The sequence below is a fragment of the Brienomyrus brachyistius genome, chromosome 1, assembly GCF_023856365.1.
Source record: "Brienomyrus brachyistius isolate T26 chromosome 1, BBRACH_0.4, whole genome shotgun sequence".
Taxonomy (NCBI): Eukaryota; Metazoa; Chordata; class Actinopteri; order Osteoglossiformes; family Mormyridae; genus Brienomyrus; species Brienomyrus brachyistius.
Window position 1 is genome coordinate 31,919,124 of NC_064533.1, and position 230,849 is coordinate 32,149,972.

A 230,849-nucleotide genomic window follows, 5' to 3' on the forward strand; every position below is an offset into this window, starting at 1 on the left:
AAATGAGATTTAGAAATTCCAAAATGGCAACTTTCAAAAAGACATATAATGCAATACCAACTTTTTAAATTTCGGGTTTAATTAAATTAGTGTTATAGTGATACTTTTGCAGTTTTATGAAACTAGCCTGGTCTGAATAAATTGCTTATGGAATGTGGTTAAAGCAACACATGCATTTGTTCTTTTCGGGAAGCCTAAAAATTGGAATATTAATAATTGTGACCTTCAACCCCAACTCGTGACAAAATGTTAGAAAAATAAGACATAAAGGATTACGAATATTTAACCAAAAAGACCAGTGGCGTACAGTTACCAACTAGCAAAAGTTTGAAAAAAGGAAGAAAGAAACGTAGCTATAATTATGAACTGTTGGACGATTACACTACCCACTACGTTAGAAACCAAATCATGTTATCGAGTAAGTGTTCAAATGTTGACTTTAAGATCACATCTCTTGGATGGAGCTGTGGAGTAGCTTACACTATTTGGTGTTTTCCATTTCCATTATTTTAGGTGCGTTTTTCTTTTTTATTATTTTGTAATTATAAATTATACATTTTTTTCTTGTAGACTATGTATACGAATTAATATCACCAAGTGACATTAAAGTGTTTTGTTGTTGCGGTACTATTTGTGGGTAGCGAAGAGGCAAGTAACAGAATGTGGTTGTTTTGCCAATAAGCACATATTCTTTTTTCTCTCCTAAACCATTGCTCAAAGAATTCGCCCCCCTCCTCCCCCACCGCATAGAATCAAGCCACAATTGGAGACTTTTGATGTTCGGTGCGCGAGGGGATGTTGCGGGGACCAATCAGAAGTGGCGGCTGGTGCATATGGCCGAAGAGGACCGCGGAGAGCGCTGGCGGAAGGCGAATCATCGGGCCGGATTGGGCCGGGCAGCCGGGGGACTCGGGCGCAGGTTGATGTGGACGGACGGCAGCATCGCTGTGCGTTTTTATAGAAAATGAGCAAAAAAATATGTCGGGTACATCGCCAACGAAAGCATCACGTAATCGACTCCTCAGAACCAACTGGTTGTGTTAAAATGTATACTTTCTCAGTTACATTACACTTTACGATTTCCTTTAATTGCTTAAGGGTTAAATAACATTTTAAATATATTTTTATGCATATACCTACATTTACAATAGCATGTTTTCTATATATCTCTACATTATATTTTTCATTGAGTAAACGAAGGAGGATACACAACGATCAGTAAAATACCGTACTGTGAAGTTATCAACTGTTGATGAGTTATATCAAATATGGAGTAATCTTTCATGGTGTGAAATTCAAAGCAACGCCTGTTGGAGTTGCTGAATTAGATTATTTTTGGCTGGGGTAAATGCTCACAAATAACCGCTGCCGTAGCGTAGCTCGTCCTAAATAAAGAAGAAGTTATTTATTCATGGAGTATTAAGCTACAGTCTATTGAGCATATTAATGTAATACAAATTTAAATCCCCCGAGGATTTTTGCTTAACCAGTGTGATCAACGCGTTGTATTGAGGGCAGTTATTCAGTCGACATAAACTATTTCCCTGTAAAATCCTAAAATGTTACGACACAATGAATATAATAATTACTAAATAAGATGACATATCTGTAAATGCAGTGCAACTGGAAACTGACATTGAAAAAAAGGACTTTTATGTAGGGGATGGAGGCCCCACCCCCACAAACCAGGCTCTGTTGGGGCTGTAGCGCTACATCAGCTGCTATACGTTTCATTTCATGGCTCAGCGGTGAGACTCACTACTCCCTAAAATGACCAGCAGTCGCATCGAATCGCAGAACTCTTTCTTTTCCTTTTTTATTTTATTTTGGATGACTCGGACAGAAAGGCACTAAATTCGCCATAAGCTACTCTGTCTCCGTGTTTTAGTGCGCAAAGCAGACACTGGGGGCTGTCTTCGGAGTTTTAATCCTCCATTTAATTTCTCGCAATAATTATTAATATCACAAAATCGTTCCAAATGAGGGTGATGCATTAACTTGAATGTACTCATCTGGCGATGTTTAATTGGGCCCACAAAGAATTAATACTGATTGTCTTTCAGATGTGATTAATTTGCTTCGTACATTACTAGAGAGTTGTGCACTGGGCTTTATTAGCTTACTCTCCATATTTATTATTACGGATTCATCTTAGCGAATGTAAATGCACACATTAAATAATACTTTTTATGGTAAACCAATAGCAGGAACTGCATGAAATGTAAATCATGTTAAAAGCCAGATATTTCCTTAATGATAGAGTTGGCTGTAATTTTTGGAAAACCAGCTTGGTGCGATTACGTATAAATTTAATCGTATCCTTTTCTGAAAAGTGTTTAAAAAAAATTTACACTGCAGTTGAGCGATATGTATTGCTGTATCTGACTAATCTACAATTACAAAATGTTTTATGAAAGAGGCAGTTACATGGATCTGTCAAAAATATGGGTGATGTTGGATTTTCATATACTTAAAAGGTTTTGGTTTGTTTCAGTGGTTCATTGCAGCAACTCTGGATGCTAACATATAACATCAGCTGAACTCAGCTGTGTTGTGAAAGTGTTGATATGGTGAGTATAGTGTCTATATACTTCCTGTTCTCTCTGAATATCTTGACTCTCTGAGTGCTTTATTTGTGGCTCTACAGAAATATTCTCCACCAATAACCCAAGAACAATTTTTGCAACAACAAAACACTCTTTTCTGACTAAAAACATGTGTGTAGAGGACAAGAGACATATAACTAGGAATTATACTGGGCTTAGCTAGGTATAGTTGCATAGGATAATTTGTTAATATTTTAGTTGTGAGTTTTGTAGCCAACAAAAACACAAAAATGCTGACTTGTTAATCCTTTGAGGGTGAGAAAATAGATTTGAGATATGGAGAATGGAGAGCAAATCATATTGGCATCGGTATGACAATACAGCCAAATTCACTTTAAATGAGATGAGATCAGCTTAAAAATTGCAAATAAACTATCAACAACATTGATATAGTTTGTTGACTTTACCTGATTCATGTCTCCCTTCGTCTTTCAAGCACATTTAAATAATTTCCCCTGACATTTAACAATGTATTTTATATCCCGAAGCATGTCTGTACTCTGTATTTAAATTGACCATAGTGGATAGAGTGCTGGAGTGGCATCCCATCCTGGATGTTCCCCTGCCTGGTACTCTGTGTTTCCTTGAATCAGACCCCAGGCTAATTTCATCTCCCTGTACTGGATAAGCAGCTGTGCAATACTGATGGATGTTAAACCGCTAAAGAACACATCTAGGAACCTTGGTACTGCAATAGCCACACTTACTGCTTGGAAACACAACATGAAATAAAAAAATGCAGATATATGTATTGTGTAATCCAGAGATGTGTAGTTTGTGTAATGTACTGTGAATAAAGATATAAACAAAGATGTAAGAAATAAAAAACGAATCTGTATTCGTCATTTGAATTTACCACATATTAAAGCAAGATACTCCATTGAGATTAAAATCAGAGGTATATTTAAAAATGTCTGAATAAGTAGCTGGAATGTATATAGGGTAATCACATTTACCTTCATTTATAATCCGGTTGCTAATAAAACATTAATTAAAAGCCGTTTTTGTCATGTTGCAGTGTGTGGGAAGGAGTGACAATCCAAAGTGGTGGTGGTATTTACACTGAACTTGGCAGCGCAGGAAACAAAGGGAGACATCAGGGATCTAAACGAAGAGTAGGAAAGACAAAACAACTGGTAACAAAAATGACACTAAAGATCGGAAAAGGCTAAGGGAAGCACAAGAAGCAGCTCTTACACAATCTGTACATCTGCGTAAATCACAGGGGACAAACACACATTCAATGACTGACAGAGGATCAAAGCAAAAGCAAGCACATATACTCAAAGTTATGACAAGAGATGGGAGTAATAAGGAACAGGTGAGAGTAATTAACAATCATGAAGCACCAACGATTAAAGTATTAGGAGATGCTGGGAACAACAGTTAAACAAGACTTATCTACAAAACCAGATATGAGCAGGGATAATCAAGAACAAAGGCACAACACAAAAACATACAGAAATATGAAAAACCAAGGTACCAATTCACAAGGTAGCTCACTAAACTTAAAATGTCCAACCCAGGACAGAAGGGAAGCACAGTTCTGAGCCGGACGCTCAGCCCATTCAACCATGCTATGAGCCAGGGAGTAAGGAAAAACAACGGGAACTAAAAAAGGTGCTAAATGCTGCAGAAAGAATGGGATGGCCAGCGACACCTACTGGCCAAAAGGAGAAACTATAGACAGATCAGGACAAAGTAGCGAGGGGATTTGCAGCAATAAAAAGCCTGTTTCTCCTGTGAGTCATTCTGGTAAACAGTGAAGCTCACCATACTAAGCCTGTTTCAGTTAACCAATTTAAAAGTCTGTCTTTGAAATCTCAATTAAAAGCATATATTTAATTTTTTTTACCAGCTGTAATTATCTAGTCACTGCCTTCTTAACAGTTAACTCTTAACTGTTCTTTCGGACAATGGGCAAGGAAATGGACTCGGGACCCTTAGACTACAAATTTTAATTGATATGGGAAGAGATACTGTTACATCCTTACAACGATCTCTCACCTTAACTGCTTTGGTACTATCACCCACCCAGCCATCCATTTTCTATTCCAGCTTGTCCAATGCAGGGTTACAGGGGTCCAGAGCCTATCCCAGAAGCTACAGGCTCAAAAATGTACACACACGCACTCACACTTATGGTGAATTTGGCAACTCCAACCTTAGCATGTTTTTGGATTTTAGAGGAATACCACAAAACCCAGATGAAACCCCAGAATGAGATGGGAAGAACATGCAAACACCATCCACAGACCTGGGGCGAAGATTTGAAGCCTGGTCCCAGTCCACTGCACTGCCTCACTTTATCTTATAACCAAAAAGCCCCTTATATGCAGAATAAAAGTGAACTTATAATATATTAGTAAATATTCAGGACATATTTAAAATTGTATCCTATAATAAATCAAAAGGCATAGCTAAACAGGTGATACAGCTCTCTTTTAATCACACATGGGGATGGCATGGTGATCTGGTTAGTAATGTTATAGGTTCACACCTGTATGGTTATGGGTTTCCCTGCTGCCTTATTTTGTATGTATGAACTTGGAGGTCTGCATATTCCCCATTGGGTTTCATGGGTTTCCTCTGGGTAATTGAGTTTCCCTCCACAGTCCTTTTGTGTGTGTGTGTGTGTGTGTGTGTGTGTGTGTGTGTGTGTGTGTGTGTGTGCGTGCGTGTGCACGCCCTGACTAACTGCCAGCTTCCATTACATAAGTGACTATGGAGAATGCATGGATGCCTTGAACTCAGTGAGTAAATTTATATATTTATACACAATATAAATTGTGTGTGTATTTATATTATTTTTTGCACAGTAGTACCGTGGGATGCTTGTTTTCAGCTCAATTGTCATGCACTTTGGCTTTTAACGGCTTCTGGGACGACCTCTTCACAAAGATCCAATTAATACCCCATTATGTGAACAAGAACAGAGTGATTGCTTAAGATCTACCATTTCTATGGGCGCGTCCCAGCCCGAAATGAGCATTTACCATCATCTTCCGAGCTCTTAAGAACCTGTCAGAGAACTACACAAAACACAGGAAGTTGGGATCAGGCCGTGATCAGCTGACCCATAACAGCCAATCCCACATGCATGGTCTGAAAGGTCAAGCCTCATGCAAATGCAGCGCTGCTACTGTTTGGTTCAGTCAGCGGCCCATTGAAAATCAGGCATGTGTGTGTCTAATTATGCTAATCTTTCTTTGCCCTTCATTTAGATGATCTCTGGATTTATGCATTTACAGCTATTGATTGGCATTAAAAAAAAAAAACCAGGCTAAGATTTTGAGAACTTCAAGAGAAATGCATGAGTTTCATTATACATTCTATACATTATACATTCATTACACATTCTAGTGTTTTTTTAGAAAAGATAAATTATAATCCTTCGTAAAATTTAGCCCCCGCACAGATTCCTACCCGCCCATGTGCACCATACAAAAGAACTATTAGACTATACCCCCTCCACCCCCACCAGACCGAAGTGATATTTAACACGTGCAATAAGCCAATATGTGCAATGCTCATTACAACAAGTAACTAAGTTATTACTAATATATAATAAATTACCTGGTTCTGTTTCTGTCGCATACATTCTATGTCTGCTTCTGCATATTGGATACTGTACATACTGCTAATTTATACTGTATACTCCAATACCTTTATATTTAATTTTCATCTTAATATTTAAAAGTGTGTGACTAGCTCTGTGGCTTATCTGGGACCTGAGTACTTAATTTCACTCCACGACATGTGCAAACATGTGTGGAATGACAATAAAAGCAATTCTTGAATCTTGAAAAAAATCATTTTTTTGTCTTATAATTGACACTGATACATTTGTTATTGGGTCATTGCCCTACTCTTCTGAAAAATCACATAACTGTTTTATTTTATACTTTTTGTGTAAGTATTTGCAATACTGTGCTAAAGTTTTAGGCTGTCAGAGATAATTATGTGTAAATGACCTTTATGTTGGCCAAAAAGTATGTTAGCTTAGCCATTTCAAAACCTCTCCTAAAGTCACTCCAGTAATTGCAGTCAGTATCCAATTTACCCGTGACTTGACCACTAGTATACCATGTTTGGCTAATCAGTAACTCATCAACTTATTTAAGTAATTAATGGAGCTGGTGGTGAAATTAAAGAAATGCATGCAATGGCTGGGGTGCCCCTGAAGAGAAACCAGGGAATCAAACAGTGTTTTTCTAGCCATTAAAGACATTAGCAATTTCTTGGTGAGCAAAAGAAATTCTTATTACTCTTTAGTGTGTTACTGTTCATTTGGTTATATTTTAGTGATAAACAGTATAATTTTTTCTGAACAAATGTACACTTACTATGTAGTTAAATAGCTTTAGATAGTTTCTTTGAAGACTTTTGCAAAGCATTGTACATGGTCTCACACACACAAATTACATTCTGATATAAATGCATTATCAAGATACATTTGTTCTCCAGACACTAAAGTGAAGCACTACCACATCATAAACCCTGTTCATACTGGCATTCCAGTGTATCACGTTTCACACCACAGCTGCAATGTTGGACAAATGCTTGCTCAACAAACCTGCCAAACCATGTATACCTCTCAAAACATGAGAGGAGACCTTTTGAATATTCCCTGCGAACCCAAAATTTACATTGTGACAGTTTAATTAAAATCTGTACGCAGTTCCTTTTATATATATTCTTTCACTTGTATTTAGAGTTGTAGTCATTTTGTTACTTATTTACAGATTTAAGTGAAAAATATGCAGTGTTAACACTAAGTGCTACTTAAGTATAGGCCCCCTAGCAAGCTTGTTAATTGCCTGACTCGTTGAATTCAGCTGGCAGACTGGATAGTCGAAAGCTGACCAGCTGTACTCCCACTGTTGTAATCTGAGACGTTGTCGGAATGGGGGGGAGTGTCCTAAATTGAACACTAATAATTTTTCTCTATACACACACGAGTCGAATGACAGCAAAAATAACCAATAGCATCAGAGTTTAGAGGCTGGAGGATGAGAAGGAGCCTCTGGGAAATTAACCCACACAGAGTGCAAGAAGACTGTGACCAACACACATATGCTTCACTTTTCTACACACCTGTCTTGTTATGGTGACACATAAGCCACCTGATCCTGATGTTACATTGTGTCTACGTGGGACTCCAGGAGAACCAATGTCTCAGTGTTGATGGACAGCAGATAGCAAGCTGAGAGCAAAATGCACCATCTCCCCACCTCGCTACTGGAGGTTTCAGCACAAAGGGTGACCACTGTTAAATACGAGCAGAGATCCATCTGCTTGAATGGTCTGCTGGTGAGAAGAGTGAACTTGTGAGCAGATGGCTGGGGGTTGATCATAGGACAGAGCTCTGTAGTGGAACTGAAGGGAGAACCTTGAATTTCCTCAATGTATGCATAATTCACACATTACAATGTGCCCCGTCTCCATCCTTTTACCCCATTGTTCATCTCAGCAGCTCCATCAATATAGTTCCATTTACTCCATTAAAATTGCTGATGCACACACCTTAGTTGCCTTAGCTGAAAGACACACATGCATATGAAATAAATACTGTGTCACATTTGTTGTTTAGTTTTGTTATTTAGGATTTAGTTTTAATTTAACTTAGTTTTTTAATTAGTCATACATTTCATGTAATTGTAGCCCGCTGCTCTCAATTTAAATCAATGTCAGCATGTTATGAGAGATAATTCAAAGGAAAATGCATCACTTTATAAACCAATTAAAATGCAGATATCCTCTGTCCCACCCCCCCCAAAAAAAAACAAAAAAACCCACAGGTCAGTAGATCCATCTTTTCACATGGCTAATCAGACTAAGTATACACAGTATGCACTGGTTTTGCATTATATACTGAATAAATGTATTACATTGCCACCCTGTACTGGGTCAGCAGTTGGAAAGTGATAGATAGATGGATGGATGGATTTCATATAAACATGCCTGTTTCCTTCCAATGATTAAATGATTATATCTCAGGAATATACCTATAAATTAGTTATCATGCATCTATGGTGTAAAAATGTATCTACTATGCTAATACTAACAATACAGTCTGTATGGATTTTCTGTTTTAGCGCAAGGAGTCATTGTGTATGTGTTCAACATACACAGATAAATTGAGATAAATGTTTGTTTTTTTCCTGACAGGTGTGATCTTAATTATCGGAATGTTAGGAGACTAGCAAGAATTTTTAACACTAGTTTCTCAAATTTACCAAACCTGTTGCCGATAGGAAACGTATATTTTGTGAGAGCTGTTTGTGACTTTCTGTTAGACCGTGGGATGAAAATGTAAGAATACTCCCTGGTATTTTAAAGAGCAAAGCCTTGGATTGATGTCGTTTGCACAGTATTTATTTAGGAACCCGGTATTACAGGCAGGTTTCCTTCAGTACAGCTCTTGCAGGGGGACAGAACCGCAGAATCCTGCAGGTGATATAAAGGCGCCGATTGTTTTCCTATCCTGCCGCCCTCTCAGAGGGCGATTACACGGGACGATTGTGGAAAGGGAGGAGGGCATCGGCACTAACTGCGGCTTATAAGAGCCGAGAGTCATGCCTGGACTAGGAAATGCAGCCATTGACTTGCATGCACTGGTGTGGAGGCGGAGCGACGCACCGTGCATACTGATCAAGGGCACTCAGTTGTGGGTTATTAACTTTTAGCGGGGTATGCCTTATTTATATATTTGTTTGTTCATTTATTTATATATATATATACTAGCGAACACGTTTTCAGCAGTTTTCCAGTGTGAATTTTTACTGGTATTTGCTCTCATAACGCAAAGAAAATCAGTGTAAATGAGGAATTTTAAAATACCAGTCGTATTCAATGAGTGGTATTGGGATATGTAGATATAATTATGTTGTAAGACGTTACTGATGCTCACAGCCTTGCCTCCAATATGAATTCTTATTGCGTTACACCACACATATTTGCATTGGTATGATGAATGAATTGTTAATTTTAACGCAATTTTGATTTGATTGTACTTGGCTCTGAGTGTTTCCAAACACTTAAACAAATTGAGAAAACGAGACTTCTATTAGTCAAGTGCCTTTGATCAGTTACACTGGGAAATTAATTTATTTTGATTGTGTATGTTACCTTGCTGAGAATTCTTCAAAGCGCCATATAAGAATGTGTAGAGAACAATAGAAGAAAGAAAAATACAGAGCAGCGATGTGTAGCTCACACTTGCTTTGTTTGCAGGCCCGTTATTAATCTGTTTTATGAAACAGGATTTAAACGAAGTGGATTTTTTTTTCATAGATCATGTACCATTGGTCGCCACTAGAAGGCGTTAAACCGATTAATTATGATGAATATATTAAGGGCGGCTAATAAGATTTGCTGTCTTTTCACTTAAAATATGTGTTGTGGTACGTAATGATTCTCGATGATTCTACATGGGCTTCTCTCTATTAGGCAATTTCATTAGGAACATGGTATACTGTTCTCATATTCTACTAAATGTGTGTATACCTGTGGTCAGATCTCGAAAACAAAAGCAATAAGTTATGTTGACACGGATTTGTATTTAAAATAGAAAAGGAAATACTTAATAAATATGGAAAAATAATTAACAATGTATCACTCACTGTGTTTCCAGTAAGTGGGGTTATGTGACGTGTGCATTGATATAACCAATATCATTTTCTTTATTTTCATCTGAGAATCAGAGTTGAAGTGATCTTTCATGGTGACAAAGCCCGAAGCAGCTTCCCGCCTCACTTGTTGTCCAAAAAAGCTGGAGGCCATGCTGTTCTCCTTCAGGGTGTGAAATGAAGCAGCACGTGACCCTGCAGCGCCCCTCCATCCAGTGGGCAGGGTGGCCCCTCTGCAGTTCGCCTTCATGATGCTGGAGTCACGTCTTAATCCAAGGTCACGCAGTGCGCTCTGCCAGGAGCAGGTGTCCAGATACCTGCACCATAAAACTACAGTAAAAGCAAACAAAGAAAGAACCAATAAAACGAGAGAGCAGCAGCCTCCATCCGTTACTTTACCCCCTGTGTAAGTCATACCTCTGGCCTTGTCCACTGATTTGAAGTCAGATTTCTCTTTGCTTGTAACCTTCCCTTCGCTCTCCATAGCCAGCTGGTTATGGGGACCCCTGTCACCACCCCCTGGGTCATTTCCTGTTCCTTCCAGCACCTGTTCCTCACTTGGATGAAGTGTAGGTTGCTGAAATGTTAGAATGCAGCCAGCAGCTCCTGCCCCCTACACTATTCCTCCCTCTTCCTCATGACGCTAAGAGTCTGTTTGCTTCTGTTCTGTGCTGCGTCTGGGTCCTGGCGGGTACCTTGACTTCAGGCCCTGGCACACTGGCACATGTGATGCTTGTGAGGTACATGCACCATCCATCCATCGTGTGTGTGTGTGTGTGTGTGTGTGTGTGTGTGGTCCAGGTATACATTTCCTTGGGGTACCAAATGTCCCCGCAACGTGATGAATACCCGTTTTTTTTTTTTACCTTATGGGGACCAGTTTCCCGGTCTCCATATGGGAAAATTCTGTTTTATAAAAATATGTGACTGCAATGAAAAAACTAAAAATGCAAAAACTCTTGTATTTTGTTTGGTTACATGTGGTTATGGTTAGGGCAGGGTGGGGGTTAAGGTTGTCATAGTTAGCATTAGCATTTTTCCCATAGGAATTAATGAGTGGTCCCAAAAAAGATGATTACATGACCCTGTGTGACTGAGTGTGTCTGTGTCTATTTCCATTATAATGCCAAAAGTATGGGGACACCTGCCTTTACATACACATGAACTTTTATGACATCCAATTCTTAATACATAGACTTTAATGGAGTTGGCTCACCCTTTACAGCTATAACAGCTTCAGCTCTTCTGGGAAGGGTGTCCACAAGGTAAAATAATGGAATTTTTGACCATTCTTCCAGGGCAGCATTTGTGAAGTCAGGCACTGATGCTGGACGAGAAGGCCTGGCTCGCAGTCTCTGCTCTAATTCATCCCAAAGGTGTTCTATCGGGTTGAGGTCAGGACTCTGTGCAGGCCAGTCAAGTTCTTCCACACTTGACTTGCTCATCCATGCCCTTATGGACCATTCTTTGTGCACTGGTGTCATGTTGTAATAGGAAGGGGCCATCCCCAGACTGTTCCCACAAAGTTGGGAGCATGAAATTGTCCAAAATGGCTTTGAATGCTGCAGCATTAAGAATTCCTTTCACTGGAACTAAGGGGCCAAGCCCAACCCCTGAAAAACAGCCCCACACCATAATCCCTCCTCCACCAAACTTTACACTTGGCACAATGCAGTCAGGCAAGTACCCTTCTGTTTGTCCCGGCAACTGGCTATCATTAAAATAATTGTTCAAGTACAAAAACATTAAAGAGCATAAGAGGATTTTCCCTGGTAGGCAGTCTGTAACAGGCTGGTATGCTCCCTGGTAGGCAGTCTATAACAGGCTCGAATTTGTATATGCCTTAAATGAATAAATGCCAAAATGTACAAACACAAAATGACTATAAATAAGTAAGTACTATGACTGTTTAATGGATGGAAGGGAAATGGGCTGAACAAGTTACAATGCAAAAAGTGAAATAATAGGGAGAAACAGCAGGGAGAAAATAAGCTGCAGATAGTGGTTACATTACATTTATAGTGACAGACAGTTGTTCCTGCATTCCTTCACTACTTATGTATCAAGAAGTTGAGCAATAATTGCGGGCAACTTTGCGATGCAGTCAGGCAGCATTATATTCTACACGTTTGTATTTGTGAATGTAACACATGGCTGGGAAAATTAATGAGACCTTCTTGACCTATACATTGACTTTAGACCAAACTTTCTGCATAATTTACATTTTATAAAATGAATTTAAAAAGCAGATGAAGAGAAAAGTATGTTGCTACTTATGCGTGTTTCTTTAATTATGAATACCTTTATGAATGAAATTTGAAGTTTTACGTGCTCACTATTCCCAGTCAAATTCACCGTTTAAAAGGTACATTTGTAATGTGTCATATAATGAACGAAAAAAGCTAAAGACTTCATTTTGTCATTAAAGGATTAGGGTTTTTCCCATAGAAATGAATGGACGGTCCCCATTTAGGTAGGAAGACCAACTTGTGTGTGTGTGTTTAAAACCTATTAATTAATAATCCTTTTTGCTACTTATCCAGGTCAGAGTCGTCCTGGGTATGACGTTAATCTACATCCAGCCCTATAAGGAGGTCCTCCAACTTACAGGGAAAATTGGGGGTTGGTGGCAGGATTGGCACTCCAGCCACCGGAAAAAACTCACACTGGTCCATTCGGACTAGCGTGGTGCTGAGGTGTCACCCACTGCACGGCTGCACTGAAGGTCTCATCTCTGAGGTGGTTTGTCATGTGGTGGGTGCAGCAACACGCTGTAATCAGCACAAGCCCCTAACTGGTCAGAGTCATCGGGGGCCTGAATCCTGTCTCAGGTACTGTAGGGAACAAGGCCCCACACACTCTCCGTCATGCATTACGGGCAATTTAGACAAACCGCTTCACCTAACTGCGTGTTTCTGGGCTATGACAGCATCAGTCAATCCTATTGGAAGACATAGGCAGCTGCTTTAGGGTGTCAGCTTCTAAGGGGGCTTCGACTTGCCAGCCAATTTCACTTTGCCTCAGGCGGGGGGCACTGGCAGTGATGCTCGCCTAGGGAGCCACATTGGCTAGAAGTGGCCCTGGGCTATGGGTACAAGTCTACACGACACAGGGAGCTAACCCCACACACGGATTCAAACCACTAACCCTGGAGTGCATATATATGTATAATACATATCCCAGAAGGCAAAGTGTCGACGCAAATGAACAATACACTAAATCAAACATAACTGATGTAGAATACAAACTTCTGTTTGGACACATGCGCAGTCACTTGATCTACTCCATATGAAAGAATCAGCCACACGCCACAATTACGCAGTTACTGCAGAATTCAAAATTTTTTTGCATGCACCTTTATGTTTATAACACATATTATGTCATTAGCTTGCCATTTCACAGCAGCAGCAGTCCAACAACACATGGGACATGTGAGACCAGAGTAACAGTTCATCCAAAGTCAGTGACACTGACCCTCAGCCAACTCCACTCTGCACCCTATAACCTTGGAGGTTATGAACTGGCTATCAGCGTTGTCGTCCTATTCTAGACTAAACAAGTGAGTTTTTGGCCTTGACTTAAATATCAGGAGTGGGTCTGAATTTTGGATGTTTGCTGGTAGACTTAGGAGCCCTGTAACAGAATGTTCTCCAGCCAAATGAAGATCGTTCTACTCTAGGCAGCACCAGGTAGCCCCCCCCACCCCACCTTGAAAGTGAAGCAAATGAGGGGGGCTATATAGAGCCAGTAAACTACTCATGCTAGACAATTCAGTGCCTTATAGGTAAGCAGTATTACTTTGTAGTCAATATGGGACCTAACTGGGAGCCAGTGGGGTGAGGCCAGTACAGGCCTGATTTGCCTGTTTGTTTCCTAGTCCTTGTTAGGACACTCACTGCAGCATTTTGAATCAAATGGAGTTTATTTAATTATGCAGAAGTGCACCCAACCATCAGGGCATTGCAGTAATCAAGTGTAGAGGTTATAACGGCTGCATCCTGATACAAAAGCAATGTTCTATGTTTTGAAATATTCCTTGGATGAAAGAAAGTTAATTTAACCATGTTAAACTGAGTCAATAGTAACACTAAGGCTTTTAACCACTGTGCTTACATTAGCTAGGCAGTCATCAAGCTTTAAGCTATCGACAGCACCCTGGGCTTAACAAGGATTTAACAAAAGGAAGTTACTAGGCATTCACTTTCTAACCTCATCCAAGCATCCCTCAATCTTTAAGAGCTGAGGCAACTCATCTGTTTTAAGAGATGTGTTGTCCGCATAACAATGAATACTCCCACTATATTTCCTAATAATATCACAAAGGGGCAGCATGTATAAGGTGAACAGTAGTGGGCCCAGGAACAGAACCTTGCAGGACACCATACCTCACTCTGATGTAATTAGAGTATTCATCGTTCATATGATCAAACTGGTGATGGTCAGTTAGATATGAGCACAATCAGGACAGTGTCTGCCTATTAGCACCAACTAAAGGCTCTAGCCTTGCCAATAAAATGTCGGGGTCAAAAGTATCTAATGCTGCACTTAGATCCAACAGAACGAACAGGGATATGCAACCACCGGCAGCATCCATAAGCAAGGCATTCATGAATCTCGCTAGTGCAGTTTCAGTGCTATGATTTGGCCTAAACTCTGACTGGAACATTTCATTAATGTTTTTTTTTTTTTGCATGAACAGAGATAGAGTTAGAAACTACTTTGTCTAAGATTTTGGGAATAAATGGAAGGTTGTGAATACAGTAGTTCTGTAATCAGGCAAATCCGTGGGATCCAGGTTTAGTTTCTTAAGAATAGCTCTGATAACAGCAGCCTAGGGTGAACCTGAGACATGCTCCAGTCTTAAAGATGAGTTCATCATATTAAGCGTTGTGCTACTTATTAGTGGTTCAGTCTCTTTAAACAGCATTGCAGTTATGTTATCTAACAAACAGGTTGTAGGTTTCATTAAAGATTTCTAGTAGATCAGATTCACTTATTAAAGACAAGAACTCAGATACCTTATTATTTATTTTATCAGACGTAGCAGAGTAGAGGCAGGTGTCTGAATGTCATGAGCAGCCCACGTAATGCTCTGAATCATCTTTCTAATATTGGTTATATTGTTATCAAAATGTGCAATAAAATCATCACTGCTAAGCGTCACTGGAACCTGTGAGTTCAGTGATGCACGATTCCTTGTCAGATGTGACATAGCACCAAATAAGAATCTGGGATTGGTTTTGTTATTTTCTGGAGAGTCTGGAGCTAGGTAGGGCATGTGTGTATTTTGAGACCTTTTCTTCCCAGGCAAGCCGAAACATTAGCTTAGTGATGCGGCACTTACATTTCAGCTTATGTGTGGCTTGCTTACGCTCCCGTGTCTGTATACCAAGGTGCTTGTTTCTTGTCTCTAAGTCGTTTTTCGTTTTAATGGAGCAACATAGTCAAGACTGCTACCAAATGCCTGCTCAACCATCTGGAACACAAGTTCCAGTTCAGCCTCACTAGTGGCCTCACCTAATGTGTGTAAAGTGTGTGGAAGTTGATCGACAAGATCGTCAGCGTTGGAAGGACCCCTCGAACAGCTCGAGTAGTACTTAGGAGGTGACAGTGTCGTAGTCTTACTGTCTGGGGTTTTGTTATACATGTTTTATCTATAATTGTATTTCCCAATCTTTCCCTAAAATGCCAACATCATTGTATTGATGAATTTTATGTGACTGGTGCGGTTACTTATCATGTAAATACGAATTATTTCACAGCATATACAGTTATTATTATGCAAAATTTGCAACCATTAAAACAGGCTGCAATAAAATACAAACATTATAACAACAGTTTAAATTATGAGGATAATTATGGCACTGGATGAGTACAATATATGGTAGTATTGCGCTCATGCTAGTAGCACAATTGACTAATAATTTGGATTTAAACTCTTCAGCATAGCTATAATATAACAAACAATAATGAAATAGTGTTTATTTTATTGTATTTCAACGAAATGAATTACAGGTATTCTTTTATGGAAAGCAACGCATACACCATTGAGCAGGATCCTGTTTCTTGAGCAGCATTAAGTTGATGTTTGATGATGTTTGACATTTGCTGCGAAGGAGCAGACCTGAAGTGGCGCGGAAGATCCTGGGCTACCAGTTAAGTGACAGGAATTGCAATCGAGAAGATAAAGGAGAAGAGATTTGCTAGAGTTGTTTTTTTTTTTTGTTTTGCGCCCAGCCAAGTGTGAATAATATTTGTTTGCAAATGTTGAGTGGTATGATTTATTCATTTCCCAGAGCTGGCTGGTTCATGGGTAAAATCTTCCCCCCACCTCTATTTCATCACTGCCGCTTTGACTAAGAGCTGTGGCCACTTGTTAAAAGATGCGTGGAGGAATTGATTTTGCAGTAGGGTTAAATAACGCTGATTCTAAGAGTATTTTATGTTGTTTGGTGTTCAGTCTACCCAGCCTAATTATTATAGGACCTGCGACCAGGAATAGGGTGTGCAGCTTGTTTGTTGTGTGTGTGTGTGTGTGTGTTAAGTATATGTTACATTGTAGGGACCAATGTTCCCCACAATGTATTAAAAACCTGTTATTTTGACATTGTGGTGGACCAATTTTATGGTCGACACAAAGATCTGTGAATGCAATAAAAAACTAAAAAGTTCTCATATTTTATTAGGTTACTTATGGTTAAGGTTAGGGCTGGGTAGGGTTTAAGGGTGTCATGATTGGGATTAGGGTTTTTCCCATAGAATTAAATGGAAGGTTCCCATTTATATAGGTACACCAACATGTGTGTGTGTCTGTGTCTGTGTGTCTGTGTGTGTGTGTGTCTGTGTGTGTGTGTGTGAAGGTGCAAAGAGGAAAAGGTGTTCATCCTCAGGTAGGTGTAAAATGTCATAAACACACGTTGCCCCAAACACTCCGCACTCACTTGTTTTCCACATCCATTTTCCACACTTTTTTCTCACTGTTTGTCTGCACAATAACAGATGGTGACTGAAACGAACGGGGTGAGAATAGAAATGCATGACACGGCTTCGTGCGGGGCATGACGAGCAAAATGTCTTAAAAGCTTCAAGGGCAGCGTTAAAGAAAATACACCGTATGTCTCAATAATTCATGGGTGTCATCCTTAGGTTACAAGCTGACAGTGGGGGATGGGGGCTTTTAAGACATTTAAAGGTACCACAGTAAGTGTGTCATCATTCTCCGGTATTGAGAAGCAGATCTTCACACCATGCGGAGTCTCTTCCCCAGAGACCCTGCAGCACCCTCTACCCCAGGCCTGGGCATTTCTGTTCTGTGGAGGGCCGAGTTCGAGCTGCACATGAAAGCAGGGGGCATTATTCAATGACAAAGAAAAGTACAACAATATCTAACAAGCACCACTTGTCGGATTTTACTTTTCCTCTCTTTGAAAATACATGCAGATTTTTTTTTTTAACTTACAGATATTTTAATTTCAACTGTAACTGTGAGCAAAAACATGTTCCTGTTCATAGACTTGAACTTAATACTTTACCTTTTTCTTGGTGATTGCAGAAGCCAGTAAAAATAGGGCCGTGAGCCAGCTCTTCCTCAGGTCCACTCTTCCTCATTACTGAGTACAGGCCGCGGGGTGTCTCAGTGCCTAGTGTTAGTTACACCTGAGTCGTTATTTAATAACCAACCTCAAGATTCCCAAGCTTACTTTAGCCTAGTAATCCTCAGTCCTGTTCCTGGTGCCCCCCCCCCCCTCCACCAGAATGTTTTCATTCCAACCCACACTGCTTTCTCTGCTTTCAACCTGCCACATTTGTCAATAGCCTATTAAGGACCATATGAGCCTGATTCAGGTAGAGTTGGAATAAAAACATTCTGGCGGGGGGGGGTGAGAACAGAATTGAGAACCACCTGCTTTATCCTAAGATGATCTGATCTTATTGACATTTTCCTGTAATTTCTCCCAGGGATATTAGCTATCTGCCATGGGCTGGCCCCCCATCCTGGGTTGTTCCCTGCCTCGTGCCCATTGCTTCCAGGATAGGCTCCGCACCCCCCGCGACCCAGTAGGATAAGCGGTTTGGAAAATGGATGGATGGATATTAGCTGTTTTGAGTTCTTCATGCACATTAGCACTAATCGTGTATTTTAAAGCAGTAGGCTTGCCCCATGAATATTTTTGCTTTTTGGATATTGATACATTGATTATTTTATTAACTATAGTCAAACTGCATGATTAGGTAGTTGTCCAGTGTTATTATATGTAATTATAACTGTAATGTAAGATCCCCACAATGTAATATTAATCAAATGCACACACACACAAGCTATGTGCAATTTAGAGATGCCAGTTATCTTTAGACTCTGTTAAGAATCTTGCATGACGCACGGAGAACATGCTACAAGATAGTTACCAGGTGAGAAACAGGACCACCCAACAGACACGTAGGGACATACATTCACTAGCTGTTTTTTCATTTAATTAATTGGAATCAGCTGAATAAATTACATATAATGTAAATGTGTCAACTTGTTACAACAATTTTTGAAAAATGATTGTTGCTGCCCACAGTCTGAATATAAAATGGTCTTTATTGCATCATTCTTATTCTTGTTATCCTTATGAGACTGATTTTTGTGCATTATTTGGTGGTATTTTAGGCTACCATGGTAAATTTTTGTCTGAATTTACACTTCATTCAATAACTAGTTAAGCCATTTCCCTACTGAATTCAAACACGTAGTAAATAGTTGTTTTGCTTCCTATAATAAGATAATTTAATATCTTAATGATATTATAATAATTTATTACATTTCCAGCTTTTGTATTTATGGGAAATTTTAGGTGTTTTTAATGTGTAATTATTGCAAGTGGTATTATTTTGCTGAGTAAGATTTTATAATTCCCAGCGTGGTGCTGGGCTGTATTGGGAAATGGACTTTTATTGCATGGCCATATATTTACATTACAATTACCTGGAGTAAATTCTAAAAGCAAAGTATGTACCAACTGTTTCCGGTAGCCAGTGTGTAGATTTTAATTACTATGGTACCACAGCGTCCTCAAATGGATATAAAATGCTAACAATCAGTGGTGCAAATATTAAGGCCTGCTGAAGCTGCCCAATAAAACATATTAAATCAATCCTATCAATGCAAATGTTCAGACTGCGGCATTTTTTTATAAAACCTTTCCCCATTAACTTTAAGCACTTCATCCCTCCAGGAATATATCAACTTCAAGCTGCTGGCTTTAGTGATGCTTATAGCAACATTACAGTGTGATGGATACAGGGACAATGGCGGCTCCCTGCACGTCCTCCAGCCTAGTGTCTGTTCAGAATGCAGCCTGGCTTCAGGAGCGAATGCAGCATTTGTAAATCACTCTGGCTGGGGACAGCTGCCCTAGGGGAGGGCACGACACTGACTGAAACCCCAAAGGCCATGTGATTTGTTTTCTTGGGGGATGGGTGAGTGTGGCCAATCTGCAGCGCCTCCCATTGCTTGCGTCTGGATGTCCACAGGAAACCCCCAGCCTGGGCTAGCCTACCTCGGGGTGTCCAAGTGTGTGCCACACGGACGATTATTTAACCACCTTTTCAGGAGGCTGCTTTTCTCAGCTTGAGAGCTGCATGTTCTGATGACCGACCAATGAACTTAAAGCTGTGGGCTGTCTGCTGCCGCCCCTTTAATATTTATGAGTGAGTTGAGTACCTCGTGCCTTGTGCTTGTCTGTGTGGGGAGCAGTGGTTGGCGGGAGCGTCCCTCGGGGGCCTGAGCTGCCGTCACTCTGAATTTACGCCCTATGAAGCACCAGGCAAGCCGAAAGTGTGGCCACCTGAATCCTGATTGCCTCTTGGTTGCGTGCTGCTAGTTCCTGGCCCCTCCTTCCTCCCTCTGTCGCCTCCAGCAGACTCAGGCTCATTAGCATCCATTGGCCCCGCCTCCTCTCAACACCCAGCGACCGACAGCCCGTTGCTTCTGTGTCTGGCGTGCCACACAGCCCTCAGAGCAGCCCGCAGTCGATAGTGATCCTGCTGCTTAGTGTGCGACTGAATCTTCCCACATACCAGTGGCAGCTCACCATTCCACATGTGCCCGATTTTCTGTGACTATGGGGGCTGCCTGGGATAGCGGCGGTAGCACAACCGCCTGACTCCCTGGCGTCAACTGCCACTGCTAACGCAAAGGAACAGAGAGTGCCTTAAGCTCTGGGTGACTCTGGGACCAATGAAATCTCCAGCCACCAGGCACCATGCTAAAGGGTGAGCTGCCTGACACTGTGCACCTGCAAGCTCGCGGCAATACTCACCTCATTAGAGTGAAAAGCTTGAAGGTTTACAGAAAGGTAAGTGTATTTATTTCAATGCTCCACTTAGAATAGAATAGAATAAACCTTTATTATCCCACGAATGAGAAATTTAGGTGTTACAGAGCTCTTGCACAAAAACGTAATATAGAACAATAGGAGCAGGTAGATACACAAAGATATAAATACAAATGTACAAAAAGTTTTGGAAATAAATAAAGATGTACAGAGATATGTACAAAATGTACAGAGATATGTACACAAGTGCGGGGGTGGGGTGGGGTGTGAATGATCCTGGTTACAGCATGTGATATGTCAGTTAAACATATATGAGTAAAAAATACTCACGCTAAACTGTTATAATGTCTGACAGCCGCTGGTAGGAATGACCTGCGGTAGCGCTCCTTCCTACACTGTGGGTGTAGAAGTCTATTGCTGAATGAGCTGCTCAGAGCTCGTACAGTCTCATGCAGGGGGTGGGAGGTGTTGTCCATAATGGATGTTAGCTTAGACCGCATCCTCTCATCCCCAACCTGCTCGATGGACTTCTAGGCTATTTATGGCAGAGTTATGTATATGTCATGCATGCATTCTCATATGGGTAATTAGTAAAATGTGCATATAATCAATATGACTTGATGAATAAAGCATTAGGAATGGACTTTTCAGTCTGAATAAAACAAGTAAGTGCATCTGGCAGGTCTTCACTGAGTTATTGCCCCATGTATATCATGGCTGATTTCTGAGGCTCACCTGACATTAATGATGTTCCCTAACAGACACTCCTGAGCACACAATTACATCCACCCGCTGTTCTTAAATGCAGCGCTCATGGACCTGCATGAGAAGAAGCATGTTGGTGGGAAAGAAGAGGTTCAGCCGCCCCCATGTGGTGGCCGGTGAAATCACATCTGCATTCTACTGCTGATTTGTTTGTAATGCATTTGATACCTCTCCCCAGCCTCTAGGTGGCGATATGCATGCATATGATTTCTGTAGGTGCTGAATGTCTGATTTCACGATAATCACACCTGATCATCATCGCGGTGTGCTTTACAGAGACTGGAGTGATTTTTTGTTCACTCTGACCGGACTGTGAATAGGATTCTAAATTTACTGTGTATTCAAATGTAGCACCTTTTTTACAGTAAGTTCTTCATGTGCAGGTCTCGGATCACAGGGATATGCATCTCATTCTCTTCTTCACTGCTGTGGGAGGCACAGACAGAGGTGAAGAATGCATGAACAGAGAACAGAGAAGATAGTATTATTAAATAAATGTTTTAAAATACATATTGTCTGCTCACCTGGGGCACAATGGTTTTGAAAGCTGCCTATTGTTTCAATTACACTGAATTTGTTACGCACTTTTACTGTAGATTCACTGTCTGGTTTAGTCCAATATGCCATGATTATGCTAAATGTAAAAGGTAAATAGAGTGATGTGCTGCTGAGCTGGAGTTATACTGCAGTCCATCTTGATTATAATATAAATGCCAATTTCTGCTGTTGCTATTTTCAAACCGATTCATTGCCTACATGCCTGAAATGATTCATGCTGTGTATCTATACTTTTTTGTTTTCTCTGTCCAAATCTTGCCTTTCCATTATGGTGAATTTCACTTGCAGGTAACTTTGCCCAGTTTTCACTACTGGCTGCCCCACCTCTGCCTTGGTCTCTTTGACAAGGAAGGGCAGTAGCTTAAATAGAGAGGATGGAGAAACAGTGCAGGTAGCAGAGGGCAAGACTCGTGGTTGTGCTGGCCTGGTCCGACAAAATCCCGGCTGTTTGGGCCCTCGGGTAATTCAATCAGATTTTTTGTCGTCATGGGAGCACTCCAGATGATCTTAGTAATGTTAGTTATCTAACTTATTGCGTTGTCCTAAATTGAGTGCAATGAAAAATCCATGTGTCTTACAACTGCTTATCCTGGTTAAGGGCATGGGGGTGGAGGGGATATAGCCTGTCCCAGATAGCACAGGATGGGGTGTGCCTTGGATGGGATGCCAGTTTGTAATGAATCCAGTTGTGCTTAATTTTAGGAGGTAAAAATAATGCCTATTACTTAAGTAATGTGAACACTGCATGTGCACAACTGGAAAATTACAGATGATCCAACATGACTGAATCTCACACATCATTTGGTCAACAGTTAAAGCAGGTTCATTATAATCAGCATAGAAAAAAGTAGACCAGCAAACATAAGAAGAGGAACTGTAAGCAGCTTTGCCAGCTGCTGCCAAGTATCAATAAACGAAGAAGAACAAAAATGACATATAATCTTTATATTTAAATTAAAAATAAATCATCTTAGGTAGGATTCAGTCCAACTGAACCTGTTTTATAACAAGGTATTATTTGTTACATGTCTTTCTCTCGTCTGCACTGGAAAAAAACTGGAGCCATGTCATCTCGTCTCTCTATGTACCTGTACAGTATATAGCAGAGATGACAATAAAGTTTACTTTCACTTTGACTTTGGTGGGGCAGGTCCTAAGGCTGAGCTTTGTGACTGTACTAAACTAGCTTGATCCTCCAGGCGAAGTTACTACATGTAGCTGTGGAATTATAAGCTCCTTCTTGTCTCCCCCTACTGGTCATTTGGAGACTTACGGCAACTACTTCAGATATTTATGTTGTGCTCAGACTGCGATGGGCTGGCCCCCCATCCTGGGTTGTTCCCTGCCTCATGCCCATTGCTTCTGGGATAGGCTCCGGACCCCCCACGACCCAGTAGGATAAGCGGTTTATAAAATGGATAGATGTTGTGCTCAGAAGTTCCCATCTCTACAAATCTATACAGTAGATGTACCATCTGTAATCAGTACATCCAGAACTTTGATAGAAGTACTATCCTTAACGTTAAAATTTAATCAGTGTTCTCCCTGTGCAGCTATGCACACTGTGGTGGACTGCAATCCTTTCCAAGGGTGCCCTTGAATTAGTCCTTGCTGCCAGGGGTAGACTCCAGGGGCAGAATTTGAGAAACATCCTATCTTAGGTCCAGAGTCGATAGTGTGGGAGGTGGGGACACCTTGAAAGTTATTACACATCAGCAAGAACGACATGATGATGAAAGGAGTTTCAAAATTACACCAGTAGAGGGCATGACCTAAAGAGCACCTTACATCTACATCTTCTGCGCCCCATTACATAATCATCATGTGTGCCTGATATCTCTCAAAACAAGTCAAAGTACTTTCAAGACATCTCAACTGGATTTCCTCCAAAAATTGGTTGTGTTCACCTGTTTCCAAGGAAGGGCAGGTTCATCCCTTATGTTGCAAGCTGATATATAATTCCATTCAAAGCCAGAGCCACAGCTTAAGATGACAAACCACACTTGACTTAATACATTTCATTCTTGTGGAAATTACTGAAAATACTGAATGAGAACGAAAGCAATTATAGAAGACAATCAAGACCATGTGCCAAGATCTGACATCAAAACCAATAAAAATATGTCACGTTAGGTACAATGGGATGTGTAATGAGCGAGCAAAAATCAAGTTCAAAAAGATATGGCATTATCCTAAAAACTTATTGGACAGTGAATTGTCAAAGAAAATTGTTTTGATGTGCTACTACCATTTAATAGGAATTGCTATATGGCAGTTTGCTGACATAATCCTAATGGATTAAGGATTTCTAACAAGCACTGGTTAGACAGGAATTCCAAAGAAGGGCAGTTTTGTCCTTTATGTTTCAAACTGATGTACAATAAAATTCTATAACCACATCTTATTTAAGAGCAAGAACCACACTTGATTTAATACATTTCATGTTTGTGGAGAATACTATCGGTATACATTCAAAACTTGCCAAGCCATCCTTGATGTCACCATGACATGCACCAAGACTTTGACCTGCTTGGTGAGTAATTAAAAGAACTTCATGAGATTGACATCCTGGAAAAAACTAGGGGACGCTGCCCGAACAGGGACTTGAACCCAGGACCCTCAGATTAAAAGTCCGACGCTCTACCGACTGAGCTACCCGGCCTCAAAAACATGCTGCCATATGTTTGAACTCAACTTCCAGAGGAAACCCACGTCACATCCAAAAACATTGCAACCACCAATGAGGGAACACTTTATAACTGATAACTGGCATTCTTAAGACTAGGCCGGATTAGAAAATATTGAATGAGAACGAATGCTATTCTAGAAGACAAACAAGACCATGTGCAAAGATCTGATGTCATAACTGATAAAAATATGTCACGTTAGGTACAATGGGATGTGAAACGAGCGAGCGAAAATCAAGTTGAAAAAAAGTGGCATTATCCTAACAGGTTATTGGACAGTGTCTTCTCAAAGACAATTATTTTGATGTGCTACTACCATTCAATAGGAATTGCTGTATGGCAGTCTGCTGATATCCTACTTCATTAAGGATTTCTAACCAGCACTGGTTAGAAAGGTATTCCAAGGGAGGGCAGGTTTATCCTTTACGTTTCAAACTGATGTACAATTCTATTCAAAGCCAGAACCACATCTTATTTAAGAGCAAGAACCACAATTGACTTAATACATTTCATGTTTCTGGAAAATACTATCGGTATACATTCAAAACTTGCCAAGCCATCCTGGATGTCACCATGACATGCACCAAGACTTTGACCTGCTTGGTGAGTAATTAAAAGAACTTCATAAGATTTACTTACTGGAGAACACTAGGGGACGCTGCCCGAACAGGGACTTGAACCCTGGACCCTCAAATTAAAAGTCTGATGCTCTACCGACTGAGCTACCCAGGCTTCAGGAAATACTGCCATATGTTTGAACTCAACTTCCATAAGAAACCCACGTCACATCCAAAAACATTGCAACCACCAATGTCGGGACACTTTATAACTGATAACTGGCATTCTTAAGACTGGGCCGGATTAGAAAATATTGAATGAGAACGAATGCTATTCTAGAAGACAAACAAGACCATGTGCCAAGATCTGATGTCATAACTGATAAAAATATGTCACGTTAGGTACAATGGGATGTGTAACGAGCGAGCGAAAATCAAGTTGAAAAAAAGTGGCATTATCCTAACAAGTTATTGGACAGTGTCTTCTCAAAGACAATTATTTTGATGTGCTACTACCATTCAATAGGAATTGCTGTATGGCAGTCTGCTGACATTATCCTACTTGATTAAGGATTTCTAACCAGCACTGGTTACAAAGGTATTCCAAAGGAGGGCAGGTTTATCTTCACGTTTTAAACTGATGTACAATTCCGTTCAAAGCCAGAACCACATCTTATTTAAGTGGAAGAACCACAATTGACTTAATACATTTCATGTTTGTGGAAAATACTATCGGTATACATTCAAAACTTGCCAAGCCATCCTGGATGTCACCATAACATGCAGCAAGACTTTGACCTGCTTTTTGAATAATTAAAGGAACTCCACAAGATTGACATCCTGGAGAACACTAGGGGACGCTGCCCGAACAGGGACTTGAACCCTGGACCCTCAGATTAAAAGTCTGATGCTCTACCGACTAAGCTACCCAGGCTTCAGGACATACTGCCATATGTTTGAACTCAACTTCCAGAGGAAACCCACGTCACATCCAAAAACATTGCAACCACCAATGTCGGGACACTTTATAACTGATAACTGGCATTCTTAAGACTAGGCCGGATTAGAAAATATTGAATGAGAACGAATGCTATTCTAGAAGACAAACAAGACCATGTGCCAAGATCTGATGTCATAACTGATAAAAATATATCACGTTAGGTACAATGGGATGTGTAACGAGCGAGCGAAAATCAAGTTGAAAAAATGTGGCATTATCCTAACAAGTTATTGGACAGTGTCTTCTCAAAGACAATTATTTTGATGTGCTACTACCATTCAATAGGAATTGCTGTATGGCAGTCTGCTGACATTATCCTACTTGATTAAGGATTTCTAACCAGCACTGGTTAGAAAGGTATTCCAAGGGAGGGCAGGTTTATCCTTTACGTTTTAAACTGATGTACAATTCCGTTCAAAGCCAGAACCACATCTTATTTAAGTGGAAGAACCACAATTGACTTAATACATTTCATGTTTGTGGAAAATACTATCGGTATACATTCAAAACTTGCCAAGCCATCCTGGATGTCACCATGACATGCAGCAAGACTTTGACCTGCTTTTTGAATAATTAAAATAACTCCGCAAGATTGACATCCTGGAGAACACTAGGGGACGCTGCCTGAACAGGGACTTGAACCCTGGACCCTCAGATTAAAAGTCTGATGCTCTACCGACTGAGCTACCCAGGCTTCAGGACATACTGCCATATGTTTGAACTCAACTTCCAGAGGAAACCCACGTCACATCCAAAAACATTGCAACCACCAATGTCGGGACACTTTATAACTGATAACTGGCATTCTTAAGACTAGGCCGGATTAGAAAATATTGAATGAGAACGAATGCTATTCTAGAAGACAAACAAGACCATGTGCCAAGATCTGATGTCATAACTGATAAAAATATATCACGTTAGGTACAATGGGATGTGTAACGAGCGAGCGAAAATCAAGTTGAAAAAATGTGGCATTATCCTAACAAGTTATTGGACAGTGTCTTCTCAAAGACAATTATTTTGATGTGCTACTACCATTCAATAGGAATTGCTGTATGGCAGTCTGCTGACATTATCCTACTTGATTAAGGATTTCTAACCAGCACTGGTTAGAAAGGTATTCCAAGGGAGGGCAGGTTTATCCTTTACGTTTTAAACTGATGTACAATTCCGTTCAAAGCCAGAACCACATCTTATTTAAGTGGAAGAACCACAATTGACTTAATACATTTCATGTTTGTGGAAAATACTATCGGTATACATTCAAAACTTGCCAAGCCATCCTGGATGTCACCATGACATGCAGCAAGACTTTGACCTGCTTTTTGAATAATTAAAGGAACTCCACAAGATTGACATCCTGGAGAACACTAGGGGACGCTGCCCGAGCAGGGACTTGAACCCTGGACCTTCAGATTAAAAGTCTGATGCTCTACCGACTGAGCTACCCAGGCTTCAGGACATACTGCCATATGTTTGAACTCAACTTCCAGAGGAAACCCACGTCACATCCAAAAACATTGCAACCACCAATGTCGGGACACTTTATAACTGATAACTGGCATTCTTAAGACTAGGCCGGAATAGAAAATATTGAATGAGAAGGAATGCTATTCTAGAAGACAAACAAGACCATGTGCCAAGATCTGATGTCATAACTGATAAAAATATATCACGTTAGGTACAATGGGATGTGTAACGAGCGAGCGAAAATCAAGTTGAAAAAATGTGGCATTATCCTAACAAGTTATTGGACAGTGTCTTCTCAAAGACAATTATTTTGATGTGCTACTACCATTCAATAGGAATTGCTGTATGGCATTCTGCTGACATTATCCTACTTGATTAAGGATTTCTAACCAGCACTGGTTACAAAGGTATTACAAGGGAGGGCAGGTTTATCTTTACGTTTTAAACTGATGTACAATTCCGTTCAAAGCCAGAACCACATCTTATTTAAGTGGAAGAACCACAATTGACTTAATACATTTCATGTTTGTGGAAAATACTATCGGTATACATTCAAAACTTGCCAAGCCATCCTGGATGTCACCATGACATGCAGCAAGACTTTGACCTGCTTTTTGAATAATTATAGGAACTCCACAAGATTGACATCCTGTAGAACACTAGGGGACGCTGCCCAAACAGGGACTTGAACCCTGGACCCTCAGATTAAAAGTCTGATGCTCTACCGACTGAGCTACCCAGGCTTCAGAAAATACTGCCATATGTTTGAACTCAACTTCCAGAGGAAACCCACGTCACATCCAAAAACATTGCAACCACCAATGTCGGGACACTTTATAACTGATAACTGGCATTCTTAAGACTAGGCCGGATTAGAAAATATTGAATGAGAACGAATGCTATTCTAGAAGACAAACAAGACCATGTGCCAAGATCTGATGTCATAACTGATAAAAATATGTCACGTTAGGTACAATGGGATGTGTAACGAGCGAGCGAAAATCAAGTTGAAAACATGTGGCATTATCCTAACAAGTTATTGGACAGTGTCTTCTCAAAGACAATTATTTTGATGTGCTACTACCATTCAATAGGAATTGCTGTATGGCAGTCTGCTGACATTATCCTACTTGATTAAGGATTTCTAACCAGCACTGGTTACAAAGGTATTCCAAAGGAGGGCAGGTTTATCTTTACGTTTTAAACTGATGTACAATTCCGTTCAAAGCCAGAACCACTTCTTATTTAAGAGGAAGAACCGCAATCGACTTAATAAATTTCATGTTTGTGGAAAATACTATCGGTATACATTCAAAACTTGCCAAGCCATCCTGGATGTCACCATGACATGCAGCAAGACTTTGACCTGCTTTTTGAATAATTAAAGGAACTCCACAAGATTGACATCCTGGAGAACACTAGCGGACGCTGCCCGAGCAGGGACTTGAACCCTGGACCCTCAGATTAAAAGTCTGATGCTCTACCGACTGAGCTACCCAGGCTTCAGGAAATACTGCCATATGTTTGAACTCAACTTCCAGAGGAAACCCACGTCACATCCAAAAACATTGCAACCACCAATGTCGGGACACTTTATAACTGATAACTGGCATTCTTAAGACTAGGCCGGAATAGAAAATATTGAATGAGAAGGAATGCTATTCTAGAAGACAAACAAGACCATGTGCCAAGATCTGATGTCATAACTGATAAAAATATATCACGTTAGGTACAATGGGATGTGTAACGAGCGAGCGAAAATCAAGTTGAAAAAATGTGGCATTATCCTAACAAGTTATTGGACAGTGTCTTCTCAAAGACAATTATTTTGATGTGCTACTACCATTCAATAGGAATTGCTGTATGGCAGTCTGCTGACATTATCCTACTTGATTAAGGATTTCTAACCAGCACTGGTTACAAAGGTATTCCAAAGGAGGGCAGGTTTATCTTTACGTTTTAAACTGATGTACAATTCCGTTCAAAGCCAGAACCACATCTTATTTAAGTGGAAGAACCACAATTGACTTAATACGTTTCATGTTTGTAGAAAATACTATCGGTATACATTCAAAACTTGCCAAGCCATCCTGGATGTCACCATGACATGCAGCAAGACTTTGACCTGCTTTTTGAATAATTAAAGGAACTCCACAAGATTGACATCCTGGAGAACACTAGGGGACGCAGCCCGAACAGGGACTTGAACCCTGGACCCTCAGATTAAAAGTCTGATGCTCTACCGACTGAGCTACCCAGGCTTCAGGACATACTGCCATATGTTTGAACTCAACTTCCAGAGGAAACCCACGTCACATCCAAAAACATTGCAACCACCAATGTCGGGACACTTTATAACTGATAACTGGCATTCTTAAGACTAGGCCGGAATAGAAAATATTGAATGAGAAGGAATGCTATTCTAGAAGACAAACAAGACCATGTGCCAAGATCTGCTGTCATAACTGATAAAAATACGTCACGTTAGGTACAATGGGATGTGTAACGAGCGAGCGAAAATTAAGTTGAAAAAATGTGGCATTATCCTAACAAGTTATTGGACAGTGTCTTCTCAAAGACAATTATTTTGATGTGCTACTACCATTCAATAGGAATTCCTGTATGGCATTCTGCTGACATTATCCTACTTGATTAAGGATTTCTAACCAGCACTGGTTACAAAGGTATTCCAAGGGAGGGCAGGTTTATCTTTACGTTTTAAACTGATGTACAATTCCGTTCAAAGCCAGAACCACATCTTATTTAAGTGGAAGAACCACAATTGACTTAATACATTTCATGTTTGTGGAAAATACTATCGGTATACATTCAAAACTTGCCAAGCCATCCTGGATGTCACCATGACATGCAGCAAGACTTTGACCTGCTTTTTGAATAATTATAGGAACTCCACAAGATTGACATCCTGGAGAACACTAGGGGACGCTGCCCAAACAGGGACTTGAACCCTGGACCCTCAGATTAAAAGTCTGATGCTCTACCGACTGAGCTACCCAGGCTTCAGAAAATACTGCCATATGTTTGAACTCAACTTCCAGAGGAAACCCACGTCACATCCAAAAACATTGCAACCACCAATGTCGGGACACTTTATAACTGATAACTGGCATTCTTAAGACTAGGCCGGATTAGAAAATATTGAATGAGAACGAATGCTATTCTAGAAGACAAACAAGACCATGTGCCAAGATCTGATGTCATAACTGATAAAAATATGTCACGTTAGGTACAATGGGATGTGTAACGAGCGAGCGAAAATCAAGTTGAAAAAATGTGGCATTATCCTAACAAGTTATTGGACAGTGTCTTCTCAAAGACAATTATTTTGATGTGCTACTACCATTCAATAGGAATTGCTGTATGGCAGTCTGCTGACATTATCCTACTTGATTAAGGATTTCTAACCAGCACTGGTTAGAAAGGTATTCCAAGGGAGGGCAGGTTTATCCTTTACGTTTTAAACTGATGTACAATTCCGTTCAAAGCCAGAACCACTTCTTATTTAAGAGGAAGAACCGCAATCGACTTAATAAATTTCATGTTTGTGGAAAATACTATCGGTATATATTCAGAACTTGCCAAGCCATCCTGGATGTCACCATGACATGCAGCAAGACTTTGACCTGCTTTTTGAATAATTATAGGAACTCCACAAGATTGACATCCTGGAGAACACTAGGGGACGCTGCCCGAGCAGGGACTTGAACCCTGGACCCTCAGATTAAAAGTCTGATGCTCTACCGACTGAGCTACCCAGGCTTCAGGACATACTGCCATATGTTTGAACTCAACTTCCAGAGGAAACCCACGTCACATCCAAAAACATTGCAACCACCAATGTCGGGACACTTTATAACTGATAACTGGCATTCTTAAGACTAGGCCGGATTAGAAAATATTGAATGAGAACGAATGCTATTCTAGAAGACAAACAAGACCATGTGCCAAGATCTGATGTCATAACTGATAAAAATATGTCACATTAGGTACAATGGGATGTGTAACGAGCGAGCGAAAATCAAGTTGAAAAAATGTGGCATTATCCTAACAAGTTATTGGACAGTGTCTTCTCAAAGACAATTATTTTGATGTGCTACTACCATTCAATAGGAATTGCTGTATGGCAGTCTGCTGACATTATCCTACTTGATTAAGGATTTCTAACCAGCACTGGTTACAAAGGTATTCCAAGGGAGGGCAGGTTTATCTTTACGTTTTAAACTGATGTACAATTCCGTTCAAAGCCAGAACCACATCTTATTTAAGTGGAAGAACCACAATTGACTTAATACATTTCATGTTTGTGGAAAATACTATCGGTATACATTCAAAACTTGCCAAGCCATCCTGGATGTCACCATGACATGCAGCAAGACTTTGACCTGCTTTTTGAATAATTATAGGAACTCCACAAGATTGACATCCTGGAGAACACTAGGGGACGCTGCCCGAACAGGGACTTGAACCCTGGACCCTCAGATTAAAAGTCTGATGCTCTACCGACTGAGCTACCCAGGCTTCAGGACATACTGCCATATGTTTGAACTCAACTTCCAGAGGAAACCCACGTCACATCCAAAAACATTGCAACCACCAATGTCGGGACACTTTATAACTGATAACTGGCATTCTTAAGACTAGGCCGGAATAGAAAATATTGAATGAGAAGGAATGCTATTCTAGAAGACAAACAAGACCATGTGCCAAGATCTGATGTCATAACTGATAAAAATATGTCACGTTAGGTACAATGGGATGTGTAACGAGCGAGCGAAAATCAAGTTGAAAAAATGTGGCATTATCCTAACAAGTTATTGGACAGTGTCTTCTCAAAGACAATTATTTTGATGTGCTACTACCATTCAATAGGAATTGCTGTATGGCAGTCTGCTGACATTATCCTACTTGATTAAGGATTTCTAACCAGCACTGGTTACAAAGGTATTCCAAGGGAGGGCAGGTTTATCTTTACGTTTTAAACTGATGTACAATTCCGTTCAAAGCCAGAACCACATCTTATTTAAGTGGAAGAACCACAATTGACTTAATACGTTTCATGTTTGTGGAAAATACTATCGGTATACATTCAAAACTTGCCAAGCCATCCTGGATGTCACCATGACATGCAGCAAGACTTTGACCTGCTTTTTGAATAATTAAAGGAACTCCACAAGATTGACATCCTGGAGAACACTAGGGGACGCAGCCCGAACAGGGACTTGAACCCTGGACCCTCAGATTAAAAGTCTGATGCTCTACCGACTGAGCTACCCAGGCTTCAGGACATACTGCCATATGTTTGAACTCAATTTCCAGAGGAAACCCACGTCACATCCAAAAACATTGCAACCACCAATGTCGGGACACTTTATAACTGATAACTGGCATTCTTAAGACTGGGCCGGAATAGAAAATATTGAATGAGAAGGAATGCTATTCTAGAAGACAAACAAGACCATGTGCCAAGATCTGCTGTCATAACTGATAAAAATACGTCACGTTAGGTACAATGGGATGTGTAACGAGCGAGCGAAAATTAAGTTGAAAAAATGTGGCATTATCCTAACAAGTTATTGGACAGTGTCTTCTCAAAGACAATTATTTTGATGTGCTACTACCATTCAATAGGAATTCCTGTATGGCATTCTGCTGACATTATCCTACTTGATTAAGGATTTCTAACCAGCACTGGTTACAAAGGTATTCCAAGGGAGGGCAGGTTTATCGTTACGTTTTAAACTGATGTACAATTCCGTTCAAAGCCAGAACCACTTCTTATTTAAGTGGAAGAACCACAATTGACTTAATACATTTCATGTTTGTGGAAAATACTATCGGTATACATTCAAAACTTGCCAAGCCATCATCGATGTCACCATGACATGCAGCAAGACTTTGACCTGCTTTTTGAATAATTATAGGAACTCCACAAGATTGACATCCTGGAGAACACTAGGGGACGCTGCCCGAACAGGGACTTGAACCCTGGACCCTCAGATTAAAAGTCTGATGCTCTACCGACTGAGCTACCCAGGCTTCAGAAAATACTACCATATGTTTGAACTCAACTTCCAGAGGAAACCCACGTCACATCCAAAAACATTGCAACCACCAATGTCGGGACACTTTATAACTGATAACTGGCATTCTTAAGACTGGGCCGGATTAGAAAATATTGAATGAGAACGAATGCTGTTCTAGAAGACAAACAAGACCATGTGCCAAGATCTGATGTCATAACTGATAAAAATATGTCACGTTAGGTACAATGGGATGTGTAACGAGCGAGCGAAAATCAAGTTGAAAAAAAGTGTCATTATCCTAACAGGTTATTGGACAGTGTCTTCTCAAAGACAATTATTTTGATGTGCTACTACCATTCAATAGGAATTGCTGTATGGCAGTCTGCTGACATTATCCTACTTGATTAAGGATTTCTAACCAGCACTGGTTAGTAAGGTATTCCAAGGGAGGGCAGGTTTATCCTTTACGTTTTAAACTGATGTACAATTCGGTTCTAAGCCAGAACCCCATCTTATTTAAGTGGAAGAACCACAATTGACTTAATACATTTCATGTTTGTGGAAAATACTATCGGCATACATTCAAAACTTGCCAAGCCATCCTGGATGTCACCATGACATGCAGCAAGACTTTGACCTGCTTTTTGAATAATTAAAAGAACTCCACAAGAATGACATCCTGGAGAACACTAGGGGACACTGCCCGAACAGGGACTTGAACCCTGGACCCTCAGATTAAAAGTCTGATGCTCTACCGACTGAGCTACCCAGGCTTCAGAAAATACTGCCATATGTTTGAACTCAACTTCCAGAGGAAACCCACGTCACATCCAAAAACATTGCAACCACCAATGTCGGGACACTTTATAACTGATAACTGGCATTCTTAAGACTGGGCCGGATTAGAAAATATTGCATGAGAACGAATGCTATTCTAGAAGACAAACAAGACCATGTGCCAAGATCTGATGTCACAACTGTTAAAAATATGTCACTTCAGGTACAATGGGATGTGTAACGAGCGAGCGAAAATCAAGTTGAAAAAATGTGGCATTATCCTAACAAGTTATTGGACAGTGTCTTCTCAAAGACAATTATTTTGATGTGCTACTACCATTCAATAGGAATTGCTGTATGGCAGTCTGCTGACATTATCCTACTTGATTAAGGATTTATAACCAGCACTGGTTAGAAAGGTATTCCAAGGGAGGGCAGGTTTATCCTTTACGTTTTAAACTGATGTACAATTCCGTTCAAAGCCAGAACCACATCTTATTTAAGTGGAAAAACCACAATTGACTTAATACATTTCATGTTTGTGGAAAATACTATCGGTATATATTCAGAACTTGCCAAGCCATCCTGGATGTCACCATGACATGCAGCAAGACTTTGACCTGCTTTTTGAATAATTAGAAGAACTCCACAAGATTGACATCCTGGAGAACACTAGGGCACGCTGCCCGAACAGGGACTTGAACCCTGGACCCTCAGATTAAAAGTCTGATGCTCTACCGACTGAGCTACCCAGGCTTCAGGAAATACTGCCATATGTTTGAACTCAACTTCCAGAGGATACCCACGTCACATCCAAAAACATTGCAACCACCAATGTCGGGACACTTTATAACTGATAACTGGCATTCTTAAGACTGGGCCGGATTAGAAAATATTGAATGAGAACGAATGCTATTCTAGAAGACAAACAAGACCATGTGCCAAGATCTGATGTCATAACTGATAAAAATATGTCACGTTAGGTACAATGGGATGTGTAACGAGCGAGCGAGAATCAAGTTGAAAAAATGTGGCATTATCCTAACAAGTTATTGGACAGTGTCTTCTCAAAGACAATTATTTTGATGTGCTACTACCATTCAATAGGAATTGCTGTATGGCAGTCTGCTGACATTATCCTACTTGATTAAGGATTTCTAACCAGCACTGGTTAGAAAGGTATTCCAAGGGAGGGCAGGTTTATCCTTTACGTTTTAAACTGATGTACAATTCGGTTCTAAGCCAGAACCACATCTTATTTAAGAGCAAGAAACACACTTGATTCAATACATTTCATGTTTGTGGAAAATACTATCGGTATACATTCAAAACTTGCCAAGCCATCCTGGATGTCACCATGACATGCAGCAAGACTTTGACCTGCTTTTTGAATAATTAAAGGAATTCCACAAGCTTGACATCTTGGAGAACACTAGGGGACGCTGCCCGAACAGGGACTAGAACCCTGGACCCTCAGATTAAAAGTCTGATGCTCTACCGACTGAGCTACCCAGGCTTCAGGAAATACTTCCATATGTTTGAACTCAACTTCCAGAGGAAACCCACATCACATCCAAAAACATTGCAACCACCAATGTCGGGACACTTTATAACTGATAACTGGCATTCTTAAGACTGGGCCGGATTAGAAAATATTGAATGAGAACGAATGCTATTCTAGAAGACAAACAAGACCATGTGCCAAGATCTGATGTCATAACTGATGAAAATACGTCACGTTAGGTACAATGGGATGTGTAACGAGCGAGCGAAAATCAAGTTGAAAAAAAGTGGCATTATCCTAACAAGTTATTGGACAGTGTCTTCTCAAAGACAATTATTTTGATGTGCTACTACCATTCAAATGGAATTGCTGTATGGCAGTCTGCTGACATTATCCTACTTGATTAAGGATTTCTAACCAGCACTGGTTAGAAAGGTATTCCAAGGGAGGGCAGGTTTATCCTTTACGTTTTAAACTGATGTACAATTCCTTTCAAAGTCAGAACCACATCTTATTTAAGTGGAAGAACCACAATTGACTTAATACATTTCATGTTTGTGGAAAATACTATCGGTATACATTCAAAACTTGCCAAGCCATCCTGGATGTCACCATGACATGCAGCAAGACTTTGACCTGCTTGTTGAATAATTAAAAGAACTCCACAAGCTTGACATCCTGGAGAACACTAGGGGACGCTGCCCAAACTGGGACTTGAACCCTGGACCCTCAGATTGAAAGTCTGATGCTCTACCGACTGAGCTACCCAGGCTTCAGGAAATACTGCCATATGTTTGAACTCAACTTCCAGAGGAAACCCACATCACATCCAAAAACATTGCAACCACCAATGTCGGGACACTTTATAACTGATAACTGGCATTCTTAAGACTGGGCCGGATTAGAAAATATTGCATGAGAACGAATGCTATTCTAGAAGACAAACAAGACCAAGTGCCAAGATCTGATGTCATAACTGATAAAAATATGTCACATTAGGTACAATGGGATGTGTAACGAGCGAGCGAAAATCAAGTTGAAAAAATGTGGCATTATCCTAACAAGTTATTGGACAGTGTCTTCTCAAAGACAATTATTTTGATGTGCTACTACCATTCAATAGGAATTGCTGTATGGCAGTCTGCTGACATTATCCTACTTGATTAAGGATTTCTAACCAGCACTGGTTAGAAAGGTATTCCAAGGGAGGGCAGGTTTATCCTTTACGTTTTAAACTGATGTACAATTCCGTTCAAAGCCAGAACCACATCTTATTTAAGTGGAAGAACCACAATTGACTTAATACATTTCATGTTTGTGGAAAATACTATCGGTATACATTCAAAACTTGCCAAGCCATCCTGGATGTCACCATGACATGCAGCAAGACTTTGACCTGCTTTTTGAATAATTAAAAGAACTCCACAAGATTGACATCCTGGAGAACACTAGGGGACGCTGCCCGAACAGGGACTTGAACCCTGGACCCTCAGATTAAAAGTCTGATGCTCTACCGACTGAGCTACCCAGGCTTCAGGAAATACTACCATATGTTTGAACTCAACTTCCAAAGGAAACCCACGTCACATCCAAAAACATTGTAACCACCAATGTCGGGAAACTTTATAACTGATAACTGGAATTCTTAAGACTAGGCCGGATTAGAAAATATTGAATGAGAACGAATGCTATTCTAGAAGACAAACAAGACCATGTGCCAAGATCTGATGTCATAACTGATAAAAATACGTCACGTTAGGTACAATGGGATGTGTAACGAGCGAGCGAAAATCAAGTTGAAAAAAAGTGGCATTATCCTAACAAGTTATTGGACAGTGTCTTCTCAAAGACAATTATTTTGATGTGCTACTACCATTCAATAGGAATTGCTGTATGGCAGTCTGCTGACATTATCCTACTTGATTAAGGATTTCTAACCAGCACTGCTTAGAAAGGTATTCCAAGGGAGGGCAGGTTTGTCCTTTACGTTTCAAACTGATGTACAATTCCATTCAAAGATAGAACCACAGCTTATTTAAGAGCAAGAAACACACTTGATTCAATACATTTCATGTTTGTGGAAAATACTATCGGTATATATTCAGAACTTGCCAAGCCATCCTGGATGTCACCATGACATGCAGCAAGACTTTGACCTGCTTGTTGAATAATTAAAAGAACTCCACAAGATTGACATCCTGGAGAACACTAGTGAACACTGCCTGAACAGGGACTTGAACCCTGGACCCTCAGATTAAAAGTCTGATGCTCTACCGACTGAGCTACCCAGGCTTCAGGAAATTCTGCCATATGTTTGAACTCAACTTCCAGAAGAAACCCACGTCACATCCAAAAACATTGTAACCACCAATGTCGGGACACTTTTTAACTGATAACTGGCATTCTTAAGACTAGGCCGGATTAGAAAATATTGAATGAGAACGAATGCTATTCTAGAAGACAAACAAGACCATGTGCCAAGATCTGATGTCATAACTGATAAAAATAGGTCACGTTAGGTACAATGGGATGTGTAACGAGCGAGCGAAAATCAAGTTGAAAAAAAGTGGCATTATCCTAACAAGTTATTGGACAGTGTCTTCTCAAAGACAATTATTTTGATGTGCTACTACCATTCAATAGGAATTGCTGTATGGCAGTCTGCTGACATTATCCTACTTGATTAAGGATTTCTAACCAGCACTGGTTAGAAAGGTATTCCAAGGGAGGGCAGGTTTATCCTTTACGTTTTAAACTGATGTACAATTCCGTTCAAAGCCAGAACCACATCTTATTTAAGTGGAAGAACCACAATTGACTTAATACATTTCATGTTTGTGGAAAATACTATCGGTATACATTCAAAACTTGCCAAGCCATCCTGGATGTCACCATGACATGCAGCAAGACTTTGACCTGCTTTTTGAATAATTAAAAGAACTCCACAAGATTGACATCCTGGAGAACACTAGGGGACGCTGCCCGAACAGGGACTTGAACCCTGGACCCTCAGATTAAAAGTCTGATGCTCTACCGACTGAGCTACCCAGGCTTCAGGAAATACTACCATATGTTTGAACTCAACTTCCAGAGGAAACCCACGTCACATCCAAAAACATTGTAACCACCAATGTCGGGACACTTTATAACTGATAACTGGCATTCTTAAGACTGGGCCGGATTAGAAAATATTGCATGAGAACGAATGCTATTCTAGAAGACAAACAAGACCATGTGCCAAGATCTGATGTCATAACTGATAAAAATATGTCACATTAGGTACAATGGGATGTGTAACGAGCGAACGAAAATCAAGTTGAAAAAATGTGGCATCATCCTAACAAGTTATTGGACAGTGTCTTCTCAAAGACATTTATTTTGATGTGCTACTACCATTCAATAGGAATTGCTGTATGGCAGTCTGCTGACATTATCCTACTTGATTAAGGATTTCTAACCAGCACTGGTTAGAAAGGTATTCCAAGGGAGGGCAGGTTTATCCTTTACGTTTTAAACTGATGTACAATTCCGTTCAAAGCCAGAACCACATCTTATTTAAGTGGAAGAACCACAATTGACTTAATACATTTCATGTTTCTGGAAAATACTATCGGTATACATTCAAAACTTGCCAAGCCATCCTGGATGTCACCATGACATGCAGCAAGACTTTGACCTGCTTGTTGAATAATTAAAAGAACTCCACAAGATTGACATCCTGGAGAACACTAGGGGACGCTGCCCGAACAGGGACTTGAACCCTGGACCCTCAGATTAAAAGTCTGATGCTCTACCGACTGAGCTACCCAGGCTTCAGGGAATACTGCCATATGTTTGAACTCAACTTCCAGAGGAAACCCACATCACTTCCAAAAACATTGCAACCACCAATGTCGGGACACTTTATAACTGATAACTGGCATTCTTAAGACTGGGCCGGATTAGAAAATATTGAATGAGAACGAATGCTATTCTAGAAGACAAACAAGACCATGTGCCAAGATCTGATGTCATAACTGATAAAAATATGTCACGTTAGGTACAATGGGATGTGTAACGAGCGAGCGAAAATCAAGTTGAAAAAATGTGGCATTATTCTAACAAGTTATTGGACAGTGTCTTCTCAAAGACAATTATTTTGATGTGCTACTACCATTCAATAGGAATTGCTGTATGGCAGTCTGCTGACATTATCCTACTTGATTAAGGATTTCTAACCAGCACTGGTTAGAAAGGTATTCCAAGGGAGGGCAGGTTTATCCTTTACGTTTTAAACTGATGTACAATTCCGTTCAAAGCCAGAACCACATCTTATTTAAGTGGAAGAACCACAATTGACTTAATACATTTCATGTTTCTGGAAAATACTATCGGTATACATTCAAAACTTGCCAAGCCATCCTGGATGTCACCATGACATGCAGCAAGACTTTGACCTGCTTGTTGAATAATTAAAAGAACTCCACAAGATTGATATTCTGGAGAACACTAGAGGACACTGCCTGAACAGGGACTTGAACCCTGGACCCTCAGATTAAAAGTCTGATGCTCTACCGACTGAGCTACTCAGGCTTCAGGAAATTCTGCCATATGTTTGAACTCAACTTCCAGAAGAAACCCACGTCACATCCAAAAACATTGTAACCACCAATGTCGGGACACTTTTTAACTGATAACTGGCATTCTTAAGACTAGGCCGGATTAGAAAATATTGAATGAGAACGAATGCTATTCTAGAAGACAAACAAGACCATGTGCCAAGATCTGATGTCATAACTGATAAAAATACGTCACCTTAGGTACAATGGGATGTGTAACGAGCGAGCGAAAATCAATTTGAAAAAAAGTGGCATTATCCTAACAAGTTATTGGACAGTGTCTTCTCAAAGACAATTATTTTGATGTGCTACTACCATTCAATAGGAATTGCTGTATGGCAGTCTGCTGACATTATCCTACTTGATTAAGGATTTCTAACCAGCACTGGTTAGAAAGGTATTCTAAGGGAGGGCAGGTTTATCCTTTACGTTTTAAACTGATGTACAATTCCGTTCAAAGCCAGAACCACATCTTATTTAAGTGGAAGAACCACAATTGACTTAATACATTTCATGTTTCTGGAAAATACTATCGGTATACATTCAAAACTTGCCAAGCCATCCTGGATGTCACCATGACATGCAGCAAGACTTTGACCTGCTTTTTGAATAATTAAAGGAACTCCACAGGATTGACATCCTGGAGAACACTAGTGGACACTGCCTGAACAGGGACTTGAACCCTGGACCCTCAGATTAAAAGTCTGATGCTCTACCGACTGAGCTACCCAGGCTTCAGGAAATTCTGCCATATGTTTGAACTCAACTTCCAGAAGAAACCCACGTCACATCCAAAAACATTGTAACCACCAATGTCGGGACACTTTTTAACTGATAACTGGCATTCTTAAGACTAGGCCGGATTAGAAAATATTGAATGAGAACGAATGCTATTCTAGAAGACAAACAAGACCATGTGCCAAGATCTGATGTCATAACTGATAAAAATACGTCACGTTAGGTACAATGGGATGTGTAACGAGCGAGCGAAAATCAAGTTGAAAAAAAGTGGCATTATCCTAACAAGTTATTGGACAGTGTCTTCTCAAAGACAATTATTTTGATGTGCTACTACCATTCAATAGGAATTGCTGTATGGCAGTCTGCTGACATTATCCTACTTGATTAAGGATTTCTAACCAGCACTGGTTAGAAAGGTATTCCAAGGGAGGGCAGGTTTATCCTTTACGTTTTAAACTGATGTACAATTCCGTTCAAAGCCAGAACCACATCTTATTTAAGTGGAAGAACCACAATTGACTTAATACATTTCATGTTTCTGGAAAATACTATCGGTATACATTCAAAACTTGCCAAGCCATCCTGGATGTCACCATGACATGCAGCAAGACTTTGACCTGCTTGTTGAATAATTAAAAGAACTCCACAAGATTGACATCCTGGAGAACACTAGGGGACGCTGCCCGAACAGGGACTTGAACCCTGGACCCTCAGATTAAAAGTCTGATGCTCTACCGACTGAGCTACCCAGGCTTCAGGACATACTGCCATATGTTTGAACTCAACTTCCAGAGGAAACCCACGTCACATCCAAAAACATTACAACCACCAATGTCGGGACACTTTATAACTGATAACTGGAATTCTTAAGACTAGGCCGGATTAGAAAATATTGAATGAGAACGAATGCTATTCTAGAAGACAAACAAGACCATGTGCCAAGATCTGATGTCATAACTGATAAAAATACGTCACGTTAGGTACAATGGGATGTGTAACGAGCGAGCGAAAATCAAGTTGAAAAAAAGTGGCATTATCCTAACAAGTTATTGGACAGTGTCTTCTCAAAGACAATTATTTTGATGTGCTACTACCATTCAATAGGAATTGCTGTATGGCAGTCTGCTGACATTATCCTACTTGATTAAGGATTTCTAACCAGCACTGGTTAGAAAGGTATTCCAAGGGAGGGCAGGTTTGTCCTTTACGTTTCAAACTGATGTACAATTCCATTCAAAGACAGAACCACAGCTTATTTAAGAGCAAGAAACACACTTGATTCAATACATTTCATGTTTGTGGAAAATACTATCGGTATACATTCAAAACTTGCCAAGCCATCCTGGATGTCACCATGACATGCAGTAAGACTTTGACCTGCTTTTTGAATAATTAAAGGAACTCCGCAAGCTTGACATCTTGGAGAACACTAGGGGACGCTGCCCGAACAGGGACTTGAACCCTGGACCCTCAGATTAAGAGTCTGATGCTCTACCGACTGAGCTACCCAGGCTTCAGGAAATACTTTCATATGTTTGAACTCAACTTCCAGAGGAAACCCACATCACATCCAAAAACATTGCAACCACCAATGTCGGGACACTTTATAACTGATAACTGGCATTCTTAAGACTGGGCCGGATTAGAAAATATTGCATGAGAACGAATGCTATTCTAGAAGACAAACAAGACCATGTGCCAAGATCTGATGTCATAACTGATAAAAATATGTCACATTAGGTACAATGGGATGTGTAACGAGCGAGCGAAAATCAAGTTGAAAAAAAGTGGCATTATCCTAACAAGTTATTGGACAGTGTCTTCTCAAAGACAATTATTTTGATGTGCTACTACCATTCAATAGGAATTGCTGTATGGCAGTCTGCTGACATTATCCTACTTGATTAAGGATTTCTAACCAGCACTGGTTAGAAAGGTATTCCAAGGGAGGGCAGGTTTATCCTTTACGTTTTAAACTGATGTACAATTCCGTTCAAAGCCAGAACCACATCTTATTTAAGTGGAAGAACCACAATTGACTTAATACATTTCATGTTTCTGGAAAATACTATCGGTATACATTCAAAACTTGCCAAGCCATCCTGGATGTCACCATGACATGCAGCAAGACTTTGACCTGCTTGTTGAATAATTAAAAGAACTCCACAAGATTGATATCCTGGAGAACACTAGAGGACACTGCCTGAACAGGGACTTGAACCCTGGACCCTCAGATTAAAAGTCTGATGCTCTACCGACTGAGCTACCCAGGCTTCAGGAAATTCTGCCATATGTTTGAACTCAACTTCCAGAAGAAACCCACGTCACATCCAAAAACATTGTAACCACCAATGTCGGGACACTTTTTAACTGATAACTGGCATTCTTAAGACTAGGCCGGATTAGAAAATATTGAATGAGAACGAATGCTATTCTAGAAGACAAACAAGACCATGTGCCAAGATCTGATGTCATAACTGATAAAAATACGTCACCTTAGGTACAATGGGATGTGTAACGAGCGAGCGAAAATCAATTTGAAAAAAAGTGGCATTATCCTAACAAGTTATTGGACAGTGTCTTCTCAAAGACAATTATTTTGATGTGCTACTACCATTCAATAAGAATTGCTGTATGGCAGTCTGCTGACATTATCCTACTTGATTAAGGATTTCTAACCAGCACTGGTTAGAAAGGTATTCTAAGGGAGGGCAGGTTTATCCTTTACGTTTTAAACTGATGTACAATTCCGTTCAAAGCCAGAACCACATCTTATTTAAGTGGAAGAACCACAATTGACTTAATACATTTCATGTTTCTGGAAAATACTATCGGTATACATTCAAAACTTGCCAAGCCATCCTGGATGTCACCATGACATGCAGCAAGACTTTGACCTGCTTTTTGAATAATTAAAGGAACTCCACAGGATTGACATCCTGGAGAACACTAGTGGACACTGCCTGAACAGGGACTTGAACCCTGGACCCTCAGATTAAAAGTCTGATGCTCTACCGACTGAGCTACCCAGGCTTCAGGAAATTCTGCCATATGTTTGAACTCAACTTCCAGAAGAAACCCACGTCACATCCAAAAACATTGTAACCACCAATGTCGGGACACTTTTTAACTGATAACTGGCATTCTTAAGACTAGGCCGGATTAGAAAATATTGAATGAGAACGAATGCTATTCTAGAAGACAAACAAGACCATGTGCCAAGATCTGATGTCATAACTGATAAAAATACGTCACGTTAGGTACAATGGGATGTGTAACGAGCGAGCGAAAATCAAGTTGAAAAAAAGTGGCATTATCCTAACAAGTTATTGGACAGTGTCTTCTCAAAGACAATTATTTTGATGTGCTACTACCATTCAATAGGAATTGCTGTATGGCAGTCTGCTGACATTATCCTACTTGATTAAGGATTTCTAACCAGCACTGGTTAGAAAGGTATTCCAAGGGAGGGCAGGTTTATCCTTTACGTTTTAAACTGATGTACAATTCCGTTCAAAGCCAGAACCACATCTTATTTAAGTGGAAGAACCACAATTGACTTAATACATTTCATGTTTCTGGAAAATACTATCGGTATACATTCAAAACTTGCCAAGCCATCCTGGATGTCACCATGACATGCAGCAAGACTTTGACCTGCTTGTTGAATAATTAAAAGAACTCCACAAGATTGACATCCTGGAGAACACTAGGGGACGCTGCCCGAACAGGGACTTGAACCCTGGACCCTCAGATTAAAAGTCTGATGCTCTACCGACTGAGCTACCCAGGCTTCAGGAAATACTGCCATATGTTTGAACTCAACTTCCAGAGGAAACCCACATCACATCCAAAAACATTGCAACCACCAATGTCGGGACACTTTATAACTGATAACTGGAATTCTTAAGACTAGGCCGGATTAGAAAATATTGAATGAGAACGAATGCTATTCTAGAAGACAAACAAGACCATGTGCCAAAATCTGATGTCATAACTGATAAAAATACGTCACCTTAGGTACAATGGGATGTGTAACGAGCGAGCGAAAATCAAGTTGAAAAACAGTGGCATTATCCTAACAAGTTATTGGACAGTGTCTTCTCAAAGACAATTATTTTGATGTGCTACTACCATTCAATAGGAATTGCTGTATGGCAGTCTGCTGACATTATCCTACTTGATTAAGGATTTCTAACCAGCACTGGTTAGAAAGGTATTCCAAGGGAGGGCAGGTTTATCCTTTACGTTTTAAACTGATGTACAATTCCGTTCAAAGCCAGAACCACATCTTATTTAAGTGGAAGAACCACAATTGACTTAATACATTTCATGTTTGTGGAAAATACTATCGGTATACATTCAAAACTTGCCAAGCCATCCTGGATGTCACCATGACATGCAGCAAGACTTTGACCTGCTTTTTGAATAATTAAAAGAACTCCACAAGATTGACATCCTGGAGAACACTAGGAGATGCTGCCCGAACAGGGACTTGAACCCTGGACCCTCAGATTAAAAGTCTGATGCTCTACCGACTGAGCTACCCAGGCTTCAGGAAATACTGCCATATGTTTGAACTCAACTTCCAGAGGAAACCCACATCACATCCAAAAACATTGCAACCACCAATGTCGGGACACTTTATAACTGATAACTGGCATTCTTAAGACTGGGCCGGATTAGAAAATATTGAATGAGAACGAATGCTATTCTAGAAGACAAACAAGACCATGTGCCAAGATCTGATGTCATAACTGATAAAAATATGTCACGTTAGGTACAATGGGATGTGTAACGAGCGAGCGAAAATCAAGTTGAAAAAATGTGGCATCATCCTAACAAGTTATTGGACAGTGTCTTCTCAAAGACAATTATTTTGATGTGCTACTACCATTCAATAGGAATTGCTGTATGGCAGTCTGCTGACATTATCCTACTTGATTAAGGATTTCTAACCAGCACTGGTTAGAAAGGTATTCCAAGGGAGGGCAGGTTTATCCTTTACGTTTTAAACTGATGTACAATTCCGTTCAAAGCCAGAACCACATCTTATTTAAGTGGAAGAACCACAATTGACTTAATACATTTCATGTTTCTGGAAAATACTATCGGTATACATTCAAAACTTGCCAAGCCATCCTGGATGTCACCATGACATGCAGCAAGACTTTGACCTGCTTTTTGAATAATTAAAAGAACTCCACAAGATTTACATCCTGGAGAACACTAGGGGACGCTGCCCGAACAGGGACTTGAACCCTGGACCCTCAGATTAAAAGTCTGATGCTCTACCGACTGAGCTACCCAGGCTTCAGGAAATACTGTCATATGTTTGAACTCAACTTCCAGAGGAAACCCACATCACTTCCAAAAACATTGCAACCACCAATGTCGGGACACTTTATAACTGATAACTGGCATTCTTAAGACTGGGCCGGATTAGAAAATATTGAATGAGAACGAATGCTATTCTAGAAGACAAACAAGACCATGTGCCAAGATCTGATGTCATAACTGATAAAAATATGTCACGTTAGGTACAATGGGATGTGTAACGAGCGAGCGAAAATCAAGTTGAAAAAATGTGGCATCATCCTAACAAGTTATTGGACAGTGTCTTCTCAAAGACAATTATTTTGATGTGCTACTACCATTCAATAGGAATTGCTGTATGGCAGTCTGCTGACATTATCCTACTTGATTAAGGATTTCTAACCAGCACTGGTTAGAAAGGTATTCCAAGGGAGGGCAGGTTTATCCTTTACGTTTTAAACTGATGTACAATTCCGTTCAAAGCCAGAACCACATCTTATTTAAGTGGAAGAACCACAATTGACTTAATACATTTCATGTTTCTGGAAAATACTATCGGTATACATTCAAAACTTGCCAAGCCTTCCTGGATGTCACCATGACATGCAGCAAGACTTTGACCTGCTTGTTGAATATTTAAAAGAACTCCACAAGATTGACATCCTGGAGAACACTAGGGGACGCTGCCCGAACAGGGACTTGAACCCTGGACCCTCAGATTAAAAGTCTGATGCTCTACCGACTGAGCTACCCAGGCTTCAGGACATACTGCCATATGTTTGAACTCAACTTCCAGAGGAAACCCACGTCACATCCAAAAACATTACAACCACCAATGTCGGGACACTTTATAACTGATAACTGGAATTCTTAAGACTAGGCCGGATTAGAAAATATTGAATGAGAACGAATGCTATTCTAGAAGACAAACAAGACCATGTGCCAAGATCTGATGTCATAACTGATAAAAATACGTCACGTTAGGTACAATGGGATGTGTAACGAGCGAGCGAAAATCAAGTTGAAAAAAAGTGGCATTATCCTAACAAGTTATTGGACAGTGTCTTCTCAAAGACAATTATTTTGATGTGCTACTACCATTCAATAGGAATTGCTGTATGGCAGTCTGCTGACATTATCCTACTTGATTAAGGATTTCTAACCAGCACTGGTTAGAAAGGTATTCCAAGGGAGGGCAGGTTTGTCCTTTACGTTTCAAACTGATGTACAATTCCATTCAAAGACAGAACCACAGCTTATTTAAGAGCAAGAAACACACTTGATTCAATACATTTCATGTTTGTGGAAAATACTATCGGTATACATTCAAAACTTGCCAAGCCATCCTGGATGTCACCATGACATGCAGTAAGACTTTGACCTGCTTTTTGAATAATTAAAGGAACTCCGCAAGCTTGACATCTTGGAGAACACTAGGGGACGCTGCCCGAACAGGGACTTGAACCCTGGACCCTCAGATTAAGAGTCTGATGCTCTACCGACTGAGCTACCCAGGCTTCAGGAAATACTTTCATATGTTTGAACTCAACTTCCAGAGGAAACCCACATCACATCCAAAAACATTGCAACCACCAATGTCGGGACACTTTATAACTGATAACTGGCATTCTTAAGACTGGGCCGGATTAGAAAATATTGCATGAGAACGAATGCTATTCTAGAAGACAAACAAGACCATGTGCCAAGATCTGATGTCATAACTGATAAAAATATGTCACATTAGGTACAATGGGATGTGTAACGAGCGAGCGAAAATCAAGTTGAAAAAAAGTGGCATTATCCTAACAAGTTATTGGACAGTGTCTTCTCAAAGACAATTATTTTGATGTGCTACTACCATTCAATAGGAATTGCTGTATGGCAGTCTGCTGACATTATCCTACTTGATTAAGGATTTCTAACCAGCACTGGTTAGAAAGGTATTCCAAGGGAGGGCAGGTTTATCCTTTACGTTTTAAACTGATGTACAATTCCGTTCAAAGCCAGAACCACATCTTATTTAAGTGGAAGAACCACAATTGACTTAATACATTTCATGTTTCTGGAAAATACTATCGGTATACATTCAAAACTTGCCAAGCCATCCTGGATGTCACCATGACATGCAGCAAGACTTTGACCTGCTTTTTGAATAATTAAAAGAACTCCACAAGATTTACATCCTGGAGAACACTAGGGGACGCTGCCCGAACAGGGACTTGAACCCTGGACCCTCAGATTAAAAGTCTGATGCTCTACTGACTGAGCTACCCAGGCTTCAGGAAATACTGTCATATGTTTGAACTCAACTTCCAGAGGAAACCCACATCACTTCCAAAAACATTGCAACCACCAATGTCGGGACACTTTATAACTGATAACTGGCATTCTTAAGACTGGGCCGGATTAGAAAATATTGAATGAGAACGAATGCTATTCTAGAAGACAAACAAGACCATGTGCCAAGATCTGATGTCATAACTGATAAAAATATGTCACGTTAGGTACAATGGGATGTGTAACGAGCGAGCGAAAATCAAGTTGAAAAAATGTGGCATTATCCTAACAAGTTATTGGACAGTGTCTTCTCGAAGACAATTATTTTGATGTGCTACTACCATTCAATAGGAATTGCTGTATGGCAGTCTGCTGACATTATCCTACTTGATTAAGGATTTCTAACCAGCACTGGTTAGAAAGGTATTCCAAGGGAGGGCAGGTTTATCCTTTACGTTTTAAACTGATGTACAATTCCGTTCAAAGCCAGAACCACATCTTATTTAAGTGGAAGAACCACAATTGACTTAATACATTTCATGTTTCTGGAAAATACTATCGGTATACATTCAAAACTTGCCAAGCCATCCTGGATGTCACCATGACATGCAGCAAGACTTTGACCTGCTTTTTGAATAATTAAAAGAACTCCACAAGATTTACATCCTGGAGAACACTAGGGGACGCTGCCCGAACAGGGACTTGAACCCTGGACCCTCAGATTAAAAGTCTGATGCTCTACCGACTGAGCTACCCAGGCTTCAGGAAATACTGTCATATGTTTGAACTCAACTTCCAGAGGAAACCCACATCACTTCCAAAAACATTGCAACCACCAATGTCGGGACACTTTATAACTGATAACTGGCATTCTTAAGACTGGGCCGGATTAGAAAATATTGAATGAGAACGAATGCTATTCTAGAAGACAAACAAGACCATGTGCCAAGATCTGATGTCATAACTGATAAAAATATGTCACATTAGGTACAATGGGATGTGTAACGAGCGAGCGAAAATCAAGTTGAAAAAAAGTGGCATTATCCTAACAAGTTATTGGACAGTGTCTTCTCAAAGACAATTATTTTGATGTGCTACTACCATTCAATAGGAATTGCTCTATGGCAGTCTGCTGACATTATCCTACTTGATTAAGGATTTCTAACCAGCACTGGTTAGAAAGGTATTCCAAGGGAGGGCAGGTTTATCCTTTACGTTTTAAACTGATGTACAATTCCGTTCAAAGCCAGAACCACATCTTATTTAAGTGGAAGAACCACAATTGACTTAATACATTTCATGTTTCTGGAAAATACTATCGGTATACATTCAAAACTTGCCAAGCCATCCTGGATGTCACCATGACATGCAGCAAGACTTTGACCTGCTTTTTGAATAATTAAAAGAACTCCACAAGATTTACATCCTGGAGAACACTAGGGGACGCTGCCCGAACAGGGACTTGAACCCTGGACCCTCAGATTAAAAGTCTGATGCTCTACCGACTGAGCTACCCAGGCTTCAGGAAATACTGTCATATGTTTGAACTCAACTTCCAGAGGAAACCCACATCACTTCCAAAAACATTGCAACCACCAATGTCGGGAGACTTTATAACTGATAACTGGCATTCTTAAGACTGGGCCGGATTAGAAAATATTGAATGAGAACGAATGCTATTCTAGAAGACAAACAAGACCATGTGCCAAGATCTGATGTCATAACTGATAAAAATATGTCACGTTAGGTACAATGGGATGTGTAACGAGCGAGCGAAAATCAAGTTGAAAAAATGTGGCATTATCCTAACAAGTTATTGGACAGTGTCTTCTCGAAGACAATTATTTTGATGTGCTACTACCATTCAATAGGAATTGCTGTATGGCAGTCTGCTGACATTATCCTACTTGATTAAGGATTTCTAACCAGCACTGGTTAGAAAGGTATTCCAAGGGAGGGCAGGTTTATCCTTTACGGTTTAAACTGATGTACAATTCCGTTCAAAGCCAGAACCACATCTTATTTAAGTGGAAGAACCACAATTGACTTAATACATTTCATGTTTCTGGAAAATACTATCGGTATACATTCAAAACTTGCCAAGCCATCCTGGATGTCACCATGACATGCAGCAAGACTTTGACCTGCTTGTTGAATAATTAGAAGAACTCCACAAGATTGACATCCTGGAGAACACTAGGGGACGCTGCCCGAACAGGGACTTGAACCCTGGACCCTCAGATTAAAAGTCTGATGCTCTACCGACTGAGCTACCCAGGCTTCAGGAAATACTGCCATATGTTTGAACTCAACTTCCAGAGGAAACCCACATCACATCCAAAAACATTGCAACCACCAATGTCGGGACACTTTCTAACTGATAACTGGCATTCTTAAGACTGGGCCGGATTAGAAAATATTGAATGAGAACGAATGCTATTCTAGAAGACAAACAAGACCATGTGCCAAGATCTGATGTCATAACTGATAAAAATACGTCACCTTAGATACAATGGGATGTGTAACGAGCGAGCGAAAATCAAGTTGAAAAAATGTGGCATTATCCTAACAAGTTATTGGACAGTGTCTTCTCAAAGACAATTATTTTGATGTGCTACTACCATTCAATAGGAATTGCTGTATGGCAGTCTGCTGACATTATCCTACTTGATTAAGGATTTCTAACCAGCACTGGTTAGAAAGGTATTCCAAGGGAGGGCAGGTTTATCCTTTACGTTTTAAACTGATGTACAATTCCGTTCAAAGCCAGAACCACATCTTATTTAAGTGGAAGAACCACAATTGACTTAATACATTTCATGTTTGTGGAAAATACTATCGGTATACATTCAAAACTTGCCAAGCCATCCTGGATGTCACCATGACATGCAGCAAGACTTTGACCTGCTTTTAGAATAATTAAAATAACTCCACAAGATTGACATCCTGGAGAACACTAGGGGACGCTGCCCGAACAGGGACTTGAACCCTGGACCCTCAGATTAAAAGTCTGATGCTCTACCGACTGAGCTACCCAGGCTTCAGGAAATACTGCCATATGTTTGAACTCAACTTCCAGAGGAAACCCACATCACATCCAAAAACATTGCAACCACCAATGTCGGGACACTTTATAACTGATAACTGGAATTCTTAAGACTAGGCCGGATTAGAAAATATTGAATGAGAACGAATGCTATTCTAGAAGACAAACAAGACCATGTGCCAAGATCTGATGTCATAACTGATAAAAATACGTCACCTTAGGTACAATGGGATGTGTAACGAGCGAGCGAAAATCAAGTTGAAAAAATGTGGCATTATCCTAACAAGTTATTGGACAGTGTCTTCTCAAAGACAATTATTTTGATGTGGTACTACCATCCATCCATCCATCCATTTTCCAAACCGCTTATCCTACTGGGTCGCGGGGGGTCCGGAGCCTATCCCGGAAGCAATGGGCACGAGGCAGGGAACAACCCAGGATGGGGGGCCAGCCCATCATAGTGCTACTACCATTCAATAGGAATTGCTGTATGGCAGTCTGCTGACATTATCCTACTTGATTAAGGATTTCTAACTAGCACTGGTTAGAAAGGTATTCCAAGGGAGGGCAGGTTTATCCTTTACGTTTTAAACTGATGTACAATTCCGTTCAAAACCAAAACCACATCTTATTTAAGTGGAAGAACCACAATTGACTTAATACATTTCATGTTTGTGGAAAATACTATCGGTATACATTCAAAACTTGCCAAGCCATCCTGGATGTCACCATGACATGCAGCAAGACTTTGACCTGCTTTTTGAATAATTAAAAGAACTCCACAAGACTGACATCCTGGAGAACACTAGGGGACGCTGCCTGAACAGGGACTTGAACCCTGGACCCTCAGATTAAAAGTCTGATGCTCTACCGACTGAGCTACCCAGGCTTCAGGAAAAAGTGCCATATGTTTGAACTCAACTTCCAGAGGAAACCAACGTCACATCCAAAAACATTGCAACCACCAATGTCGGGACACTTTATAACTGATAACTGGCATTCTTAAGACTGGGCCGGATTAGAAAATATTGAATGAGAACGAATGCTATTGTAAAAGATAAACAAGACCATGTGCCAAGATCTGATGTCATTACTGATAAAAATATGTCACGTTAGGTACAATGGGATGTGTAACGAGCGAGCGAAAATCAAGTTGAAAAAAAGTGGCATTATCCTAACAAGTTATTGGACAGTGTCTTCTCAAAGACAATTATTTTGATGTGCTACTACCATTCAATAGGAATTGCTGTATGGCAGTCTGCTGACATTATCCTACTTGATTTCAGATTTCTAACCAGCACTGGTTAGAAAGGTATTCCAAGGGAGGGCAGGTTTATCCTTTACGTTTTAAACTGATGTACAATTCCATTCAAAGCCAGAACCACATCTTATTTAAGAGGAAGAACCACAATTGACTTAATACATTTCATGTTTGTGGAAAATACTATCGGTATAAATTCAAAACTTGCCAAGCCATCCTGGATGTCACCATGACATGCAGTAAGACTTTGACCTGCTTTTTGAATAATTAAAAGAACTCAACAAGATTGACATCCTGGAGAACACTAGGGGACACTGCCCGAACAGGCACTTGAATCCTGGACCCTCAGATTAAAAGTCTGATGCTCTACCGACTGAGCTACCCAGGCTTCAGGAAATACTGCCATATGTTTGAACTCAACTTCCAGAGGAAACCCACGTCACATCCAAAAACATTACAACCACCAATGTCGGGACACTTTATAACTGATAACTGGCATTCTTAAGACTGGGCCGGATTAGAAAATATTGCATGAGAACGAATGCTATTCTAGAAGACAAACAAGACCATGTGCCAAGATCTGATGTCATAACTGATAAAAATATGTCACGTTAGGTACAATGGGATGTGTAATGAGCGAGCGAAAATCAAGTTGAAAAAATGTGGCATTATCCTAACAAGTTCTTGGACAGTGTCTTCTCAAAGACAATTATTTTGATGTGCTACTACCATTCAATAGGAATTGCTGTATGGCAGTATGCTGACATTATCCTACTTGATTAAGGATTTCTAACCAGCACTGGTTAGAAAGGTATTCCAAGGGAGGGCAGGTTTATCCTTTACGTTTTAAACTGATGTACAATTCCGTTCAAAGCCAGAACCACATCTTATATAAGTGGAAGAACCACAATTGACTTAATACATTTCATGTTTGTGGAAAATACTATCGGTATACATTCAAAACTTGCCAAGCCATCCTGGATGTCACCATGACATGCAGCAAGACTTTGACCTGCTTTTTGAATAATTAAAAGAACTCCTAAAGATTGACATCCTGGAGAACACTAGGGAACACTGCCCGAACAGGGACTTGAACTCTGGACCCTCAGATTAAAAGTCTGATGCTCTACCGACTGAGCTACCCAGGCTTCAGGAAATACTGCCATATGTTTGAACTCAACTTCCAGAGGAAACCCACATCACATCCAAAAACATTGCAACCACCAATGTCGGGACACTTTATAACTGATAACTGGCATTCTTAAGACTGGGCCGGATTAGAAAATATTGAATGAGAACGAATGCTATTCTAGAAGACAAACAAGACCATGTGCCAAGATCTGATGTCATAACTGATAAAAATATGTCACGTTAGGTACAATGGGATGTGTAACGAGCGAGCGAAAATCAAGTTGAAAAAATGTGGCATTATCCTAACAAGTTATTGGACAGTGTCTTCTCAAAGACAATTATTTTGATGTGCTACTACCATTCAATAGGAATTGCTGTATGGCAGTCTGCTGACATTATCCTACTTGATTAAGGATTTCTAACCAGCACTGGTTAGAAAGGTATTCCAAGGGAAGGCAGGTTTATCCTTTACGTTTTAAACTGATGTACAATTCCGTTCAAAGCCAGAACCACATCTTATTTAAGTGGAAGAACCACAATTGACTTAATACATTTCATGTTTCTGGAAAATACTATCGGTATACATTCAAAACTTACCAAGCCATCCTGGATGTCACCATGACATGCAGCAAGACTTTGACCTGCTTGTTGAATAATTAAAAGAACTCCACAAGATTGACATCCTGGAGAACACTAGGGGACGCTGCCCGAACAGGGACTTGAACCCTGGACCCTCAGATTAAAAGTCTGATGCTCTACCGACTGAGCTACCCAGGCTTCAGGAAATACTGCCATATGTTTGAACTCAACTTCCAGAGGAAACCCACATCACATCCAAAAACATTGCAACCACCAATGTCGGGACACTTCATAACTGATAACTGGAATTCTTAAGACTAGGCCGGATTAGAAAATATTGAATGAGAACGAATGCTATTCTAGAAGACAAACAAGACCATGTGCCAAGATCTGATGTCATAACTGATAAAAATACGTCACGTTAGGTACAATGGGATGTGTAACGAGCGAGCGAAAATCAAGTTGAAAAAAAGTGGCATTATCCTAACAAGTTATTGGACAGTGTCTTCTCAAAGACAATTATTTTGATGTGCTACTACCATTCAATAGGAATTGCTGTATGGCAGTCTGCTGACATTATCCTACTTGATTAAGGATTTCTAACCAGCACTGGTTAGAAAGGTATTCCAAGGGAGGGCAGGTTTATCCTTTACGTTTTAAACTGATGTACAATTCCGTTCAAAGCCAGAACCACATCTTATTTAAGTGGAAGAACCACAATTGACTTAATACATTTCATGTTTGTGGAAAATACTATCGGTATACATTCAAAACTTGCCAAGCCATCCTGGATGTCACCATGACATGCAGCAAGACTTTGACCTGCTTTTTGAATAATTAAAAGAACTCCACAAGATTGACATCCTGGAGAACACTAGGGGACGCTGCCCGAACAGGGACTTGAACCCTGGACCCTCAGATTAAAAGTCTGATGCTCTACCGACTGAGCTACCCAGGCTTCAGGAAATACTGCCATATGTTTGAACTCAACTTCCAGAGGAAACCCACATCACATCCAAAAACATTGCAACCACCAATGTCGGGACACTTTATAACTGATAACTGGCATTCTTAAGACTGGGCCGGATTAGAAAATATTGAATGAGAACGAATGCTATTCTAGAAGACAAACAAGACCATGTGCCAAGATCTGATGTCATAACTGATAAAAATATGTCACGTTAGGTACAATGGGATGTGTAACGAGCGAGCGAAAATCAAGTTGAAAAAATGTGGCATTATCCTAACAAGTTATTGGAGAGTGTCTTCTCAAAGACAATTATTTTGATGTGCTACTACCATTCAATAGGAATTGCTGTATGGCAGTCTGCTGACATTATCCTACTTGATTAAGGATTTCTAACCAGCACTGGTTAGAAAGGTATTCCAAGGGAGGGCAGGTTTATCCTTTACGGTTTAAACTGATGTACAATTCCGTTCAAAGCCAGAACGACATCTTATTTAAGTGGAAGAACCACAATTGACTTAATACATTTCATGTTTCTGGAAAATACTATCGGTATACATTCAAAACTTGCCAAGCCATCCTGGATGTCACCATGACATGCAGCAAGACTTTGACCTGCTTGTTGAATAATTAAAAGAACTCCACAAGATTGACATCCTGGAGAACAATAGGGGACGCTGCCCGAACAGGGACTTGAACCCTGGACCCTCAGATTAAAAGTCTGATGCTCTACCGACTGAGCTACCCAGGCTTCAGGAAATACTGCCATATGTTTGAACTCAACTTCCAGAGGAAACCCACATCACATCCAAAAACATTGCAACCACCAATGTCGGGACACTTTATAACTGATAACTGGAATTCTTAAGACTAGGCCGGATTAGAAAATATTGAATGAGAACGAATGCTATTCTAGAAGACAAACAAGACCATGTGCCAAGATCTGATGTCATAACTGATAAAAATACGTCACCTTAGATACAATGGGATGTGTAACGAGCGAGCGAAAATCAAGTTGAAAAAAAGTGGCATTATCCTAACAAGTTATTGGACAGTGTCTTCTCAAAGACAATTATTTTGATGTGCTACTACCATTCAATAGGAATTGCTGTATGGCAGTCTGCTGACATTATCCTACTTGATTAAGGATTTCTAACCAGCACTGGTTAGAAAGGTATTCCAAGGGAGGGCAGGTTTATCCTTTACGTTTTAAACTGATGTACAATTCCGTTCAAAGCCAGAACCACATCTTATTTAAGGGGAAGAACCACAATTGACTTAATACATTTCATGTTTGTGGAAAATACTATCGGTATACATTCAAAACTTGCCAAGCCATCCTGGATGTCACCATGACATGCAGCAAGACTTTGACCTGCTTTTTGAATAATTAAAAGAACTCCACAAGATTGACATCCTGGAGAACACTAGGGGACGCTGCCCGAACAGGGACTTGAACCCTGGACCCTCAGATTAAGAGTCTGATGCTCTACCGACTGAGCTACCCAGGCTTCAGGAAACACTGCCATATGTTTGAACTCAACTTCCAGAGGAAACCCACATCACATCCAAAAACATTGCAACCACCAATGTCGGGACACTTCATAACTGATAACTGGAATTCTTAAGACTAGGCCGGATTAGAAAATATTGAATGAGAACGAATGCTATTCTAGAAGACAAACAAGACCATGTGCCAAGATCTGATGTCATAACTGATAAAAATACGTCACCTTAGGTACAATGGGATGTGTAACGAGCGAGCGAAAATCAAGTTGAAAAAATGTGGCATTATCCTAACAAGTTATTGGACAGTGTCTTCTCAAAGACAATTATTTTGATGTGCTACTACCATTCAATAGGAATTGCTGTATGGCAGTCTGCTGACATTATCCTACTTGATTAAGGATTTCTAACCAGCACTGGTTAGAAAGGTATTCCAAGGGAGGGCAGGTTTATCCTTTACGTTTTAAACTGATGTACAATTCCGTTCAAAGCCAGAACCACATCTTATTTAAGTGGAAGAACCACAATTGACTTAATACATTTCATGTTTCTGGAAAATACTATCGGTATACATTCAAAACTTGCCAAGCCATCCTGGATGTCACCATGACATGCAGCAAGACTTTGACCTGCTTGTTGAATAATTAAAAGAACTCCACAAGATTGACATCCTGGAGAACACTAGGGGACGCTGCCCAAACAGGGACTTGAACCCTGGACCCTCAGATTAAAAGTCTGATGCTCTACCGACTGAGCTACCCAGGCTTCAGGAAATACTGCCATATGTTTGAACTCAACTTTCAGAGGAATCCCACATCACATCCAAAAACATTGCAACCACCAATGTCGGGACACTTTATAACTGATAACTGGAATTCTTAAGACTAGGCCGGATTAGAAAATATCGAATGAGAACGAATGCTATTCTAGAAGACAAACAAGACCATGTGCCAAGATCTGATGTCATAACTGATAAAAATACGTCACGTTAGGTACAATGGGATGTGTAACGAGCGAGCGAAAATCAAGTTGAAAAAATGTGGCATTATCCTAACAAGTTCTTGGACAGTGTCTTCTCAAAGACAATTATTTTGATGTGCTACTACCATTCAATAGGAATTGCTGTATGGCAGTCTGCTGACATTATCCTACTTGATTTCAGATTTCTAACCAGCACTGGTTAGAAAGGTATTCCAAGGGAGGGCAGGTTTATCCTTTACGTTTTAAACTGATGTACAATTCCATTCAAAGCCAGAACCACATCTTATTTAAGAGGAAGAACCACAATTGACTTAATACATTTCATGTTTGTGGAAAATACTATCGGTATAAATTCAAAACTTGCCAAGCCATCCTGGATGTCACCATGACATGCAGTAAGACTTTGACCTGCTTTTTGAATAATTAAAAGAACTCAACAAGATTGACATCCTGCAGAACACTAGGGGACACTGCCCGAACAGGCACTTGAATCCTGGACCCTCAGATTAAAAGTCTGATGCTCTACCGACTGAGCTACCCAGGCTTCAGGAAATACTGCCATATGTTTGAACTCAACTTCCAGAGGAAACCCACATCACATCCAAAAACATTGCAACCACCAATGTCGGGACACTTTATAACTGATAACTGGAATTCTTAAGACTAGGCCGGATTAGAAAATATTGAATGAGAACGAATGCTATTCTAGAAGACAAACAAGACCATGTGCCAAGATCTGATGTCATAACTGATAAAAATACGTCACCTTAGATACAATGGGATGTGTAACGAGCGAGCGAAAATCAAGTTGAAAAAAAGTGGCATTATCCTAACAAGTTATTGGACAGTGTCTTCTCAAAGACAATTATTTTGATGTGCTACTACCATTCAATAGGAATTGCTGTATGGCAGTCTGCTGACATTATCCTACTTGATTAAGGATTTCTAACCAGCACTGGTTAGGAAGGTATTCCAAGGGAGGGCAGGTTTATCCTTTACGTTTTAAACTGATGTACAATTCCGTTCAAAGCCAGAACCACATCTTATTTAAGGGGAAGAACCACAATTGACTTAATACATTTCATGTTTGTGGAAAATACTATCGGTATACATTCAAAACTTGCCAAGCCATCCTGGATGTCACCATGACATGCAGCAAGACTTTGACCTGCTTTTTGAATAATTAAAAGAACTCCACAAGATTGACATCCTGGAGAACACTAGGGGACGCTGCCCGAACAGGGACTTGAACCCTGGACCCTCAGATTAAGAGTCTGATGCTCTACCGACTGAGCTACCCAGGCTTCAGGAAACACTGCCATATGTTTGAACTCAACTTCCAGAGGAAACCCACATCACATCCAAAAACATTGCAACCACCAATGTCGGGACACTTCATAACTGATAACTGGAATTCTTAAGACTAGGCCGGATTAGAAAATATTGAATGAGAACGAATGCTATTCTAGAAGACAAACAAGACCATGTGCCAAGATCTGATGTCATAACTGATAAAAATACGTCACCTTAGGTACAATGGGATGTGTAACGAGCGAGCGAAAATCAAGTTGAAAAAATGTGGCATTATCCTAACAAGTTATTGGACAGTGTCTTCTCAAAGACAATTATTTTGATGTGCTACTACCATTCAATAGGAATTGCTGTATGGCAGTCTGCTGACATTATCCTACTTGATTAAGGATTTCTAACCAGCACTGGTTAGAAAGGTATTCCAAGGGAGGGCAGGTTTATCCTTTACGTTTTAAACTGATGTACAATTCCGTTCAAAGCCAGAACCACATCTTATTTAAGTGGAAGAACCACAATTGACTTAATACATTTCATGTTTCTGGAAAATACTATCGGTATACATTCAAAACTTGCCAAGCCATCCTGGATGTCACCATGACATGCAGCAAGACTTTGACCTGCTTGTTGAATAATTAAAAGAACTCCACAAGATTGACATCCTGGAGAACACTAGGGGACGCTGCCCAAACAGGGACTTGAACCCTGGACCCTCAGATTAAAAGTCTGATGCTCTACCGACTGAGCTACCCAGGCTTCAGGAAATACTGCCATATGTTTGAACTCAACTTTCAGAGGAATCCCACATCACATCCAAAAACATTGCAACCACCAATGTCGGGACACTTTATAACTGATAACTGGAATTCTTAAGACTAGGCCGGATTAGAAAATATCGAATGAGAACGAATGCTATTCTAGAAGACAAACAAGACCATGTGCCAAGATCTGATGTCATAACTGATAAAAATACGTCACGTTAGGTACAATGGGATGTGTAACGAGCGAGCGAAAATCAAGTTGAAAAAATGTGGCATTATCCTAACAAGTTCTTGGACAGTGTCTTCTCAAAGACAATTATTTTGATGTGCTACTACCATTCAATAGGAATTGCTGTATGGCAGTCTGCTGACATTATCCTACTTGATTTCAGATTTCTAACCAGCACTGGTTAGAAAGGTATTCCAAGGGAGGGCAGGTTTATCCTTTACGTTTTAAACTGATGTACAATTCCATTCAAAGCCAGAACCACATCTTATTTAAGAGGAAGAACCACAATTGACTTAATACATTTCATGTTTGTGGAAAATACTATCGGTATAAATTCAAAACTTGCCAAGCCATCCTGGATGTCACCATGACATGCAGTAAGACTTTGACCTGCTTTTTGAATAATTAAAAGAACTCAACAAGATTGACATCCTGGAGAACACTAGGGGACACTGCCCGAACAGGCACTTGAATCCTGGACCCTCAGATTAAAAGTCTGATGCTCTACCGACTGAGCTACCCAGGCTTCAGGAAATACTGCCATATGTTTGAACTCAACTTCCAGAGGAAACCCACATCACATCCAAAAACATTGCAACCACCAATGTCGGGACACTTCATAACTGATAACTGGAATTCTTAAGACTAGGCCGGATTAGAAAATATTGAATGAGAACGAATGCTATTCTAGAAGACAAACAAGACCATGTGCCAAGATCTGATGTCATAACTGATAAAAATACGTCACCTTAGATACAATGGGATGTGTAACGAGCGAGCGAAAATCAAGTTGAAAAAAAGTGGCATTATCCTAACAAGTTATTGGACAGTGTCTTCTCAAAGACAATTATTTTGATGTGCTACTACCATTCAATAGGAATTGCTGTATGGCAGTCTGCTGACATTATCCTACTTGATTAAGGATTTCTAACCAGCACTGGTTAGAAAGGTATTCCAAGGGAGGGCAGGTTTATCCTTTACGTTTTAAACTGATGTACAATTCCGTTCAAAGCCAGAACCACATCTTATTTAAGTGGAAGAACCACAATTGACTTAATACATTTCATGTTTGTGGAAAATACTATCGGTATACATTCAAAACTTGCCAAGCCATCCTGGATGTCACCATGACATGCAGCAAGACTTTGACCTGCTTTTTGAATAATTAAAAGAACTCCACAAGATTGACATCCTGGAGAACACTAGGGGACGCTGCCCGAACAGGGACTTGAACCCTGGACCCTCAGATTAAAAGTCTGATGCTCTACCGACTGAGCTACCCAGGCTTCAGGAAATACTGCCATATGTTTGAACTCAACTTTCAGAGGAATCCCACATCACATCCAAAAACATTGCAACCACCAATGTCGGGACACTTTATAACTGATAACTGGAATTCTTAAGACTAGGCCGGATTAGAAAATATCGAATGAGAACGAATGCTATTCTAGAAGACAAACAAGACCATGTGCCAAGATCTGATGTCATAACTGATAAAAATACGTCACGTTAGGTACAATGGGATGTGTAACGAGCGAGCGAAAATCAAGTTGAAAAAATGTGGCATTATCCTAACAAGTTCTTGGACAGTGTCTTCTCAAAGACAATTATTTTGATGTGCTACTACCATTCAATAGGAATTGCTGTATGGCAGTCTGCTGACATTATCCTACTTGATTTCAGATTTCTAACCAGCACTGGTTAGAAAGGTATTCCAAGGGAGGGCAGGTTTATCCTTTACGTTTTAAACTGATGTACAATTCCATTCAAAGCCAGAACCACATCTTATTTAAGAGGAAGAACCACAATTGACTTAATACATTTCATGTTTGTGGAAAATACTATCGGTATACATTCAAAACTTGCCAAGCCATCCTGGATGTCACCATGACATGCAGCAAGACTTTGACCTGCTTTTTGAATAATTAAAAGAACTCCACAAGATTGACATCCTGGAGAACACTAGGGGACGCTGCCCGAACAGGGACTTGAACCCTGGACCCTCAGATTAAAAGTCTGATGCTCTACCGACTGAGCTACCCAGGCTTCAGGAAATACTGCCATATGTTTGAACTCAACTTTCAGAGGAATCCCACATCACATCCAAAAACATTGCAACCACCAATGTCGGGACACTTTATAACTGATAACTGGAATTCTTAAGACTAGGCCGGATTAGAAAATATCGAATGAGAACGAATGCTATTCTAGAAGACAAACAAGACCATGTGCCAAGATCTGATGTCATAACTGATAAAAATACGTCACGTTAGGTACAATGGGATGTGTAACGAGCGAGCGAAAATCAAGTTGAAAAAATGTGGCATTATCCTAACAAGTTCTTGGACAGTGTCTTCTCAAAGACAATTATTTTGATGTGCTACTACCATTCAATAGGAATTGCTGTATGGCAGTCTGCTGACATTATCCTACTTGATTTCAGATTTCTAACCAGCACTGGTTAGAAAGGTATTCCAAGGGAGGGCAGGTTTATCCTTTACGTTTTAAACTGATGTACAATTCCGTTCAAAGCCAGAACCACATCTTATTTAAGTGGAAGAACCACAATTGACTTAATACATTTCATGTTTGTGGAAAATACTATCGGTATACATTCAAAACTTGCCAAGCCATCCTGGATGTCACCATGACATGCAGCAAGACTTTGACCTGCTTTTTGAATAATTAAAAGAACTCTACAAGATTGACATCCTGGAGAACACTAGGGGACGCTGCCCGAAAAGGGACTTGAACCCTGGACCCTCAGATTAAAAGTCTGATGCTCTACCGACTGAGCTACCCAGGCTTCAGGAAATACTGCCATATGTTTGAACTCAACTTTCAGAGGAATCCCACATCACATCCAAAAACATTGCAACCACCAATGTCGGGACACTTTATAACTGATAACTGGAATTCTTAAGACTAGGCCGGATTAGAAAATATCGAATGAGAACGAATGCTATTATAGAAGACAAACAAGACCATGTGCCAAGATCTGATGTCATAACTGATAAAAATACGTCACGTTAGGTACAATGGGATGTGTAACGAGCGAGCGAAAATCAAGTTGAAAAAATGTGGCATTATCCTAACAAGTTCTTGGACAGTGTCTTCTCAAAGACAATTATTTTGATGTGCTATTACCATTCAATAGGAATTGCTGTATGGCAGTCTGCTGACATTATCCTACTTGATTAAGGATTTCTAACTAGCACTGGTTAGAAAGGTATTCCAAGGGAGGGCAGGTTTATCCTTTACGTTTTAAATTGATGTACAATTCCGTTCAAAGCCAGAACCACATCTTATTTAAGTGGAAGAACCACAATTGACTTAATACATTTCATGTTTCTGGAAAATACTATCGGTATACATTCAAAACTTGCCAAGCCATCCTGGATGTCACCATGACATGCAGCAAGACTTTGACCTGCTTTTTGAATAATTAAAAGAACTCCACAAGATTGACATCCTGGAGAACACTAGGGGACACTGCCCGAACAGGGACTTGAACCCTGGACCCTCAGATTAAAAGTCTGATGCTCTACCGACTGACCTACCCAGTCTTCAGGAAATACTACCTTATGTTTGAACTCAACTTCCAGAGGAAACCCACGTCACATCCAAAAACATTGTAACCACCAATTTCGGGACACTTTATAACTGATAACTGGAATTCTTAAGACTAGGCCGGATTAGAAAATATTGAATGAGAACGAATGCTATTCTAGAAGACAAACAAGACCATGTGCCAAGATCTGATGTCATAACTGATAAAAATACGTCACGTTAGGTACAATGGGATGTGTAACGAGCGAGCGAAAATCAAGTTGAAAAAATGTGGCATTATCCTAACAAGTTCTTGGACAGTGTCTTCTCAAAGACAATTATTTTGATGTGCTATTACCATTCAATAGGAATTGCTGTATGGCAGTCTGCTGACATTATCCTACTTGATTAAGGATTTCTAACTAGCACTGGTTAGAAAGGTATTCCAAGGGAGGGCAGGTTTATCCTTTACGTTTTAAATTGATGTACAATTCCGTTCAAAGCCAGAACCACATCTTATTTAAGTGGAAGAACCACAATTGACTTAATACATTTCATGTTTCTGGAAAATACTATCGGTATACATTCAAAACTTGCCAAGCCATCCTGGATGTCACCATGACATGCAGCAAGACTTTGACCTGCTTTTTGAATAATTAAAAGAACTCCACAAGATTGACATCCTGGAGAACACTAGGGGACACTGCCCGAACAGGGACTTGAACCCTGGACCCTCAGATTAAAAGTCTGATGCTCTACCGACTGACCTACCCAGTCTTCAGGAAATACTACCTTATGTTTGAACTCAACTTCCAGAGGAAACCCACGTCACATCCAAAAACATTGTAACCACCAATTTCGGGACACTTTATAACTGATAACTGGAATTCTTAAGACTAGGCCGGATTAGAAAATATTGAATGAGAACGAATGCTATTCTAGAAGACAAACAAGACCATGTGCCAAGATCTGATGTCATAACTGATAAAAATACGTCACGTTAGGTACAATGGGATGTGTAACGAGCGAGCGAAAATCAAGTTGAAAAAATGTGGCATTATCCTAACAAGTTCTTGGACAGTGTCTTCTCAAAGACAATTATTTTGATGTGCTATTACCATTCAATAGGAATTGCTGTATGGCAGTCTGCTGACATTATCCTACTTGATTAAGGATTTCTAACTAGCACTGGTTAGAAAGGTATTCCAAGGGAGGGCAGGTTTATCCTTTACGTTTTAAACTGATGTACAATTCCGTTCAAAGCCAGAACCACATCTTATTTAAGTGGAAGAACCACAATTGACTTAATACATTTCATGTTTGTGGAAAATACTATCGGTATACATTAAAAACTTGCCAAGCCATCCTGGATGTCACCATAACATGCAGCAAGACTTTGACCTGCTTGTTGAATAATTAAAAGAACTCCACAAGATTGATATCCTGGAGAACACTAGTGGACACTGCCTGAACAGGGACTTGAACCCTGGAACCTCAGATTAAAAGTCTGATGCTCTACCGACTGAGCTACCCAGGCTTCAGGAAATTCTGCCATATGTTTGAACTCAACTTCCAGAAGAAACCCACGTCACATCCAAAAACATTGTAACCACCAATGTCGGGACACTTTTTAACTGATAACTGGCATTCTTAAGACTAGGCCAGATTAGAAAATATTGAATGAGAACGAATGCTATTCTAGAAGACAAACAAGACCATGTGCCAAGATCTGATGTCATAACTGATAAAAATACGTCACGTTAGGTACAATGGGATGTGTAACGAGCGAGCGAAAATCAAGTTGAAAAAAAGTGGCATTATCCTAACAAGTTATTGGACAGTGTCTTCTCAAAGACAATTATTTTGATGTGCTACTACCATTCAATAGGAATTGCTGTATGGCAGTCTGCTGACATTATCCTACTTGATTAAGGATTTCTAACCAGCACTGGTTAGAAAGGTATTCCCAGGGAGGGCAGGTTTATCCTTTACGTTTTAAACTGATGTACAATTCCGTTCAAAGCCAGAACCACATCTTATTTAAGTGGAAGAACCACAATTGACTTAATACATTTCATGTTTGTGGAAAATACTATCGGTATACATTCAAAACTTGCCAAGCCATCCTGGATGTCACCATGACATGCAGCAAGACTTTGACCTGCTTTTTGAATAATTAAAAGAACTCTACAAGATTGACATCCTGGAGAACACTAGGGTACGCTGCCCGAACAGGGACTTGAACCCTGGACCCTCAGATTAAAAGTCTGATGCTCTACCGACTGAGCTACCCAGGCTTCAGGAAATACTGCCATATGTTTGAACTCAACTTTCAGAGGAATCCCACATCACATCCAAAAACATTGCAACCACCAATGTCGGGACACTTTATAACTGATAACTGGAATTCTTAAGACTAGGCCGGATTAGAAAATATCGAATGAGAACGAATGCTATTCTAGAAGACAAACAAGACCATGTGCCAAGATCTGATGTCATAACTGATAAAAATACGTCACGTTAGGTACAATGGGATGTGTAACGAGCGAGCGAAAATCAAGTTGAAAAAATGTGGCATTATCCTAACAAGTTATTGGACAGTGTCTTCTCAAAGACAATTATTTTGATGTGCTATTACCATTCAATAGGAATTGCTGTATGGCAGTCTGCTGACATTATCCTACTTGATTAAGGATTTCTAACTAGCACTGGTTAGAAAGGTATTCCAAGGGAGGGCAGGTTTATCCTTTACGTTTTAAATTGATGTACAATTCCGTTCAAAGCCAGAACCACATCTTATTTAAGTGGAAGAACCACAATTGACTTAATACATTTCATGTTTCTGGAAAATACTATCGGTATACATTCAAAACTTGCCAAGCCATCCTGGATGTCACCATGACATGCAGCAAGACTTTGACCTGCTTTTTGAATAATTAAAAGAACTCCACAAGATTGACATCCTGGAGAACACTAGGGGACGCTGCCCGAACAGGGACTTGAACCCTGGACCCTCAGATTAAAAGTCTGATGCTCTACCGACTGACCTACTCAGTCTTCAGGAAATACTACCTTATGTTTGAACTCAACTTCCAGAGGAAACCCACGTCACATCCAAAAACATTGTAACCACCAATTTCGGGACACTTTATAACTGATAACTGGAATTCTTAAGACTAGGCCGGATTAGAAAATATTGAATGAGAACGAATGCTATTCTAGAAGACAAACAAGACCATGTGCCAAGATCTGATGTCATAACTGATAAAAATACGTCACGTTAGGTACAATGGGATGTGTAACGAGCGAGCGAAAATCAAGTTGAAAAAATGTGGCATTATCCTAACAAGTTCTTGGACAGTGTCTTCTCAAAGACAATTATTTTGATGTGCTATTACCATTCAATAGGAATTGCTGTATGGCAGTCTGCTGACATTATCCTACTTGATTAAGGATTTCTAACTAGCACTGGTTAGAAAGGTATTCCAAGGGAGGGCAGGTTTATCCTTTACGTTTTAAACTGATGTACAATTCCGTTCAAAGCCAGAACCACATCTTATTTAAGTGGAAGAACCACAATTGACTTAATACATTTCATGTTTGTGGAAAATACTATCGGTATACATTCAAAACTTGCCAAGCCATCCTGGATGTCACCATAACATGCAGCAAGACTTTGACCTGCTTGTTGAATAATTAAAAGAACTCCACAAGATTGATATCCTGGAGAACACTAGTGGACACTGCCTGAACAGGGACTTGAACCCTGGACCCTCAGATTAAAAGTCTGATGCTCTACCGACTGAGCTACCCAGGCTTCAGGAAATTCTGCCATATGTTTGAACTCAACTTCCAGAAGAAACCCACGTCACATCCAAAAACATTGTAACCACCAATGTCGGGACACTTTTTAACTGATAACTGGCATTCTTAAGACTAGGCCAGATTAGAAAATATTGAATGAGAACGAATGCTATTCTAGAAGACAAACAAGACCATGTGCCAAGATCTGATGTCATAACTGATAAAAATACGTCACGTTAGGTACAATGGAATGTGTAACGAGCGAGCGAAAATCAAGTTGAAAAAATGTGGCATTATCCTAACAAGTTATTGGACAGTGTCTTCTCAAAGACAATTATTTTGATGTGCTACTACCATTCAATAGGAATTGCTGTATGGCAGTCTGCTGACATTATCCTACTTGATTAAGGATTTCTAACCAGCACTGGTTAGAAAGGTATTCCAAGGGAGGGCAGGTTTATCCTTTACGTTTTAAACTGATGTACAATTCCGTTCAAAGCCAGAACCACATCTTATTTAAGTGGAAGAACCACAATTGACTTAATACATTTCATGTTTGTGGAAAATACTATCGGTATACATTCAAAACTTGCCAAGCCATCCTGGATGTCACCATGACATGCAGCAAGACTTTGACCTGCTTTTTGAATAATTAAAAGAACTCCACAGGATTGACATCCTGGAGAACACTAGGGGACGCTGCCCGAACAGGGACTTGAACCCTGGACCCTCAGATTAAAAGTCTGATGCTCTACCGACTGAGCTACCCAGGCTTCAGGAAATACTGCCATATGTTTGAACTCAACTTCCAGAGGAAACCCACATCACATCCAAAAACATTGCAACCACCAATGTCGGGACACTTTATAACTGATAACTGGCATTCTTAAGACTGGGCCGGATTAGAAAATATTGAATGAGAACGAATGCTATTCTAGAAGACAAACAAGACCATGTGCCAAGATCTGATGTCATAACTGATAAAAATATGTCACGTTAGGAACAATGGGATGTGTAACGAGCGAGCGAAAATCAAGTTGAAAAAATGTGGCATTATCCTAACAAGTTATTGGACAGTGTCTTCTCAAAGACAATTATTTTGATGTGCTACTACCATTCAATAGGAATTGCTGTATGGCAGTCTGCTGACATTATCCTACTTGATTAAGGATTTCTAACCAGCACTGGTTAGAAAGGTATTCCAAGGGAGGGCAGGTTTATCCTTTACGTTTTAAACTGATGTACAATTCCGTTCAAAGCCAGAACCACATCTTATTTAAGTGGAAGAACCACAATTGACTTAATACATTTCATGTTTGTGGAAAATACTATCGGTATACATTCAAAACTTGCCAAGCCATCCTGGATGTCACCATGACATGCAGCAAGACTTTGACCTGCTTTTTGAATAATTAAAAGAACTCCACAAGATTGACATCCTGGAGAACACTAGGGGACGCTGCCCGAACAGGGACTTGAACCCTGGACCCTCAGATTAAAAGTCTGATGCTCTACTGACTGAGCTACCCAGGCTTCAGGAAATACTACCATATGTTTGAACTCAACTTCCAGAGGAAACCCACGTCACATCCAAAAACATTGTAACCACCAATTTCGGGACACTTTATAACTGATAACTGGAATTCTTAAGACTAGGCCGGATTAGAAAATATTGAATGAGAACGAATGCTATTGTAGAAGACAAACAAGACCATGTGCCAAGATCTGATGTCATAACTGATAAAAATACGTCACGTTAGGTACAATGGGATGTGTAACGAGCGAGCGAAAATCAAGTTGAAAAAATGTGGCATTATCCTAACAAGTTCTTGGACAGTGTCTTCTCAAAGACAATTATTTTGATGTGCTACTACCATCCATCCATCCATCCATTTTCCAAACCGCTTATCCTACTGGGTCGCGGGGGGTCCGGAGCCTATCCCGGAAGCAATGGGCACGAGGCAGGGAACAACCCAGGATGGGGGGCCAGCCCATCACAGTGCTACTACCATTCAATAGGAATTGCTGTATGGCAGTCTGCTGACATTATCCTACTTGATTAAGGATTTCTAACTAGCACTGGTTAGAAAGGTATTCCAAGGGAGGGCAGGTTTATCCTTTACGTTTTAAACTGATGTACAATTCCGTTCAAAGCCAGAACCACATCTTATTTAAGTGGAAGAACCACAATTGACTTAATACATTTCATGTTTGTGGAAAATACTATCGGTATACATTCAAAAATTGCCAAGCCATCCTGGATGTCACCATGACATGCAGCAAGACTTTGACCTGCTTTTTGAATAATTAAAAGAACTCCACAAGATTGACATCCTGGAGAACACTAGGGGACGCTGCCCGAACAGGGACTTGAACCCTGGACCCTCAGATTAAAAGTCTGATGCTCTACCGACTGAGCTACCCAGGCTTCAGGAAAAACTGCCATATGTTTGAACTCAACTTCCAGAGGAAACCAACGTCACATCCAAAAACATTGCAACCACCAATGTCGGGACACTTTATAACTGATAACTGGCATTCTTAAGACTGGGCCGGATTAGAAAATATTGAATGAGAACGAATGCTATTCTAGAAGACAAACAAGACCATGTGCCAAGATCTGATGTCATTACTGATAAAAATATGTCACGTTAGGTACAATGGGATGTGTAACGAGCGAGCGAAAATCAAGTTGAAAAAATGTGGCATTATCCTAACAAGTTATTGGACAGTGTCTTCTCAAAGACAATTATTTTGATGTGCTATTACCATTCAATAGGAATTGCTGTATGGCAGTCTGCTGACATTATCCTACTTGATTAAGGATTTCTAACTAGCACTGGTTAGAAAGGTATTCCAAGGGAGGGCAGGTTTATCCTTTACGTTTTAAATTGATGTACAATTCCGTTCAAAGCCAGAACCACATCTTATTTAAGTGGAAGAACCACAATTGACTTAATACATTTCATGTTTCTGGAAAATACTATCGGTATACATTCAAAACTTGCCAAGCCATCCTGGATGTCACCATGACATGCAGCAAGACTTTGACCTGCTTTTTGAATAATTAAAAGAACTCCACAAGATTGACATCCTGGAGAACACTAGGGGACGCTGCCCGAACAGGGACTTGAACCCTGGACCCTCAGATTAAAAGTCTGATGCTCTACCGACTGACCTACTCAGTCTTCAGGAAATACTCCCTTATGTTTGAACTCAACTTCCAGAGGAAACCCACGTCACATCCAAAAACATTGTAACCACCAATTTCGGGACACTTTATAACTGATAACTGGAATTCTTAAGACTAGGCCGGATTAGAAAATATTGAATGAGAACGAATGCTATTCTAGAAGACAAACAAGACCATGTGCCAAGATCTGATGTCATAACTGATAAAAATACGTCACGTTAGGTACAATGGGATGTGTAACGAGTGAGCGAAAATCAAGTTGAAAAAATGTGGCATTATCCTAACAAGTTCTTGGACAGTGTCTTCTCAAAGACAATTATTTTGATGTGCTATTACCATTCAATAGGAATTGCTGTATGGCAGTCTGCTGACATTATCCTACTTGATTAAGGATTTCTAACTAGCACTGGTTAGAAAGGTATTCCAAGGGAGGGCAGGTTTATCCTTTACGTTTTAAACTGATGTACAATTCCGTTCAAAGCCAGAACCACATCTTATTTAAGTGGAAGAACCACAATTGACTTAATACATTTCATGTTTGTGGAAAATACTATCGGTATACATTCAAAACTTGCCAAGCCATCCTGGATGTCACCATAACATGCAGCAAGACTTTGACCTGCTTGTTGAATAATTAAAAGAACTCCACAAGATTGATATCCTGGAGAACACTAGTGGACACTGCCTGAACAGGGACTTGAACCCTGGACCCTCAGATTAAAAGTCTGATGCTCTACCGACTGAGCTACCCAGGCTTCAGGAAATTCTGCCATATGTTTGAACTCAACTTCCAGAAGAAACCCACGTCACATCCAAAAACATTGTAACCACCAATGTCGGGACACTTTTTAACTGATAACTGGCATTCTTAAGACTAGGCCAGATTAGAAAATATTGAATGAGAACGAATGCTATTCTAGAAGACAAACAAGACCATGTGCCAAGATCTGATGTCATAACTGATAAAAATACGTCACGTTAGGTACAATGGAATGTGTAACGAGCGAGCGAAAATCAAGTTGAAAAAATGTGGCATTATCCTAACAAGTTATTGGACAGTGTCTTCTCAAAGACAATTATTTTGATGTGCTACTACCATTCAATAGGAATTGCTGTATGGCAGTCTGCTGACATTATCCTACTTGATTAAGGATTTCTAACCAGCACTGGTTAGAAAGGTATTCCAAGGGAGGGCAGGTTTATCCTTTACGTTTTAAACTGATGTACAATTCCGTTCAAAGCCAGAACCACATCTTATTTAAGTGGAAGAACCACAATTGACTTAATACATTTCATGTTTGTGGAAAATACTATCGGTATACATTCAAAACTTGCCAAGCCATCCTGGATGTCACCATGACATGCAGCAAGACTTTGACCTGCTTTTTGAATAATTAAAAGAACTCCACAGGATTGACATCCTGGAGAACACTAGGGGACGCTGCCCGAACAGGGACTTGAACCCTGGACCCTCAGATTAAAAGTCTGATGCTCTACCGACTGAGCTACCCAGGCTTCAGGAAATACTGCCATATGTTTGAACTCAACTTCCAGAGGAAACCCACATCACATCCAAAAACATTGCAACCACCAATGTCGGGACACTTTATAACTGATAACTGGCATTCTTAAGACTGGGCCGGATTAGAAAATATTGAATGAGAACGAATGCTATTCTAGAAGACAAACAAGACCATGTGCCAAGATCTGATGTCATAACTGATAAAAATATGTCACGTTAGGAACAATGGGATGTGTAACGAGCGAGCGAAAATCAAGTTGAAAAAATGTGGCATTATCCTAACAAGTTATTGGACAGTGTCTTCTCAAAGACAATTATTTTGATGTGCTACTACCATTCAATAGGAATTGCTGTATGGCAGTCTGCTGACATTATCCTACTTGATTAAGGATTTCTAACCAGCACTGGTTAGAAAGGTATTCCAAGGGAGGGCAGGTTTATCCTTTACGTTTTAAACTGATGTACAATTCCGTTCAAAGCCAGAACCACATCTTATTTAAGTGGAAGAACCACAATTGACTTAATACATTTCATGTTTGTGGAAAATACTATCGGTATACATTCAAAACTTGCCAAGCCATCCTGGATGTCACCATGACATGCAGCAAGACTTTGACCTGCTTTTTGAATAATTAAAAGAACTCCACAAGATTGACATCCTGGAGAACACTAGGGGACGCTGCCCGAACAGGGACTTGAACCCTGGACCCTCAGATTAAAAGTCTGATGCTCTACTGACTGAGCTACCCAGGCTTCAGGAAATACTACCATATGTTTGAACTCAACTTCCAGAGGAAACCCACGTCACATCCAAAAACATTGTAACCACCAATTTCGGGACACTTTATAACTGATAACTGGAATTCTTAAGACTAGGCCGGATTAGAAAATATTGAATGAGAACGAATGCTATTGTAGAAGACAAACAAGACCATGTGCCAAGATCTGATGTCATAACTGATAAAAATACGTCACGTTAGGTACAATGGGATGTGTAACGAGCGAGCGAAAATCAAGTTGAAAAAATGTGGCATTATCCTAACAAGTTCTTGGACAGTGTCTTCTCAAAGACAATTATTTTGATGTGCTACTACCATCCATCCATCCATCCATTTTCCAAACCGCTTATCCTACTGGGTCGCGGGGGGTCCGGAGCCTATCCCGGAAGCAATGGGCACGAGGCAGGGAACAACCCAGGATGGGGGGCCAGCCCATCACAGTGCTACTACCATTCAATAGGAATTGCTGTATGGCAGTCTGCTGACATTATCCTACTTGATTAAGGATTTCTAACTAGCACTGGTTAGAAAGGTATTCCAAGGGAGGGCAGGTTTATCCTTTACGTTTTAAACTGATGTACAATTCCGTTCAAAGCCAGAACCACATCTTATTTAAGTGGAAGAACCACAATTGACTTAATACATTTCATGTTTGTGGAAAATACTATCGGTATACATTCAAAAATTGCCAAGCCATCCTGGATGTCACCATGACATGCAGCAAGACTTTGACCTGCTTTTTGAATAATTAAAAGAACTCCACAAGATTGACATCCTGGAGAACACTAGGGGACGCTGCCCGAACAGGGACTTGAACCCTGGACCCTCAGATTAAAAGTCTGATGCTCTACCGACTGAGCTACCCAGGCTTCAGGAAAAACTGCCATATGTTTGAACTCAACTTCCAGAGGAAACCAACGTCACATCCAAAAACATTGCAACCACCAATGTCGGGACACTTTATAACTGATAACTGGCATTCTTAAGACTGGGCCGGATTAGAAAATATTGAATGAGAACGAATGCTATTCTAGAAGACAAACAAGACCATGTGCCAAGATCTGATGTCATTACTGATAAAAATATGTCACGTTAGGTACAATGGGATGTGTAACGAGCGAGCGAAAATCAAGTTGAAAAAATGTGGCATTATCCTAACAAGTTATTGGACAGTGTCTTCTCAAAGACAATTATTTTGATGTGCTACTACCATTCAATAGGAATTGCTGTATAGCAGTCTGCTGACATTATCCTACTTGATTAAGGATTTCTAACCAGCACTGGTTAGAAAGGTATTCCAAGGGAGGGCAGGTTTATCCTTTACGTTTTAAACTGATGTACAATTCCATTCAAAGCCAGAACCACATCTTATTTAAGAGGAAGAACCACAATTGACTTAATCCATTTCATGTTTGTGGAAAATACTATCGGTATAAATTCAAAACTTGCCAAGCCATCCTGGATGTCACCATGACATGCAGCAAGACTTTGACCTGCTTTTTGAATAATTAAAAGAACTCCACAAGATTGACATCCTGGAGAACACTAGGGGACACTGCCCGAACAGGGACTTGAACCCTGGACCCTCAGATTAAAAGTCTGATGCTCTACCGACTGAGCTACCCAGGCTTCAGGAAATACTGCCATATGTTTGAACTCAACTTCCAGAGGAAACCCACGTCACATCCAAAAACATTGTAACCACCAATTTCGGGACACTTTATAACTGATAACTGGAATTCTTAAGACTAGGCCGGATTAGAAAATATTGAATGAGAACGAATGCTATTCTAGAAGACAAACAAGACCATGTGCCAAGATCTGATGTCATAACTGATAAAAATACGTCACGTTAGGTACAATGGGATGTGTAACGAGCGAGCGAAAATCAAGTTGAAAAAATGTGGCATTATCCTAACAAGTTATTGGACAGTGTCTTCTCAAAGACAATTATTTTGATGTGCTACTACCATTCAATAGGAATTGCTGTATAGCAGTCTGCTGACATTATCCTACTTGATTAAGGATTTCTAACCAGCACTGGTTAGAAAGGTATTCCAAGGGAGGGCAGGTTTATCCTTTACGTTTTAAACTGATGTACAATTCCATTCAAAGCCAGAACCACATCTTATTTAAGAGGAAGAACCACAATTGACTTAATCCATTTCATGTTTGTGGAAAATACTATCGGTATAAATTCAAAACTTGCCAAGCCATCCTGGATGTCACCATGACATGCAGCAAGACTTTGACCTGCTTTTTGAATAATTAAAAGAACTCCACAAGATTGACATCCTGGAGAACACTAGGGGACACTGCCCGAACAGGGACTTGAACCCTGGACCCTCAGATTAAAAGTCTGATGCTCTACCGACTGAGCTACCCAGGCTTCAGGAAATACTGCCATATGTTTGAACTCAACTTCCAGAGGAAACCCACGTCACATCCAAAAACATTGTAACCACCAATTTCGGGACACTTTATAACTGATAACTGGAATTCTTAAGACTAGGCCGGATTAGAAAATATTGAATGAGAACGAATGCTATTCTAGAAGACAAACAAGACCATGTGCCAAGATCTGATGTCATAACTGATAAAAATACGTCACGTTAGGTACAATGGGATGTGTAACGAGCGAGCGAAAATCAAGTTGAAAAAATGTGGCATTATCCTAACAAGTTCTTGGACAGTGTCTTCTCAAAGACAATAATTTTGATGTGCTATTACCATTCAATAGGAATTGCTGTATGGCAGTCTGCTGACATTATCCTACTTGATTAAGGATTTCTAACTAGCACTGGTTAGAAAGGTATTCCAAGGGAGGGCAGGTTTATCCTTTACATTTTAAATTGATGTACAATTCCGTTCAAAGCCAGAACCACATCTTATTTAAGTGGAAGAACCACAATTGACTTAATACATTTCATGTTTCTGGAAAATACTATCGGTATACATTCAAAACTTGCCAAGCCATCCTGGATGTCACCATGACATGCAGCAAGACTTTGACCTGCTTTTTGAATAATTAAAAGAACTCCACAAGATTGACATCCTGGAGAACACTAGGGGACGCTGCCCGAACAGGGACTTGAACCCTGGACCCTCAGATTAAAAGTCTGATGCTCTACCGACTGAGCTACCCAGGCTTCAGGAAATTCTGCCATATGTTTGAACTCAACTTCCAGAAGAAACCCACGTCACATCCAAAAACATTGTAACCACCAATGTCGGGACACTTTTTAACTGATAACTGGCATTCTTAAGACTAGGCCAGATTAGAAAATATTGAATGAGAACGAATGCTATTCTAGAAGACAAACAAGACCATGTGCCAAGATCTGATGTCATAACTGATAAAAATACGTCACGTTAGGTACAATGGAATGTGTAACGAGCGAGCGAAAATCAAGTTGAAAAAATGTGGCATTATCCTAACAAGTTATTGGACAGTGTCTTCTCAAAGACAATTATTTTGATGTGCTACTACCATTCAATAGGAATTGCTGTATGGCAGTCTGCTGACATTATCCTACTTGATTAAGGATTTCTAACCAGCACTGGTTAGAAAGGTATTCCAAGGGAGGGCAGGTTTATCCTTTACGTTTTAAACTGATGTACAATTCCGTTCAAAGCCAGAACCACATCTTATTTAAGTGGAAGAACCACAATTGACTTAATACATTTCATGTTTGTGGAAAATACTATCGGTATACATTCAAAACTTGCCAAGCCATCCTGGATGTCACCATGACATGCAGCAAGACTTTGACCTGCTTTTTGAATAATTAAAAGAACTCCACAGGATTGACATCCTGGAGAACACTAGGGGACGCTGCCCGAACAGGGACTTGAACCCTGGACCCTCAGATTAAAAGTCTGATGCTCTACCGACTGAGCTACCCAGGCTTCAGGAAATACTGCCATATGTTTGAACTCAACTTCCAGAGGAAACCCACATCACATCCAAAAACATTGCAACCACCAATGTCGGGACACTTTATAACTGATAACTGGCATTCTTAAGACTGGGCCGGATTAGAAAATATTGAATGAGAACGAATGCTATTCTAGAAGACAAACAAGACCATGTGCCAAGATCTGATGTCATTACTGATAAAAATATGTCACGTTAGGTACAATGGGATGTGTAACGAGCGAGCAAAAATCAAGTTGAAAAAATGTGGCATTATCCTAACAAGTTATTGGACAGTGTCTTCTCAAAGACAATTATTTTGATGTGCTACTACCATTCAATAGGAATTGCTGTATAGCAGTCTGCTGACATTATCCTACTTGATTTCAGATTTCTAACCAGCATTGGTTAGAAAGGTATTCCAAGGGAGGGCAGGTTTATCCTTTACGTTTTAAACTGATGTACAATTCCGTTCAAAGCCAGAACCACATCTTATATAAGTGGAAGAACCACAATTGGCTTAATACATTTCATGTTTGTGGAAAATACTATCGGTATACATTCAAAACTTGCCAAGCCATCCTGGATGTCACCATGACATGCAGCAAGACTTTGACCTGCTTTTTGAATAATTAAAAGAACTCCACAAGATTGACATCCTGGAGAACACTAGGGGACGCTGCCCGAACAGGGACTTGAACCCTGGACCCTCAGATTAAAAGTCTGATGCTCTACTGACTGAGCTACCCAGGCTTCAGGAAATACTACCATATGTTTGAACTCAACTTCCAGAGGAAACCCACGTCACATCCAAAAACATTGTAACCACCAATTTCGGGACACTTTATAACTGATAACTGGAATTCTTAAGACTAGGCCGGATTAGAAAATATTGAATGAGAACGAATGCTATTCTAGAAGACAAACAAGACCATGTGCCAAGATCTGATGTCATAACTGATAAAAATACGTCACGTTAGGTACAATGGGATGTGTAACGAGCGAGCGAAAATCAAGTTGAAAAAATGTGGCATTATCCTAACAAGTTCTTGGACAGTGTCTTCTCAAAGACAATTATTTTGATGTGCTATTACCATTCAATAGGAATTGCTGTATGGCAGTCTGCTGACATTATCCTACTTGATTAAGGATTTCTAACTAACACTGGTTAGAAAGGTATTCCAAGGGAGGGCAGGTTTATCCTTTACGTTTTAAATTGATGTACAATTCCGTTCAAAGCCAGAACCACATCTTATTTAAGTGGAAGAACCACAATTGACTTAATACATTTCATGTTTCTGGAAAATACTATCGGTATACATTCAAAACTTGCCAAGCCATCCTGGATGTCACCATGACATGCAGCAAGACTTTGACCTGCTTGTTGAATAATTAAAAGAACTCCACAAGATTGACATCCTGGAGAACACTAGGGGACGCTGCCCGAACAGGGACTTGAACCCTGGACCCTCAGATTAAAAGTCTGATGCTCTACCGACTGAGCTACCCAGTCTTCAGGAAATACTACCTTATGTTTGAACTCAACTTCCAGAGGAAACCCACGTCACATCCAAAAACATTGTAACCACCAATTTCGGGACACTTTATAACTGATAACTGGAATTCTTAAGACTAGGCCGGATTAGAAAATATTGAATGAGAACGAATGCTATTCTAGAAGACAAACAAGACCATGTGCCAAGATCTGATGTCATAACTGATAAAAATACGTCACGTTAGGTACAATGGGATGTGTAACGAGCGAGCGAAAATCAAGTTGAAAAAATGTGGCATTATCCTAACAAGTTCTTGGACAGTGTCTTCTCAAAGACAATTATTTTGATGTGCTATTACCATTCAATAGGAATTGCTGTATGGCAGTCTGCTGACATTATCCTACTTGATTAAGGATTTCTAACTAGCACTGGTTAGAAAGGTATTCCAAGGGAGGGCAGGTTTATCCTTTACGTTTTAAACTGATGTACAATTCCGTTCAAAGCCAGAACCACATCTTATTTAAGTGGAAGAACCACAATTGACTTAATACATTTCATGTTTGTGGAAAATACTATCGGTATACATTCAAAACTTGCCAAGCCATCCTGGATGTCACCATAACATGCAGCAAGACTTTGACCTGCTTGTTGAATAATTAAAAGAACTCCACAAGATTGATATCCTGGAGAACACTAGTGGATACTGCCTGAACAGGGACTTGAACCCTGGACCCTCAGATTAAAAGTCTGATGCTCTACCGACTGAGCTACCCAGGCTTCAGGAAATTCTGCCATATGTTTGAACTCAACTTCCAGAAGAAACCCACGTCACATCCAAAAACATTGTAACCACCAATGTCGGGACACTTTTTAACTGATAACTGGCATTCTTAAGACTAGGCCAGATTAGAAAATATTGAATGAGAACGAATGCTATTCTAGAAGACAAACAAGACCATGTGCCAAGATCTGATGTCATAACTGATAAAAATACGTCACGTTAGGTACAATGGAATGTGTAACGAGCGAGCGAAAATCAAGTTGAAAAAATGTGGCATTATCCTAACAAGTTATTGGACAGTGTCTTCTCAAAGACAATTATTTTGATGTGCTACTACCATTCAATAGGAATTGCTGTATGGCAGTCTGCTGACATTGTCCTACTTGATTAAGGATTTCTAACCAGCACTGGTTAGAAAGGTATTCCAAGGGAGGGCAGGTTTATCCTTTACGTTTTAAACTGATGTACAATTCCGTTCAAAGCCAGAACCACATCTTATTTAAGTGGAAGAACCACAATTGACTTAATACATTTCATGTTTGTGGAAAATACTATCGGTATACATTCAAAACTTGCCAAGCCATCCTGGATGTCACCATGACATGCAGCAAGACTTTGACCTGCTTTTTGAATAATTAAAAGAACTCCACAAGATCGACATCCTGGAGAACACTAGGGGACACTGCCCGAACAGGGACTTGAACCCTGGACCCTCAGATTAAAAGTCTGATGCTCTACCAACTGAGCTACCCAGGCTTCAGGAAATACTGCCATATGTTTGAACTCAACTTCCAGAGGAAACCCACGTCACATCCAAAAACATTGCAACCACCAATGTCGGGACACTTTATAACTGATAACTGGCATTCTTAAGACTGGGCGGGATTAGAAAATATTGAATGAGAACGAATGCTATTCTAGAAGACAAACAAGACCATGTGCCAAGATCTGATGTCATAACTGATAAAAATACGTCACGTTAGGTACAATGGGATGTGTAACGAGCGAGCGAAAATCAAGTTGAAAAAATGTGGCATTATCCTAACAAGTTCTTGGACAGTGTCTTCTCAAAGACAATTATTTTGATGTGCTATTACCATTCAATAGGAATTGCTGTATGGCAGTCTGCTGACATTATCCTACTTGATTAAGGATTTCTAACTAACACTGGTTAGAAAGGTATTCCAAGGGAGGGCAGGTTTATCCTTTACGTTTTAAACTGATGTACAATTCCGTTCAAAGCCAGAACCACATCTTATTTAAGTGGAAGAACCACAATTGACTTAATACATTTCATGTTTCTGGAAAATACTATCGGTATACATTCAAAACTTGCCAAGCCATCCTGGATGTCACCATGACATGCAGCAAGACTTTGACCTGCTTGTTGAATAATTAAAAGAACTCCACAAGATTGACATCCTGGAGAACACTAGGGGACGCTGCCCGAACAGGGACTTGAACCCTGGACCCTCAGATTAAAAGTCTGATGCTCTACCGACTGAGCTACCCAGTCTTCAGGAAATACTACCTTATGTTTGAACTCAACTTCCAGAGGAAACCCACGTCACATCCAAAAACATTGTAACCACCAATTTCGGGACACTTTATAACTTATAACTGGAATTCTTAAGACTAGGCCGGATTAGAAAATATTGAATGAGAACTAATGCTATTCTAGAAGACAAACAAGACCATGTGCCAAGATCTGATGTCATAACTGATAAAAATACGTCACGTTAGGTACAATGGGATGTGTAACGAGCGAGCGAAAATCAAGTTGAAAAAATGTGGCATTATCCTAACAAGTTCTTGGACAGTGTCTTCTCAAAGACAATTATTTTGATGTGCTATTACCATTCAATAGGAATTGCTGTATGGCAGTCTGCTGACATTATCCTACTTGATTAAGGATTTCTAACTAGCACTGGTTAGAAAGGTATTCCAAGGGAGGGCAGGTTTATCCTTTACGTTTTAAACTGATGTACAATTCCGTTCAAAGCCAGAACCACATCTTATTTAAGTGGAAGAACCACAATTGACTTAATACATTTCATGTTTCTGGAAAATACTATCGGTATACATTCAAAACTTGCCAAGCCATCCTGGATGTCACCATAACATGCAGCAAGACTTTGACCTGCTTGTTGAATAATTAAAAGAACTCCACAAGATTGATATCCTGGAGAACACTAGTGGACACTGCCTGAACAGGGACTTGAACCCTGGACCCTCAGATTAAAAGTCTGATGCTCTACCGACTGAGCTACCCAGGCTTCAGGAAATTCTGCCATATGTTTGAACTCAACTTCCATAAGAAACCCACGTCACATCCAAAAACATTGTAACCACCAATGTCGGGACACTTTTTAACTGATAACTGGCATTCTTAAGACTAGGCCAGATTAGAAAATATTGAATGAGAACGAATGCTATTCTAGAAGACAAACAAGACCATGTGCCAAGATCTGATGTCATAACTGATAAAAATACGTCACGTTAGGTACAATGGAATGTGTAACGAGCGAGCGAAAATCAAGTTGAAAAAATGTGGCATTATCCTAACAAGTTATTGGACAGTGTCTTCTCAAAGACAATTATTTTGATGTGCTACTACCATTCAATAGGAATTGCTGTATGGCAGTCTGCTGACATTGTCCTACTTGATTAAGGATTTCTAACCAGCACTGGTTAGAAAGGTATTCCAAGGGAGGGCAGGTTTATCCTTTACGTTTTAAACTGATGTACAATTCCGTTCAAAGCCAGAACCACATCTTATTTAAGTGGAAGAACCACAATTGACTTAATACATTTCATGTTTGTGGAAAATACTATCGGTATACATTCAAAACTTGCCAAGCCATCCTGGATGTCACCATGACATGCAGCAAGACTTTGACCTGCTTTTTGAATAATTAAAAGAACTCCACAAGATTGACATCCTGGAGAACACTAGGGGACGCTGCCCGAACAGGGACTTGAACCCTGGACCCTCAGATTAAAAGTCTGATGCTCTACTGACTGAGCTACCCAGGCTTCAGGAAATACTACCATATGTTTGAACTCAACTTCCAGAGGAAACCCACGTCACATCCAAAAACATTGTAACCACCAATTTCGGGACACTTTATAACTGATAACTGGAATTCTTAAGACTAGGCCGGATTAGAAAATATTGAATGAGAACGAATGCTATTCTAGAAGACAAACAAGACCATGTGCCAAGATCTGATGTCATAACTGATAAAAATACGTCACGTTAGGTACAATGGGATGTGTAACGAGCGAGCGAAAATCAAGTTGAAAAAATGTGGCATTATCCTAACAAGTTCTTGGACAGTGTCTTCTCAAAGACAATTATTTTGATGTGCTACTACCATCCATCCATCCATCCATTTTCCAAACCGCTTATCCTACTGGGTCGCGGGGGGTCCGGAGCCTATCCCGGAAGCAATGGGCACGAGGCAGGGAACAACCCAGGATGGGGGGCCAGCCCATCACAGTGCTACTACCATTCAATAGGAATTGCTGTATGGCAGTCTGCTGACATTATCCTACTTGATTAAGGATTTCTAACTAGCACTGGTTAGAAAGGTATTCCAAGGGAGGGCAGGTTTATCCTTTAGGTTTTAAACTGATGTACAATTCCATTCAAAGCCAGAACCACATCTTATTTAAGAGGAAGAACCACAATTGACTTAATCCATTTCATATTTGTGGAAAATACTATCGGTATAAATTCAAAACTTGCCAAGCCATCCTGGATGTCACCATGACATGCAGCAAGACTTTGACCTGCTTTTTGAATAATTAAGAGAACTCCACAAGATTGACATCCTGGAGAACACTAGGGGACACTGCCCGAACAGGGACTTGAACCCTGGACCCTCAGATTAAAAGTCTGATGCTCTACCGACTGAGCTACCCAGGCTTCAGGAAATACTGCCATATGTTTGAACTCAACTTCCAGAGGAAACCCACGTCACATCCAAAAACATTGCAACCACCAATGTCGGGACACTTTATAACTGATAACTGGCATTCTTAAGACTGGGCGGGATTAGAAAATATTGAATGAGAACGAATGCTATTCTAGAAGACAAACAAGACCATGTGCCAAGATCTGATGTCATAACTGATAAAAATATGTCACGTTAGGTACAATGGGATGTGTAACGAGCGAGCGAAAATCAAGTTGAAAAAATGTGGCATTATCCTAACAAGTTATTGGACAGTGTCTTCTCAAAGACAATTATTTTGATGTGCTACTACCATTCAATAGGAATTGCTGTATGGCAGTCTGCTGACATTATCCTACTTGATTTCAGATTTCTAACCAGCATTGGTTAGAAAGGTATTCCAAGGGAGGGCAGGTTTATCCTTTACGTTTTAAACTGATGTACAATTCCGTTCAAAGCCAGAACCACATCTTATATAAGTGGAAGAACCACAATTGGCTTAATACATTTCATGTTTGTGGAAAATACTATCGGTATACATTCAAAACTTGCCAAGCCATCCTGGATGTCACCATGACATGCAGCAAGACTTTGACCTGCTTTTTGAATAATTAAAAGAACTCCACAAGATTGACATCCTGGAGAACACTAGGGGACGCTGCCCGAACAGGGACTTGAACCCTGGACCCTCAGATTAAAAGTCTGATGCTCTACTGACTGAGCTACCCAGGCTTCAGGAAATACTACCATATGTTTGAACTCAACTTCCAGAGGAAACCCACGTCACATCCAAAAACATTGTAACCACCAATTTCGGGACACTTTATAACTGATAACTGGAATTCTTAAGACTAGGCCGGATTAGAAAATATTGAATGAGAACGAATGCTATTCTAGAAGACAAACAAGACCATGTGCCAAGATCTGATGTCATAACTGATAAAAATACGTCACGTTAGGTACAATGGGATGTGTAACGAGCGAGCGAAAATCAAGTTGAAAAAATGTGGCATTATCCTAACAAGTTCTTGGACAGTGTCTTCTCAAAGACAATTATTTTGATGTGCTATTACCATTCAATAGGAATTGCTGTATGGCAGTCTGCTGACATCATCCTACTTGATTAAGGATTTCTAACTAACACTGGTTAGAAAGGTATTCCAAGGGAGGGCAGGTTTATCCTTTACGTTTTAAATTGATGTACAATTCCGTTCAAAGCCAGAACCACATCTTATTTAAGTGGAAGAACCACAATTGACTTAATACATTTCATGTTTCTGGAAAATACTATCGGTATACATTCAAAACTTGCCAAGCCATCCTGGATGTCACCATGACATGCAGCAAGACTTTGACCTGCTTGTTGAATAATTAAAAGAACTCCACAAGATTGACATCCTGGAGAACGCTAGGGGACGCTGCCCGAACAGGGACTTGAACCCTGGACCCTCAGATTAAAAGTCTGATGCTCTACCGACTGAGCTACCCAGTCTTCAGGAAATACTACCTTATGTTTGAACTCAACTTCCAGAGGAAACCCACGTCACATCCAAAAACATTGTAACCACCAATTTCGGGACACTTTATAACTGATAACTGGAATTCTTAAGACTAGGCCGGATTAGAAAATATTGAATGAGAACGAATGCTATTCTAGAAGACAAACAAGACCATGTGCCAAGATCTGATGTCATAACTGATAAAAATACGTCACGTTAGGTACAATGGGATGTGTAACGAGCGAGCGAAAATCAAGTTGAAAAAATGTGGCATTATCCTAACAAGTTCTTGGACAGTGTCTTCTCAAAGACAATTATTTTGATGTGCTATTACCATTCAATAGGAATTGCTGTATGGCAGTCTGCTGACATTATCCTACTTGATTAAGGATTTCTAACTAGCACTGGTTAGAAAGGTATTCCAAGGGAGGGCAGGTTTATCCTTTACGTTTTAAACTGATGTACAATTCCGTTCAAAGCCAGAACCACATCTTATTTAAGTGGAAGAACCACAATTGACTTAATACATTTCATGTTTGTGGAAAATACTATCGGTATACATTCAAAACTTGCCAAGCCATCCTGGATGTCACCATAACATGCAGCAAGACTTTGACCTGCTTGTTGAATAATTAAAAGAACTCCACAAGATTGATATCCTGGAGAACACTAGTGGACACTGCCTGAACAGGGACTTGAACCCTGGACCCTCAGATTAAAAGTCTGATGCTCTACCGACTGAGCTACCCAGGCTTCAGGAAATTCTGCCATATGTTTGAACTTAACTTCCAGAAGAAACCCACGTCACATCCAAAAACATTGTAACCACCAATGTCGGGACACTTTTTAACTGATAACTGGCATTCTTAAGACTAGGCCAGATTAGAAAATATTGAATGAGAACGAATGCTATTCTAGAAGACAAACAAGACCATGTGCCAAGATCTGATGTCATAACTGATAAAAATACGTCACGTTAGGTACAATGGGATGTGTAACGAGCGAGCGAAAATCAAGTTGAAAAAATGTGGCATTATCCTAACAAGTTCTTGGACAGTGTCTTCTCAAAGACAATTATTTTGATGTGCTATTACCATTCAATAGGAATTGCTGTATGGCAGTCTGCTGACATTATCCTACTTGATTAAGGATTTCTAACTAACACTGGTTAGAAAGGTATTCCAAGGGAGGGCAGGTTTATCCTTTACGTTTTAAATTGATGTACAATTCCGTTCAAAGCCAGAACCACATCTTATTTAAGTGGAAGAACCACAATTGACTTAATACATTTCATGTTTCTGGAAAATACTATCGGTATACATTCAAAACTTGCCAAGCCATCCTGGATGTCACCATGACATGCAGCAAGACTTTGACCTGCTTGTTGAATAATTAAAAGAACTCCACAAGATTGATATCCTGGAGAACACTAGTGGACACTGCCTGAACAGGGACTTGAACCCTGGACCCTCAGATTAAAAGTCTGATGCTCTACCGACTGAGCTACCCAGGCTTCAGGAAATTCTGCCATATGTTTGAACTCAACTTCCGGAAGAAACCCACGTCACATCCAAAAACATTGTAACCACCAATGTCGGGACACTTTTTAACTGATAACTGGCATTCTTAAGACTAGGCCAGATTAGAAAATATTGAATGAGAACGAATGCTATTCTAGAAGACAAACAAGACCATGTGCCAAGATCTGATGTCATAACTGATAAAAATACGTCACGTTAGGTACAATGGAATGTGTAACGAGCGAGCGAAAATCAAGTTGAAAAAATGTGGCATTATCCTAACAAGTTATTGGACAGTGTCTTCTCAAAGACAATTATTTTGATGTGCTACTACCATTCAATAGGAATTGCTGTATGGCAGTATGCTGACATTATCCTACTTGATTAAGGATTTCTAACTAGCACTGGTTAGAAAGGTATTCCAAGGGAGGGCAGGTTTATCCTTTACGTTTTAAACTGATGTACAATTCTGTTCAAAGCCAGAACCACATCTTATTTAAGTGGAAGAACCACAATTGACTTAATACATTTCATGTTTGTGGAAAATACTATCGGTATACATTCAAAAATTGCCAAGCCATCCTGGATGTCACCATGACATGCAGCAAGACTTTGACCTGCTTTTTGAATAATTAAAAGAACTCCACAAGATTGACATCCTGGAGAACACTAGGGGACGCTGCCCGAACAGGGACTTGAACCCTGGACCCTCAGATTAAAAGTCTGATGCTCTACCGACTGAGCTACCCAGGCTTCAGGAAAAGCTGCCATATGTTTGAACTCAACTTCCAGAGGAAACCAACGTCACATCCAAAAACATTGCAACCACCAATGTCGGGACACTTTATAACTGATAACTGGCATTCTTAAGACTGGGCCGGATTAGAAAATATTGAATGAGAACGAATGCTATTCTAGAAGACAAACAAGACCATGTGCCAAGATCTGATGTCATTACTGATAAAAATATGTCACGTTAGGTACAATGGGATGTGTAACGAGCGAGCGAAAATCAAGTTGAAAAAATGTGGCATTATCCTAACAAGTTATTGGACAGTGTCTTCTCAAAGACAATTATTTTGATGTGCTACTACCATTCAATAGGAATTGCTGTATAGCAGTCTGCTGACATTATCCTACTTGATTTCAGATTTCTAACCAGCACTGGTTAGAAAGGTATTCCAAGGGAGGGCAGGTTTATCCTTTACGTTTTAAACTGATGTACAATTCCATTCAAAGCCAGAACCACATCTTATTTAAGAGGAAGAACCACAATTGACTTAATCCATTTCATGTTTGTGGAAAATACTATCGGTATAAATTCAAAACTTGCCAAGCCATCCTGGATGTCACCATGACATGCAGCAAGACTTTGACCTGCTTTTTGAATAATTAAAAGAACTCCACAAGATTGACATCCTGGAGAACACTAGGGGACACTGCCCAAACAGGGACTTGAACCCTGGACCCTCAGATTAAAAGTCTGATGCTCTACCGACTGAGCTACCCAGGCTTCAGGAAATACTGCCATATGTTTGAACTCAACTTCCAGAGGAAACCCACGTCACATCCAAAAACATTGCAACCACCAATGTCGGGACACTTTATAACTGATAACTGGCATTCTTAAGACTAGGCCGGATTAGAAAATATTGCATGAGAACGAATGCTATTCTAGAAGACAAACAAGACCATGTGCCAAGATCTGATGTCATAACTGATAAAAATATGTCACGTTAGGTACAATGGGATGTGTAACGAGCGAGCGAAAATCAAGTTGAAAAAATGTGGCATTATCCTAACAAGTTCTTGGACAGTGTCTTCTCAAAGACAATTATTTTGATGTGCTACTACCATTCAATAGGAATTGCTGTATGGCAGTATGCTGACATTATCCTACTTGATTAAGGATTTCTAACCAGCACTGGTTAGAAAGGTATTCCAAGGGAGGGCAGGTTTATCCTTTACGTTTTAAACTGATGTACAATTCCGTTCAAAGCCAGAACCACATCTTATATAAGTGGAAGAACCACAATTGACTTAATCCATTTCATGTTTGTGGAAAATACTATCGGTATAAATTCAAAACTTGCCAAGCCATCCTGGATGTCACCATGACATGCAGCAAGACTTTGACCTGCTTTTTGAATAATTAAAAGAACTCCACAAGATTGACATCCTGGAGAACACTAGGGGACACTGCCTAAACAGGGACTTGAACCCTGGACCCTCAGATTAAAAGTCTGATGCTCTACCGACTGAGCTACCCAGGCTTCAGGAAATACTGCCATATGTTTGAACTCAACTTCCAGAGGAAACCCACGTCACATCCAAAAACATTGCAACCACCAATGTCGGGACACTTTATAACTGATAACTGGCATTCTTAAGACTGGGCCGGATTAGAAAATATTGAATGAGAACGAATGCTATTCTAGAAGACAAACAAGACCATGTGCCAAGATCTGATGTCATTACTGATAAAAATATGTCACGTTAGGTACAATGGGATGTGTAACGAGCGAGCGAAAATCAAGTTGAAAAAATGTGGCATTATCCTAACAAGTTATTGGACAGTGTCTTCTCAAAGACAATTATTTTGATGTGCTACTACCATTCAATAGGAATTGCTGTATAGCAGTCTGCTGACATTATCCTACTTGATTTCAGATTTCTAACCAGCACTGGTTAGAAAGGTATTCCAAGGGAGGGCAGGTTTATCCTTTACGTTTTAAACTGATGTACAATTCCATTCAAAGCCAGAACCACATCTTATTTAAGAGGAAGAACCACAATTGACTTAATCCATTTCATGTTTGTGGAAAATACTATCGGTATAAATTCAAAACTTGCCAAGCCATCCTGGATGTCACCATGACATGCAGCAAGACTTTGACCTGCTTTTTGAATAATTAAAAGAACTCCACAAGATTGACATCCTGGAGAACACTAGGGGACACTGCCCAAACAGGGACTTGAACCCTGGACCCTCAGATTAAAAGTCTGATGCTCTACCGACTGAGCTACCCAGGCTTCAGGAAATACTGCCATATGTTTGAACTCAACTTCCAGAGGAAACCCACGTCACATCCAAAAACATTGCAACCACCAATGTCGGGACACTTTATAACTGATAACTGGCATTCTTAAGACTAGGCCGGATTAGAAAATATTGCATGAGAACGAATGCTATTCTAGAAGACAAACAAGACCATGTGCCAAGATCTGATGTCATAACTGATAAAAATATGTCACGTTAGGTACAATGGGATGTGTAACGAGCGAGCGAAAATCAAGTTGAAAAAATGTGGCATTATCCTAACAAGTTCTTGGACAGTGTCTTCTCAAAGACAATTATTTTGATGTGCTACTACCATTCAATAGGAATTGCTGTATGGCAGTATGCTGACATTATCCTACTTGATTAAGGATTTCTAACCAGCACTGGTTAGAAAGGTATTCCAAGGGAGGGCAGGTTTATCCTTTACGTTTTAAACTGATGTACAATTCCGTTCAAAGCCAGAACCACATCTTATATAAGTGGAAGAACCACAATTGACTTAATCCATTTCATGTTTGTGGAAAATACTATCGGTATAAATTCAAAACTTGCCAAGCCATCCTGGATGTCACCATGACATGCAGCAAGACTTTGACCTGCTTTTTGAATAATTAAAAGAACTCCACAAGATTGACATCCTGGAGAACACTAGGGGACACTGCCTAAACAGGGACTTGAACCCTGGACCCTCAGATTAAAAGTCTGATGCTCTACCGACTGAGCTACCCAGGCTTCAGGAAATACTGCCATATGTTTGAACTCAACTTCCAGAGGAAACCCACGTCACATCCAAAAACATTGCAACCACCAATGTCGGGACACTTTATAACTGATAACTGGCATTCTTAAGACTGGGCCGGATTAGAAAATATTGAATGAGAACGAATGCTATTCTAGAAGACAAACAAGACCATATGCCAAGATCTGATGTCATAACTGATAAAAATATGTCACGTTAGGTACAATGGGATGTGTAACGAGCGAGCGAAAATCAAGTTGAAAAAATGTGGCATTATCCTAACAAGTTATTGGACAGTGTCTTCTCAAAGACAATTATTTTGATGTGCTACTACCATTCAATAGGAATTGCTGTATGGCAGTCTGCTGACATTATCCTACTTGATTTCAGATATCTAACCAGCATTGGTTAGAAAGGTATTCCAAGGGAGGGCAGGTTTATCCTTTACGTTTTAAACTGATGTACAATTCCATTCAAAGCCAGAACCACATCTTATTTAAGAGGAAGAACCACAATTGACTTAATACATTTCATTTTTGTGGAAAATACTATCGGTATACATTCTAAACTTGCCAAGCCATCCTGGATGACACCATGACATGCAGCAAGACTTTGACCTGCTTTTTGAATAATTAAAAGAGCTCCACAAGATTGACATCATGGAGAACACTAGGGGACGCTGCCCGAACAGGGACTTGAACCCTGGACCCTCAGATTAAAAGTCTGATGCTCTACCGACTGAGCTACCCAGGCTTCAGGAAATACTGCCATATGTTTGAACTCAACTTCCAGAGGAAACCCACGTCACATCCAAAAACATTGCAACCACCAATGTCGGGACACTTTATAACTGATAACTGGCATTCTTAAGACTAGGCCGGATTAGAAAATATTGCATGAGAACGAATGCTATTCTAGAAGACAAACAAGACCATGTGCCAAGATCTGATGTCATAACTGATAAAAATATGTCACGTTAGGTACAATGGGATGTGTAATGAGCGAGCGAAAATCAAGTTGAAAAAATGTGGCATTATCCTAACAAGTTCTTGGACAGTGTCTTCTCAAAGACAATTATTTTGATGTGCTACTACCATTCAATAGGAATTGCTGTATGGCAGTATGCTGACATTATCCTACTTGATTAAGGATTTCTAACCAGCACTGGTTAGAAAGGTATTCCAAGGGAGGGCAGGTTTATCCTTTACGTTTTAAACTGATGTACAATTCCGTTCAAAGCCAGAACCACATCTTATATAAGTGGAAGAACCACAATTGACTTAATACATTTCATGTTTGTGGAAAATACTATCGGTATACATTCAAAACTTGCCAAGCCATCCTGGATGTCACCATGACATGCAGCAAGACTTTGACCTGCTTTTTGAATAATTAAAAGAACTCCACAAGATTGACATTCTGGAGAACATTAGGGGACGCTGCCCGAACACGGACTTGAACCCTGGACCCTCAGATTAAAAGTCTGATGCTCTACTGACTGAGCTACCCAAGCTTCAGGAAACACTGCCATATGTTTGAACTCAACTTCCAGAAGAAACCCACGTCACATCCAAAAACATTGCAACACCCAATGTCGGGAAACTTTATAACTGATAACTGGCATTCTTAAGACTAGGCCGGATTAGAAAATATTGAATGAGAACGAATGCTATTCTAGAAGACAAACAAGACCATGTGCCAAGATCTGATGTCATAACTGATAAAAATATGTCACGTTAGGTACAATGGGATGTGTAATGAGCGAGCGAAAATCAAGTTGAAAAAATGTGGCATTATCCTAACAAGTTCTTGGACAGTGTTTTCTCAAAGACAATAATTTTGATGTGCTATTACCATTCAATAGGAATTGCTGTATGGCAGTATGCTGACATTATCCTACTTGATTAAGGATTTCTAACCAGCACTGGTTAGAAAGGTATTCCAAGGGAGGGCAGGTTTATCCTTTACGTTTTAACCTGATGTACAATTCCGTTCAAAGCCAGAACGACATCTTATTTAAGTGGAAGAACCACAATTGACTTAATACATTTCATGTTTGTGGAAAATACTATCGGTATACATTCAAAACTTGCCAAGCCATCCTGGATGTCACCATGACATGCAGCAAGACTTTGACCTGCTTTTTGAATAATTAAAAGAACTCCACAAGATTGACATCCTGGAAAACACTAAGGAACACTGCCCGAACAGGGACTTGAACTCTGGACCCTCAGATTAAAAGTCTGATGCTCTACCGACTGAGCTACCCAGGCTTCAGGAAATACTGCCATATGTTTGAACTCAACTTCCAGAGGAAACCCACGTCACATCCAAAAACATTGCAACCACCAATGTCGGGACACTTTATAACTGATAACTGGCATTCTTAAGACTGGGCCGGATTAGAAAATATTGAATGAGAACGAATGCTATTCTAGAAGACAAACAAGACCATGTGCCAAGATCTGATGTCATAACTGATAAAAATATGTCACGTTAGGTACAATGGGATGTGTAATGAGCGATCGAAAATCAAGTTGAAAAAATGTGGCATTATCCTAACAAGTTCTTGTACAGTGTCTTCTCAAAGACAATTATTTTGATGTGCTACTACCATTCAATAGGAATTGCTGTATGGCAGTATGCTGACATTATCCTACTTGATTAAGGATTTCTAACCAGCACTGGTTAGAAAGGTATTCCAAGGGAGGGCAGGTTTATCCTTTACGTTTTAAACTGATGTACAATTCCGTTCAAAGCCAGAACCACATCTTATATAAGTGGAAGAACCACAATTGACTTAATACATTTCATGTTTGTGGAAAATACTATCGGTATACATTCAAAACTTGCCAAGCCATCCTGGATGTCCCCATGACATGCAGCAAGACTTTGACCTGCTTTTTGAATAATTAAAAGAACTCCACAAGATTGACATCCTGGAGAACACTAGGGGACACTGCCCAAACAGGGACTTGAACCCTGGACCCTCAGATTAAAAGTCTGATGCTCTACCGACTGAGCTACCCAAGCTTCAGGAAATACTGCCATATGTTTGAACTCAACTTCCAGAGGAAATCCACATCACATCCAAAAACATTGCAACCACCAATGTCGGGACACTTTATAACTGATAACTGGCATTCTTAAGACTAGGCCGGATTAGAAAATATTGCATGAGAACGAATGCTATTCTAGAAGACAAACAAGACCATGTGCCAAGATCTGATGTCATAACTGATAAAAATATGTCACGTTAGGTACAATGGGATGTGTAATGAGCGATCGAAAATCAAGTTGAAAAAATGTGGCATTATCCTAACAAGTTCTTGGACAGTGTCTTCTCAAAGACAATTATTTTGATGTGCTACTACCATTCAATAGGAATTGCTGTATGGCAGTATGCTGACATTATCCTACTTGATTAAGGATTTCTAACCAGCACTGGTTAGAAAGGTATTCCAAGGGAGGGCAGGTTTATCCTTTACGTTTTAAACTGATGTACAATTCCGTTCAAAGCCAGAACGCCATCTTATTTAAGTGGAAGAACCACAATTGACTTAATACATTTCATGTTTGTGGAAAATACTATCGGTATACATTCAAAACTTGCCAAGCCATCCTGGATGTCACCATGACATGCAGCAAGACTTTGACCTGCTTTTTGAATAATTAAAAGAACTCCACAAGATTGACATCCTGGAGAACACTAGGGGACACTGCCCGAACAGGGACTTGAACCCTGGACCCTCAGATTAAAAGTCTGATGCTCTACCGACTGAGCTACCCAGGCTTCAGGAAATACTGCCATATGTTTGAACTCAACTTCCAGAGGAAATCCACATCACATCCAAAAACATTGCAACCACCAATGTCGGGACACTTTATAACTGATAACTGGCATTCTTAAGACTAGGCCGGATTAGAAAATATTGCATGAGAACGAATGCTATTCTAGAAGACAAACAAGACCCTGTGCCAAGATCTGATGTCATAACTGATAAAAATATGTCACGTTAGGTACAATGGGATGTGTAATGAGCGAGCGAAAATCAAGTTGAAAAAATGTGACATTATCCTAACAAGTTCTTGGACAGTGTCTTCTCAAAGACAATTATTTTGATGTGCTATTACCATTCAATAGGAATTGCTGTATGGCAGTATGCTGACATTATCCTACTTGATTAAGGATTTCTAACCAGCACTGGTTAGAAAGGTATTCCAAGGGAGGGCAGGTTTATCCTTTACGTTTTAAACTGATGTACAATTCCGTTCAAAGCCAGAACGACATCTTATTTAAGTGGAAGAACCACAATTGACTTAATACATTTCATGTTTGTGGAAAATACTATCGGTATACATTCAAAACTTGCCAAGCCATCCTGGATGTCACCATGACATGCAGCAAGACTTTGAATTGCTTTTTGAATAATTAAAAGAACTCCACAAGATTGACATCCTGGTGAACACAAGGGGACACTGCCCGAACAGGGACTTGAACCCTGGACCCTCAGATTAAAAGTCTGATGCTCTACCGACTGAGCTACCCAGGCTTCAGGAAATACTGCCATATGTTTGAACTCAACTTCCAGAGGAAATCCACATCACATCCAAAAACATTGCAACACCCAATGTCGGGACACTTTATAACTGATAACTGGCATTCTTAAGACTAGGCCGGATTAGAAAATATTGCATGAGAACGAATGCTATTCTAGAAGACAAACAAGACCCTGTGCCAAGATCTGATGTCATAACTGATAAAAATATGTCACGTTAGGTACAATGGGATGTGTAATGAGCGAGCGAAAATCAAGTTGAAAAAATGTGGCATTATCCTAACAAGTTCTTGGACAGTGTCTTCTCAAAGACAATTATTTTGATGTGCTATTACCATTCAATAGGAATTGCTGTATGGCAGTATGCTGACATTATCCTACTTGATTAAGGATTTCTAACCAGCACTGGTTAGAAAGGTATTCCAAGGGAGGGCAGGTTTATCCTTTACGTTTTAAACTGATGTACAATTCCGTTCAAAGCCAGAACGACATCTTATTTAAGTGGAAGAACCACAATTGACTTAATACATTTCATGTTTGTGGAAAATACTATCGGTATACATTCAAAACTTGCCAAGCCATCCTGGATGTCACCATGACATGCAGCAAGACTTTGACCTGCTTTTTGAATAATTAAAAGAACTCCACAAGATTGACATCCTGGAGAACACTAGGGAACACTGCCCAAACAGGGACTTGAACTCTGGACCCTCAGATTAAAAGTCTGATGCTCTACCGACTGAGCTACCCAGGCTTCAGGAAATACTCCCATATGTTTGAACTCAACTTCCAGAGGAAACCCACGTCACATCCAAAAACATTGCAACACCCAATGTCGGGAAACTTTATAACTGATAACTGGCATTCTTAAGACTAGGCCGGATTAGAAAATATTGAATGAGAACGAATGCTATTCTAGAAGACAACAAGACCATGTGCCAAGATCTGATGTCATAACTGATAAAAATATGTCACGTTAGGTACAATGGGATGTGTAACGAGCGAGCGAAAATCAAGTTGAAAAAATGTGGCATTATCCTAACAAGTTATTGGACAGTGTCTTCTCAAAGAAAATTATTTTGATGTGCTACTACCATTCAATAGGAATTGCTGTATGGCAGTATGCTGACATTATCCTACTTGATTAAGGATTTCTAACCAGCACTGGTTAGAAAGGTATTCCAAGGGAGGGCAGGTTTATCCTTTACGTTTTAAACTGATGTACAATTCCGTTCAAAGCCAGAACCACATCTTATATAAGTGGAAGAACCACAATTGACTTAATACATTTCATGTTTGTGGAAAATACTATCGGTATACATTCAAAACTTGCCAAGCCATCCTGGATGTCACCATGACATGCAGCAAGACTTTGACCAGCTTTTTGAATAATTAAAAGAACTCCACAAGATTGACATCCTGGAGAACACTAGGAGACACTGCCCGAACAGGGACTTGAACCCTGGACCCTAAGATTAAAAGTCTGATGCTCTACCGACTGAGCTACCCAGGCTTCAGGAAATGCTGCCATATGTTTGAACTCAACTTCCAGAGGAAACCCACGTCACATCAAAAACATTGCAACCACCAATGTCGGGACACTTTATAACTAATAACTGGCATTCTTAAGACTGGGCCGGATTAGAAAATATTGAATGAGAACGAATGCTATTCTAGAAGACAAACAAGACCATGTGCCAAGATCTGATGTCATAACTGATAAAAATATGTCACGTTAGGTACAATGGGATGTGTAACGAGCGAGCTAAAATCAAGTTGAAAAAATGTGGCATTATCCTAACAAGTTATTGGACAGTGTCTTCTCAAAGATAATTATTTTGATGTGCTCTTACCATTCAATAGGAATTGCTGTATGGCAGTATGCTGACATTATCCTACTTGATTAAGGATTTCTAACCAGCACTGGTTAGAAAGGTATTCCAAGGGAAGGCAGGTTTATCCTTTACGTTTTAAACTGATGTACAATTCCGTTCAAAGCCAGAACCACATCTTATATAAGTGGAAGAACCACAATTGACTTAATACATTTCATGTTTGTGGAAAATACTATCGGTATACATTCAAAACTTGCCAAGCCATCCTGGATGTCAACATGACATGCAGCAAGACTTTGACCTGCTTGTTTAATAATTAAAAGAACTCCACAAGCTTGACATCATGGAGAACACTAGGGGACGCTGCCCGAATAGGGACTTGAACCCTGGACCCTCAGATTAAAAGTCTGATGCTCTACCAACTGAGCTACCCAGGCTTCAGGAAATACTGCCATATGTTTGAACTCAACTTCCAGAAGAAACCCACGTCACATCCAAAAACATTGCAACACCCAATGTCGGGAAATTTTATAACTGATAACTGGCATTCTTAAGACTAGGCCGGATTAGAAAATATTGAATGAGAACGAATGCTATTCTAGAAGACAACAAGACCATGTGCCAAGATCTGATGTCATAACTGATAAAAATATGTCACGTTAGGTACAATGGGATGTGTAACGAGCGAGCGAAAATCAAGTTGAAAAAATGTGGCATTATCCTAACAAGTTATTGGACAGTGTCTTCTCAAAGAAAATTATTTTGATGTGCTACTACCATTCAATAGGAATTGCTGTATGGCAGTATGCTGACATTATCCTACTTGATTAAGGATTTCTAACCAGCACTGGTTAGAAAGGTATTCCAAGGGAGGGCAGGTTTATCCTTTACGTTTTAAACTGATGTACAATTCCGTTCAAAGCCAGAACCACATCTTATATAAGTGGAAGAACCACAATTGACTTAATACATTTCATGTTTGTGGAAAATACTATCGGTATACATTCAAAACTTGCCAAGCCATCCTGGATGTCACCATGACATGCAGCAAGATTTTGACCAGCTTTTTGAATAATTAAAAGAATTCCACAAGATTGACATCCTGGAGAACACTAGGAGACACTGCCCGAACAGGGACTTGAACCCTGGACCCTAAGATTAAAAGTCTGATGCTCTACCGACTGAGCTACCCAGGCTTCAGGAAATACTGCCATATGTTTGAACTCAACTTCCAGAGGAAACCCACGTCACATCAAAAACATTGCAACCACCAATGTCGGGACACTTTATAACTAATAACTGGCATTCTTAAGACTGGGCCGGATTAGAAAATATTGAATGAGAACGAATGCTATTCTAGAAGACAAACAAGACCATGTGCCAAGATCTGATGTCATAACTGATAAAAATATGTCACGTTAGGTACAATGGGATGTGTAACGAGCGAGCTAAAATCAAGTTGAAAAAATGTGGCATTATCCTAACAAGTTATTGGACAGTGTCTTCTCAAAGATAATTATTTTGATGTGCTCTTACCATTCAATAGGAATTGCTGTATGGCAGTATGCTGACATTATCCTACTTGATTAAGGATTTCTAACCAGCACTGGTTAGAAAGGTATTCCAAGGGAAGGCAGGTTTATCCTTTACGTTTTAAACTGATGTACAATTCCGTTCAAAGCCAGAACCACATCTTATATAAGTGGAAGAACCACAATTGACTTAATACATTTCATGTTTGTGGAAAATACTATCGGTATACATTCAAAACTTGCCAAGCCATCCTGGATGGCAACATGACATGCAGCAAGACTTTGACCTGCTTGTTGAATAATTAAAAGAACTCCACAAGCTTGACATCATGGAGAACACTAGGGGACGCTGCCCGAATAGGGACTTGAACCCTGGACCCTCAGATTAAAAGTCTGATGCTCTACCGACTGAGCTACCCAGGCTTCAGGAAATACTGCCATATGTTTGAACTCAACTTCCAGAAGAAACCCACGTCACATCCAAAAACATTGCAACACCCAATGTCGGGAAATTTTATAACTGATAACTGGCATTCTTAAGACTAGGCCGGATTAGAAAATATTGAATGAGAACGAATGCTATTCTAGAAGACAAACAAGACCATGTGCCAAGATCTGATGTCATAACTGATAAAAATATGTCACGTTAGGTACAATGGGATGTGTAACGAGCGAGCGAAAATCAAGTTGAAAAAAAGTGGCATTATCCTAACAAGTTATTGGACAGTGTCTTCTCAAAGACAATTATTTTGATGTGCTACTACCATTCAATAGGAATTGCTGTATAGCAGTCTGCTGACATTATCCTACTTGATTAAGGATTTCTAACCAGCACTGGTTAGAAAGGTATTCCAAGGGAGGGCAGGTTTATCCTTTACGTTTTAAACTGATGTACAATTCCGTTCTAAGCCAGAACCACATCTTATTTAAGTGGAAGAACCACAATTGACTTAATACATTTCATGTTTGTGGAAAATACTATCGGTATACATTCAAAACTTGCCAAGCCATCCTGGATGTCAACATGACATGCAGCAAGACTTTGACCTGCTTGTTGAATAATTAAAAGGACTCCACAAGCTTGACATCATGGAGAACACTAGGGGACGCTGCCCGAATAGGGACTTGAACCCTGGACCCTCAGATTAAAAGTCTGATGCTCTACCGACTGAGCTACCCAGGCTTCAGGAAATGCTGCCATATGTTTGAACTCAACTTCCAGAAGAAACCCACGTCACATCCAAAAACATTGCAACACCCAATGTCGGGAAATTTTATAACTGATAACTGGCATTCTTAAGACTAGGCCGGATTAGAAAATATTGAATGAGAACGAATGCTATTCTAGAAGACAACAAGACCATGTGCCAAGATCTGATGTCATAACTGATAAAAATATGTCACGTTAGGTACAATGGGATGTGTAACGAGCGAGCGAAAATCAAGTTGAAAAAATGTGGCATTATCCTAACAAGTTATTGGACAGTGTCTTCTCAAAGAAAATTATTTTGATGTGCTACTACCATTCAATAGGAATTGCTGTATGGCAGTATGCTGACATTATCCTACTTGATTAAGGATTTCTAACCAGCACTGGTTAGAAAGGTATTCCAAGGGAGGGCAGGTTTATCCTTTACGTTTTAAACTGATGTACAATTCCGTTCAAAGCCAGAACCACATCTTATATAAGTGGAAGAACCACAATTGACTTAATACATTTCATGTTTGTGGAAAATACTATCGGTATACATTCAAAACTTGCCAAGCCATCCTGGATGTCACCATGACATGCAGCAAGACTTTGACCAGCTTTTTGAATAATTTAAAGAATTCCACAAGATTGACATCCTGGAGAACACTAGGAGACACTGCCCGAACAGGGACTTGAACCCTGGACCCTAAGATTAAAAGTCTGATGCTCTACCGACTGAGCTACCCAGGCTTCAGGAAATATTGCCATATGTTTGAACTCAACTTCCAGAGGAAACCCACGTCACATCAAAAACATTGCAACCACCAATGTCGGGAAACTTTATAACTGATAACTGACATTCTTAAGACTAGGCCAGATTAGAAAATATTGAATGAGAACGAATGCTATTCTAGAAGACAAACAAGACCATGTGCCAAGATCTGATGTCATAACTGATAAAAATATGTCACGTTAGGTACAATGGGATGTGTAACGAGCGAGCTAAAATCAAGTTGAAAAAATGTGGCATTATCCTAACAAGTTATTGGACAGTGTCTTCTCAAAGATAATTATTTTGATGTGCTCTTACCATTCAATAGGAATTGCTGTATGGCAGTATGCTGACATTATCCTACTTGATTAAGGATTTCTAACCAGCACTGGTTAGAAAGGTATTCCAAGGGAGGGCAGGTTTATCCTTTACGTTTTAAACTGATGTACAATTCCGTTCTAAGCCAGAACCACATCTTATTTAAGTGGAAGAACCACAATTGACTTAATAAATTTCATGTTTGTGGAAAATACTATCGGTATACATTCAAAACTTGCCAAGCCATCCTGGATGTCACCATGACATGCAGCAAGACTTTGACCTGCTTGTTGAATAATTAAAAGAACTCCACTAGCTTGACATCATGGAGAACACTAGGGGACGCTGCCCGAACAGGGACTTGAACCCTGGACCCTCAGATTAAAAGTCTGATGCTCTACCAACTGAGCTACCCAGGCTTCAGGAAACACTGCCATATGTTTGAACTCAACTTCCAGAAGAAACCCACGTCACATCCAAAAACATCGCAACCACCAATGTCGGGAAACTTTATAACTGATAACTGGCATTCTTAAGACTAGGCCAGATTAGAAAATATTGAATGAGAACGAATGCTATTCTGGAAGACAAACAAGACCATGTGCCAAGATCTGATGTCATAACTGATAAAAATATGTCACGTTAGGTACAATGGGATGTGTAACGAGCGAGCGAAAATCAAGTTGAAAAAATGTGGCATTATCCTAACAAGTTATTGGACAGTGTCTTCTCAAAGAAAATTATTTTGATGTGCTACTACCATTCAATAGGAATTGCTGTATGGCAGTATGCTGACATTATCCTACTTGATTAAGGATTTCTAACCAGCACTGGTTAGAAAGGTATTCCAAGGGAGGGCAGGTTTATCCTTTACGTTTTAAACTGATGTACAATTCCGTTCAAAGCCAGAACCACATCTTATATAAGTGGAAGAACCACAATTGACTTAATACATTTCATGTTTGTGGAAAATACTATCGGTATACATTCAAAACTTGCCAAGCCATCCTGGATGTCACCATGACATGCAGCAAGACTTTGACCAGCTTTTTGAATAATTTAAAGAATTCCACAAGATTGACATCCTGGAGAACACTAGGAGACACTGCCCGAACAGGGACTTGAACCCTGGACCCTAAGATTAAAAGTCTGATGCTCTACCGACTGAGCTACCCAGGCTTCAGGAAATATTGCCATATGTTTGAACTCAACTTCCAGAGGAAACCCACGTCACATCAAAAACATTGCAACCACCAATGTCGGGAAACTTTATAACTGATAACTGACATTCTTAAGACTAGGCCAGATTAGAAAATATTGAATGAGAACGAATGCTATTCTAGAAGACAAACAAGACCATGTGCCAAGATCTGATGTCATAACTGATAAAAATATGTCACGTTAGGTACAATGGGATGTGTAACGAGCGAGCTAAAATCAAGTTGAAAAAATGTGGCATTATCCTAACAAGTTATTGGACAGTGTCTTCTCAAAGATAATTATTTTGATGTGCTCTTACCATTCAATAGGAATTGCTGTATGGCAGTATGCTGACATTATCCTACTTGATTAAGGATTTCTAACCAGCACTGGTTAGAAAGGTATTCCAAGGGAGGGCAGGTTTATCCTTTACGTTTTAAACTGATGTACAATTCCGTTCTAAGCCAGAACCACATCTTATTTAAGTGGAAGAACCACAATTGACTTAATAAATTTCATGTTTGTGGAAAATACTATCGGTATACATTCAAAACTTGCCAAGCCATCCTGGATGTCACCATGACATGCAGCAAGACTTTGACCTGCTTGTTGAATAATTAAAAGAACTCCACTAGCTTGACATCATGGAGAACACTAGGGGACGCTGCCCGAACAGGGACTTGAACCCTGGACCCTCAGATTAAAAGTCTGATGCTCTACCAACTGAGCTACCCAGGCTTCAGGAAACACTGCCATATGTTTGAACTCAACTTCCAGAAGAAACCCACGTCACATCCAAAAACATCGCAACCACCAATGTCGGGAAACTTTATAACTGATAACTGGCATTCTTAAGACTAGGCCAGATTAGAAAATATTGAATGAGAACGAATGCTATTCTGGAAGACAAACAAGACCATGTGCCAAGATCTGATGTCATAACTGATAAAAATATGTCACGTTAGGTACAATGGGATGTGTAACGAGCGAGCGAAAATCAAGTTGAAAAAATGTGGCATTAGCCTAACAAGTTATTGGACAGTGTCTTCTCAAAGATAATTATTTTGATGTGCTCTTACCATTCAATAGGAATTGCTGTATGGCAGTATGCTGACATTATCCTACTTGATTAAGGATTTCTAACCAGCACTGGTTAGAAAGGTATTCCAAGGGAGGGCAGGTTTATCCTTTACGTTTTAAACTGATGTACAATTCCGTTCAAAGCCAGAACCACATCTTATTTAAGTGGAAGAACCACAATTGACTTAATACATTTCATGTTTGTGGAAAATACTATCGGTATACATTCAAAACTTGCCAAGCCATCCTGGATGTCACCATGACATGCAGCAAGACTTTGACCTGCTTGTTGAATAATTAAAAGAACTCCACAAGCTTGACATCATGGAGAACACTAGGGGACGCTGCCCGAACAGGGACTTGAACCCTGGACCCTCAGAATAAAAGTCTGATGCTCTACCGACTGAGCTACCCAGGCTTCAGGAAATACTGCCATATGTTTGAACTCAACTTCCAGAAGAAACCCACGTCACATCCAAAAACATTGCAACACCCAATGTCGGGAAACTTTATAACTGATAACTGGCATTCTTAAGACTAGGCCGGATTAGAAAATATTGAATGAGAACGAATGCTATTCTAGAAGACAAACAAGACCATGTGCCAAGATCTGATTTCATAACTGATAAAAATATGTCACGTTAGGTACAATGGGATGTGTAACGAGCGAGCGAAAATCAAGTTGAAAAAATGTGGCATTATCCTAACAAGTTATTGGACAGTTTCTTCTCAAAGACAATTATTTTGATGTGCTATTACCATTCAATAGGAATTGCTGTATGGCAGTATGCTGACATTATCCTACTTGATTAAGGATTTCTAACCAGCACTGGTTAGAAAGGTATTCCAAGGGAAGGCAGGTTTATCCTTTACGTTTTAAACTGATGTACAAGTCCGTTCAAAGCCAGAACCACATCTTATATAAGTGGAAGAACCACAATTGACTTAATACATTTCATGTTTGTGGAAAATACTATCGGTATACATTCAAAACTTGCCAAGCCATCCTGGATGTCACCATGACATGCAGCAAGACTTTGACCTGCTTTTTGAATAATTAAAAGAACTCCACAAGATTGACATCCTGGAGAACACTAGGGGACGCTGCCCGAACAGGGACTTGAACCCTGGACCCTCAGATTAAAAGTCTGATGCTCTACCGACTGAGCTACCCAGGCTTCAGGAAATACTGCCATATGTTTGAACTCAACTTCCAGAGGAAACCCACGTCACATCCAAAAACATTGCAACCACCAATGTCAGGAAACTTTATAACTGATAACTGGCATTCTTAAGAGTAGGCCGGATTAGAAAATATTGAATGAGAACGAATGCTATTCTAGAAGACAAACAAGACCATGTGCCAAGATCTGATTTCATAACTGATAAAAATATGTCACGTTAGGTACAATGGGATGTGTAACGAGCGAGCGAAAATCAAGTTGAAAAAATGTGGCATTATCCTAACAAGTTATTGGACAGTTTCTTCTCAAAGACAATTATTTTGATGTGCTATTACCATTCAATAGGAATTGCTGTATGGCAGTATGCTGACATTATCCGACTTGATTAAGGATTTCTAACCAGCACTGGTTAGAAAGGTATTCCAAGGGAAGGCAGGTTTATCCTTTACGTTTTAAACTGATGTACAATTCCGTTCAAAGCCAGAACCACATCTTATATAAGTGGAAGAACCACAATTGACTTAATACATTTCATGTTTGTGGAAAATACTATCGGTATACATTCAAAACTTGCCAAGCCATCCTGGATGTCACCATGACATGCAGCAAGACTTTGACCTGCTTTTTGAATAATTAAAAGAACTCCACAAGATTTACATCCTGGAGAACACTAGGGGACGCTGCCCGAACAGGGACTTGAACCCTGGACCCTCAGATTAAAAGTCTGATGCTCTACCGACTGATCTACCCAGGCTTCAGGAAATACTGCCATATGTTTGAACTCAACTTCCAGAGGAAACCCACGTCACATCCAAAAACATTGCAACCACCAATGTCAGGAAACTTTATAACTGATAACTGGCATTCTTAAGAGTAGGCCGGATTAGAAAATATTGAATGAGAACGAATGCTATTCTAGAAGACAAACAAGACCATGTGCCAAGATCTGATGTCATAACTGATAAAAATATGTCACGTTAGGTACAATGGGATGTGTAACGAGCGAGCGAAAATCAAGTTGAAAAAATGTGGCATTATCCTAACAAGTTATTGGACAGTTTCTTCTCAAAGACAATTATTTTGATGTGCTATTACCATTCAATAGGAATTGCTGTATGGCAGTCTGCTGACATTATCCTACTTGATTAAGGATTTCTAACCAGCACTGGTTAGAAAGGTATTCCAAGGGAGGGCAGGTTTATCCTTTATGATTTAAACTGATGTACAATTCCATTCAAAGCCAGAACCACATCTTATTTAAGAGCAAGAAGCACAATTGACTTAATACATTTCATGTTTGTGGAAAATACTGTCTGTATACATTCAAAACTTGCCAAGCCATCCTGGATGTCACCATGACATGCAGCAAGACTTTGACCTGCTTTTTGAATAATTAAAAGAACTCCACAAGATTGACATCCTGGAGAACACTAGGGGACGCTGCCCGAACAGGGACTTGAACCCTGGACCCTCAGATTAAAAGTCTGATGCTCTACCGACTGAGCTACCCAGGCTTCAGGAAATACTGCCATATGTTTGAACTCAACTTCCAGAGGAAACCCACGTCACATCCAAAAACATTGCAACCACCAATGTCAGGAAACTTTATAACTGATAACTGGCATTCTTAAGACTAGGCCAGATTAGAAAATATTGAATGAGAACGAATGCTATTCTGGAAGACAAACAAGACCATGTGCCAAGATCTGATGTCATAACTGATAAAAATATGTCACGTTAGGTACAATGGGATGTGTAACGAGCGAGCGAAAATCAAGTTGAAAAAATGTGGCATTAGCCTAACAAGTTATTGGACAGTGTCTTCTCAAAGATAATTATTTTGATGTGCTCTTACCATTCAATAGGAATTGCTGTATGGCAGTATGCTGACATTATCCTACTTGATTAAGGATTTCTAACCAGCACTGGTTAGAAAGGTATTCCAAGGGAGGGCAGGTTTATCCTTTACGTTTTAAACTGATGTACAATTCCGTTCAAAGCCAGAACCACATCTTATTTAAGTGGAAGAACCACAATTGACTTAATACATTTCATGTTTGTGGAAAATACTATCGGTATACATTCAAAACTTGCCAAGCCATCCTGGATGTCACCATGACATGCAGCAAGACTTTGACCTGCTTGTTGAATAATTAAAAGAACTCCACAAGCTTGACATCATGGAGAACACTAGGGGACGCTGCCCGAACAGGGACTTGAACCCTGGACCCTCAGAATAAAAGTCTGATGCTCTACCGACTGAGCTACCCAGGCTTCAGGAAATACTGCCATATGTTTGAACTCAACTTCCAGAAGAAACCCACGTCACATCCAAAAACATTGCAACACCCAATGTCGGGAAACTTTATAACTGATAACTGGCATTCTTAAGACTAGGCCGGATTAGAAAATATTGAATGAGAACGAATGCTATTCTAGAAGACAAACAAGACCATGTGCCAAGATCTGATTTCATAACTGATAAAAATATGTCACGTTAGGTACAATGGGATGTGTAACGAGCGAGCGAAAATCAAGTTGAAAAAATGTGGCATTATCCTAACAAGTTATTGGACAGTTTCTTCTCAAAGACAATTATTTTGATGTGCTATTACCATTCAATAGGAATTGCTGTATGGCAGTATGCTGACATTATCCTACTTGATTAAGGATTTCTAACCAGCACTGGTTAGAAAGGTATTCCAAGGGAAGGCAGGTTTATCCTTTACGTTTTAAACTGATGTACAAGTCCGTTCAAAGCCAGAACCACATCTTATATAAGTGGAAGAACCACAATTGACTTAATACATTTCATGTTTGTGGAAAATACTATCGGTATACATTCAAAACTTGCCAAGCCATCCTGGATGTCACCATGACATGCAGCAAGACTTTGACCTGCTTTTTGAATAATTAAAAGAACTCCACAAGATTGACATCCTGGAGAACACTAGGGGACGCTGCCCGAACAGGGACTTGAACCCTGGACCCTCAGATTAAAAGTCTGATGCTCTACCGACTGATCTACCCAGGCTTCAGGAAATACTGCCATATGTTTGAACTCAACTTCCAGAGGAAACCCACGTCACATCCAAAAACATTGCAACCACCAATGTCAGGAAACTTTATAACTGATAACTGGCATTCTTAAGAGTAGGCCGGATTAGAAAATATTGAATGAGAACGAATGCTATTCTAGAAGACAAACAAGACCATGTGCCAAGATCTGATGTCATAACTGATAAAAATATGTCACGTTAGGTACAATGGGATGTGTAACGAGCGAGCGAAAATCAAGTTGAAAAAATGTGGCATTATCCTAACAAGTTATTGGACAGTTTCTTCTCAAAGACAATTATTTTGATGTGCTATTACCATTCAATAGGAATTGCTGTATGGCAGTCTGCTGACATTATCCTACTTGATTAAGGATTTCTAACCAGCACTGGTTAGAAAGGTATTCCAAGGGAGGGCAGGTTTATCCTTTATGATTTAAACTGATGTACAATTCCATTCAAAGCCAGAACCACATCTTATTTAAGAGCAAGAAGCACAATTGACTTAATACATTTCATGTTTGTGGAAAATACTGTCTGTATACATTCAAAACTTGCCAAGCCATCCTGGATGTCACCATGACATGCAGCAAGACTTTGACCTGCTTTTTGAATAATTAAAAGAACTCCACAAGATTGACATCCTGGAGAACACTAGGGGACGCTGCCCGAACAGGGACTTGAACCCTGGACCCTCAGATTAAAAGTCTGATGCTCTACCGACTGAGCTACCCAGGCTTCAGGAAATACTGCCATATGTTTGAACTCAACTTCCAGAGGAAACCCACGTCACATCCAAAAACATTGCAACCACCAATGTCAGGAAACTTTATAACTGATAACTGGCATTCTTAAGAGTAGGCCGGATTAGAAAATATTGAATGAGAACGAATGCTATTCTAGAAGACAAACAAGACCATGTGCCAAGATCTGATGTCATAACTGATAAAAATATGTCACGTTAGGTACAATGGGATGTGTAACGAGCGAGCTAAAATCAAGTTGAAAAAATGTGGCATTATCCTAACAAGTTATTGGACAGTGTCTTCTCAAAGATAATTATTTTGATGTGCTCTTACCATTCAATAGGAATTGCTGTATGGCAGTATGCTGACATTATCCTACTTGATTAAGGATTTCTAACCAGCACTGGTTAGAAAGGTATTCCAAGGGAAGGCAGGTTTATCCTTTACGTTTTAAACTGATGTACAATTCCGTTCAAAGCCAGAACCACATCTTATATAAGTGGAAGAACCACAATTGACTTAATACATTTCATGTTTGTGGAAAATACTATCGGTATACATTCAAAACTTGCCAAGCCATCCTGGATGTCACCATGACATGCAGCAAGACTTTGACCTGCTTGTTGAATAATTAAAAGAACTCCACAAGCTTGACATCATGGAGAACACTAGGGGACGCTGCCCGAACAGGGACTTGAACCCTGGACCCTCAGATTAAAAGTCTGATGCTCTACCGACTGAGCTACCCAGGCTTCAGGAAATACTGCCATATGTTTGAACTCAACTTCCAGAAGAAACCCACGTCACATCCAAAAACATTGCAACACCCAATGTCGGGAAACTTTATAACTGATAACTGGCATTCTTAAGACTAGGCCGGATTAGAAAATATTGAATGAGAACGAATGCTATTCTAGAAGACAAACAAGACCATGTGCCAAGATCTGATGTCATAACTGATAAAAATATGTCACGTTAGGTACAATGGGATGTGTAACGAGCGAGCGAAAATCAAGTTGAAAAAATGTGGCATTATCCTAACAAGTTATTGGACAGTTTCTTCTCAAAGACAATTATTTTGATGTGCTATTACCATTCAATAGGAATTGCTGTATGGCAGTATGCTGACATTATCCTACTTGATTAAGGATTTCTAACCAGCACTGGTTAGAAAGGTATTCCAAGGGAAGGCAGGTTTATCCTTTACGTTTTAAACTGATGTACAATTCCGTTCAAAGCCAGAACCACATCTTATATAAGTGGAAGAACCACAATTGACTTAATACATTTCATGTTTGTGGAAAATACTATCGGTATACATTCAAAACTTGCCAAGCCATCCTGGATGTCACCATGACATGCAGCAAGACTTTGACCTGCTTTTTGAATAATTAAAAGAACTCCACAAGATTGACATCCTGGAGAACACTAGGGGACGCTGCCCAAACAGGGACTTGAACCCTGGACCCTCAGATTAAAAGTCTGATGCTCTACCGACTGAGCTACCCAGGCTTCAGAAAATACTGCCATATGTTTGAACTCGACTTCCAGAGGAAACCCACGTCACATCCAAAAACATTGCAACCACCAATGTCAGGAAACTTTATAACTGATAACTGGCATTCTTAAGAGTAGGCCGGATTAGAAAATATTGAATGAGAACGAATGCTATTCTAGAAGACAAACAAGACCATGTGCCAAGATCTGATGTCATAACTGATAAAAATATGTCACGTTAGGTACAATGGGATGTGTAACGAGCGAGCGAAAATCAAGTTGAAAAAATGTGGCATTATCCTAACAAGTTATTGGACAGTTTCTTCTCAAAGACAATTATTTTGATGTGCTATTACCATTCAATAGGAATTGCTGTATGGCAGTATGCTGACATTATCCTACTTGATTAAGGATTTCTAACCAGCACTGGTTAGAAAGGTATTCCAAGGGAAGGCAGGTTTATCCTTTACGTTTTAAACTGATGTACAATTCCGTTCAAAGCCAGAACCACATCTTATATAAGTGGAAGAACCACAATTGACTTAATACATTTCATGTTTGTGGAAAATACTATCGGTATACATTCAAAACTTGCCAAGCCATCCTGGATGTCACCATGACATGCAGCAAGACTTTGACCTGCTTTTTGAATAATTAAAAGAACTCCACAAGATTGACATCCTGGAGAACACTAGGGGACGCTGCCCAAACAGGGACTTGAACCCTGGACCCTCAGATTAAAAGTCTGATGCTCTACCGACTGAGCTACCCAGGCTTCAGAAAATACTGCCATATGTTTGAACTCGACTTCCAGAGGAAACCCACGTCACATCAAAAACATTGCAACCACCAATGTCAGGAAACTTTATAACTGATAACTGGCATTCTTAAGACTAGGCCGGATTAGAAAATATTGAATGAGAACGAATGCTATTCTAGAAGACAAACAAGACCATGTGCCAAGATCTGATGTCATAACTGATAAAAATATGTCACGTTAGGTACAATGGGATGTGTAACGAGCGAGTGAAAATCAAGTTGAAAAAATGTGGCATTATCCTAACAAGTTATTGGACAGTGTCTTCTCAAAGACAATTATTTTGATGTGCTATTACCATTCAATAGGAATTGCTGTATGGCAGTCTGCTGACATTATCCTACTTGATTAAGGATTTCTAACCAGCACTGGTTAGAAAGGTATTCCAAGGGAGGGCAGGTTTATCCTTTATGATTTAAACTGATGTACAATTCCATTCAAAGCCAGAACCACATCTTATATAAGTGGAAGAACCACAATTGACTTAATACATTTCATGTTTCTGGAAAATACTATCGGTATACATTCAAAACTTGCCAAGCCATCCTGGATGTCACCATGACATGCAGCAAGACTTTGACCTGCTTGTTGAATAATTAAAAGAACTCCACAAGCTTGACATCATGGAGAACACTAGGGGACGCTGCCCGAACAGGGACTTGAACCCTGGACTCTCAGATTAAAAGTCTGATGCTCTACCAACTGAGCTACCCAGGCTTCAGGAAATACTGCAATATGTTTGAACTCAACTTCCAGAAGAAACCCACGTCACATCCAAAAACATTGCAACCACCAATGTCGGGAAACTTTATAACTGATAACTGACATTCTTAAGACTAGGCCAGATTAGAAAATATTGAATGAGAACGAATGCTATTCTAGAAGACAAACAAGACCATGTGCCAAGATCTGATGTCATAACTGATAAAAATATGTCACGTTAGGTACAATGGGATGTGTAACGAGCGAGCGAAAATCAAGTTGAAAAAATGTGGCATTAGCCTAACAAGTTATTGGACAGTGTCTTCTCAAAGATAATTATTTTGATGTGCTCTTACCATTCAATAGGAATTGCTGTATGGCAGTATGCTGACATTATCCTACTTGATTAAGGATTTCTAACCAGCACTGGTTAGAAAGGTATTCCAAGGGAAGGCAGGTTTATCCTTTACGTTTTAAACTGATGTACAATTCCGTTCAAAGCCAGAACCACATCTTATATAAGTGGAAGAACCACAATTGACTTAATACATTTCATGTTTGTGGAAAATACTATCGGTATACATTCAAAACTTGCCAAGCCATCCTGGATGTCACCATGACATGCAGCAAGACTTTGACCTGCTTGTTGAATAATTAAAAGAACTCCACAAGCTTGACATCATGGAGAACACTAGGGGACGCTGCCCGAACAGGGACTTGAACCCTGGACCCTCAGATTAAAAGTCTGATGCTCTACCGACTGAGCTACCCAGGCTTCAGGAAATACTGCCATATGTTTGAACTCAACTTCCAGAAGAAACCCACGTCACATCCAAAAACATTGCAACACCCAATGTCGGGAAACTTTATAACTGATAACTGGCATTCTTAAGACTAGGCCGGATTAGAAAATATTGAATGAGAACGAATGCTATTCTAGAAGACAAACAAGACCATGTGCCAAGATCTGATGTCATAACTGATAAAAATATGTCACGTTAGGTACAATGGGATGTGTAACGAGCGAGCGAAAATCAAGTTGAAAAAATGTGGCATTATCCTAACAAGTTATTGGACAGTTTCTTCTCAAAGACAATTATTTTGATGTGCTATTACCATTCAATAGGAATTGCTGTATGGCAGTCTGCTGACATTATCCTACTTGATTAAGGATTTCTAACCAGCACTGGTTAGAAAGGTATTCCAAGGGAAGTCAGATTTATCCTTTACGTTTTAAACTGATGTACAATTCCGTTCAAAGCCAGAACCACATCTTATATAAGTGGAAGAACCACAATTGACTTAATACATTTCATGTTTGTGGAAAATACTATCGGTATACATTCAAAACTTGCCAAGCCATCCTGGATGTCACCATGACATGCAGCAAGACTTTGACCTGCTTTTTGAATAATTAAAAGAACTCCACAAGATTGACATTCTGGAGAACATTAGGGGACGCTGCCCGAACACGGACTTGAACCCTGGACCCTCAGATTAAAAGTCTGATGCTCTACCGACTGAGCTACCCAGGTTTCAGGAAATACTGCCATATGTTTGAACTCAACTTCCAGAGGAAACCCACGTCACATCCAAAAACATTGCAACCACCAATGTCAGGAAACTTTATAACTGATAACTGGCATTCTTAAGAGTAGGCCGGATTAGAAAATATTGAATGAGAACGAATGCTATTCTAGAAGACAAACAAGACCATGTGCCAAGATCTGATGTCATAACTGATAAAAATATGTCACGTTAGGTACAATGGGATGTGTAACGAGCGAGCGAAAATCAAGTTGAAAAAATGTGGCATTATCCTAACAAGTTATTGGACAGTGTCTTCTCAAAGACAATTATTTTGATGTGCTATTACCATTCAATAGGAATTGCTGTATGGCAGTCTGCTGACATTATCCTACTTGATTAAGGATTTCTAACCAGCACTGGTTAGAAAGGTATTCCAAGGGAGGGCAGGTTTATTCTTTATGATTTAAACTGATGTACAATTCCATTCAAAGCCAGAACCACATCTTATTTAAGAGCAAGAACCACAATTGACTTAATACATTTCATGTTTGTGGAAAATACTGTCTGTATACATTCAAAACTTGCCAAGCCATCCTGGATGTCACCATGACATGCAGCAAGACTTTGACCTGCTTTTTGAAAAATTAAAAGAACTCCACAAGATTGACATCCTGGAGAACACTAGGGGACACTGCCCGAACAGGGACTTGAACCCTGGACCCTCAGATTAAAAGTCTGATGCTCTACCGACTGAGCTACCCAGGCTTCAGGACATACTGCCATATGTTTGAACTCAACTTCCAGAGGAAACCCACGTCACATCCAAAAACATTGCAACCACCAATGTCGGGACACTTTATAACTGATAACTGGCATTCTTAAGACTAGGCCGGATTAGAAAATATTGAATGAGAACGAATGCTATTCTAGAAGACAAACAAGACCATGTGCCAAGATCTGATGTCATAACTGATAAAAATATGTCACGTTAGGTACAATGGGATGTGTAACGAGCGAGCTAAAATCAAGTTGAAAAAATGTGGCATTATCCTAACAAGTTATTGGACAGTGTCTTCTCAAAGATAATTATTTTGATGTGCTCTTACCATTCAATAGGAATTGCTGTATGGCAGTATGCTGACATTATCCTACTTGATTAAGGATTTCTAACCAGCACTGGTTAGAAAGGTATTCCAAGGGAAGGCAGGTTTATCCTTTACGTTTTAAACTGATGTACAATTCCGTTCAAAGCCAGAACCACATCTTATATAAGTGGAAGAACCACAATTGGCTTAATACATTTCATGTTTGTGGAAAATACTATCGGTATACATTCAAAACTTGCCAAGCTATCCTGGATGTTACCATGACATGCAGCAAGACTTTGACCTGCTTGTTGAATAATTAAAAGAACTCCACAAGCTTGACATCATGGAGAACACTAGGGGACGCTGCCCAAACAGGGACTTGAACCCTGGACCCTCAGATTAAAAGTCTGATGCTCTACCGACTGAGCTACCCAGGCTTCAGGAAATACTGCCATATGTTTGAACTCAACTTCCAGAAGAAACCCACGTCACATCCAAAAACATTGCAACACCCAATGTCGGGAAACTTTATAACTGATAACTGGCATTCTTAAGACTAGGCAGGATTAGAAAATATTGAATGAGAACGAATGCTATTCTAGAAGACAAACAAGACCATGTGCCAAGATCTGATGTCATAACTGATAAAAATATGTAACGTTAGGTACAATGGGATGTGTAACGAGCGAGCGAAAATCAAGTTGAAAAAAAGTGGCATTATCCTAACAAGTTATTGGACAGTGTCTTCTCAAAGACAATTATTTTGATGTGCTACTACCATTCAATAGGAATTGCTGTATGGCAGTCTGCTGACATTATCCTACTTGATTAAGGATTTCTAACCAGCACTGGTTAGAAAGGTATTCCAAGGGAGGGCAGGTTTATCCTTTACGTTTTAAACTGATGTACAATTCCGTTCAAAGCCAGAACCACATCTTATTTAAGTGGAAGAACCACAATTGACTTAATACATTTCATGTTTGTGGAAAATACTATCGGTATACATTCAAAACTTGCCAAGCCATCCTGGATGTCACCATGACATGCAGCAAGACTTTGACCTGCTTGTTGAATAATTAAAAGAACTCCACAAGCTTGACATCATGGAGAACACTAGGGGACGCTGCCCGAACAGGGACTTGAACCCTGGACCCTCAGATTAAAAGTCTGATGCTCTACCAACTGAGCTACCCAGGCTTCAGGAAATACTGCCATATGTTTGAACTCAACTTCCAGAAGAAACCCACGTCACATCCAAAAACATTGCAACCACCAATGTCGGGAAACTTTATAACTGATAACTGACATTCTTAAGACTAGGCCAGATTAGAAAATATTGAATGAGAACGAATGCTATTCTAGAAGACAAACAAGACCATGTGCCAAGATCTGATGTCATAACTGATAAAAATATGTCACGTTAGGTACAATGGGATGTGTAACGAGCGAGCGAAAATCAAGTTGAAAAAATGTGGCATTAGCCTAACAAGTTATTGGACAGTGTCTTCTCAAAGATAATTATTTTGATGTGCTCTTACCATTCAATAGGAATTGCTGTATGGCAGTATGCTGACATTATCCTACTTGATTAAGGATTTCTAACCAGCACTGGTTAGAAAGGTATTCCAAGGGAAGGCAGGTTTATCCTTTACGTTTTAAACTGATGTACAATTCCGTTCAAAGCCAGAACCACATCTTATATAAGTGGAAGAACCACAATTGACTTAATACATTTCATGTTTGTGGAAAATACTATCGGTATACATTCAAAACTTGCCAAGCCATCCTGGATGTCACCATGACATGCAGCAAGACTTTGACCTGCTTGTTGAATAATTAAAAGAACTCCACAAGCTTGACATCATGGAGAACACTAGGGGACGCTGCCCGAACAGGGACTTGAACCCTGGACCCTCAGATTAAAAGTCTGATGCTCTACCGACTGAGCTACCCAGGCTTCAGGAAATACTGCCATATGTTTGAACTCAACTTCCAGAAGAAACCCACGTCACATCCAAAAACATTGCAACACCCAATGTCGGGAAACTTTATAACTGATAACTGGCATTCTTAAGACTAGGCCGGATTAGAAAATATTGAATGAGAACGAATGCTATTCTAGAAGACAAACAAGACCATGTGCCAAGATCTGATGTCATAACTGATAAAAATATGTCACGTTAGGTACAATGGGATGTGTAACGAGCGAGCGAAAATCAAGTTGAAAAAATGTGGCATTAGCCTAACAAGTTATTGGACAGTGTCTTCTCAAAGATAATTATTTTGATGTGCTCTTACCATTCAATAGGAATTGCTGTATGGCAGTATGCTGACATTATCCTACTTGATTAAGGATTTCTAACCAGCACTGGTTAGAAAGGTATTCCAAGGGAAGGCAGGTTTATCCTTTACGTTTTAAACTGATGTACAATTCCGTTCAAAGCCAGAACCACATCTTATATAAGTGGAAGAACCACAATTGACTTAATACATTTCATGTTTGTGGAAAATACTATCGGTATACATTCAAAACTTGCCAAGCCATCCTGGATGTCACCATGACATGCAGCAAGACTTTGACCTGCTTGTTGAATAATTAAAAGAACTCCACAAGCTTGACATCATGGAGAACACTAGGGGACGCTGCCCGAACAGGGACTTGAACCCTGGACCCTCAGATTAAAAGTCTGATGCTCTACCGACTGAGCTACCCAGGCTTCAGGAAATACTGCCATATGTTTGAACTCAACTTCCAGAAGAAACCCACGTCACATCCAAAAACATTGCAACACCCAATGTCGGGAAACTTTATAACTGATAACTGGCATTCTTAAGACTAGGCCGGATTAGAAAATATTGAATGAGAACGAATGCTATTCTAGAAGACAAACAAGACCATGTGCCAAGATCTGATGTCATAACTGATAAAAATATGTCACGTTAGGTACAATGGGATGTGTAACGAGCGAGCGAAAATCAAGTTGAAAAAATGTGGCATTATCCTAACAAGTTATTGGACAGTTTCTTCTCAAAGACAATTATTTTGATGTGCTATTACCATTCAATAGGAATTGCTGTATGGCAGTATGCTGACATTATCCTACTTGATTAAGGATTTCTAACCAGCACTGGTTAGAAAGGTATTCCAAGGGAAGTCAGATTTATCCTTTACGTTTTAAACTGATGTACAATTCCGTTCAAAGCCAGAACCACATCTTATATAAGTGGAAGAACCACAATTGACTTAATACATTTCATGTTTGTGGAAAATACTATCGGTATACATTCAAAACTTGCCAAGCCATCCTGGATGTCACCATGACATGCAGCAAGACTTTGACCTGCTTTTTGAATAATTAAAAGAACTCCACAAGATTGACATTCTGGAGAACATTAGGGGACGCTGCCCGAACACAGACTTGAACCCTGGACCCTCAGATTAAAAGTCTGATGCTCTACCGACTGAGCTACCCAGGTTTCAAGAAATACTGCCATATGTTTGAACTCAACTTCCAGAGGAAACCCACGTCACATCCAAAAACATTGCAACCACCAATGTCAGGAAACTTTATAACTGATAACTGGCATTCTTAAGAGTAGGCCGGATTAGAAAATATTGAATGAGAACGAATGCTATTCTAGAAGACAAACAAGACCATGTGCCAAGATCTGATGTCATAACTGATAAAAATATGTCACGTTAGGTACAATGGGATGTGTAACGAGCGAGCGAAAATCAAGTTGAAAAAATGTGGCATTATCCTAACAAGTTATTGGACAGTGTCTTCTCAAAGACAATTATTTTGATGTGCTATTACCATTCAATAGGAATTGCTGTATGGCAGTCTGCTGACATTATCCTACTTGATTAAGGATTTCTAACCAGCACTGGTTAGAAAGGTATTCCAAGGGAAGGCAGGTTTATCCTTTACGTTTTAAACTGATGTACAATTCCGTTCAAAGCCAGAACCACATCTTATATAAGTGGAAGAACCACAATTGACTTAATACATTTCATGTTTGTGGAAAATACTATCGGTATACATTCAAAACTTGCCAAGCCATCCTGGATGTCACCATGACATGCAGCAAGACTTTGACCTGCTTGTTGAATAATTAAAAGAACTCCACAAGCTTGACATCATGGAGAACACTAGGGGACGCTGCCCGAACAGGGACTTGAACCCTGGACCCTCAGATTAAAAGTCTGATGCTCTACCGACTGAGCTACCCAGGCTTCAGGAAATACTGCCATATGTTTGAACTCAACTTCCAGAAGAAACCCACGTCACATCCAAAAACATTGCAACACCCAATGTCGGGAAACTTTATAACTGATAACTGGCATTCTTAAGACTAGGCCGGATTAGAAAATATTGAATGAGAACGAATGCTATTCTAGAAGACAAACAAGACCATGTGCCAAGATCTGATGTCATAACTGATAAAAATATGTCACGTTAGGTACAATGGGATGTGTAACGAGCGAGCGAAAATCAAGTTGAAAAAATGTGGCATTATCCTAACAAGTTATTGGACAGTTTCTTCTCAAAGACAATTATTTTGATGTGCTATTACCATTCAATAGGAATTGCTGTATGGCAGTATGCTGACATTATCCTACTTGATTAAGGATTTCTAACCAGCACTGGTTAGAAAGGTATTCCAAGGGAAGTCAGATTTATCCTTTACGTTTTAAACTGATGTACAATTCCGTTCAAAGCCAGAACCACATCTTATATAAGTGGAAGAACCACAATTGACTTAATACATTTCATGTTTGTGGAAAATACTATCGGTATACATTCAAAACTTGCCAAGCCATCCTGGATGTCACCATGACATGCAGCAAGACTTTGACCTGCTTTTTGAATAATTAAAAGAACTCCACAAGATTGACATTCTGGAGAACATTAGGGGACGCTGCCCGAACACAGACTTGAACCCTGGACCCTCAGATTAAAAGTCTGATGCTCTACCGACTGAGCTACCCAGGTTTCAAGAAATACTGCCATATGTTTGAACTCAACTTCCAGAGGAAACCCACGTCACATCCAAAAACATTGCAACCACCAATGTCAGGAAACTTTATAACTGATAACTGGCATTCTTAAGAGTAGGCCGGATTAGAAAATATTGAATGAGAACGAATGCTATTCTAGAAGACAAACAAGACCATGTGCCAAGATCTGATGTCATAACTGATAAAAATATGTCACGTTAGGTACAATGGGATGTGTAACGAGCGAGCGAAAATCAAGTTGAAAAAATGTGGCATTATCCTAACAAGTTATTGGACAGTGTCTTCTCAAAGACAATTATTTTGATGTGCTATTACCATTCAATAGGAATTGCTGTATGGCAGTCTGCTGACATTATCCTACTTGATTAAGGATTTCTAACCAGCACTGGTTAGAAAGGTATTCCAAGGGAAGGCAGGTTTATCCTTTACGTTTTAAACTGATGTACAATTCCGTTCAAAGCCAGAACCACATCTTATATAAGTGGAAGAACCACAATTGACTTAATACATTTCATGTTTGTGGAAAATACTATCGGTATACATTCAAAACTTGCCAAGCCATCCTGGATGTCACCATGACATGCAGCAAGACTTTGACCTGCTTGTTGAATAATTAAAAGAACTCCACAAGCTTGACATCATGGAGAACACTAGGGGACGCTGCCCGAACAGGGACTTGAACCCTGGACCCTCAGATTAAAAGTCTGATGCTCTACCGACTGAGCTACCCAGGCTTCAGGAAATACTGCCATATGTTTGAACTCAACTTCCAGAAGAAACCCACGTCACATCCAAAAACATTGCAACACCCAATGTCGGGAAACTTTATAACTGATAACTGGCATTCTTAAGACTAGGCCGGATTAGAAAATATTGAATGAGAACGAATGCTATTCTAGAAGACAAACAAGACCATGTGCCAAGATCTGATGTCATAACTGATAAAAATATGTCACGTTAGGTACAATGGGATGTGTAACGAGCGAGCGAAAATCAAGTTGAAAAAATGTGGCATTATCCTAACAAGTTATTGGACAGTTTCTTCTCAAAGACAATTATTTTGATGTGCTATTACCATTCAATAGGAATTGCTGTATGGCAGTATGCTGACATTATCCTACTTGATTAAGGATTTCTAACCAGCACTGGTTAGAAAGGTATTCCAAGGGAAGTCAGATTTATCCTTTACGTTTTAAACTGATGTACAATTCCGTTCAAAGCCAGAACCACATCTTATATAAGTGGAAGAACCACAATTGACTTAATACATTTCATGTTTGTGGAAAATACTATCGGTATACATTCAAAACTTGCCAAGCCATCCTGGATGTCACCATGACATGCAGCAAGACTTTGACCTGCTTTTTGAATAATTAAAAGAACTCCACAAGATTGACATTCTGGAGAACATTAGGGGACGCTGCCCGAACACAGACTTGAACCCTGGACCCTCAGATTAAAAGTCTGATGCTCTACCGACTGAGCTACCCAGGTTTCAAGAAATACTGCCATATGTTTGAACTCAACTTCCAGAGGAAACCCACGTCACATCCAAAAACATTGCAACCACCAATGTCAGGAAACTTTATAACTGATAACTGGCATTCTTAAGAGTAGGCCGGATTAGAAAATATTGAATGAGAACGAATGCTATTCTAGAAGACAAACAAGACCATGTGCCAAGATCTGATGTCATAACTGATAAAAATATGTCACGTTAGGTACAATGGGATGTGTAACGAGCGAGCGAAAATCAAGTTGAAAAAATGTGGCATTATCCTAACAAGTTATTGGACAGTGTCTTCTCAAAGACAATTATTTTGATGTGCTATTACCATTCAATAGGAATTGCTGTATGGCAGTCTGCTGACATTATCCTACTTGATTAAGGATTTCTAACCAGCACTGGTTAGAAAGGTATTCCAAGGGAGGGCAGGTTTATCCTTTATGATTTAAACTGATGTACAATTCCATTCAAAGCCAGAACCACATCTTATTTAAGAGCAAGAACCACAATTGACTTAATACATTTCATGTTTGTGGAAAATACTGTCTGTATACATTCAAAACTTGCCAAGCCATCCTGGATGTCACCATGACATGCAGCAAGACTTTGACCTGCTTTTTGAATAATTAAAAGAACTCCACAAGATTGACATCCTGGAGAACACTAGGGGACACTGCCCGAACAGGGACTTGAACCCTGGACCCTCAGATTAAAAGTCTGATGCTCTACCGACTGAGCTGCCCAGGCTTCAGGACATACTGCCATATGTTTGAACTCAACTTCCAGAGGAAACCCACGTCACATCCAAAAACATTGCAACCACCAATGTCGGGACACTTTATAACTGATAACTGGCATTCTTAAGACTAGGCCGGATTAGAAAATATTGAATGAGAACGAATGCTATTCTAGAAGACAAACAAGACCATGTGCCAAGATCTGATGTCATAACTGATAAAAATATGTCACGTTAGGTACAATGGGATGTGTAACGAGCGAGCTAAAATCAAGTTGAAAAAATGTGGCATTATCCTAACAAGTTATTGGACAGTGTCTTCTCAAAGATAATTATTTTGATGTGCTCTTACCATTCAATAGGAATTGCTGTATGGCAGTATGCTGACATTATCCTACTTGATTAAGGATTTCTAACCAGCACTGGTTAGAAAGGTATTCCAAGGGAAGGCAGGTTTATCCTTTACGTTTTAAACTGATGTACAATTCCGTTCAAAGCCAGAACCACATCTTATATAAGTGGAAGAACCACAATTGGCTTAATACATTTCATGTTTGTGGAAAATACTATCGGTATACATTCAAAACTTGCCAAGCCATCCTGGATGTTACCATGACATGCAGCAAGACTTTGACCTGCTTGTTGAATAATTAAAAGAACTCCACAAGCTTGACATCATGGAGAACACTAGGGGACGCTGCCCGAACAGGGACTTGAACCCTGGACCCTCAGATTAAAAGTCTGATGCTCTACCGACTGAGCTACCCAGGCTTCAGGAAATACTGCCATATGTTTGAACTCAACTTCCAGAAGAAACCCACGTCACATCCAAAAACATTGCAACACCCAATGTCGGGAAACTTTATAACTGATAACTGGCATTCTTAAGACTAGGCCGGATTAGAAAATATTGAATGAGAACGAATGCTATTCTAGAAGACAAACAAGACCATGTGCCAAGATCTGATGTCATAACTGATAAAAATATGTCACGTTAGGTACAATGGGATGTGTAACGAGCGAGCGAAAATCAAGTTGAAAAAATGTGGCATTATCCTAACAAGTTATTGGACAGTTTCTTCTCAAAGACAATTATTTTGATGTGCTATTACCATTCAATAGGAATTGCTGTATGGCAGTATGCTGACATTATCCTACTTGATTAAGGATTTCTAACCAGCACTGGTTAGAAAGGTATTCCAAGGGAAGTCAGGTTTATCCTTTACGTTTTAAACTGATGTACAATTCCGTTCAAAGCCAGAACCACATCTTATATAAGTGGAAGAACCACAATTGACTTAATACATTTCATGTTTGTGGAAAATACTATCGGTATACATTCAAAACTTGCCAAGCCATCCTGGATGTCACCATGACATGCAGCAAGACTTTGACCTGCTTTTTGAATAATTAAAAGAACTCCACAAGATTGACATTCTGGAGAACATTAGGGGACGCTGCCCGAACACGGACTTGAACCCTGGACCCTCAGATTAAAAGTCTGATGCTCTACCGACTGAGCTACCCAGGTTTCAGGAAATACTGCCATATGTTTGAACTCAACTTCCAGAGGAAACCCACGTCACATCCAAAAACATTGCAACCACCAATGTCAGGAAACTTTATAACTGATAACTGGCATTCTTAAGAGTAGGCCGGATTAGAAAATATTGAATGAGAACGAATGCTATTCTAGAAGACAAACAAGACCATGTGCCAAGATCTGATGTCATAACTGATAAAAATATGTCACGTTAGGTACAATGGGATGTGTAACGAGCGAGCGAAAATCAAGTTGAAAAAATGTGGCATTATCCTAACAAGTTATTGGACAGTGTCTTCTCAAAGACAATTATTTTGATGTGCTATTACCATTCAATAGGAATTGCTGTATGGCAGTCTGCTGACATTATCCTACTTGATTAAGGATTTCTAACCAGCACTGGTTAGAAAGGTATTCCAAGGGAGGGCAGGTTTATCCTTTATGATTTAAACTGATGTACAATTCCATTCAAAGCCAGAACCACATCTTATTTAAGAGCAAGAACCACAATTGACTTAATACATTTCATGTTTGTGGAAAATACTGTCTGTATACATTCAAAACTTGCCAAGCCATCCTGGATGTCACCATGACATGCAGCAAGACTTTGACCTGCTTTTTGAATAATTAAAAGAACTCCACAAGATTGACATCCTGGAGAACACTAGGGGACACTGCCCGAACAGGGACTTGAACCCTGGACCCTCAGATTAAAAGTCTGATGCTCTACCGACTGAGCTACCCAGGCTTCAGGACATACTGCCATATGTTTGAACTCAACTTCCAGAGGAAACCCACGTCACATCCAAAAACATTGCAACCACCAATGTCGGGACACTTTATAACTGATAACTGGCATTCTTAAGACTAGGCCGGATTAGAAAATATTGAATGAGAACGAATGCTATTCTAGAAGACAAACAAGACCATGTGCCAAGATCTGATGTCATAACTGATAAAAATATGTCACGTTAGGTACAATGGGATGTGTAACGAGCGAGCTAAAATCAAGTTGAAAAAATGTGGCATTATCCTAACAAGTTATTGGACAGTGTCTTCTCAAAGATAATTATTTTGATGTGCTCTTACCATTCAATAGGAATTGCTGTATGGCAGTATGCTGACATTATCCTACTTGATTAAGGATTTCTAACCAGCACTGGTTAGAAAGGTATTCCAAGGGAAGGCAGGTTTATCCTTTACGTTTTAAACTGATGTACAATTCCGTTCAAAGCCAGAACCACATCTTATATAAGTGGAAGAACCACAATTGGCTTAATACATTTCATGTTTGTGGAAAATACTATCGGTATACATTCAAAACTTGCCAAGCCATCCTGGATGTTACCATGACATGCAGCAAGACTTTGACCTGCTTGTTGAATAATTAAAAGAACTCCACAAGCTTGACATCATGGAGAACACTAGGGGACGCTGCCCGAACAGGGACTTGAACCCTGGACCCTCAGATTAAAAGTCTGATGCTCTACCGACTGAGCTACCCAGGCTTCAGGAAATACTGCCATATGTTTGAACTCAACTTCCAGAAGAAACCCACGTCACATCCAAAAACATTGCAACACCCAATGTCGGGAAACTTTATAACTGATAACTGGCATTCTTAAGACTAGGCCGGATTAGAAAATATTGAATGAGAACGAATGCTATTCTAGAAGACAAACAAGACCATGTGCCAAGATCTGATGTCATAACTGATAAAAATATGTCACGTTAGGTACAATGGGATGTGTAACGAGCGAGCGAAAATCAAGTTGAAAAAATGTGGCATTATCCTAACAAGTTATTGGACAGTTTCTTCTCAAAGACAATTATTTTGATGTGCTATTACCATTCAATAGGAATTGCTGTATGGCAGTATGCTGACATTATCCTACTTGATTAAGGATTTCTAACCAGCACTGGTTAGAAAGGTATTCCAAGGGAAGTCAGGTTTATCCTTTACGTTTTAAACTGATGTACAATTCCGTTCAAAGCCAGAACCACATCTTATATAAGTGGAAGAACCACAATTGACTTAATACATTTCATGTTTGTGGAAAATACTATCGGTATACATTCAAAACTTGCCAAGCCATCCTGGATGTCACCATGACATGCAGCAAGACTTTGACCTGCTTTTTGAATAATTAAAAGAACTCCACAAGATTGACATTCTGGAGAACATTAGGGGACGCTGCCCGAACACGGACTTGAACCCTGGACCCTCAGATTAAAAGTCTGATGCTCTACCGACTGAGCTACCCAGGTTTCAGGAAATACTGCCATATGTTTGAACTCAACTTCCAGAGGAAACCCACGTCACATCCAAAAACATTGCAACCACCAATGTCAGGAAACTTTATAACTGATAACTGGCATTCTTAAGAGTAGGCCGGATTAGAAAATATTGAATGAGAACGAATGCTATTCTAGAAGACAAACAAGACCATGTGCCAAGATCTGATGTCATAACTGATAAAAATATGTCACGTTAGGTACAATGGGATGTGTAACGAGCGAGCGAAAATCAAGTTGAAAAAATGTGGCATTATCCTAACAAGTTATTGGACAGTGTCTTCTCAAAGACAATTATTTTGATGTGCTATTACCATTCAATAGGAATTGCTGTATGGCAGTCTGCTGACATTATCCTACTTGATTAAGGATTTCTAACCAGCACTGGTTAGAAAGGTATTCCAAGGGAGGGCAGGTTTATCCTTTATGATTTAAACTGATGTACAATTCCATTCAAAGCCAGAACCACATCTTATTTAAGAGCAAGAACCACAATTGACTTAATACATTTCATGTTTGTGGAAAATACTGTCTGTATACATTCAAAACTTGCCAAGCCATCCTGGATGTCACCATGACATGCAGCAAGACTTTGACCTGCTTTTTGAATAATTAAAAGAACTCCACAAGATTGACATCCTGGAGAACACTAGGGCACACTGCCCGAACAGGGACTTGAACCCTGGACCCTCAGATTAAAAGTCTGATGCTCTACCGACTGAGCTACCCAGGCTTCAGGACTACTGCCATATGTTTGAACTCAACTTCCAGAGGAAACCCACGTCACATCCAAAAACATTGCAACCACCAATGTCGGGACACTTTATAACTGATAACTGGCATTCTTAAGACTAGGCCGGATTAGAAAATATTGAATGAGAACGAATGCTATTCTAGAAGACAAACAAGACCATGTGCCAAGATCTGATGTCATAACTGATAAAAATATGTCACGTTAGGTACAATGGGATGTGTAACGAGCGAGCTAAAATCAAGTTGAAAAAATGTGGCATTATCCTAACAAGTTATTGGACAGTGTCTTCTCAAAGATAATTATTTTGATGTGCTCTTACCATTCAATAGGAATTGCTGTATGGCAGTATGCTGACATTATCCTACTTGATTAAGGATTTCTAACCAGCACTGGTTAGAAAGGTATTCCAAGGGAAGGCAGGTTTATCCTTTACGTTTTAAACTGATGTACAATTCCGTTCAAAGCCAGAACCACATCTTATATAAGTGGAAGAACCACAATTGGCTTAATACATTTCATGTTTGTGGAAAATACTATCGGTATACATTCAAAACTTGCCAAGCCATCCTGGATGTCACCATGACATGCAGCAAGACTTTGACCTGCTTGTTGAATAATTAAACGAACTCCACAAGCTTGACATCATGGAGAACACTAGGGGACGCTGCCCGAACAGGGACTTGAACCCTGGACCCTCAGATTAAAAGTCTGATGCTCTACCGACTGAGCTACCCAGGCTTCAGGAAATACTGCCATATGTTTGAACTCAACTTCCAGAAGAAACCCACGTCACATCCAAAAACATTGCAACACCCAATGTCGGGAAACTTTATAACTGATAACTGGCATTCTTAAGACTAGGCCGGATTAGAAAATATTGAATGAGAACGAATGCTATTCTAGAAGACAAACAAGACCATGTGCCAAGATCTGATGTCATAACTGATAAAAATATGTCACGTTAGGTACAATGGGATGTGTAACGAGCGAGCTAAAATCAAGTTGAAAAAATGTGGCATTATCCTAACAAGTTATTGGACAGTGTCTTCTCAAAGATAATTATTTTGATGTGCTCTTACCATTCAATAGGAATTGCTGTATGGCAGTATGCTGACATTATCCTACTTGATTAAGGATTTCTAACCAGCACTGGTTAGAAAGGTATTCCAAGGGAAGGCAGGTTTATCCTTTACGTTTTAAACTGATGTACAATTCCGTTCAAAGCCAGAACCACATCTTATATAAGTGGAAGAACCACAATTGACTTAATACATTTCATGTTTGTGGAAAATACTATCGGTATACATTCAAAACTTGCCAAGCCATCCTGGATGTCACCATGACATGCAGCAAGACTTTGACCTGCTTGTTGAATAATTAAAAGAACTTCACAAGCTTGACATCATGGAGAACACTAGGGGACGCTGCCCGAACAGGGACTTGAACCCTGGACCCTCAGATTAAAAGTCTGATGCTCTACCGACTGAGCTACCCAGGCTTCAGGAAATACTGCCATATGTTTGAACTCAACTTCCAGAAGAAACCCACGTCACATCCAAAAACATTGCAACATCCAATGTCGGGAAACTTTATAACTGATAACTGGCATTCTTAAGACTAGGCCGGATTAGAAAATATTGAATGAGAACGAATGCTATTCTAGAAGACAAACAGGACCATGTGCCAAGATCTGATGTCATAACTGATAAAAATATGTCACGTTAGGTACAATGGGATGTCTAACGAGCGAGCGAAAATCAAGTTGAAAAAATGTGGCATTATCCTAACAAGTTATTGGACAGTTTCTTCTCAAAGACAATTATTTTGATGTGCTATTACCATTCAATAGGAATTGCTGTATGGCAGTATGCTGACATTATCCTACTTGATTAAGGATTTCTAACCAGCACTGGTTAGAAAGGTATTCCAAGGGAAGTCAGGTTTATCCTTTACGTTTTAAACTGATGTACAATTCCGTTCAAAGCCAGAACCACATCTTATATAAGTGGAAGAACCACAATTGACTTAATACATTTCATGTTTGTGGAAAATACTATCGGTATACATTCAAAACTTGCCAAGGCATCCTGGATGTCACCATGACATGCAGCAAGACTTTGACCTGCTTTTTGAATAATTAAAAGAACTCCACAAGATTGACATTCTGGAGAACATTAGGGGACGCTGCCCGAACACGGACTTGAACCCTGGACCCTCAGATTAAAAGTCTGATGCTCTACCGACTGAGCTACCCAGGCTTCAGGAAATACTGCCATATGTTTGAACTCAACTTCCAGAAGAAACCCACGTCACATCCAAAAACATTGCAACACCCAATGTCGGGAAACTTTATAACTGATAACTGGCATTCTTAAGACTAGGCCGGATTAGAAAATATTGAATGAGAACGAATGCTATTCTAGAAGACAAACAAGACCATGTGCCAAGATCTGATGTCATAACTGATAAAAATATGTCACGTTAGGTACAATGGGATGTGTAACGAGCGAGCGAAAATCAAGTTGAAAAAATGTGGCATTATCCTAACAAGTTATTGGACAGTTTCTTCTCAAAGACAATTATTTTGATGTGCTATTACCATTCAATAGGAATTGCTGTATGGCAGTATGCTGACATTATCCTACTTGATTAAGGATTTCTAACCAGCACTGGTTAGAAAGGTATTCCAAGGGAAGGCAGGTTTATCCTTTACGTTTTAAACTGATGTACAATTCCGTTCAAAGCCAGAACCACATCTTATATAAGTGGAAGAACGACAATTGACTTAATACATTTCATGTTTGTGGAAAATACTATCGGTATACATTCAAAACTTGCCAAGCCATCCTGGATGTCACCATGACATGCAGCAAGACTTTGACCTGCTTTTTGAATAATTAAAAGAACTCCACAAGATTGACATCCTGGAGAACACTAGGGGACGCTGCCCGAACAGGGACTTGAACCCTGGACCCTCAGATTAAAAGTCTGATGCTTTACCGACTGAGTTACCCAGGCTTCAGAAAATACTGCCATATGTTTGAACTCAACTTCCAGAGGAAACCCACGTCACATCCAAAAACATTGCAACCACCAATGTCAGGAAACTTTATAACTGATAACTGGCATTCTTAAGAGTAGGCCGGATTAGAAAATATTGAATGAGAACGAATGCTATTCTAGAAGACAAACAAGACCATGTGCCAAGATCTGATGTCATAACTGATAAAAATATGTCACGTTAGGTACAATGGGATGTGTAACGAGCGAGCTAAAATCAAGTTGAAAAAATGTGGCATTATCCTAACAAGTTATTGGACAGTGTCTTCTCAAAGATAATTATTTTGATGTGCTCTTACCATTCAATAGGAATTGCTGTATGGCAGTATGCTGACATTATCCTACTTGATTAAGGATTTCTAACCAGCCCTGGTTAGAAAGGTATTCCAAGGGAAGGCAGGTTTATCCTTTACGTTTTAAACTGATGTACAATTCCGTTCAAAGCCAGAACCACATCTTATATAAGTGGAAGAACCACAATTGACTTAATACATTTCATGTTTGCGGAAAATACTATCGGTATACATTCAAAACTTGCCAAGCCATCCTGGATGTCACCATGACATGCAGCAAGACTTTGACCTGCTTGTTGAATAATTAAAAGAACTCCACAAGCTTGACATCATGGAGAACACTAGGGGACGCTGCCCGAACAGGGACTTGAACCCTGGACCCTCAGATTAAATGTCTGATGCTCTACCGACTGAGCTACCCAGGCTTCAGGAAATACTGCCATATGTTTGAACTCAACTTCCAGAAGAAACCCACGTCACATCCAAAAACATTGCAACACCCAATGTCGGGAAACTTTATAACTGATAACTGGCATTCTTAAGACTAGGCCGGATTAGAAAATATTGAATGAGAACGAATGCTATTCTAGAAGACAAACAAGACCATGTGCCAAGATCTGATGTCATAACTGATAAAAATATGTCACGTTAGGTACAATGGGATGTCTAACGAGCGAGCGAAAATCAAGTTGAAAAAATGTGGCATTATCCTAACAAGTTATTGGACAGTTTCTTCTCAAAGACAATTATTTTGATGTGCTATTACCATTCAATAGGAATTGCTGTATGGCAGTATGCTGACATTATCCTTCTTGATTAAGGATTTCTAACCAGCACTGGTTAGAAAGGTATTCCAAGGGAAGTCAGGTTTATCCTTTACGTTTTAAACTGATGTACAATTCCGTTCAAAGCCAGAACCACATCTTATATAAGTGGAAGAACCACAATTGACTTAATACATTTCATGTTTGTGGAAAATACTATCGGTATACATTCAAAACTTGCCAAGGCATCCTGGATGTCACCATGACATGCAGCAAGACTTTGACCTGCTTTTTGAATAATTAAAAGAACTCCACAAGCTTGACATCATGGAGAACACTAGGGGACGCTGCCCGAACAGGGACTTGAACCCTGGACCCTCAGATTAAAAGTCTGATGCTCTACCGACTGAGCTACCCAGGCTTCAGGAAATACTGCCATATGTTTGAACTCAACTTCCAGAGGAAACCCACGTCACATCCAAAAACATTGCAACCACCAATGTCAGGAAACTTTATAACTGATAACTGGCATTCTTAAGAGTAGGCCGGATTAGAAAATATTGAATGAGAACGAATGCTATTCTAGAAGACAAACAAGACCATGTGCCAAGATCTGATGTCATAACTGATAAAAATATGTCACGTTAGGTACAATGGGATGTGTAACGAGCGAGCGAAAATCAAGTTGAAAAAATGTGGCATTATCCTAACAAGTTATTGGACAGTGTCTTCTCAAAGATAATTATTTTGATGTGCTCTTACCATTCAATAGGAATTGCTGTATGGCAGTATGCTGACATTATCCTACTTGATTAAGGATTTCTAACCAGCACTGGTTAGAAAGGTATTCCAAGGGAAGGCAGGTTTATCCTTTACGTTTTAAACTGATGTACAATTCCGTTCAAAGCCAGAACCACATCTTATATAAGTGGAAGAACCACAATTGGCTTAATACATTTCATGTTTGTGGAAAATACTATCGGTATACATTCAAAACTTGCCAAGCCATCCTGGATGTCACCATGACATGCAGCAAGACTTTGACCTGCTTGTTGAATAATTAAAAGAACTCCACAAGCTTGACATCATGGAGAACACTAGGGGACGCTGCCCGAACAGGGACTTGAACCCTGGACCCTCAGATTAAAAGTCTGATGCTCTACCGACTGAGCTACCCAGGCTTCAGGAAATACTGCCATATGTTTGAACTCAACTTCCAGAAGAAACCCACGTCACATCCAAAAACATTGCAACACCCAATGTCGGGAAACTTTATAACTGATAACTGGCATTCTTAAGACTAGGCCGGATTAGAAAATATTGAATGAGAACGAATGCTATTCTAGAAGACAAACAAGACCATGTGCCAAGATCTGATGTCATAACTGATAAAAATATGTCACGTTAGGTACAATGGGATGTGTAACGAGCGAGCGAAAATCAAGTTGAAAAAATGTGGCATTATCCTAACAAGTTATTGGACAGTGTCTTCTCAAAGACAATTATTTTGATGTGCTATTACCATTCAATAGGAATTGCTGTATGGCAGTCTGCTGACATTATCCTACTTGATTAAGGATTTCTAACCAGCACTGGTTAGAAAGGTATTCCAAGGGAGGGCAGGTTTATCCTTTATGATTTAAACTGATGTACAATTCCATTCAAAGCCAGAACCACATCTTATTTAAGAGCAAGAACCACAATTGACTTAATACATTTCATGTTTGTGGAAAATACTGTCTGTATACATTCAAAACTTGCCAAGCCATCCTGGATGTCACCATGACATGCAGCAAGACTTTGACCTGCTTTTTGAATAATTAAAAGAACTCCACAAGATTGACATCCTGGAGAACACTAGGGGACACTGCCCGAACAGGGACTTGAACCCTGGACCCTCAGATTAAAAGTCTGATGCTCTACCGACTGAGCTACCCAGGCTTCAGGACATACTGCCATATGTTTGAACTCAACTTCCAGAGGAAACCCACGTCACATCCAAAAACATTGCAACCACCAATGTCGGGACACTTTATAACTGATAACTGGCATTCTTAAGACTAGGCCGGATTAGAAAATATTGAATGAGAACGAATGCTATTCTAGAAGACAAACAAGACCATGTGCCAAGATCTGATGTCATAACTGATAAAAATATGTCACGTTAGGTACAATGGGATGTGTAACGAGCGAGCTAAAATCAAGTTGAAAAAAATGTGGCATTATCCTAACAAGTTATTGGACAGTGTCTTCTCAAAGATAATTATTTTGATGTGCTCTTACCATTCAATAGGAATTGCTGTATGGCAGTATGCTGACATTATCCTACTTGATTAAGGATTTCTAACCAGCACTGGTTAGAAAGGTATTCCAAGGGAAGGCAGGTTTATCCTTTACGTTTTAAACTGATGTACAATTCCGTTCAAAGCCAGAACCACATCTTATATAAGTGGAAGAACCACAATTGACTTAATACATTTCATGTTTGTGGAAAATACTATCGGTATACATTCAAAACTTGCCAAGCCATCCTGGATGTCACCATGACATGCAGCAAGACTTTGACCTGCTTTTTGAATAATTAAAAGAACTCCACAAGATTGACATTCTGGAGAACATTAGGGGACGCTGCCCGAACACGGACTTGAACCCTGGACCCTCAGATTAAAAGTCTGATGCTCTACCGACTGAGCTACCCAGGTTTCAGGAAATACTGCCATATGTTTGAACTCAACTTCCAGAGGAAACCCACGTCACATCCAAAAACATTGCAACCACCAATGTCAGGAAACTTTATAACTGATAACTGGCATTCTTAAGAGTAGGCCGGATTAGAAAATATTGAATGAGAACGAATGCTATTCTAGAAGACAAACAAGACCATGTGCCAAGATCTGATGTCATAACTGATAAAAATATGTCACGTTAGGTACAATGGGATGTGTAACGAGCGAGCGAAAATCAAGTTGAAAAAATGTGGCATTATCCTAACAAGTTATTGGACAGTGTCTTCTCAAAGACAATTATTTTGATGTGCTATTACCATTCAATAGGAATTGCTGTATGGCAGTCTGCTGACATTATCCTACTTGATTAAGGATTTCTAACCAGCACTGGTTAGAAAGGTATTCCAAGGGAGGGCAGGTTTATCCTTTATGATTTAAACTGATGTACAATTCCATTCAAAGCCAGAACCACATCTTATTTAAGAGCAAGAACCACAATTGACTTAATACATTTCATGTTTGTGGAAAATACTGTCTGTATACATTCAAAACTTGCCAAGCCATCCTGGATGTCACCATGACATGCAGCAAGACTTTGACCTGCTTTTTGAATAATTAAAAGAACTCCACAAGATTGACATCCTGGAGAACACTAGGGCACACTGCCCGAACAGGGACTTGAACCCTGGACCCTCAGATTAAAAGTCTGATGCTCTACCGACTGAGCTACCCAGGCTTCAGGACATACTGCCATATGTTTGAACTCAACTTCCAGAGGAAACCCACGTCACATCCAAAAACATTGCAACCACCAATGTCGGGACACTTTATAACTGATAACTGGCATTCTTAAGACTAGGCCGGATTAGAAAATATTGAATGAGAACGAATGCTATTCTAGAAGACAAACAAGACCATGTGCCAAGATCTGATGTCATAACTGATAAAAATATGTCACGTTAGGTACAATGGGATGTGTAACGAGCGAGCTAAAATCAAGTTGAAAAAATGTGGCATTATCCTAACAAGTTATTGGACAGTGTCTTCTCAAAGATAATTATTTTGATGTGCTCTTACCATTCAATAGGAATTGCTGTATGGCAGTATGCTGACATTATCCTACTTGATTAAGGATTTCTAACCAGCACTGGTTAGAAAGGTATTCCAAGGGAAGGCAGGTTTATCCTTTACGTTTTAAACTGATGTACAATTCCGTTCAAAGCCAGAACCACATCTTATATAAGTGGAAGAACCACAATTGGCTTAATACATTTCATGTTTGTGGAAAATACTATCGGTATACATTCAAAACTTGCCAAGCCATCCTGGATGTCACCATGACATGCAGCAAGACTTTGACCTGCTTGTTGAATAATTAAAAGAACTCCACAAGCTTGACATCATGGAGAACACTAGGGGACGCTGCCCGAACAGGGACTTGAACCCTGGACCCTCAGATTAAAAGTCTGATGCTCTACCGACTGAGCTACCCAGGCTTCAGGAAATACTGCCATATGTTTGAACTCAACTTCCAGAAGAAACCCACGTCACATCCAAAAACATTGCAACACCCAATGTCGGGAAACTTTATAACTGATAACTGGCATTCTTAAGACTAGGCCGGATTAGAAAATATTGAATGAGAACGAATGCTATTCTAGAAGACAAACAAGACCATGTGCCAAGATCTGATGTCATAACTGATAAAAATATGTCACGTTAGGTACAATGGGATGTCTAACGAGCGAGCGAAAATCAAGTTGAAAAAATGTGGCATTATCCTAACAAGTTATTGGACAGTTTCTTCTCAAAGACAATTATTTTGATGTGCTATTACCATTCAATAGGAATTGCTGTATGGCAGTATGCTGACATTATCCTACTTGATTAAGGATTTCTAACCAGCACTGGTTAGAAAGGTATTCCAAGGGAAGTCAGGTTTATCCTTTACGTTTTAAACTGATGTACAATTCCGTTCAAAGCCAGAACCACATCTTATATAAGTGGAAGAACCACAATTGACTTAATACATTTCATGTTTGTGGAAAATACTATCGGTATACATTCAAAACTTGCCAAGGCATCCTGGATGTCACCATGACATGCAGCAAGACTTTGACCTGCTTTTTGAATAATTAAAAGAACTCCACAAGATTGACATTCTGGAGATCATTAGGGGACGCTGCCCGAACACGGACTTGAACCCTGGACCCTCAGATTAAAAGTCTGATGCTCTACCGACTGAGCTACCCAGGCTTCAGGAAATACTGCCATATGTTTGAACTCAACTTCCAGAAGAAACCCACGTCACATCCAAAAACATTGCAACACCCAATGTCGGGAAACTTTATAACTGATAACTGGCATTCTTAAGACTAGGCCGGATTAGAAAATATTGAATGAGAACGAATGCTATTCTAGAAGACAAACAAGACCATGTGCCAAGATCTGATGTCATAACTGATAAAAATATGTCACGTTAGGTACAATGGGATGTGTAACGAGCGAGCGAAAATCAAGTTGAAAAAATGTGGCATTATCCTAACAAGTTATTGGACAGTTTCTTCTCAAAGACAATTATTTTGATGTGCTATTACCATTCAATAGGAATTGCTGTATGGCAGTATGCTGACATTATCCTACTTGATTAAGGATTTCTAACCAGCACTGGTTAGAAAGGTATTCCAAGGGAAGGCAGGTTTATCCTTTACGTTTTAAACTGATGTACAATTCCGTTCAAAGCCAGAACCACATCTTATATAAGTGGAAGAACGACAATTGACTTAATACATTTCATGTTTGTGGAAAATACTATCGGTATACATTCAAAACTTGCCAAGCCATCCTGGATGTCACCATGACATGCAGCAAGACTTTGACCTGCTTTTTGAATAATTAAAAGAACTCCACAAGATTGACATCCTGGAGAACACTAGGGGACGCTGCCCGAACAGGGACTTGAACCCTGGACCCTCAGATTAAAAGTCTGATGCTTTACCGACTGAGTTACCCAGGCTTCAGAAAATACTGCCATATGTTTGAACTCAACTTCCAGAGGAAACCCACGTCACATCCAAAAACATTGCAACCACCAATGTCAGGAAACTTTATAACTGATAACTGGCATTCTTAAGAGTAGGCCGGATTAGAAAATATTGAATGAGAACGAATGCTATTCTAGAAGACAAACAAGACCATGTGCCAAGATCTGATGTCATAACTGATAAAAATATGTCACGTTAGGTACAATGGGATGTGTAACGAGCGAGCTAAAATCAAGTTGAAAAAATGTGGCATTATCCTAACAAGTTATTGGACAGTGTCTTCTCAAAGATAATTATTTTGATGTGCTCTTACCATTCAATAGGAATTGCTGTATGGCAGTATGCTGACATTATCCTACTTGATTAAGGATTTCTAACCAGCCCTGGTTAGAAAGGTATTCCAAGGGAAGGCAGGTTTATCCTTTACGTTTTAAACTGATGTACAATTCCGTTCAAAGCCAGAACCACATCTTATATAAGTGGAAGAACCACAATTGACTTAATACATTTCATGTTTGCGGAAAATACTATCGGTATACATTCAAAACTTGCCAAGCCATCCTGGATGTCACCATGACATGCAGCAAGACTTTGACCTGCTTGTTGAATAATTAAAAGAACTCCACAAGCTTGACATCATGGAGAACACTAGGGGACGCTGCCCGAACAGGGACTTGAACCCTGGACCCTCAGATTAAAAGTCTGATGCTCTACCGACTGAGCTACCCAGGCTTCAGGAAATACTGCCATATGTTTGAACTCAACTTCCAGAAGAAACCCACGTCACATCCAAAAACATTGCAACACCCAATGTCGGGAAACTTTATAACTGATAACTGGCATTCTTAAGACTAGGCCGGATTAGAAAATATTGAATGAGAACGAATGCTATTCTAGAAGACAAACAAGACCATGTGCCAAGATCTGATGTCATAACTGATAAAAATATGTCACGTTAGGTACAATGGGATGTCTAACGAGCGAGCGAAAATCAAGTTGAAAAAATGTGGCATTATCCTAACAAGTTATTGGACAGTTTCTTCTCAAAGACAATTATTTTGATGTGCTATTACCATTCAATAGGAATTGCTGTATGGCAGTATGCTGACATTATCCTACTTGATTAAGGATTTCTAACCAGCACTGGTTAGAAAGGTATTCCAAGGGAAGTCAGGTTTATCCTTTACGTTTTAAACTGATGTACAATTCCGTTCAAAGCCAGAACCACATCTTATATAAGTGGAAGAACCACAATTGACTTAATACATTTCATGTTTGTGGAAAATACTATCGGTATACATTCAAAACTTGCCAAGGCATCCTGGATGTCACCATGACATGCAGCAAGACTTTGACCTGCTTTTTGAATAATTAAAAGAACTCCACAAGCTTGACATCATGGAGAACACTAGGGGACGCTGCCCGAACAGGGACTTGAACCCTGGACCCTCAGATTAAAAGTCTGATGCTCTACCGACTGAGCTACCCAGGCTTCAGGAAATACTGCCATATGTTTGAACTCAACTTCCAGAAGAAACCCACGTCACATCCAAAAACATTGCAACACCCAATGTCGGGAAACTTTATAACTGATAACTGGCATTCTTAAGACTAGGCCGGATTAGAAAATATTGAATGAGAACGAATGCTATTCTAGAAGACAAACAAGACCATGTGCCAAGATCTGATGTCATAACTGATAAAAATATGTCACGTTAGGTACAATGGGATGTCTAACGAGCGAGCGAAAATCAAGTTGAAAAAATGTGGCATTATCCTAACAAGTTATTGGACAGTTTCTTCTCAAAGACAATTATTTTGATGTGCTATTACCATTCAATAGGAATTGCTGTATGGCAGTATGCTGACATTATCCTACTTGATTAAGGATTTCTAACCAGCACTGGTTAGAAAGGTATTCCAAGGGAAGTCAGGTTTATCCTTTACGTTTTAAACTGATGTACAATTCCGTTCAAAGCCAGAACCACATCTTATATAAGTGGAAGAACCACAATTGACTTAATACATTTCATGTTTGTGGAAAATACTATCGGTATACATTCAAAACTTGCCAAGGCATCCTGGATGTCACCATGACATGCAGCAAGACTTTGACCTGCTTTTTGAATAATTAAAAGAACTCCACAAGATTGACATTCTGGAGAACATTAGGGGACGCTGCCCGAACACGGACTTGAACCCTGGACCCTCAGATTAAAAGTCTGTTGCTCTACCGACTGAGCTACCCAGGTTTCAGGAAATACTGCCATATGTTTGAACTCAACTTCCAGAGGAAACCCACGTCACATCCAAAAACATTGCAACCACCAATGTCAGGAAACTTTATAACTGATAACTGGCATTCTTAAGAGTAGGCCGGATTAGAAAATATTGAATGAGAACGAATGCTATTCTAGAAGACAAACAAGACCATGTGCCAAGATCTGATGTCATAACTGATAAAAATATGTCACGTTAGGTACAATGGGATGTGTAACGAGCGAGCGAAAATCAAGTTGAAAAAATGTGGCATTATCCTAACAAGTTATTGGACAGTGTCTTCTCAAAGATAATTATTTTGATGTGCTCTTACCATTCAATAGGAATTGCTGTATGGCAGTATGCTGACATTATCCTACTTGATTAAGGATTTCTAACCAGCACTGGTTAGAAAGGTATTCCAAGGGAAGGCAGGTTTATCCTTTACGTTTTAAACTGATGTACAATTCCGTTCAAAGCCAGAACCACATCTTATATAAGTGGAAGAACCACAATTAGCTTAATACATTTCATGTTTGTGGAAAATACTATCGGTATACATTCAAAACTTGCCAAGCCATCCTGGATGTCACCATGACATGCAGCAAGACTTTGACCTGCTTGTTGAATAATTAAAAGAACTCCACAAGCTTGACATCATGGAGAACACTAGGGGACGCTGCCCGAACAGGGACTTGAACCCTGGACCCTCAGATTAAAAGTCTGATGCTCTACCGACTGAGCTACCCAGGCTTCAGGAAATACTGCCATATGTTTGAACTCAACTTCCAGAAGAAACCCACGTCACATCCAAAAACATTGCAACCACCAATGTCAGGAAACTTTATAACTGATAACTGGCATTCTTAAGAGTAGGCCGGATTAGAAAATATTGAATGAGAACGAATGCTATTCTAGAAGACAAACAAGACCATGTGCCAAGATCTGATGTCATAACTGATAAAAATATGTCACGTTAGGTACAATGGGATGTGTAACGAGCGAGCGAAAATCAAGTTGAAAAAATGTGGCATTATCCTAACAAGTTATTGGACAGTTTCTTCTCAAAGACAATTATTTTGATGTGCTATTACCATTCAATAGGAATTGCTGTATGGCAGTATGCTGACATTATCCTACTTGATTAAGGATTTCTAACCAGCACTGGTTAGAAAGGTATTCCAAGGGAAGGCAGGTTTATCCTTTACGTTTTAAACTGATGTACAATTCCGTTCAAAGCCAGAACCACATCTTATATAAGTGGAAGAACCACAATTGACTTAATACATTTCATGTTTGTGGAAAATACTATCGGTATACATTCAAAACTTGCCAAGCCATCCTGGATGTCACCATGACATGCAGCAAGACTTTGACCTGCTTTTTGAATAATTAAAAGAACTCCACAAGATTGACATCCTGGAGAACACTAGGGGACGCTGCCCGAACAGGGACTTGAACCCTGGACCCTCAGATTAAAAGTCTGATGCTCTACCGACTGAGCTACCCAGGCTTCAGGAAATACTGCCATATGTTTGAACTCAACTTCCAGAGGAAACCCACGTCACATCCAAAAACATTGCAACCACCAATGTCGGGACACTTTATAACTGATAACTGGCATTCTTAAGACTAGGCCGGATTAGAAAATATTGAATGAGAATGAATGCTATTCTAGAAGACAAACAAGACCATGTGCCAAGATCTGATGTCATAACTGATAAAAATATGTCACGTTAGGAACAATGGGATGTGTAACGAGCGAGCTAAAATCAAGTTGAAAAAATGTGGCATTATCCTAACAAGTTATTGGATAGTGTCTTCTCAAAGATAATTATTTTGATGTGCTCTTACCATTCAATAGGAATTGCTGTATGGCAGTATGCTGACATTATCCTACTTGATTAAGGATTTCTAACCAGCACTGGTTAGAAAGGTATTCCAAGGGAAGGCAGGTTTATCCTTTACGTTTTAAACTGATGTACAATTCCGTTCAAAGCCAGAACCACATCTTATATAAGTGGAAGAACCACAATTGACTTAATACATTTCATGTTTGTGGAAAATACTATCGGTATACATTCAAAACTTGCCAAGCCATCCTGGATGTCACCATGACATTCAGCAAGACTTTGACCTGCTTGTTGAATAATTAAAAGAACTCCACAAGCTTGACATCATGGAGAACACTAGGGGACGCTGCCCGAACAGGGACTTGAACCCTGGACCCTCAGATTAAAAGTCTGATGCTCTACCGACTGAGCTACCCAGGCTTCAGGAAATACTGCCATATGTTTGAACTCAACTTCCAGAAGAAACCCACGTCACATCCAAAAACATTGCAACACCCAATGTCGGGAAACTTTATAACTGATAACTGGCATTCTTAAGACTAGGCCGGATTAGAAAATATTGAATGAGAACGAATGCTATTCTAGAAGACAAACAAGACCATGTGCCAAGATCTGATGTCATAACTGATAAAAATATGTCACATTAGGTACAATGGGATGTGTAACGAGCGAGCTAAAATCAAGTTGAAAAAATGTGGCATTATCCTAACAAGTTATTGGACAGTTTCTTCTCAAAGACAATTATTTTGATGTGCTATTACCATTCAATAGGAATTGCTGTATGGCAGTATGCTGACATTATCCTACTTGATTAAGGATTTCTAACCAGCACTGGTTAGAAAGGTATTCCAAGGGAAGGCAGGTTTATCCTTTACGTTTTAAACTGATGTACAATTCCGTTCAAAGCCAGAACCACATCTTATATAAGTGGAAGAACGACAATTGACTTAATACATTTCATGTTTGTGGAAAATACTATCGGTATACATTCAAAACTTGCCAAGCCATCCTGGATGTCACCATGACATGCAGCAAGACTTTGACCTGCTTTTTGAATAATTAAAAGAACTCCACAAGATTGACATCCTGGAGAACACTAGGGGACACTGCCCGAACAGGGACTTGAACCCTGGACCCTCAGATTAAAAGTCTGATGCTCTACCAACTGAGCTACCCAGGCTTCAGGAAATACTGCCATATGTTTGAACTCAACTTCCAGAAGAAACCCACGTCACATCCAAAAACATTGCAACACCCAATGTCGGGAAACTTTATAACTGATAACTGGCATTCTTAAGACTTGGCCGGATTAGAAAATATTGAATGAGAACGAATGCTATTCTAGAAGACAAACAAGACCATGTGCCAAGATCTGATGTCATAACTGATAAAAATATGTCACATTAGGTACAATGGGATGTGTAACGAGCGAGCGAAAATCAAGTTGAAAAAATGTGGCATTATCCTAACAAGTTATTGGACAGTTTCTTCTCAAAGACAATTATTTTGATGTGCTATTACCATTCAATAGGAATTGCTGTATGGCAGTATGCTGACATTATCCTACTTGATTAAGGATTTCTAACCAGCACTGGTTAGAAAGGTATTCCAAGGGAAGGCAGGTTTATCCTTTACGTTTTAAACTGATGTACAATTCCGTTCAAAGCCAGAACCACATCTTATATAAGTGGAAGAACGACAATTGACTTAATACATTTCATGTTTGTGGAAAATACTATCGGTATACATTCAAAACTTGCCAAGCCATCCTGGATGTCACCATGACATGCAGCAAGACTTTGACCTGCTTTTTGAATAATTAAAAGAACTCCACAAGATTGACATCCTGGAGAACACTAGGGGACGCTGCCCGAACAGGGACTTGAACCCTGGACCCTCAGATTAAAAGTCTGATGCTCTACCGACTGAGCTACCCAGGCTTCAGGAAATACTGCCATATGTTTGAACTCAACTTCCAGAGGAAACCCACGTCACATCCAAAAACATTGCACAGACCAATGTCAGGAAACTTTATAACTGATAACTGGCATTCTTAAGAGTAGGCCGGATTAGAAAATATTGAATGAGAATGAATGCTATTCTAGAAGACAAACAAGACCATGTGCCAAGATCTGATGTCATAACTGATAAAAATATGTCACGTTAGGAACAATGGGATGTGTAACGAGCGAGCTAAAATCAAGTTGAAAAAATGTGGCATTATCCTAACAAGTTATTGGATAGTGTCTTCTCAAAGATAATTATTTTGATGTGCTCTTACCATTCAATAGGAATTGCTGTATGGCAGTATGCTGACATTATCCTACTTGATTAAGGATTTCTAACCAGCACTGGTTAGAAAGGTATTCCAAGGGAAGGCAGGTTTATCCTTTACGTTTTAAACTGATGTACAATTCCGTTCAAAGCCAGAACCACATCTTATATAAGTGGAAGAACCACAATTGACTTAATACATTTCATGTTTGTGGAAAATACTATCGGTATACATTCAAAACTTGCCAAGCCATCCTGGATGTCACCATGACATTCAGCAAGACTTTGACCTGCTTGTTGAATAATTAAAAGAACTCCACAAGCTTGACATCATGGAGAACACTAGGGGACGCTGCCCGAACAGGGACTTGAACCCTGGACCCTCAGATTAAAAGTCTGATGCTCTACCGACTGAGCTACCCAGGCTTCAGGAAATACTGCCATATGTTTGAACTCAACTTCCAGAAGAAACCCACGTCACATCCAAAAACATTGCAACACCCAATGTCGGGAAACTTTATAACTGATAACTGGCATTCTTAAGACTAGGCCGGATTAGAAAATATTGAATGAGAACGAATGCTATTCTAGAAGACAAACAAGACCATGTGCCAAGATCTGATGTCATAACTGATAAAAATATGTCACATTAGGTACAATGGGATGTGTAACGAGCGAGCGAAAATCAAGTTGAAAAAATGTGGCATTATCCTAACAAGTTATTGGACAGTTTCTTCTCAAAGACAATTATTTTGATGTGCTATTACCATTCAATAGGAATTGCTGTATGGCAGTATGCTGACATTATCCTACTTGATTAAGGATTTCTAACCAGCACTGGTTAGAAAGGTATTCCAAGGGAAGGCAGGTTTATCCTTTACGTTTTAAACTGATGTACAATTCCGTTCAAAGCCAGAACCACATCTTATATAAGTGGAAGAACGACAATTGACTTAATACATTTCATGTTTGTGGAAAATACTATCGGTATACATTCAAAACTTGCCAAGCCATCCTGGATGTCACCATGACATGCAGCAAGACTTTGACCTGCTTTTTGAATAATTAAAAGAACTCCACAAGATTGAAATCCTGGAGAACACTAGGGGACGCTGCCCGAACAGGGACTTGAACCCTGGACCCTCAGATTAAAAGTCTGATGCTCTACCTACTGAGCTACCCAGGCTTCAGGAAATACTGCCATATGTTTGAACTCAACTTCCAGAGGAAACCAACGTCACATCCAAAAACATTGCAACCACCAATGTCGGGACACTTTATAACTGATAACTGGCATTCTTAAGACTGGGCCGGATTAGAAAATATTGAATGAGAACGAATGCTATTCTAGAAGACAAACAAGACCATGTGCCAAGATCTGATGTCATAACTGATAAAAATATGTCACGTTAGGTACAATGGGATGTGTAACGAGCGAGCGAAAATCAAGTTGAAAAAATGTGGCATTATCCTAACAAGTTATTGGACAGTGTCTTCTCAAAGACAATTATTTTGATGTGCTATTACCATTCAATAGGAATTGCTGTATGGCAGTCTGCTGACATTATCCTACTTGATTAAGGATTTCTAACCAGCACTGGTTAGAAAGGTATTCCAAGGGAGGGCAGGTTTATCCTTTATGATTTAAACTGATGTACAATTCCATTCAAAGCCAGAACCACATCTTATTTAAGAGCAAGAACCACAATTGACTTAATACATTTCATGTTTGTGGAAAATACTGTCTGTATACATTCAAAACTTGCCAAGCCATCCTGGATGTCACCATGACATGCAGCAAGACTTTGACCTGCTTTTTGAATAATTAAAAGAACTCCACAAGATTGACATCCTGGAGAACACTAGGGGACACTGCCCGAACAGGGACTTGAACCCTGGACCCTCAGATTAAAAGTCTGATGCTCTACCAACTGAGCTACCCAGGCTTCAGGAAATACTGCCATATGTTTGAACTCAACTTCCAGAAGAAACCCACGTCACATCCAAAAACATTGCAACACCCAATGTCGGGAAACTTTATAACTGATAACTGGCATTCTTAAGACTAGGCCGGATTAGAAAATATTGAATGAGAACGAATGCTATTCTAGAAGACAAACAAGACCATGTGCCAAGATCTGATGTCATAACTGATAAAAATATGTCACATTAGGTACAATGGGATGTGTAACGAGCGAGCGAAAATCAAGTTGAAAAAATGTGGCATTATCCTAACAAGTTATTGGACAGTTTCTTCTCAAAGACAATTATTTTGATGTGCTATTACCATTCAATAGGAATTGCTGTATGGCAGTATGCTGACATTATCCTACTTGATTAAGGATTTCTAACCAGCACTGGTTAGAAAGGTATTCCAAGGGAAGGCAGGTTTATCCTTTACGTTTTAAACTGATGTACAATTCCGTTCAAAGCCAGAACCACATCTTATATAAGTGGAAGAACGACAATTGACTTAATACATTTCATGTTTGTGGAAAATACTATCGGTATACATTCAAAACTTGCCAAGCCATCCTGGATGTCACCATGACATGCAGCAAGACTTTGACCTGCTTTTTGAATAATTAAAAGAACTCCACAAGATTGACATCCTGGAGAACACTAGGGGACGCTGCCCGAACAGGGACTTGAACCCTGGACCCTCAGATTAAAAGTCTGATGCTCTACCGACTGAGCTACCCAGGCTTCAGGAAATACTGCCATATGTTTGAACTCAACTTCCAGAGGAAACCAACGTCACATCCAAAAACATTGCAACCACCAATGTCGGGACACTTTATAACTGATAACTGGCATTCTTAAGACTGGGCCGGATTAGAAAATATTGAATGAGAACGAATGCTATTCTAGAAGACAAACAAGACCATGTGCCAAGATCTGATGTCATAACTGATAAAAATATGTCACGTTAGGTACAATGGGATGTGTAACGAGCGAGCGAAAATCAAGTTGAAAAAATGTGGCATTATCCTAACAAGTTATTGGACAGTGTCTTCTCAAAGACAATTATTTTGATGTGCTATTACCATTCAATAGGAATTGCTGTATGGCAGTCTGCTGACATTATCCTACTTGATTAAGGATTTCTAACCAGCACTGGTTAGAAAGGTATTCCAAGGGAGGGCAGGTTTATCCTTTATGATTTAAACTGATGTACAATTCCATTCAAAGCCAGAACCACATCTTATTTAAGAGCAAGAACCACAATTGACTTAATACATTTCATGTTTGTGGAAAATACTGTCTGTATACATTCAAAACTTGCCAAGCCATCCTGGATGTCACCATGACATGCAGCAAGACTTTGACCTGCTTTTTGAATAATTAAAAGAACTCCACAAGATTGACATCCTGGAGAACACTAGGGGACACTGCCCGAACAGGGACTTGAACCCTGGACCCTCAGATTAAAAGTCTGATGCTCTACCGACTGAGCTACCCAGGCTTCAGGACATACTGCCATATGTTTGAACTCAACTTCCAGAGGAAACCCACGTCACATCCAAAAACATTGCAACCACCAATGTCGGGACACTTTATAACTGATAACTGGCATTCTTAAGACTAGGCCGGATTAGAAAATATTGAATGAGAACGAATGCTATTCTAGAAGACAAACAAGACCATGTGCCAAGATCTGATGTCATAACTGATAAAAATATGTCACGTTAGGTACAATGGGATGTGTAACGAGCGAGCTAAAATCAAGTTGAAAAAATGTGGCATTATCCTAACAAGTTATTGGACAGTGTCTTCTCAAAGATAATTATTTTGATGTGCTCTTACCATTCAATAGGAATTGCTGTATGGCAGTATGCTGACATTATCCTACTTGATTAAGGATTTCTAACCAGCACTGGTTAGAAAGGTATTCCAAGGGAAGGCAGGTTTATCCTTTACGTTTTAAACTGATGTACAATTCCGTTCAAAGCCAGAACCACATCTTATATAAGTGGAAGAACCACAATTGACTTAATACATTTCATGTTTGTGGAAAATACTATCGGTATACATTCAAAACTTGCCAAGCCATCCTGGATGTCACCATGACATTCAGCAAGACTTTGACCTGCTTGTTGAATAATTAAAAGAACTCCACAAGCTTGACATCATGGAGAACACTAGGGGACGCTGCCCGAACAGGGACTTGAACCCTGGACCCTCAGATTAAAAGTCTGATGCTCTACCGACTGAGCTACCCAGGCTTCAGGAAATACTGCCATATGTTTGAACTCAACTTCCAGAAGAAACCCACGTCACATCCAAAAACATTGCAACACCCAATGTCGGGAAACTTTATAACTGATAACTGGCATTCTTAAGACTAGGCCGGATTAGAAAATATTGAATGAGAACGAATGCTATTCTAGAAGACAAACAAGACCATGTGCCAAGATCTGATGTCATAACTGATAAAAATATGTCACATTAGGTACAATGGGATGTGTAACGAGCGAGCGAAAATCAAGTTGAAAAAATGTGGCATTATCCTAACAAGTTATTGGACAGTTTCTTCTCAAAGACAATTATTTTGATGTGCTATTACCATTCAATAGGAATTGCTGTATGGCAGTATGCTGACATTATCCTACTTGATTAAGGATTTCTAACCAGCACTGGTTAGAAAGGTATTCCAAGGGAAGGCAGGTTTATCCTTTACGTTTTAAACTGATGTACAATTCCGTTCAAAGCCAGAACCACATCTTATATAAGTGGAAGAACGACAATTGACTTAATACATTTCATGTTTGTGGAAAATACTATCGGTATACATTCAAAACTTGCCAAGCCATCCTGGATGTCACCATGACATGCAGCAAGACTTTGACCTGCTTTTTGAATAATTAAAAGAACTCCACAAGATTGAAATCCTGGAGAACACTAGGGGACGCTGCCCGAACAGGGACTTGAACCCTGGACCCTCAGATTAAAAGTCTGATGCTCTACCTACTGAGCTACCCAGGCTTCAGGAAATACTGCCATATGTTTGAACTCAACTTCCAGAGGAAACCAACGTCACATCCAAAAACATTGCAACCACCAATGTCGGGACACTTTATAACTGATAACTGGCATTCTTAAGACTGGGCCGGATTAGAAAATATTGAATGAGAACGAATGCTATTCTAGAAGACAAACAAGACCATGTGCCAAGATCTGATGTCATAACTGATAAAAATATGTCACGTTAGGTACAATGGGATGTGTAACGAGCGAGCGAAAATCAAGTTGAAAAAATGTGGCATTATCCTAACAAGTTATTGGACAGTGTCTTCTCAAAGACAATTATTTTGATGTGCTATTACCATTCAATAGGAATTGCTGTATGGCAGTCTGCTGACATTATCCTACTTGATTAAGGATTTCTAACCAGCACTGGTTAGAAAGGTATTCCAAGGGAGGGCAGGTTTATCCTTTATGATTTAAACTGATGTACAATTCCATTCAAAGCCAGAACCACATCTTATTTAAGAGCAAGAACCACAATTGACTTAATACATTTCATGTTTGTGGAAAATACTGTCTGTATACATTCAAAACTTGCCAAGCCATCCTGGATGTCACCATGACATGCAGCAAGACTTTGACCTGCTTTTTGAATAATTAAAAGAACTCCACAAGATTGACATCCTGCAGAACACTAGGGGACACTGCCCGAACAGGGACTTGAACCCTGGACCCTCAGATTAAAAGTCTGATGCTCTACCAACTGAGCTACCCAGGCTTCAGGAAATACTGCCATATGTTTGAACTCAACTTCCAGAAGAAACCCACGTCACATCCAAAAACATTGCAACACCCAATGTCGGGAAACTTTATAACTGATAACTGGCATTCTTAAGACTAGGCCGGATTAGAAAATATTGAATGAGAACGAATGCTATTCTAGAAGACAAACAAGACCATGTGCCAAGATCTGATGTCATAACTGATAAAAATATGTCACATTAGGTACAATGGGATGTGTAACGAGCGAGCGAAAATCAAGTTGAAAAAATGTGGCATTATCCTAACAAGTTATTGGACAGTTTCTTCTCAAAGACAATTATTTTGATGTGCTATTACCATTCAATAGGAATTGCTGTATGGCAGTATGCTGACATTATCCTACTTGATTAAGGATTTCTAACCAGCACTGGTTAGAAAGGTATTCCAAGGGAAGGCAGGTTTATCCTTTACGTTTTAAACTGATGTACAATTCCGTTCAAAGCCAGAACCACATCTTATATAAGTGGAAGAACGACAATTGACTTAATACATTTCATGTTTGTGGAAAATACTATCGGTATACATTCAAAACTTGCCAAGCCATCCTGGATGTCACCATGACATGCAGCAAGACTTTGACCTGCTTTTTGAATAATTAAAAGAACTCCACAAGATTGACATCCTGGAGAACACTAGGGGACGCTGCTCGAACAGGGACTTGAACCCTGGACCCTCAGATTAAAAGTCTGATGCTCTACCGACTGAGCTACCCAGGCTTCAGGAAATACTGCCATATGTTTGAACTCAACTTCCAGAGGAAACCAACGTCACATCCAAAAACATTGCAACCACCAATGTCGGGACACTTTATAACTGATAACTGGCATTCTTAAGACTGGGCCGGATTAGAAAATATTGAATGAGAACGAATGCTATTCTAGAAGACAAACAAGACCATGTGCCAAGATCTGATGTCATAACTGATAAAAATATGTCACGTTAGGTACAATGGGATGTGTAACGAGCGAGCGAAAATCAAGTTGAAAAAATGTGGCATTATCCTAACAAGTTATTGGACAGTGTCTTCTCAAAGACAATTATTTTGATGTGCTATTACCATTCAATAGGAATTGCTGTATGGCAGTCTGCTGACATTATCCTACTTGATTAAGGATTTCTAACCAGCACTGGTTAGAAAGGTATTCCAAGGGAGGGCAGGTTTATCCTTTATGATTTAAACTGATGTACAATTCCATTCAAAGCCAGAACCACATCTTATTTAAGAGCAAGAACCACAATTGACTTAATACATTTCATGTTTGTGGAAAATACTGTCTGTATACATTCAAAACTTGCCAAGCCATCCTGGATGTCACCATGACATGCAGCAAGACTTTGACCTGCTTTTTGAATAATTAAAAGAACTCCACAAGATTGACATCCTGGAGAACACTAGGGGACACTGCCCGAACAGGGACTTGAACCCTGGACCCTCAGATTAAAAGTCTGATGCTCTACCGACTGAGCTACCCAGGCTTCAGGACATACTGCCATATGTTTGAACTCAACTTCCAGAGGAAACCCACGTCACATCCAAAAACATTGCAACCACCAATGTCGGGACACTTTATAACTGATAACTGGCATTCTTAAGACTAGGCCGGATTAGAAAATATTGAATGAGAACGAATGCTATTCTAGAAGACAAACAAGACCATGTGCCAAGATCTGATGTCATAACTGATAAAAATATGTCACGTTAGGTACAATGGGATGTGTAACGAGCGAGCTAAAATCAAGTTGAAAAAATGTGGCATTATCCTAACAAGTTATTGGACAGTGTCTTCTCAAAGATAATTATTTTGATGTGCTCTTACCATTCAATAGGAATTGCTGTATGGCAGTATGCTGACATTATCCTACTTGATTAAGGATTTCTAACCAGCACTGGTTAGAAAGGTATTCCAAGGGAAGGCAGGTTTATCCTTTACGTTTTAAACTGATGTACAATTCCGTTCAAAGCCAGAACCACATCTTATATAAGTGGAAGAACCACAATTGACTTAATACATTTCATGTTTGTGGAAAATACTATCGGTATACATTCAAAACTTGCCAAGCCATCCTGGATGTCACCATGACATGCAGCAAGACTTTGACCTGCTTGTTGAATAATTAAAAGAACTCCACAAGCTTGACATCATGGAGAACACTAGGGGACGCTGCCCCAACAAGGACTTGAACCCTGGACCCTCAGATTAAAAGTCTGATGCTCTACCGACTGAGCTACCCAGGCTTCAGGAAATACTGCCATATGTTTGAACTCAACTTCCAGAAGAAACCCACGTCACATCCAAAAACATTGCAACACCCAATGTCGGGAAACTTTATAACTGATAACTGGCATTCTTAAGACTAGGCCGGATTAGAAAATATTGAATGAGAACGAATGCTATTCTAGAAGACAAACAAGACCATGTGCCAAGATCTGATGTCATAACTGATAAAAATATGTCACATTAGGTACAATGGGATGTGTAACGAGCGAGCGAAAATCAAGTTGAAAAAATGTGGCATTATCCTAACAAGTTATTGGACAGTTTCTTCTCAAAGACAATTATTTTGATGTGCTATTACCATTCAATAGGAATTGCTGTATGGCAGTATGCTGACATTATCCTACTTGATTAAGGATTTCTAACCAGCACTGGTTAGAAAGGTATTCCAAGGGAAGGCAGGTTTATCCTTTACGTTTTAAACTGATGTACAATTCCGTTCAAAGCCAGAACCACATCTTATATAAGTGGAAGAACGACAATTGACTTAATACATTTCATGTTTGTGGAAAATACTATCGGTATACATTCAAAACTTGCCAAGCCATCCTGGATGTCACCATGACATGCAGCAAGACTTTGACCTGCTTTTTGAATAATTAAAAGAACTCCACAAGATTGACATCCTGGAGAACACTAGGGGACGCTGCCCGAACAGGGACTTGAACCCTGGACCCTCAGATTAAAAGTCTGATGCTCTACCGACTGAGCTAGCCAGGCTTCAGGAAATACTGCCATATGTTTGAACTCAACTTCCAGAGGAAACCAACGTCACATCCAAAAACATTGCAACCACCAATGTCGGGACACTTTATAACTGATAACTGGCATTCTTAAGACTGGGCCGGATTAGAAAATATTGAATGAGAACGAATGCTATTCTAGAAGACAAACAAGACCATGTGCCAAGATCTGATGTCATAACTGATAAAAATATGTCACGTTAGGTACAATGGGATGTGTAACGAGCGAGCGAAAATCAAGTTGAAAAAATGTGGCATTATCCTAACAAGTTATTGGACAGTGTCTTCTCAAAGACAATTATTTTGATGTGCTATTACCATTCAATAGGAATTGCTGTATGGCAGTCTGCTGACATTATCCTACTTGATTAAGGATTTCTAACCAGCACTGGTTAGAAAGGTATTCCAAGGGAGGGCAGGTTTATCCTTTATGATTTAAACTGATGTACAATTCCATTCAAAGCCAGAACCACATCTTATTTAAGAGCAAGAACCACAATTGACTTAATACATTTCATGTTTGTGGAAAATACTGTCTGTATACATTCAAAACTTGCCAAGCCATCCTGGATGTCACCATGACATGCAGCAAGACTTTGACCTGCTTTTTGAATAATTAAAAGAACTCCACAAGATTGACATCCTGGAGAACACTAGGGGACACTGCCCGAACAGGGACTTGAACCCTGGACCCTCAGATTAAAAGTCTGATGCTCTACCGACTGAGCTACCCAGGCTTCAGGACATACTGCCATATGTTTGAACTCAACTTCCAGAGGAAACCCACGTCACATCCAAAAACATTGCAACCACCAATGTCGGGACACTTTATAACTGATAACTGGCATTCTTAAGACTAGGCCGGATTAGAAAATATTGAATGAGAACGAATGCTATTCTAGAAGACAAACAAGACCATGTGCCAAGATCTGATGTCATAACTGATAAAAATATGTCACGTTAGGTACAATGGGATGTGTAACGAGCGAGCTAAAATCAAGTTGAAAAAATGTGGCATTATCCTAACAAGTTATTGGACAGTGTCTTCTCAAAGATAATTATTTTGATGTGCTCTTACCATTCAATAGGAATTGCTGTATGGCAGTATGCTGACATTATCCTACTTGATTAAGGATTTCTAACCAGCACTGGTTAGAAAGGTATTCCAAGGGAAGGCAGGTTTATCCTTTACGTTTTAAACTGATGTACAATTCCGTTCAAAGCCAGAACCACATCTTATATAAGTGGAAGAACCACAATTGACTTAATACATTTCATGTTTGTGGAAAATACTATCGGTATACATTCAAAACTTGCCAAGCCATCCTGGATGTCACCATGACATGCAGCAAGACTTTGACCTGCTTGTTGAATAATTAAAAGAACTCCACAAGCTTGACATCATGGAGAACACTAGGGGACGCTGCCCAAACAGGGACTTGAACCCTGGACCCTCAGATTAAAAGTCTGATGCTCTACCGACTGAGCTACCCAGGCTTCAGGAAATACTGCCATATGTTTGAACTCAACTTCCAGAAGAAACCCACGTCACATCCAAAAACATTGCAACACCCAATGTCGGGAAACTTTATAACTGATAACTGGCATTCTTAAGACTAGGCCGGATTAGAAAATATTTAATGAGAACGAATGCTATTCTAGAAGACAAACAAGACCATGTGCCAAGATCTGATGTCATAACTGATAAAAATATGTCACATTAGGTACAATGGGATGTGTAACGAGCGAGCGAAAATCAAGTTGAAAAAATGTGGCATTATCCTAACAAGTTATTGGACAGTTTCTTCTCAAAGACAATTATTTTGATGTGCTATTACCATTCAATAGGAATTGCTGTATGGCAGTATGCTGACATTATCCTACTTGATTAAGGATTTCTAACCAGCACTGGTTAGAAAGGTATTCCAAGGGAAGGCAGGTTTATCCTTTACGTTTTAAACTGATGTACAATTCCGTTCAAAGCCAGAACCACATCTTATATAAGTGGAAGAACGACAATTGACTTAATACATTTCATGTTTGTGGAAAATACTATCGGTATACATTCAAAACTTGCCAAGCCATCCTGGATGTCACCATGACATGCAGCAAGACTTTGACCTGCTTTTTGAATAATTAAAAGAACTCCACAAGATTGACATCCTGGAGAACACTAGGGGACGCTGCCCGAACAGGGACTTGAACCCTGGACCCTCAGATTAAAAGTCTGATGCTCTACCGACTGAGCTACCCAGGCTTCAGGAAATACTGCCATATGTTTGAACTCAACTTCCAGAGGAAACCAACGTCACATCCAAAAACATTGCAACCACCAATGTCGGGACACTTTATAACTGATAACTGGCATTCTTAAGACTGGGCCGGATTAGAAAATATTGAATGAGAACGAATGCTATTCTAGAAGACAAACAAGACCATGTGCCAAGATCTGATGTCATAACTGATAAAAATATGTCACGTTAGGTACAATGGGATGTGTAACGAGCGAGCGAAAATCAAGTTGAAAAAATGTGGCATTATCCTAACAAGTTATTGGACAGTGTCTTCTCAAAGACAATTATTTTGATGTGCTATTACCATTCAATAGGAATTGCTGTATGGCAGTCTGCTGACATTATCCTACTTGATTAAGGATTTCTAACCAGCACTGGTTAGAAAGGTATTCCAAGGGAGGGCAGGTTTATCCTTTATGATTTAAACTGATGTACAATTCCATTCAAAGCCAGAACCACATCTTATTTAAGAGCAAGAACCACAATTGACTTAATACATTTCATGTTTGTGGAAAATACTGTCTGTATACATTCAAAACTTGCCAAGCCATCCTGGATGTCACCATGACATGCAGCAAGACTTTGACCTGCTTTTTGAATAATTAAAAGAACTCCACAAGATTGACATCCTGGAGAACACTAGGGGACACTGCCCGAACAGGGACTTGAACCCTGGACCCTCAGATTAAAAGTCTGATGCTCTACCGACTGAGCTACCCAGGCTTCAGGACATACTGCCATATGTTTGAACTCAACTTCCAGAGGAAACCCACGTCACATCCAAAAACATTGCAACCACCAATGTCGGGACACTTTATAACTGATAACTGGCATTCTTAAGACTAGGCCGGATTAGAAAATATTGAATGAGAACGAATGCTATTCTAGAAGACAAACAAGACCATGTGCCAAGATCTGATGTCATAACTGATAAAAATATGTCACGTTAGGTACAATGGGATGTGTAACGAGCGAGCTAAAATCAAGTTGAAAAAATGTGGCATTATCCTAACAAGTTATTGGACAGTGTCTTCTCAAAGATAATTATTTTGATGTGCTCTTACCATTCAATAGGAATTGCTGTATGGCAGTATGCTGACATTATCCTACTTGATTAAGGATTTCTAACCAGCACTGGTTAGAAAGGTATTCCAAGGGAAGGCAGGTTTATCCTTTACGTTTTAAACTGATGTACAATTCCGTTCAAAGCCAGAACCACATCTTATATAAGTGGAAGAACCACAATTGACTTAATACATTTCATGTTTGTGGAAAATACTATCGGTATACATTCAAAACTTGCCAAGCCATCCTGGATGTCACCATGACATGCAGCAAGACTTTGACCTGCTTGTTGAATAATTAAAAGAACTCCACAAGCTTGACATCATGGAGAACACTAGGGGACGCTGCCCAAACAGGGACTTGAACCCTGGACCCTCAGATTAAAAGTCTGATGCTCTACCGACTGAGCTACCCAGGCTTCAGGAAATACTGCCATATGTTTGAACTCAACTTCCAGAAGAAACCCACGTCACATCCAAAAACATTGCAACACCCAATGTCGGGAAACTTTATAACTGATAACTGGCATTCTTAAGACTAGGCCGGATTAGAAAATATTTAATGAGAACGAATGCTATTCTAGAAGACAAACAAGACCATGTGCCAAGATCTGATGTCATAACTGATAAAAATATGTCACATTAGGTACAATGGGATGTGTAACGAGCGAGCGAAAATCAAGTTGAAAAAATGTGGCATTATCCTAACAAGTTATTGGACAGTTTCTTCTCAAAGACAATTATTTTGATGTGCTATTACCATTCAATAGGAATTGCTGTATGGCAGTATGCTGACATTATCCTACTTGATTAAGGATTTCTAACCAGCACTGGTTAGAAAGGTATTCCAAGGGAAGGCAGGTTTATCCTTTACGTTTTAAACTGATGTACAATTCCGTTCAAAGCCAGAACCACATCTTATATAAGTGGAAGAACGACAATTGACTTAATACATTTCATGTTTGTGGAAAATACTATCGGTATACATTCAAAACTTGCCAAGCCATCCTGGATGTCACCATGACATGCAGCAAGACTTTGACCTGCTTTTTGAATAATTAAAAGAACTCCACAAGATTGACATCCTGGAGAACACTAGGGGACGCTGCCCGAACAGGGACTTGAACCCTGGACCCTCAGATTAAAAGTCTGATGCTCTACCGACTGAGCTACCCAGGCTTCAGGAAATACTGCCATATGTTTGAACTTAACTTCCAGAGGAAACCCACGTCACATCCAAAAACATTGCAACCACCAATGTCAGGAAACTTTATAACTGATAACTGGCATTCTTAAGAGTAGGCCGGATTAGAAAATATTGAATGAGAATGAATGCTATTCTAGAAGACAAACAAGACCATGTGCCAAGATCTGATGTCATAACTGATAAAAATATGTCACATTAGGTACAATGGGATGTGTAACGAGCGAGCGAAAATCAAGTTGAAAAAATGTGGCATTATCCTAACAAGTTATTGGACAGTTTCTTCTCAAAGACAATTATTTTGATGTGCTATTACCATTCAATAGGAATTGCTGTATGGCAGTATGCTGACATTATCCTACTTGATTAAGGATTTCTAACCAGCACTGGTTAGAAAGGTATTCCAAGGGAAGGCAGGTTTATCCTTTACGTTTTAAACTGATGTACAATTCCGTTCAAAGCCAGAACCACATCTTATATAAGTGGAAGAACGACAATTGACTTAATACATTTCATGTTTGTGGAAAATACTATCGGTATACATTCAAAACTTGCCAAGCCATCCTGGATGTCACCATGACATGCAGCAAGACTTTGACCTGCTTTTTGAATAATTAAAAGAACTCCACAAGATTGACATCCTGGAGAACACTAGGGGACGCTGCCCGAACAGGGACTTGAACCCTGGACCCTCAGATTAAAAGTCTGATGCTCTACCGACTGAGCTACCCAGGCTTCAGGAAATACTGCCATATGTTTGAACTTAACTTCCAGAGGAAACCCACGTCACATCCAAAAACATTGCAACCACCAATGTCAGGAAACTTTATAACTGATAACTGGCATTCTTAAGAGTAGGCCGGATTAGAAAATATTGAATGAGAATGAATGCTATTCTAGAAGACAAACAAGACCATGTGCCAAGATCTGATGTCATAACTGATAAAAATATGTCACGTTAGGAACAATGGGATGTGTAACGAGCGAGCTAAAATCAAGTTGAAAAAATGTGGCATTATCCTAACAAGTTATTGGATAGTGTCTTCTCAAAGATAATTATTTTGATGTGCTCTTACCATTCAATAGGAATTGCTGTATGGCAGTATGCTGACATTATCCTACTTGATTAAGGATTTCTAACCAGCACTGGTTAGAAAGGTATTCCAAGGGAAGGCAGGTTTATCCTTTACGTTTTAAACTGATGTACAATTCCGTTCAAAGCCAGAACCACATCTTATATAAGTGGAAGAACCACAATTGACTTAATACATTTCATGTTTGTGGAAAATACTATCGGTATACATTCAAAACTTGCCAAGCCATCCTGGATGTCACCATGACATGCAGCAAGACTTTGACCTGCTTGTTGAATAATTAAAAGAACTCCACAAACTTGACATCATGGAGAACACTAGGGGACGCTGCCCGAACAGGGACTTGAACCCTGGACCCTCAGATTAAAAGTCTGATGCTCTACCGACTGAGCTACCCAGGCTTCAGGAAATACTGCCATATGTTTGAACTGAACTTCCAGAAGAAACCCACGTCACATCCAAAAACATTGCAACACCCAATGTCGGGAAACTTTATAACTGATAACTGGCATTCTTAAGACTAGGCCGGATTAGAAAATATTGAATGAGAACGAATGCTATTCTAGAAGACAAACAAGACCATGTGCCAAGATCTGATGTCATAACTGATAAAAATATGTCACGTTAGGTACAATGGGATGTGTAACGAGCGAGCGAAAATCAAGTTGAAAAAATGTGGCATTATCCTAACAAGTTATTGGACAGTTTCTTCTCAAAGACAATTATTTTGATGTGCTATTACCATTCAATAGGAATTGCTGTATGGCAGTATGCTGACATTATCCTACTTGATTAAGGATTTCTAACCAGCACTGGTTAGAAAGGTATTCCAAGGGAAGTCAGGTTTATCCTTTACGTTTTAAACTGATGTACAATTCCATTCAAAGCCAGAACCACATCTTATTTAAGAGCAAGAACCACAATTGACTTAATACATTTCATGTTTCTGGAAAATACTATCGGTATACATTCAAAACTTGCCAAGCCATCCTGGATGTCACCATGACATGCAGCAAGACTTTGACCTGCTTTTTGAATAATTAAAATAAGTCCACATGATTGACATCATGGAGAACACTAGGGGACGCTGCCCGAACAGGGACTTGAACCCTGGACCCTCAGATTAAAAGTCTGATGCTCTACCGACTGAGCTACACAGGCTTCAGAAAATGCTGCCATATGTTTGAACTCAACTTCCCGAGGAAACCCACGTCACATCCAAAAACATTGCAACCACCAATGTGGGAACACTTTATAACTGATAACTGGCGTTCTTAAGAGTAGAACGGATTAGAAAATATTGAATGAGAACGAATGCTATTCTAGAAGACAATCAAGACGATGTGCCAAGATCTGCTGTCATAACTGATAAAAATATGTTACGTTAGGTACAATGGGATGTGTAACGAGCGAGCGAAAATCAAGTTGAAAAAATGTGGCATTATCCTAACAAGTTATTGGACAGTGTTTTGTCAAAGAAAATTATTTTGATGTGCTACTACCATTCAATAGGAATTGCTGTATGGCAGTCTGCTGACATTATCCTACTTGATTTAAGATTTCTAACCAGCACTGGTTAGAAAGGTATTCCAAGGGAGGGCAGGTTTGTCCTTTACGTTTCAAACTGATGTACAATTCCATTCAAAGCCAGAACCACAGCTTATTTAAGAGCAAGAACCACAATTGACTTAATACATTTCATGTTTCTGGAAAATACTATCGGTATACATTCAAAATTTGCCAAGCCATCCTGGATGTCACCATGACATGCAGCAAGACTTTGACCTGCTTTTTGAATAATTAAAATAACTCCACAAGATTGACATCCTGGAGAACACTAGGGGACGCTGCCCAAACAGGGACTTGAACCCTGGACCCTCAGATTAAAAGTCTGATGCTCTACCGACTGAGCTACCCAGGCTCCAAAAAGTGTCGACATATGTTTGAACTCAACCTCCAAGGGAAGAAACCCACGTCACATCCAATAACATTGCAACCACCAATGTCGGGAAACTTTATAACTGATAACTGGCATTCTTAAGAGTAGGCCGGAATAGAAAATATTGAATGAGAACGAATTCTATTCTAGAAGACAAACAAGACCATGTGCCAAGATCTGATGTCATAACTGATAAAAATATGTCACGTTAGGTACAATGGGATGTGTAACGAGCGAGCGAAAATCAAGTTGAAAAAATGTGGCATTATCCTAACAAGTTATTGGACAGTGTCTTCTCAAAGACAATTATTTTGATGTGCTACTACCATTCAATAGGAATTGCTGTATGGCAGTCTGCTGACATTATCCTACTTGATTAAGGATTTCTAACCAGCACTGGTTAGAAAGGTATTCCAAGGGAGGGCAGGTTTATCCTTTACGATTTAAACTGATGTACAATTCCATTCAAAGCCAGAACCACATCTTATTTAAGAGCAAGAACCACAATTGACTTAATACATTTCATGTTTCTGGAAAATACTATCGGTATACATTCAAAACTTGCCAAGCCATCCTGGATGTCACCATGACATGCAGCAAGACATTGACCTGTTTTTTGAATAATTAAAATAACTCCACAAGATTGACATCCTGGAGAACACTAGGGGACGCTGCCCGAACAGGGACTTGAACCCTGGACCCTCAGATTAAAAGTCTGATGCTCTACCGTCTGAGCTACCCAGGCTCCGAAAAGTGTCTCCATATGTTTGAACTCAACCTCCAAGGGAAGAAACCCACGTCACATCCAAAAACATTGCAACCACCAATGTCGGGAAACTTTATAACTGATAACTGGCATTCTTAAGACTAGGCCGGATTAGAAAATATTGAATGAGAACGAATGCTATTCTAGAAGACAATCAAGACCATGTGCCAAGATCTGCTGTCATAACTGATAAAAATATGTCACGTTAGGTACAATGGGATGTGTAACGAGCGAGCGAAAATCAAGTTGAAAAAATGTGGCATTATCCTAACAAGTTATTGGACAGTGTCTTCTCAAAGACAATTATTTTGATATGCTACTACCATTCAATAGGAATTGCTGTATGGCAGTCTGCTGACATTATCCTACTTGATTAAGGATTTCTAACCAGCACTGGTTAGAAAGGTATTCCAAGGGAGGGCAGGTTTATCCTTTACGTTTTAAACTGATGTACAATTCCGTTCAAAGCCAGAACCACATCTTATTTAAGTGGAAGAACCACAATTGACTTAATACATTTCATGTTTCTGCAAAATACTATCGGTATACATTCAAAACTTGCCAAGCCATCCTGGATGTCACCATGACATGCAGCAAGACTTTGACCTGCTTTTTGAATAATTAAAATAACTCCACAAGATTGACATCCTGGAGAACACTAGGGGACGCTGCCCGAACAGGGACTTGAACCCTGGACCCTCAGATTAAAAGTCTGATGCTCTACCGACTGAGCTACCCAGGCTCCAAAAAGGGTCGACATATGTTTGAACTCAACCTCCAAGGGAAGAAACCCACGTCACATCCAAAAACATTGCAACCACCAATGTCGGGAAACTTTATAACTGATAACTGGCATTCTTAAGACTAGGCCGGATTAGAAAATATTGAATGAGAACGAATGCTATTCTAGAAGACAAACAAGACCATGTGCCAAGATCTGATGTCATTACTGATAAAAATATGTCACGTTAGGTACAATGGGATGTGTAACGAGCGAGCGAAAATCAAGTTGAAAAAATGTGGCATTATCCTAACAGGTTATTGGACAGTGTCTTCTCAAAGACAATTATTTTGATGTGCTACTACCATTCAATAGGAATTGCTATATGGCAGTCTGCTGACATTATCCTACTTGATTAAGGATTTCTAACCAGCACTGGTTAGAAAGGTATTCCAAGGGAGGGCAGGTTTATCCTTTACGTTTTAAACTGATGTACAATTCCGTTCAAAGCCAGAACCACATCTTATTTAAGAGGAAGAACCACAATTGACTTAATACATTTCATGTTTGTGGAAAATACTATCGGTATACATTCAAAACTTGCCAAGCCATCCTGGATGTCACCATGACATGCAGCAAGACTTTGACCTGCTTGGTGAGTAATTAAAAGCACTTCATAAGATTGACATCATGGAGAACACGAGAGAACGCTGCCCGAACAGGGACTTGAACCCTGGACCCTCAGATTAAAAGTCTGATGCTCTACCGACTGAGCTACACAGGCTTCAGGAAATGCTGCCATATGTTTGAACTCAACTTCCAGAAGAAACCCACGTCACATCCAAAAACATTGCAACCACCAATGTGGGAACACTTTATAACTGAAAACTGGCATTCTTAAGACTAGGCCAGATTAGAAAATATTGAATGAGAACGAATGCTATTCTAGAAGACAAACAAGACAATGTGCCAAGATCTGATGTCATAACTGATAAAAACATGTCACGTTAGGTACAATGGGATGTGTAACGAGCAAGCGAAAATCAAGTTGAAAAAAAGTGGCATTATCCTAACAGGTTATTGGACAGTGTCTTCTCAAAGAGAATTATTTTGATGTGCTACTACCATTCAATAGGAATTGCTGTATGGCAGTCTGCTGACATTATCCTACTTGATTAAGGATTTCTAACCAGCACTGGTTAGAAAGGTATTCCAAGGGAGGGCAGGTTTTTCCTTTACGTTTCAAACTGATGTACAATTCCATTCAAAGCCAGAACCACAGCTTATTTAAGAGCAAGAAACACACTTGATTCAATACATTTCATGTTAGTGGAAAATACTATCTGTATATATTCAGAACTTGCCAAGCCATCCTGGATGTCACCATGACATGCAACAAGACTTTGACCTGCTTGGTGAATAATTAAAAGAACTCCACAAGATTGACATCCTGGAGAACACTAGGGGACGCTGACCGAACAGGGACTTGAACCCTGGACCCTCAGATTAAAAGTCTGATGCTCAACCGACTGAGCTACACAGGCTTCAGGAAATGCTACCATATGTTTGAACTCACCTTCCAGAAGAAACCCACGTCACATCCAAAAACATTGCAACCACCAATGTGGGAACACTTTAAAACTGAAAACTGGCATTCTTAAGACTAGGCCAGATTAGAAAATATTGAATGAGAACGAATGCTATTGTAGAAGACAAACAAGACCATGTGCCAAGATCTGATGTCATTACTGATAAAAATATGTCACGTTAGGTACAATGGGATGTGTAACGAGCGAGCAAAAATCAAGTTGAAAAAAAGTGGCATTATCCTAACAAGTTATTGGACAGTGTCTTCTCAAAGACAATTATTTTGATGTGCTACTACCATTCAATAGGAATTGCTGTATGGCAGTCTGCTGACATTATCCTACTTGATTAAGGATTTCTAACCAGCACTGGTTAGAAAGGTATTCCAAGGGAGGGCAGGTTTATCCTTTACGTTTTAAACTGATGTACAATTCCGTTCAAAGCCAGAACCACATCTTATTTAAGAGGAAGAACCACAATTGACTTAATACATTTCATGTTTATGGAAAATACTATCGGTATACATTCAAAACTTGCCAAGCCATCCTGGATGTCATCATGACATGCAGCAAGACTTTGACCTGCTTTTTGAATAATTAAAAGAACTCCACAAGATTGACATCCTGGAGAACACTAGGGGACGCTGCCCAAACAGGGACTTGAACCCTGGACCCTCAGATTAAAAGTCTGATGCTCTACCGACTGAGCTATCCAGGCTTCAGGAAATACTGCCATATGTTTGAACTCAACTTCCAGAAGAAACCCACGTCACATCCAAAAACATTGCAACCACCAATGTCGGGACACTTTATAACTGATAACTGGCATTCTTAAGACTAGGAAGGATTAGAAAATATTGAATGAGAACGAATGCTATTCTAGAAGACAAACAAGACCGTGTGCCAAGATCTGATGTCATAACTGATAAAAACATGTCACGTTAGGTACAATGGGATGTGTAACGAGCAAGCGAAAATCAAGTTGAAAAAATGTGGCATTATCCTAACAGGTTATTGGACAGTGTCTTCTCAAAGACAATTATTTTGATGTGCTATTACCATTCAATAGGAATTGCTGTATGGCAGTCTGCTGACATTATCCTACTTGATTAAGGATTTCTAACCAGCACTGGTTAGAAAGGTATTCCAAGGGAGGGCAGGTTTATCCTTTACATTTTAAACTGATGTACAATTTCATTCAAAGCAAGAACCACATCTTATTTAAGAGCAAGAACCACAATTGACTTAATACATTTCATGTTTCTGCAAAATACTATCGGTATACATTCAAAACTTGCCAAGCCATCCTGGATGTCACCATGACATGCAGCAAGACTTTGACCTGCTTTTTGAATAATTAAAGGAACTCCTCAAGATTGACATCCTGGAGAACCCTTGGGGACGCTGCCCGAACAGGGACTTGATCCTTGGGCCCTCAGATTAAAAGTCTGATGCTCTACCGACTGAGCTACACAGGCTTCAGAAAATACTGCCATATGTTTGAACTCAACTTCCAGAAGAAACCCACGTCACATCCAAAAACATTGCAACCACCAATGTGGGAACACTTTATAACTGATAACTGGCATTCTTAAGACTAGGCCGGATTAGAAAATATTGAATGAGAACGAATGCTATTCTAGAAGACAAACAAGACCATGTGCCAAGATCTGATGTCATAACTGATAAAAATATGTCACGTTAGGTACAATGGGATGTGTAACGAGCGAGCAAAAATCAAGTTGAAAAAAAGTGGCATTATCCTAACAGGTTAATGGACAGTGTCTTCTCAAAGACAATTATTTTGATGTGCTACTACCATTCAATAGGAATTGCTATATGGCAGTCTGCTGACATTATCCTACTTGATTAAGGATTTCTAACCAGCACTGGTTAGAAAGGTATTCCAAGGGAGGGCAGGTTTATCCTTTACGTTTTAAACTGATGTACAATTCCGTTCAAAGCCAGAACCACATCTTATTTAAGAGGAAGAACCGCAATTGACTTAATACATTTCATGTTTGTGGAAAATACTATCGGTATACATTCAAAACTTGCCAAGCCATCCTGGATGTCACCATGACATGCAGCAAGACTTTGACCTGCTTGGTGAGTAATTAAAAGCACTTCATAAGATTGACATCATGGAGAACACGAGAGAACGCTGCCCGAACAGGGACTTGAACCCTGGACCCTCAGATTAAAAGTCTGATGCTCTACCAACTGAGCTACACAGGCTTCAGGAAATGCTGCCATATGTTTGAACTCAACTTCCAGAAGAAACCCACGTCACATCCAAAAACATTGCAACCACCAATGTGTGAACACTTTATAACTGATAACTGGCATTCTTAAGACTAGGCCGGATTAGAAAATATTGAATGAGAACGAATGCTATTCCAGAAGACAAACAAGACCATGTGCCAAGATCTGATGTCATAACTGATAAAAATATGTCACGTTAGGTACAATGGGATGTGTAACGAGCGAGCGAAAATCAAGTTGAAAAAAAGTGTCATTATCCTAACAGGTTATTGGACAGTGTCTTCTCAAAGAGAATTATTTTGATGTGCTACTACCATTCAATAGGAATTGCTGTATGGCAGTCTGCTGACATTATCCTACTTGATTAAGGATTTCTAACCAGCACTGGTTAGAAAGGTATTCCAAGGGAGGGCAGGTTTATCCTTTACGTTTCAAACTGATGTACAATTCCATTCAAAGCCAGAACCACATCTTATTTAAGAGGAAGAACCAAACTTGATTCAATACATTTCATGTTTGTGGAAAATACTATCGGTATATATTCAGAACTTGCCAAGCCATCCTGGATGTCACCATGACATGCAACAAGACTTTGACCTGCTTGGTGAATAATTAAAAGAACTCCACAAGATTGACATCCTGGAGAACACTAGGGGACGCTGACCGAACAGGGACTTGAACCCTGGACCCTCAGATTAAAAGTCTGATGCTCTACCGACTGAGCTACACAGGCTTCCAGAAATGCTGCCATATGTTTGAACTCACCTTCCAGAAGAAACCCACGTCACATCCAAAAACATTGCAACCACCAATGTGGGAACACTTTAAAACTGAAAACAAGCATTCTTAATACTAGGCCGGATTAGAAAATATTGAATGAGAACGAATGCTATTGTAGAAGACAAACAAGACCATGTGCCAAGATCTGATGTCATTACTGATAAAAATATGTCACGTTAGGTACAATGGGATGTGTAACGAGCGAGCAAAAATCAAGTTGAAAAAAAGTGGCATTATCCTAACAAGTTATTGGACAGTGTCTTCTCAAAGACAATTATTTTGATGTGCTACTACCATTCAATAGGAATTGCTGTATGGCAGTCTGCTGACATTATCCTACTTGATTAAGGATTTCTAACCAGCACTGGTTAGAAAGGTATTCCAAGGGAGGGCAGGTTTATCCTTTACGTTTTAAACTGATGTACAATTCCGTTCAAAGCCAGAACCACATCTTATTTAAGAGGAAGAACCACAATTGACTTAATACATTTCATGTTTATGGAAAATACTATCGGTATACATTCAAAACTTGCCAAGCCATCCTGGATGTCACCATGACATGCAGCAAGACTTTGACCTGCTTGTTGAATAATTAAAAGAACTCCACAAGATTGACATCTTGGAGAACACTAGGGGACGCTGCCCGAACAGGGACTTAAACCCTGGACCCTCAGATTAAAAGTCTGATGCTCTACCGACTGAGCTATCCAGGCTTCAGGAAATACTGCAATATGTTTGAACTCAACTTCCAGAAGAAACCCACGTCACATCCAAAAACATTGCAACCACCAATGTCGGGACACTTTATAACTGATAACTGGCATTCTTAAGACTAGGAAGGATTAGAAAATATTGAATGAGAACGAATGCTATTCTAGAAGACAAACAAGACCGTGTGCCAAGATCTGATGTCATAACTGATAAAAACATGTCACGTTAGGTACAATGGGATGTGTAACGAGCAAGCGAAAATCAAGTTGAAAAAAAGTGGCATTATCCTAACAGGTTATTGGACAGTGTCTTCTCAAAGACAATTATTTTGATGTGCTATTACCATTCAATAGGAATTGCTGTATGGCAGTCTGCTGACATTATCCTACTTGATTAAGGATTTCTAACCAGCACTGGTTAGAAAGGTATTCCAAGGGAGGGCAGGTTTATCCTTTACATTTTAAACTGATGTACAATTTCATTCAAAGCAAGAACCACATCTTATTTAAGAGCAAGAACCACAATTGACTTAATACATTTCATGTTTCTGCAAAATACTATCGGTATACATTCAAAACTTGCCAAGCCATCCTGGATGTCACCATGACATGCAGCAAGACTTTGACCTGCTTTTTGAATAATTAAAATAACTCCTCAAGATTGACATCCTGGAGAACACTTGGGGACGCTGCCCGAACAAGGACTTGAACCCTGGACCCTCAGATTAAAAGTCTGATGCTCTACCGACTGAGCTACACAGGCTTCCAGAAATGCTGCCATATGTTTGAACTCACCTTCCAGAAGAAACCCACGTCACATCCAAAAACATTGCAACCACCAATGTGGGAACACTTTAAAACTGAAAACAAGCATTCTTAATACTAGGCCGGATTAGAAAATATTGAATGAGAACGAATGCTATTGTAGAAGACAAACAAGACCATGTGCCAAGATCTGATGTCATTACTGATAAAAATATGTCACGTTAGGTACAATGGGATGTGTAACGAGCGAGCAAAAATCAAGTTGAAAAAAAGTGGCATTATCCTAACAAGTTATTGGACAGTGTCTTCTCAAAGACAATTATTTTGATGTGCTACTACCATTCAATAGGAATTGCTGTATGGCAGTCTGCTGACATTATCCTACTTGATTAAGGATTTCTAACCAGCACTGGTTAGAAAGGTATTCCAAGGGAGGGCAGGTTTATCCTTTACGTTTTAAACTGATGTACAATTCCGTTCAAAGCCAGAACCACATCTTATTTAAGAGGAAGAACCACAATTGACTTAATACATTTCATGTTTGTGGAAAATACTATCGGTATACATTCAAAACTTGCCAAGCCATCCTGGATGTCACCATGACATGCAGCAAGACTTTGACCTGCTTGGTGAGTAATTAAAAGCACTTCATAAGATTGACTTCCTGGAGAACATGAGAGAACACTGCCCGAACAGGGACTTGAACCCTGGACCCTCAGATTAAAAGTCTGATGCTCTACCGACTGAGCTACACAGGCTTCAGGAAATGCTGCCATATGTTTGAACTCAATTTCCAGAAGAAACCCACGTCACATCCAAAAACATTGCAACCACCAATGTGGGAACACTTTATAACTGATAACTGGCATTCTTAAGACTAGGCCGGATTAGAAAATATTTAATGAGAACGAATGCTATTCTAGAAGACAAACAAGACCATGTGCCAAGATCTGATGTCATAACTGATAAAAATATGTCACGTTAGGTACAATGGGATGTGTAACGAGCGAGCGAAAATAAAGTTGAAAAAAAGTGGCATTATCCTAACAGGTTATTGCACAGTGTCTTCTCAAAGACAATTATTTTGATGTGCTACTACCATTCAATAGGAATTGCTATATGGCAGTCTGCTGACATTATCCTACTTGATTAAGGATTTCTAACCAGCACTGGTTAGAAAGGTATTCCAAGGGAGGGCAGGTTTATGCTTTACGTTTTAAACTGATGTACAATTCCGTTCAAAGCCAGAACCACATCTTATTTAAGAGGAAGAACCACAATTGACTTTATACATTTCATGTTTGTGGAAAACACTATCGGTATACATTCAAAACTTGCCAAGCCATCCTGGATGTCACCATGACATGCAGCAAGACTTTGACCTGCTTTTTGAATAATTAAAAGAACTCCACAAGATTGATATCCTGGAGAACACTAGGGGATGCTGCCTGAACAGGGACTTGAACTCTGGACTCTCAGATTAAAAGTCTGATGCTCTACCGACTGAGCTACACAGGCTTCAGAAAATTTTGCCATATGTTTGAACTCAACTTCCAGAAGAAACCCACGTCACATCCAAAAACATTGCAACCACCAATGTGGGAACACTTTATAACTGATAACTGGCATTCTTAAGACTAGGCCGGATTAGAAAATATTGAATGAGAACGAATGCTATTGTAGAAGACAAACAAGACCATGTGCCAAGATCTGATGTCATTACTGATAAAAATATGTCACGTTAGGTACAATGGGATGTGTAACGAGCGAGCGAAAATCAAGTTGAAAAAAAGTGGCATTATCCTAACAAGTTATTGGACAGTGTCTTCTCAAAGACAATTATTTTGATGTGCTACTACCATTCAATAGGAATTGCTGTATGGCAGTCTGGAGACATTATCCTACTTGATTAAGGATTTCTAACCAGCACTGGTTAGAAAGGTATTCCAAGGGAGGGCAGGTTTATCCTTTACGTTTTAAACTGATGTACAATTCCGTTCAAAGCCAGAACCACATCTTATTTAAGAGGAAGAACCACAATTGACTTAATACATTTCATGTTTGTGGAAAATACTATCGGTATACATTCAAAACTTGCCAAGCCATCCTGGATGTCACCATGACATGCAGCAAGACTTTGACCTGCTTGTTGAATAATTAAAAGAACTCCACAAGATTGATATCCTGGAGAACATGAGAGAACGCTGCCAGAACAGGGACTTGAACCCTGGACCCTCAGATTAAAAGTCTGATGTTCTACCGACTGAGCTACACAGGCTTTCAGAAATGCTGCCATATGTTTGAACTCAACTTCCAGAAGAAACCCACGTCACATCCAAAAACATTGCAACCACCAATGTGGGAACACTTTATAACTGATAACTGGCATTCTTAAGACTAGGCCGGATTAGAAAATATTGAATGAGAACGAATGCTATTCTAGAAGACGAACAAGACCATGTGCCAAAATCTGATGTCATTACTGATAAAAATATGTCACGTTAGGTACAATGGGATGTGTAACGAGCGAGCAAAAATCAAGTTGAAAAAATGTGGCATTATCCTACCAGGTTATTGGACAGTGTCTTCTCAAAGACAATTATTTTGATGTGCTACTACCATTCAATAGGAATTGCTATATGGCAGTCTGCTGACATTATCCTACTTGATTAAGGATTTCTAACCAGCACTGGTTAGAAAGGTATTCCAAGGGAGGGCAGGTTTATCCTTTACGTTTTAAACTGATGTACAATTCCGTTCAAAGCCAGAACCACATCTTATTTAATTGCAAGAACCACAATTGACTTAATACATTTCATGCTTGTGGAAAAAACTATCGGTATACATTCAAAACTTGCCAAGCCATCCTGGATGTCACCATGACATGCAGCAAGACTTTGACCTGCTTTTTGAATAATTAAAAGAACTCCACAAGATTGACATCCAGGAGAACACTAGGGGACGCTGCCCGAACAGGGACTTGAACCCTGGACCCTCAGCTTAAAAGTCTGATGCTCTACCGACTGAGCTACACAGGCTTCAGGAAATGCTGCCATATGTTTGAACTCAACTTCCAGAAGAAACCCACGTCACATCCAAAAACATTGCAACCACCAATGTCGGGACACTTTATAACTGATAACTGGCATTCTTAAGACTATGCCGGATTAGAAAATATTGAATGAGAACGAATGCTATTCTAGAAGACAAACAAGACCATGTGCCAAGATCTGATGTCATAACTGATAAAAATATGTCACGTTAGGTACAATGGGATGTGTAACGAGCGAGCGAAAATCAAGTTGAAAAAAAGTGGCATTATCCTAACAGGTTATTGCACAGTGTCTTCTCAAAGACAATTATTTTGATGTGCTACTACCATTCAATAGGAATTGCTATATGGCAGTCTGCTGACATTATCCTACTTGATTAAGGATTTCTAACCAGCACTGGTTAGAAAGGTATTCCAAGGGAGGGCAGGTTTATGCTTTACGTTTTAAACTGATGTACAATTCCGTTCAAAGCCAGAACCACATCTTATTTAAGAGGAAGAACGACAATTGACTTAATACATTTCATGTTTGTGGAAAACACTATCGGTATACATTCAAAACTTGCCAAGCCATCCTGGATGTCACCATGACATGCAGCAAGACTTTGACCTGCTTTTTGAATAATTAAAAGAACTCCACAAGATTGATATCCTGGAGAACACTAGGGGATGCTGCCTGAACAGGGACTTGAACTCTGGACTCTCAGATTAAAAGTCTGATGCTCTACCGACTGAGCTACACAGGCTTCAGAAAATTTTGCCATATGTTTGAACTCAACTTCCAGAAGAAACCCACGTCACATCCAAAAACATTGCAACCACCAATGTGGGAACACTTTATAACTGATAACTGGCATTCTTAAGACTAGGCCGGATTAGAAAATATTGAATGAGAACGAATGCTATTGTAGAAGACAAACAAGACCATGTGCCAAGATCTGATGTCATTACTGATAAAAATATGTCACGTTAGGTACAATGGGATGTGTAACGAGCGAGCGAAAATCAAGTTGAAAAAAAGTGGCATTATCCTAACAAGTTATTGGACAGTGTCTTCTCAAAGACAATTATTTTGATGTGCTACTACCATTCAATAGGAATTGCTGTATGGCAGTCTGGAGACATTATCCTACTTGATTAAGGATTTCTAACCAGCACTGGTTAGAAAGGTATTCCAAGGGAGGGCAGGTTTATCCTTTACGTTTTAAACTGATGTACAATTCCGTTCAAAGCCAGAACCACATCTTATTTAAGAGGAAGAACCACAATTGACTTAATACATTTCATGTTTGTGGAAAATACTATCGGTATACATTCAAAACTTGCCAAGCCATCCTGGATGTCACCATGACATGCAGCAAGACTTTGACCTGCTTGGTGAGTAATTAAAAGCACTTCATAAGATTGACTTCCTGGAGAACACGAGAGAACACTGCCCGAACAGGGACTTGAACTCTGGACTCTCAGATTAAAAGTCTGATGCTCTACCGACTGAGCTACACAGGCTTCAGGAAATGCTGCCATATGTTTGAACTCAACTTCCAGAAGAAACCCACGTCACATCCAAAAACATTGCAACCACCAATGTGGGAACACTTTATAACTGATAACTGGCATTCTTAAGACTAGGCCGGATTAGAAAATATTGAATGAGAACGAATGCTATTCTAGAAGACAAACAAGACCATGTGCCAAAATCTGATGTCATTACTGATAAAAATATGTCACGTTAGGTACAATGGGATGTGTAACGAGCGAGCAAAAATCAAGTTGAAAAAATGTGGCATTATCCTACCAGGTTATTGGACAGTGTCTTCTCAAAGACAATTATTTTGATGTGCTACTACCATTCAATAGGAATTGCTATATGGCAGTCTGCTGACATTATCCTACTTGATTAAGGATTTCTAACCAGCACTGGTTAGAAAGGTATTCCAAGGGAGGGCAGGTTTATCCTTTACGTTTTAAACTGATGTACAATTCCGTTCAAAGCCAGAACCACATCTTATTTAATTGCAAGAACCACAATTGACTTAATACATTTCATGCTTGTGGAAAAAACTATCGGTATACATTCAAAACTTGCCAAGCCATCCTGGATGTCACCATGACATGCAGCAAGACTTTGACCTGCTTTTTGAATAATTAAAAGAACTCCACAAGATTGACATCCAGGAGAACACTAGGGGACGCTGCCCGAACAGGGACTTGAACCCTGTACCCTCAGCTTAAAAGTCTGATGCTCTACCGACTGAGCTACACAGGCTTCAGGAAATGCTGCCATATGTTTGAACTCAACTTCCAGAAGAAACCCACGTCACATCCAAAAACATTGCAACCACCAATGTCGGGACACTTTATAACTGATAACTGGCATTCTTAAGACTAGGCCGGATTAGAAAATATTGAATGAGAACGAATGCTATTCTAGAAGACAAACAAGACCATGTGCCAAGATCTGATGTCATAACTGATAAAAATATGTCACGTTAGGTACAATGGGATGTGTAACGAGCGAGCGAAAATCAAGTTGAAAAAATATGGCATTATCCTAACAAGTTATTGGACAGTGTCTTGTCAAAGAAAATTATTTTGATGTGCTACTACCATTCAATAGGAATTGCTGTATGGCAGTCTGCTGACATTATCCTACTTGATTTAGGATTTGTAACCAGCACTGGTTAGAAAGGTATTCCAAGGGAGGGCAGGTTTGTCCTTTACGTTTCAAACTGATGTACAATTCCATTCAAAGCCAGAACCACATCTTATTTAAGAGGAAGAAACACACTTGATTCAATACATTTTATGTTTGTGGAAAATACTATCGGTATACATTCAAAACTTGCCAAGCCATCCTGGATGTCACCATGATATGCACCAAGACTTTGAGCTGCTTGGTGAATAATTAAAAGAACTTCATAAGATTGACATCCTGGAAAACACAAAGGAATCCTACCTGAACAGGCACTTGAACGCAGGACCCTCACATTAAAAGTCCGATGCTCTACTGACTGAGCTACACATGTTTCCCTAAAGAGTGAAAAAAGAATCCTGCAAGACTGACTTCCCAGAGAACCCTAAGGAAACATGGACCAAGCAGGAAGTCTAGACCCTCAGATTAAAAGTCTGATACTTTTTTTTTAATTAAGGCTCTCAGACACTCTTTTATAATTAAGCCACATCTTATTTTTCAGATGGAACCCCCTTTCATTATGAACTATCTGCTGCGTCCACGTTTCAATCTGTCTAGGGATCCTCCTGTGGTTTACTAGAAAGACCCCACCTTAATGTACAAAGGTTGCAATCTTTTGCTGGAACCCTCATCAACAATCCCATCTGGTGTCCAAGGCTGTCATTGAGTTACAGACTCTAACTGCTTGACTGAACCATCCTTCCCCAGAGCTTATCACTGGGACATACTCCCAGACCTACAAGCAATGATGGTATGCTGTGGGGAAGATCTGGGTTTTGAGGAATATATCCAGTTGTCAATTTATTTAGATAACCTCCTATGGGATTAACATCAGCTATATTGACCCTGACTCTACCTACTCAATCCATGGGCAGCTTGGCATTGGGAACCAGTCTCATCACTCACAACACCGATCCCATCATTCTCCAGCTCGGGATGTTCTACCAAGAAGAAGTACAGCTCATCCTGCCAAACCTTCTTTGTCATCCTGCTATCACTGGACATCCACATATGCACAAACAAAACTGCCGCACTGAAAGATCGCCACTTGGAGTCCAGCCTCTTCTCCAATTGCCTCCATTTTTTTCTACCTCTGTCAATAGCTCAGAAACCACAAGATCCCCACTGAATTCTGAGACTGGGATATGTAAAACCAATGCCACACCATCCCTGGGACTGCCCGATAGGCTTGCTTAACTTTACCCAAGGAGCAAGTCAGCCCAGTCACCCCGCCTGAGTCCCAAGTCATGGAGCAGTACAATGAAAGCGGCCTTCAATCAGGATTGATCCAGTGGTACATCTCTCGACTTGTCTCTGTTTTTTTCATCATTGAGAAGAACCATGGTGGCCCGCACCCATGCATCAATTACAGAGCCCTTAACAAGACAGTTAATCTGTCATCGTGTATATATATATATATATATATATATATATATATATATATATATATTCTTTATATGTCTTTAAGCTCAAAATAAATAAATCACAGGGCCCTGATGGCATCTTACCTATAGTGTTAAAAGAGATGAGGCATATTATTTGTCGACCCTTAACTTTACTGTTTCAAAAATCCTTATCTGAAGGTGTGGTACCTTCTGATTGGAAGCACGCCTTCATAACGCCCATTTTCAAAAAAGGGGATAGAAGTAATTTGTCTAACTATAGGCCAATCAGTCTAACTTGTGTAACTGGTAAAGTTATGGAGGCTATAATCAAAGAGAAAATGGTAGATTATCTGGACTCCAATAACATTTTGCGGGATAGCCAGCATGGATTTAGGAGAGGTAGATCCTGTTTAACAAATCTGTTGGAGTTTTTTGAGGAAGCTACTCAGGAAGTTGATGATAAGAAGGCCTATGATGTCATCTACTTAGATTTCCAAAAGGCTTTTGATGTTGTCCCCCACAAGAGGCTCCTACTTAAACTCAAAGCGACAGGTATTTTAGGTACCGTAGCGACCTGGATTGATAACTGGTTAACAGATAGGAAACAGCGAGGCACAATGTCACAGTGGGCTTGCGTTCATAGTGGGGTACCGCAGGGTTCGATTTTAGGACCACTATTGTTCCTAATTTACATAAATGATATGGATACCAATATATACAGTAAACTGGTGAAATTTGCAGATGACACCACGGTGGGTGGTGTAGCAGATACTGAATTAGCGGCTCAGCAGCTACAGCGGGATCTTGATTTAATTAGTGACTGGGCCAATACCTGGCAGATGAAATTTAACGTCGATAAATGTAAGGTACTCTATCTAGGGAGCAGAAATATAAAGTACAGGTATTTCATGGGTGTCACTGAAATAAAGGTAGCTGATCATGAGAAAGACCTTGGTGTGTATGTTGATGCTTCCATGTCCCATTCTCGCCAGTGTGGGGAAGCAATAAAAAAAGCCAATAGGATGTTGGGGTATATCTCCAGGTGTGTGGAGTTTAAGTCAAGGGAGGTAATGCTAAGATTATACAATTCCTTGGTGAGACCTCACCTAGAATATTGTGTGCAGGTTTGGTCACCATATCTTAAAAAGGACATTGTGGCCTTAGAAAAGGTGCAGCGTAGGGCCACAAAAATGATTCCTGGCCTTAGAGGAATGTCATACGAGGAACGGTTACTTGAGCTAAATCTGTTCAGTCTCAAGCAAAGGAGACTGAGGGGGGACATGATCCAGGTTTATAAGATTCTAACAGGTTTGGATGCTGTTCAACCAAATAGTTACTTCAGCATTAGTTTAAATACATGAACTCGTGGCCATAGGTGGAAATTAGCGGGAGAACATTTCAAGCTGGATTTAAGGAAGCACTTCTTTACACAGCGTGTAGTCAGAGTATGGAGTAGCCTGATAATGTAGTGCAAGCTGAATCCTTGGGTTCCTTTAAATCAGAGCTAGATAAGATTTTAACGACTCTGAGCTATTAGTTTAGTTCTCCCCAAGCGAGCTTGATGAACCGAATGGCCTCCTCTCGTTTGTATAGTTCTTATGTTCTTATGTTCTTATATCAATTAACTGCTTATTTACTTGCAATCATTCACTGAACACATATCCTACGTTCACCAGATGATCCAGGTGTCAGCATAGTTGCAGTGCCCCATTCACAGCTATGATCTACTCCGCACAGACAACCATAATGTAGACCTACTAAGTCCAGGCAACCTTCCACAGACTAAATCAGGTTTGCGTACTGTACAAGCATGCTGTGTTGCAGTTCCTGAGGTCAAGGCTGTCATGCCCGGCTCGTCCAATCCTCGTGTGTGCCACGCCCAATGATTACCCACGTGTGCTTCCCTGATCGTACCCAGCTGTGTCCGATTATTTTCAATCAGTCCTGTCTATTTGAGTCCATGTCTTACCAGAGTTCAGTGTCCGTCATTGAAGTCCATCTGCGTGAGATGTTTCCTGCACCCCCGTGTTCCTAATAAATCCCCGTATTTCCCCGTATCCTGCCCGCCTTGCCTGTTTCCTGCCCGTCCGCCGCTCCCGTTGAACGGCGATCGTGACAAAGGCATTCACATCCAAATCGTTGTATTCCCCTACATTTTTCAGTATCTATCCATACTACTGGCATACCCCGATAATTTTCTCTGTGGGTTTACCTTATGTACCTATGTACAAAGACACAATCCAAATGATTCATAATATAGAGAATAAACTTTTGATATTATACTTGTATGTAAGTAGTGAAGATACTTTGTTTATGTTGGTTGCAGTCCTTTTAAATTTACTAATATACAATTTAATGGTTGTGCAACAAATTTGAGATTATTTAATTGATGAATTAATTGTCAGCTGTGGCTTTGTACAAGTTGTTTAAGAATATGTTGCTGTCAGGATGAATCTGTGTCTTGCCCCATTCTGTATGTCATTATCTCATTTGGTCAGCAGGTGTCGCTGTCTATCCCATTTCGTGTGTTTCTCTGTTTCTTGTACTGCCATGTGGCTAAACGGGCTACACAGGTGGCTCTGAGTGCAGTAACTCCTCTGTTGTGGATTTGAGACTGGTCAGAGGCTAGCCTCACCTGTTTGGACATTTTTATGTTTTTTTGCTGTTTTTGATTCAGTTTCCCTTAGTTATGTCCTTGTCTTCATGTATTTCAGTTTCAGTCCTTATTGATGTTTTTGCTCCCGTTTACTCTGTCTAGTTTAAGTTATGTTTTGTTTTACCTGTGTTCCCAGTTTCTCCTGGTGTTTGAATCTACAGTGTTGTTAATTACCCTCACCTTTGTCTCGTTACTCTGAGTTCTTAATGTTTCATTTAATGTCTATGGGTTACACCTGTCCCTTGTTTCATACTCATTAAAAATGTATTATGACATTATAAAATTACCATGCATTTTAACCTTTATGTGGCTAAATTGTACATGAACGCAGCATAAAGGCTAAAATGCACAGTAAATTCTTGTCATAGTAGCGTGAATGCACATAAAATAATACACATTTATGCTCATTTTGCCCGATTCATGACTTTCTAGAACGTAAATGCCTAAAAGCGAAGGCATATTGAAGGAAAGCTTTCGCAACACACTGCATCAGTCTTGCTCTCTCAACTGTGACATTATTGTGCAGCAATCACTTCAGAATTTGTTGCGGGCAGATTTTCCCCCCAAAGTGTTATTTTTTGTATGCAATATTTTGTTATAAAACTACTCTTAGCTTGTTTATTTGTCTTTTTTCTTAATTTCTTGCAAAATAATAAATGTTTAAAGACACTGTCAGGTGACAAAGGAAATAATGTATTTCATTCAGAACATGCCTGTAATCGATACTGCAGTATTTCTGTTTCCAGGTTCGTTTTTATGATTTAAAGATGGTTCTGGTCCAGTTCTAACTACGTAATCCAGCTGGAGGTCACATTCCTCAATCTGCTTCACCAGATGTAACTTGGACAACTCGGTCGATTTGTAACGTAAAATCACATTGACGTATTATGGAGTCACACGACATTACAGTGTGAGGCTGTTGTGTGGAGGTCATTGCATGTTCCTCTACTGGGGGATGTGAACTGCTCTTTGTAGCCACAACCTGAAGAAAAATCAATAATTAACGTTCAGTGTGCAAATCTCCGATTACCCTGAAATTCATTTTCCTGCAGAACGTATTTGCATGCCTCAGCTGGACTGTTAGTAGATACTGCAGAGAGGGTCTCCTCATCATATTCTTCACTGTCTTCATCATCATCACAGAAAGGTGTTTGTCTACAATATGTATATGTGTACTTGTGGAGGGATATCCATCAGCTTAAGACACCCTTCAGAGACTGAACGCAATGTGATGTATGCATTAAAGTGGGGAACTGCTCTGTATTTACCGAATGAGTGAATATGAGACAGTACCTTTCATATAGATGGTTGTATCATTAGAGGTGGTTGCCTCAGATGAAGTACCCCCAGGGATACCTTCAATGAAGGGCCTCCCTGGATTTTGGTGCCTGTTCCTCAGCTGGAGTTAATGGAGTAGATGTGGGCCTCTGCTTTCTTCCTGTTGGCTATGGGGTAAAACAGTAAATGACTGGGCTACCATTGTAATATATAGCGTTATGATTATGTCGTTTTATAAGTTGCTATTTGAATAATACATTACCTTGTCTTTGTTTTTGATTTGTTGTGAAGTGCATTTAGCAGCTCCCGAGTTACATCATTTCACAAACTGAATGACTAATATTAGATGCTGAATAGTTTTGAGGCAAATTTTGGTTGTGCAAAATATATGTCTGTACCTGTATACATGTGAGATTGATATAATACAGACACTGCATGGTCAGTGCGTCCAGTGAAATATTGCTTTTGTGCATACAACCACATATAACTCAAGAATGCTAAACTATATCATTTTAAGATCTTTTCGTCTGGAAATTCTTTAAACAGGTTATATATTGATTGCATAAATTTGACATAGGTGTTCACTCAATCAGTGATTTTTTTTTTGCCATGCGATATCCCTGTTTTTTGCAGCTTTGACTGTAACTCCTCTTGTTTGAGTTCAGTGAAATATGCAGCTCTTTGTCTATCCTGTTTGACTCCATGATTGATCACCTTTTCAGTGATTAACTATCCATCCATCCATCCATTTTCCAAACCGCTTATCCTATTGGGTCGCGGGGGGTCCGTAGCCTATCCCGGAATCAATGGGCACGAGGCAGGGAACAACCCAGGATGGGGGGCCAGCCCATCGCAGAGTGATTAACTAGTGATGCCTTTTTATATCTCACCATGAATTTGTATTATTCTGAATCAACATCTCTGGATTAACAGAACTAATCGAAATCAGCTGTTCCGGGAACTGAATCATCCTCAGTTTAGGCTTTCAGTTTTGCTCAGCCTGACATGGTATAGGATTAGTTATTTCCTCTTCACAGGCTAAAATAACAAGCAAACCCAGACTAACTTTGTCAGCAAAAGAAAATTAGAACAGAAGGACAATAAACTTACTTCACTCCCTGTTTATTGGAAAACAGCACCAACACATGTACAAAACAAAAAGGCAGTCACTCCATACGCACCAGACGAATGCACAAATAAACCAAAGCCACAGTACAAAGAGGGTAGATGAAAATCATAGTCATTGACCAAAGTGAAAAATCCAAAAAACCTAAGCAATCAACAAAAAATTGAGACAGAGGTACCAAATAAGCACAAGCGGGAACCAGACACACAAGCCAAAGTCAATTACCGAGCGAACAATCAATCAAGGAATAACCAATACAATAAAAATGAGCAAAGCTGGTTTCTTGCAGGTGCGGCGAGCTTTTGAACCGGTAGAAAGTAGTAACTGGAAGCAGGGACGTGGAGAGAAGAGCAGAAATGGTGTAGGTGGACTGGACTGTAACAATGAGAATGGCAAAGACCTGAGGCTTACTTGCTTACATTCCATTTATTTTGTATAAATGATGTATGACCAAACGTCCATGTAGAGAGTCTAGAGTTGACTTTGAATTGAGTTGAATTTGTGGCAGGACTGTCCCACTTTCGTTCGTATGTCTGTGGCAGCCGGTTCCTCCTGTGGTCCAACCACATCTTGCTAACCTGGCTCATGAATTTCAAGGGGCCAGAGGGTCAGATGGTAAAGTGGATGGAGAAGCCACAGATCTACAACTCCAACGTCCAGCACGCGGTGTACCGGCTGCACGGCAACGCAGGGTGGGGTGCGAATACTGGCAGCAGTTGGAGGTGGGTCAGCGGACGGAGAGACCGGACATGGCAGGGATGACAGGGGCAGTGCCAGACCAAACCACAGCTGTCCAGCAGGGTCCAGAGGCCTTGGAACATATAAATGCTGATGGACTTGGAGCCAGCAGAGATGAAGGGTGTCATTCCAGACCGGACCACCGTACCCCAGCATCCCGAGGAGCATCTGGCCTTCAGCCTGGATGAGTTGGCATCTGGAACTATTTTGGCTTTGTGACAAATGAAAACAATACACCACGGGACATATGCAAGTTGTGCACAATACTGACAAAGGAGGCAAACAATATGAATTGTCTAAACATTTGACTATCTGATGCTGGACACAATACAAAGAGTTTCGAGAGAGAGGTGTCCCATTTCTTAACAAATTAAATACTAATCTGCCTGTTGCGGCTGAAGTAGGGATGTGATGTTTTTTAAACATTTCTGCATTAAGACAACAGTCTGGAATATTTTTTTACCAGGCGGTTGTGAATCTGCTCCATACAATCTCATGAGGTCATGTTAATTAGTTAATTTGTTCACTGGGATACAAACTTCTAAAGTTGTGCAGTTGTTACAAGTGTTTGTGCTTTGAGAGACACGATAAAGGAGACACGTAAACGTAGTGCATATCTGTTGTTATACATTGTAATAATTATAAAGTTATGCCTAATTTTTAATGGAGATTAATTACTGCTTGTGAATATCTCTGATCATGATTACAGTGTGATTACAATGGCTGCTACTGTACTTATTAGTACAGTAGTTTTCTTGAGTTTACAAAAGGTTTTATTGCAAAAAAAAATTGTGATTTAAACATATATTTTTAATTGACTTACAGTATATACTACGTTTGGTATTGAAAATAGCATTTAATTTCCAAACTTTTCTCAGTATCATATTGAAGTGTGGTATCGAGGCAGCACCAGCCCACACAAACACTCCCGGGCCCCCTTCTGCCCATGCAGTGCGGCAGTCCAACGGAGCCTGTCGGCGTGGACATTTTGGGCTCCTTTCTGAGCACCACCACTGGGAACCACTACATCCTCGTGGCGACAGACTGTATTACTAAGTGGCCCGAGGTATATGCGGTTGCAGGACAAATCGCCGCTGTGACAGCGCCCAGGTTGGTGGAGGAATTCTTCATTCTGCTAGGAGAGGTCTGACGGATGCTGGGCGTATGGAACACGTGCACCAGCCCTCTGCACCCCCAGGGCAATAGACAGGTCGACCTTCAACCGGACTCCATGGTCTACCAAACTATTTTGCATATCCTGACATGTTTGGAATGGAACTGTAAATAGGCCATCTGTGTGTAATTGTGTATACGATGTGCTGTGTTTTCACGACTGTGTTGTACTTAGCTGTATCGTATGTGTCCATTGCCCACTCCTCATGTATTTATGTAATTACCTACCATGTGTGCGACCCTGTGTCTAGCATGTGGCCTCTCACCGTTACCCCGATGTAAATGAAGTGGGAGCCAATCTTGTTTGTGGTTGAACGGAGTCTTTTAAGGGCTGTTAATAAAAGAGCAATTGCCTTGTGGTAAACCTGCCTAAGTGGGACACTACATTATCATTGGTGTGTCTTTCACACTTCTTACTCTTGTGCATGAAAAATGTTGGTCATAGTGCAAATGAAAAATTAATAAAAAATTTAGACATAAAAAATGTAAGCAATATAAGACACAGACAGTAACACATACACAAAGAAATACAGTTAACTGAATTGGCAGGGAATGATTGTGTGCAATCAATGAACGGGAGTTCGGTTTCAGCCGGTAAATCCAGTACTTCTAGAAACTGTAGGTGTTGAGAGGTTTTGGGGGAGTACGGACTAAATAGGAGGGGGGTGATGGAGCAGTCCAGGGTATAATTGTTGTCCTTCCGACACCATCTTTTCTAGCTTATCGCTTAATTCCACCTGCATAGGATGCTCACAAAAAACAGATACTTATTTCACATGTGTCTCACATCTTAATATAAACCATTATGTGGTCAGTAGAGATGACCTGGCATTTGTTTTCAGTAACCACGGAACTACGTGGTTGACAGAAGTACGGCAGTGTGTTCCCGTGGGCTTTAGGCAGCGATCGCGCGCCCTGATGTTAAATAACAGAAAAATGCTTGCTCGGAATGTTTCAGCCGCCACGTTATCCACACATCTGGTCAGTGATCATTACTAGGCAAACTGTGTGTAACGGTGTGACTCGAAGCGTGAATGCCGTTGCGCCTTCCGGGCGTAAGATTTCCCAAGCTCCGCCCTCGCCAGTGTGCGCACCGCCCGTACGCTGCATTCCTGTTACAAAATCCTTGGGAAAACAGGGTCAGACCATTCTCTTTACTGAGGAAGTGTTTCCGGGGGTAGTCTCTGATATAACCGCGTGTTTTCAGTTTTAAATCCCCCTTTTGTGCCGGTAAAGCTGTCATTCTACACAGGATCTGACTGACTTCTTAAAGGAAGAAAGACAGCCGTAATTCTTTTGGCGATAACAAGCGGCGTTTTTCCCCCTCCCCCATTGGTCCATCGATGGTCGTTTCTTCCTGCTGCCATGTTGGATAGTCCTAATGATGTTGCAGTTGGGAGTTCCGTTAAAAGTTTAGGATCTGTAGTCTCTGCGATTCTGGGGGTTGCTGTTAATTTTTCGAAGGATTTGGGATATTTCCAGTTATAACTGTGCAGAAGAGGAATTTTAAAACATAAGACAAAATCCCGAGTTTTTTGGGGTTTTTTTTGCTACCCGGTCCAAAACAACAGTGCACGGATGAGGGAGTCGGGCTGCAGGCCACGGTGACCAATGACTGCATACATTTGCACGTAAAGCACCTTAAGGGATAGATACACGCATTTTGTGTTTGTCGGGTTGATCCTTGTCAGACATGAGTGGCCATCCGCCGCAGCGGCGGGTCGCAAACATCGGATCTATCGTCCTGACGCCCCAGGAGAACGAGTGCCTCTTCGGGTACCTCGGGAGGAAATGCATCGTAAGTTTGCTGCCTGTCTGCCAGGTCGGCTGCTTATTTACTTTTCGATTAATGCTTTTTCAGATTTTGGCGCTTCCGTTTGGAAACACCAAGCACTGGTAGCGTGCAATTTGATGCTATGTAATTTTACGGTCCGTTGTTTTTGTCTGATCGCCATTGGGAAGTTAAAAGTTGGGTATAATAATACTGGCATTGTGTCATTTCCCGCTGTTATCCCGAGGTATCATATGATTCCCGAATCATTCGTCATTTGTGCATTTGTCTCCAGAGTCAATGTCATTCTGAAAATTACATTTTACGAGAGCGAGAGAGAAAAAAGGAAAGATCACTCTCGTTTCTGACCGCGTCATGGAAATATCCTTGACCGCTGCGGTTTAATTTTTACTTTATTTTAAGAATGCATCCGCAGAGCCTGTTAACAAGGCACCAAGCTGGGAGTTACCGCTGCATTAAAAATAGGACAGGACTCCTAGTAATGAACATATATGCAGTCTTTGTGCAGCTGCTATTTAATAATTGACTTTCTTATGCTTTTGGATCTTTTTTGCCTTATAACTGTATCAATCAATGTCACATTGACGGTAAACGGTGTGCCCCCCCCCCTCGGTGTTTACGTTGCTGCAGTGTACTGACTCCGTTACAAGGGGAACTGCAATAGTGTCGCAGTGCCAGTCTGAATTGGCCTTCATAAAAGCAGGACCTGCTGATGACTCAAACTTTTATTGTTCAAGAAGGGTGCAGAAAGCATCTTCAGATATGTATTTGGCAGGCATTATGTAATGGAGCTGTGCATGCAATCCTACACACACATCCACGCTGGAAACGTTGGCGTGGTAGTCTACAATAAATTCGCATTTAAATGTTTTAAGAGATTCGCCCATTTTGTTGAAATGTACTTCAGTAGTTAATTGAAATTCAGTGATTGCAGCAGTGAATTGATGGACAGGCTTTTGCGTCACTGACTGAATGCCCCCCCACCTGCTTCCTGTCGGCCGATCGTATTATTCCCGGAGTTGATGTGGTGCGGCTGTAGTTTAGTTCACGTTAGTTCACTGACATCTGAACCCTCGCTTCGCCTGCAAAGGCCATGTCACCCTTTTGCAATACAGATTACATGGAAACCATACGTTAGACGTTGGGGTTAAATCGTTACAAGCAATTGCATGCAAAAGCTTTTTAAAAATCCCGTTGTGGATAAATAAAGTACATCTTATTAAGTCAAAGTAATTTTTTTTGTAGTGTATACAGGGTGATAGTTGCTGTTGTGTTTAGGATTACTGTCTCTCCCTTGTAACAATTTTTATTTTTAATATTTTAATGTCCATTTTCCAATAAGATGTTTCCCTAATATATGTGGTGCTTGAGTTCAATATTTCCCCATATTATTGTGAAATATGTGTATATTTGCTTAGAGCTGTTAACATATTGCATATGATCTGTCTTTTTGTGACTGCTTGACATCTGGACTACATCAAGTCCTTCAGCTTTGGGCTTGCACCGTTCATATATGTGGTTAACCACCAGCTGGTCCTTGTACATCTCCGATTCAGCACGGTCAGTGATGAGGGACACAGAGAATCAGGGAACACTTTATATCAAAACCAAAATGCCAATAGATGGTAATATTATGCAGTGAAAGTAACGTGAATCCCCAGTGCGACTGAGTCAAGCTAATATTGTAGGAATTGTGGTTTTGCAGGGAATTCCACAACCTTCCCATGAAAATGAAGACCGAGTCCCAAGACTTTTTTTTTTTTCACCACCTCTCTGGGAGAGCATCCTGTCCGCACAACAGTGCTGTGGTGTGTGTGTGTGTGTGTGTGTGTGTGCGCGTGCGTGGAGGGGTGGCCTAGATGTCTGTTCATAGTAATGCTGAATCAGCAGGAAAGGTTGCACACTTGGCTTACAGGAGCTTTCTGGCTTCTGACTGGATGCTCTGACATGCTTCCCTCCTGTTTTCTTCACTAGTGTGTGTCGGGGAGGGGGGATCGGGGGAGGGGGGGGTGGCACTGTTAGGGTTCTTAGGCAGTCGGCTACATGACTTCCTCCTGCAGCCTTTTGCAGGTCTGGGCATGTAATTTGCCGCATGCCTCAAAAGAAGCAAAAAGTTCTCATCTTAGTTCTTCACGTTGTTAAAGCAGTTTCTCTGACTTGAGGAAACTGTCTATGCTAAGATGCAGCAGACAGTACCTGAAATGCTTAGCTTTAGATTTTCGGATCTGAGTACGTGTTTTATTAAACAGAAGTTATAAGCAGTGACGGGTATTTAATCTAATGTTATACATAATCCACCTTGCAGGTGAGGAAATGATAACTGTGATATAGCAGTGTGACAAAATGCAAATGGCAGACGTCCACTGGCACGAAGCAGAAGGAGGCTTTGCTTTTCAAACCTTCACTACACCACGTCACCAAGCAGACTAGTAGTGAGTTTAGCAGATGTTTCTTAAGGCCAGATCATGCTGCAGGGGGGGGGGGGTGCGCAAACCGTCACCTTCTTCCATTTTTCCCACAAGTTCGTCGGGGTCGTCGTGACTCGGAGAGCTCTCCCCGGTGTGGGCTGCGGCTATTTATAGTCAGACAATCTCCGAATTGCTGCCATCGTGACTCAGTTTTATATTTCATGGAAATGGGATCTTTGGAAGTAACATCTGTGGTCTTGTGTATTTTCAGTTCTTCAGTACTTTTGCAGCAGTTCTTGCACTTTGGGGCAGTGTGGGCAGGGATAGTTCGGCAAGTCCACGCTGAATCAGACTTCCCCTTTCTACGAGCCCGCAGACACATGTCTAAAAAAGACTGCCAAGATTAACACCCCGTCCTTAATTGTGCTGATCGCTTCTAATTTAACATGAATCATGGAAACTTGTGCCTGTGAGTACTGGCTGTTTTGTGATGGGGGAAAAAATCCTGGTAACTTTTAGATGATCTATTGTGGGATTATTGACATGCTGCCAAAACATGTAAAAAGTCCTGCCACTTGGACACCGGCTAGAGTGGGCTTATGAGAAATGCTGATCGGTTCTGATAATGTGAATGTGGATGGCGCTCAGGCATTGTGCTCCTTTGGGGGGGAGCTGAGGTAGGCTGAGATCGTCCCAGTCATGGTTGCTGTTACCCATCAAAGCCTGGTTCCTGTGCCAAAATAAAGTTGGTTCCCAGAATGCCGTTGAGAGAAATTAAATTAAACTGATAATTCCCTGCTATGAACAGGAATGCGATATAAGATGATTTGGTATGACACTAATTGACACTATTATATGTACCATAAGCATTTTCTCATGGTTTATCTTGGTCAGTCGGCCTAATAGTATGTGAAAATGCGTATAAACATTCTGTTTTTATGTATTGATTGTTCTATTTTTAAATAATAACCGTTTAATTCTGCTGAAACGCACTTGGGTAGTTGTCTGGTTGGCTTGCTGAGATTTTTTTATTTATTTTACTGGCCTGCGTTGTCATTAAAATTGGAAAGGGGGGTAGATGAGGATTTAGGGAACTTCAATATAAAATCTCAAATACAGTTGCTATGTCTGTACCTGCATGCAAAAAAATGAACCTCTCCACAAAATAACATTGTCTGTCGTAGTTTTCATTGGACATAAATATCTCCTGCCAAAACGGTGAAGGTAGTATTTGACCTTCCGAAGAAAATATCTCAAGAGCAAATCTCCAAAACTCACCCAGCTCACGAGATACACTTTTAAGACAATTTTTATGGACTTGGTGAGTTTGGGGAAATTTTCTGAAAGGTCTTCGTTGGATTGCATGAGGGCTGAGTGAGTTTTGGTTTCCCAGTATTGTAACATATGATGAGGAAGCCTGACTTTAGGTCATTGACTGTCTCGTCTGAAAAGCAACAAAAATTTGTGGAAAATTTGCTCTTCCATTGTCCCAGCCTGCTCTGAAGGAAACGGTTGAACTGTTTCTAAGTAGTCTGCTGTATACTTTACCTCAAACGCATGTTTTACTGGGTCTTTCTCCCCTTCCCTCTGCCGAAAGAGTTTGTGTTCAGCCGTGGTCCAGGTCTTTGTCGCCGAGAGGGGCTCCATGTGGGTGAAAAGGTGCTGTGGTGTGGCGTGCCTGGTGAAGGACAACCCTCAGAGATCCTACTTCATCAGAGTCCTCGACATCAAGGTGACACTGCGCTGACAGGGGGAATGCCCGTTGGCCGTGGGGTGGGGTTGACTCTTTAAAAATGGCCCTATTCAGCATTAACAGCCTACTTTGACTAGAATTATAATTAGTTGCCTGGTGAAGTGGTGGTACGTGAGCAGGAGGACAAGGATGCAGGTGATTGAGCTCCGCTGGACTACTTGAGTTGGGCACTAGGAGGTGGGGGGATAGTTCTGTTCGTGGGAAGCTAGAATTGTGAGGGAGAGAATGTGATCCTCCAATCTCCTGCTGTCTTACATTGCCTGGTACCTTACCTTTCAGTACCACATGGGTACCGGTAGCTTACCACTCTTTTTCTCCTTGTCATTCCAGGAAGGAAAACTGATGTTTGAACAAGAACTCTACAACAGCTTTTCAATAAGCTGTTCAAGGTCATACTTCATTTCGTTTGCCGGAGATGTAAGTGTCGTCAGATCTTTGTCGTCGTTTTCTTTTCTTTCTTTTCCTGGGATACAGTAAATCTTTATAGATCAGAATTGTTCACTATAGGCTTCTATGCAGTTGCTGTTTTTGGTTTCACCAGGGAAAATCCTTTTTTTTTTGTTTTTTTTTTTTTTTTTTAAATGGATACCCCCTTGTTTACTAAAGGAATTTACACAAAACCTCTGAGCAGTACAATCACTTTTCTTTGTCGTGTTGGTTCCCAGCTAATGTTGTTGTTGTTCTCCATTTCCTGGTAAGAATATGGCCATCCAGTGAGAGGGTTAGGGAACAGATACTCGATGGGGTAGGAATGAGCCATATTCAGACTGTATAGAGAAAATAACAACCAGTGTTAACCACATAAACTAGCTGGTGGCATTTGGAAATGCAGGTTACATCCCCTAGTAACATAATTATGTTTTCTAACCGCATTTGTTAGTCATTCAGAGTGGTTTAATGATCCTCTGTGTGTTTTAGCGCATGCGCATGCCCGCGTGTACACACACACACACATGCACATAAGCAGAGGTTTGTTCACACCTGTGCTTCGCTTTCTTCATGCATCGACCTGCCTCCTTAGCTAAAGGTGTTGTTATTATTGATCTATCAGCCCCTGGGAAGGAGGCCATACCTGCTCGTTAACACTCAAGGGTGTCCAATTAAAAATGCTCCATGTTTGTGAAAGGGGACTGACCCACCTCCCTGTGATTCTCCGCAGACCTGCCAGGTGGGCCTGAACTTTGCCAGCGAGGAGGAGGCCAAGCGATTCCGGGGGGCGACCAGCGACCTGCTTAGCAGACGGCAGAGGAAGACTGGTGAACAAACCCCTCGGCTTATACTCTGGCTCTGCCTCTTCGGCTCTTTCCTCGGGCTTAGCTAACAAGCGCCGTCTGTCTTTCCGCCTCCTGCTGCTCCTTCAAGCAGGTCTCAAAGGGCTCGTACTGCGCCCAGTGCCATGGCCCGATTTCACGCTTAGCTAACCGTCGCCTGACTGAGGTCGTGTGAGTGTGCTGGGGCAGAGTGAGTGCTGTTTCTCTGCGTTGGGCGCCTGCTGTGGGCTGCAAGCCTCTACTTGGTCTGATTCTCCCCTCACATCTTACCTAAAACACAGCCTCTACACAACCTGTGTCCTTTTCCCTTCTGCTCAACTCACATTCACTGCAGTGCACCACCTAGCTATACCTTTTTTTTTTGTGTTAATTACTTTAATTTTTGTTTTACAGAAAAAAGACGTGACCCTCCAAATGGTAGGTTATCTGATTATGTAAGTTTGCTGACATAAGTTTGTAAAAATTTAAAAAGAATAAATTCTGCTGCTTGGCAGTCACTTTTAGCTGTCAAATTTGGCTATTTTTTTCCTACAGTTGGTAATTAGGTTTTGAACGACCCTATTCATATGTCCTATTTTCCTAAAACACTCCATATAACTTGCTCAATTCAGTCCCAAAATATAACCCCCCAAACTACCATTAACACAATCATAAAACTTTCAGTACCAACATCTACCTTAACAAGTTCAACTTATGTCCACCTAATATGAGTATTTAGAGACCCTGTGTGTGTGTCAGTAATGAGCTAATCACAACTCAGATTTTCATCTCAAAACTGATACTGTTCTCGTGGATTTTTTTTAATGGAAGGTGACGTCTAAGATAAAATCCCAGTTCCCCTGGAGTGTTCATTACTTCAAGCCCAATCTAATTCTGGAAAGTCCAGTGTTCTCTGAGTGGGAAACCCTGGTGGGCGTGGCTTTTTCTGCTGCACTGGTTTCTCTTTGAAGCTGGTTTTCACCAGCGTAGATTTGTTGGTGCTCACACTTCCAGGAGCTGTGTGATGATGATCCACTGGTGTGACTGGGCCTGTTTTTCATCTCGTCGCGGGTTTCTAAGCGTGTAGTAGGTTCCTGCCCAGAGACGCCGAAGCTGATGTCGGTGGCGTCGTTCTAACTGAGACCATCAGCATTTGGGTGTCCCAGCATCAGAACTGGCATGTTTAGAGGCAGAGAGTGTGACTTATGGGTCCCTGTATGGTCTGACACAGAGAAGATCTCTGCTGGCCTTTAGGCTGAAGTGGTCTGCGGGCAAAGAGAACTGAGATTTGCTTGGCCGGCAGTGACAGACTGAGGGTATGTTTCTTGCTTTTTTTGTGTGTGTGTGTGTGTGTGTGTGTGTGTGTGTGTGTGTGTGTGTGTGTGTGTGTGTGCGTGTGTCTGTGTCTGTGTGTGTGTGTAGGTTAGTTCCTTGTGTTTAGGGCCGGCTCACGCAGTCAGTGCTGTGATGGTGGAGATTCGACTTCAGTGGGGTTTTTGTGGCTTAGTGGATGTTTGTAGCGAAGCGTTGGACAGGATCAGTAAGGAGGTGAAAAGGAATGGCAGTGAGGAGCCTGTGTTCTCCTCTACTGCGCTCAATGGAAGTGATGCTTGGTTTGGACTCCCTGCTGAGGGTCTTCTGTGCCTCCTCTTGGCTCTGTCTGAGGAGGGCAAACCCAGCGGCTGTCTGGCGGCCCTCCAGTGCCCGGGCCTGCCTGAGGACGGTCTGGACGCAGGGCCCAATCCAGGCCCGTGCTGCTCCACAGTGGTTGCACCTCCTTCCTGCTGGGAGGGGACCTGTTTGGTATTGGGACAGGCAGCCTTCTTGATGACGAGCACAGAATCTACGTGAGTGATTCTGGCATGAACAGCTTGTGGGCCCCAAATGTGGACAGGGCAGGTGCTGGGTGTCGTGTGACGGTCTGCTGGAACATGTAACGTTGAACTGAGGGTCTGTTTTCTATGAGTTTGTGTAGTCTTCAGCTACTGGCATTTTTAGTAATGTCCACCTGGTTTAAACAATAATTTTAAACTCTAAACAAGGCTAAGTTACTTATCTAAGGCTAAGATACTTACCTGGCAGGGGAGATACCATGATCACGAAGGTGGTTCACCCAGGGTGAGGCATAGCCATTGTACTGCGGCTGTGCTGACCCCTGCGAATTCCCCAAATGTGGGAATCTCGACTGCATAATTTCTGGTAGTGGGGGACTGCGTTCGCGCTCTCCCCTGTATTTTTTTGGGGCAGCATGTGGCTTAGTGGGCTAAGCCTGTGTCCTTGTAATCAGAAGGTTGCAGGGTCGAACCCAGCCTCAGCACGTCTGCGGGTCCTTGAGCAAGACCCTTAACCCCCAGCTCCCTGGGCGCCGCTACAGGTGGCAGCCCTTCGCGGTCAAACACAAAAAGCAAGTTGAGGGAGGCGTAAAGATAATTTCCCTACAGGGGATCAATAAAGTATCAATTATTAAATAGAGGTGCACCGGTATCAGCACCGATCCATAAGTATTTAACTGATCGGGTATCAGCCCTATGCGACTAATTCACATCCAGTACTTACTCGCTTAGTTTTTGGCATTGTGTGTAAACTTGAATTTACTAGTTTAATAACTAATAATATGTAAACTATAAATTTGTGTGTATACATATATATTACAGTAAAAAGAGCTCTTGTATCGGAATCAAATTGGAGCTGGAAAAAATGTGGCTCAGCCCATCCATAGTGTTAAAGGTTTCAGGCAAGTCACAGGACAAGTTGTGGTCCCAGGGCCACAGGTACCACTACCAGCTTATGTTTGAAGATGGAGTGAAATGTAAATATGCAGTTCTACTTCATTTACCTTTGCCTTGTGTAAGGTGGTGATTCTGAAAGTTTGCTTAAATCCTCAAGTTGTTACAGCAGTGTTTCTCTACCTGGTTCTCAGGGACCTCCAGACGGTCTAGGTGGGAGCAAAAACACAGACTGTCTGCGGGTTCCTGAGGACTGGGTTGAGAAACACTGCTCCAAAGCACCTTGAAGTAGGGAGCTGGGGGAGAGCAAAAATGTGGGCTGTTTGGCAGGCAGCTGGAATGGAGCAAAAACGTGGAACTCCTGGGGGTTCCCAAGGACAGGGTTGAAGAGACATTGCTTTAGAGAAGATTAGGAACTTTTAATACTGCTAGCACTTTTTTCTGGAACCAGAACCATCTCCATATTTCTGCATAAGACAACTCGATTACTTTTGTTAATATAACCGGTCCCAGTGTAACTTGCCAGTGCTTATTAGCAGGATAACGTTACATCATATTCTGTGGAAAATGAAAGATCGATCTGCTCTCCGGATTTAATAACAATTATGAACATTTCGTGGGTCTTATAAGTAAAATATAAATAAAAGGCTGCGTGTTGTGATTCCGCCAATAAGTAACAAATAACCAACAAAACAACTTATCCTACATTTTTGGCATGGCGCTGTAGTTTTGTATGAAATTTGTGTTTGTAGTGTAACCTACAAAATGTTTCGTCTCCCATGCATATTTAGCATAAAGATCAAAATTCCTGTTGTGTGGTGTGAAAGCAGCACATGAAAGTGGCCAGGAGCTACAGAAGTTCCAGGTGGAGACGGCCCGGGGACTTGTAAACCAGGACCAGGTTCTGGAACTTAAGCGTGAAAGCACTTATCGTGTTCATTGCATCTCCGGTACCAACTGAGGCAGGTCCTCGACCATAAGGCTCATGAGTCCTTCTCTTCTGCCCGTTCCTCAGGGCCTGCCCTGCCCATGGCCACAGTGGACATAAAGAACCCAGAGATCAACAACATGCGGTTTCAAAACAGTGTACCTGTCAACAACATGGTTCACAGCAGCCTGAACAAGAAGAAGGCAAAAGGCAAGCGCAAGAAGCTGACCAAAGCTGACATCGGGACCCCAAGCAACTTCCAGTGAGTTCTGTGCTGCCCTTCCTATGAGGGGGGGGCTCGTAATTTGTCTTATGAGCTCTTAAAAACATTGCCGCCATTGTGAGACACTGCAGACTGATTTAAAATGGAGTTATACTGGAGTTTTCATGGTAGCAAAGCAGCCAGGTGTGCTCCTGTATCTTCACGAGTTAACGATGTTTATATGCATCCCGTGTTCCTGTGCGTTTCCATGACGGGTAAGAGTTTGTGTCTGAGCGACCGGCTGATCCAGCTGAGTGGGTTATTTTTCTAACATTCTGCCCCACGACACTCTGTCTTGCTGGTACATTCATTGCTCAGGTATCTTTTCTCGTGTCCTGTCACAGGCACATCGGACATGTTGGGTGGGATCCGAACACGGGTTTTGACGTGAGTACAGTTCCTCCCTGTCTGCCAGTATTGGCGCATTCATGTTGGCACTGATTGGGGAAGATGAATCACCAGATAAGTTTGCCCTCTGGTTTACAGCTGATGAGTCTCTCGCAGAACCTGAATGAATTTATTTTTAAGATAATCTGTATGTGATAGGAATGTCTGAGTTTTTTCCCAGATTTGACAATTTTGAAACCTCTAGTCAAGATCAAGTTTAATTCTCAGATTTTTTTCATAACTGTCGGTATGCACATTGTCTGCTGTGTCACAAATAACGCATTACAGTTCATGGGATGGAAAAAAATGTACCTCCATGGTACCAGAACAGGTTCTGTATATCGGTAATTGAAATGCCCAGTTAATCTTATCCTAGGTTTGGTGCCCATTGTGACCCCTAGCAGTCTCAGGCTGGGAGATGAACGCTCGCCCTCTTTTGGGCGTCAGCCCTCCTCTTGGCTTGGCTCCCCGAACTTTTGAGCAATGTAACACACAAACAAAAGGGGGCTGTTCACTCGGTGCCCCCTCACTCCCACCTCCAATAGACATTGCTGTAGAATGTGGACCCCATTCACAGATACATGAGCCAGTTTGTACAATCTAAGCTTTATCACCATGGGATTCAAACCCAGTTCCTTCTTTTGCCAACCCCATAAGTCACAAAATGAATTCGCCCAAGTTTTCATTTGTCTGTTTGGGGGGGAAAAAAACCTGATCACTATTTATAATTTGCCATGCGACCATGCACTTCTCGGCACACAGTACTGTTAATATGCGTTTTCTGATTTCCTTGGATTTCCACCAGGTGGCAGAGTTCAGAAAATGCCTGTTGTGCAAAAAAAAATTAGATGCTCATGTACTGGTTAAGGAGACAAGCAGCACATCTGCTTAAATCCCAAAATACTAGGCTTTATACCTTCAGTTCAGCTGAGGTGTGAGTCTTCATTCTAAATGTCCTCGGCATGCAGTCAACTGTGAAACACTTGGCATTATTTATAATACCTCTGGTTTATCACCCGCCTCATCCAGCTGAATAATCTGGACCCAGAGCTGAAGAACCTATTCGACATGTGTGGTATCTCCGAGGCCCAGCTGAAGGACAAAGAGACGTCCAAGGTCATTTATGACTTCATTGAGAAGAAGGGTGGCGTGGAGGCTGTTAAGAATGAGCTCCGGAGACAAGGTTCGTCTGCTTATGCGGTGGTGCCAGATTCCTGGTCACTTCCCCCGCTGTTGGTTCCTGCTCTTATGGTCTTGTGGACCAGGGTGTTTAGTGTGTTCTGAATAGCCTACAGTGTTGTTATAGTGGCTGGGGTGTGTGGTCTAACCCTGTGGTCTGTCCCCAGGTCCTCCCAGGTGGAGTGGTAGGTAATGGTCTGTCACACAGCATGGGCTGCTGTGATGCATGTATTCGGGATCAGGGTGTCCGTGAGACGCTAGTGCTTAGAGTGAACACCCTTACTGTGCTGAGTGTGGCCCCTGTTGGGCTGAGTGTGGCCCCTGTTGGGCTGAGTGTGGCCCCTGTTGGGCTGAGTGTGGCCCCTGTTTGGTGGCCCAAGGCCGTGTATCTGACTGGAGTGTGATTGGATATGTGTGTTTGCAGTGCATGGTGTGTCATATTAATATAGAGTATCTTTACTTATGTTAACAGTTCAGAAAAAAAAAAAAAGTGCGTCTGAATCTTTTCTTGAGTGCAGTGCAGTAAACTGAGTTGAATTACTTCACTGCTTGGCCTTTTCCTTTGCCTGGTTTTCGTAGAACGAGCACAGTCACCAGTTGTCGTTTTTTTGCTCTTACTATCTCTTTTTTTTTTTTCCTCCAAAGCCCCCCCACCTCCACCTTCCAGAGGCGGACCACCACCCCCCCCTCCACCTCCTCACAATTCCGGAGCTCCCCCTCCACCTCCTGCCAGGGGAAGAGGGGCCCCTCCCCCGCCCCCACCGTCTAGAGCCCCCACGGCCGCCCCTCCCCCTCCACCTCCGTTCAGAACTGGGATGGGGGCCCCACCACCACCCCCGACTAGGGGCCACCTACCACCACCACCTCCACCTTCGCACGTCTCTTTGGCCCCAACAGCCCCTCCACCACCCCCACCCCCACCCTCTTCCTCCCCTGGGTCCACAGTCTCAGTGGCTCCACCCCCTCCGCCGCCTCCCCCTCCCCCACCAGGTCCCCCTCCACTCCCTGACACAGATACGGGCGATGCGTTGCCATCGCCCATCGGGGGCAAGTCGGCGCTCCTGGAGCAGATCCGCGAGGGAGCACAGCTTAAGAAGGTGGAGCCAAACAACAAGCTAGTGTCCAGCACGGGCCGAGACGCCCTCCTGGACCAAATACGGCAGGGCATCCAGCTCAAAACTGTGAGTTATCACTGCCTTCTGTTGCAGGCCAACGACAGGCTTAGTCTCCATGAGATTAGGTGCTGCAGAGGTCTATGTGATGGGAGGGAAAGTGGAACATGAGTAAACCATTGTAATGGATCCTGGCTGTGGGGATGCTGTTTTCTAAAGCTGTTCCTTTGCATTTCTTTGTGACTCAGGTGTCTGATGGGCCAGACTCAGGACCCCCCACCCCAGCACCCTCAACTGGCATTGTGGGGGCGCTCATGGAAGTGATGCAGAAAAGAAGCAAAGTCATCCACTCGTCAGGTACGTGTGCGCTAAAAACCTACATACACCTTGTTGTTGAAGCCCTCGGTGCCAGGAAAGCTGGTTTTCTTACAGTGGACTGAGAATTTAAGAAGAGTGGTTTGTTTAAAGGCAGTTTAGATAAATATCAACAGACTTTAGTGAGGATGGATGGGGCAACTGCTTGGATTCTGTAAAGCTTTTTTTAAATGATCATAAATTGGAATGAAAGAATTGGAGAAAAGGGTTAAGGAAAGTCAATACTCGCCGGGACCAGATAATCTGTAATCTTTATAATCCCAGTCTGCTTGGTATAGTAATATAGATTCAGCAACCCTGGGAATCCATGATGGTCTGGATTCTTACCCTGTAACCAGCTGTCAGTAGCTCTCCTTTTGCAGTTATGTGTACAGCAAAGATCTCACGTATTGGCTTAGAATACCTGTACATTAATTTTTATTTCTCCCAGATGAAGACGATGATGACGATGACGAGGAGGACTTCGAGGATGACGACGAATGGGACGATTAGTGTTCTGCCCCAACACCCCGACATAATTCACTAAAATGTTCCTTCTAAATCTTATTCAAATTATGTAAATGTTCTATCAATTTTGCTGTATATTTTTGTTGCATTTTTGTTTTGTTTTTTTGCTTTTTTATCGATCTGTGCAATACCTCATTTAATCTGTAAAGGTTTGTCGTGTATCTTCTGTAAGGTTTCTTTTCAATTAACATGTGCAATTTTACATTGGGTCAAATTTTCTTGATTTGTAGATTTTGGATGTTTTGTTCTTTCCACAGTGAAGGGAGATCAGAGGAACAAACCGACAAATCTTTAATGTTGTAATTGCTAGTTAATGCAAAATAACACTATTTTCATACTGTACTTTTCTGTACCTTAAATTTTTCTTATTCAAATTAGTTTAGCTTTATTATTTTCTTAAGAATCAGCTATTGGAATATTTAGCCCCATTGTTTTCTCTGTAAATTTCCACAGAGTTTTGAGGCTGTTATATTTTTGCACGAACCAGAATCGAAATTCACACAAAGAAAATGGCGCAGGACTGATTATTGTCAGACGTGCTTAAAAAGTCACCGCGAAAGCGACCAGCCACGGATGGTGTGCATGTGGGTGTATGTTACTCTGGCCAGATGCCTCCTGAGATCAAGTTCCAGTCTTGTTTTCCTTAGGTCACAGTGTTTATTTTAAGATTGCTCACATACATCTTTTATTCACTTTTTACCGAGGTGTCAGAAGAGGGGAATCAGGTCAGTGTTCATGTAAAGGGAGAAAAATATATAATTACCGTCATTAATTTAAAAAAAATGTGCAATTTACTGTCATATAGCGTTTATTGCTAAAGGCTACAGTACAATAACAGTAAATTAACAGTTTGCAAGATGCTTACAAGAGGCTTGGTTCTCAACTAATTGATGGTGATGCCTGTTACAAGCCCCTTTGTCATAAACCTCTGTAGTGACAAATGCTGTTTTTAACAGTGTTGTATGTATGAATTTTACAATCTTGTGCTTTCTCCTGAGGATTGTGCTGCAATAAGAAGCCAGGTTATCAACAATAAACAGTATGAAAAGGTTGGAAAAGAAACACTAAATTGTACACTTAAATAAATGTTAGTATTTAGACCTTTTCTGTCTTGTGGTTTTAGTGTACTGTCACAGAGGTGGTGTCCCATGGGTGTCAGAGATGACCAGTCAGTGCGTACAGGTTTTTCATCAGTGTTTTGCTGCTTCCTGAAATAGTATGTTATACTTCTGCCCTATTTAGCGAAATGTAACTGCATATTGATGTCCCAGTAAGGCCAAACTTCATTTCCTCTGATGCTTAGGTGCCAAGGTGGCACTCGGGAACCTACCGCATGTGGACCACTGGTCCATCTGGCCGTAAGTGGTATTCTGACTGGAATTGCCCCTCTGGAAATGATACTGGGAGAAGTGAATCCTAAATGGAGATGTATGAAAATAGGCTGTTCTGTCCAATGATTCCCCCCCCCCCCCCCAAAGTGTGTCTTCTCTTAACTATTAAAATGGCTGGGTTACACACACACACGCCGCTATGCGGCATTTTGGATCTGGTAACCAGTCACTATTGTGCTGTACTAATTCAGGCCATGTGGTGACCTCTTCCAGGATGCACATACCTCATGTGGACAGGACTAAAAGCTATTTTCTTGTGCGTTTTACTTGCACATTCTAATTTGTGTTTTTACTGTAAGTATTGGGCTAACCTTGATTTGAACCTAGATTTAGTAGGATTCATGTAAAAAAAAAAGTTAAAAATCACGTAATATTTGCAATATAGAAATGCATGATATTTGCCCTGTAAATGGTAGCAATATTTTTGCAAAAAAAAAAATGCAGGATGGGAGTTTGAGGAAATGCCAGAATTCCTTGCAAAAATATTTCTACTGCTTTTTTCAGAATGCCGAACAAGAGAAATATATATTGAATACGAATCTATGGTCAAATGAGGAAAAATAATTAGATTTTAAAGGATTCCTAAAAAATAAGACCTGAATGTTTTTCCTTCCCCAGAATTGTCTGTATGGAACTGGAACTCATTCGCAAATTTCTTCATGTCCTGCAGAGAGAGATCCCTCAATACTCTTAGTCATAACACGGCACCTGGAGTTCTAATGAGCTCACAATTTGCACAGTCATCTTTTTTGAATTTTTCCTGTGAGTCGAGTATGTAACTCCCAAACAATGCTTCTTGTGTGCGGCCACAGCATGTGAATCCATTCTTGGAGCTGTGCTTTCTTATCAAAACAAGAAAAAATGTCTCTTCATAGCTGGACCTAGTGGGAGATCTTTGTCGGGAAAACAGGTTTCCACAGCGGGATCTTAATGAGTTCTTCTGCTTCACTCTTCTGGCTAATCAAGCAACAGAGCCTTGATGATCAGGCCCTGTCATAGCAGAGTGCTTTTGTTGACAGGATGACGCTTTGCCCTCTCTGTGCCACACGTTCTTTGAAGATTTGTCAGAAATGGTTCTTTAGCTTTTGGATTTCTGCTGACATTATTTTACGTTCTGCAGAAATGTGCCTTAAGAACAGTACAAATTAGGGTGACTGCTCTGTTGGTCCAAAGTTTCAGCACTCAATGTCTTCTTTCTGAACGAAGCAATTCCTACAATATGTTTTTAGTTGAATTTAATTTGCTTTTATAACATTGGTAGGGGTGGCATGGTGGTTCAATGGTTAGCAGTGTTGCCTTACACTTCTGGAACCTGGGTTTGAGTGTCTGTCAGGATTCAATACGTGTGCAGTTTGCATGTTCTCCCTGTGTTGTCCTGAGGTTCTGTCGGGGAATTCTGGTTTCCCTCACTGTCCAAAAACATGTTGAGGTTAAGTAAAGTTACCGAATTGCCTATAGGTGTGTGACTGTGTCCTGTGATGAGTTGGCACCCCGTACTGGGTTATTCCCTGCCTTGTGCCTGTAGCCTCTTGGATAGGCTCTGTGCCCCGCCCCCATACAGGAAAAGTAGTTTCAGTAAATGGATGGATGGAATACTGGTAATGCCATTGTAGTATCTGACTGATAGGTGACCCTTTGCACTACTGCATATGTGATGGCTATACTATAAATAGCCACAAGGTGAGTCATTTCTCACTTGATCTCATTGTATGCTGCTGCTAGCGTCATTAATGGTGCCCATGAGGTGTAAAGATGGTCAAGAAATGCTTTGAATGTGTTTTTTCTGCCCCATCCCTTGGGCTTAAGTCGGGGACTTTCCTGCACTTTGACTTGCTTATCCACTTGTGTTCTTCCTGGGTGAATACCTCTTTTTCCAGGGGATATGGGGAATTCTTTGGTGAGCCCTGCAGCATTTCAGGAAGAGTGAGGGGGAACCTTGAAATGTTCTCCTCCACTCCTGAAGCAGGGTTCCCACATGTCCTGGAAAATAGTCAACCAATTTCCAGTCATGGAAAACACATGGAAATTAAGAGAAAAGTAAAATGTCCTGGAAATTCTTGTAATGTCCTGGAAAAATATTTCAGCAAATGAATAATATTGCCATGTGAAGTGATGAATATTCAATTGGTTGAGTATTTTCCAGGATGAGTGGGAACCCTGTGAAGGTGATTCTGTTGCTGGTTTTGTGCAAAGCCATTTGGATCAGCAATAATCGGGGAAAACACAACACACTTGAAGCACGATAAAGTGAAAAGAATCTAATACAGACGTTCCTCTACATACGAACGAAGAGGACTGTAAGTCCAATTTGTGTTCATTGGGCTCCCGTTTCCTGTCCGCAACATCAAACTTTTTTTCTGCACAACACTTCCAGGTAATACGACTTCTGGCCACTATTGCCGCCACGCAGCAGTGTAACATGCGTACTCCCAGCATCTTAGTTCTTTGTACTTGCGTATACCCTTAAAATGATGTTGAATGACGTCGTACGGATGTTTCAAGTTACGAATGACTGTTCAGAACGTATCTCGTTCGCAAGTAGAGGACTGTCTGTAGTATATTTTTCTATTAATGTGTTTGGAAAGTTCACTGCATGAACTGAACTACATGTAGAAGTAAGCTCAACGCAGTTGACACTTGTTTATGTTTTTGAGAAAACGGCACTTTTTTCAAGTTCTATGCACTGGAGTTTTTCTTATAATATGAATGAAGATGCATCATATGCAAGTACTTTAAATTTAGATTTAATTTATATTTCATCTAATGATGAAGGTTATATAAAACCAATTTAGATTTAGCACAATGTTTCATATTATAACATTTACAGCAATTAATTCCGTGTCCTTAACTACTGCACGTTCAAACCTAATGGCATGCTATAATTACAGCTTTACAGATGCTTCCTTCGGGAATCTACAGCGGACGGAGGTGGACTAATCTGTGTGCGTGCAGAAAATTGTGAAATTAATTTAAATAAAAAAAAAACTGAAAACGATGTATGCCTGTTAGGTTCGCTTTTTGAGAGATGTAAATCCATTTTAAAATGTGAATTAGATTAAAAAATGTAAGGTCTAAGTGTTAATTGTTTCACTACGCTACTGTAAATCTGCGGGAGTTTCTCAGAGGTCAGTGAAGCCAGCAGATCATCCATATCCACATATCTCCAGATCTTCGCTTTAGCTGCCTGTCCACTCTCTGGTTACACCCCTTTGAATCCCAGTTCACAGCGGATGCCTCATGCGGCCTTAGAAGAAATGAGTGGACAGACAGTCACTTGGTAATATCTAATGTTTTTGGGAAGCAGACATTAACAAGATTTATTAAAATAATGTGAGCTACTTTTTGGTAATTATATTTTGTTTCCCTTTTGTTTGCAAAAAAGAATCAAATCAGACATCCTCTGTAATCTGTAAGCTGGACTGATTCTGCCCTTCCTGCCTTTTCTCCCTTGATGCACTGCTTTGCCAGTATCAGCAAGCAAGCCTGCGTTTGAAGAAGTCAGCGTGATTTCGCAGTGCGTGCACGAAATGCTGAAGTTCAAATCCGGTTATCAGAAAAGAAAATTAAGACCACTAAAGAGCTGGAAGAGAAACGGGAGGCAACAACTGCTGACTCAGGTTTTCTCAGCAGAAGATCCGTTTATTTACATTGCTGTTTGTCTCCATGTGATGCAAATGATTCGGTCACTTCTAACTCTATAGCTACAGAAAGATTACTTAAATTAGCTTACTAGTCCAAGAAATAATTATATAATAAAATGTTTCCTAACTCATCATTATCTCCTTATGAAAAAAAAAAACAGTTTACAATTTTGCTGCTTTGTCAGAAAATTAACTTGAACGTGAACTTGAAAGAAAGCTGATATCATTCAAGCTTGCTATCTAAATCAGTTATGCCCTGGACTGTCATGCAAAATATTAATGGGACACAATGTATGTTTTAACAGTGATAAATACACTTTCATAGCTCTTAGTCTGTAATATAGAGTACGTATATACATGAAGTATATACCAGAGCTATCAAGCTACGAAGTTAATAAAGTTAATAAAATAATTATAGTCATTAAATCTTTGAATGGGCCATAAGGATTTCGGGGTGGGGGTGTGTGGTTATGGCGATCATACAGGGCAGGATTGGTCTGCTTTGGGGGCCTGATATGATATGCTTTCATGGGGCCCGACACCTGAATCGGCACTCATGATGCCCACTCAGACCGTGAGTCTTTTTAGATGGAACCTATGACAGCTGATGACTTGCTGCAATCTATTACAGTATAGAAGTGGCTTTTAATGAAGCACAATGAATGCTTTTTACTACCCCACAGTTGAGAATCCCCCAAATTCTATACCTATTATTGAGCTCTCTGTCCAAAGGGGAGGGCAAATTTGGTTGGGAGGAGCCAAATATATAAATCAGGACACATCCTTTATTTTCTTGTATGCATATTCTGAACCTTGTGAACTTTGATTTGAAGTCTTTAATTTCTGAACTAAAAATGGGTGCAGGAGATATAAATGACTGATAACAAAAGTAGCTAGTGGAACCAGGGCTGGATTTGTTATTTCTGGCTGAAATAAAACATAACTTAAAATTCACATTCATCATCCTCACAATCCACTTAGCTGGGTTTCAGTAAACCTGAAAGTAAAATTTTGCATACAGAAATAAGGAAGCAAAAAGGACTGCTTAAAAACAAGAAACATTCAAGAATATTGTTATAATTTTGCTAGTAATAAACTGTGCAGTCTATGTCAACATGCAGTGCAAGTTTCAAATTTAGCCTAGTTTTGTTTATGCAAATTTCATGTGTCTGAGCTGGAGATTCTGCTGTAGAGATCATATTCATTGTACAGCAGGTAGTCCTTGAGTCTGGGTGGAAATGGGGCATCGTTCATGATGCTGGAATCACACAGCCTCGTCATGGTCACCTGCTTACGGATCAGCAGTCTACACAGGTGCTTCAGCGATCGCGGGTTCCCTGGGGGAAGGTGTGAAAAAGTGCAACATTTCACTCTAAGCCCCAAGCCCACACAGTTGCAGTGTTGCGGATTTAACTCACCCAGTATGTTACAGATTTCAGGCCACTCCCTTTGCTTTTCCAGGATCAGTTTCAGTTTTGAACAGATGGTCACATGACTGACGTAGTCCACAAGAATCCTGACCACTTTTCCCGCAACGTCCTTCAGCCAGGCTGAGCTGATGAAGTCACAGAACTAGAAAACCGTTAAGACAAGCGTTACGTAATCTAGTGGAAACTTTATCAAGATATTTAAGTTTCTCGATGCTATTACAGCAAGATTCTGTCCTACACCACAATTTTTGCATGTATTATGCAAAATTTGTTTTTGACTCCACTGAAGGTGGAAGATCCACATTCCCAACATCCACATATTTTGTCTCTAATAATAAGACATAGGTGTATAAAATGATTGCCCATAACGTCTATCTTCTATAGTCATTAGAAGCCAGAGAATGTCTTATAAATAAACACATGGATGGGCTACCTGTAACAGGAGAAATCGCCCGACTGTTGGAAGAACGGTCACATGCGCATGAGCCCTTGACCAAAGCCCTTAACCCCCAGCTTCAGGGGTGCCGAGCACTGTGGCCCCCAAGCTTACTCTCTTCTGCATATCTGCCTGTGTGTTTCATGGAGAGCAAGACGGGGGAGGCAAAGAGAAGCATTCCAATATGTGTGTGCAAATAGCAAATAAAGGATCTAATCAAGTTTCTCATGTTCCATCAGTCCAGGTCTTTCTGTAAACCATATAGTATAAATCCCCTATAAAATAGCCCAGTCATCTTTTCAGGCTCCTCCTCAGTGTCTAAAGGTGTCCTCAGCTTTGAGAGGGTCAGCAGGTAGGGTGACTGGGCATGTGCAGACTGCTGGGACAGAACCTAAACGCACTTGCTGATGATCATTATTTGGTAGCAACATAAAGTAACAGTACAGGCAGTCCCCAGGTTAAGAACATTCAACTTACAGGACAACTCACACTAATAAATGAACTGCCAGAAAGCCTATTCTATTAAGAATTCAGGCTAAATATAATGGGTTATAATAAGGATGTTAGGGATTTGTCCGGGGAAGCAGCACAAATGCAGGACAAAACGCAAGATAAAATACATACAAACGTCAATGACTGGAACAGGGGGGAGACGGACAGGGAAGCACTAAATACACAGAATCAATTAACAAGAACTAGACACAGCTGAAAACAGCGGGATTCCACATGCGGTAACAAGGGGGCGTGGCACACAGGAGGATCACAAAAGCAGGTCACGACAAAGGAATGCATGCACAGCCTTGTAACGTGCAAAACAGTCCGTAAGCGTGAAGTACAGTGTAGTTTTTTATATTAATAACTTTTAATATTTTAAATAACTTTTAATATCACTGAACAATACTGTTATTATGTACTGTATTTTTCTTTTTCTGTCTTACCTACAATTTCGACTTAAAGACATACTTAGGGAACGGATCTGGTTCCTAACCAGGAAACTGCCTCTACTACCCTGAATGGTCATGGTCGCCCAGAAGAGGATGGGCTTCCCTTCCGAGTCTAGGTTCCTCTCAAGGTTTCTTCCTGCTAGAGGGAGTTTTTCCTTGCCGCTGTCGCTTCAGACTTGCTTGGTGGGGGGTTCAGGCCGATTATATGTAAAGTGCTCTGTGACAATGACTGTTGTTAAAAGCGCTATATAAATAATTGAATTGAATTGAATTGAATCATTGTAAAACTCTGCCAACATAATATTAAACACTCACAGGCATTTTTTCTTTGCAGCGGTATATCTGATAGGACGAGATATAGCTCCAGGGAATGTACATATCCCAGCTGTGATCATGGTTACAGCAGAAGCACCTGTAGGCATCGTATCCATTGTTCAGGAGCAAACGCATCATCATCTCGTCCCTCAGGCAGTACTGCAGCGCCGTGGGAAAAACTGTGTTGCTGACCACCGTGAAGTAGCAGTTCACGTCCGCCTGATTGGCTAGAAGCAGCCTCACAATCTCGTGCCTCCCAGCCCGGACGGCCACTAGGAGGCAGCGCAGGGGGTCATGGTCCGGTTCTGCGCCGGCATTGAGCAGCATCTCAATGCAGGTAACGTCCCCGTTAGAGACGGCAAAGTACAGTGGACTTCTCCTCATGTCCCCGTAATTCTCTGAGACGTGTTTTTCCAGGAGCGTGTTGACGTTGAAACCATTCTCAATGAGCAGTTGAAGACACTGGACATGGCCTCCGTCTGCTGCTGAATGAACAGGACTCTGACCGCAGTCCAAAATAGCGAATCTAGAGGTTATTTGAATCAGGATCTGTAGAGCCCTGTGAATTCAATGAAAGACAGTTCGTGATTAGTTAACAATTCCCCAGGAAAGATTGCTGTTAATCCAGAGTTCGACTGTTGGTTGAACTGAATCTTGAATCTAAATAATACTCTTTAAAATATTTATACTACAAAGTATTTATAATAATACTCTAAACAATACTCCTTAAATTATGTAGGTGACCACAAAGCAATGGACCCCCAAAAACTACAGTATACCTGATTTGGACATATGTAGGGCTCTACTGTCATAACATACTCACAGGTAGTGTCCCTGGTAAGCTGCCCGGTGGATAGGGAGGTGCCCGCTCACACTAGCTGCATCGGGATCAGCTCCATACTGCACGAGAAGCCTGATGCAGTCCGGATTCCCTGACCCAGCTGCGTCATACAGCACGGTCTCTCCATTGTAGGCCCGTGCATTGACATCAGCACCTGATGGAATTTAGTAAAAACAATGGTAGTGGCTGATCTGGAATTGCTTTGATGTCTAGTGCTTTGAATGGCCGTCCCTTAAAGATCTGTTTTATAGCCTCCATATGTGTGCCTCATTTTTTCACGTGGAGAAACAGCAGCCCATGACCGAACATCTGGCTGACATTTATGTGCTTCTGAATCAGTGAGCACAGCATTTTTGATGATGCCGTCAAAGGCAAGCATCTGAGGATGCGTCTGGTGATCGGGTGGTTACCTTTGTGGACGAGGATCTCCAGCACCTCGGCGTGGCCGTACTCTGCTGCTACCCCCAGGGGGCTCACCCCATGGCCATTAGTTTGCATGATGTCGGCCCCATTCCTAATCAACAGCATCATGATATCGCTGCAGCCCACCTTGGCTGCTTCATGCATGGCGGTCCACTTCTTCAGGCAGATCTGATCCACAAGGGCGTTGTTTCTCAGTAGGGTGGAAACCATTTCCTGGGACCCGATTCTCACAGCTATATGGAACAGAATATGTCTCTTTATTTGCCCATTAAAATTTTCACTGACCAGTAATTACCGCATTGCCCCGAATATAAGACGGTGTTTTTTTCCCACAAAAAATGAAATCATGTATTCCGGGACTAGAATTTAAATGTCATTATACACATACACCAGTAGATGGCGCAATTAATCAAGGGGTTAATCCAGGTTAAAGGTGGCCGCATACTGTCCTTCAAATGTAATTGACGGAATCGACGTTCTTTTAGCAGCGATCCCAACCGCTGTCCACGACTGGCTGCCGTAATGTGACGCGGCGAGTTTAATTAACAGCACTGTATGCAGTTACGGGCTTTGCACCTCGTGCATCTGTAAATAGTCAAAATTAATCTGTACACGTGTATTTATGTTAATAGTAAATTTCAGAACAGGGCTTAGTAAGGACACCGTTTCTGGCCAGAAACCCGTGAAGCTGCCATCATCACCTAGCAGCAGTGGAGACTCATTCTTGCTGTTGGTGTTGTGTGGTGATGCTCCGTGCTCCAGTAGGACTATCATGTTCTCCAAGAGTCCTGCCTGGATGGCCAGCGTCAGAGCCGTCTCCCCCTCCCCCGTCATCTCCTCCAAGGTCAGCTTGTAAGAAGCTGTCAGCCCATAAAGCAGAACGGCAGGGTGAGTCACATGGTGCTTGATCTCCATCACTTAACATTCATGAGAACCTGAGCGTGTACTGGTCAGGCCCCCTTACGCTGTCCAGTTCTCCCCTTTAAAGCTCATTTGCCGTACTGGTGACTAAGACAGATGTGTTACAGTGTGGGAATGCAGTAGTCCACGTTGCCTCACCATTCAGCACTGTCCACAGCACCTGGAGATTGGGCTGGATGGCTGCCTTGTGAAGAGGCAAGCACCCAGCCCCATCCACCTCGCTGAAGGCAGCCGTGAACTTGGAGAGCTCCTGCAGGGTGTATTCGTCACCTGTAGAGAAAGGGCAGCTTGATGATATGAATGCCCTTCAAGCATTCATAATTTAGATAATTACCCTGTGTATTCATTTAGAGTAGGGATCCTCAAATCTGGACCTCGATTCCAAATCCAGGCCTTGTTTTCATTTCTCCCAGGTAGTTAGTTTAATAATTACTGTTTCTGACTGGCCACAGTGGCTTTACACCAGGTCTTGGTTTCATACAGGCTGTTAAATGAGCAGTGCTCGGCCCTTGAGGACCCTGATTTGAATAGCCCTGATTTAGAGTGAGCTACATTCATGTCTAGCAGTGATAAGATGGCAAGAAGAACACATCTTACCTTTGTCAATGGCAGTTGTGATTTTGAAATATTTGTCACTGGTTGTCTGTAAGCTTTTGAAAGGAAAACATGAGATGTTTGATAGCACTGAGCACTGATCAAGAGGATGTCAATATTATTCAAATATTGGAAAAACTCGTGGAATTTAGGACACAAAATGTCATGAAATTACTATTTAGAATTAGAATTTAAACAGTGCATTGTATTCCAAACATACAACAGTCACTGTGACCTTGTATTCAATGAACAGTTATGGAAGATGGAAAGAGGAATGAGAAGACTAATTGGATTGAGGGATGCATGGACATACCATGGCATTTGTACTGAGGCTGGTTGTTTGCACGTCTCCTGCACACTCAGCTGAATTGCATATTCAATGAGCTGGTCTTCATCCATTTCATCAATACTATCCATGACCTTAAAATAAATAAGAAAAGAAAAATCAGTATGTCTCAGCTACACACAGTAGAAAACAGATCTACAGAAAACAGAAAGTCAGAGAATATATGAAATATCTCGCTGGTGAAACATTTAACCATGACATGCATTTTGTTTACTCTGAAAGTGTGACCCAAACTGCCAGTTTGAGTCTCAAACGATTTGAAGAGGACGGTTCTGGAGAAAACGTAAATGCTAAATTAGGTACCTATTCAACGTTTATGAGAGAATAAGGATCATACTTTGAGTAGATCTTTGAAAACTTACCCTTTTCAACTGACTTGGTTCACTAAGCTTATGCACCAGAGACTTTCATGATCCGCTAACTGCGCTGTTTAATGTCAGGTGTTGTGGTGTCTCACAGGGCAGATGCAGCTCTTACGCAGTCAGGCTGGGTCTGGTGTTGTGCTGTTTGTAAACCGAACTCATTTATATTTAGATGTGACCTGCTTGTCGTGCAGCCACAGACTCTGAATGCAGCTCATAAAATTACAGTTTGCTTTGCTGTCCAATGAGCATAGTTGACCATGCACGATACTACTGATTCATTTTTTTTTAAACGAATGGAAAATGATAATTTCTTTTCTTTATTTGCATTAGCGACAAAATACAACATTGAAGAGCTGATCATATTCTGAATAGAGTCTCACATAACTGAAACAACATAATGAATGCAAATTTCCAAGTAAAAATAAATGATAGAAATAGATGGTAAACATAATTTATAAAACAGTCAAAATATTTACAGATGGGAGAGACTGCTGTTGCATGTAAGTGCAACCAACCAGATTTCAAGACACAAACACTTTTAATGCAGATTCTTCACTCTTTTTGGCCTATGATTCTGCTGTAGAGATCATGTTCCTTGTACAGCAGGTAGTCCGTGACTCGCGGTGGAAACGGAACATCATTTGAACTGTCCAGGTGACAGAGTCTCCTCAGGGTCACTTGTCTTCGGATCACCAGTCTGCACAAGTGCGTCAGCGGCCGTGGGTTCCCTGTGTACGGGTTGAGAATATAGCTGTTATTTCAACAGGTGTAACCGATTTGGCTGATCACTCTGTTGGAACTCACCCAGTATGTCACAGATTTCAGGCCACTCCCTTTGCTTTTCCAGGATCAGTTTCAGTTTTGAACAGAGGGTCACATGACTGACATAGTCCACAAGAATCCTGACCACTTTTCCCGCAACGTCCTTCAGCCAGGCTGAGCTGATGAAGTCACAGAACTACAGAACACAGAAAACAGCAGCCCAGAGAAACCCAAATATGGCTTAAAAACACTAGCGAAATTAGTTATTTAATATGTTCTGGAAGGATGGATGGATGGATGGATGGATGGATGGATGGATGGATGGATGTGTTAACTGACAATGCATTGAACCAGACAACTCACAGGAATCTTCTCTCGCAGGTGTGGTATATCACATGGCTGGTCATCTTGCCACGGCAAGCATGATTCCCAACTGCAGTCATGGTTACAGCAGAAGCACCTGTAGGCATCGTACCCATTGTTCAGGAGCAAACGCATCATCATCTCGTCCCTCAGGCAGTACTGCAGCGCCGTGGGGAAAACTGTGTCACTGACCACCGTGAAGTAGCAGTTCACGTCCGCCTGACTGGCCAGAAGCAGCCTCACTATCTCGGACCTCCCAGCCCTGACGGCCACTAGGAGGCAGCGCAGAGGATCACTGTCAGGGTTCGCGCCGGCATTGAGCAGGATCTCTGTGCAGGTGACGTCCCCGTTAGAGACGGCATAGTACAGGGGGGTTCTCCTCAAGTCCCCATAGTTCTCTGAAATGTGTTTCTCCAGGAGCACGTTGACGTTGAAGCCATGGCCAATGAGTAACTGCAGGCACTGTGGGTGCCCCCCATCTGCTGCTGAGTGAACAGGACTTTGTCCAGACAGACGAATGGCTCTTTTGGTAGTGATCGGAATAAACTTCTTCAGAGCCCTGATGTTGTGACATAAATTAAGCCTTAACAACAACTTCAGGTCAGTAAGCATAAATATTCCCCATTAACAGAATGTTCATTCATTAACAGAGCTGATTAATATCAGCTTCCCTTTAGTTAATATAGTATAAGGCATACAGTACTGTGTCTTAGATAGAGAAGATAATATTTAAATGATATTCATGTTGATGTCAAACTATAATATGTCTCTCGAAGTGTGTTAGCTTAGCCGTTTCAAAGCCTCTCCTAGTTCACCTTACTTTTTGCATTGATCATCAGATAAACCCCCATGTATTTCTTGACTAGATCACTAGCACATCTCATATAGCTAATTAATACCAATATTGACTTTTTACACTAATTAAATTCATTAATTAAATGAGCTGGTGCTGAAATTTAATAAATACACAGAACTGCTGAGGTGTCTCTGAGGAGAGGTTCTGGAACTGAAGCGATGTTCATCTTGCCATACAGGAAGATTACGTTTTTGGAGAACAGAAGGTATTCTTGTTAGTTTTTGTCATGTTAAATTGTCTTTTCCTGGGCAAATATACACTTACTACCCAGATAAATAGCTGTAAACTTTGCCTGCCCAAGACTTGCACAGTACTGTACATTAGTGCCATCGTATGAAAAAGGCACTAACACTCACGTATAGTGGCCCTCGTACGCTGCCCGGTGAATGGGAAGGTGGCCGCACAGACTGGCTACGTTGGGGTTTGCTCCGTTTTGCAAGAGAAGATCAATACAGTCGGGATTTCCGGAGCCAGCTGCATCGTACAGCACACTGTCCCCATTCGCAGCCTGCGCATTCACATCGCCACCTTTTGGGAAACAAGGGAATTTTTTTTCTTCTTGTGCGTTGTCACGCACATGAAAGCCAAACATTCCAAAAGCAGAAACTCTTACCATTTTTAATAAGAACCTCTAGAACCTCCACTTTGGCATATTCTGCTGCAATGCCTAGTGGGGTCACTCCGTGTCGATCTCTCTCTGTAACTCTGCCCCCGTTTCTTAGCAACAGCAGCATGATGCTGCTGCAGCCCACCTTGGCAGCTTCGTGCACGGCAGTCCAGTTCTTTAGGCAGGTCTGTTCCACAAAGGCCCCAGCCATGACGAGAGCAGACACCATTTCATATGAGCGTGTTCTCACAGCTACACACGACAGGACATTTCATTTAAGTTAATCAGGTTCAACTCAGTCATGTTCCGCGTATTTCATGTTGCGAGCATTTCAGTGTTGATGTGTCACCAGAGAGTTACGGAGTGATTTGGTGTCATGCAGTATAACTACGGTTACCCAACAGGAGTGGAGTCTCATTCCTGCTGTTGGCATTATTTGGAGATGCTCCCTGCTTCAGAAGGAATCTGACATTCTCCACCCGTCCCGCCTGAACCGCCAGTGTCACTGCTGTGTCGCCCTCTGCTGTTTTCTCCTCTAGAGTTAACTCATAGGAAGCTATCAGGCCACAAACAGGCGCCATACTTAGCCCAGCATACAGGTTTCAAATGGTTTCATTACACGATTCCTTTTAAGTCGTACTGAGCTGAAGCGCCTCAGAGACTCACCAAACAGCACCATCTCGAGAACCTCCAACCTGGGCTGTACGGCGGCCTTGTGAAGAGGGAGCCAACCGACGTTGTCCACCTCCCTGAACGCAGCTGTGCACTTTGAGAGCCGCTCAAGAGAGAGCAGATCTCCTGGATAAATGAGTCAGTGGAGGGGGTTAGAACATGCTACGTGATTAATGATTCATACATGTAGTAACTCAGAGGGTGGACTGATGACATTAAGTGTGTTATTAACCATGCATCATCTGGTTTTATAAAACTTTGAAGTGAAGCTGAAAGTCAGCCTATGGTATTTTGAAATGTTAACCATACAGACCGAACTTCAGAAAGTCAATATATAAAAATAATAATTTTATATATGAAAATAAGTACCATGTTCAATGGCTGCCAAGATCTTTAGATATTCGTGGCTGGAAAGTTCTAAACTGTTAAAATAATGGGAAAGAGAAACATACCATTCGAAAGAGCAATTCCACAACGAAGTTATATATAAATAAAGATTAAATAAGGAAATATGTTGCACCCTCAACTCTCACTCGTGTCCATACCTTTCTAATGAACTTAAGAGATGTCTGTTACAGTCTTGAACGCTCATTTGAATTACATAGTCCATAAGCTGGTTATCTACATCTTCATCGGCATCCATAACTTTAAGGGAAAATATACACGCATAATATTAATAATATATAGCTGAACGCAGTTCAATGCATATTTTTAAAAAGCCATATTTTAATTTGTGTATCTGTTTAAAATGTTTACAAAAATCGAACAGCTGTCTCACCTCTGCAACGGGTGTCACAGGGTCTTTCGCCGGGGCAGCGTTTGCTGTACGGCGTCAAAACTGGACACAGCTCTGTGGTTATTTTTAAACGTGACCTTATTTCATTCGAGCTGCAGTTGTAATTTAAAACACAGTCCGGGCAATGGTGCTCTTGCATGAACTGCATCCGGAATTATATTGACTCTAATGATTCAGTTTTGTAATCGAAAGTATCTAATGATTTTATAAAATAATAACAATGAGCGGTATTTGAGAAAGGTCGAGGCTTGTCAATATGAAACCAAAACATCGCATAACAATATAGTGCGTTTTACAGCTGTTCGGTTATACGTACAATAACTTAAACCCCAAAACCGAAAACACATGGTGTTATCTAGCAAATACTTCTCGGTGTAAAAATCAGTTCAAAGGCACACATTCAAATAAAAAAAATCACCATGAAATTCAAAAACATAAGTTTCTTTCTCAGCACTAAAGTGAAATACTAAGTTTATTGTATATTTGAAAATACTGCTTAAAGCCAGGCGAGTAATCCAAAACCAAACCAGACGTTCGATTAATACGTTGCTCGATTAATAGGGTTTGAATGTGCAGCCTTGTTCGATGAATCTGGTCCGATCTATTACGTCTTGCAGTACCAGCGGGCTTTGCGTGTAATCATGGCTGGGTTGTTGAAAAAGGTAATGGTGGAGGTCATATTTTATTATAATTTTACATGTAATGGTTTTTCTGTGTGTTAATCAAATGCACGCAGGTACATTGATGTTTTATTTGCCATTTTCAACGTGACTGCTACTATTTTTGTATAGGTAATTTAGCGTGGTGTCTGTGACTGTACAATTAGCTATCAGGCTAGGTCTGTAGAAAGTATTTGTCATTCTTTGTGATCGTTATGGAATAAAAATTTGTTAACTGCTCATAGTCACCTTACCTTACAATAAGGTTGGTACTTTTTTGCTACGAGTTTAATGTAGCTTTTCGTTTTTCTTATTTTGGTTCCGAGCTAAGTAGCTGCTCAAGATATTATTCAAAAATATTATTTGAATTTTAGGGGACAAAACGCATATATAGATGAACCTAGACATTAATTAGTGACTTAATGCGGTGTTGTATGTTTTCTAAAATATAAATGTTGTTAACGGTTACCATAGCTTTTAATAAAACGTAGCAAATGACAGTAGTAACTTGATTTCACAGACCACTGGCTTGGTGGGACTGGCTGTATCTCAAAATCCACATGAGGTAGGTTACATACATTACCGATTAATGCAAAATTGTTCTCTAAACGGATTCAGTGAAGTTAGTTTTGTCTTCTGTAAATGTTACGTATTTAATTTTTCATTGGCCACTTATGCTCCTGCAGCGTATTGAATTTGACTGGCCAGGTTCTATCAGTCATTGACTGACTGTTCTTTAAGTATCCTCTGCCATCTTTTATTTGTAATTCACATGAGGAACAATGAATAAATTGCACAGTGCTGCTTAATGGAGAAATATACGGTCACATTTATTTCAACAGTTGTATATTGTGGCTGTTTTATGTTTTTTTCCTTCCATTATATGTAATTTTGCATGTACACAGTATACCTCTCTCGTTCTAGCGGCTTCGGATTCTGTACACCAAGATTCTGGGGTCACTTCAGACAATGCCTCAGGACGCTGCATACAGACGATACACAGAGCAGATAATCAATGAAAGGTTCAACCATGTCAAGATGGTAATATCTTACTTTTTTTTTTTTGGCCTGGTGGTTGTAGAGCATAAAATGCATTCTGTACTGTGTAGGACTATGAGAAGTGGAAGAAGGAGAGCCTTTTCAGACCATATGTATTTCATTTCACACGTGTCCATTACTGTAGGAGCCCGATGTAGAGAAGCTAGAAAAGAAAATCAACTGTGGACAAATTGAAGAGGTCATTTTGCAGGTGTGGTGGTAATCTGATCGTCCAATAATCAGTATATATAATTATAGGATTCTGCACATACATAAAAGAATGAATGATATACAAGAAAAAATAACAGTATTTAGAAGTAATGTGGTAAGATATTTAGAATTAATTCTGCACTCATTAGAGTCTTTATTGTTTACTTGCTGTGCAAGATGTCCATTAACCAATGTTTCTTACTCGGGTAATTGTATTTTGTCAAGTGTAAATTAACCCACCCACGTACAACTTAGCAATCTTGTTTAAAAAGCTTCTAATTTAACTACAGTTTGCCTGTCAGTGTGTGCTAAACCTAGTGCCAATCTAGACAAATGTGTTAATTTGCAGGCGGAGAGTGAGCTGGCTCTGTCCAGAAAGATGACAGAATGGAAACCTTGGGAGCCGCAGATTGAGGAACCTCCTGCCAACCAATGGAAATGGCCCATTTAAAACACGGATTACTGATATTGTTAAATATCTAAACCAGCTATTCATATTTGTCAGATTTGTCTTGATGCAAGTGTATTCCAGTTTTCACGTGCATCGAAGCATGTAAATATTAATAAAGACTTAAAGACTGTACCTGGCCTTGTCTTGCTGGTCTTCCTTTACCTTTTTTCAGATGTTATTAACTTTTGAATTTTGTAATCTTATTTACCTTGTAGGTTAAAATACAAGTTTGAAATATGCTACTAAAAAGTTGTAAAACACGCCTGATGAAGATGCATTGAGTACAGGGTGGATTGCTATAGGCTCTGGCTCCTCGAATCGCGCGGGCTCTTCCGGTCAGCTGTTTGTTTCCATGGCAACGGCCAAACATGCTGTGGATTAGTTCTAATGGGAAAGCAAAGCTTAATATACAACACGAAGAGTATAAGTTCGCATCCTAAGCAGTGTGTGAAGATATTACATTTTCAGTAAACACGTTAACATAAAGCGCATTTTATTTTTGTTTTCTGTTCCTTTGTGATTTCAAACCGCAGTGAATAAGCTGAAATATCAGTCAAGTTCGGACAAGACAGTGAAATTTCACAGCGCAAAGCTGAAGTTAATATGGATGAAAACATGGAAAATCCTGGGAAAAGCGAAGATAAAGATAATATAAAGCTCACTTCGCAGATACAAAATATGACAGTCGAGCCCATTGCAGACTTTAATGATAATGCAGGGGACGGGAATCCTTTGCAATGTATGCAGGTATCGGCTTGTGTTTTGGGGTCTGTTGACGGAGACAGTGTCGTGGACAAACCATCTCAGACGCTGGAGGAGGAGCAGAAAGAACGTTTTGATCCTGATCAGCAAGACCTTATACTGAATGAGGAGGCTACATTGTTTACCGATGTGGGAAACACAACCGCCACGGGTAATTGGTTGGCAATCCCCTTTTCGTAGTCACCACAGAACCAGCTGGAGTTTATGTGAAATTCTAGCCGGTAAATATGTACTAGAAGAATTTGTAAGATGACGTAAGACGGAGCTTACATTTTTTTCATTCCAATAGTTGAATGAAATAGTAAAGTGTTCAGGACATTCATTTACTGACGTTTCAGATCTCTTATAAGTGTTTGTAATAGTGTATTTTGTTTTGTTCATCAAGTGAAGATAATGTTCTTGCCAGATGGGCATATGATGACCATCGCTTTTGCTATTGGGCTCACCATTCAGGACCTCAAAGAGCATTTTTCAAATGAACTTAAAGTGCCATCTGACGTCATCCAAATTTTACTGAATGGTAAGTCTTTTGTAAGTCCTCATTGATTTTTCATGCCAAATCGACTCATTTAGTCCGACTGGCATATGGTATTACACTAAAATGTAATGTTGTATGTGCCTGCAGGTGGCATCACTGAAAATAACAAAACTCTCGTTAGCCTGGGTGCCCAGCCTCATGGTACTGTTCAGCTGGAGATGTCTTCCATTGACCCTGAAAAACACCCAATCCGGCCTGTGAAACCCCAGCCAGAGTACAGCATGTCAGATGTCATTACTGTGAGGGTCCACAAAGGTCAGCTGAGATGTAAATACTGTCAAAAGTGGCCTTTACCCCAGGGTTGGGGGTTTCAATCCTGCTCTAACTGTATGTGTGTTTTTGAAGAGTGGGAACTATATATGTTTGTTAAGATGCTGAGATCCATGGACTGCCGCCTGAGGCATTTATGCCTGTATTATACCACAGAAAACATGACTGTATTATACAGTTGGACTTGACGAAAGGAAATAAAAAGATGTTCAAAAAAGAAATATTGAATAAGATGCAGGATTTCACGTAAGGGTAAAAAAATGCTTTCCAGGATCCATGAAGGGAGGTTCTGGTACCCCTGCAACACGCTGAGTTTTGACCTGCTGTCCGTTCACATGCAGACACAGACCTGGTGGCCTATCGGGACGTGGTGGTGGAAATAGTGCGAGCCCCACACAGGAAGGCGTTTCTGGGCGGGTACCGGCATCGCATCACAGGGACAGTCTTCCATCACGCTGCAGTACAGACTCTGCCCAGGAAAAGAGCGGACCGGGGGGTGGAGACCTTCTGTCGCGACACACAGGTACCTACAGTAAGATCAGCATACATCCAGATCCAGAAGAGTTGGAGTCGATGCCAGGATATGGACATTAGTTCTTCCTGGCTCACATCCCAGGAAAAGGAATTAGTTTCATGTGATGGGAGCGCAAAGCAAACATGCTATTAGAGAGATTATGTTAAATTGGTATTCAGACTTTTTCAGTATTTAGTCTTTCAGAGCTATTTATTCAGAGTATATGCAGCAAATCTTGTTTTCTTTCCCCCAAATTCAGACAGTGGAGACAAAGTGTCAGTCTCAGCAATGCTTCAACAACACATCAACACAAATGACCAAAATTGGCTGCTATGTGTCCAACATGGAGGACAAACTCATTTCGCCTGGAGTTTACATCACTGCCGATGAGTACCACAGCAGGAGACTGGAAGCGGTAACCCTAACCTGCGTACTGCTCCCTGAAAGTGTGCGAATGTCACCGTATTCCCACAAAAACTCAATTTGCCTGCATCTCATTCCTTAGGTTATGGTTCTGCAGACGCACGTGAGACGCTGGCAGGCGAAGCGTTTCACAGACCAGCTCCGACGTGAGAAGGAACACCATCAGGACTGGGTGAAGAAAGAGGAGGTGAGGCGAAAGCTAGAGAAGGAGGAGAAGATAAAGGATGAGCATCGGAGGAGGATGAATCCAGTCACCGATGAAGACTTTGAACTGCTGTACTACTCTGTGGAAAGTAGGTTTTTCACTTCCGAATGGGCGAAGATGTCCCTGCGAGAGATATGCCTTTGTGACCACACTCCCCATGTCTCTGTGGATAGGGTGGAGGCAGCAGGAGGCGGAGCACATCAATGACACACTCTCAGGGCCAGAGCGTAAGGCCGCCCTCTGTGCGCTCCTGGACCAGGAGACCCAGTTCCTCTTTTCAGTTGAGCAGCATCGCACAGCCGCCAGACAGAGGAATCAGCAGAAGACTGTGCAGGCCCTCTTGGACAAGGTTTGCCAATGTTGCCTGTAGAACTCAAGTTCTGCCATTAATTATAGTGTAAAACCCCCTGGAGGCGCTTTTCTCCAAAATGATGTACAAGATACGCAAATTGCACATCAAAAACATATAGGCTGGAAGCCAGAAATAAATGTCATGGGTGCTCAAGCACCCTACTGACTGTCCCCCTAGATTTTGCCGACCAGGGGTGACAGGGGCAATGGGGACAGGGGGTCCCCATAGAGGGATTGTGACCCTACTTCATCTTAAAAGCCTTTCTGTCCATTTATTTTCATAAACTTTGTAGTATTTTATTCTTATTTTTCATTGAGAGTCTAGGTCATCTGCTGTTTTTTCATTTCAAACGTGCCAGTGTGCTGCCCCCAAGAGGTGGCAGGCGTTTGATGGACGGATGACCCTCATGGACACGCAGCACACCATTAGGGCCCAGGAGCTGAGAGACCTGTACAACAGTGTCAATGTACAGAATGTGAAAAAAGAGGAGAGGCTGAACGCACTGCTGGCTGTTCAGCACACAGTCAAGGTACTGTCATAAGGTCCGAGACTCCTTAAGTTTGTATAAACCTTCATGGGGAAATCTGGAGCAGCACAGGGCACGAGGAGGAGGTTCGGCCTGAATGGGATGCCAGTCTATCGCAGGGCGCACACACATGCTCACAATCGTACTCTTTTGGCAGAGTAGACCTGTGCAACAGGAGAAATACATGCAAACTCCACATACACAGAGCAGAAGTGGGATTCACACTCACAACCTCATGTATCTCATGAGGAAACACATAATTTACATTGCATCACAGAAGATAAACATGATCTTGTTTTTTGTGTTAGGAGCATGACTGTAAACTGACACGGGACATCGTGGAGCTGATTGACAGGGAAACAGATCTTCTGACTAGAGGCGTTAAGGAGGCCAACCTAGGTGGTCTGAGGAAGAGGATCTCAACACTCTTCCTCCAGTATATTAAAACTCCTGCCTTCAACCCTGAGGTTTCCAGACTCCTGAAAGTATGCATATCTTCAGCCACTGCCTTTCATCTCTTGTAACACTTAAATAGATCTGGAAGGTAAAACTCATCCCTGCCCCGCAGGTCCCGCAGGACCCGGCTCAGATGAAGATGGACTTCGTCTTCTGCCAAGGCTGCAGCAGCCACCTGCCGCCCGCAGACTTCCCGTTGGAGTACAGCGCACGCACGGCAGGCCGCTGCCGTCGGTGCACACGGCTGGACAATGAGGCACGCCGCCGCGTGGACCTCTCCCTCCACAGGAGCATCCTCAGACGTCTGCAGCAGGACGAGGTCTCCCGCAACAGGGACTCTAAGATCCCCTTCCTGATTCAGGTACAAATGCACTTCCAATCCAACTCTCACTCATCTGGCGTGACTCTCACGCTGTCAGACTCTCACACTGTCAGACTCTCACACTGTCAGACTCTCACACTCACACAAGAAATCCTATGCAGGTATATATTATTCTATTATAAACCTAATATTATGCACATCAAAAGCGTTGGGGCAGCTTACAAACCTTACAGACCATTTAAAAGATAATATACCTGTTCTATACATGTAAATGTGGGTGCGGACTTGTCTCGAATGGAACATCTCACACTAGCCAGCTGACCGAAGTTGGCAACCCAGCTCACGCTCAGTGGGACATCATGGGTTATTCACTTAATCGCATGTTATTAGACTGTGAGAAGGAGAAAATGACAGCAAACTCTTGGCCCCACGTGTGCATCACTGCACCGTACTGTGATCACATTGTAATGTACTATCTGCTTCACCTGTACCATTTCAGGTCCAGAAAATTTGAGTACCAGCTCAGTACTATGTGACTGTTGCTCTTTATATTCAACTGGTTGGTTGAAACAAAATCTTGGTCTGGATTTGTACTTTCTGGACCTGAAATGTCCAACTCTGCCTGTATGTTATTCTGGACAAAAGTGTAATGTCCACTGATGACAGGAGCATGACCTTCGCTACCTGGTTGATGTGGTGTGGGGGGCCCGGTCGGCCCTCAGCATGCAGGACGACATGCACGACCTGGCGATGGTGCGCTGGGAGCCGCTCTGTGACTGGAGCCCCTGGAACTGCATCCTACTCACCAAGGAGGAGGCCAGCGCTCATCTGAAGGTGGAGCACCTGGAGAAGGTGTTACACAGTGCAGATCTGCCCTCCGCACCAGTCCTGTCTGTTATGTCAGTGTTTCCTGGGACTGGTTTTATTTGCATATTGCATTTTGTCATCAACCGATTGAACATTTTGTAATGTGTAATACAGAAAAAGTGCATTGTGGGACCTTCAAGTGCATGAGACATAGATGGGGGGAACAGATTGGAATCTACAAAGCAATCGGGAAAACCGAGACGGAGATACTACCTTTGTGGCTCAGCAGAGGTGGACAGTTCAGGTCCAGAAAGTAAAAATCCAGGCCAAGATTTTGTTTCTACCAACCAGCTCAGACTGTGGCTCTTTATGCTCAGCTGGTTGGTTGAAACAAAATCTTGGCCTGGATTTTTACTTTCTGGACCTGAAATGTCCAACTCTGTGCCTCATGCATTGGGTCTGGAAAGGGACAAAACTAGGATCAGGTAGAAGCTCCCTGTTTTTCCTGTGGTGAGAGACTAAAGGGACATTTCATATGAATATTATTGAAACATAGGCTCAATTGGCGATCCCACCCCAGCTCAGGACGTCCTCAAAACACGTATTTCAGTGAAATTTAAAGGAATACCGGTGGGGTGTCATTGGTCATACGCCAGTGAGCTACACCTCTTTTATCTGACTTTGTCTCCTGCATTAGCTTCAGTGTGCTTGTGCTGGTTTCTCTCTGCAGGCATATGGAGTGGTGTTCATGTGCAGCGTTAAGCAGAAGCACATGCTGGCCCAGAAGTACTTCTCCAAAATCCCAGCCATGGCCCAGTTCCTGCAGAACACCAGCCCCCAGCCAGATGCCCATGACGACCTGCTGGTAACCAAACCCATCACTGTAGAGACCAAGTGACTACAGGGCAGCACCCAGTCCATCACAACTACCCACCCCCCAAGGTTGAACGATCATATCCTGCACCCTTTGGACTAAGATACCAATTTGAAAGAAAAAAATATTTCCTGATGTTCTCAAATAAATCTAAAATATCCCGAACATGTTTTCTTTGTGTTTATGGATAAAAACAAATGCTGCGGTAAGGTAAAGGAATCGTGTGTTGTAGTACGTTGAGTAGTAATACGAAATATATTGCAACTGGTTATACTGAAAAGCAACCGGTAGAGGGCGGTAAAACTATATCTGTGGCTTGAATTATCTTCGAGTTGGCACGCGTCCGTATTTTTCCGGAATCGTACCATACTGAGGAAAAAACTGTCCCCCGTTCTGGACCAATACGGGACACAACTTTTACCATGTTTTTCTCTCCTCCCGATAGCCTTGTAACATTTTATTATTATTATCATTGCAGTGGTTAGCGCTGTTGCTTCACGTCTATGGGATCCTGGTTCGAGTCTCCCCCTGGGTCACATGTGTGCGGAGTTTGCATATTCTCCCCATGTCGTCCGGGTACTCCGGTTTCCCCCCACAGTCGTAAGACATGCTGAGGCTAATTGAAGTTACTAAATTGCCCGTGACCGAATGGTGTGTGAGTTCTAAATTGCCCGAATGGTGTGTGAGTGTGCCGCGTAATGGGCTGACCCCCCCGTCCTGGGTTGTTCCCTGCCTCATGCCCATAGCTTCCAGGGTAGACTCCGAACTATCGACTCTGAAAATCTAGAAGGATAAACGGTTTGGAAGATGGATGAAATTTTGTAATCGGGGACACCCCCCTGACCACGGAAATCGAATCCGCCATCAATTTTTATTGGTCACAAAATATACGATGTTTTCTCAAATGCAAATGTAGTGGTAATGTAATGACATGATCGTGCAAGAGTAGATGTGTCCTTATTGCTATAATGGGTCTTCTGTGAAAAGGCCTAGCATTAAAGTTTGTTTTTTCTTAGATGAAATTTCTCAGGCTACTCTACATTCCAGGGAAAGCACTGAATACTAGCTCTACGTTTTCATAAGAACTGGCTTTTGAACCATATACAGTAAATCAGTGCCACTAGAATGAAAGTATATGACAATTAAAAACAATTCATTAAATTTTTTCAAGCATAATTAGCAGATAATGGATTCTTGTAATAAAAAGCAGTGGGACCTTGATTTGATATTGTGTTTTCAATGTTAAACGTCTGAAACTTTAAAGCAAACTACAGAACTGTAATTTTTATTATAGGGATAAAGGATTTTCTCTATTTAGAAAAAAATCAATATCTACATAAGCTCAACAAACCCCTGTATACAAAACCACAATATTTATTACTTAACTGCCCAGCAGTACTGTGAATCCGCAAAAAATATAGAGCTTAGGAGGTTGAGTGATATCTGTTTGCTTAGATTCCTGTTTGAAAATAATAACTAAAAAAGATCTTTGTGGGGTGTTACAAACACCTGGGTTTCAGTGAGGGAGCCTATTAGATTTTACTCTTGATAGATTTGAGACCCCCTCAGAACTGGATAAAACACGCTAAAGATTTCACAGTAACACTTTACTTGAGGGGACTTTAATAATGTAGTAGTACACGCTTGCTTAATGCATTAATTAACCAGTAACAAAGTGTTTAGTCAGTACTGATCCCATGTTCATTCATCATTAATCAATCATAACAGTTCATGTATTTCATGGGAAAACCCATATTAGTTCATGATTTGTTCTTGAGTAATAAATAAGCTAAGTAATTTTTTGCACCTCAAGTGAAATCTTACCATTATTAACTATTTAGTTAACTTAACTAACATAGTACCTGAATGGAATACATGAACTATCATGATTGATTAATGATGAACATGCATGGGATCGTTATGTAACTAACACTTGGTTACTGGTTAATTTCTGCATTAAGTGAGCATGTAGTACTATATTATTGATGTCCCATCAATTAAGGTGGTCGATTTCATTTGCTATAAATAACAAAATATCAATGTGCTGTTAGTAAATGTAAAAAGAATATTTACTTGTTATAATGTATAGAAGGCACTGATAATTTAGAGAAGGCATGCTTCTTTTTTCCATTTCAAGTGTTTTGGCTGAATAAAGAAAGGGTTGTCAGTGCTCTTTGTCGAGGCTCTCATTCTGTAGGTGCAGCCTTATCACTGTGTAATGGTCCTTTATCTATTTAAGGCTGCTTTCTAAATGCCTGTGCTGTTTTGCATTGTCATTTATTGCTGTGTTAACAGCTGAAGTGCGTCACTCTTCATTTACTTTCTGTGTTTCAGCTCGGACTACCATTCCCGCAGTCCAATCCCACTAAACCTGGCATCATTGTGTACATGAAAATTGCATAAAAATCGCTTCACATTTCCAGAACTCTGAATCTGACTCCGGGGGCGGCATGGTGGTGCAGTGGTTAGCACTGTTGCCTCACACCTCTGGGACCCGGGTTCGAGTCTCCGCCTGGGTTACATGTGTGTGGAGTTTGCATGTTCTCCCCATGTCGTCGTGGGGTTTCCTCCGGGTACTCCGGTTTCCCCCCACAGTCTAAGGCTAATTGCAGTTGCTAAATTGCCTGTAGGTGTGCATGTGTGAGTGCATGGTGGGTGAGTGTGCCCTGTGATGGGCTGGCCCCCCATCCTGGGTTGTTCCCTGCCTCGTGCCCATTGCTTCCGGGATAGGCTCCAGACCCCCCGCTATGATATGATAAGCGGTTTGGAAAATGGATGGATGGATCTGACTCCTAGCCCTGGCTCTGTGTGTGTTTCTAGGGTGTGTGTGTATGCCCAAGACCTACCTCTTCCCTGGCCACCTCCTTCTGGGGAATACCAAAGCGTTCCCAGGCCCGCCTAGAGATACAATCTCTCCAGTGTGTCCTGGGTCTGGCCCAAGGTCTCCTCCTAGTTGGATATGCTCAAAACACCCAGGAGGGATCCTAGATAGATGCCCGAGCCACCACCTCTTTTCAATGCGGCGGAGTCTGATCCGTGGCTATGCCTAGAAATTCTGTCCCTAAAAGTGATGAACAGAGTTGTTAACAATGGACAGCTCTGGTGGAGTCCAGCACCCACCGGAAACAAGCCTGACTTACTGCTGTACACAGGAACATGATGGCCCCCAACAATGGACCCTGCACCATGTGCTTCTGAAGCACCTCCCACAGGACCCCCCATGGGACATGTTCGTATGTCTTTTCCAAGTCCACAAAACACATGTTGGCTGGTCAGGCTAACTCCATAACCCCTTGGGAAGGTGAAGAACTGCGCCAATGTTCCAGGGCAAAATCCGTGGTGTTCCTCCTGTATGCAAGGTCCAACTGATGGGTGGACCCTCCTCTCCAGAGCCTCAGCATAGACCTCCTCATGGAGGCTGAGGAATCTGATCCCCCTGGAGTTGGAACAAATCGTCTGAAGAATTTTCAGGAATTCAGGGTGAATCTTATTCACCTCAGCCCTAGAGATGGGCAGGCCCTCCTTTGAGTCTTCCAGCTCTACTTGAAATACTCCATCCATCCATCCATCCATTTTCCAAACCGCTTATCCTACTGGGACGCGGGGGATCCGGAGCCTATACCGGAAGCAATGGGCACGAGGCAGGGAACAACCCAGGATGGGGGGCCAGCCCATCGCAGATACTCCATCCACTGCCTGACTATTTACTCATTTGAGGTCAACGGTTCTCCATCCCTACTGTAAACAGCATGGCCCTTATTTTTGTACATGGTCTTCATAATGGACAAATTGCACCTTACAGCACCCCTTCCATGGTCTCCTAGAAGATCAGATACTAAGCTGAAGGGAGGCTAGCCCTCCCGAGGTAAACTCCAACATACACTCACAGGGCTATAAGTAGACCCGCACCTGCCCAGTGCCTCTCAACAAGGGCAACTCCAGAATGTAATAGTGTCTAGATCCTCTCCAGGTATTTGGTTTGAGTCTGACCTGTTCATTGAAGTGAGCCAAACTATATCTAGTCAACATCTCTCTACCTCCCGCACCAGCTCAGAATCCTTCCGTGTGCCTTCGAGTGCCACCCAATCTTCACTGCTCCTGACCCTCACAGTCCCTCTTGCAGGTGGTGGGCCCACAGATCGATCTATCTATCTATCTATCTATCTATCTATCTATCTATCTATCTATCTATCTATCTATGTGCCTGTCTGTCTGATCTGATCTGATCGCCACTTATCTAGGACAGGATCATGGAGCTGATTCTTCATGCACCCATTATTTGCTTTAAGCAGTTACCATGTAACACAATGTATAACAAACCTTCTGTCTAGAACAGAAAGGCAAATGCATCATTTCACTTTGAAACAAACACATTTCCATTGCTAATTTTCTCCACTTTCTCCCTGAAGTGCAGAATCCTTCTTGCTGTTAAATTGATGGTGATGACAGAGCAGTAAATGCAAGTGTACTGCAGTGGCCAGACCGCGGCAGGTCCCTGTCTTTTGCTGGAGACAGACTGATCTCAGCCTGGGTGTACCTCCCTCCTAACCTGGCCTTTGGCTCCACCTCCTTGCCCAGGAGGTCTAACAACTGGATGGTGGCTGCCATGGCAACCTTCCTATCGTGCATGTGGCTGTCCTGACATTGCTCACTGGGCCCCAGTCTGATTGTCACTGGAGGGAAAAATGCTGTCATTTATGCTATTGTTTTGAAATTGTAACATTTAATTGAACTTTTCATTCATGTAACATCTACATAAACCAATTTGTTACATTCAAGCACCTGCATAGCTGGTTCACCTGATTATAAACTTAACCATCAGTTTATGGTTTATGGTGGGTATAGAGAAAATGTATTTAATGACTTGCGGAGAGATTTAGGAATCACTGATGTAGAATATCAGGATGGTTTCCAATGAGAAATGTTTAATACTCCTCTGGAATAACAGAGAGAGAGATGGAACCTTCTTTTTATCTCTGGGGGAAGTTGGTCCATATAAATGTCTGTTAATGGCTGATGACAGAATTTACAAATAGAGAGATCACCTTAGCCTAGTTGTAAATATTTTTGTTAGCACCGTGAAAATACTGTAATAATCTCCATCACTTTTCTTTTCAACAGCTACGATTTTAATGCCCTGCAACAAATTCTGGACTTAAGGGGCCGTGGAGCTGCTTAGCTGCCCTTTGCAAAAGGCCACCTTTTTTATTAAGAAAAGAAACGGGTTGGTTTCTCCGTTTCACTAAAACAACACTGACTCCTCCACCCCCATCCCCCCAAGCCGGTTGAGTCATTGTTTACTGGTCTACAAGTTTTGATTACCGCACTTTAATTGTTGAGTCCATATTTGCTCTGGGAACATTGGGAAGTTTGCCAGAGAGTAAATTGAATTTGACGTCATGGGAAAGAGACACTAGGTTTAGAAAACACAAAGTGGTATGGATTACTCACTACAATGCTTCTGTGTGAATAGAATCATAAAAAGATATATTTTTTTTGTGATTTCAGGGTTTTCTCCAGAATGCAGACCCACAAAAAAAAGTAATTGTTCAACTTGTAGCACCAGCCTGTTTCGGATGTTCTTGGGTTCTGTTTTGGGTTATACCTGTTCCTTGCTTGTTCCCCTGTACTGTGACAGTGTAATCTCAGTGGAACCCCTTTGCGTTATGTACACAGCTGTATGCTTTGCCCTTCTTTAAAGCTGTATAGGGGCTGAACAGTGGCTCAGCACAGGACACTCGAGCACTGTAGAAGAGAGCCAGCTGACTGCTGTCATTTATGTTACCCTGCATTCTCTTAACTTTCCCTGGTGTTAATTAGGGGGCTTCCAAGTTGTGCGCCAGTCCCTGGTAAAGACCCCATAGCAACAGTATCACTGAATGATGGCTTATTGCCAAATGCAGGATTAACCAGCTACGCAGCCTGCAAGCAGCATCGCTCACCGCGTGACAGGCTAGTCTTTGTCTGCCATCTCTGTGTTCTGCTGTCTTCATGGAAACCAGCAGTGGACTTTAGGGACTCTGCGTTAAAACTTTTGATCACTGTAGGGGGGTGTAACTCAGACTCGGCATTCTCATTTCTTTCGCTTCCCCCTTTCATCTCCGTTCTAATCTTTCCATTAGTATTTTCCTCTTCTGTGCTTCTGGCATTTCTGTGCTTCTTCCTCTCACTCTTGCCCCATCCAAGCTTCGCCTCTCCCTCCTCTCTGCCTTCTCCTCTTCTGTCTGTCGCCCTTTTCGTATGTGTGTGTGGGACTTCACTCCAGTCAGTGCTTAATTAGGTAGCTACAGAAGGCTCTCCTCATTAATCCCAGCCCTCCCCCTCCTCCTGCTCCACCTCTAATTAAATATCACTGCGTCCGATCCCTGCTGAGGTTCAGAGGAACGAGACCTCTTGGAGAAAATTGGAATGGAGGTCATGAGGGACACTGGTGTAACACAACAAGAGACAAGAGGAGATCCTGTCTTACAGTGAAGTCCGAGTCACTGCCATCATCACGGAGCCCATTTCAGAAGTGTGGTTCTGGGAGAGGTTGGCACAGGTCAGGGGTCTCCAACTCCGGTCCTGGAGAGTTACTATCCAGTAAGTTTTCTATCCTACCTGGCTTCTGATGAGCCACACCTGTTCCTGGTATTTGCCTGAGAGCAAGTGTGGTTCATCAGCAGCCAGGTAGGATAGAAAACCTACTGGATAGTAGGTCTCCAGGACCGGAGTTGGAGACTCCTGGCACAGGTTGTGCTTGAGAATACAAGACACTCATATCTTCTTTCTATCTGTCCTGTGGGTGAGTTTACACTGGGGCTTGTTCTTTCACGCAGGTCAACTTCGGCCCCCAGGTCTCCACCCCGGCAGTAGGAGCCCCTGGGTGACATTTGAGGGGGAGTCACCAGCACAGCAGCAGGTACCAGGGGTCCCTCGTTATCAAAATTCCTTGCTGTACATTTTTACAGTCCATCATGTCCTGGAAAGTGATATAATTAAGTCCCCCTTTAAACTGTCATGGCAAGAGTACAGCAGTGACTTTTTAATGATAATGTCAGGCACCCTAGACTTTCCATTAAAAAGGAAAAAATGTCGTTGATCATTTTTCCTGAAACACTCTGTAGCCATGAGCTTGGGTCCACCAAAGCTAATGTGGTTCTGCAAGACTCTCTCCACCCTGAGGAACACAGCAAGATCAGTTCATTTGAAAGGGCTGACTGAGGTGCTTCATTGTCTCGAGGTGGAACAGAGAGCTGACTGAGGTGCTTCATTGTCTCGAGATGGAACCGAGTCACATTCCGGGTCCTCCAAAGGCCATCTGTGTCTGACATCAAGGCTTAGATATAGATTAAAGCTTTTTCCTCCACTTTAGGGAATAGAGTTCCGAGGCTTAAGATGACAAAGCCCATAGAAATAGCTTGTGCGTGTTTGTGTGTGTGGGTCTTCAGGCTCTTCAGGTTTCCCTCCCCAGTGAGAAAGCTGCTGGTGCCTCTTGGATCTCACCACACCCCCCATCTCTCTATCCCACGCTCCAGGCTGATGACATGTGGACATCATGCTTTTCAGCCTGTGTGGCTCTCAGACTATGGAATAATATCCCGCTGGCGCTGAGGTCAGTGGAATCAGTCAAACTGTTTTAATGTAAGCTAACAACATGCTTATTTTGGATGGTCCTTGGGTACCTCAGTTTCATGTATTTTACTATATTGTTTGTTCTTCCGTCCTCTATGGCACCTTGTGTGAGAAAGGCACTATATAAATAAATTTTGTTCTACTTACTTGCTTACACACCCCATTCTCACCATTAGCAGCATAACCACTGAATTTCCAAGCATCCAAACCGTATTTCTGCCCCCGCTTATGTACTATACCCCCCTTTTGGCATCACACGAACACCATCCCAAATGAATGACCGTTTCAAAATGTTAACCTGCAGTCAGAGATCCATGTTTTCATGGCATATTGTGCTTTAAATCTTTTCCGTGTTTCTCTGCATTCATTTCATCTACATGTATTTTAAGGGTTGTTAAGTGGTTGGCCAGGGTATTTCACTCTCACTTAAGTCCACCTCATAAAATATTTTTTTTACATGCTAGTGTTACTTTTCTTGGGGTCTGTGCTAGAATTAACATGCATACTAAATTTAGTGGATTGAGTGGGTGTATTGGTTTAATGTTGATAATAACAGTTGAATCATATAAAAGTAGTGAATAGAAATAATAATCTGTTGCCTACCTTTGAGTCTATTTGACATGGTATACATTTAAGGTGTTGCATAAATTAAATTTGGGGAATTTTTTTGTATGACGTAAAAATGAAGCAATCACACTTCTTTTTCCATCTCTGTCAGAAAATTGCTCCCATGTTAATACAAGCAGATCATTATGAACTTAGGGACAGAGACTTCGGAGCAACATGGTGACGCAGTGGGCAATACCACTGCCTCACACCTCAGGGACCCGGGGTCAAGCCACTGCAACGCTGCCTCACACCTCAGGGACCGGGGGTCAAGCCACTGTGCCACTGCCTCACAGCTCAGGGACCAGGGGTCAAGCCACTGCAACGCTGCCTCACACCTCAGGGACCGGGGGTCAAGCCACTGCACCACTGCCTCACACCTCAGGGACCGGGGGTCCAGCCTCTGCGCCACTGCCTCACAGCTCAGGGACCGGGGGTCAAGCCACTGCGCCACTGCCTCACACCTCAGGGACCGGGGGTCAAGCCACTGCGCCACTGCCTCACACCTCAGGGCCCGGGGGTCAAGCCACTGCGCCACTGCGTCACAGCTCAGGGACCGGGGGTCAAGCCTCTGCCCCACTGCCTCACACCTCAGGGACCGGGGGTCAAGCCTCTGCGCCACTGCCTCACACCTCAGGGCCCGGGGGTCAAGTCACTGCACCACTGCCTCACAACTCAGGGACCAGTGGTCAAGCCTCTGCGCCACTGCCTCACACCTCAGGGCCCGGGGGTCAAGCCACTGCACCACTGCCTCACAACTCAGGGACCAGTGGTCAAGCCTCTGCGCCACTGCCTCACACCTCAGGGACCGGGGGTCAAGCCTCTGCTCTGGTTCTACATGTGTAATATTTGTATGTTCTCCCCATGTCAATGTGATGTGTTCTCCCAGTTCACAATCCATAATGAAGCTAAGGTGAATTACCAAATTATCTGTTATGTTTGTTTCGAATTACTGAGACCAGATCTCCCTACATTGTGATACAAACCTGTAATATTTTCTTTGTGGGAACATTTTGGTCCACATAGGAATGACCTTTATATAAATCTGTGACTGCAATTAGAAAACTAAAAAGCCAAACGTCTTGTATTTCACCTAGGTACTTATGGTTAGGGAAAGGGCTGGGTAGGAGTTGTCATAGTTGGGATTAGGGTTATGTCCATAGAAATGAATGGAGAGTGATATAGATACATGGACTCTGTGTGTGTGGATCTGGTTTATATTACATTATGGGACCACATTATTTTTGTGTAATAAAAACCTGTTTTTTTGTAACCTTGTGGGGACCATTTTTCGGATCCCCACAAAGGTCTGTGAATGCAATCAAAAAACTAAAAATCCCCAAAGTCTTGTATTTTATTTGGTTACTTATAGTTAAGGTTAGGGCTGGGTAGAGGCTAAGGTCTTCATGTTGGGATTAGAGTTTTCTCCATATAAATCAATGGAGAGTCCCCACAAAGGTATAATTACAAACCTGTGTGTGTGTGTGTGTGTGTGTGTGTGTGTGTGTGTGTATGTGTCTGTGTGTGTGCATCCCCTGCAATGGGTTGGGGCCCCATCCTGAGTTACTCCCAGCCTTCTGGGATAGACTCCAGAGCCATGTGACCCTCCCCAGGACAATCAGGTATAGGAGATGGATGAGACAGTTAGTCTTAGCGATCATGACGGCAAAGAAGTTTTACAAACTTTTAACTATCTTTACGAGCCACCACTTAACTAGGGTCTGTGCTGAGGCAGAGTGACTGAAGGTGCCCGAAGGCTTGTTTTGAGAATGTAGCCGCAGAGATGATGCTGGTCTCCCTTTCACGCTCAGGAACATCCAAAGCCTGAGATGGATCACCCCCCACGCTTCTCCTAACCCTGGGGCTGTACGATACCCTCCCACACACCCCATTTCCTGACTCCAGTGCAATTTCAGCACCTACATCTTGGCAAAAACATGTGGTGCACTCAGCATGAATAAATGCAACACCTAAGGATGTAGCTGAGTCTCCCAGTTCCACTGCCACATCCCTGTCTCCTTCTGGAAGCCCTTGTTTGCCTTCCATGATGCTTTGTTCACTTTTTAGAGACATGACACCCTTCTAGGAGTGAATGAGAACCCACAGTACTTCCACAGTTGTGTCAGTGCGTGCATGTTAGTTTCAGCTCACTTCTTCTCAGTTAGATGTGTCTTCTGCTCATGGTGAACACAAGAATGCCTTTTATGTAAATGTTACGGTTCCAAATGTATAAATGGGTGGTACATTGGTTAGCGAAATAGCCTCACTGTGTGCAGTTTGCTTGTTCTTCAATATATTTGCCTCTATGTGTCCTGTGATGGACTGGCATCCTATTGGTGGCGTTCCAAACCCTTCCTTACCAGGCATAGACTTCAGACTAACTGACTTTGTAATGGTAAAGTGGTTATGGAAGGTGGATGAAAATATAAACTTAAATTGTCTTTGTAATATAGAAAATAAGTGTTTTATACATTAGGACATATTCAGTGTTTGTGGTTCATGGAGCTTTAGCGACAAAAATAGACTCACAGTACCCACTAGTTACACAGAAAAAAACATTTCCTGTGCAAATTAAAAAACAGTGTAGGAGGTTGAGTGCTTCCTTACAGAGAATGCTAAATTGGTCGTCTCCAGAGGATTTTTTTTGCATGAGGTAAAATTGGTTTCTATGCACCGCGCTTCTGCATAGACACAGTTCTGGCAAGTTCAAGGTGTCTGCAAACACATATTCGCAGCTGGGATGAGTATCAAGAGAAACTGCCAGTGTTTACTCACCTCAGACTGCAGAAACTTCAATGGCGGCGCGAGCAGACAGAAGCTGCTGATGGCTCCAAACCTGCAGCCAGGACAGGAGTCCAACAAGCCGCAGAGGATGGCGCCAATGCGACCAGCATGGCTGGCATCTCATGCTGGACACCGCGTGTCTCGCAGATGCGGCATTGTAGAGGGGGCCGAGTGAGCTGCAGACACCAACGCCATTATGGATAACACAGCTGTAACTAATTTCGGTCATTGTTTAATGTAGCTGGATGAATGAGACACCAACGGGCTGTAGGAAATGCCTGATTGGGTGCTGTATAGTGACTGGGGACAGAGGGATGTTACCCATAATGCATCTTGTTTCAGTCACATGGACTCTTCCGAACTGATCTTCAACCAGGCATGCTAAGTACAACTGACAAGTGAGCTGGACCAGGACTTTTCATTATCTTTTTAAGAGCAATAATTGATAGTATTTTACCATTAAGCAAGCGTACTCAAAAAACAAAGGATGCACATATCATATCCGTAATAATCCATCCAAAATCTAATTGTTTTTGCCAATATCATTCAATAGTTGTTTTAAAAATTATATACAAGCTCACTATAAATACGCGCTGTACACTACTTGTGAAAATTATGGTTCTGATATTCTTATAATTGGGAATAATATTAACGCTATTTGTTTTAAGCCCTGTCTTAGTAAATATTATGCTGTATGACATTTGCAGATTCAGTTACCAGCTACTGTTAATCCACTTCCAGATGCAGCAATTTAGTGGAACCACTTCTTTCAGTGATTATTTTGCACTAATGATCGGAAGTGTAATCTGATTGTTCTCCTGTCTACTTGGGGTTTCGGCAAGCGGCTTTGAGAGACAGCCTAATCACTAAAAGAACAACACTGCCTCCTTTGGCCAGCCTTGACCTGAGAGATGGCTGCAATGGAGGGCGGTATCTCAGCTCACAGTGAAGTGACTGTGGAGAAGCATTGCATTTGTGGGTCTGGGGTCTCCTTTATGCAAAAGTAAAGATGGCATGTCTTGCTGTCCAATACCAGATGCAAATAAAATTTTATGAATTGAAATCAATTAAACACACTTTATTTCTCAATGAGGGGCAATTAAAGGCACATACGGCGGTTGAGAAAAGGACACAATGACATAAAGTGCAAACATTTATTTGCAGCATTTAGAAGATGAAATTAAGTGACATATGTATGCAATGAAAATATTAAGTAGTCCATGTTCTGTAACTGCATATCCCATACAAAGTCATGGCCAATTTGGATCCCATAACCAGGAAAC

At 40.7% G+C, this 230,849-nt stretch overlaps 4 protein-coding genes, 1 long non-coding RNA gene and 194 other non-coding genes across 211 annotated transcripts; 5 read left to right on the top strand and 194 right to left on the bottom strand.

The window, feature by feature from the left end:
• The first annotated feature begins 20,174 nt into the window (after positions 1 to 20,174).
• On the top strand, positions 20,175 to 22,049 carry LOC125745873 (uncharacterized). Of its 2 annotated transcripts, XR_007398798.1 has the most exons (3): positions 20,175 to 20,577; positions 21,318 to 21,473; positions 21,705 to 22,049. It is a non-coding gene; the product is annotated as an uncharacterized LOC125745873 (long non-coding RNA). The 2 variants fall into 2 exon arrangements; XR_007398796.1 differs by having other exon boundaries at positions 21,318 to 22,049.
• Positions 22,050 to 24,468: 2,419 nt separating this feature from the next.
• Positions 24,469 to 24,541, bottom strand: trnak-uuu (transfer RNA lysine (anticodon UUU)). The gene has a single exon. It is a non-coding gene; the product is annotated as a tRNA-Lys (tRNA).
• Positions 24,542 to 25,225: 684 nt separating this feature from the next.
• On the bottom strand, positions 25,226 to 25,298 carry trnak-uuu (transfer RNA lysine (anticodon UUU)). The gene has a single exon. It is a non-coding gene; the product is annotated as a tRNA-Lys (tRNA).
• Positions 25,299 to 25,984: 686 nt separating this feature from the next.
• On the bottom strand, positions 25,985 to 26,057 carry trnak-uuu (transfer RNA lysine (anticodon UUU)). The gene has a single exon. It is a non-coding gene; the product is annotated as a tRNA-Lys (tRNA).
• A 687-nt stretch (positions 26,058 to 26,744) lies between these two features.
• Positions 26,745 to 26,817, bottom strand: trnak-uuu (transfer RNA lysine (anticodon UUU)). The gene has a single exon. It is a non-coding gene; the product is annotated as a tRNA-Lys (tRNA).
• Positions 26,818 to 27,504: 687 nt separating this feature from the next.
• On the bottom strand, positions 27,505 to 27,577 carry trnak-uuu (transfer RNA lysine (anticodon UUU)). Its single transcript has one exon. It is a non-coding gene; the product is annotated as a tRNA-Lys (tRNA).
• Positions 27,578 to 28,263: 686 nt separating this feature from the next.
• Positions 28,264 to 28,336, bottom strand: trnak-uuu (transfer RNA lysine (anticodon UUU)). Its single transcript has one exon. It is a non-coding gene; the product is annotated as a tRNA-Lys (tRNA).
• A 686-nt stretch (positions 28,337 to 29,022) lies between these two features.
• Positions 29,023 to 29,095, bottom strand: trnak-uuu (transfer RNA lysine (anticodon UUU)). Its single transcript has one exon. It is a non-coding gene; the product is annotated as a tRNA-Lys (tRNA).
• A 686-nt stretch (positions 29,096 to 29,781) lies between these two features.
• On the bottom strand, positions 29,782 to 29,854 carry trnak-uuu (transfer RNA lysine (anticodon UUU)). Its single transcript has one exon. It is a non-coding gene; the product is annotated as a tRNA-Lys (tRNA).
• A 686-nt stretch (positions 29,855 to 30,540) lies between these two features.
• trnak-uuu (transfer RNA lysine (anticodon UUU)) lies at positions 30,541 to 30,613 on the bottom strand. The gene has a single exon. It is a non-coding gene; the product is annotated as a tRNA-Lys (tRNA).
• Positions 30,614 to 31,300: 687 nt separating this feature from the next.
• trnak-uuu (transfer RNA lysine (anticodon UUU)) lies at positions 31,301 to 31,373 on the bottom strand. The gene has a single exon. It is a non-coding gene; the product is annotated as a tRNA-Lys (tRNA).
• Positions 31,374 to 32,059: 686 nt separating this feature from the next.
• trnak-uuu (transfer RNA lysine (anticodon UUU)) lies at positions 32,060 to 32,132 on the bottom strand. Its single transcript has one exon. It is a non-coding gene; the product is annotated as a tRNA-Lys (tRNA).
• Positions 32,133 to 32,818: 686 nt separating this feature from the next.
• trnak-uuu (transfer RNA lysine (anticodon UUU)) lies at positions 32,819 to 32,891 on the bottom strand. The gene has a single exon. It is a non-coding gene; the product is annotated as a tRNA-Lys (tRNA).
• Positions 32,892 to 33,577: 686 nt separating this feature from the next.
• Positions 33,578 to 33,650, bottom strand: trnak-uuu (transfer RNA lysine (anticodon UUU)). Its single transcript has one exon. It is a non-coding gene; the product is annotated as a tRNA-Lys (tRNA).
• Positions 33,651 to 34,337: 687 nt separating this feature from the next.
• On the bottom strand, positions 34,338 to 34,410 carry trnak-uuu (transfer RNA lysine (anticodon UUU)). Its single transcript has one exon. It is a non-coding gene; the product is annotated as a tRNA-Lys (tRNA).
• A 687-nt stretch (positions 34,411 to 35,097) lies between these two features.
• On the bottom strand, positions 35,098 to 35,170 carry trnak-uuu (transfer RNA lysine (anticodon UUU)). Its single transcript has one exon. It is a non-coding gene; the product is annotated as a tRNA-Lys (tRNA).
• Positions 35,171 to 35,857: 687 nt separating this feature from the next.
• trnak-uuu (transfer RNA lysine (anticodon UUU)) lies at positions 35,858 to 35,930 on the bottom strand. The gene has a single exon. It is a non-coding gene; the product is annotated as a tRNA-Lys (tRNA).
• Positions 35,931 to 36,617: 687 nt separating this feature from the next.
• Positions 36,618 to 36,690, bottom strand: trnae-uuc (transfer RNA glutamic acid (anticodon UUC)). The gene has a single exon. It is a non-coding gene; the product is annotated as a tRNA-Glu (tRNA).
• Positions 36,691 to 37,377: 687 nt separating this feature from the next.
• trnak-uuu (transfer RNA lysine (anticodon UUU)) lies at positions 37,378 to 37,450 on the bottom strand. Its single transcript has one exon. It is a non-coding gene; the product is annotated as a tRNA-Lys (tRNA).
• Positions 37,451 to 38,137: 687 nt separating this feature from the next.
• trnak-uuu (transfer RNA lysine (anticodon UUU)) lies at positions 38,138 to 38,210 on the bottom strand. Its single transcript has one exon. It is a non-coding gene; the product is annotated as a tRNA-Lys (tRNA).
• Positions 38,211 to 38,897: 687 nt separating this feature from the next.
• On the bottom strand, positions 38,898 to 38,970 carry trnak-uuu (transfer RNA lysine (anticodon UUU)). Its single transcript has one exon. It is a non-coding gene; the product is annotated as a tRNA-Lys (tRNA).
• Positions 38,971 to 39,657: 687 nt separating this feature from the next.
• On the bottom strand, positions 39,658 to 39,730 carry trnak-uuu (transfer RNA lysine (anticodon UUU)). Its single transcript has one exon. It is a non-coding gene; the product is annotated as a tRNA-Lys (tRNA).
• A 687-nt stretch (positions 39,731 to 40,417) lies between these two features.
• trnak-uuu (transfer RNA lysine (anticodon UUU)) lies at positions 40,418 to 40,490 on the bottom strand. Its single transcript has one exon. It is a non-coding gene; the product is annotated as a tRNA-Lys (tRNA).
• Positions 40,491 to 41,177: 687 nt separating this feature from the next.
• trnak-uuu (transfer RNA lysine (anticodon UUU)) lies at positions 41,178 to 41,250 on the bottom strand. Its single transcript has one exon. It is a non-coding gene; the product is annotated as a tRNA-Lys (tRNA).
• A 687-nt stretch (positions 41,251 to 41,937) lies between these two features.
• Positions 41,938 to 42,010, bottom strand: trnak-uuu (transfer RNA lysine (anticodon UUU)). Its single transcript has one exon. It is a non-coding gene; the product is annotated as a tRNA-Lys (tRNA).
• A 687-nt stretch (positions 42,011 to 42,697) lies between these two features.
• Positions 42,698 to 42,770, bottom strand: trnak-cuu (transfer RNA lysine (anticodon CUU)). Its single transcript has one exon. It is a non-coding gene; the product is annotated as a tRNA-Lys (tRNA).
• A 687-nt stretch (positions 42,771 to 43,457) lies between these two features.
• trnak-uuu (transfer RNA lysine (anticodon UUU)) lies at positions 43,458 to 43,530 on the bottom strand. The gene has a single exon. It is a non-coding gene; the product is annotated as a tRNA-Lys (tRNA).
• Positions 43,531 to 44,217: 687 nt separating this feature from the next.
• trnak-uuu (transfer RNA lysine (anticodon UUU)) lies at positions 44,218 to 44,290 on the bottom strand. Its single transcript has one exon. It is a non-coding gene; the product is annotated as a tRNA-Lys (tRNA).
• A 687-nt stretch (positions 44,291 to 44,977) lies between these two features.
• trnak-uuu (transfer RNA lysine (anticodon UUU)) lies at positions 44,978 to 45,050 on the bottom strand. Its single transcript has one exon. It is a non-coding gene; the product is annotated as a tRNA-Lys (tRNA).
• Positions 45,051 to 45,737: 687 nt separating this feature from the next.
• trnak-uuu (transfer RNA lysine (anticodon UUU)) lies at positions 45,738 to 45,810 on the bottom strand. The gene has a single exon. It is a non-coding gene; the product is annotated as a tRNA-Lys (tRNA).
• Positions 45,811 to 46,497: 687 nt separating this feature from the next.
• On the bottom strand, positions 46,498 to 46,570 carry trnak-uuu (transfer RNA lysine (anticodon UUU)). The gene has a single exon. It is a non-coding gene; the product is annotated as a tRNA-Lys (tRNA).
• A 687-nt stretch (positions 46,571 to 47,257) lies between these two features.
• Positions 47,258 to 47,330, bottom strand: trnak-uuu (transfer RNA lysine (anticodon UUU)). The gene has a single exon. It is a non-coding gene; the product is annotated as a tRNA-Lys (tRNA).
• A 687-nt stretch (positions 47,331 to 48,017) lies between these two features.
• trnak-cuu (transfer RNA lysine (anticodon CUU)) lies at positions 48,018 to 48,090 on the bottom strand. Its single transcript has one exon. It is a non-coding gene; the product is annotated as a tRNA-Lys (tRNA).
• Positions 48,091 to 48,777: 687 nt separating this feature from the next.
• Positions 48,778 to 48,850, bottom strand: trnak-uuu (transfer RNA lysine (anticodon UUU)). The gene has a single exon. It is a non-coding gene; the product is annotated as a tRNA-Lys (tRNA).
• Positions 48,851 to 49,537: 687 nt separating this feature from the next.
• On the bottom strand, positions 49,538 to 49,610 carry trnak-uuu (transfer RNA lysine (anticodon UUU)). Its single transcript has one exon. It is a non-coding gene; the product is annotated as a tRNA-Lys (tRNA).
• Positions 49,611 to 50,297: 687 nt separating this feature from the next.
• trnak-uuu (transfer RNA lysine (anticodon UUU)) lies at positions 50,298 to 50,370 on the bottom strand. Its single transcript has one exon. It is a non-coding gene; the product is annotated as a tRNA-Lys (tRNA).
• Positions 50,371 to 51,057: 687 nt separating this feature from the next.
• trnak-uuu (transfer RNA lysine (anticodon UUU)) lies at positions 51,058 to 51,130 on the bottom strand. Its single transcript has one exon. It is a non-coding gene; the product is annotated as a tRNA-Lys (tRNA).
• Positions 51,131 to 51,817: 687 nt separating this feature from the next.
• On the bottom strand, positions 51,818 to 51,890 carry trnak-uuu (transfer RNA lysine (anticodon UUU)). Its single transcript has one exon. It is a non-coding gene; the product is annotated as a tRNA-Lys (tRNA).
• Positions 51,891 to 52,712: 822 nt separating this feature from the next.
• Positions 52,713 to 52,785, bottom strand: trnak-uuu (transfer RNA lysine (anticodon UUU)). The gene has a single exon. It is a non-coding gene; the product is annotated as a tRNA-Lys (tRNA).
• A 687-nt stretch (positions 52,786 to 53,472) lies between these two features.
• Positions 53,473 to 53,545, bottom strand: trnak-uuu (transfer RNA lysine (anticodon UUU)). Its single transcript has one exon. It is a non-coding gene; the product is annotated as a tRNA-Lys (tRNA).
• A 687-nt stretch (positions 53,546 to 54,232) lies between these two features.
• Positions 54,233 to 54,305, bottom strand: trnak-uuu (transfer RNA lysine (anticodon UUU)). Its single transcript has one exon. It is a non-coding gene; the product is annotated as a tRNA-Lys (tRNA).
• Positions 54,306 to 54,992: 687 nt separating this feature from the next.
• trnak-uuu (transfer RNA lysine (anticodon UUU)) lies at positions 54,993 to 55,065 on the bottom strand. The gene has a single exon. It is a non-coding gene; the product is annotated as a tRNA-Lys (tRNA).
• A 687-nt stretch (positions 55,066 to 55,752) lies between these two features.
• On the bottom strand, positions 55,753 to 55,825 carry trnak-uuu (transfer RNA lysine (anticodon UUU)). The gene has a single exon. It is a non-coding gene; the product is annotated as a tRNA-Lys (tRNA).
• A 687-nt stretch (positions 55,826 to 56,512) lies between these two features.
• trnak-uuu (transfer RNA lysine (anticodon UUU)) lies at positions 56,513 to 56,585 on the bottom strand. The gene has a single exon. It is a non-coding gene; the product is annotated as a tRNA-Lys (tRNA).
• A 687-nt stretch (positions 56,586 to 57,272) lies between these two features.
• trnak-cuu (transfer RNA lysine (anticodon CUU)) lies at positions 57,273 to 57,345 on the bottom strand. Its single transcript has one exon. It is a non-coding gene; the product is annotated as a tRNA-Lys (tRNA).
• Positions 57,346 to 58,032: 687 nt separating this feature from the next.
• On the bottom strand, positions 58,033 to 58,105 carry trnak-uuu (transfer RNA lysine (anticodon UUU)). The gene has a single exon. It is a non-coding gene; the product is annotated as a tRNA-Lys (tRNA).
• Positions 58,106 to 58,792: 687 nt separating this feature from the next.
• Positions 58,793 to 58,865, bottom strand: trnak-uuu (transfer RNA lysine (anticodon UUU)). Its single transcript has one exon. It is a non-coding gene; the product is annotated as a tRNA-Lys (tRNA).
• Positions 58,866 to 59,552: 687 nt separating this feature from the next.
• On the bottom strand, positions 59,553 to 59,625 carry trnak-cuu (transfer RNA lysine (anticodon CUU)). Its single transcript has one exon. It is a non-coding gene; the product is annotated as a tRNA-Lys (tRNA).
• A 687-nt stretch (positions 59,626 to 60,312) lies between these two features.
• On the bottom strand, positions 60,313 to 60,385 carry trnak-uuu (transfer RNA lysine (anticodon UUU)). Its single transcript has one exon. It is a non-coding gene; the product is annotated as a tRNA-Lys (tRNA).
• A 687-nt stretch (positions 60,386 to 61,072) lies between these two features.
• Positions 61,073 to 61,145, bottom strand: trnak-uuu (transfer RNA lysine (anticodon UUU)). Its single transcript has one exon. It is a non-coding gene; the product is annotated as a tRNA-Lys (tRNA).
• A 687-nt stretch (positions 61,146 to 61,832) lies between these two features.
• Positions 61,833 to 61,905, bottom strand: trnak-uuu (transfer RNA lysine (anticodon UUU)). Its single transcript has one exon. It is a non-coding gene; the product is annotated as a tRNA-Lys (tRNA).
• Positions 61,906 to 62,592: 687 nt separating this feature from the next.
• On the bottom strand, positions 62,593 to 62,665 carry trnak-uuu (transfer RNA lysine (anticodon UUU)). Its single transcript has one exon. It is a non-coding gene; the product is annotated as a tRNA-Lys (tRNA).
• Positions 62,666 to 63,352: 687 nt separating this feature from the next.
• Positions 63,353 to 63,425, bottom strand: trnak-uuu (transfer RNA lysine (anticodon UUU)). The gene has a single exon. It is a non-coding gene; the product is annotated as a tRNA-Lys (tRNA).
• A 687-nt stretch (positions 63,426 to 64,112) lies between these two features.
• trnak-uuu (transfer RNA lysine (anticodon UUU)) lies at positions 64,113 to 64,185 on the bottom strand. Its single transcript has one exon. It is a non-coding gene; the product is annotated as a tRNA-Lys (tRNA).
• A 687-nt stretch (positions 64,186 to 64,872) lies between these two features.
• trnak-uuu (transfer RNA lysine (anticodon UUU)) lies at positions 64,873 to 64,945 on the bottom strand. Its single transcript has one exon. It is a non-coding gene; the product is annotated as a tRNA-Lys (tRNA).
• A 687-nt stretch (positions 64,946 to 65,632) lies between these two features.
• trnak-uuu (transfer RNA lysine (anticodon UUU)) lies at positions 65,633 to 65,705 on the bottom strand. Its single transcript has one exon. It is a non-coding gene; the product is annotated as a tRNA-Lys (tRNA).
• Positions 65,706 to 66,392: 687 nt separating this feature from the next.
• On the bottom strand, positions 66,393 to 66,465 carry trnak-uuu (transfer RNA lysine (anticodon UUU)). The gene has a single exon. It is a non-coding gene; the product is annotated as a tRNA-Lys (tRNA).
• A 687-nt stretch (positions 66,466 to 67,152) lies between these two features.
• On the bottom strand, positions 67,153 to 67,225 carry trnak-uuu (transfer RNA lysine (anticodon UUU)). The gene has a single exon. It is a non-coding gene; the product is annotated as a tRNA-Lys (tRNA).
• Positions 67,226 to 67,912: 687 nt separating this feature from the next.
• Positions 67,913 to 67,985, bottom strand: trnak-uuu (transfer RNA lysine (anticodon UUU)). The gene has a single exon. It is a non-coding gene; the product is annotated as a tRNA-Lys (tRNA).
• Positions 67,986 to 68,672: 687 nt separating this feature from the next.
• trnak-uuu (transfer RNA lysine (anticodon UUU)) lies at positions 68,673 to 68,745 on the bottom strand. The gene has a single exon. It is a non-coding gene; the product is annotated as a tRNA-Lys (tRNA).
• Positions 68,746 to 69,432: 687 nt separating this feature from the next.
• trnak-uuu (transfer RNA lysine (anticodon UUU)) lies at positions 69,433 to 69,505 on the bottom strand. Its single transcript has one exon. It is a non-coding gene; the product is annotated as a tRNA-Lys (tRNA).
• Positions 69,506 to 70,327: 822 nt separating this feature from the next.
• On the bottom strand, positions 70,328 to 70,400 carry trnak-uuu (transfer RNA lysine (anticodon UUU)). The gene has a single exon. It is a non-coding gene; the product is annotated as a tRNA-Lys (tRNA).
• Positions 70,401 to 71,087: 687 nt separating this feature from the next.
• trnak-uuu (transfer RNA lysine (anticodon UUU)) lies at positions 71,088 to 71,160 on the bottom strand. The gene has a single exon. It is a non-coding gene; the product is annotated as a tRNA-Lys (tRNA).
• A 687-nt stretch (positions 71,161 to 71,847) lies between these two features.
• On the bottom strand, positions 71,848 to 71,920 carry trnak-uuu (transfer RNA lysine (anticodon UUU)). Its single transcript has one exon. It is a non-coding gene; the product is annotated as a tRNA-Lys (tRNA).
• Positions 71,921 to 72,607: 687 nt separating this feature from the next.
• trnak-uuu (transfer RNA lysine (anticodon UUU)) lies at positions 72,608 to 72,680 on the bottom strand. The gene has a single exon. It is a non-coding gene; the product is annotated as a tRNA-Lys (tRNA).
• A 687-nt stretch (positions 72,681 to 73,367) lies between these two features.
• trnak-uuu (transfer RNA lysine (anticodon UUU)) lies at positions 73,368 to 73,440 on the bottom strand. The gene has a single exon. It is a non-coding gene; the product is annotated as a tRNA-Lys (tRNA).
• An 822-nt stretch (positions 73,441 to 74,262) lies between these two features.
• On the bottom strand, positions 74,263 to 74,335 carry trnak-uuu (transfer RNA lysine (anticodon UUU)). The gene has a single exon. It is a non-coding gene; the product is annotated as a tRNA-Lys (tRNA).
• A 687-nt stretch (positions 74,336 to 75,022) lies between these two features.
• Positions 75,023 to 75,095, bottom strand: trnak-uuu (transfer RNA lysine (anticodon UUU)). Its single transcript has one exon. It is a non-coding gene; the product is annotated as a tRNA-Lys (tRNA).
• A 687-nt stretch (positions 75,096 to 75,782) lies between these two features.
• Positions 75,783 to 75,855, bottom strand: trnak-uuu (transfer RNA lysine (anticodon UUU)). The gene has a single exon. It is a non-coding gene; the product is annotated as a tRNA-Lys (tRNA).
• A 687-nt stretch (positions 75,856 to 76,542) lies between these two features.
• trnak-uuu (transfer RNA lysine (anticodon UUU)) lies at positions 76,543 to 76,615 on the bottom strand. The gene has a single exon. It is a non-coding gene; the product is annotated as a tRNA-Lys (tRNA).
• A 687-nt stretch (positions 76,616 to 77,302) lies between these two features.
• On the bottom strand, positions 77,303 to 77,375 carry trnak-uuu (transfer RNA lysine (anticodon UUU)). Its single transcript has one exon. It is a non-coding gene; the product is annotated as a tRNA-Lys (tRNA).
• A 687-nt stretch (positions 77,376 to 78,062) lies between these two features.
• On the bottom strand, positions 78,063 to 78,135 carry trnak-uuu (transfer RNA lysine (anticodon UUU)). The gene has a single exon. It is a non-coding gene; the product is annotated as a tRNA-Lys (tRNA).
• Positions 78,136 to 78,822: 687 nt separating this feature from the next.
• On the bottom strand, positions 78,823 to 78,895 carry trnak-uuu (transfer RNA lysine (anticodon UUU)). The gene has a single exon. It is a non-coding gene; the product is annotated as a tRNA-Lys (tRNA).
• Positions 78,896 to 79,582: 687 nt separating this feature from the next.
• Positions 79,583 to 79,655, bottom strand: trnak-uuu (transfer RNA lysine (anticodon UUU)). The gene has a single exon. It is a non-coding gene; the product is annotated as a tRNA-Lys (tRNA).
• Positions 79,656 to 80,342: 687 nt separating this feature from the next.
• Positions 80,343 to 80,415, bottom strand: trnak-uuu (transfer RNA lysine (anticodon UUU)). Its single transcript has one exon. It is a non-coding gene; the product is annotated as a tRNA-Lys (tRNA).
• Positions 80,416 to 81,102: 687 nt separating this feature from the next.
• On the bottom strand, positions 81,103 to 81,175 carry trnak-uuu (transfer RNA lysine (anticodon UUU)). Its single transcript has one exon. It is a non-coding gene; the product is annotated as a tRNA-Lys (tRNA).
• A 687-nt stretch (positions 81,176 to 81,862) lies between these two features.
• On the bottom strand, positions 81,863 to 81,935 carry trnak-uuu (transfer RNA lysine (anticodon UUU)). Its single transcript has one exon. It is a non-coding gene; the product is annotated as a tRNA-Lys (tRNA).
• Positions 81,936 to 82,622: 687 nt separating this feature from the next.
• Positions 82,623 to 82,695, bottom strand: trnak-uuu (transfer RNA lysine (anticodon UUU)). Its single transcript has one exon. It is a non-coding gene; the product is annotated as a tRNA-Lys (tRNA).
• Positions 82,696 to 83,517: 822 nt separating this feature from the next.
• Positions 83,518 to 83,590, bottom strand: trnak-uuu (transfer RNA lysine (anticodon UUU)). Its single transcript has one exon. It is a non-coding gene; the product is annotated as a tRNA-Lys (tRNA).
• Positions 83,591 to 84,277: 687 nt separating this feature from the next.
• On the bottom strand, positions 84,278 to 84,350 carry trnak-uuu (transfer RNA lysine (anticodon UUU)). Its single transcript has one exon. It is a non-coding gene; the product is annotated as a tRNA-Lys (tRNA).
• Positions 84,351 to 85,037: 687 nt separating this feature from the next.
• On the bottom strand, positions 85,038 to 85,110 carry trnak-uuu (transfer RNA lysine (anticodon UUU)). The gene has a single exon. It is a non-coding gene; the product is annotated as a tRNA-Lys (tRNA).
• Positions 85,111 to 85,797: 687 nt separating this feature from the next.
• Positions 85,798 to 85,870, bottom strand: trnak-uuu (transfer RNA lysine (anticodon UUU)). Its single transcript has one exon. It is a non-coding gene; the product is annotated as a tRNA-Lys (tRNA).
• Positions 85,871 to 86,557: 687 nt separating this feature from the next.
• Positions 86,558 to 86,630, bottom strand: trnak-uuu (transfer RNA lysine (anticodon UUU)). Its single transcript has one exon. It is a non-coding gene; the product is annotated as a tRNA-Lys (tRNA).
• Positions 86,631 to 87,317: 687 nt separating this feature from the next.
• On the bottom strand, positions 87,318 to 87,390 carry trnak-uuu (transfer RNA lysine (anticodon UUU)). The gene has a single exon. It is a non-coding gene; the product is annotated as a tRNA-Lys (tRNA).
• A 687-nt stretch (positions 87,391 to 88,077) lies between these two features.
• trnak-uuu (transfer RNA lysine (anticodon UUU)) lies at positions 88,078 to 88,150 on the bottom strand. Its single transcript has one exon. It is a non-coding gene; the product is annotated as a tRNA-Lys (tRNA).
• Positions 88,151 to 88,837: 687 nt separating this feature from the next.
• On the bottom strand, positions 88,838 to 88,910 carry trnak-uuu (transfer RNA lysine (anticodon UUU)). The gene has a single exon. It is a non-coding gene; the product is annotated as a tRNA-Lys (tRNA).
• A 687-nt stretch (positions 88,911 to 89,597) lies between these two features.
• trnak-uuu (transfer RNA lysine (anticodon UUU)) lies at positions 89,598 to 89,670 on the bottom strand. Its single transcript has one exon. It is a non-coding gene; the product is annotated as a tRNA-Lys (tRNA).
• A 687-nt stretch (positions 89,671 to 90,357) lies between these two features.
• trnak-uuu (transfer RNA lysine (anticodon UUU)) lies at positions 90,358 to 90,430 on the bottom strand. The gene has a single exon. It is a non-coding gene; the product is annotated as a tRNA-Lys (tRNA).
• Positions 90,431 to 91,117: 687 nt separating this feature from the next.
• On the bottom strand, positions 91,118 to 91,190 carry trnak-uuu (transfer RNA lysine (anticodon UUU)). The gene has a single exon. It is a non-coding gene; the product is annotated as a tRNA-Lys (tRNA).
• A 687-nt stretch (positions 91,191 to 91,877) lies between these two features.
• Positions 91,878 to 91,950, bottom strand: trnak-uuu (transfer RNA lysine (anticodon UUU)). Its single transcript has one exon. It is a non-coding gene; the product is annotated as a tRNA-Lys (tRNA).
• Positions 91,951 to 92,637: 687 nt separating this feature from the next.
• Positions 92,638 to 92,710, bottom strand: trnak-uuu (transfer RNA lysine (anticodon UUU)). The gene has a single exon. It is a non-coding gene; the product is annotated as a tRNA-Lys (tRNA).
• Positions 92,711 to 93,397: 687 nt separating this feature from the next.
• On the bottom strand, positions 93,398 to 93,470 carry trnak-uuu (transfer RNA lysine (anticodon UUU)). Its single transcript has one exon. It is a non-coding gene; the product is annotated as a tRNA-Lys (tRNA).
• A 687-nt stretch (positions 93,471 to 94,157) lies between these two features.
• trnak-uuu (transfer RNA lysine (anticodon UUU)) lies at positions 94,158 to 94,230 on the bottom strand. Its single transcript has one exon. It is a non-coding gene; the product is annotated as a tRNA-Lys (tRNA).
• A 687-nt stretch (positions 94,231 to 94,917) lies between these two features.
• On the bottom strand, positions 94,918 to 94,990 carry trnak-uuu (transfer RNA lysine (anticodon UUU)). Its single transcript has one exon. It is a non-coding gene; the product is annotated as a tRNA-Lys (tRNA).
• Positions 94,991 to 95,677: 687 nt separating this feature from the next.
• On the bottom strand, positions 95,678 to 95,750 carry trnak-uuu (transfer RNA lysine (anticodon UUU)). Its single transcript has one exon. It is a non-coding gene; the product is annotated as a tRNA-Lys (tRNA).
• Positions 95,751 to 96,436: 686 nt separating this feature from the next.
• Positions 96,437 to 96,509, bottom strand: trnak-uuu (transfer RNA lysine (anticodon UUU)). Its single transcript has one exon. It is a non-coding gene; the product is annotated as a tRNA-Lys (tRNA).
• Positions 96,510 to 97,195: 686 nt separating this feature from the next.
• On the bottom strand, positions 97,196 to 97,268 carry trnak-uuu (transfer RNA lysine (anticodon UUU)). Its single transcript has one exon. It is a non-coding gene; the product is annotated as a tRNA-Lys (tRNA).
• A 686-nt stretch (positions 97,269 to 97,954) lies between these two features.
• trnak-uuu (transfer RNA lysine (anticodon UUU)) lies at positions 97,955 to 98,027 on the bottom strand. The gene has a single exon. It is a non-coding gene; the product is annotated as a tRNA-Lys (tRNA).
• Positions 98,028 to 98,713: 686 nt separating this feature from the next.
• On the bottom strand, positions 98,714 to 98,786 carry trnak-uuu (transfer RNA lysine (anticodon UUU)). The gene has a single exon. It is a non-coding gene; the product is annotated as a tRNA-Lys (tRNA).
• A 687-nt stretch (positions 98,787 to 99,473) lies between these two features.
• trnak-uuu (transfer RNA lysine (anticodon UUU)) lies at positions 99,474 to 99,546 on the bottom strand. Its single transcript has one exon. It is a non-coding gene; the product is annotated as a tRNA-Lys (tRNA).
• A 686-nt stretch (positions 99,547 to 100,232) lies between these two features.
• On the bottom strand, positions 100,233 to 100,305 carry trnak-uuu (transfer RNA lysine (anticodon UUU)). The gene has a single exon. It is a non-coding gene; the product is annotated as a tRNA-Lys (tRNA).
• Positions 100,306 to 100,991: 686 nt separating this feature from the next.
• Positions 100,992 to 101,064, bottom strand: trnak-uuu (transfer RNA lysine (anticodon UUU)). Its single transcript has one exon. It is a non-coding gene; the product is annotated as a tRNA-Lys (tRNA).
• Positions 101,065 to 101,751: 687 nt separating this feature from the next.
• trnak-uuu (transfer RNA lysine (anticodon UUU)) lies at positions 101,752 to 101,824 on the bottom strand. Its single transcript has one exon. It is a non-coding gene; the product is annotated as a tRNA-Lys (tRNA).
• Positions 101,825 to 102,510: 686 nt separating this feature from the next.
• On the bottom strand, positions 102,511 to 102,583 carry trnak-uuu (transfer RNA lysine (anticodon UUU)). The gene has a single exon. It is a non-coding gene; the product is annotated as a tRNA-Lys (tRNA).
• A 687-nt stretch (positions 102,584 to 103,270) lies between these two features.
• On the bottom strand, positions 103,271 to 103,343 carry trnak-uuu (transfer RNA lysine (anticodon UUU)). Its single transcript has one exon. It is a non-coding gene; the product is annotated as a tRNA-Lys (tRNA).
• A 687-nt stretch (positions 103,344 to 104,030) lies between these two features.
• On the bottom strand, positions 104,031 to 104,103 carry trnak-uuu (transfer RNA lysine (anticodon UUU)). The gene has a single exon. It is a non-coding gene; the product is annotated as a tRNA-Lys (tRNA).
• A 687-nt stretch (positions 104,104 to 104,790) lies between these two features.
• On the bottom strand, positions 104,791 to 104,863 carry trnak-uuu (transfer RNA lysine (anticodon UUU)). The gene has a single exon. It is a non-coding gene; the product is annotated as a tRNA-Lys (tRNA).
• Positions 104,864 to 105,550: 687 nt separating this feature from the next.
• trnak-uuu (transfer RNA lysine (anticodon UUU)) lies at positions 105,551 to 105,623 on the bottom strand. Its single transcript has one exon. It is a non-coding gene; the product is annotated as a tRNA-Lys (tRNA).
• Positions 105,624 to 106,310: 687 nt separating this feature from the next.
• trnak-uuu (transfer RNA lysine (anticodon UUU)) lies at positions 106,311 to 106,383 on the bottom strand. Its single transcript has one exon. It is a non-coding gene; the product is annotated as a tRNA-Lys (tRNA).
• Positions 106,384 to 107,070: 687 nt separating this feature from the next.
• trnak-uuu (transfer RNA lysine (anticodon UUU)) lies at positions 107,071 to 107,143 on the bottom strand. Its single transcript has one exon. It is a non-coding gene; the product is annotated as a tRNA-Lys (tRNA).
• Positions 107,144 to 107,830: 687 nt separating this feature from the next.
• trnak-uuu (transfer RNA lysine (anticodon UUU)) lies at positions 107,831 to 107,903 on the bottom strand. The gene has a single exon. It is a non-coding gene; the product is annotated as a tRNA-Lys (tRNA).
• A 687-nt stretch (positions 107,904 to 108,590) lies between these two features.
• trnak-uuu (transfer RNA lysine (anticodon UUU)) lies at positions 108,591 to 108,663 on the bottom strand. The gene has a single exon. It is a non-coding gene; the product is annotated as a tRNA-Lys (tRNA).
• A 687-nt stretch (positions 108,664 to 109,350) lies between these two features.
• Positions 109,351 to 109,423, bottom strand: trnak-uuu (transfer RNA lysine (anticodon UUU)). The gene has a single exon. It is a non-coding gene; the product is annotated as a tRNA-Lys (tRNA).
• Positions 109,424 to 110,110: 687 nt separating this feature from the next.
• trnak-uuu (transfer RNA lysine (anticodon UUU)) lies at positions 110,111 to 110,183 on the bottom strand. Its single transcript has one exon. It is a non-coding gene; the product is annotated as a tRNA-Lys (tRNA).
• Positions 110,184 to 110,869: 686 nt separating this feature from the next.
• trnak-uuu (transfer RNA lysine (anticodon UUU)) lies at positions 110,870 to 110,942 on the bottom strand. The gene has a single exon. It is a non-coding gene; the product is annotated as a tRNA-Lys (tRNA).
• Positions 110,943 to 111,629: 687 nt separating this feature from the next.
• Positions 111,630 to 111,702, bottom strand: trnak-uuu (transfer RNA lysine (anticodon UUU)). The gene has a single exon. It is a non-coding gene; the product is annotated as a tRNA-Lys (tRNA).
• A 687-nt stretch (positions 111,703 to 112,389) lies between these two features.
• Positions 112,390 to 112,462, bottom strand: trnak-uuu (transfer RNA lysine (anticodon UUU)). The gene has a single exon. It is a non-coding gene; the product is annotated as a tRNA-Lys (tRNA).
• Positions 112,463 to 113,149: 687 nt separating this feature from the next.
• Positions 113,150 to 113,222, bottom strand: trnak-uuu (transfer RNA lysine (anticodon UUU)). Its single transcript has one exon. It is a non-coding gene; the product is annotated as a tRNA-Lys (tRNA).
• Positions 113,223 to 113,909: 687 nt separating this feature from the next.
• On the bottom strand, positions 113,910 to 113,982 carry trnak-uuu (transfer RNA lysine (anticodon UUU)). The gene has a single exon. It is a non-coding gene; the product is annotated as a tRNA-Lys (tRNA).
• Positions 113,983 to 114,669: 687 nt separating this feature from the next.
• On the bottom strand, positions 114,670 to 114,742 carry trnak-uuu (transfer RNA lysine (anticodon UUU)). The gene has a single exon. It is a non-coding gene; the product is annotated as a tRNA-Lys (tRNA).
• A 687-nt stretch (positions 114,743 to 115,429) lies between these two features.
• trnak-uuu (transfer RNA lysine (anticodon UUU)) lies at positions 115,430 to 115,502 on the bottom strand. The gene has a single exon. It is a non-coding gene; the product is annotated as a tRNA-Lys (tRNA).
• Positions 115,503 to 116,189: 687 nt separating this feature from the next.
• Positions 116,190 to 116,262, bottom strand: trnak-uuu (transfer RNA lysine (anticodon UUU)). Its single transcript has one exon. It is a non-coding gene; the product is annotated as a tRNA-Lys (tRNA).
• Positions 116,263 to 116,949: 687 nt separating this feature from the next.
• On the bottom strand, positions 116,950 to 117,022 carry trnak-uuu (transfer RNA lysine (anticodon UUU)). Its single transcript has one exon. It is a non-coding gene; the product is annotated as a tRNA-Lys (tRNA).
• Positions 117,023 to 117,709: 687 nt separating this feature from the next.
• Positions 117,710 to 117,782, bottom strand: trnak-uuu (transfer RNA lysine (anticodon UUU)). Its single transcript has one exon. It is a non-coding gene; the product is annotated as a tRNA-Lys (tRNA).
• Positions 117,783 to 118,469: 687 nt separating this feature from the next.
• On the bottom strand, positions 118,470 to 118,542 carry trnak-uuu (transfer RNA lysine (anticodon UUU)). The gene has a single exon. It is a non-coding gene; the product is annotated as a tRNA-Lys (tRNA).
• A 687-nt stretch (positions 118,543 to 119,229) lies between these two features.
• Positions 119,230 to 119,302, bottom strand: trnak-uuu (transfer RNA lysine (anticodon UUU)). Its single transcript has one exon. It is a non-coding gene; the product is annotated as a tRNA-Lys (tRNA).
• Positions 119,303 to 119,989: 687 nt separating this feature from the next.
• trnak-uuu (transfer RNA lysine (anticodon UUU)) lies at positions 119,990 to 120,062 on the bottom strand. The gene has a single exon. It is a non-coding gene; the product is annotated as a tRNA-Lys (tRNA).
• A 687-nt stretch (positions 120,063 to 120,749) lies between these two features.
• On the bottom strand, positions 120,750 to 120,822 carry trnak-uuu (transfer RNA lysine (anticodon UUU)). The gene has a single exon. It is a non-coding gene; the product is annotated as a tRNA-Lys (tRNA).
• A 687-nt stretch (positions 120,823 to 121,509) lies between these two features.
• trnak-uuu (transfer RNA lysine (anticodon UUU)) lies at positions 121,510 to 121,582 on the bottom strand. Its single transcript has one exon. It is a non-coding gene; the product is annotated as a tRNA-Lys (tRNA).
• A 687-nt stretch (positions 121,583 to 122,269) lies between these two features.
• trnak-uuu (transfer RNA lysine (anticodon UUU)) lies at positions 122,270 to 122,342 on the bottom strand. The gene has a single exon. It is a non-coding gene; the product is annotated as a tRNA-Lys (tRNA).
• A 687-nt stretch (positions 122,343 to 123,029) lies between these two features.
• On the bottom strand, positions 123,030 to 123,102 carry trnak-uuu (transfer RNA lysine (anticodon UUU)). Its single transcript has one exon. It is a non-coding gene; the product is annotated as a tRNA-Lys (tRNA).
• A 687-nt stretch (positions 123,103 to 123,789) lies between these two features.
• Positions 123,790 to 123,862, bottom strand: trnak-uuu (transfer RNA lysine (anticodon UUU)). The gene has a single exon. It is a non-coding gene; the product is annotated as a tRNA-Lys (tRNA).
• Positions 123,863 to 124,549: 687 nt separating this feature from the next.
• On the bottom strand, positions 124,550 to 124,622 carry trnak-uuu (transfer RNA lysine (anticodon UUU)). Its single transcript has one exon. It is a non-coding gene; the product is annotated as a tRNA-Lys (tRNA).
• Positions 124,623 to 125,309: 687 nt separating this feature from the next.
• On the bottom strand, positions 125,310 to 125,382 carry trnak-uuu (transfer RNA lysine (anticodon UUU)). The gene has a single exon. It is a non-coding gene; the product is annotated as a tRNA-Lys (tRNA).
• Positions 125,383 to 126,068: 686 nt separating this feature from the next.
• On the bottom strand, positions 126,069 to 126,141 carry trnak-uuu (transfer RNA lysine (anticodon UUU)). Its single transcript has one exon. It is a non-coding gene; the product is annotated as a tRNA-Lys (tRNA).
• Positions 126,142 to 126,828: 687 nt separating this feature from the next.
• Positions 126,829 to 126,901, bottom strand: trnak-uuu (transfer RNA lysine (anticodon UUU)). The gene has a single exon. It is a non-coding gene; the product is annotated as a tRNA-Lys (tRNA).
• A 687-nt stretch (positions 126,902 to 127,588) lies between these two features.
• On the bottom strand, positions 127,589 to 127,661 carry trnak-uuu (transfer RNA lysine (anticodon UUU)). Its single transcript has one exon. It is a non-coding gene; the product is annotated as a tRNA-Lys (tRNA).
• A 687-nt stretch (positions 127,662 to 128,348) lies between these two features.
• On the bottom strand, positions 128,349 to 128,421 carry trnak-uuu (transfer RNA lysine (anticodon UUU)). The gene has a single exon. It is a non-coding gene; the product is annotated as a tRNA-Lys (tRNA).
• Positions 128,422 to 129,108: 687 nt separating this feature from the next.
• trnak-uuu (transfer RNA lysine (anticodon UUU)) lies at positions 129,109 to 129,181 on the bottom strand. Its single transcript has one exon. It is a non-coding gene; the product is annotated as a tRNA-Lys (tRNA).
• A 687-nt stretch (positions 129,182 to 129,868) lies between these two features.
• On the bottom strand, positions 129,869 to 129,941 carry trnak-uuu (transfer RNA lysine (anticodon UUU)). Its single transcript has one exon. It is a non-coding gene; the product is annotated as a tRNA-Lys (tRNA).
• Positions 129,942 to 130,628: 687 nt separating this feature from the next.
• On the bottom strand, positions 130,629 to 130,701 carry trnak-uuu (transfer RNA lysine (anticodon UUU)). The gene has a single exon. It is a non-coding gene; the product is annotated as a tRNA-Lys (tRNA).
• A 687-nt stretch (positions 130,702 to 131,388) lies between these two features.
• On the bottom strand, positions 131,389 to 131,461 carry trnak-uuu (transfer RNA lysine (anticodon UUU)). Its single transcript has one exon. It is a non-coding gene; the product is annotated as a tRNA-Lys (tRNA).
• Positions 131,462 to 132,149: 688 nt separating this feature from the next.
• Positions 132,150 to 132,222, bottom strand: trnak-uuu (transfer RNA lysine (anticodon UUU)). Its single transcript has one exon. It is a non-coding gene; the product is annotated as a tRNA-Lys (tRNA).
• Positions 132,223 to 132,909: 687 nt separating this feature from the next.
• trnak-uuu (transfer RNA lysine (anticodon UUU)) lies at positions 132,910 to 132,982 on the bottom strand. The gene has a single exon. It is a non-coding gene; the product is annotated as a tRNA-Lys (tRNA).
• A 687-nt stretch (positions 132,983 to 133,669) lies between these two features.
• trnak-uuu (transfer RNA lysine (anticodon UUU)) lies at positions 133,670 to 133,742 on the bottom strand. Its single transcript has one exon. It is a non-coding gene; the product is annotated as a tRNA-Lys (tRNA).
• A 687-nt stretch (positions 133,743 to 134,429) lies between these two features.
• On the bottom strand, positions 134,430 to 134,502 carry trnak-uuu (transfer RNA lysine (anticodon UUU)). Its single transcript has one exon. It is a non-coding gene; the product is annotated as a tRNA-Lys (tRNA).
• A 687-nt stretch (positions 134,503 to 135,189) lies between these two features.
• trnak-uuu (transfer RNA lysine (anticodon UUU)) lies at positions 135,190 to 135,262 on the bottom strand. Its single transcript has one exon. It is a non-coding gene; the product is annotated as a tRNA-Lys (tRNA).
• Positions 135,263 to 135,949: 687 nt separating this feature from the next.
• On the bottom strand, positions 135,950 to 136,022 carry trnak-uuu (transfer RNA lysine (anticodon UUU)). The gene has a single exon. It is a non-coding gene; the product is annotated as a tRNA-Lys (tRNA).
• A 687-nt stretch (positions 136,023 to 136,709) lies between these two features.
• Positions 136,710 to 136,782, bottom strand: trnak-uuu (transfer RNA lysine (anticodon UUU)). Its single transcript has one exon. It is a non-coding gene; the product is annotated as a tRNA-Lys (tRNA).
• Positions 136,783 to 137,469: 687 nt separating this feature from the next.
• Positions 137,470 to 137,542, bottom strand: trnak-uuu (transfer RNA lysine (anticodon UUU)). The gene has a single exon. It is a non-coding gene; the product is annotated as a tRNA-Lys (tRNA).
• A 687-nt stretch (positions 137,543 to 138,229) lies between these two features.
• On the bottom strand, positions 138,230 to 138,302 carry trnak-uuu (transfer RNA lysine (anticodon UUU)). Its single transcript has one exon. It is a non-coding gene; the product is annotated as a tRNA-Lys (tRNA).
• Positions 138,303 to 138,989: 687 nt separating this feature from the next.
• Positions 138,990 to 139,062, bottom strand: trnak-uuu (transfer RNA lysine (anticodon UUU)). Its single transcript has one exon. It is a non-coding gene; the product is annotated as a tRNA-Lys (tRNA).
• A 687-nt stretch (positions 139,063 to 139,749) lies between these two features.
• On the bottom strand, positions 139,750 to 139,822 carry trnak-uuu (transfer RNA lysine (anticodon UUU)). The gene has a single exon. It is a non-coding gene; the product is annotated as a tRNA-Lys (tRNA).
• A 687-nt stretch (positions 139,823 to 140,509) lies between these two features.
• Positions 140,510 to 140,582, bottom strand: trnak-uuu (transfer RNA lysine (anticodon UUU)). The gene has a single exon. It is a non-coding gene; the product is annotated as a tRNA-Lys (tRNA).
• Positions 140,583 to 141,269: 687 nt separating this feature from the next.
• Positions 141,270 to 141,342, bottom strand: trnak-uuu (transfer RNA lysine (anticodon UUU)). Its single transcript has one exon. It is a non-coding gene; the product is annotated as a tRNA-Lys (tRNA).
• Positions 141,343 to 142,029: 687 nt separating this feature from the next.
• On the bottom strand, positions 142,030 to 142,102 carry trnak-uuu (transfer RNA lysine (anticodon UUU)). Its single transcript has one exon. It is a non-coding gene; the product is annotated as a tRNA-Lys (tRNA).
• A 687-nt stretch (positions 142,103 to 142,789) lies between these two features.
• trnak-uuu (transfer RNA lysine (anticodon UUU)) lies at positions 142,790 to 142,862 on the bottom strand. The gene has a single exon. It is a non-coding gene; the product is annotated as a tRNA-Lys (tRNA).
• Positions 142,863 to 143,549: 687 nt separating this feature from the next.
• On the bottom strand, positions 143,550 to 143,622 carry trnak-uuu (transfer RNA lysine (anticodon UUU)). The gene has a single exon. It is a non-coding gene; the product is annotated as a tRNA-Lys (tRNA).
• A 687-nt stretch (positions 143,623 to 144,309) lies between these two features.
• Positions 144,310 to 144,382, bottom strand: trnak-uuu (transfer RNA lysine (anticodon UUU)). The gene has a single exon. It is a non-coding gene; the product is annotated as a tRNA-Lys (tRNA).
• A 687-nt stretch (positions 144,383 to 145,069) lies between these two features.
• Positions 145,070 to 145,142, bottom strand: trnak-uuu (transfer RNA lysine (anticodon UUU)). The gene has a single exon. It is a non-coding gene; the product is annotated as a tRNA-Lys (tRNA).
• A 687-nt stretch (positions 145,143 to 145,829) lies between these two features.
• On the bottom strand, positions 145,830 to 145,902 carry trnak-uuu (transfer RNA lysine (anticodon UUU)). Its single transcript has one exon. It is a non-coding gene; the product is annotated as a tRNA-Lys (tRNA).
• A 687-nt stretch (positions 145,903 to 146,589) lies between these two features.
• trnak-uuu (transfer RNA lysine (anticodon UUU)) lies at positions 146,590 to 146,662 on the bottom strand. The gene has a single exon. It is a non-coding gene; the product is annotated as a tRNA-Lys (tRNA).
• A 687-nt stretch (positions 146,663 to 147,349) lies between these two features.
• On the bottom strand, positions 147,350 to 147,422 carry trnak-uuu (transfer RNA lysine (anticodon UUU)). The gene has a single exon. It is a non-coding gene; the product is annotated as a tRNA-Lys (tRNA).
• A 687-nt stretch (positions 147,423 to 148,109) lies between these two features.
• Positions 148,110 to 148,182, bottom strand: trnak-uuu (transfer RNA lysine (anticodon UUU)). Its single transcript has one exon. It is a non-coding gene; the product is annotated as a tRNA-Lys (tRNA).
• Positions 148,183 to 148,869: 687 nt separating this feature from the next.
• trnak-uuu (transfer RNA lysine (anticodon UUU)) lies at positions 148,870 to 148,942 on the bottom strand. Its single transcript has one exon. It is a non-coding gene; the product is annotated as a tRNA-Lys (tRNA).
• Positions 148,943 to 149,629: 687 nt separating this feature from the next.
• trnak-uuu (transfer RNA lysine (anticodon UUU)) lies at positions 149,630 to 149,702 on the bottom strand. The gene has a single exon. It is a non-coding gene; the product is annotated as a tRNA-Lys (tRNA).
• Positions 149,703 to 150,389: 687 nt separating this feature from the next.
• trnak-uuu (transfer RNA lysine (anticodon UUU)) lies at positions 150,390 to 150,462 on the bottom strand. Its single transcript has one exon. It is a non-coding gene; the product is annotated as a tRNA-Lys (tRNA).
• A 687-nt stretch (positions 150,463 to 151,149) lies between these two features.
• Positions 151,150 to 151,222, bottom strand: trnak-uuu (transfer RNA lysine (anticodon UUU)). The gene has a single exon. It is a non-coding gene; the product is annotated as a tRNA-Lys (tRNA).
• Positions 151,223 to 151,909: 687 nt separating this feature from the next.
• Positions 151,910 to 151,982, bottom strand: trnak-uuu (transfer RNA lysine (anticodon UUU)). The gene has a single exon. It is a non-coding gene; the product is annotated as a tRNA-Lys (tRNA).
• Positions 151,983 to 152,669: 687 nt separating this feature from the next.
• On the bottom strand, positions 152,670 to 152,742 carry trnak-uuu (transfer RNA lysine (anticodon UUU)). The gene has a single exon. It is a non-coding gene; the product is annotated as a tRNA-Lys (tRNA).
• A 687-nt stretch (positions 152,743 to 153,429) lies between these two features.
• Positions 153,430 to 153,502, bottom strand: trnak-uuu (transfer RNA lysine (anticodon UUU)). Its single transcript has one exon. It is a non-coding gene; the product is annotated as a tRNA-Lys (tRNA).
• Positions 153,503 to 154,189: 687 nt separating this feature from the next.
• Positions 154,190 to 154,262, bottom strand: trnak-uuu (transfer RNA lysine (anticodon UUU)). The gene has a single exon. It is a non-coding gene; the product is annotated as a tRNA-Lys (tRNA).
• Positions 154,263 to 154,949: 687 nt separating this feature from the next.
• Positions 154,950 to 155,022, bottom strand: trnak-uuu (transfer RNA lysine (anticodon UUU)). Its single transcript has one exon. It is a non-coding gene; the product is annotated as a tRNA-Lys (tRNA).
• Positions 155,023 to 155,709: 687 nt separating this feature from the next.
• On the bottom strand, positions 155,710 to 155,782 carry trnak-uuu (transfer RNA lysine (anticodon UUU)). The gene has a single exon. It is a non-coding gene; the product is annotated as a tRNA-Lys (tRNA).
• A 687-nt stretch (positions 155,783 to 156,469) lies between these two features.
• trnak-uuu (transfer RNA lysine (anticodon UUU)) lies at positions 156,470 to 156,542 on the bottom strand. Its single transcript has one exon. It is a non-coding gene; the product is annotated as a tRNA-Lys (tRNA).
• Positions 156,543 to 157,229: 687 nt separating this feature from the next.
• On the bottom strand, positions 157,230 to 157,302 carry trnak-uuu (transfer RNA lysine (anticodon UUU)). The gene has a single exon. It is a non-coding gene; the product is annotated as a tRNA-Lys (tRNA).
• A 687-nt stretch (positions 157,303 to 157,989) lies between these two features.
• trnak-uuu (transfer RNA lysine (anticodon UUU)) lies at positions 157,990 to 158,062 on the bottom strand. Its single transcript has one exon. It is a non-coding gene; the product is annotated as a tRNA-Lys (tRNA).
• Positions 158,063 to 158,752: 690 nt separating this feature from the next.
• Positions 158,753 to 158,825, bottom strand: trnak-uuu (transfer RNA lysine (anticodon UUU)). The gene has a single exon. It is a non-coding gene; the product is annotated as a tRNA-Lys (tRNA).
• A 690-nt stretch (positions 158,826 to 159,515) lies between these two features.
• Positions 159,516 to 159,588, bottom strand: trnak-uuu (transfer RNA lysine (anticodon UUU)). Its single transcript has one exon. It is a non-coding gene; the product is annotated as a tRNA-Lys (tRNA).
• Positions 159,589 to 160,278: 690 nt separating this feature from the next.
• Positions 160,279 to 160,351, bottom strand: trnak-uuu (transfer RNA lysine (anticodon UUU)). The gene has a single exon. It is a non-coding gene; the product is annotated as a tRNA-Lys (tRNA).
• Positions 160,352 to 161,038: 687 nt separating this feature from the next.
• trnak-uuu (transfer RNA lysine (anticodon UUU)) lies at positions 161,039 to 161,111 on the bottom strand. Its single transcript has one exon. It is a non-coding gene; the product is annotated as a tRNA-Lys (tRNA).
• A 687-nt stretch (positions 161,112 to 161,798) lies between these two features.
• trnak-uuu (transfer RNA lysine (anticodon UUU)) lies at positions 161,799 to 161,871 on the bottom strand. The gene has a single exon. It is a non-coding gene; the product is annotated as a tRNA-Lys (tRNA).
• Positions 161,872 to 162,558: 687 nt separating this feature from the next.
• On the bottom strand, positions 162,559 to 162,631 carry trnak-uuu (transfer RNA lysine (anticodon UUU)). The gene has a single exon. It is a non-coding gene; the product is annotated as a tRNA-Lys (tRNA).
• Positions 162,632 to 163,318: 687 nt separating this feature from the next.
• On the bottom strand, positions 163,319 to 163,391 carry trnak-uuu (transfer RNA lysine (anticodon UUU)). Its single transcript has one exon. It is a non-coding gene; the product is annotated as a tRNA-Lys (tRNA).
• A 687-nt stretch (positions 163,392 to 164,078) lies between these two features.
• Positions 164,079 to 164,151, bottom strand: trnak-uuu (transfer RNA lysine (anticodon UUU)). Its single transcript has one exon. It is a non-coding gene; the product is annotated as a tRNA-Lys (tRNA).
• Positions 164,152 to 164,838: 687 nt separating this feature from the next.
• Positions 164,839 to 164,911, bottom strand: trnak-uuu (transfer RNA lysine (anticodon UUU)). The gene has a single exon. It is a non-coding gene; the product is annotated as a tRNA-Lys (tRNA).
• Positions 164,912 to 165,598: 687 nt separating this feature from the next.
• trnak-uuu (transfer RNA lysine (anticodon UUU)) lies at positions 165,599 to 165,671 on the bottom strand. The gene has a single exon. It is a non-coding gene; the product is annotated as a tRNA-Lys (tRNA).
• Positions 165,672 to 166,358: 687 nt separating this feature from the next.
• Positions 166,359 to 166,431, bottom strand: trnak-uuu (transfer RNA lysine (anticodon UUU)). Its single transcript has one exon. It is a non-coding gene; the product is annotated as a tRNA-Lys (tRNA).
• A 687-nt stretch (positions 166,432 to 167,118) lies between these two features.
• trnak-uuu (transfer RNA lysine (anticodon UUU)) lies at positions 167,119 to 167,191 on the bottom strand. Its single transcript has one exon. It is a non-coding gene; the product is annotated as a tRNA-Lys (tRNA).
• Positions 167,192 to 167,878: 687 nt separating this feature from the next.
• Positions 167,879 to 167,951, bottom strand: trnak-uuu (transfer RNA lysine (anticodon UUU)). Its single transcript has one exon. It is a non-coding gene; the product is annotated as a tRNA-Lys (tRNA).
• A 687-nt stretch (positions 167,952 to 168,638) lies between these two features.
• On the bottom strand, positions 168,639 to 168,711 carry trnak-uuu (transfer RNA lysine (anticodon UUU)). The gene has a single exon. It is a non-coding gene; the product is annotated as a tRNA-Lys (tRNA).
• A 687-nt stretch (positions 168,712 to 169,398) lies between these two features.
• Positions 169,399 to 169,471, bottom strand: trnak-uuu (transfer RNA lysine (anticodon UUU)). Its single transcript has one exon. It is a non-coding gene; the product is annotated as a tRNA-Lys (tRNA).
• Positions 169,472 to 170,158: 687 nt separating this feature from the next.
• trnak-uuu (transfer RNA lysine (anticodon UUU)) lies at positions 170,159 to 170,231 on the bottom strand. Its single transcript has one exon. It is a non-coding gene; the product is annotated as a tRNA-Lys (tRNA).
• A 687-nt stretch (positions 170,232 to 170,918) lies between these two features.
• Positions 170,919 to 170,991, bottom strand: trnak-uuu (transfer RNA lysine (anticodon UUU)). Its single transcript has one exon. It is a non-coding gene; the product is annotated as a tRNA-Lys (tRNA).
• Positions 170,992 to 180,911: 9,920 nt separating this feature from the next.
• Positions 180,912 to 195,552, top strand: wasla (WASP like actin nucleation promoting factor a). Of its 3 annotated transcripts, XM_049019455.1 has the most exons (12): positions 180,912 to 181,571; positions 185,571 to 185,705; positions 186,057 to 186,143; positions 186,886 to 186,982; positions 187,391 to 187,414; positions 190,718 to 190,892; positions 191,237 to 191,279; positions 192,309 to 192,462; positions 192,626 to 192,643; positions 193,104 to 193,639; positions 193,819 to 193,927; positions 194,376 to 195,552. In XM_049019455.1, the coding sequence occupies exons 1-12, from the start codon at positions 181,467 to 181,469 to the stop codon at positions 194,435 to 194,437; spliced, it is 1,545 nt and encodes a 514-aa protein (XP_048875412.1). In that variant the 5' UTR covers positions 180,912 to 181,466; the 3' UTR covers positions 194,438 to 195,552. The 3 variants fall into 3 exon arrangements, with proteins under 3 accessions (XP_048875412.1, XP_048875422.1, XP_048875432.1); XM_049019465.1 differs by lacking the exon at positions 192,626 to 192,643; XM_049019475.1 differs by lacking the exon at positions 187,391 to 187,414.
• LOC125706236 (U1 spliceosomal RNA) lies at positions 189,044 to 189,207 on the top strand. Its single transcript, XR_007381949.1, has one exon. It is a non-coding gene; the product is annotated as a U1 spliceosomal RNA (small nuclear RNA).
• Positions 195,553 to 200,020: 4,468 nt separating the features above from the next.
• Positions 200,021 to 210,682, bottom strand: asb15a (ankyrin repeat and SOCS box containing 15a). 5 transcript variants are annotated; one of them, XM_049021886.1, is made up of 10 exons: positions 210,138 to 210,682; positions 209,905 to 210,004; positions 209,729 to 209,781; positions 209,354 to 209,485; positions 209,085 to 209,243; positions 208,694 to 208,939; positions 208,437 to 208,608; positions 207,225 to 207,783; positions 200,903 to 201,056; positions 200,021 to 200,821 (listed from the first exon to the last, which is right to left on the bottom strand). In XM_049021886.1, the coding sequence occupies exons 1-10, from the start codon at positions 210,301 to 210,303 to the stop codon at positions 200,646 to 200,648; spliced, it is 1,917 nt and encodes a 638-aa protein (XP_048877843.1). In that variant the 5' UTR covers positions 210,304 to 210,682; the 3' UTR covers positions 200,021 to 200,645. The 5 variants fall into 5 exon arrangements, with proteins under 5 accessions (XP_048877843.1, XP_048877835.1, XP_048877862.1 ...); XM_049021878.1 differs by lacking the exon at positions 200,903 to 201,056 and adding an exon at positions 206,904 to 207,057 and having other exon boundaries at positions 210,138 to 210,680; XM_049021905.1 differs by lacking the exons at positions 207,225 to 207,783; positions 208,437 to 208,608; positions 208,694 to 208,939; ... (3 more) ...; positions 209,905 to 210,004; positions 210,138 to 210,682 and adding exons at positions 202,610 to 203,168; positions 203,433 to 203,604; positions 203,861 to 204,106; ... (3 more) ...; positions 205,702 to 205,808; positions 206,097 to 206,635.
• Positions 210,683 to 210,713: 31 nt separating this feature from the next.
• On the top strand, positions 210,714 to 212,645 carry ndufa5 (NADH:ubiquinone oxidoreductase subunit A5). Its single transcript, XM_049021920.1, has 5 exons — positions 210,714 to 210,817; positions 211,335 to 211,379; positions 211,739 to 211,855; positions 211,998 to 212,063; positions 212,412 to 212,645. Exons 1-5 carry the CDS (start codon positions 210,797 to 210,799, stop codon positions 212,511 to 212,513), a joined length of 351 nt encoding a protein of 116 aa, XP_048877877.1. The 5' UTR covers positions 210,714 to 210,796; the 3' UTR covers positions 212,514 to 212,645.
• An 80-nt stretch (positions 212,646 to 212,725) lies between these two features.
• On the top strand, positions 212,726 to 218,713 carry iqub (IQ motif and ubiquitin domain containing). 6 transcript variants are annotated; one of them, XM_049021827.1, is made up of 12 exons: positions 212,726 to 213,426; positions 213,661 to 213,795; positions 213,901 to 214,080; positions 214,425 to 214,606; positions 214,857 to 215,012; positions 215,103 to 215,313; positions 215,399 to 215,574; positions 215,936 to 216,106; positions 216,412 to 216,588; positions 216,672 to 216,920; positions 217,548 to 217,733; positions 218,419 to 218,713. In XM_049021827.1, the coding sequence occupies exons 1-12, from the start codon at positions 213,117 to 213,119 to the stop codon at positions 218,584 to 218,586; spliced, it is 2,301 nt and encodes a 766-aa protein (XP_048877784.1). In that variant the 5' UTR covers positions 212,726 to 213,116; the 3' UTR covers positions 218,587 to 218,713. The 6 variants fall into 6 exon arrangements, with proteins under 6 accessions (XP_048877784.1, XP_048877803.1, XP_048877793.1 ...); XM_049021846.1 differs by having other exon boundaries at positions 217,548 to 217,715; XM_049021836.1 differs by having other exon boundaries at positions 213,901 to 214,068.
• Positions 218,714 to 230,849: the final 12,136 nt, after the last annotated feature.

Coding starts and splice junctions, on each gene's coding strand:
- asb15a (XM_049021886.1), bottom strand. CDS start 210,303: ATGCAGTTCATGCAAGAGCACCATTGCCCGGACTGTGTTTTAAATTAC. Junction 208,609..208,693: donor AGAGGTTCTTATTAAAAATG/GTAAGAGTTTCT, acceptor GTTTCCCAAAAG/GTGGCGATGTGAATGCGCAG. Junction 207,784..208,436: donor GCGTACGAGGGCCACTATAC/GTGAGTGTTAGT, acceptor TCACAACATCAG/GGCTCTGAAGAAGTTTATTC.
- wasla (XM_049019455.1), top strand. CDS start 181,467: ATGAGTGGCCATCCGCCGCAGCGGCGGGTCGCAAACATCGGATCTATC. Junction 187,415..190,717: donor AAGACGTGACCCTCCAAATG/GTAGGTTATCTG, acceptor CCCGTTCCTCAG/GGCCTGCCCTGCCCATGGCC. Junction 193,640..193,818: donor AGGGCATCCAGCTCAAAACT/GTGAGTTATCAC, acceptor TTTGTGACTCAG/GTGTCTGATGGGCCAGACTC.
- ndufa5 (XM_049021920.1), top strand. CDS start 210,797: ATGGCTGGGTTGTTGAAAAAG. Junction 211,856..211,997: donor GGTTCAACCATGTCAAGATG/GTAATATCTTAC, acceptor CCATTACTGTAG/GAGCCCGATGTAGAGAAGCT. Junction 212,064..212,411: donor TTGAAGAGGTCATTTTGCAG/GTGTGGTGGTAA, acceptor GTTAATTTGCAG/GCGGAGAGTGAGCTGGCTCT.
- iqub (XM_049021811.1), top strand. CDS start 213,117: ATGGATGAAAACATGGAAAATCCTGGGAAAAGCGAAGATAAAGATAAT. Junction 215,575..215,935: donor TGCAGGCCCTCTTGGACAAG/GTTTGCCAATGT, acceptor CAAACGTGCCAG/TGTGCTGCCCCCAAGAGGTG. Junction 216,107..216,411: donor CTGTTCAGCACACAGTCAAG/GTACTGTCATAA, acceptor TTTTTGTGTTAG/GAGCATGACTGTAAACTGAC.